This window comes from Aethalodelphis obliquidens, unplaced genomic scaffold (assembly GCF_003676395.1).
Source record: "Aethalodelphis obliquidens isolate GAN/ISIS:26980383/991018 unplaced genomic scaffold, ASM367639v1 scaffold30, whole genome shotgun sequence".
Lineage (NCBI taxonomy): Eukaryota > Metazoa > Chordata > Mammalia > Artiodactyla > Delphinidae > Aethalodelphis > Aethalodelphis obliquidens.
Genome location: NW_020837974.1, coordinates 5998408 through 6203989, shown reverse-complemented (window position 1 = coordinate 6203989; position 205582 = coordinate 5998408). Strand labels below are relative to the sequence as shown.

Sequence of the window (205582 nt, the reverse complement as noted above, 5' to 3'; positions counted from 1 at the left end):
TTTTTTTTTTTGCGGTACGCGGGCCTCTCACTGCTGTGGCCTCTCCCATTGCGGAGCACAGGCTCCGGATGCGCAGGCTTAGCGGCCATGGCTCACGGGCCTAACCGCTCCGCGGCATGTGGGATCTTCCCGGACCGGGGCACGAACCCGTGTCCCCTGCATCAGCAGGCGGACTCTCAACCACTGCGCCACCAGGGAAGCCCGATTCTGCCTTTTTTTTTTTTTTAAACCCCACAACTTATTTAGTGGTTAAATACCTGAAGTAACTAGACAACCACCATCTTGTCTCCGTTACACCTACTCACTGCTCAGATGCATCCATAAGGTGCTTTCTCTGGAGGCACAGAAGTAAAGCAAAAAGCTCTTGCTCCACCCCTCGAAACACAGAAGATGTCAGGGTTATAGCAAAAATGGAGTAGAGCCACAGAAATAACTGCAGGCATTAGCAGTTCTTGAGATAATTCAAGTAGGTGCAAATTACCCAACATTGAATACTCAGGCTGCGTTAGAAACTGAAGTTACCAAGCAATCCAGGAGGAAGAAAAAAATGCTACCCAGAGCTTATGCTACCAACAGGAAAGCCTGACTGTAGTGTAGGCAGCTTAATAAGCCACGACCAGGCACCCTCTTCATGCTTTTCTCCTAATACTAAGGGGATGGTGCCTTCCTGGGAATCTTCCACGGGAATCCAGGTGGCAGAAAGAAAATCCTCTTCACAATACTCACCAGATGGAAAATCAAGTTCTGTGCTGAATCAGCTAGAGAGCTGGGCCGTCTGAGGCCGCAAAACCTGAGGCTCCTAACAGCTAAAAATAGAGGTGTGTTGTAAAATTGGCCATGTGCTGGGTGGGGTCCATGATATTTCTGGAAAGTGTGAAACCTCAGAACTTCCTCCTGAGGAGGGGCAGTTTTACTATATTATTCAGCTGAGATTTGCCACCATAAGAAGCAAAGCTGGAGCTCAAACAACACACACCTTTCGGTAGGATAGAATATTTCCAAAATAAGGCAGAGGTCTCGGCCCAGGAATCCCCAGCTTCTTAAAACGTCCATGTGAATAAGTCCCATATCTGTAAAGTGAAAGAGGAAACCAGGTCACAGGAATTGTGGAATAGTGGTGCTGGAGCTGGCCAGTCACTGACTCAGAACTGGAACAGTCAACCTAAGGAGATAGCATGTAGGCAATAAAAAATACCAGCAGCTCCAAAAGCAATCATTACATTCACTCATCATCTCCTTGCCCACCACCAATACGAGACCCATTAAAGGTAATGACGATTAGCTAAAGGCAGCTGAAGTCTTCACAGTTCCAATCTTAGAGTGAATACTTTATAAATGTTTCTAATTGGAGTGGTCCTGAGAGGTTCAGGCTGGAATTCTTCCAGGGAATTCACTCATATTTATTTGGTAACTTGACTCTTAGATGATTTGGAGATTCTTATTCTAGGTAGAAAGGGAAAATTTCTTTTTCTGTTCCAATAATGAGATTTTGCTTAACTTCGTCTGCAAAACAACAGTTATTGAGAGCCTACTGTGACATTGTTCTTACAATTTGCATGGAGATTTTTATGCTTTTCTTTCCCTCTGTATCCTGACCCCATTTTAGGATTTAATTCTTCTTAAGTCCAACTTCATAATCAAGCCTTAGAGAATAACAGTGTCCTAATTTCTATAAAATACAAACTGTGTTCAAGGCTTCCATTGGCATCATAGAAATGTGAGCACCTTTCAGCTACACTCAAGTCTCTGTTGTCAGGCAATTTGCTTGATTTGCCCTACAGAGAAGGGTGACTGACCATATGTTCCCTCAATATAACTGTATAAGTGAACCAATGACTAGAGGAGCCATTTCCAGACCGTTCTTTCTCAAATGGTATCTGGTCCTCCAACCTGTGATACTCACCTGCTAAACACAGTACCAGGCACACTCGTTTTTTTCAAGATCCTCAATCACAGATTAGTTTGTTTACTGCCTCTGTGCGCCAACTACCTCAAAAAGCCATTAAGGCTGGTGCTTCCTACAGCTGGTGTACGTGAAACTCATCTTAATGTGCTCTGTGTGGAATCCCACAAATGGGGGGTTTGAAATCTTGCAGGTCTTCTCAGTCTGGTGTTTCTGAGAATTGACAGAGTGGAGGAAAAGAGAGGTTGAGGGGAAAAGGTTGCTGGCAATGGTTTTAGTGATGAAGTTGCTAGGCCGCCAAAACTAACTCTGTGGGGGCAAATTAGAAAGGTATGGCTGAAAAGTGTGCTGTGTAGAAATGCTTCAACACGCTCTGCAAGCCCTTTTAGCTAAAAGTGGGCCTTGCAAACTTCAGGTACCTCCCTGAAGACAGCAAAAGAGGCATTGTGCAACACAGAATGAATAACCATAAAATGTTGCAGAATGTTTGATTAAGACTTTTTTCTTCTTTGAAGCTTAGTTTTTAAGGTCTTACAGGTTCCAAATATTCTGTACAAATCCATCAAATCTTATGTGATAAAATAAACCCAAAAATTGCCTGAAAGAAACTGTGCTTGAAGAGGCAGCAGAGGCACTTTGGCCAAGCCCAGCTGGGTGTTTAGATCCTTCCTCCAGAAAAGTTGGTGCAGGTGTGAGCACCAACTTCCAAAATGGGAGTGACTTGGGCTATTCCAACCCCAGTTCCTTCCTTCGCCTTCACAACCAGGGCAAATCAATTTCCCTTTCTGAACTTTCAACGTGTTACATGACCTCTCAGATTTCTATGCTGATGCTAAAGTTCTCAGAGACGAGAGGAAAAGCTGAAAGAAATGAATATAATTTCAAGATTTCTGCCAAGTGTCCTCTCCTCTAAAGATTTCTCATTTGGGGGTAGATAGCTCTGCATAGTACAGGGTGGGGGAATTGAGCCTTGGAAGAGGATGCCATAGGAGGGACACAGGAAAGGGGGAAGAGCTGATATGAAGTGAAGGGCGATCAATTTCCAGCCCCTGGGTGACAAGGTGCCCTGTGTAAATGACATCTGGGGAGGGAGGGAAGGAAGCAGGAACCCCCCTGAGTGACACAGGGGCCAATCCTTCTACACGGCTCTTGCAGCAGATACTGAACCCAGAAGGTGAAGATCAGGAGACAAATCCCAAGTTACTTCATGCCTCCAGGATCCCCAGAGCTTGGGAAGGGGACAGCACCCCACTGCGCAGGGACCAGTTGTTTTAAATCTTCCCCTGGTGGATTCTGGTTGATTAGTCTGGGTCCATGGTAGTCAGTCATCCCCAGGAGCAAATAACATCACTAAACCCTCCTAGCTACAGAAGATAAAAACTTGGCGGGGTGGTGGTAGGGAGGGTGTTTTTTGGTTACTCGTTCAACAGAACTGGGTTAAGATCGATAATAACCCCTTTGGTGTTTGTAGCACCCACAGCTTAAGCAACTTTCCCTCCACTAACTGATCCTCAAAACAGTAAAGGGAAAGTGGGACCTGATGAGCACCCCAAGTCCAAGGTTACAGAGGAAATCAGAATCACAGATACTCACAGATAGAGGAGTACCAGGCTGGTAGCCAGGAGAACCCAGGTTTCCATGGAAAAGCTCAGGATCAGGTCCATGGCCACTCTCCTCGGTGATTCTCTCCTCTGAGTTTCTTCTCAGCTGCGTGTGTCACTCTTTGCCTGCCTGCTTCCTTTCACATCCAGGGATGATTCACTGAGGCTGAAATGTTTATGTCCTGGGAAGGTGGTGGAGCTGGAGCTGCAGCCAATAGAAGGGCTACCTGTGCTCCACCTGCATGAGCCCTCCCTGCCTTGATAGTTGGCATCACGGACAGTCCAGTTTGACCTCCCTTGACTTCATATTCTGTGGCCATTCAGTAACAACTCAATCAGTGTTATCAGTAATTTCAAAGGTTATAGAAACTCAAATAAAACCACTAGCCACAAATATCCTCTAAACTGCCCTTTTCTCTGTAACTGCCTGAACTCCAAAACTTGAAATCCTTCAGACATGCTAGGTCTACTAATCTTTACCACGCAGTTTCCTCTGCCTAGATATCCTCGTTTCCCCATAAGGCACCTACTCATCCTTCAAATCCCAGCTCAGAAAGCACATTGTTTTAGAGACTTCCCTAAACAATAGGAATAACCACTTCCTCTTCTGGATGACTTCTGTCGTGCCCCCCCCAACACACACACACGCGCACACACACACACACGCACACACACAATTCTATTATTGTCCTTCTATCCTCCAGAACCATTGTTGGTTTCCACACCTATTTCCCTTAAGAGATTGAGAGTTTGGGCTACAGTCTGAGTATTAGTCGCCCTTATGCCCCTGGTACCTTGCAGAATGCTTTCTGCAGCATGGACATCGGAAAGGTTGGTGGACTTGAGTTGGTAGTAGTGAGAACTCTGGGCCCCTGTGTGTCTGTTTCCTGTGGCTATTTGGTGACCGCATCATCTTCCTGTATCGTTAATACAACAAGAGGGCCTGGCTGTGCCTTGGCCACCATCACTGCACGTTCAGGATGATCCATCAGGGTTCTGTTGACAAGAGGGCCCCCAAAGGAGAGACAAGACATGGACCATGTGGTGATGGCTGCACCAAGGGTATCCATTCAGTCTTCCTGTCCCGCCCCTCAGAGGGTCCTTCAGTGGACAGCAGTTACACAGATTCTTAACGAAAGAATGACCCCCTCTCTCTGGAAAGGCCACAAGTGCAAAATCAATGAGGGTGAAGGGAGTGAAGCGGAGAAAGCAGCCCAGTGACCAAGTGGACCTCCAACCTCCTTATCCACCAGTGATGTGGCACATACAGCAAACAAGACTCCATAAAGAAAACATGAGGTTTTTCTATGGGGCAAAGTGGGGGGAGGGGGGGTCAGAGCAGATGCTTCCTTATCATTGACTAGATGGAAAATATTTAAGGGGTAGCAAGGTGTTACTAAGGAGGAGGTCTGTAGTAGAAGTCAGTGGCATCTGTGAGCCCCCACCCCATTCCTCATGGGAGAAATTAGAGGACTGAGGGTCTGAAATTTACACTGGTTCATTGTCTTCCCTCTGACCAAAATGCTGTATCTCCTTGGTCTGAGAAACTGTGAATTATATGAAAAACAAAACCTCAAAAGTTCTTAAACTCAATAGGAACACAGGACGTTTAAGCTGTGTTTGTGCACTTCCTTCTCCCTTTATCCTTCTCATTTTCAGTCCTTCTGGAGCAAGCGATACTCACCTCTTGCCAATACATTCCATCCCTCTGGCCTGAAAGTCCCCAGGGTTGCCCAACACTGGCCTGAGTGGGTGGAGGTCTCATTGGTAAATTATAGTAAGTCCCAACTATGTCACCTGCCTTTTTTATTTCCTTGGGACCTTGTCATGCAACATGAAATTTCTACCATCATAGCTTGTCAACTTTGGGTTCAGACTTTCTCCAGGAGGCACCTGTTAAAATCCATAGCTGCCACTGGAAATACAATGCCTGAATATATCTGTTCATCCACGCATTGATTCAAGGCCAAGTGGGTGAATGTCAGGTGCAGGTATTGCGCTGGGCTGGGGGCTAGAAGCCCATACAGTCCCCTACCTTGAGAGCAGCTTCCCAGAGGAGGGAGTGAGACACACAACCAAGGTTAGTATGTAGCATACCTCTGGAACCTCTAGGATAATGGAGCCCTACAGAGAGGTCATGAAGGAGAGAAGTGGATACAAGCTTGAGTACCAACAAAAGACAGGCCTGGGAAGCTGGAAGATGATCCTGAGGAAAAGTAGCATAGAAAGTCCCACAAATTCTTATGCGTTTCTGCCCTCTTTCGGTACCTTCTCTGGGCGCTCTTAAGTAGGGTCATGATACAATCCCCAGTTTATAGATACAGAAACTGAGGCTCAGGGACTGCAGGTGGCTTCTCAACAGCTATTGATCACAACATGTCACATGTAAGCTAACATGAAGATAGATTGGCAAGTCTTCTGCACTGAAATGCCAGTATTCAACGTTTGCTGTTTCACGATGAGGGTCACTATGTGAAATAGTGAGACCCAAGACTACAACAGCAAATTGGTTACAATTCTGGCTCCTACCTCCATAGCTACCCCTGCCCAGGAGCTCCCCCACGGGTCTCCAGAACCAAGGACTCTATCTCACCTCACCGAGAATAAAGACAGGTGCAGGTTATGAGGACACTAGGGTCTTGTGTGTAGGATCCACCTCTCTATGTTCCCAACTGAGAGGAACACAAAATACATCCCACATGGGATGACTGGGGTGTCATCTGATAACTTCTGACAACTTAGTTCACTCAACTAAACCCACAGCCTTTCTTATTCTTCTTGGAAACAAAACCATTGTGGAAACTATATGCCTTCATCTTCCTCCAAAACATATACTGGGCTACAATGATTTTTCTCACTAAACCCACAGGACCATCTGCTGCCCTATTCGCCTCAGGGCCTGGTCCAGCTGGTTAGAATCTATCCCAGAGGCGATAGGCTAGTCATTGTTTAGGACTGAAATTTTGCAAGTACCCAGTTCTAATCAATGCAAATGGCCTTGCTCTGCGAGGGGAAATAATAGAAGGCATGATCTTTGTGCCCCTTCATTCCACAGCAGGGCACACCTAACTTAAAAGTCTGACAGACTAAGATTGTGAAGGAAGACGTGTGCCTGAATATCACCCCCCACCCCACATCCCTCATCTACTCATTTGTGCGCTAATGGGCTTGGCATGTACTTTCAAAGCTCTGTTCTCAGCGCTTAGGGTACAGATACAACTAAGACCCAGACAATAATCAGGTTGAAGATAGAGGCAAATAAACAGGTAATTATAGTACAGTATAACCCAGTTAAAGTAATTATAGAGATATAAGAAACACAGTGTCCTCATCAACTGTAAATGGCTTATCTGCTTTTTCAGTCCTGAGTAATCAAAGTTGAGTTAACAATTTTGTATTATAGTCTTGAAGGTTACTAAGAGAGTAGATCTTAAATGTCCTGACCACACACACAAAAACTGTAATTATGTGAGGTGATGAATATGTTAACTGACCTTATTTTGGTAATCATTTTGCAATATATACACGTACCAAATCAGCATGTTGTACACCTTAAACTTACAAAATATGTGTCCCTTTTTTACAAATAAGCAAACTGCAGCACAGAAAGGTTAAGTGACCAGCCAAGGACGCATAACTAACTACTAGCATAGCTGGGATTCAAACCTAGATCTTCTAGTTTTATAACCCAAGGTCTTAACTTTACCAGGCCCTTCCTTGCCCAAGAATTAGTGGAATGACTGGGTCTAGAGCCCAGGTCCTCTGAGAGGGTAGTGACCCAGAGCTCTGACCCAACCTAGAGACAAGGCAAGGCCCCCTAGCAAGCCTGTCAGTGGGGAGTGGGGTAAGGCAGGGCTATGCTCTTTCTGACCCACACATACCTCACCATGCAGAAAGCCCCGCTACACACCCCCTCCCCTATGCCCAGAAGCAGAAGCACTTTCATAGACTTTACAGCAAAGGGAAGAAGAAGAGGAAGACTTCCTCTGGCTGCTCACTTTCTCCACAATCCCAGAATTTTTATCATTATAAACTAACCACTAACATCTCTACTGCAAAGTACAGTTTATAAAGTTCTTTCGTGTCTCTCTTAATTGATCCTCATGAAATCTCTGTGAGGAGAGCTGTGAAGGAGGAAAAGTGTCCACACACTAGGAAGCCCCTTCGCGGGTGGAGACTTCGGGAGGCGGAGTGGGGGAGCTTGGGAGCCGCGGAGGAGAGCACAGCAACAGGGGTGCGGAGGGCAAAGCGGACAGATTCCAGCGCAGAGGATCGGGCCGACCGGAACTCACCAGCCGAGAGGCTTGTCTGCTCGCCCGCCGGGGCGGGCGGGACTGGGAGCTGGAGAGGACTGAGGTTGGCTGCGTGAACACAGCCTGCAGGGCGTTAGTGCACCGCGGCTAGCCGGGAGAGAGTCCGGGGAAAAGTCTGGACCTGCCGAAGAGGCAAGAGACTTTTACGTCCCTCTTTGTTTCCTGGTGCGCGAGGAGAGGGGATTAAGAACGCTGCTTGAGAGAGCTCCAGGGACGGGCGCGAGCCGCGGCTAAAAGTGCGGAGCCCAGAGACAGACATGAGACGCTAAGGCCGCTGCTGCCGCCACCAGGAGGCCTGTGTGCGAACACAGGTCACTAGCCACACGCCCTTCCGGGGAGCCTGTGCAGCCCGCCACTGCCAGGGTCCCGGGATCCAGGGACAACTCCCCCGGGAGAACGCACGGCGCGCCTCAGGCTGCAACGTCACGCCGGCCTCTGCCGCTGCAGGCCCGCCCCACACTCCGTGACCCTCCCTACCCCCCGGCCTGAGTGAGCCAGAGCCTCCGAAGCAGCGGCTCCTTTAACCCCGTCCTGTCTGAGCAAAGAACAGACGCCCTCCGGCGACCTACACGCACAGGCGGGGCCAAATCCAAAGCTGAGCCCCTGGGAGCTGTGAGAACAAAGAAGAGAAAGGGAAATCTCTCCCAGCAGCCTCAGAAGCAGCGGATTAAAGCTCCACAATCAACTTGATATACCCTGCATCTGTGGAATACCTGAATAGTCAACGAATCATCCCAAATTAAGGAGCCCTGTGGATGAAAGGCTCTTGGTGCTGCAGCCAGGAGTCAGTGCTGGGCCTCTGAGGTGGGAGAGCCAACTTCAGGACACTCGTCCACAAGAGGCCTCCCAGCTGCACATAATATCAAACAGCAAAAATCTCCGAGAGATCTCCATCTCAACGCCAGCACCCAGCTTCACTCAACGACCAGCAAGCTACAGTGCTGGACATCCTATGCCAAACAACTAGCAAGACAGGAACACAACCCCACCCATTAGCAGAGAGGCTGCCCAAAATCATAATAAGTCTACAGACACCCCAAAACACACCACCAGACGTGGACCTGCCCACCAGAAAGACAAGATCCAGCCTCATCCACCAGAACACAGGCACTAGTACCCTCCACCAGGAAGCCGACACAACCCACTGAACCAACCTTAGCCACTGGGGACAGACACAAAAAACAACAGGAACTACGAACCTTCAGCCTGCAAAAAAGGAGACCACAAACACAGTAAGATAAGCAAAATGAAAAGACAGAAAAACACACATCAGATGAAGGAGCAAGATAAAAACCCACCAGACCTAACAAATGAAGAGGAAATAGGCAGTCTATCAGAAAAAGAATTCAGAATAATGATAGTAAGGTTGATCCGAAATCTTGGAGATAGAATGGACAATAGAATGGACAAAATGCAAGAATCAGTTAACAAGGACCTAGAAGAACTAAAGATGAAACAAGCAACAATGAACAACACAATAAATGAAATTAAAAGTACTCTAGATGGGATCAATAGCAGAATAACTGAGGCAGAAGAACGGATAAGTGACCTGCAAGATAAAATAGTGGAAATAACTACTGCAGAGCAGAATAAAGAAAAAAGAATGAAAAGAACTGAGGACAGTCTCAGAGACCTCTGGGACAACATTAAACGCACCAACATTCGAATTATAGGGGTTCCAGAAGAAGAAGAGAAAAAGAAAGGGACTGAGAAAATATTTGAAGAGATTATAGTTGAAAACTTCCCTAATATGGGAAAGGAAATAGTTAATCAAGTCCAGGAAGCACAGAGAGTCCCATACAGGATAAATCCAAGGAGAAATACGCCAAGACACATATTAATCAAACTGTCAAAAATTAAATACAAAGAAAGCATATTAAAAGCAGCAAGGGAAAAACAACAAATAACACACAAGGGAATCCCCATAAGGTTAACAGCTGATCTTTCAGCAGAAACTCTGCAAGCCAGAAGGGAGTGGCAGGACATATTGAAAGTGTTGAAGGAGAAAAACCTGCAAACAAGATTACTCTACCCAGCAAGGATCTCATTCAGATTTGATGGAGAAATTAAAACCTTTACAGACAAGCAAAAGCTGAGAGAGTTCAGCCACACCAAACCAGCTCTACAACAACTGCTAAAGGAACTTCTCTAGGCAAGAAACACAAAAGGAGGAAAAGACCTACAATAACAAACCCAAAACAATTAAGAAAATGGGAATGGGAACACACATATCGATAATTACCTTAAATGTAAATGGACTAAATGCTCCCACCAAAAGACACAGATTGGCTGAATGGATACAAAAACAAGACCCATATATTTGCTGTCTACAAGAGACCCACTTCAGACCTAGAGACACATACAGACTGAAAGTAAGGGGATGGAAAAAGGTATTTCATGCAAATGGAAACCAAAAGAAAGCTGGAGTAGCAATTCTCATATAAGTTTTATATATATATATATATATATATATATATATATATATATATATATGTAGTTTGCTTGAGTGCAGTGTTTTTTGTTTTCTGTACTGAATTCATTAGCATGGGTCGGTATAAAATTTAGCATAGGTCAATATGTAATTTGTAAACTAATAAGGTCTTAAAAGTGAGGAATTAAGTCTTTCAAATTTAATTATTTATTGTAAAGAGCAGAATAGCATACATAAACAGGTGCCTAAGGAAAACTTGTATTCTAATATGGAACTCTCATGAACACCTTTTTTTTTTTTTCTTCTAACGGTATGATAGTAGGCCATTTGATTATTTTTATGGCTTTAACTTTACAACAATGAAATATTCGTAAATTTAAAAAAAAAAAAAAAAATCTCTGTGAGATAAGCAGTGCTGGGATTATTTAATTCCCACTTTACAGATGTGGAAACAGAAGCTCAGGGTGGGGAAAGGTCTTGCCCAAGCAATTAAATCATGAATCCAGGAAATAGAGCCGCATCTTGTGATTCAAAATTGTGCCAGTGGCATATATGGTTGGGCTCCAAAGGGCCTCCTGAAATAAGTTGGCAGGTTATAGCTTATCACATGGGATAAATATTTCCTTCCACTCCTCCCACCATGCTTCCACTGTTGTGCAAATGCTACAGAGGTGATTTTGGCCACAAAAATGACAGCACACCCTTCTGCCTACTAAATTTTATGTATTCACTGAACTCATGGTGTCAGCAGATAGGGGATGTTGCAAACAGTTCTGACATGTAGCAATCAGAATCATTTGGGTTTCCAAGAAGCAGGAAGTAAAAAATGATGAAATGAATGAGTGGGGCTTCCCTGGTGGCACAGTGGTTAAGAATCCGCCTGCCAGTGCAGGGGATGTGGGTTCAAGCCCTGGTCTGGGAAGATCCCACATGCCACGGAGCAACTAAGCCCGTGCGTCACAACTAGTGAGCCTGCCCTCTTGAGCCTGCGAGCCACAACTACTGAGCCTGCGTGCCACAACTACTGAAGCCCGCACACCTAGAGCCCCTGCTCCACAACGAGAGAAGCCACTGCAATGAGAAGCCCGCGCACCACAATGAAGAGGAGCCTCTGCTGGACACAACTAGAGAAAGCCTGCATGCAGCAACGAAGACCCAACGCGGCCAAAAATAAAATAAATAAATTTATAAAAGAAAGAAAAAAGAAATCAATGAGTGAAAGGGGACTCACAGGCCAGGAGGCAAATTTCAGAAGACCACGAGGAAGGTAATTAATGAAACAGCAAGTGTAAGATGAAGGGAAAGACGAACATCGCAGGTTATTTTGCAAAAGAGGGGGTGAAGGGCTGGCAGTCTCTCCTAATTTTTGCAGTAACCACCTAATGAGTTTTGCTTGACCCTACGCTGGCCTCATCCTGAGAACCCCCTACTCTGCCACCAGACAGAACCTGTTAAAACCCATTAAAATGTTACACTTATAACATTCTTCTGTTGTTCAAATCTCTCCAACCACTCCCATCATCCACAGGATAAAATCCAAATGCCTTGTGGTGGCAACTCAAGAACCTTGTTGGACACTTAGGTTGCTTCCATAGCTTGGCTACTGTAAACAGTGCTGCAGTGTGCAAATTTATGTTTTCATATTCTTGAGATAAATGTCCAGAAGTGGAATTGCTGGGTTATATGGTAGTGCTACTCTTAGTTGTTTGAGGAACCTCCATCCTAGTTTGCATAGTGGCTGGACCAACTTATATTCCCACCAACTGCAGGAGAGTCCCCTTTCTCCACTTCACTGCCAACACTTGTTGTTTCTTGTCTTTTATTTTGCGTTACGCAGGCCTCTCACTGTTGTGGCCCCTCCCGTTGCAGAGCACAGGCTCCGGACGCGCAGGCTCAGCGGCCATGGCTCACGGGCCCAGCCGCTCCGCGGCATGTGGGATCTTCCAGGACAGGGACACGAACCCGTGTCCCCTTCATCGGCAGGCGGACTCCCAACCACTGCGCCACCAGGGAAGCCCTTTCCTTTTTATTGATTGTGTTTAAATGCCTCCTCTTACCACCTGCGGTGTGTGGAGACACTGAGTCATAAATGTTCAGGACATTATTTCCTGGATTCTAATTGGGGCTGGGGGTGTCTGTCCAGCTGTGTGAGCTCAGGGCCCTGAGCAGGCCCTCCAGCCTCAGGTCTCCCCACCCCTGTAGGATGTCAAAGACCCTGGGTTGAAATCCCTCGCACTCTCCTCCTCCTACCCTGGAGCAGAAATTATTTCTAAAAATTCCCAAAGTGAGTGCATTGTTGACACAGAAAAAACAAATCCCAAAGGAACCAAAAAGAGGAGTAAGGAGAGCTCATTCCCTCCTTACAGACACAGTGTATTTATAAAATTCAGTCAGGACTTCCAGGCAGGGCAGGGAATAGGGCGAGGAAAGTAAGGCATTCCACTTGAGCAGAAATTTGCCAAAAATCTGTGATCAAGACAAATTATATTCTAACCTACTATTTAAAAAAATCAATCTTAATGCAAAAACATCTAGGAAGAACAAAATATCAAAATTTTAAAGAAAGATAGTATCAGTAGGTCAGTTTTATTTAGTCATCATGGTTCATCTAGTTAATGGCACTCATGCTGCAGTGTTCACGGGTAAAGTATTCTCATTCTGCACGTACATTGAATTGAGTCAGAAAGTGAAATGGGTTGATGGATGGATAGAGAGATGGGAAAATGGGTGATGAAACAGAGAAAGCAAAATGCGAATTATTCAGTCCAGAAGGTGGTAGATAGGTGTTTACTATAAGATTTTTTCCATCTTTCTGTTCAAATTTTCTGTATTTGAATTTTTTAAATAAAATTTTAGGAAGGAATAACTAACAATATTTTTAAGAGTTTCAATATCTTTCAAAAATTTCCTCTCTTCTCACTTCCCTCCCCCATGCAGACCTTCACCATTTCTGACCTAGACAATGACCACAGCCTCCTGTCTGATCACCTATCACAGGGCAGCCTTTGCACACCTAATCAGGGCGTCCCCGATTGACCCCTCCCACAGTCCCACACGGCCTGTGCCTCATCTAGGTGATAGGTGACACCCCAGCTGTGTCCCTGACCCCCCGCCTCAGACCTTATGCTGCATTGGACTGGAGTTTTTGCAGGTCCCTGCACAGCCCATGCGACCTCACACCTCCCCACCTTTGCTCAGGCTGCTCCACCTGCTTATTCCCTCCTGAATGTCTCTTCAACATTCCTCTCAGAAGCTTAAACATGGTGGGTTTAACACAAGCATTTACTTCTGAAGCTGCCTGAAGCCCCCATAAAATGCACTAAAGAGCTTTCTTTTTTTAATAATTTTTAAAATATTTATTTATTTTTATTGGGTTGCACCAGGTCTTAGTTGCAGCTCGCAGGCTCCTTAGTTGTGGTTCGCTGGCTCCTTAGTTGTGGCACACAAACTCTTAGTTGCAGCATGCATGTGGGATCTAGTTCCCTGACCAGTGATCGAACCCAGGCCCCCTCCATTGGGAGCACGGAGTCTTCACCACTGGGCCACCAGGGAAGTCCCTAAAGAGCTTTCTTAAAAGGCATAAATCCACAGGGACAAAGACAACCAGATAGGAGACCACAGCCACCAACTGTTTGAACCTACAAGTAGATGTAGCCAAGCGTCATCAAGAGCTCTTCGTGCAAGACACCTTCCCAAGTTCTCCCCTTAGTCCTCAGAATAACAGTACATAGAAGGTTCTCTCATTATCACCCCCTTTTTACAGGCACAGGGGAGTTAGGTCACTTGGACGAGGTCACATAGCCACAGAGCCAAGCTTTAAACCCAGGTGGTCTGGCCCCAGAGTCTATGCCCATGACCACTGTGTATCTGCCATGAAAGCACTCACTTGGCAGAGCAGAGGAAACTGAAGCTGATCCCACAGCACTCGGGAGACAGGAGTAAACAGAACCATGCCGCTGGAGGCCAGAAAGACTCAGGAACTGCATGCACCAGGTACCTCTGTAACTGGAAGTGTTAAGTGAGGGTGAAAACAGAGGACTGTTTAAAGTCTATGTAATAAAGTATTAGACTTCCCTCTTGTACTTGGTTGAATAATGTTCCCCCAAAATTCATGTCCACCAGCAATTTCAGAATATGACCCTATTTGGAAATAGGACTTTCAGATGTAATTAGGTAAGTAAGATGAGGTTATACTGGAGTAGAGTGGGCCCTAATTCAATGATTGAACAGACACACAGACACACACAGAGAGAAGGAAGCAATATGAAGATGGAGGCAGAGACTGAAGTGATGCTGCCACGAGCCAAGGACACCAAGGATTTCCAGCAATCACCAGAAGCTAGGAAGAGGCATCGAGCAGATCCTCCCTCAGAGCCTCCAGGAAGAACCAACCCTGCTGACACCCTGACCCCGAGCTTCTGGCCTGCAGAACGGTGAGACAATACATTTCTATTGTTTTAAGCCACCCAGGTTGTGTTACTTTATTATGGCCACCTCCCCTAGCCTGTAGAAGACTGGGGGATATTCTCTGCACATGTTGAACTGGACGTACTCTGGACTTGGAGACACCTGGCAGAGAGGATGTCAGGATGCATTACTGAAAGCAGAAGGAGTCATGAGATTTCCACCACCCTTCATCTCCTGGGCAGAAGACTAGGGAATTCCTTCTTGGGAAGCAGAACAGCCCAAAGGATCTACAGACCCTGATATTCAGGGATTCTCCAGCCAGACAGCTCTACACCGAAGCCCACCATTGACAACTCCCACACATCCTCAAACACAAGCAGACAGGCAAGGACTAGCCAGCATTAAAGGGAAAGATCCAAACGAACAGAAAAAGGAGCTCAGAGGAACAGAAGCAGTGTGGGAGGAGGAAGGGAGCTTTGGAAAACAGTCACAGTGGCCTGAGTCCTGTGCTGATGTGAAATCAGAACAGAGAGCAAAAAGGCGCTCATAGAAATAAAAATAACACAAGACGTAGCATCCCATTGAAAGGTATGAAAGTGAAGTTAAATGATTCAGTCCAAAAGAAAAATAGAGACAAAGATGGAAAGTGGGAGAGAAAAAAATAAGAAAAATAAAGAACCGTTGCAGGAGTTTCATCATCTGACCAACAGGGGTTTCAGAACAGATAATTTTTAAAACTTAAAGAAATAATTCAAGAAAACTTCCCAGAACCAAAGGGCAAGAGTCTCCATACTGAAAGGTCATTGAAGTGCAATGACCAATCCAACATGGTAGCCCCTAGTCACATATGGTTAATTAAACTTAAATATAAATTACTTAAAATTAGATAAAACCAGACAAGCAGTTCCTTGGTCACATCAGCCAGATTTCAAGTGCTCAGTAGCCTCAAGCAGCTGGAGGCCACAGTATTGAACAACACAGGTAGAGAGCGTTTTTATCAGCGCAGAAAGGTGGATGGACAGCTCTGGCCTAGAACAATGGATGAGAGCGGATCCACCAGGACACAGAGTCATGACATTTCAGAAGACCAGGGACAAAAAGAAAATCCCAAAAGCTTCCAAAAGGGAGTGGGGACAAGAAACAGGTCACACACAAAGGAAGAGAAATCAGAAGGGCATTAAACTTCTCAACAGCAATACCAGAAGCAAGACTCTGCGTCTTCAAATTCAGACAGAAAATTCTGCCCCACCTAGAATTCTACGCCCAAACAAGCATGAATGCAAAACAGAACGTTATTCAGACACGCAAGTTCTTAAAAAAAAAAATTTACTCCTAGGCATCATTCCTCAGAATGTGACGAGATGATGCCCTCTACCAAAACAAGGGACAACACCAAGAAAGAGACAGATCCAGGTAACTCAGTGCAGCAGAGAGGCAAGGGGAATGCCCAGCATGACGGCCATGTAGAAGCAGGAGCAAGCAGCCTAGGCCTAAGCAAGGAGAGAGCCTGGGGAGGGCTTGAACGTCCTGAGAGGGGAGTTACACTTCTGGCGGAAAACAGGTGATAGACTGGGACACAGAAAACTCATCATTACTAGAGGAATTATTGGTTCCAAGGAAAATGAAAAGATGTCAAGAACAGAAACAGAAGCATAGATGTGTGCATGGCTTCAGTGTGAATAATGAGAACTTAGGTCATAATGAGGCAAACAGCAAATAAGAATTCCATTCCTTTCCCTGTTTTGGGAAGGCGGGAAGTGGGTGTGAGGCAAGAAGGATACCGGAAACCTGAACTCTCATCTCCCAGAGTAAGCAAGAAACAGTAGGATAAGCATGTCATTTAATGACATGGCAACAAACGCCAGAAGAAACTTCTAAGTGGGGTGAAAATGGACACTGGAGGGAAAAACCAGAGTGGGGATCAGGTAGAGCAAGGCAGCTCTAATTTTGTTGTAAACTGGGTAGGACTGTTCCGCTTTTTAAAGCATGTATGTCTATGAATTTGGTTTTTCGCAATAAATTTTAAAAGCGCCAGCTCAGCGGTCACTTCCTCCCAAACCCCTTTGGGACGAAGTGCTCTGTCTCTTGCTCCCAAAGCCCCAGGACCAACCTCTCACCATATTGAATTGGTCTGTTCATGGGTCTGACATTTCCCCACCAAACTGGAAGCATTTCATGCCTGACCCAGAGAGGTACACAGGAAATCTCTGTAAATCCAAACAGAAGCCCGGACAAGAACCCCCTGCTGACCTCCCAGGCATGTTTGAAGTTCAGATGAAACTCCTGATAGCGGGTGCTTGAAAATCCCTAAATGGCATAAGGATGAGCGGTGCCCCTGGGCGTCCACAGGGTGTTTCACAAACAACCAGGAGATGTTTTCGCAAAGGGCCTGCAATGTGCTTAGCAGCGGGCTGGGCCCTAAAAGGACACCCATGGGGCCAACATTAGCCTCAAAGCCCCCGTGCCCTTTGGGTGGTTCATCCCAGCAGGGGGACTGATGAGGTTGTTTGGAACGAGCACAGCTTAATGATTAAGGTCACAGGTCTGGTTCTATCTGGTCTAAGAGTCACCCCTGCTGACCTGGGCCCTTCTCACTGGCCCAGGTCCCAACCCCCCACTCCACCCAGCCTTGATGACAGTGCACATGCACTGCTGCAGGTTCCTTTCACCCTCCTGTGACAGCTATGTGCAGGCCCACGGGCTCTCTCCTGAGATCCTGTATAGGCTGAATTGTGTCCCCTCCAAATTCATAGGTTGAGGTCCTAACCCCCAGTACCTCAGAATGTGACCGTGGTTGGAGATGGGGCCTTTAAAAAGGCAATTAAGGCTTAAACAGGTCATATGGGTGAGTACTACCCAATACGACTAGTGTCTCTTTTTTTTTTAATTAATTTTTATTGGAGTATAGTTGCTTTTACAATGTTGTGTTAGTTTCCACTGTAAAGTGAATCAGCTACACGTATAGATATATCCCCTCTTTTTTTGCCTTCCTTTCCATTTAGGTCACCACAGAGCACTGATCAGAGTTCACAGTAGGCTCTCACCAGTTATCTATTTTAGATACAGTTTCAAGAGTGTATATATGTCAATTCCCATCTCACAATTGACTGGTATCTTTATAAGATGAGGAAATTATGACAGACAAGCACAAAGGGGAGACCATGTGAAGACACAAGGAGAAGACTGAAGGAACCAACCCTACTGACACCTTGATCTTGGACTTCCAGCCTCCAGAACTGTGAAAGAACACATTTCAGTTGTTTAAGCTGCCCAGTCTGTTACACATTGTTACGGCAGCCCTGGGAAACTAATACAGTCCCTTCTCCTTCCCTCATGGAGGACTTCTGGGACCCTGTCACCACACTTGGAGCAGAGGTTCCTGGGGGCAAGCAGGGCAGGGAGACCCGTGGGCTCTCTGCAGACTAGGCTCTGCGTGCAGGGCCACACTCCAGACGTCTCGGTGCAGCCGGGGCTCATCCTGCCCAGCAGCCTCCTCCCCCACCGAGACATCTAAGTGAGGAACCTCAGTGTCCCACCTCCCCTGCAGCCTGGAGGACCCTCCCTCCAGGCTGGAAGCCACAGAACAGAACTCAAGTGAACCCCACCCCGACCATGGAGGCCTGCAAGGCCCACTTTCTTATTCCCAAAAGTCCTAACCCCTCCCTACACACCAGACATCATCTTGGAGGATTTGGGAAATGATGAGTCAGTTGCCAAGACTAAACTCAAGGAGCTCAGGTTACCCAACTGAGACTGAGAAGCCACTGACTAAGCACTTTAAGGCATGAAGTGGGCAATCTAGTTCCCCTGTCTGGCCTCTCGTTCTGCTTTTCTGGGCTTTAACCTCTCCTAATGGAGCCCCAAAGAGTCAGACCTGGGTCCCCAAAGCACAGCAGGTACGTATGGCACAGGCCGGAAGGGAAGCCACTGTGAGTGGCGACAGGCTGCTCAGGCCAGGACCCTGGGTTCCTCTCTCACTCACCCCTACCTCCAGTCCATCCTCAAGGCCTGTCTATTCCTCCCACAATATGCATTTCTGCTGTGTCTGCTCTGAACCACCTCCACTTCCTGAATCTTTCACCTGAATACCTGGGCAGATCCCAGCCAGCCCCCCACTTCCACTCTGCCCCCTCCTGGCCAGTCTCCCCACTGCCCCTGCAGGGGAAGCAACCTGTGTTGCTCTCCTGCTAAAGACCCACCGGTGGGTTCCAGATGCACTTATTAAAAGTCAGCCTCCTGCCACGGGCCCCTGAGGCCCCTGCCTACCCCTCCAGCCTCATCTCCTTTTACTACCTGCCTCACTCGTGGCCCTCCAGACACATGGTCTTCTGTTATTGTCAGACAAAGCCAAGACCTTTCCTGCCTCAGGGCCTTTGCACTTGCTGTTTCCACCACCTGGAATGCTCCTCCCCTAATTCTTCATGTCTCAGCTTAAAATACTGCCTCCTCAGAGAGGCCTCCCCTGACCCTCTGGACTAATTGCATCCCCCGTTACTTGCCATCTCAGCACCATGTTCATTTCCGTCTTGGCGCTTAGGTGATATGTAATTGCTGTATTTGTCTCCTCATTGTCTCTCTCCCCACTGGGATGTGAGCCCCTCGAGGGCAGGGACCCCGTCTGTCTAGTTTGCCCTCACATCTTCAACACTGAAAAAGTACCTGGCACACAATAAGAGTTCAACAAACACTGATTGAAGAAACTAAAACTCTGGAATGCTATGGAACATATGCAAGGTATGTCCACATGGCTCCAGTCTCCTTTGACAGAACCGATGGCTTCTGACAGTGACTGACGCCTGGCATGGCCAGGGCCCCTGCGAGGGCGTTTCCTCTCTTTACTCTGAATGAGTGAGCCGCCAGCTGTCCCCAAGGTCTCATGTCTCTGCAGGAAATGGAACTGGTTTTCTGCTGATTCAGCACCCGTCATTCCCTTAGGAGGGAAGCTTAACAGACTAGTCACTGGCAAAGGGGATGACGGCAACATGCGGCTTTGACCAGTGATCCATCCCCTATTGACCTTGCCACGCAAATGAAATTTCTGTTGTTTTAAGCCACCCAGCTTATGGTACTTTGCTAGGGCAGCCCTAAGGCATTAATACAAGTGTCATTCAAACCTGCCTCTAATAAGATTGGCTTCCACTGGGCATCTTATGAACTTCCTGCTGGAGTGAAGTCATCAAGCGTCACAGTTCTGAAGGGAGAGACATGCTTGTCATCTCAGGAAGTGCCAAATCATTATCAAAGAGCCCCGAATAACAGGAGAAATCACAGGTGAGGTCAGCATCCTGATTAACAAGTCATATTAGCAAAACCAGGGAAGAGGAAGGAAGGCAGGGGAAGAGGAAACCCTGGGAGAGCCTGAGGGTGTGGGACTTTCGAGAAGAGTCATTCATTCAACAAGGATTTCTCAGCACCTGCTCTTGCCTAATAGCCTTCAGAACTTTCAGGTAGAAAAATCATGGGAAAAAGTCTTTCTTTACAAGAACTCAAAATCTAGTTTAAAAAATATGAATACTTTAACTTGATTAATGGTCGTTTAAAGCTAGAAGAGATATTAGAAATTAGCCTATGGTGGTCCAGATTCCTTCATTCAGCAAAAAGCATTTATTATTCATGACTATTCTTTGGCATCCTCTGTTCCTGGCATTTGAGATACAACATGATCAACAAAATCTCCACCCTCAAAGAATTTATATTCTAGAGGAGAAGGTAGACGATACACAAACAAGAAAACAGATGGCAAAGAGCAATGATGACACAAACCAAGGCAAAATGGTAAGAAGTGATGAGGGTAGTTCAGGATGGTCGGTTGGCAAAAGCCTCTAAGGAAGTCGTGTTTGTGCTGGGTCTTGAATGACAAGAAAGAGCTATGAAAGTGTGCAGTAAAGGATTAACTCAGCAGACCTGAGTTGTCCAAACCCTGCACATTCCAAAGAAGGGTCTGATCCTGTCCAGCTCCAGGGAGATAACCTTTAAATAAGTAAATGAGATTTAGGCCAAGAACAACCAAGGGGTCTGCCCAAGGTCACACATTGATGTGGAGGAAGAACTGAACCCAGAGCTTAGGTCTGCTGACCCTGACGCAGGGGGTTTTCCCTGAAACAGTAGAAATGGTAGAAATGGGACAGGCTTAGGAGTCACACAGACATAGTTCCAAACACTGGTTCTACCCTCATTAGCTATGTGACCCTGGGGAATCTTTTAACCTCTCTGAACCTCAGCATCCTCATCTCTAAAAAGGATTCGATGTATATTCCATGGCTTGTGTGAAAAGTGTATAAGAAAATGGAGGTAAAACCCCAGGTACGGGCTTCCCTGTGGTGGCGCAGTGGTTGAGAGTCCGCCTGCCGATGCAGGGGACACGGGTTCGTGCCCTGGTCCGGGAAGATCCCACATGCCGCGGAGCGGCTAGGCCCATGAGCCATGGCCGCTGAGCCTGTGCATCCGGAGCCTGTGCTCTGCGACAGGAGAGGCCACAACAGTGAGAGGCCCGGTTACCGCAAAAAAAAAAAACAAAAAAAAAACCCAGGTACATAATAGGGCTCTTAGTTTTAATTTCCCCCAAACAGATAAATACTTGGATATAAATAGTTAATTTAGAGGGTGATCCCAAGAAGTATTTTGAGAGGATAAAGAATTGACTCAAGGAAGGTAGGAATGCAAATACAGTGTAGTCATACCTTGGAGATATTGCAGGTTCGGTGCCTGACCACTGCTGTGAAGTGAATATCGCAGTAAAGCAAGTCACACAAATTTTTTGTTTTCCCAGTGCATATAAGTTATGTTTACAATCTGTTGTAGTCTACTAAGTGTGCAATAGATTATGTCTTTAAAACAAAAAACAACAACGTACATACCTTACTTTCAAAATACTTTACTGCTGAAAATTGCTAAACACCATCTGAGCCTTCTGCAGGTCATAATCTTTTGCCGGTGGAGGGTTTGAAATGTTTTGAGAATTACCAAAACATGACAGAGACACGAAGTTGAGCACATGCTGTTGGAAAAAAATGGTGCTCATAGACTTGCTCCATGAAGGGAAGTAAGTTTGCTTTTATTTCTCCACCATCAAGCACCATGCCTGGCAAGAGAGCTTAGGAAAACATGCTTATCTAACTGAATGACAGTGAGGGCCTTTTGAGGCCCAGCCTTTCCCTCCTGCCCTGCCAACTGCTGACGCTGGCCCTACCTCCTGTTCCAGAGCCTTCTACAAGCCACTCTCAAGTGCCTACAGCTCTCCCCATGGAGCCCGGCACAGCCCTGGAAGGCAAAGTCTCTGCAGGGAGACAACACACAGAATTGCTGGGTTGGAACAAAGGACATGTCTAAGAGATGAAAGATGGAGCAGAAAGGAACAGGGCAGCAGCTTAAGTGAGCACTGCAAGATCAGCCAAAGGGTCAAGTCTGACCCTCTGGATCAGCTCTTTTCAAGCAAGGACCACCCCTAAAGGTGGGAAACAGATGTCAGAAGATGATGATGCCAAGTGGACAAGGCCCAGGCCTCCCATCAGCTTCACCTAGAACAGCTTTGTAAACTGAGGCTAAGCATTCCTTCTAAGAATGTAGTCAAGGGCCACAGAGGGTCTCTGAGGCACAGAGTGACCTATGGAAGGGAGCAATGGAGAAGGCAGGGAGTGGAAAGCAGGAACCAGCTGGATCTGACCAGACATGAGATTACAGAAGAAATGAAGGAATAACCAGAACAGTGTTGTTGGGAGGACGTCATCGTGAGAGTCCAGACCCCAAGGTCCCACTCCAATCTGTCGTTCACTCACTTGATGGACAAGACCCTTGCACTCTCAGCTCCCTATCTGTCACGTATGGAGGTTGTACAGCATGTTCTCAGTGCCAGGTACTAGGAGTCCATGAGCTAAGTTCAAAACTTCCAAGGTTACAGACCTAGAAGACAGAGATATAAGGCAAGGGTGGTGACTGAGATCATTAACCAGGTGGAATATGTTGCAACACTAATCAAGTCACAGCAGTGCCAACACTTACCTGATGTTTTCCTGCAGCACTACTTTGCTGGCATAATCCTTGTTGAATATTAAACAACGACCTCAATGTGGCACATGAACTTTATGAAGTTCAGATTATAATCAGACTAGTTTACGAAAGTTGAGAATATGCATTCAGCTCACCCCAGGAACACACTATTATGGGATAACTCCGGTGCTCACCCCAGGGACACACTATTATGGGACAACTCTGGTGCCAGCCACTAAAAGTCAAGATTTCTTTGACAGTTTCAATTCTCTAAGAATATGTACATTGAAAGGCAACCTAAAAGTTTGTTACCTGCATGCCCAGAAATTATATTCACCCCCGAAAAAGTACTTATGTATATTGCCTGAAATATTATAGGCTCATATCCATTAAATTATTAATTAAATTATTAACTTATTTAATTAATAAGTCAATGCTTATGAAGTTACTTTAGAAGTAACAGAAGCCAGAAATTTTCAAATACCTCTCAAGAAGGAAGCCCTTAGTCTCTGATAGGCTGGTAGAAATGGAGTCACCTTTTTTTTTTCTACACAGTAACTCAAAACCATACAAAAATATATAGATCTACAGTAAAGGTAAATATATGGACAAATATAAATACCTGTGTTATTGTAACTTTGATTTCTAACTCCACTTTTTGTTCTACTATAGAATTTAGAAGACAAATGCATAAAAAATAATTATACCTCTATATTAATGGGTATACAACATATAAAGATATAATTTATGACATCAATAACATAAAGTGGGAAGGTGCAGAGCTGTAAAGAGGTAGAGTTTTATGTAAGTGAATTTGAAAATAGGTTGTTATGGGACTTCCCTGGTGGCACAGTGGTTAAGAATCCACCTGCCCTCAATATCAAAAAAACAAACAACCCAATGCAAAATGGGCAGAAGACCTAAATAGACATCTCTCCAAAGAAGATATACAGATTGCCAACAAACACCTGAAAGGATGTTCAACATCACTAATAATTAGAGAAATGCAAGTCAAAACTACAATGAGGTATCACCTCACACCAGTCAGAATGGCCATCATCAGAAAATCTACAAAAATAAATGCTGGAGAGGGTGTGGAGAAAAGGGAACACTCTTGCACTGTTAGTGTGAATGTAAATTGATACAACCAGTATGGAGAACAGTATGGAGGTTCCTTAAAAAACTAAAAATAGAACTACCATATGACTCAGTAATCCCACTACTGGGCATATACACTGAGAAAACCATAATTCAAAAAGAGTCATGTACCATAATGTTCATTGCGGCACTATTTACAATAACCAGGACATGGAATCAACCTAAGTGTCCATCGACAGATGAATGGATAAAGAAGATGTGGCACATATATACAACGGAGTATTACTCAGCCATAAAAAGAAATGAAATTGAGTTATTTGTAGTAAGGCGGATAGACCTAGAGTCTGTCATACAGAGTGAAGTAAATCAACCTAGGGGCAGGACAGGAATAAAGACGCATATGTAGAGAATGGACTTGAGGACACGGGGAGGGGGAAGGGTAAGCTGGGATGAAGTGAGAGAGTGGCATTGACATATGTACACTACCAAATGTAAAACAGATAGCTAGTGGGAAGCAGCTGCATAGAACAGGGAGATCAGCTCGGTGCTTTGTGACCACCTAGAGGGGTGGGATAGGGAGGGTGGGAGGGAGACGCAAGAGGGAGGGGATATGGGGATATATGTATACATATAGCTGATTCATTTTGTTATACAGCAGAAACTAACACAACATTGTAAAGCAATTATACTCCAATAAAGATGTTAAAAAAAAATAAAGAATCCACCTGCAAATGCAGGGGACACGGGTTCAGGAAGATCCCACATGCCATGGAGCAACTAAGCCCATGCACCACAACTACTGAGCCTGCACTCTACAGCCCGTGAGCCACACCACTGAGCCCACATACCGCAACTACCGAAGGCCACGTGCCTAGGGTCTGTGCTCTGCAACAAGAGAAGCCACCACAATGAGAAACCCACGCACTGTAACAAAGAGTAGCCCCTGCTCGCCACAACTAGAGAAAGCACGTGCGCAGCAACGAAGACCCAACAAAGCCAAAAATAAAATAAATAAATAAATATTTTAAAAACAGGTTGTTATAATTTTAGGATGTTTTATGTAACCCCCATGGTAACCACAAAGAAAATATCTATAGAATACACACAATAGGAATAAGAAGGAAATCAAAACATGTCACTACAAAAAAAATCAACCAAACACAAAGGAAGGCAGTAAGGGAGGAAATGAGGGTCCAAAAAAGCTATAAGACATACAGAAGACAAATATCAGAATGGTAATAGCAAGTCCTTCTCTATTAGTAATTACTTTAAATATAAATATAAATGGATTAAACTACCCAATCAAAAGACAGAGATTGTCAGAATGGGTAAAACAAACAGAATCCAATGATACTGTGTCTATAAGAGATTTGTTTTAGATCTAATGACATACATGGGTTGAAAGTGAAAGGTTAGAAAAAGATATTCAGTGTAAATTATAACCAAAAGAGAGTAGGGATGGCTATTCTAATATCAGACAAAGTAGACTCTAATTCAAAAACTGCAGGCTCCCACAGATATCTCAGTGGAGGGTCACGTAGTGTTCATCAGCATGGATCCCAATGACCTGCTTTGCAGAGGACACAGGTAGCCTTTGCGACTACAGACTACTTGAAGAGGGAGACACCACTCCACACCCCTCCCAAGAAGGAGTTGCTGTTGCACCACTTCAGGATGAGGGCTGTCAGCCCTCCTTAACCTTGTGAATGTCCCAGGCCCCAGAGCCATGGCTGCTCTGCCTGCACCCACACTTCAGACCCTGACTCCATTACCACTCTGCATGCACAGAGTAGCTGAATGGATTAAAAAATAAGACCCCTCCCATGAGCTATGGCTGCTGGGCCTGCACGTCCGGAGCCTGTGCTCCGTGACAGGAGGGGCCCCGGCAGTGAGAGTCCCGTGTACCGCAAAATAAATAAATAAATAAATAAGACCCAATTCTGTGCTGCTGATATGAGACTCACTTTAGCTTTAACGACACCCATAGGCTGAAAGTAAAGGAATAGAAAAAATATATTCCATGCAAATGGAAACCAAAAAAGAGCAAAGGAGTTATACTTGCAACAGACAAAATAGACTTTAAGTCAAAAACTGTAATAAGAGACAAAAAAGGTCATTATATAATGATAAAGGGGTCATTTACTCAAGAAGATCTAACAAGTGTAAATATACATGCACCCAACCTTGGATTACCTATATATATTAAACAAATATTAACATATCTGAAAGCATATATTGATATATCCCACTTTCAACAATGGGTAGGTCATCCAAACAGAAAATCAATATGGAAGTATTGAACTTGAATTACATTTTAGACCAAATAGACCTAGCAGACATATACAGAACATTCCGTCCAACAGCAGTAGAACAGACATTCTTCTCAAGTGCACACAAAACATTCTCCAGAATAGATCATGTGTTAGGCCACAAAAAAAGTATTAACCAATATAAGAAGACTGAAGTTATATCAAGCAACTTTTGTGACCACAATGGCATGTAACTAGAAATCAATAACAGGAGGAAACTTGGAAAATTCACTAATATGTGGAAATTAAATGAAACATTCCTGAGAGTAGCATTGACATATATACACCACCGAATGTAAAATAGTTGGCTGGTGGGAAGCAGCAGCATAGCACAGGGAGATCCGCTTGGTGCTTTGCAATGACCTAGAGGGGTGGGATAGGGAGGGTGGGAGGGAGGCTCCAAAGGGAGGGGATATGGGGACATGTGTATGCATATGGATGATTCGCTTTGCTGTGCAACAGAAACTAACACAGTATTGTGAAGCAATTATATTCCAATAAAGATCTATTTTAAAAAATTGGAAGAAGTCAATGACACATTTCTGAACAATCAATGGGTCAAAGAAGAAATCATAGGGAAATCAAAAAATACCTTGAGACCAACGTAAATGGAAATACAACATACCAAAACTTAGGGGATGCAGCAAAAGCAATTCTAAGACAGAAGTTTATAGCAGTAAATGCTTACATTAAAAAGAAAAAAGAACAATCTCAAAAAAACAACCTAAATTTACACCTCAAGGAACTAGAAAAATAACAAGCTAAGCCCAAAGTTAGGAGAAGGAAGTAAAGAACAAAGACCGTAGCAGAAATAAATTAAATAGGGACTAAGAGGACAATAGAGAAAAATCAATAAAACTGATTTTTTGAAAAAATAAAATTGACAAATCTTTAGCAAGACTAAGAAAACGAAAGAAAATAAATAAATAAAATCAGAAATGAAAGAGGAGACATCACAACTGACACTGCAGAAATGCACAGGTTCATAAGAGACTACTATGAACAGCTGTACATCAAAAACTTGGCTAACCTAGAAGAAATGGATAAACTCCTGGAAACATACAACCTACCAAGACTGAATTATGAAGAAACTGAAAGTCTGAACAGACCTATTACTAGTAAAGAGATTGAATCAGTAATCAAAAATATCTCAGAAAAGAAAACTCCAGGACCAGATGGCTTCATGGTGAACTCCACCAAACATTTTTAAAACTTAATGCCAATCTTTCTCAAACTCTTCCAAAAAATCAAAGAGGAAGGAAGACTTCCAAACTCACTTTTATGATACCAGCATTACCCTGATACCAAAGCCATGCAAAGACACTACAAGAAAGAAAACTATAGACCAATACACCTAATGAATATTGATGCAAAAATTCTCAACAAAATACTAGCAAACAGAATTCAAAAGAACATTATAAGGCTCATACACCATGACCAAGTAGGATTTATTCCTGGAATGTAAGGATGGTTCAACACACAAAAGTCAATCAGTGTAATAAAACATATTAACAGAATTAAGGGGGAAAAAATCACTTAATCATCTCAATTGATACAGAAGAATTATTTTACAAAATTCAACATCCTTTCATGATAAAAACACTTAACAAATTAGAAATAGAAGGAAACTACCTCAACGTAATAAAGGCCATATATGAAAAGCTCACAGCTAACATCATACTTAATGGTCAAGAGTTAAATGCTTTACCTCTAAGAAACAAGACAAGGGCCTTCACCACTTCTGTTCAACATAATACTAGAAATCCAAGCCAGAACAATTAGTCAAGAAAAATAAATAAAAGGCATCCAAATCGGAAAGAAAGAAGTAAAATTATCTCTGTTCACAGATGAAAGGATCTTATATGTTGTAAACCCTAAAGATTCCACACACACAAAATGTTAAAACTAATAAACAAATTCGGCAAAGATGCAGGATATAAAATCAACATACGGGGACTCCCCTGGTGGCACAGTGGTTAAGAATCCTCCTGTCAATGCAGGGGACACAGGTCCGAGCCCTGGTCTGGGAAGATCCCACATGCCGCAGAGCAACTAAACCCACAACTACTGAACCTGCGCTCTAGAGCCTGTGAGCCACAACTACTGAGACTGCATGCCACAACTACTGAAGATCTCACACCTAGAGCCCATGCTCCACAACAAGAGAAGCCACTGCAATGAGAAGCCCTCACACCATAATGAAGAGTAGCCCCTGCTCGCTGAAACTAGAAAAAGCCCACACCCATGCAGAGCAACAAAGACCCAATACAGCCAAAAATAAATAAATAAATATATTTTTAAAATTACAAAATACAAAAATCAGTTGTGTTTCTATACATTAACAATGAAGAGTATGAAAAGGAAATCTTAAAAACAAGTCCATTTACAATAGCAGCCAAAAGAATAAAATACTTAGAATTAAATTTAACCAAGGAGGCAGAAGACCTGTACCCTGAAAGCTATAAAAATTTGCTGAAAGAAATTAAAGACACCAATAAATGGAAAGACACCCCATGGTCATGAATGGAAGAATTAATGTTGTTAAGATGTCAATACTACCCAAAGCAATCTACAGGTTTAATTTAATCTATCAAATTCCAAACAGCAGGGTTTTTTCCCTAGAAATAGAAAAACCCATCCTTAAATTCATATGGAATTTCAAGGGACCCTGAGTAGACAAAACAATTTTGAAGAACAAAGTTGGAGGTCTCACACTTCCAGATTTTGAAACTTACTACAAAGCTACAGTAATCAAAACAGTGTGGTACTGGTATAAAGACAGACATATAGACTAATGGAACAGAATAGAGAGCCCAGAGGTAAACCCTCATAAAAATGGCTAGGTGATTTTTGACAATAGTGCCAAGACCATTCAGTGGGGAAATAACAGTCTTTTCAACAAATGGTGCTGGGAAATGCAAATAGCCACATGCAAAAGAATGAAGTGGGACCCTTACCTTATACCACATACAAAAATGAACTAAAAATGGATAAAAGCCCTAAATGTAATATCTAAAACTATAAAACACTTAGAAGAAAACATAAGGGTAAAACTTCATAACATTGGATTTGGGAATAATTTCTTGGATATGACACCAAAAGCACAGAAAACAAAAGAAAAAATAGATAATCTTGATCATCAAAATTAAAAGTATCTGTGCATCAAAGGACACAATTAACAGAGTGAAAAAGCAACCTATGAAATGGGAGAAAATATTACATATCATATATCTTATAAGGGGTTAATATCCAGAATACATAAAGAACTCCTACTACTTAACAACAAAGAAAAAAATTTGATTTAAAAATTGGAAAAGGATTTGAATGGACATTTCTCCAAATATATACAAATGGCTAAGCCATTTGTTTATTCAAATATGAAAAAAATCTTCAACAGCACTAATCATTAAGGAAGTACAAATCAAAACCACAGTAAGGTACCACCTTGCACTCATTAGGATGGCTACTATTATATATATATATCTATTTTATATATATATATGTATACACACACACACAAGCATACCTCAGCGATATTACACAGCATGTTTGCTATCAGAGCACCAAAATAAAGCAAGTCACACAAATTTTTTGGTTTCCCAGTGTACATAAGAGTTATTTTACACTATACTATATTCTATTAAGTAAGCAATAGCATTGTTTATTCATATATATATATATATATACATATATATATATATATCACTTTGCTGTATACCTGAAACTAACACAACATTGTAAATCAACTATACTTCAACTTAAAAAAAATCACAATTTTTAATAAATGACCATCAACATGAACATTGGAGTTCTGATCTGATTGAATAAACAAGATGAGTTCCCTGGACTGAAGATTAAAAGAAACTATTAAGATATCCCCTGTAGACAAAAGTTACAAATTAAACCATTAAAGCAATAACTTTCCAGTAGAAAAACCCTAAGGAGATGATGTGGAGCCCAGGAGAACTGGGCCCAGCCAGACCCAAGGTAATCACTGCACATTTATTTTCAACACTGCCCATTGGGTACTGCTCCCTAGAGGCCACAAGTAGCTCTGCAAATAATCCAAGTGTGAGGCCCACACACCTCTCTGAGGCCCAAGAATCAGGGACTGGAGCCTCCTTGCTCACCCTGCATTCCAGGCACAGATGCACTCTTCACCCTGCTTTCCATGGGGCCAGAGGTTGTGTCTCTGGCTGTAGGCTGCTTCTGAGCTGTCTGCCCCTCCTTAGGAAGAGAAGCAAGTCAGGAGGAGGCCGATTCCTTGGGTGGGGAAGAAATCAGAAGATTTCTTGGCAGAAATCAGAAGAACTGGACAGGACAGTGCCAGTGTAGGGACGAGAGGAGACACTCCTCTCCCAATGCCCCCAAAACATATAAGCACAAAGGCCTCTCCTCCACTTCTCAAAGATAGGCAGGACCAGAGACCAGCCCGGGACCTTGGAAACCAGCTAGGACTCCAACCTCATCACTTTATAGAGAAGAAATCAGAGCACAAACTTCCTAATATCACACAGGATTCAATTCCTGGACAACCTCACTCAGCCCCTGCCCTCATTCCCGACTATGGAGGCCTATCCAGTAATTCCATCCACTTCTAATGCTTATCCCTGGTAGATACAATTGATAATGTTTGCTGACATTAAGACCGGCTCAGAAGCAGAGCAAGTGACTGCCCACCATGGCCTATTTCACATCACGTTGAATGTAAGCAACTTGGCAAGGAAAGAACTAGTGGAAATTAAACCTCAAACTGTTCCCATTACCCTCCAAATTAACATCTTATTTTTGTTGGCGGATGTACATTCTGAAATAGATGTCATCTGTATGTACATGCTATCTTATGTTCTGCTTTCAAAGTCTGTATCATAGACAAATAGCCACATATTGACACATTCTTTTGTTTTGTTTGTTTTGTGGTACGCGGGCCTCTCACTGCTGCGGCCTCTCCCGTTGCGGAGCACAGGCTCCGGACGCGCAGGCTCAGCGGCCATGGCCCACGGGCCCAGCCACTCCGCGGCACGCGGGATCCTCCTGGACCGGGGCACGAACCCGTGTCCCCTGCATTGGCAGGGGAGCGGACTCTCAACCACTGCGCCACCAGGGAAGCCCAGCATTCTTTTGTTTTTAATATCTGTATAGTATTCCACTGCATTGATAAATCATAGCTGCAAAGCTATTCTCTTACTATTTTGAGCATTTGGTTGTTCCAATTTTTTTTAATTTAGGAAGGAATAATGTTTCAACAAATATCTGAACAAATTACCTTATTTTTCCATAGGATTCGTTTCCTGCTGTACAGTCCCTAATGTAAAATTCCTACATTTATTACATTTACTTAACTTGCAAACCTCTGTAAGTTAGATCATAGTACCTATCTGTTGAGTCTGGGGTAGAATTTAAAAGCTAATATTTAAGCACTTAGTACAGTGCCTTCTGTAGAGTATATATTTATTATTAATTTATTACTACTAATAAAATATCTATATACTTACTTGGAAAGCATGATCACCTAAATATACCTAAACCTTTCAATTAAAATCTATTTATATCATATATATACCTTTATCCATTACAACTTTCTTTGAACAAATATTTCATTTTTAAGTTGAATTAAAATCCAAATAATCTATTTTATCATTAGTGGGATTTTTCAGTGCTTTTTTTGTGGTTTTATTATTGATATATCAGTAACCAATTTACTGATTTTTGTGTGACATTATAGCCTACAACTTTACTCAACTAACTTTATTTTTAGCAATGACTTCATTTCTATTAAGACTTTAGTTATAAGAGATATTGTGTAAAAAAGTTATGTTTTTATCTCTTTAAGATAACCATCACCAGCATTTCTAGTGAAATATTATATAAGGAATAATAACAGAGAACATCCATTTCTTGTTCTTTTGTGGGAAAAGGTTTAAGTCTTCAGTAAACAAGATGTTGAATCTTGTTTTTAAATACACAGCTTATTATATTAAGACAAAACTCTCCTAATGTTTTCAGAGTTTTAATCTATAAGGCAAATGATACATTTATCTGGATGCTTTATCCAGGTCTAATTACATTATTTTTATATTTTGTTCATGGTGAATGAGGTTACTGGATTTCCTTGAGTTTAACAGTTAATTCTTTTAATGTGTTATTTTCTTTGCAGATATTTTACTTGGGGCATTTATATCTATATCTATGATCAAAATTGATCTAAAATATTCCTTTCATTGTCTTGAGTTTAAAATATTTGCCTCTAAAAGTGAATTGAATAATAATTGTAATAGTAATAGCCTGGTTAACTGCTTACTATGTGCAATGCACTGTCCTATACAAGTTATGGGAATTTTCTCATTTAATCCTCACAACAGCCCCTTTAAGCAAATATTATTACTCTATCCATTTTACAGATTATTAATATGCTATAATTTTCTATATTTTAAATTTTTTTATTACTGAATGAATTATTGGTTCTTAGAAGATTTTGAAGACATTGGAATCAGATGCCCCTTTAGAAACTATTTAATAACTTTATGTTTCTTTCTCTATTATCATTATATTTATGTTCTCTAATTCATTTTTGCATCTTTGGGGATATTTCATACATTTGTAAGTAGCCATCTATTTTTCATTTGATAAGATGTAATAGCCCACAACTGAAAAGAATATTCAACTTAAATATAAATCTTTTGTATTAAGTATGTTTTCCAAATCCTGACTTCATTTTAATTCTCATTATTAAAATTGATATTGTTTATCAATTGTTTTTCAAATAATCAATTATCAGATTTCTGCTTTAATTATTTTTCTTCTATGTGGTTTGCTTCCATTTTTTGTTTTATCATCTATATTTTGCTAGCACCTTTAATTTGTTGTTTCCCCCTCTAAATTATTTAAACAGAGTTAATTATGGCTCAATGATTGGAGAAAATTAAACATGAGAACCTCGAAGTCAAAGACAAGCATTTTTCTCCACCTCTTGGGCTTTCATAAAATAGGTCCAGTGTTCAGGCTGACACAAACCCCAGAGCTGCAGTGGTCACCAGAGAGAGATGCAACTGCCGATGACGCAAGAAAACAAAGTCAACCCAGGTGCTGGCTGCCCAAGGATCAGGAACAGAAATGAAACCTGAACAAACAGGTGTCCAAGTCCAGGCATGTATGGGTTAGTGCAGTGTTGCCCACAGTGTGAAGCCCGTACCTACAGGGGTCTGAAAGTTGGCATTAGGTGGTTTACAGAGATGGAAACAAATAGCACCAAACAGCCTGGTGAGAAAGTGATTCCCTTTTGAGTTCTTTCTACTTCTCCTCCAACCCTTCTGATCACCTCTCAGAAAAACACTCAGGTTGGTGCTATTTCCCTAACTCCACTCTACAACTTTGCATTCTCCTTTTTTAACCAAGTAAACGTGGGTTTCAGACTCAGAACTCTCTGCAGGTAATGGTACTGGCTAAAATTCGATAAGTGATACTGCTTTCTTATGTTATAATGGTGTACAAACTTTCTTTTCTAATAAATGAATTTCAATTAACAAAATTAGTGAATTAAATAACTATTAAGGAAACAAAAATACAGGTGATAAGTAAATATGATTGACATTTGGAAGACACTAGGTTGATATCAGGTGAAGGAGGACTATCTTTAAGGTCTCACCCAATCTCAAAGGCATGAGGTCACAAAGGGGGACGTTAAGAACAGCTACCCATTCGTTCAACAACACTGATGTCTCCTATAGTCCAGACACGGTCCTAGAAACTGGGAATATGGTAATACATAAAAATAAAGTTCCTGCTCTCATTCTCATGAGCTTCTATTCTAGAGAAACACAGTGATGATAGATAGATAGATAGATAGATAATAGATGATTAGATAGATAATACAGATGATAAGAGAGAGAGATGGTGCTGAGAATAAAAACAAAGCAAAAATAAGAAAGAAGACAGATTCAGGGGTACTATTTTAGATAGCTGGTGGGGGAACCCTGAACAGAGGTGACATTTTAGCAGAAATCAAACTAAAGTAAATCACAATGGAACAGAATTCTCGGCAGTGGGATAACAAGTACAAAGACCCTAATGTAGGAACGTGCTTGATGTGTCCAGGTAGAGTGAGGAGGCCATCGTGGCTGGCCTGCCAAAAGTGAGGGACAATAAAGGAGGTGAGATCAGGGAGAGGGCAGAGGCCCAGGTCATGCGTAGCCCTGTGGGATTTGACAAGAACTCTAGGTTTCGTTCTGAGTGAGATGGGAAGCCACTGGAGGATTCTGAGCAGAGAAGTAACATGATCTGACTTACATTTCTTAACATTCAACCCTGGATGCTGTGTAGAAACAGACTGCTGAGGCTTTAGGGAGCCCGGTTAAGAGACGATTGTAGGGCTTCCCTGGTGGCACAGTGGTTAAGAACCCGCCTGCCAATGCAGGGGACACGGGTTCGAGCCCTGGTCAGGGAAGATCCCACATGCCGCGGAGCAACTAAGCCCGTGTGCCACAACTACTGAGCCTGCGCTCTAGAGCCCACAAGGCCATAACTACTGAGCCCGCGAGCCACAACTACTGAAGCCAGTGCATCTAGAGCCCATGCTCCACAACAAGAGAAGACACCGCAATGAGAAGCCCTCGCACCACAACGGAGAGTAGCCCCCGCTCGCTGCAACTAGAGGAAGCCCGTGCGCAGCAACGAAGACCCAATGCAGCCAAAGATAAAAATAAATAAAATATAAATAAAGTTTTAAAAAATAAAGAAATAAGTAATGAAATCACTTTACATATTTAAAAAAAGAAGAAGGGGAAAGTGACCAGCAGTGCTGGCTCCAGCTTGTTGGGTTTCTGTTGGGTTTCGGGAGATGGAGCCTGAGTAGACGAGCAATGGTGGCCTTAAGGAGGGAAGTTCCAGGAACTGGTGGGGAGGCCTGAAAAGGGGGCTACGTGAGAGAACAGGAAGGGGGAACTGGAGAATGAGTACTGACCACATTTTGAGGACTTTTGCGGAAAAGGGGAGTAGACGAATGAGCTGATGGCCGGAGGGGAATGTGAGGTCAAGGGTGGGTTTTTCAAACTGGGGGATGTCTGCATGCTGACAGGAATGGTCCAGATGCTATGGGGGTGGTGATCCTTTCTGTTTGAAGTTAGACGTTTTGAGCTTTGGTGTTCTTAAAATAGGAGCACTAGGAAAGACTATCTTCCTAACCAGTGGGACATAGTCACAAGGAAATTATCTTCTCCCATACCTCTGGGGAAGTGGGAGGATGGGAAGGAAAAGAGAGGATGGAGACACCCTGGTTCAAAAGGAACATTAGTCAAGAAAGGGACAGAGCTTTTGTCGCTGCACCACGCGTGTCAGTCGCGGCACCTATGCTGCAGCCACACGAACAAGCCCTCTCTCCCTAGTACAGGCGACCCTCTTCCACCATGTCCCTGCCCTATCCAACCTGCTCCCCTCCTCCTGCCCCTGTGCTGGTCACTGCAGGATTCCCTGATCCATTTACACTGATGCCCCAAGTTTAAGTTTACCCCGTAGTACTTCCTTGGTCTTTTTGAGAAAATCAAAGTACTGCTTTGAAATCAGACCAACCTGGAATCAAATCCTGATGTCTTCCGGGGAAATTATTCAAACCCTCTAGGTGTCAGTTTACTCATCTGTAAGATAAGAATAATAACACCTACCTTATATACGTTGTGAGGATTAAATACATGCACATACATGCACACGCCTAGTCCTGTATATGACACGCAGTAGGTGCTCAATGTCAGCTCCCTAGGCTAAGGAGTTACCTTTCCATTTGACTAGAAGCTTCTGGGGAACAAGAACCATTTCCTTCACTGTTTTCTCATCTCTCACATCACCCAGTTTTAGAGCTGTTTTAATCAGTACTGATCAAATGAGGATTTAACCCATATTAAATACATGTTTCCCTTCATTCTTACTTTTCACCAAACAGATTTCTCTTAGCCTCCTGCATTTATATCTTACGGTTGTCCTTTACCAAAGATTCTTGCCTTTGGGCCACCAAATACTCAAATTCTTTAAAAGAAAATCACATCAGTAAAACATTCATTCAAAACGAGCCATTTATTTTCCATACTAAGGCATAGCTCAACAGAGGCCAAGAGCTCAGCTGGGTCCTGCTGCAGAGCTGAAATCTCCATCCCTGCTGTACGCTGCCCAGTTGAGCTGGTATGCTCCTTTGCTCCAAGCAAAATGGCGGCACAGACAAAGCCTCCCAAGACCGTTCACCCCTTTCACTGCCTGCCCAGTTCCCAGGTGGGCCATACCGATTCCCATAGCTTTTCCAGACTGATTTCCCCCGTCAGCTGTTCCCCATCCCCAAGCAGCACAGTAACTCCAGCTGCTTCTTTCTCCCCCTCCCTCTTGATGATTTACATTCTATAGGACCCAAATCCCAACTAACTATGTCTTGTGAAGCACTGAAAAATCATTTCTATCTAGTGAAACTTCAGCTGAGCTCGCACTGAACTGTTACGAACTCCAACTTTGAGGGATCCCTATGCTGCCCTGCTGCCCACTCTGTTACTCTGGGCAACGTTACACTTTCAGTTTCTCTTTGTAATCTGCAGGGGCAACTCTTTCCCTCCAGAGGTGAGGCCCTTCCTGGGTCAGCCCCAGCAGAAGGGTTGGCTGAGCTGTCCCAGTCAGCAGGCTCTTCTGTCCAGGTTTGCTCTGGCCAACTCCATCCCACAGCATCATCACCAGGACCAAGGTGGCCCAGAGTCGGTGACGAGTGGCAGCCAGAGCACCTTGATCCCTGGGCTCCATGTGGGTGGAAGAACATGGGAGATAAAATACTGGTGGGGAAGGAGGTTTGTGCGGAAGGAGGATGTTTACGAATATTACCCTCAGGTTCCACGTATGTGCCACGGTGGTTCCAGAATTCTGTATAGCAAGGGCCTTCGGGTGGCAATCCTATTGGGAGTAGGAGGAAATTACATTCCTATAGCTCTTTACTTACAACATCACAACAAAGAATGAGAGTATGACAGAATTTTGGGGGGCTAAGACACCCTAAGTACCCCCCTTGTTGCCACCACTGGGTACCGGGCCGTATGTCACAAGGATTCTCCTTGGAGAGACGGCACATGGGGCTTTGTGGGGCTCAGGTGCAGTAGTATTTCGGTGGCAAAATCACTAAAATCCTGACTTTGGGATCTGTTGAGGCCACAAGACTCCCTGGTTGATAGGTAGAGAGATTTCTTTTGGGTTTCTACCAAATGAACACAGAGATGTGAGCTGAGGGATTATATGAGGGAAGGAGGGAGGCATGGGCGTCTCCATCTTCTCTAAAGTCTGCTCCTTGTCTGGCTCTCCTAGCAGGACCAGCCAACCATGGAGAGGTGAAACCACACACAAGCGCCTCTGAGTTCATCCTCCTAGGGCTCTCAAGCCAGCTCGAGAGGCAGGAGCTGATCTTCGGGCTCTTCCTTGTCATGTACCTGGTCGGGGCCGCAGGGAACTTGCTCATCATCCTGGCCATTGGCTCAGACTCCCACCTCCACACGCCCAAGGACTTCTTCCTCAGCGACCTCTCCCTGGTAGTTTTCTGCTTCATCTCCGCCACAGTCCCCAAGATGCTGGTGAACATCCAGACACAGACTCAGTCCATTTCCTATGGCTGCTGCCTAGCCCAGATCTACTTCTGCATTTTGCTTGTCAACATGGACAGCTTCCACCTGATGGCCATGGCTTATGACCTCTACACAGCGACCTGCCAGCCCTTGCACTACTCCACGGTGAGTATGCCAGTCTGTGCCCTGATGCTGGGGAGCTCCTGGCCCCTCGCCAACTTCCACTCCCTGCTACACACCCTCCTCATGGCCCGGCTGGAGTTCTGTGCCAGCAACGTCATCCCTTACTCCTTCTGTGACCTTGCTCCCCTGATCCAGCTCTCCTGCCCCAACACCCAACTCACCCAACTCATGATTCTGCTGGAAGGGGGACCTGGCGGTCCTCATCCCCTTCCTTGGCATTCTCGTCTCCTACATCCACATTGTGTCTGCTGTGCTACAGGTGCCATCTGCCCAGGGCAAACCAAAGGCCTTTTCCAACTGTGGCTCCCACCTTGCTGTGGTCATTCTCTTCTATGGGACCATCACAGGGGTCTACCTGAGTCCCTCATCCTCCCACGCAGCTGACAAGGATTCTCTGGCTTCAGTAATGTAGATGGTGGTCACCCCCATGCTGAATCCCTTTATCTACTGCCTGAGGAACAAGGACATGAAGGGAGCTCTAAGGAAACTGGTCAACCTGAAGGCTTTATCCCATGGGCTGTGACAGCAGAGCTCTCCTTCAGGGCCTCTGTGCTAGAGGAGGATGAACCCCAGGGACAGGCTCCACACAGAGAGGGTGGGAGGAGCACAGACCTCATTGTCCTGGGTTGTCACCATGGCCAGGGAAGCCTCTCATTGCTCCATAAGTAATCTGCAAGTCCCAAACTTCTTGGCCCCTGCACTGACTGCCCAGACTACCAAAGGGGAATAAACTCTCCCGTAAAGACAGGACCACATAAACAGGTATAAACTAGCTCTATCTGCAGACCTTCTGGAGGGGGTTCATGTGAAGGGTGAGCTCATAGGAATCTGTGACCTATGCTGACAGCCTGTGCCAAAGAGATGCCCTCTGAGTGCCCCCATGCACCCCACAGAGCCTCAGACCCTTAACCCTCAAGCATCCCAGTTTCCAAACTCCTCCAGTTCCTCCACCACCATCCCACACTCTGGGTTGAACCTAGCTTTGGAGACAGGCTTCACGGTCCTCCTCAAAGCTGTCCCACTCTCGGCCTTGGGCCCTGCCGGGTGGAGCTCCACAGCTCTACCTACTTGTATCAGGAATGCCTATAATGACTGTCGCAGCTGACCACCTACGCAGGCCCCATACTGTCCCACTTATGTGCTTTTCTTAGGAAAGAGAGGTCTGCTGGCCACACGGTAAAGAGAGAAGAGAGACTAGACTTAGAGCTGGTTCTCTGGGTGTGAAGCACATAAAAGGCATGGGTCACAATAATCCTTATGAAGGTGCTTCTCTACAGGAAGGACCTGGAGAAGGAGACAAAGGGGAAAGGCCTCATGTAACAAGTTTATGGCTGAAGAAGTTGTATGTGGCCTCCTGAGCAACAGGATGATATCCTAGGCTGCAAGGGGTATGGCAGAGCTGGGAGAGCATTACCCAGAAAGTCAGCACAACGGGCATCCAGTCCTGGCCCGTCCGATTACCAGCCATTTGACTCCAGTCCCTCTGAAATTGACCATTCTACCAAACACACCGTGCATTTTCGTCCCTCTCATGCTATTCCAGCCATCCCATTTTGCTCATTTCTATCAAAACTCTCGCTGTCCTTCAAGCTCGCATAAAATACCACGCCCTTCGTGAAGCCACCTCGAGTCTCCCCAGTCAAAAGGAAGTATTTTTTTCTCCTCTGAACTCCATATAATTTGAATTCTATTATAATTTGAATTCTATGATAGCCCCTTTCATGCTCTGCTTTGCATTCTTCCGCTTTGCAGAGTTCACCTCAACTCTACCCCAAACAGGATTGTTGGAGTCGAGTTTAAAGATTTTTTTAATTTTAATGTTTTGATTTAAATTGACAGCAGACATGGAAAAAGAACACTTATGGCCTTTCTCCCCATGATTTTGCCTTAACCAATACTTTTATATTTCCCCAACACCAGACAAGGAAAAAGAGTTTACCAAGCTGGTTGATCAGAGCCCAAGGAGTTCTCTGGTCCATATTTTATGAAGGGCAGTGTGCCCTAAAGGGTCATCATCCAGGCATGAAGCTCCCTTCCTTCCAGTCTGGCCCCCGACTGCTCATCTTCTATCCGTATGTCTGGTTGGAGTCTCCACTTAGGTCCAGTCACTTCTCTCGCTCTCTGTCTCTCTCTCTCCCCACCATGCCTGAGCACACAGGTCCTCAATTAAGATCTGGGGCTGAGAGTGGGAAGCAAGGGAGGCCAAAGCTACTTTTCAGCCCACCTTTTACCAGTGAGCCCATGATGGAGGTTACTGGGTGTAACTCAGATACTAACAGAGTTGTACTTTGGCTCAAAGTTTGCTATTGTTCCTTGAACATATTGTTTCCTTGGGATCCCTCAGGAGTTGGGACTATTGGATTTCAGCTCTCCTGGGTCTCTAATCATAAAACTACAATAATAGCCATAAAATCTCACCTCAAACCCATGAAAATGATGTGAAGAAAAGCTGATGTCAGCATGGAGAAGAGGTCTTCGTATGCATTTACTATAATGGTGAATAATACAATGGTTTGGCCTCAGGTAAAAAAAAAAAAAAGAACAAGAAAAAGATTTTTAAAAAAAAGTTGGGGGGGAGGCAGTGACAAATAAATTTGAAAGACCTTCAACTGACCTTGCTCATCCATGGGTTGTGAGGACACTGCCTGCTCTGATGCCTACTTTTCCAAGGAAGGGCGTAGGATAAGATAACCCTTCTCTTACAGCAAACACCATTTCAGCCTGGTTCAAGTCCTGGTCTGGAGGCTGTAAATAAGAAGGAATGACCTGCACACAGGTCAATTATAAAAAGTTCAGAAGCTCAGCCACTCTTATAGACTTGATAACATAAACCCAATCGTGTGAAGATACCAAAATGTTAACTTCTATTTAAAAATAAAATGTTCAGGAAGAAAGGGTAGGGGACTTCCCTAGTGGTCCAGCAGTTAAGACTCCAGCTCTCAATGCAGGGGGCCCGGGTACGATCCCTGGTAGGGGAACTGAGATCCCACAGACCACAACTAAGCCCGCGTGCCGCAATGAAGAGCCCACGCGCCACAGAGAAGACCCAGTGCGGCCAAAATAAATAATAAATTAAAATAAATTTTTTTAAAAAAGAAGGGGAAAAAATAGTTCCATTATCTACGTTTTTAAAATAGTTTGTTTTTGTTTTTGCGGCACGCTGGCCTCTCACTGCTGTGGCCTCTCCCATTGCGGAGCACAGGCTCCAGATGCACAGGCTCAGCGGCCACGGCTCACGGGCCCAGCTGCTCCGCGGCATGTGGGATCCTCCCGGACCGGGGCACAAACCCATGTCCCCTGCATCAGCAGGCGGACTCTCAACCACTGCGCCACCAGGGAAGCCCCCCCAGTTACATTTTAAACAAGTTCCCCAGGTGATTTTGATGTAAGTGGTCTTCAGATGACATTGAGAATCTCTGTTGAAAAGCATTGTTAAAAGATAAACTGAGGCATAGTAAAAATTTTAAGAGTTTATCTGAGCAAAAATCATTCCAGCCACAGGATGTAGGGGCAAGACATTCACAGAGAAGACAAGAAGGCAAAGGGAGGAAATTATTTGAGTGGCTATAGCTTAGGCTGCCTTATACAGGAAAGTCAAGTCGGCTGTTTGTGATTGGTTGTCCTTAGGTTTCGATTTTTTTTAACCTTGAGGCATTTACAGGCTGAGGTTTTGGTTTGCTTATATAGGCTGCCAAGGCTTTAGAATCACCTCTAATGGTCTCCTTGTTTAATTAATTTAACAGCATGACCAGTGATTTGAGCTACCATCTTTATTATAAGCTAAATTTCCATACAGAGCTGGGTCTGTTTCTGAACGCTGTATTCCACTCCATCCCTCCATGTGTGCTACCACCACGCTGTTTAAACTCTTGGTTTTTCCACCTCTTATTTTCCATTCTTTCCATTAGCACCTTAGAATGCTTAGAACTGAAGACTGGGAAAACCTAGTGGGAACACTGGTTCTCAACGATAAACTGCTTATCGTTCACTCTGTTCTTCCAGTTCACAGCACATGCTGAGCCCTTCCACAGGAGTCAGCAAAATGTCTAGATGATAGAGACCGGATTTTCTCAAATCCTTCACAGACGTGGAGATGGTGTAAGACGCAAACAGCTTCTGCAGGTGGGACTCAAGAAGGCAAATACAGACTTCTACCACCACTTTTTCCCAGTCTCTCTAAAAGCTAATATACCACCTTCTCAATAAAACACATTTTTTAACTAGGAAGGGAAAACATGAAGCAAGCTCTTACGTCTGCCCTATTTCCTGGTCTCTGGCCACTTAGACGGTGGTGCACGTGGCAGCGATGGCAGACCTTTTACTGGAACCTCTCTGCTCTTCCAAACTGCTTCTCTTAAGTCCCTCTGCTTCTCAGGGCCCAACACCTGCATCACCCACCCCCTCTTCCATCCTCACTCTCCCAGCAGTTTAAATTCCCAGAGACAAACACAAGGAAGACAATTGCCTACCTTCCCCACTTTATAACAAATGTTTCCTGAAATTTTTTATTGAAACAGGTCAGTCCTGGGAATGGGCTGCATAAGACCAGTCTCTAGAAATATGCCCTTCACTGAAGATAATAAAGAAAAATAAGGCAAGATAGGAATATGAAATTGTAAGAAGCCCAAGTGAATTTCTTTGACTTGTAGAATTTCTAAGTGAATTCAACATAACTGCAATTGGCAGGACAGCAGCTACAGATGACTGTCAGATCGGGGGCCTCTGGGGGGGGCAAATTGCTGCAGGGTTCTTCCCTCCTAAGGCACCCACAAGAGAGCCTTCTAGCTACGAAAAAGGAAGAAATCCAGGTCTTTCATCCATTCAAGTATTTATGACTACTGTGGGCCTTAGGAGACCTTATCATGGAGGCAAAAAAGTTGGAACTGGCTGCACTGTGCTTCACTGGCTCTCACTGCGCATGCGTTCACTGAGGATGGTGAACCTAGCCCCAGGCAAAAGCTCACTGCTGTGTGGAGTAGTGCAGCAGGTGCTTGCCTGAAAGGAACCCAAAGCAACCACCCAGGCTGCCTGTGATAGACCCCAGCACCCCATCCTGAGATTCCACTCCCAAAGCTCTTGGCTCTGCTTGGCAACACTACATTTAACCCACGTGATCTCTAGTAACTCCTTTGTTTTCCAGAAATTAGGCCAGGGCTCTTTAAGGTTAGCAGGAAATAGCTACAGGCCTTGGAAGCCCAGTCCTTTCAATAGCTAAACCATCTAAGTCTTTTCAGCTCTTACCCTGAACCCCAAGGGCAGGGGTTCTCGGCCAGCGTCAGTTTTGCCCCCAGGGGACATTTAGCTGGGCCTGGAAACATCTTTAGTTGTCATCAAGTAGATTGAGGCCAAGGATCCTGCTAAACAGCCTACCATGCACAAAAAAGCCAGGGCAGCCTCCAAGACAAAGAACTTCCTGACACAAAGGGAGAATAGTGGGGAGGCTGAGAAACTTGGGCAGAGTTTAAAAGAACAAGTAGACTCTAGAGAAATGTGTTCTGCCAGTTCCTTTCCCTGTCTCAGAAGGAGACTTGAAACCAGCTTATTTTTTAAGAAACAAAAGTTCTCATACTTTTCCCTAGGCTGGGATAAAACAGGTACGGAAAGTATTTTTAGCACACTTAATCAGCCTGCAGACAACATTCACCCTGGCATACACTTTGAGAAGCAATTTTTTAATGCGTTAGCTCCCCAGGACACACCTTGGGCAGAAAGTTACCTGGTTCTGTTAACACCCAGGGGATAAAATGGGGTTTCTCTTACAAAGGTCACACCCCTTGGGAGTGGCACCTTTCCTGTCACAGCAGCATGGCCCACGACGCGCAGCCAGGCCCTGAAGTGCACATTAGCCCTGTGTGAGGGAACTGCAGACACCCAATCATACACAGTGAAGGCTAAATATAAAGTGACCAAATATCCCTGTTGGTCCTGGAGTCCCATTTACACCACTGTCCTGACATAATTAATAGCACTTCCCTTCACTCTCAAAAGGGGCAGGAAATGCACAAGATGATCTTGTAACACCCTGTCACACCAGACAGCAAAGAAGCTATCAAAGATGATGAGGGTTATGTCCATTTAGGAGCCAATGTGAAGAGGTTCCCACTGGCCAAAAGCGAAATGATTTGAGGATCAATAAGAATAACAACTGTGGTGGATTGGTTTGAATTCATTAATGCATTTTGATTAAAAAATAATAATAACTGATCACTTTTATAAGAAGCAAAGCCCCCAGATCATTATTATTGTGAAGACAGGTAAATAAAGGGAAGGAAGAGTCAAGCATTTCCTTTCCTCTAGGAACTGTATCTAATAGTGAAGGGAAATTTCTTTTTTTTTTTGAGGGGAAATTTCTTACAGAAGCTTTCCAGCTAATAAACGAAGAATCTTTTATAATCTTTTATAGAATTAATGAAATAAATGCATTTAGGCTCCCAACATCATATAATGAGAAACAACCAGACATGCCACCATCTGCAATGTGTTCTTGCCAAAGTGTGGAATACAAATCTGGCTACACCTCTACACCTAAGTTTTTAGTTAATCAGATGGCAGAGAGCTGTATTAAATTATGCCATGAGTATGCAAACAATAAAATTCAGAATATGAGAAACTCCACAGGATAAATAATTCAGTTGTTTCAATAAATGAATTGCAAGGGGAGGGGAATTTCCCTGGCGGTTCAGTGGTTAGGGCTCCACGCTTCTATTGCAGGGGGTGTGGGTTCGATCCCTGGTCGGGGAACTAAGATCCCACAAGCCATGCAGCGCGGCCAAATAAAAAATTACAATTAAAAAAAAAATTTCTTTTCAAGGGGAAAAAGGGATAGGAACTATAGATTATTAGCCTTAGAAGACAAAGCAATAAATTAAAATTTACGGATCTTACTTTTTTTTTTTTTTTTTGGCTGCATTGGTTCTTCATTGCTGCGCATGGGTTTTCTCTAGTTTTGGCGAGCGGGAGCTACTCTTTGTTGCAGTGTACGGGCTTCTCATTGCGGTGGCTTCTCTTGTTGTGGAGCACGGCCTCTAGGTGCACTGGCTTCAGTAGTTGTGGCATGCAGGCTCAGTAGTTGTGGCACGTGGGCTCAGTAGTTGTGGCTCGCAGGCTCTAGGGCGCAGGCTCAGTAGTTGTAGTGCACGGGCTTAGTTACTCCGTGGCATGTGGGATCTTCCCAGACCAGGGCTCGAACCCGTGTCCCCTGCATTGGCAGGTGGCTTCTTAAACCACTGTGCCACCAGGGAAGTCTTCTTACTTTGATCTTAAAGAAGGTTTTTTTTAAATTGTGGGATTTTTTTTTTAAAATATTAATTTGGAATTAAGCAACTGCTCAGTTTCTTAGGTATGATAATAGAATTGTGGGTTTTTGGTTTTTTTTTAAGAATCCTTACCATTTAGAGGTATACACTGAAATATCTATAAACAACATTTGGAATTTGCTTTAAAATACTTCAACTGGGGAGGAAGATGAGGAGGAGGATGGGGTAGAGATAAAACAAGATTGGTTATGAGTATATATTAAAGTTGAATGGACTTCCCTGGTGGCGTAGTGGTTGAGAGTCTGCCTGCTGATGCAGGGGACACGGGTTCGTGCCCCGGTCCGGGAAGATCCCACATGCCGCGGAGCGGCTGGGCCCGTGAGCCATGGCTGCTGAGCCTGCGCGTCCGGAGCCTGTGCTCCGCAACGGGAGAGGCCACAACAGTGAGAGGCCCGCGTACCGCAAAAAAATAAATAAATAAATAAAGTTGAATGATGAATACATGAGGATTCATTTATCTATGTTTGAAATTTTCTATTATGAAAAATTCCTAAATAGAAAAATACAGAAAACAATATTTGACATTTGAATAGATACCAAAAATAAGGCTACTACAACTCCATGGGGAAAGATTTCTTCTGAGACTCTTTTGAGGAACTGTCCATGAGCTTTGGTCTCAAAGCGGACAGGGGAGCCCACGTGGGAAAGACAGCAAGGCCTCTTACAGAAGCTCCCTCAAGAGATCTCAACTGACTGGAAACCCAGTGTATGATCAGAGAATCTACCACTTAATTCAGGTAAACAGAAGCCCATTGATGAGCAACTCGGAGGCCACGCTGGCCCCAAACTCCCCGCCTAGCTCTGGAATACAGACCTTCCAGAAAAGGCCAAACTCAGGTCAGGTCAGCCCCCACGTCACACAGACTACAGGCCAGAGGCTTAGGAAAAGCCTCTTACTGGGTTTGGCCTCCAGGTGGCTGTAAGCCTTGCCTGGCTTGTCTGGGGCATGGGGAAGAAAAGAGCTGACTCTGCATCTGGACCTCGATGTTGCTGAGAAGTAGCAGCCCAGCATCTCAGAGAATGGACATCTCACAGCACCCTGGTCAGCGCAGCCTCATGGGGACAACTGAAGGGCCAGGAGATCATTCGTTAAATCAAAAGTAAACACCACGGTTATCTGCCAAGAAATCAGTGATAAAATAATGTTTTTCAAGGTGGACTGAGTAATGTAACTCTCTGTATTAAAGTCATTACCATTTACCTTATTTACAATGAAAAATGGGGGGAAAAAAATCCCAGTGAAAGAATATAATATCAAGAGGCACCATGAGACAAATCACATCTTGCAATTACAGGACACAGTCCAAAGACAGACTAACTTACAGTCCCGTCAGAAAACTAATCACTCAGCAGCCGGTGTCCAAAGGCACAGCATTACGACACTGCAGCACGGTCCAGGCTAGTTAGGCGGTTTCCAGAATGTCCAAGAGAAAGGAAAACCTTTAACGACGGCAAAGCTTAAACACATTTACAAACACTGCATCTTCTCACTTTTTTAAAAATGTGTTTTTTTGATGCCTACAAACATCTTTGTCTTTCGTTAATTGGCACTCATGCAAAACAGACTGCTACCATCTCATCATCTCCAGGTGGCCCTGAGGACCCCAAGTACCTCTCAGATGACAAGGACCGAGATGCACTGAGGACGGAGATGATTCAGGAACAAGAGGTAGGTGGTGGGGAATGCATTTCAGGGCCAGCTGACAGGACTGAGGCACAGGCTCAGATGCCAGGTCCAAAGGGTCCCGGGGAACAGCCATGGGTTCCACTTTGGGTGGTTCTGAAGATCAAATACATTGACCAACACGTAAGCTCCACGAGGACAGGGATTTCCCACCCCACCTCCACACCCCGCCTATTTTATTCATTGATGTACCTCAAGCACCTAGAAGAGTTCCTGGCACACTGTCGGGCCTCAATAAATATTTGTGGAACGAGTCAAGTGAGAAAGCAGGGAAGCAGCACATTTTATATATTGTAAAGGGCCATCAAATACAGGGTACTAATACTAGTTCATCTTTCGGCCCCATTTAATTAGAATTTTATACAGACCTGGATGTTTGTTTAAAATACTCTCATGTTTATACACTGATCAAAAGCAAAATATTAATTTCCTAACAGATGTGTGGACAGTTGTTATTGTTCAAGGAATAATGGAATGGGGAAACCACCAACGAGTAGACTGTCACAGAGACAAAGGGGGCCGCAAATAAAGTAAAATAAAGGAGGCTGCCTGAGCGACCCCAGCTGGGAGGAAAAGATCAGGCACCTGGAGGGGCAGGGCAGAAGGAGCGCAGAATGAGCCTGAGAGGACTTCCTCTCTCTCGGCACTCGCTGTGAAGGGAACTGAGGGCGCTCTGCGTTATTAACGAGTCTGCTTCCAGGGCCCAATCACAAGCTCCAGGGGAATGAGGTCTCATCTGTCTCGTTCACTGCACTCCCAGAACCAGGCGCACAGTAGGTGTTATTTAGCAAATAAATATCTGTTAAATGGAAAAGAGAAGTGGGAGAAGGAAGGGAGACAGAGCTAATGTTCTTGCAGGGACACAGCTCTCAGAAAAACGAGGTTCAAGCTGCCGACACGGGACAAGATTTCACCTTGACAACGAGACTCGCTCAGGAGGTGGACGTGAACATCCACTGAAGGAGAAAAACCAGGACCTGAACTGAAACTCCGGATACCGCTTCCTCAAAAAGGGTAAGAGAAAGTACGAGCACCACCTGGGTAGGAGACGTGAGATGCTGTGCCCTCTGGCCTCTCAAATAAACCAGGCCTCTCCCCTCCCCTATGTGTAAAACGAGTGGAAAGAAAATGGGTGAAAGTGCCTCTCTGCCCCCAACGTCCCTCGACGCCCCCAACCCTTCAGTGAGTAAAGGGGGCACATCCTCCAATGAGGTCTCCCTCCGCCTGGTGGTTCCAGAAGGCCCCACCTTCTCCCGCACCTTCTGTGAGCAAAAGACGGGCATTTCGGCCGGGCGCCCTCACTGCCCTGGGGTCTCCTGGCGATGCTGCGTCTTCTGGTGCCGGTTGAGGATGGACCGCTGGTTGAAGCTCCGGCCGCAGGCAGGGCAGCAATAGGGCTTCTCCCCAGTGTGGATCCTCTGGTGCCTGACCAGCCGCTCCCCCTTGCTGAACCGCTTCCCGCACACCTGGCAGCCGTAGGGCTTCTCCCCGGTGTGGGCCCGCCGGTGCACGGCCAGGTTGGCATTCCTGCTGAAGCGCTTGCCGCACTCGCAGGTGTAGGGCTTCTCCCCGGTGTGCGTCCGCCGGTGCACCTGCAGGTGCTGACGGCGGCTGAAGCTCTTCCAGCAGTCCCCGCACTGGAAGGGCTTCTCGCCCGTATGGCTCCTCTGGTGGACCTCCAGGTGGTGCCGCTGGCTGAAGGTCTTCCAGCACTCGCCGCACGCGTACGGCCGCCTGCCCAGGTGGGTCCGCTGGTGCTTCAGGAGGTACTCACGCAGCGCGAAGCCTTTCCCGCACTCCCCGCAGCCGTAGGACTTGTCTTCTTCGTGGGTCCGCTGGTGTCTGACCAGATTTGAGCTCCGACTGAAGCCTTTTCCACACTCGGGGCACTGGAAAGGCTTCCAGAAGGAGCTGTGGGTCTTGAGGTCATCAGGCAGGGGGGCAATGCCGCGCTGGGGAGGGGGCGGCCCGGGCGCGTTCCCCACCGAGCTCCCGGCCTCCTGCTCACAGGTTCTTCCGAGCTCCGGGACCTGGAGAGAGGCTTCCCCAAACCTCTCTGCCGGCCCCCGAGCAAGCGGCCCCTTGGGGTCTGCCGGCTGGGTCTTCGCCTCCTTTTCCTTGCTCCCCAGGCCTACAGGACAAGGGAGATACAGACCGATACTGAAACAGATCTGAAGGTAAACTTCCATGTTAGAACCTGGCTTCTAAGGGTGTCCCACTAACAATTCCTTCTTTTTTCCTTTAACCAACAACCTCAGTACATTTGACTTTCTCTGACTCTAAAACCAGACATTCCTTTACTTCTTTCCATCTATTACGGACTGTTTGTGTTCCCTCCTAAATTCACAGGTTGAAGCTCTAAGCCCCCAGGTGCTATTAGGAGGTGAGGCCTCTGGGCACTAATTAGCTGAGGGCATGAGGGTGGAGCCCCCAGGATGGGATTATGTCCTCTAAGAAGAGAAGCCAGAGCTGGCTCTCTGCACACACAGAGGTCATGTGAGCATGATCCTTCATGATGGGATTAAGGTCCTTATAAAAAAAGGAAGAGACACAAGATGTCTCTCTCCCTCAGCCACGTGATGACAAGGCAAGAAGGTGGCCACCCATGAACCAGGAAGAGAGGCCCTCACCAGACAACAAATATGCCAGCAACTGGATCCTGGACTTCCCAGCTTCCAGAACTGTGAGATATAAATGTCTGTTGTCTAAGCCGCCCATTCTCTGGTATTTTGTTACAGTAGCCCAAGCTCAGACAATCTCCATGCCCTTTTACAGAACAGTCTGCTAAATTCTAATGCCCTCCCTCTTAACTTCCTACTACGTCAGACTTTGCTTTCCTTCAAAATCTAACTCAACGGTTTCCTCTAAGGAACTTGCCCAGATTACTGCCCCATCCTGGGTCTCATCAACACATATATTCAATTAGCACCGTTTATTCCACACTTACTTACGACTGACCTTGTTGCACGTGCTATTCTACGGTCATCTGAGATGTTCAGCTTCCCCAGGATCACAGACCTGTTCCAGCAACAGGGAGCTCCCGGCACTGCACATCCTCCCTCAGCTCACTATCCCTGCTCGCACTGTGCCCTCCACCTCACCCTGTTTTATTAACCTGGGTCTCTGGGAGCCTGGCACAGGGACTGACTCAGGGGAGACGCTTCATGACTGCCGGATAAGTGAATGAACCCAGTCTGTACCAGACTACCTCTACATCGGCGTATTTATTAGGACTGAAATGCCCTTCTACAAGTCCTTCCTGTGATCCCTCTTATACCCTCTCTAAATTAATAGTTGTTTACAGAAGATCAAGAGGAAGGGAAGGAGAAGAGAGAAAAGAGGTACTAGGGAGCAAAGAAGCCAAAAAGAAAAGAAGAGGGAAATGACAGGTGATGCTTAAACGGGAAAGAGTCGTTTCAGGCAAGCCCATTAAAAGATAAAGGGACGGACTTCCCTGGTGGCACAGTGGTTAAGAATCGTCCTGCCAGGGGACTTCCCTGGTTGGCGCAGTGGTTAAGAATCTGCCTGCCAATGCAGGGGACATGGGTTCAACCCCTGGTCCAGGAAGATCCCACATGCCGCGGAGCAACTAAGCCCATGCGCCACAACTGCTGAGCCTGTGCTCTGGAGCCCGCGAGCCACAACTACTGAAGCCCGCGCGCCTAGAGCCTGTGCTCGGCAACAAGAGAGGCCACCGCAATGAGAAGCCCGTGCACCACAACTAAGAGTAGCCCGCTTTCTCCGCAACTAGAGAAAGCCCATGCTCAGCAACAAAGACCCAATACAGCCAAAAATAGTAAATAAATTTCTTAAAAAAAAAAAAAAAAGAATCCGCCTGCCAATGCAGGGGACACGGGTTCGAGCCCTGCTCTGGGAAGATCCCACATGCTGCGGAGCAACTAAGTCTGTGCACCACAACTACTGAGCCTGCGCTCTGGAGCACACGAGCCACAACTACTGAAGCCCACACACCTAGAGCCCATACTCCACAACAAGAGAAGCCACCGCAATGAGAAGCCCGCACACCACAACGAAGAGTAGCCCCCGCTCGCCGCAACTAGAGAAAGCCCGCGCCCAGCAATGAAGACCCAACGCAGCCAAAAATAAATTTAAAAAAAAAAAGATAAAGGGAAAAAGAACGTTTCATGCCTCGTGATGTGATAAAATATGAAGGACACAGCTCTCACTTCTAATGTATTCTTTTATTTTGCACCTTTCACAAAAGTAAGTGTGCAAAACATAAAGAGCTGAAAGAATTTTCATAATGAAGATGACCATTAAATAGCAGCCACTTTAAGAAACAACATCACCAGAAGCCCCTCCCGTCCCCTCCCCTCCGGAGACTGGTGACACCATCTTGCCCCCAGGGTAATGTGTTATCCAGGCTTTTATCACCATAAAGTATGGTGATAAAGTTCCCAGGCTTTACATATTTGATTCACACATTGTGTCTGCTTCTTCTGCTCAATATTACGCCTGTGTGATTCACCTACATCGTGGTGTAGCTGTAGTTGCACGACATTCTCTCTCATCAGTGTACGATGTTATACCGTAAGAGTATATGACACTCTCCTTATTAATCTGGCTGATATTCATCTGGGTAGTTTCCAGGTTTGAGGTGTTATGTACAGCAAAATTAAAATTAAATGCAATGCATGAACCTAACTGGACGTGGGGAAATGTGAGCTAGATATTATGTATCATGGAATTTATGTTTATTTTCTCAGGCCCAATCCTAGACAGTTGTCAATGCAAGAGCAGCAATCACATGGGAAGAACTCTCAGGAAGACTCAAGGTTGAGACGGCTAGAGGATGCTATGCTTGGGAAGCAGACCTCCGGCTCACCCAGTCTCAGCGTAAACGTTAGGGAAGTACGTGGGTTGTTTTGAACCAGTGAGCGGATAAGAGGACAAGCATAAAGCCAGCATCTCTAGAACAGTCAGAACGGCCAGGAGGGTGTAAAAACTTGCTGGGAACACAGTGGCGGCCTTGGCAGAGGCCCGTCCGCAGCGCCAGGATGAAGGCGCTAGGATGCCAGCACCTCCATGGGTGCACACGCACGGCTCCTGCGCTCTGCATTTACCTCGGAGGGGTTCCACGTCCTCTGCCATCACAGAAATCGCACATCTCTTCATCATGGGTGACAGCCTTGTACTGGATCCAGGCCTCCCAGTATACTGCCACTGACACTACTCTGTGATGACCGCTAGTCAAAAATCCACATTTAACTTTACAGTCGGCCCTCCGTATCCAAGCTTCCTCATCCGCAGATTCAACCAACAGCAGATCATGCGGGACTGTAGTACGTATTCATTGAAAAAAACCCACGTGTAAGTGGACCCACACAGATCAAACCTCTGTTGTTAATGGGTCGACTGTACAACACTTTTGCATGTTTTAAGATGAAACATGTTTTAACATGTTTTAAGATGAAAAAAGACCAGGAGACGTCAGTACAGGTGAGTGGTCAGCACATGACTTACAAAGAAGTGATGAGAGGAGGAAGGAGAGGATCAGAGGGAACAAAGGAGGGGGCCCTTCGCAGCCACGGTTCCCCTCTCCCCACCGCCCACCCCATCCAAGCCGCGGGGCTGTCACCCCTCGTCCCCAGCCCTCCGCAGTGTTCACCGGCTGTCCCTGGTGGGCCCTCGGTGTGCACTTCCCAGGCTCACCCTTCCCTCCTACCTTCTCCTGCTGCTTCTCCCCCACAAGCACCTTTCCTCCCAGCTCTGACCCCAGGTAAAACCCGGCTGCCACCTGAGACGCCCGGCCGGGGCCCTGCTTGCTCTGCAACACCAGCCCACACCAGCTCCATCCACTGCTGAGATCCCACTGCAGTCCCGTGCCCTCCTGCACCCACACACTGTGGGCTCCGAGGTTTCATGAACGTCAGTCCTGCCCCAACACAGAACTGCTAACGTGGGGCCTGCACACAAGGGAGCGCTCCATAAACACAGGCTGGTGAAAGAGATCAGAGGATCCCCCTTTTGCTGTTTTTCTCTTGCTCTCAAGCCCTCAGTCCCCTTCAACTACAGACACAGTAGGAGTTCGTTCAGGGCATCCTAACGACCGACCTGTCTCATTTCAGCCAGAATAACTACCTGGTGTTTTCTTGCTCCTTGTCTGCTCCTCTCCTGACCCAGGAAAGCACCTCGCCAGCTCCTATGCGCCTTGGTCCACGCGCTTTCCACAGACCCATTTACTCATCTGCTATGATATTCCCTTCCTTTATCAGTAGCATCAGGTTCTGAAATCTGGGGCAAGGACAACAACCCTGACCTATAGCTTTCACAACTCCTCAGTTTCTTACCTCCGAGATGGAAACAGTCTTACCTGGAGGTGAGACCCCGCAGTCCTGGGGCTCCACGTACTCCCCAAGGCAGTCTATCTGGGCTGGGGTCACGTGCCTCCACTCCTCCTCAGGGAAAGCCAGGGCCATGTCTTTAAATGGGCCCAACCCCTGAAACAGCACAGGAGATGGCTATGGATAAAGAAATAATCCCGAGGCAGGAGCAGTGGAAAAGCAGAGAGACACAGGGGACGACATTCCAGGGGAGAACAGAGCAGGAAGACAGAAGGAATGCGGGTCCCTAGATGGTTCCGAGTGGGGCCAGAAGGGCCTCCCTCTCGACAGTTTAATGGCAGAGAACGATGGACTTGTCTGAGCCACTGTATTTTTGAGCCTCTGCTGCAGCCACTTGGCTGGTACCCAACAACTGCGGCCTCTAACTTCCACCGTTCAATCACCTCCACTCGATCCTCATGTTTGATGGAGACTGGGGGCTGCTGTTTAGCCCCTCAACCAGAACTGACTGTCCCTCAGAGATAAGTAAAAACTCGGACTGGCCCTGCCTCAAAAACAACGTTGTGTTGAAATCAATGTGTCATCGTCATGACACCGTGAAGAACTACTGTGGTAGAAGGAGAGGCTCTGACCAAATTCAGAAACTTGGATGTCCTTTCTTCATCTCCTCTAAACAATGTGCTTGGAAAACAGAAACAGCAAACAGCACAGGCATCAACCCTTGCCCAAATACGACTTTAGTGAGCTCAAACTTGAGTCACTTCTGGGAATTCCCACAGGAGGGGCCAGAGAGACCACTTGGCTCAGGGCTCCTGGGAGCGCCCACCCGAGTCGCTTCCCTCCTGCTGACGTGGGGGGAGGATGGGGTCCAGAGGAAGAGCAGCGGCAGAAGTATCCGTACAGCGCATCCACAAAGGGCTACTGACCTCCTGGCCATCCACCACACCCTAGATCACGCCTCTGGGATTTCCACCACTAATGTCTTCCTCCTCACAATTACAAGAGTAATACTGAGTCGATGGAGGAAAAAAAGAAAAAAAAAAACAAAGAGTAATCCAAATGAGTGCACTGAGCCTCATGCCTAGACCCTAAGGCAGGGGTCCCCAACCCCCAGACCGGTACCGGACCGCGGCCTGTTAGGAACCGGGCCGCACAGCAGGAGGTGAGCGGTGAGCGAGTGAAGCTTCCTCTGCCGCCCCCATCGCTCCCCATCGCTCAAATTACTGCCTGAACCATCCCCCCACAGCCATCCGTGGAAAACTTGTCCTCCACGGAACCAGTCCCTGGTGCCAAAAAGGTTGGGGACCGCTGGCATAAGGCTCAATTCAAATTAATAACTGAGGATGTAGTGGAGAAAACGAAGCTGTCACATCTATCAGAACAAGAAAGGTAGAATAATTCAACTCTGCGGACGGTGCTCTGCTGTGAGGAGAAATCTTGGGGAAGGTGAGCCTCATTCAAAGCGACATCACGATCCCTGAAGAGCAGTCACAGCTCACCTGGGATCCAGCTGTAAGGAACCCCACTGCCATCTCCTGGTCTCTGGTGCTCACTGCAGGGAGGCCAGGACCAGCCGGAAGAACTGGCAGAGCTGAGCAGGGAGATAAACCAGGAGTAGGATTAGCGCTGTCCTGCAGCAGCTCGTCCACAGGCGTCTAGTGCCTGACACAGAACCCCAGGAACCATAAGGAGACTCCAGACAGGTAGGTGTGGGTGTACCCTACCCTGTTCTAACCCTGTTCTCAGCTAGGAAAAAGGGCCCGACCCAATATGCGCTGCCCTTCAGGGCTGTTCATGCTCCCAAGTCACGCTACAGCAATAACCCCCCTTGAGATTCAGCAACACATAAGTCACATGTCACTTTTAGGGATTCAGTTTATCTGCCCACTTAAAAAAAATATCCCTACATGTCAGCTACATACTTCCTGGCAGTTTCTAGAAGGGATGTGAGGGAAAGGAGAAGAAATGATAAGAGAGCGTGATACCAAATATCCCCCGCAGAAATCAGGAGATCGAGCTATAGAAAACAATTTCACTTCATCTGTTTCCTACTGAAGTCCAGGAAGTAGCCAGGAAAACCCAGAACTGCACGCTACAGGTAACTTAGTTTATCAACTGCAGGGTTTGTAAAGGAAAGGGGAGAGGGCAGGGCACAAAGCACCCTTTTCTGTGCCCTTTCTTCCTCACTGCTTGCAGCTTACCCTGCTCCTGGAAGGCCTGCGTCCCCTCTCCAGGATCCTGGTTGAGCTGCTCCTCAGCGCCTTGGTCGAGGCCTTGAATTCCTTCCCCATGGGGCAGCCCCCACTCGGGTTTGACCTCCACGGGCCCCAGGTGGACACTTGGCTCCCAAGGACCTCTGCAAAGTGCTGTCTCCTCCTGCTCTCCCTGCACACGGCACGGAACCTAAGAACAGGCCCCAACACCTATTAGAATGAGGCCTGCATAAGGCTATTATGAAAGGAGTTGAATTAAAACCTAAAAAAGAGACCCACTGCAGCTGCAGGGGAGACAAAGGACAAGCTGGCTCAGCTCTTCCCCAGAACATGAGTGAGAAGGTGAAAAGGAGGCTAAACTGTCTTTATCAGGCGCTGAGCAACTTCTGTGCATCCATGCCATTTACAAGGGTCCCTTCTGCCCACGTCAATACTGATCAAAGTCCACCATGAACAGTATCACAGAGAGATGTTATTATTATTCCAATGAGAACTTTAGCCCAAAACACTCACTATTAGAAAAAAGATTCCCCAATTACAGATGCTGAAAGTAAAAAATACAAAGCCTAGACTGTGCAGTGAATCAGTGAGAAAAAAAACTGCTCTAGAAATAGCAAGGAAAACCAGAACTCACAAGAACAGGCCTTTCCTGGTCCACTTTTAAGCTCCTTGGTAGGGAGGAAAAAAACAAAACAACTCTCTTAGGACTATACAGGAAGTCAGGGGTGACTGCGGTGGGAAAAGGGAGAACAAAATGAAGACAGATTGTTACCTGCAAGCAAGACAGTAACGTTCAGTCCTGCCCTCTCTTTCCCAGACGGCAATCGGGAAACTACCAGAGAGGGACAGACACATGGCCAGAGTCCCAAGGGAGCATCTGAGATGCAAAGTCACTCACTACGTGAGCCGTCTCAGCCAACGTCCCAGACGTGGAAACGGCACTGTTCCAGACAATGCTTCTCAGGAAGAATACTCACCAAGTGGAATTCCAGAATTCCCTGCATCACCACATGCATCTCTGCCCAAAGAGGAATGAGTCTACCAGGGCCCTTGAAATAGATCACAACTGCCTTCTTTGGACCCGAGGCTCACAAGGGAAATATGGCCAGGCCTCTGCCCTGATGACCAAAAAAGGAGCTGACAGCCCTTCCACCGGCCCTGCGTCTACCCTGGGAATGGCTTTCCTTGATGAAAACTCCTCTGCCCTCCAAAATGTACCCCAGATGGTCGGGGAGCAGAGGAGGGAGATTCTGTGCCTCATCCACTCCCACTGCTTCCTCAAACCTCTCGCTTCCCGCACCAACAGAACGAGACCCAGATCCCCCTTCTCACCCACCGCCTTGGCCTCCAGGGCTCCCTCCGTGAAGCCCTCCACCACGGCCACAAGGGCTTTGCCGCTCTCTGGGCTGTGCTCCCGAATCCAGGCGTAGAACTCCCGGGGCAGGATGGTCAGGAACTGCTCCAGCACGAGCAGCTCCAGGATCTGCTCCTTGGTGTGCAGCTCGGGGCGCAGCCACTGGCGACAGAGCTCCTGGAGCTCCCTGAGGGCCTCCTGGGGACCAGCCGCCTCCTGGTAGCGGAACTGCCGAAACCTCAGGCGAAAAGTCTCCGGGCTGGGGCCTTCCCTCGCCCTGCCCCACGGCAACTCTTTCTCCAGTTTTACCACAGGGACACCCATTTGCTGCTGACGATCTTCTGCCATCCCTGGACACTCTTTAAGCATCTTCACACTCCCTCCCAGAAGACTGAGGGTCTGTTGGGAAGACCAGACAGACAATGAGAACAGCATAAATAAGACACAGGGAAGGTCAGGTCATCCCAGTTCTGTTCTCTACATCAATGAAATTAGGACTTAGCTTATACCCACAAATAGCTTAAAATCTCAAGAGAGAGACAACACTACAATCATAGAAAAATATAAGATGGGTTATAACTAGGTTAGTCACCAGGGTCCACTCTTCCAACACTAAATATACATTTGACATGTATCTATGCCTGACCCACAGAAACCAGAAATACAACAGAGAACAAGAAAGACAAGGTGCTTGCCCTATGAAACTCACATACTGGTACAGCAGACAGGGAAAAAAAAAAAAATTAGGGAATTCCCTGGCGGTCCAGTGGTTAGGATTCCGCACTTTCACTGCCGAGGGAACAGGTTCAGTACCTGGTGGGGGAAACTAAGATCCCCGCAAGCCCCATACGCTTGGCCAAAAAAAATGAAACAAATAAATTTAAATTATAAATGGGGATAAGTTCTAAAAACGAAGTAAGGAGGGTGTTAATGGGGACAATCAACTTGGAGATGTGGGGACTTCCCTGGTGGTCCAGTGTCCGAGGCTCCTTGCTCCCAGTGCAGGGGGCCTGGTTTTGATCCCTGGTCGGGGAACTAGATCCCATGTGCCACAACTAAAGATCCCCCACATGGCAACCAAGATCCCGCGTGCCACAGCTAAGACCCTGCGCAGCCAAATAAATAAATATTTTAAAAACAAAACAAAACCTTGGGCTTCCCTGGTGGCGCAGTGGTTGAGAGTCCACCTGCTGATGCAGGGGACACAGGTTCGTGCCCCAGTCTGGGAAGATCCCACATGCCGCGGAGCGGCTGGGCCCGTGAGCCATGGCCGCTGAGCCTGCGCGTCCGGAGCCTGTGCTCCGCAACAGGAGAGGCCACAGCAGTGAGAGGCCTGCGTACCGCAAAAAAAAAAAAAAAAAATTTGGAGACTTGGAGAAGGCTTTTCTGAATAAATAATGCTTAGGCTAAGACCCAACGAATGAATGAGATGAGCCAATGATTGAAAGAGCATTCCAGGCAAAAGCCTTAGGGCTAGAAATTACTGTGCAGTCTGAGAACACGCCCCAGTGCAGTGTGGCTTCAGCAGGGTGAGGGAGGGAAAGAGCTCAGAGGCAGGCGGAAACCACATTACCGAGGGCCTGGGCACACACTAAGAATTATGGGCTTTACTCTTATTCCTTATTTTAGTGGGGAGATACATGTTCTTCAAAGGTCACTCTGCCTGGGAAGTGTCAATAGAGAATAGATAAGAAGGGTCAAGAAGGGAAACTGCGCTTACCGTGGTCCAAGCAGGAGATAAGAGACTTAGATCAATGTGGTGACAAAGACGCAGACAAAGTTAAGACATCTGGGAGGTAAAACCAATAGACATGCTGGTGGCTAGGATGTGACGGTGTACTCAGCCTAAAGAAAACAACAGAACAATATATATATATCATTACTTTAATTGATCAAAAGATTTCTAACTTGTGTAGGCTTTACCATTCAGAAAGCATGTGAGCACATACTCTCATTTAATACTCCAAGTGTCTGCTTAACATTCTATTGGAAGTTTCTGTATCTACCTATCTACCTAGGTATCTACCTACCTACCTACCTATCTTAAATCTATTTACATTTTCAGTCTATTCATTTTCTCTGCTGCATCAATTGAGATTTCTCTTTCCTGGCTTTCTAGCTATTGCATTTGTTCATGGTTGCATTTACCGCATTATAGTACGAATGTTTACCCCTGTGTCTCCCTCCGTCTGCCAGATTCCCTTTAGTCAGGAAAGGTCCTCACTCATCTTTTACCCCTAGCACTCGACAAACAGGCTTCCCATGGTTTCTTTAAATGAGCGTCTGGTTCTACAACGACCACTATCACTCTTCACAGTGTTCCGCTTTGGTTCAAGAGATCAGGGTCGTGGACACCCCTCCGTTAAGGCAACCCTGTCCGGGCGGGATCAGCCTGGCTCCTACCTGAGCCCAGCGCGGTGCGGCCCCCCGGGTCCCGACCCGCAAAGACTCGGTGCCGCGGGAGTCAGCTCCGGGGAGACGCGCCGCCCGCGGCGACAGCCTCGCAGCTGCCGAGGCCCGCAGCAGGCCCTCAGCCCGGCCCCGGATCCCCGGCCACCTCCGCCCCGCAGCCCCGCACCTGTGCCGGGCTCGCCCAGGCCCGCGGCGGATCGGAAGTGGGCGACGGACGCTGTCAGACAGGTGCGTCAAGGAAGGGCCCCTTCCGTTTCCCCTCTAGGACTCTCGGAGGCCGGTGCGTCTCGATGGTCGCTCGTCCCCGGGGACCGTTCGGGAGCGCGCGCTGGACCACCAGGGGCTCCTACCCCGCCTACCTACTCCCCTGGAGGCTCGCAGTCGCCAGGCCCCTTTGCGCCTCCATGCCTTTGCACCTGCGTTCCCCCGGTGGGAAGGACCCTCCGGACGCACCGCCGGATACCGCGCCTCCCTCAAAGACTTTAGAGACCCGTCGGTCGACAAGTGTTTATTGCAGCCTCCGGCGCTTTTTGCGAGGGTTAGGGGCGGAGGGTGATGGAGGGTAGCACCGAGTATTGTGGGTTCACATAAGGGGCCTCCACCCTGGGTAGTGTTGGGGGGCGTAGGCGCTAGTCAGGGAAGCCTTCCTGGAGGAACCGACGCCTGAGCACAGATTTGATGGATGGACCCAATAGTGAGGTCAGGTGCCCCCAGCGGAGGGAGCACGACGAGCCCAGCAAATGGTGGGGACTGGTGGCTTTCCCGCGCCCTCAGAGCCGCTAGAGCAGGCGGCTTAGCTAGGTAACCTGGAGGCAATGGGAAGCCGCGGAAAGATTTGAAGGCGGGAAGGGACCGATTTTAGAAAGCTACTACAGAGAAACCTGCAAGAGAGACTGAGCAAGAGGCGAGGGAGGTGGGGAGATGAGAAGACTGACTGTGGGTTAAACGAAGATAAATAATGCAGTCCCCGAGAGAAAGGATGAGAGACAGGACTGGGGAATTCGTGAGACTAGAGATCGCAAGGAGACTTTGGATATCAAATATATTGGGAAAGTAAAATTGGCAAAGTTTAGGGATTGATTGGATCTGGAGGATGAGAGAGAAGGTGGAATCATTTAGTAAATGACAAAGGCTACATCTCATATCAATAAGAGTGGACTTTTAGAAAGCAGACAACTGGTTGGTCATCTGGAATAAGGTAACGTTGGGTCCATTCCTTATACCACATGCCAGGGCAAAGTCCAGCCCTGCTCACAGGGTCTCCCATCCTTTTATATTACAAATTTCGTTATCAACCCATCTTGGAAATATTGTTGGCTAGCCTCCTCATTTGCTAATATGCCCTCACATCCAAGAGGGACAAGGCTGAACCTTGTCATCGAGGACCAAGAGAAACAGCCTGATGGACTTAGTCTGTCTTGGAAAACTGAACTATACCTAGCGACTTCAAAAACCATCGTTCAGCTTGCCATGGAGAAGACACAAGGAAGAAGGCATTCTGGAAGAGGCAAAGAGAGGTTGGATCAGATCACAGGTTTCCAGGTCAGCCTTGGAGAAGAGAAAGGGGTTCCTCTGAACGGGGAAGAAAAGAATCAAAGATGGCTTATGGTCTAGGTTAGGGCTCAGCAAATTTTTCTATGAAGGGCCAGATGGTAACTATCCTAGACAGAACACATAGTGTGTCGCCTGCTCTTCATTTTTACAATCCTTTAAAACTGTAAAAACCATTCTTAGCTCACAGCCAGGGCTGGATTTGACACAAGGGCTGTAGTTTGCTTACCCCTGAAATAGATTATTTTAAAATTATTCTAGAGAAGTGTTTAAGGAGCTCATTCTTAACCTCTTTTCTCAGTGATGTTACCTGCTGAGAGTGCAGGGGACAATGGTAGGTTGGAGCCTAAATAATGGAGTGAAGATTAGAATATCTGTTGTGAGGAATGATGTAGTAGGAAAAAAATCATAGAATGAATGAAAAGATTGTCAAGCAACACTGAACGACTGATATTGAAAACAAAACAAAATAAGTGACAGAATCAATCCACACAATTGTCTATGCAGTCTGGGGGCTAAGAAAACAGCTGGATTAATCCAATATTAGGATTGGTCATAAGGATGATTATGAAAGAATGCCAAGGGCGTGGGGGGAATGAGGGCTCTAGTGGGAGAAGGCTGTACTGAGTGACCATGGTGTCCAAGCTGAGTGGGGGAGGGACCGAAACCAACAAGAAAAACATGGAGACCTGAGGAATCAGAGGTTAGGATGAGGCCATGAAGCAGGTTTCAGGAATTTTTTCGGAAATGTTATAGGCAAACTAAGCATAAAACGCATTACCCTGTTTGTTTTCCATAAACAGAATCATACTATATTCTGTTCTGCTCTTTGCTTTTATTCAGTAAACAACATATCTTTCCACATCTACACATACTGATCTACCCCACTCTTTACCAGCTCTACAGTATTCCACTGTATGTTCTGTGTTCCCCATGATTTATAAAGCTTATCAGTGGACATTTAGGCGGTTTCCAGCATTCGGATTTACCAGAAACCTGGATGAACATCGTCATACAGAATTCCTTGTGCACTTTTTGGCAAATAAATCTAAAGGATGAGTTCCCATAAATGGAATTACGGGATCTAAAAGTCACATGCATTTTAAATTTTGTCAGCTACTGCCAAATTATCCTGCAAAGAGTCTGCACCAATTTCCACTCTCACAAACAGTGGGGGATAGCGTTCATTCTCCCACAATCTCATGAACGCTGGATGTCATCAAACTTTTTCATCTTTGCCAATCTGATGAGTGAAATCAGTGATGCCCACATTTTTGTTTTGACTTCTTAATTATAAGTGAAGTCGTTTTTCCTACCTTCATTAGCTACTTGTATTTCCTTTTCTGCAAACTGGCTGTTTTTACCCTTTCCTCTGTTTCTGTTGGGTTTGTTTATCTCTTTCTTACTGATATATGAGTTTTTTGAAAATTAAGGAAAATGGCCCTTTTTCAAATGTTTTGCAAATATTTTCCTATTTGCCTTTTGTCTTTCTTAATGGAACTCTGTGCACTGCAAAATATTATACGTTTTACATATTCAAATTAATCCTTCCTTTTTCTTTAAATCTTCTCCATTTTGTGCCTTCCATCCTCCAAGATGATTTTTTAAATCCCCTGTACGCACTTCTAAGACATTTATTGTTAGGTTAAATCTGAGCTCTGTTGGAAATGCATTCTGATCAAAGGAAAAAAAGAAAAAAGAAAATCCAGCCAGCCTTTTTTTTTTTTTTCCAAATGGCTAGCAAGTTTTCCTCAACCATTTATTGAAGGATCAATAACCCTTCCTGGGCTTCCCTGGTGGCGCAGTGGTTGAGAGTCCGCCTGCCGATGCAGGGGACACGGGTTCGTGCCCCGGTCCAGGAAGATCCCACATGCCACGGAGCGGCTAGGCCCGTGAGCCATGGCCACTGAGCCTGTGCGTCCGGAGCCTGTGCTCCGCAACAGGAGAGGCCACAACAGTGAGAGGCCCGCGTACCGCAAAAATAATAATAATAATAATCCTTCCTGATTTAAAAGGCTAATTTTATCAAATATTATATTCCTCTATAAAGTAGGCTTTATATTAGTACTCTTATTCTGTTCTGTAATCTATCTGTATCCTGTGTCAGGACCTGCTAAACTGTTTTAATTACTGCAGTTTTATGTTGTGCTTTTGCATCTGGAAGAGATTTTCTATATCACTGACCGTAATTTCCCACAGTTTAAAGAAGAGATTGTTGGAGAAAAATTAAGAATGTTACCCTGAAAACTGCAAAAGAAACCAGATAAATTCTGACCTCATGCTCCTGGCCCTGAGAGACCAGACTAGAACTAAGGATTGCTAGGGAAATGGCATTGTCAGAAAGAAGGCAGATTTCAGGAAGATGAGCAAATGAAGGCTTTTTTTTTTTTTTTTTTTTTTTTGGCAAAGAAAATGGTACTGAATTAATTGAGAGCATGGGGGCGGGGCAAGAAAGAAGAAGGGAAAAAGGGAGGAATGGAAGGAGAAAGGGACAGATGCAGAGGGAGAGAGGAATAAAATTATCTGACAAGAGACAGAAGAGATGAGGTTACATGGTGAAATACAGAAAGCCGGGAGTTGTTGTCATGACCATAAAGAGCAAACAGGTTAAGAGGCAGCAGAGTTTACTTTAAAATTTTAAAAACCTGTACTGAACATCAGAGGGCTTCACCTCTCTGGTTCTTTAATAAGAAAATGGGTAGAATCATAGCTGGCCTGTCTTTAGCAGGACAGAGTGAAATGGCAGATGTGAACGTTGTTTTAGCATTAACGATAGAAATGAAGGTTATAGGAGTTCAGAGTGCTGGTATGGACAGTGTTGGATATTTGACTTATATTACCCAACTTACCCTTTAAGATTTAATATGAATTTTTGAATAGGTAATACATGTACGTGATTCAAGAGCCAAACTCATATAAGAAGTTACACACAGAACTATTACTCCTCCCTCTGCCCACTCCACCCACCCCATTTTTTTAAATATAAATTTATTTATTTATTTTTGGCTGTTTTGGGTCTTCCTTGCTGTACACGGGCTTTCTCTAATTGCGGCGAGCGGGGGCTACTCTTCGTTGCGGTGCGCGGGCTTCTCATTGCAGTGACTTCTCTTTTTTTCTTTCTTTTTTAATTTTTTTTGCGGTACGCGGGCCTCTCATTGTTGTGGCCTCTCCCATTGCGGATCACAGGCTCCGGACGCGCAGGCTCAGCGGCCATGGCTCACAGGCCCAGTCGCTCCGCGGTATGTGGGATCTTCCCGGACCGGGGCACGAACCTGTGTCCCCTGCATCAGCAGGCGGACTCTCAACCACTGCGCCACCAGGGAAGCCCACAGTGGCTTCTCTTGTTGCAGAGCACGGGCTCTAGGCGCACGGGCTTCAGTAGTTGCAGCACGTGGGCTCAGTAGTTGTGGTTCGCAGGCTCTAGAGCGCTGGCTCAGTAGTTGCGGCACACGGGCTTAGTTGCTCTACGGCATGTGGATCTTCCTGGACCAGGGCTCGAACCCGTGTCCCCTGCATTGGCAGGAGGATTCTCAACCACTGTGCCACCAGGGAAGCCTCCATCCCATTTCTTAATCTACCCCCATCTCTAAAGATTCATTCATTTATTATACGGTCTTCAAGTGTTTATTTATTTGCAAATACTAATATTCACATATTTCCCTACCTTCTCCCCTTTTCTTACACGAAAGGAAATATACTAGATACCTTGCTTTTTATCATGTAATATGTCCTAGAAAATATTCCATATCAGTACTTAGAGACCTTTCTCATTCTTTTTTTATTTAAGCTGGTGTGGATGTAACATAATTTATTTAAAGTGTCCCCTGTTGATGAGCATTTGAGTTGCTCCTAATCATTTGTTACAGCAAAAGCTGCAGCAATCAATCACCCTGCACCTATGTCATTCTTAAAGATGTGTGCAGGTATACCTGTTGGATAAATCCTTAAATTGAGACTTTGGTTTGGGTTAAAGCATTACTGTTTCTGCAGTTTTGTAGGTATTGCCAGATTCCCCTCAGGAGGGCTGTTTTGTTTGTTCATTTTGCACTTCCATCTGCCATGTATGATGGTGCCTATTTCCCCACAGGTTAGCCAACACAACATGTTGCATCAAACTTTTGATTCTTGCAAATCTCACGGGGAGAAATGGCATTTCGGTAGAGTGTTCTCCATTTTTTGAAATTTTTGCACTTTTTTACAATTTCTTTAACACATTAATAATAGCTTAATAATAGTTATTTTAAAGTGTGTATCTGCGAAATCCAATATTTGGATCATTCTGTCATCTGCTTCTATTGGTTGTTTATTCTCTTGTCGGTCACATTTCTTCATGTCTAGTAATTTTGCATAGTATGCCAGTATTTGTGCATGAAGGAAGAGGCTCTAGGCCTTCCACAATGGGGCCATGCTTTGTTCCAGAGTGTCTATTCCAGTAAATAATAATAATAATAATAAAGCATTGTCCCATCATGGAAGAGGTTGATCATCTCATATCAGTTTTCCTAAGCAGATGTTACTCCTTCCAATAGATTCCTTTTCAATAGAAAGGAACTTTATTTCAGTAAAGTTTTCTTGAATTTTAGTTTTAAATACTTGTTCTGTTCCTTTATTTCCATTTTCTTCCTCAGGGACTCCGATTTTACCTATGTTGGACATACACACCTGAAGAACAGGCACTAGGTGTTTTAGTTAGATTGTTTTTAGTATTTTATTACATTTCTCTCCAAAAGGTATCTTGGGAGTTTCTTTCTTATAGGGAGATGATGACAGCCTAGTTCCAGTCTTTTCACTTTCCACCTCACAAAACCCTATAGGAACAATATAGAAGTAGGCATAGAGAAAATCTACAAACTCTCAAATATGTAACGGTGGGCCAGACCACCCTAAACCAGCAGAATGAGTATGGAAAGCCACAACTGGGAGATCAGCATGGCTGGAACAGTGGGGTGGTCATACTCTGTTCAGTTTTTATTTTACAAAACTCACGTCACTTGATCATTTCCTAATATTCCTCCCTCCCTTCCTGCCCTCTAGGCTGCAGGCTGGTGTTTTGTTGTGTTTTGTTTGTTCATTTGTTTGTTTTTTGGCCATGCTGTGTGGCATGTGGGATCTTAGTTCCCCAACCAGGGATCGAACCTGTGCCCCCTGCACTGGAAGCTCAGAGTCTTAACCACTGGACCACCAGGGAAGTCCCCTGTTTGTTTTTTGAGGCATGGATTAACAGACAGTAGTCATCGTTTTATTGAAAACGCTTGTCCAAAAAAATCACTCAGAAAGCTCAGAAGAATTCAGAAAACTTTTAACAAATTTCAAACACACGCAAGATAGAATCACTTTGAGTAGGGGAAGTGGAGGGTTGATTTGACACTCAAGAGCCTCATCAAAAGTAGCAGAGACTGGTGGAGGCAGGGGAGCCACACACAGTGACACGTGTGCACTCACACAGCTTGATGAAGGGCAGGGCACAGACTATCTTGGTCTAGGTAACTGTTTCCTCCTTCAGCAGCGTCTCCCTCTGTATGGAGCTCAGCTCTCCTCCCAAACTCTCCACGTTTTCCAGGTGCGAGATCTCTTGGGTCTCCTCAGTACTCTGGGAAATGGGCAACAAATGACAGCTAAGGCAGGCTGTTTCTTGAACGAGGCAGATGGCACCTGGGTGACAGCAAAAGTTTGGGTCAGGTGAGAGAGAGTGTCAAGCTCAGTGCTTGCCCTAGAGGTCGGAAACTCCCTCCTCTGACCTGACTCCCTCTGGTCTGCACCTGCCCTCCTAGTTCTCCCCTCCAATAAAAGGACAAGGCATACAAATAGATGGATAAACTCATGGAACCGTGGCCAGTGCTGGAAGGCATCTTAGCAATTGTCTAACCATTAATAGGTAAGAAAACAAGGTTTCAGAGAGGAAGGTCAAACACAAAGCCCAGGCCTCTTCATGGCCAACTCACTCAAGACCCTCAGTAAGTGAAAGAAAGGAAGAAGAGGATCAATGTTCATAAGAACAAACAGAGATATCTTGAGTGGATAATAAATGCTGTATTACGGCTAAGACAAAGATAAAAGACAACTATTTTCAGCTTTATAGCAGACTAGCTACTCTCCCACTAAACACAACAAAAATTCTAAATATTTCTTCGAAAACCTATTATTTATAAATGCATCATCAAGCTGACATCAGAGTAAGACATTCTTAGATGCCAAAACCATAGTGATAACAGGAATCTGAAGGGTTAAAGCAACCACACAATTAGCCTTCGCCTTGGAGACACGCGCTCAACCCAGGTGACCCTGAGTTTCCATTCTGCTGGCCTTTCAGGACACGGAAAAAATAAAAGGAAAGCCCAGGTCCTGCTCACAGTGGGGAAATCTAATAAGAGTCGGCCACATGAAACTGGAACTGCAAAGTTACCTGCATTGACTGAGATTTCACAAACACAGTCTAGCTCTTATGTGGGTCTGCAGCTAAACTAACAATACCTAAGTATTTTGGTAGTTCTGCACCCAAGCACCGGGCAGAAGCAAATGCAAATCCTTTTTTGAGGAAACACTTTAAATATAGGCCTCAAATAATTTCCAACAACGACAACAAAAAAATTTTCCAAGGAAAATGAGTTCACAGTCAAAATCCACAGACCATACCAAGAAACAAGGTACCACAGCAAGAGCCTATAGAAACAGCTGTAGAAACAGCAGCAAATAATTCAGTTGTTAAACTTATAAGACACAGAATATAAAATAAGTATGTTTAACATGTATAATAAAAATATATTCAGAGAACATATTTTGAATATGAGGAAAAAAGCATAAAAGTAACAAGATATACAGGAAAATACAACTTCTAGTTATAAAATAGATTAACTGAAATAAAAATTTAATGGCTAGGTTAAATAGACCAGACACAGCTAAAAAGTGAATGGGTAGAGACTTCCCTGGTGGTCCAGTGGTAAACAATCCACCTTGCAATGCAGGGGACGTGGGTTTGATCCCCGCTCAGGGAACTAAGATCCCACATGCCGTGGGGCAACCAAGCCTGCATGCCACAACTACTGAGCTCGCGTGCCTCAACTAGAGCCCGCGTGCCGCAAACCACAGAGCCCACGGCTCTGGAACCGGTGCACTACAACTATAGAGCCCACACGCCCTGGAGCCTGTGCACCACAACTAGAGAAGAGAAAACCCACATGCCACAACTAGAGAGAAGCCCGCGTGCCACAACTAAGGCCCAATGCAGCCAAAAATACATTTAAAAAATAATGATAATAATAAATAAATTTTTTTTCAAAAAGTGAATGGGTAAACTTGAAGATACATCTATATAAGGTATTCACAATGCAGCCCAGAATGACAAAGACAGAAAATATGAAAGAGAAATTAAGATATGCAGGATAGAGTAACAAGGTCTAACAGAAATCTTCCTGGAGTTCCACAAAGGACAAAAAGAAAGGGAAAGAAAATGGGGAGGAGATAAAAATGTTTTACAAATGCTGAAAGATATCACTCCTCAGCTTCAGTTCACACATCAAATCATAACACAAACATCCATACCCTGCAAAATACCAAAAAAAGTCTCAGAGAAAAAAAAGTTGCCTCAAAAAGAATGATATTTTTAAAGAGAGCCAACTTCTCAACAATAAGAACAGAAGTGGGAAAGTAATAGAAAAATATCTTGAATGCTGAGAGAATAACTGTTAACTTCAAAATGTATATTCAGCAAAACTAACTTTAATAAACAAAAATGAAAGATAATTTCATACAAACAAAATATGAGACAGTGCATCTCTAACTGACCCTCATTAAAAAAGGCAAAAAAGGGCTTCCCTGGTGGCGCAGTGGTTGGGGGTCCGCCTGCCAATGCAGGGGACACGGGTTCGTGCCCCGGTCCGGGATGATCCCACATGCCACGGAGCGCCTGGGCCCGTGAGCCATGGCCGCTGAGCCTGCACGTCCGGAGCCTGTGCTCCGCAACGGGAGAGGCCACAGCAGTGAGAGGCCTGCGTACCAAAAAAAAAAAAAGGCAAAAAAAAAAAATGAGGGCTTCCCTGGTGGCGCAGTGGTTGAGAATCTGCTTGCTAATGCAGGGGACACGGGTTCGAGCCCTGGTCTGGGAAGATCCCACATGCCGCGGAGCAACTAGGCCCGTGAGCCGCAACTACTGAGCCTGCGCGTCTGGAGCCTGTGCTCCTCAACAAGAGAGGCCGTGGTAGTGAGAGGGCCACACATCCCAATGAAGAGTGGCCCCCGCTTGCTGCAACTAGATAAAGCCCTCGCACAGAAACGAAGACCCAACACAGCCCTAAATAAATAAATAAATAAATAAAATACATTAATTGTCAAAAGTAGAGTCATTATCATTATTAAAAAAATGATATAAATGAACTTATTTACAAAACAGAAACAGACTCACAGACTTAGAGAACAAACTTATGGTTACCAGGAGGGAAGGGTTGAGGGAGGGATAGTTGGGGAGTTTAGGATTGACAGGTACACACTGCTATATCTAAAATAGATAACCAACAAGGACCTACTGTATAGCACAGGGAACTCTGCTCAATATTATGTAACAACCTAAATGGGAAAAGAATTTGAAAAAGAATAGATACATGTATAAATGAATCACTTTGCTGTACACCTGAAACACAACATTGTTAATCAACTATACTCCAATATAAACTAAAAAGTTATAAAAAAATCATTATAAAGGATGTACTTCAGGATAATGATCTTAGATAGAAGGTCTGAGGTTTGATGAGCAGCTAAATTGGTAAATATGTGGGTAAATTTAAACAAGTATTAAATGCATAAAATAATAATAATAATAATGTATAGAATTTTTTTAAAAAACAGAAGAAACCAAAACACTGGACAAAATACCATACAAGTTGGGGGGGAGGGGCCTTGAATTATTTATGAAGAGAATAAATATGCTGATTAACTAAGCATGTTAAAATGTCAAGAGTAACTATGACACAAATGAAAACAGACCGTATAATTTCCAAACTAACGAGGGAGGAAATGTAATGAGAATTATATACATAAAATTCAATCAACCCAAAGCAAGGCAAGTGAGGTAGAGGGTGGGGAGCAGAAAAAACTGAAAGCACAAACTAAGGTGGTCGAAAAACTACAAATATATCAGTAGTCACAACAAATGTAAATCAACTAAATGCTCCAGATAAAAGACAAAGGTTATAATAAGACTAGATGAAAAAAATCCAATCATAAGCTATCTATAAGAGACATCCAAAACGTGAAGACAGAGACAGGTTTAAAGTAAAAGACGTAACAGGCAAATAATAACCTAAAGAATGTAGAGGTAGTTATAGTAATATCAGATAAAACAGACTTTACAACAAAAAGCATTATAAGAAATAAAAAGTATCACAGCATGATGATAAAAAGTTCAATCCACTAGTAAAATATAGCAATTTTAAATCAAGGTTTAAACAAGATAATAAAAAAGCTTGATGTAATGTTTATAGATAAAAGGTTGCATTCACCATGAGACATGAAAACGGACCTCAGACTAGGCTATAAAGCAAGTCAATAAATCTGAAAATATTAGGACTATATAAACCATGATCTCTCATCAAATTGAAACTAAGTTAAAATCATTATCACCAAGATACAATAAAAATTCTATGCTTAGAAATTTAAAAGTATATTTTTAAATAATTCACGGATCAAAGAAAAAATCATAAGGGGAACAAGAAAATATCTGAAATCAAACAACAACAAAAGATATTACACATCAAAATGAGAGCTGCAAATAAAGATGCAACTCTTAGAGGGCAGCTGAAGCTTTAAATGCCTACTTAGAAAAGAAGAAATAATCAATGAGCTTAGATCCTGATTTAGGAAGCTGAAAAAGGAACAGCAGAATAAATACACAAAAAAGTAGTAGGGAGGGAAGTTCAAAATAAGAAGCAAAAAGTAATTAAATAGAAAACAAACAAGGTTTGTTTTCAAGAAAGCTAAGATGCTGGTTTTTTGAAAACACTAAAAAAAACCTGATAAACCTCTAACAAACATAGTAATGAAAAAAGAGAAAATTAGGTGTGAAAAAAGTACATAACTACAGCGACTTCCCTGGTGGCGCAGTGGTTAAGAATCCACCTGCCAATGCAGGGGACACGGTTCGATCCCTGGTCCGGGAGGATCCCACATGCCACCGAGCAACTAAGCCCATGCGCCACAACTACTGAGCCTGCGCACTAAAGTCCGCGAGCCCCAACTACTGAAGCCCCCGTGCTGCAACTACTGAAGCTCGCACACCTAGACCCCATGCTCCACAACAAGAGAAGCCACCGCAATGAGAAGCCCACGCACCACAACGAAGAGTAGCCCCCTCTCACCACAACTAGAGAAAGCCCGCGCGCAGCAATGAAGACGCAACGCAGCCAAAAATAATTTTTTTTAAAGTACATAACTACAGATGCAGCACAAATTAAAAGTTAAAACAGAAAACATTGAGTAATTTTACATCAATAAAATTTAAAACTTAGATAAAATGTATAAACTTAGAGAAATATATAAATTACCAAAACTGACTCAAGAAGAAATAAAATATCTGAATAGTCCTATAATCATGAAAGAAACTCAGTCATAAACTTAAAATTCTCCCATAGAGAAATGCCATGCTTCTACAGGAAAGCTTAGTTATACAATTAAATAATCAAGGTGGTAAAAATGAATGAAGCTTAGTTCCTCATATTAACATGGAGGAATCTCAAGATTATGCTGATCAAACATAGCAAACTCCAGAAGGAAAAACACAGTTTGATTATATTCATATTAAGTTTTAAAGCATGCAAAACTAAATAGTACCTTGTTTAAGGATATATATGTGTAGTAAACATGATTGGCATAAATTTCTGAAGAATTGAATCCAGAGGGGAGAGAAGAGGAAGTGACCAGGAACAGCCACATGGTAGAGGGGGGAAGACTTCAAAGATATTGAATACTTAATGTTCTAACATGTTTCGTTAATTTTGACAAACCCATTTTTTTTTCACATTTTAAAATCTCTGAAATGAGGATGTACCTTACAAGCTCTAGCACCTTAGAATTATACTTGGTATCAATTTTTCTTTCTCAGTGGTACATAAAATAAGGGTGTAACTTATAAACGATGGATTCGACAAAACGTGGCTAGTTCTCAAGCTATATGGTGGAAATATGGGTGTACAGTTTATTTACAATTACTTGTATCTTACAGATATACTATAAACATTCTTTGTTATATATTCAATGTATAATAAAATCAAGTTAAAATAGGTTCTGATCATGGGTCAGGTTAAAATAGTGGGAAGAAGATTAGGAGTAGGGACAAAATTAGATGGGATTAAGAATTTCGATGATGACGGTTGGTAAAGAAAAAGCGACTGAGTGAGGAATAAGATCACAGATTTCAAGATAAAGAGACAGGAATAGAAAGCCTTAGGAACCGGGATGGTGGTAAGGGAGAGTATGAAAGTGTGCAAGTTTGGTTCTAAAGTCAAGGAGCATAAGAATGGGGAGGACGAGGGTGGGGGACAGGGCTGAGGCCCTAAAGCAGTGCTGTCCAGTAGAAACTTCTGCATCCGCACCGTCCAATGTGGAAGCCACTAGGCACATAATAATGTGGTTTTTGAACATGTGAAATGTGGCTGGCGTGACTGAGGAACTCAATTTCTAACTTGATTTCATTTTAATTAAATAGCCACAAGTGACTACGGTTTTGAACAGCACAGCTCTAGAGCGTCCACAGCTCCTGAATCCAGACAGAGGGCAGGGAGAGGGCACCAGCCCTGGGACACTCACCAGCCACTAGGAACAGAAGGATGCTAAAGCCCAGGACGTAGTAAGGCCACTGCACGAAGAACTGCGGGGGGCTGGGCTTCATCCGCAGACTCCGGATCTCCAGGGCATGCAGCAACAAGGCCAGGAAGGCACAGGCCCCTGTGGGTCACAGGGCGGCAGCCTTGCTCTCCTCCCGTGGCTCCCACCTCCACTCCTCCACTCTAGCCTTCCTACACCTGTGGCTCCTGCCCGCACCCTTGTCCCTTCAGAGCCAATAACCTCCACCCCACGTGCCTGTCTCGCCCTCCTTCCCAACTCATCTCAAAGCCCGTGTGCCTCACCTCCCAGGGGCCCCATGATCAGAAATCCCCTTCCCGGGTACCCTCTGTGCCTGTGCTCTTGGCTGACTCCAGATGGGGCCCCCTGGGTGTGACGCTTTGGACGAAACTCAACCTGATTTTCCCACTGTGAGCGTTCCACCTCCTCCATCTGATGGGAGCCTCCCAGGGTAGGGCCTTGGTCAGCCTTTTAAAGTCAAAAGGTTCCAGAGGGCAGAGATGATCTCTTCCATTCATTCATCCAAGAAACATTTGTATTTCATTTATATTCTATATTTCAATTCTATTATAACCCTGTACCAGATTCTATGACAGTTGCTGGGATAGAGATTATGGGGAAAAGACCCCCAGACAGATGACACCAAGCCAAGGCTGTGAGGACTGTGTCCGCTGGGAGTGCGGTTAGGATGAGCCCCAAAGCGGGGGAATCACAAACCCTGAGGGGGCGGGTTGGGGTGGGCTACTTCATTGAGAGGGCAGTGGAGGAGAGGGGCCCTAAAAAATCCCCTCTCCAGAGACCACCCACCCCCCATCTCCTGCCATCTCCCCAGATCCCCCACCCGCAAGGCTGGGGCCCGCCTGCTGCTCCCCACCTGTGAGGAAGCTGATGAAGGCTGACACGAGATTGTGCTTCCGGGTCCTCGGAAAGAGCCGAGATGCAAAGGACACCATGACGACGGTGGTGAGGAAAGACAAGATGACAGCGGACAGCAGGAAAACACGGCCCACGATGATGTAAACTGCAGGGGAGGGAGGGAGAGCGGGCTGGCGCCGGGCACCCTGGCCCAGAGGGCAGAGCCCTGCAGAGCCCGGGCAGGGGTGGCCCCGGAGCCGGGTCGCCATCAGGTCCCAAAGCGTGGCCTGGGACCAAGGCTCCGACCCGACTGCTTTGCCCCCAAGCATGCCCTAGGCCCACCATCTTGTTCCCCATGACATGAAAAAAAAGTCAGATGGGCAATTTCAGACACTGAAATTATTAACCAATTCTTAACAAATACTGTTACATGAATCTGGTTGTATCAAAGCGTAGGGGAAAACCATGTATTTTTTGGGAAAAAACGGTGGCTTTAATAAACAACATAAAATGAAACTGTCGTGATAAAATTTGTTGCATGTGGAAATGTGAAGAATTGCATCCGCATTGGTCACACTGAAAGAGTCACTGGTGGAAAATCAGAACTCTGTGAGGTCAGGATATTCTGAACTCTGCAAGGGAGCCCCTCACACCCCTATTTAATTATCCACGTTAATAGCAGTAGTGAAACAGACCGAGGATCGAGGGGAATTCATTCTCCTACTGTTGGCATGATTCAGACCTTGTTAAGGTAAGTCTGTGTGATCTCCTGAGCATGCAGAGGTGAGCGGCTGGGGGAGGGACAAAGAGACAAAGGTGTTGAAGACCCAGATATCCTAGAACCTACCCTGGGATTAAACCAGTGGTTCTCTAGCAAGGGCACTACTGCCCCCACAGGGGATGTCTGGCAATCCCAGGAGGTAACAGTGGGCATCACAACTAGCGCGGGGCGGGGGGGGGGGGGGGGGGGGTGTGGCGCTAATGGACTCTAGTGAGGAGAAGGCAGGGGTGAATTCAGTTCTGTCCTAGCTGCCCCCACCTGGGCCCCCAATGCCCACGCTGGTCCCGTCTCCCAAGCCCCCATCCCCGCCTCCATTTCCCCCGTACCGGGTAAGGGTCGTGGCTTCCAGCACTTGATATGGAAGCAGTTCTCAAAGAGGCCACTGAAAAACACTTCCTGGGACTCCTCGTTCACCAGACGAACCCAGAAGGGGAAGATGGAGACCAGCAGTATAAGCAGGTAGCCCAGGGAGGTCAAGGCAGGGGCTATGGCCCAGGTGAACCCCTTCATGTCTTTGTCCTCTAATGTCAGCATCACCTGTGGAGGGGAACAATGAAGGGGGGGTCCTCACGCAGCACGGGGTGAAGGAGATGATGCCCGTGGACATGTTAACACACGTGAGGCTCGAGAAATGTTGATTTCTTTGCCTTGATTAAACTTACAGCCTTACAGACCTCTTCAGTAGGCCTAAACAATGCATAAAACATTTTCTTCCACTAATTCACTGGGCAATCTTGAGCGTGTGGGGTCCCTTCTTTGAGCCTCAATTTCCACCTCTGTAAAATGTCCACCTCTCCCAGCTCTAAAGTTCTAACCTCTCAGTTCTGTTGACACCCACCCACTGGCCACAGAAGAACCTCTCCAGTCAGCTGTCAGCTACTATGTGCCTTTTGAGATTTCAGAATGAGGACCAGGGCAGAGATTAAAACCAGGGCCTGAAGTGCCTTTGCTCAGTGACTGGCCTTTTCTCAGGACCTGGGGTATAGACGGACAGGGGTCCCCCTGGCCTGGAGGAGCCCTCTGCTGAAAAATGAGCAGAAAATATGCACACAGAAAGTTTTAAAAATAGTTTTAGAGTTTCACAGACCCTCCTGAAGCCCTAGGTACCCTCTAGGCCTGGAGGTCAAGACCCTCAGTTAAGGATCCCTCATAACTTCTCCATCACCACCAGCTGTCATTAAGGATGTCTTCTTGGAAGGAGCACCTGTGATGTGGAAGCTAAGTGACGACAGCTGGATTTGGTTCTGGACGCCCGTGACTGTGTCCCAGCTTTATCACTTGCTGGCCGGGTAACCTCGGGCAACTGGCTAAAACTCTCAGGACCTTGGGTCCCCATTTGGAAAAAAGAGGAAATAACACCTGCCTAGTAAGGTCCTTGCCAGGGCCAAGTGAAATGCTGCCAACGACGTGTCAAGCACAGTGCTTAGGGCCCAGGCGTTTGGTTAAAGTTGGAGGGTGAGGGGCCGCCAACTTCTCCTAAAATGCAAGCATTCCTGAGGGAAATTCACATCCACCACCCAAGGGCAAATGTATTCAACTAGTCTGCTTTCCTCTCCAGGCTGGCAGGGGAAGGAGAGGGGCGGTTGGAAGCCTGGGTGCGGCAGGCAGGGCAGGCCCTGTCCGGGTGGCCCCCAATGACCCTGGCCACACGGCGGTGCAGAATGGCGACATCAGGGGGTGAGAGACAGGACATGGGAGGTGGAGGACACCCCAAGACAACAGCCCTTCTTTCCAAGTCATGCCCAGAGCCAGGCCTGGAGGCTCCTGCCTAAGCAGACTGCCTGGCAGCACCAAGCTTCGCAGCTGCGCACTGCTGTGCGCAAGACAAGGCCCTCGGAGTGAGGGGTTTCCCTCTCCTCTCCGCCCCTGTGTGTGCCCACACGCTGGGGCCCCTCCACGCTCCCCAAGCGGATGCCCCTCTCACTGCAGCCGGGGGCAAGGAGTGTCTGAGGCTTTGAGATCTGCTGATCACCACAGCAGAACAAGCCTGATGGTAGAGGGCAGAGGAAATCTGCTGTCTATAAAAGGGTTAACAACTGTTAACCTCCGACTGCTGTCAGAGTGCTTGGAAACTTTCTAAAGCACTCTCTCCTCTTTCTGTTGTTCATTACTTTCTTTTTTTCAGGTCTTTCCCCCTGAAAAATTTATCCTGCCGTCTCTGCAAAGCTTCCCTTTCGATCTTCCCTCCACCCTCTGGCCAGTACTGATGAGTCACCTGAACTTCAGGGCCTCGGTGTCCTCTACTCTAAGAGGATGAAGACCAGAGAGCCTTGAGTCCTAGCTCTAAAGCTCTCCAGGTAGGAGTCATGGCGGCATCTTGACCCCCATCCTCTGGATGGAATGGAGAACCCTGGACATTTTCCGTTGATGGTCTGAGCCCCTTCCTGCCCCCCCGCCCCCCCAATGAACCTCAACGCGTCTAAAGCTGAGCTCGGTGTCTTCCCTATTTTAGTCACCCTCTCCTTCCCCCACGCTCTAGCCTGGAGCTCCTGCCGGCTTCTCTATTTCTCCCACACTTCCACCTCCTCAGCATTCCTCACCTTCTCAGCTTTTCTTTCATAAAGTTTCCCACGCACCCAGCCTCCTGCCTCCACACCCGCCATGTCTCCCTCCATTCCCAGAACACCACAGTCACCCCAAGCACCTCCAGCCTTTCCCGAGGGGAGGGGGGTGCGGTGCCCTCACTTCACCTCTAGACCTTTTAAATCCCACATCTTCTGCAAAGCTCACCTTGGTCCTGTCCACTCCATGGACCCTCCCAGCCACCAGCCATTAACCATTCATTCCACAAAAGTGCACTGTGTACTTACTGGGCGCCCCATGCCCAGCTTAGGCCAATGGGGAGAATCAGGGATGAAAAAAGACAGGAACTCGCAGGCTCTTGGTAACTACTGGGGAGAAGAGACACATAAACTTGTCACGCGGGACAGCGCTTTCCCTCCCCCGCTCCCCCCCCCGGGGTGACTGAGAGGCCATGCGCCACCTCCTAGCTGTCTGTCCCCTTGCCCACCCCAGGCTGCTCTCCAGTGAGGGGGACCTTATGGGCCTTTCTCCGGGGATAGGCCAGCGTCCTGCATGCAGCAGCCCCCAGTGCTGGTTCTGGACGACTGTGCACCAGGGATATACAATTGGGGGACACACTGATATGAGCCAGACTCAAAGGACCATAGACATGTTCATGTAAAGGGGGATTTGGAGAACCCTTTGTACTGTTGGGGAAACAGCTGGAAAGAAGAATGGACTGGTCCAGGATCCCAGGCTCAGTCAGAGTGGAGGCAGGGACCACAGTCCTGCACAGCTGCCCCTCCCTCCTCACCTCTTCACTAGTCGCCACTGGCCAGCAGTTCAGTTCGGGATTCCCAAAAGTCGGGGTCAGGGAGAGAGAATGGGGGGAACAGAAAACTACCAACTTTTTACTTTGCCAAGGGCATTCAAAACAAAGCAAAACTACTGCCATCTACTCTCACCAATTGTTTTCATTATTATTTTGAAAAGGACCTATGGCACTGTAAAGTAGAAGATCTGCATGCTCCGTGGGGCCCGGTTCCCGCTGGCAGGGTCTCCCTGAGCCATCGCGCCGCAGCCCGAGGGCAGCCCTGTCACCGGCCCAGGCCCTGCGCATGCCAGGGACAGCTGAGGACTACACAGGGTGAAGAACAAGAGGAGCAACATAGAGCGCATCTCAGGCTGGACCGGGAAGAGACCAGGAGGGAACCATCTGGGCCTCGAGGAGCCTCACTCCCCACTTTTCCCGCCAGTAATTTGAGGCTACTTGGAATGCAGACTAGCTTAGGTTCCGCCAGAGGTTCCTTCCTGCTGACCACCCTCCACCCTTCCGTGGCCCCAAAGCCCCAGTGACATTTTCCAGACCCAAAGATGGGTGCTGACCTGGCCATCAGCCCCCAGATCCAGCCCCGCGGGTCCCAACAGCCGGCCGGTAATGTTTGGGGTTTGGGGGGCCTCTTCCTCTTCCTCGCCCTCCCCCTCCCAACCCGTGACTCCACCTCCGCTCGCCACCGCCCCCCACCCCGGTGTTTCCCGTCCCTCTGCCGAGGCACCGTTGGGGTCTCCCAGTCTCCCAGTCTCCCGGGCGGGGCTTCCCTCCAGGCGGCCCGCGGTCCGGACCTTCCGTTGGCCCCCGAGGCCCGGCGAGGGTCTGCTCCGTCTCCCGGCAGAGCCCACCGAGCCCTCGGGGCCCTGCAGGGGAAGGCGGGGGTTCTCACCTCTCGGCCCGCCGCCGCCCGCCGCTCACCTGGCCCTCGGCTGGGGAAACCTGGCCTCCGGGGTGGTCCGCAGTCCCGGAACAGAGTGGGGGCTGGAGCAACCTTAAGTCCGCGGATCTGAATTCGGATTCCAGCTCTGCCATCACCAGCAGGATGACCTTGGGTGAGTTACTTCTCCTTCCTGGGTATCAGTTTTCTCATCTGTGAAACGGGAATGATAATAGTAACTCCCCCCGTGAGATGGCTGGAAATGCCTGGAAGGCACTTCGCTGTGGACTCCGCAGAGAGGCAGCGCTACACAAACAGCAGCCTGGACCGCGAGCCTGGAAGAAGCCAGAGTTTCCTGACTATCCAAGGCCCTGCCAGTTCGCTCCCCTTCCCCAAGACCCTCGCTCACCCCCCTCCCCCACTCCCAGGCCCTCCCTCGCCCTTGCCCTGCGCATGCGTTTTGATCGCCTTCAGCCCCCCACCCCCCTCCGCCCCTGGCCCTCACATTCCTCCGCTCTTCTCTGCCCTCGCGTCTTAAGGCTGACTGCACCTCTCACCACGTGGGCTGGTTTTAAACTTTTAAACTTAGGCTCTTCCAAGACAGGCACTCTGGCTCCTGGCCCTGGGGGTGGGGCTGGGGGGCCGGTTCGAGTGGCAAGAGCGGCCACACTTGGACCCGGATAAGTCACCAGCCCCCCCTTGCTTTGAGTCTACGCCCACCAAGGAAACGCATTTGTAACTCCTAAGATTTTAAAAAGCCAGGACCATGTCTGCCACCTCCTCACACCTCTTCACTAGGGCCAGCACATATTCAAAGACAACAGGAAGGGATGAGAGCTGATGAACCACTAATTTATTGAATCACCTATCATGGGAGAGGCATAGCAAAGGCCCTTTTACTAGTCAGGATTCTATCTGTCCTAAGGTTCAGACCCAGATTTGTAAGTGCTCAGGCAAGACAGGGTCTTTATTGGCTTAGCTGGGGCAGGGCAGAGTACAGCTGGGGAGGCCTGGAGCCAGGCCAGGGAGACCCCCTCTGCCCTGACCTCAGAGAGATGGCTTTGATCCCCTCCACCCCATAGGCTATCATCCTCCAGGCGGCAGGGGACACAGTCAACTTCCAGACTCACATCCTCACATTTAGCCACCTGAGGGAAAAAGAATATCTTCTTCACCCTATTCCCACCCCTACTTGGTTGGAAATTTCCCAGGGAAGCATTCTGATTGGCTCAGCTCTGGTCAAAAGCTCATTCCACTCTGGCCAAAGAAGATGACTCAGCTGTGCCCCACAGAGGCCAGGCAGGTAGGATCATCTAAGAAGCCGGCGATTTGGACCACTTATCTGGAGCAGCATACAAACTTTCTAAAAGGAAGTGAACACCTTTAGAACACCTTTCTAAAAGATGTTCTCAGAAGAAGGGAGAAGTTATGGCAGACCGTGACAGCATCGTCATACTTTCTTACACATCAAATCCAAATCATGGGCATTATTATACCCAGGCTGCAGATGAAAAAACTGAGTTTCAGGTTAAGAACATGCCCAAACTATCACGTGGATGGTTGCTAAAGGATCATGGATGATTACTAAAAACATTAGGCTGTAAAGGAACAGATTCTTCACATGGTGCTGGAGTTTATCATCCTCACAAATTACTAACTGCAAAAGGAAAACATCTTTACATAGGAGAAATCTAGCAGTCACTACCTTAAACAAGTGAACAAACAGCACTACTTGGGGTGGAATAATCTGACATCGTGTGCCTCTTGAGGTGATAGCAGTATGAAGGAGACATCACCTGTGAGGTATTCACAGGTGTGTGTCATCAAGCCTCTAAACCTCTTTTCAGTTAAGAGAAAATACAGGGGGGCGACAAGGAAGCTAAGTATACCACTGGAGTAAAACAAGGAAATCAATTTTGTAGAAAATTATAAAGGATAACTCTTCTTGACTCCTCCAAAAGTCACTGTCATTAAAAAAAGAAAAAGTGGAACTATTCTAGATTAAAAGAAACTAAAGAGATATAAAGCCAAATGTAATGTGACCCTTGATTTTTTTTTCTGATTGGAAATAATCTAACTATAAAACACATTCTGGGGCAACTAGGGAAAATCTAAATACAGAGTCCATTTTAGATGGTATTATGGAATTAAATTATTTTTCTTAGGTATGTTAATATTGTTGCGATTATGTAGGAGAATGACCTTACTCTTAGGAGACACGTGCCATAGTATTTAGGGTGAAGGTTATATCTGAGCTTACTTTCAAATGATTCAGAAAAAAAGCATATAGATAGAAAGCAAATATGGAAAAATGTTAATACTGTCCATCTAAGTGGAGGATATATAGGGTGTTCATTATTCTATTCTTTCAAGTTTTCTGTATATAAATCAGACAAAAAAATCAGAAAAAATAAAAAGAGACCTTGTCTAAGAACACAAACAGCTGGAAACTGAACCCGGGTTTATCACTCAGCCACTCAACGCAAGTGCTTTCTCTAATGACAGAGGCCAGGATAGGTGAACATGGTCCCTGCCCTCATCGAGCTTGCAGCAAGCGCAGAAGACAGGCAACTGAATAAATCATTTTTTTAAAGTGTGCTCGGTGCACAGAAAGTATATAGCATGCTACGGCAATTGCAGAGCGCGAATAATTCAGTCCAAAGGAAGACCTGCCAAGAAGGCCCTTCTAGACAGAATCTTACTCCCAAAAAGGGATTGCAATGTGCAAAGACTTTTACCTGCTCTACAGCAAGAAATACTGTACATTATACTTTGCACATATGCTCCCTTGTGCACAAACAGAACAAAAGTCTGACTTACCTTTGTGATGGATGTTTTCTACTCCGTTCTAGTTCTGCCTACTTTTTCCTTTTATCCTTTTCTACTCTCAACTCATTACAATAAATTAATGTTAAGACCCCCTAGTGGCTCTTTACCTACATTTGAAAAATACTGTGTTCAAGGACCCAGTGAATTTCAGAATGACTGGGAGAAGGGGAGGCCACAGAGGGCTGGAGAAGTCAGTGGGCAGAGCTGGGATTTGAAGGTCTTGTTGATTTCATTCTGAGGGCCATGACGGGCCTTTGGTGGGATTAAAGCAGTCCATGTGGGTGCCACTGCCAAAATTCAACTTCCTCCTCCTCCTGTCTCCCTGAGAAATGAACTATTTCCTGCCATATCAATAAACAAAGGATGTCACAGTTGTCAACGACTGCAGCCCTCCAACGTGAGCTGAGGAAACTCAGGGCTGAAAAGAACACCTGCCACCTAGCAGCCATCAGACTGCGGCCACTCCCTGCGGTGAACCCTGAGGAAACCCAGGATGTGTCAGGCTACTGGCCCCAGATAACTGAGGTGCACAGCAAATGAATGATTTCAGTGAGCCAAGACTCTTGCATCTTCCCATACATAGAAAAGCGCTAAATTCCTTGAGATATCTGGTTTTCTTTAACAATAATCTGGAGCAATTTCTCAGAGTTATCTGAAACGCTGTCCCCCCGGGGCTGCAGTCCTTATTTTGCCCCAAATAAAACTTAACTCACAGCTCTCACGTTGTACTTTTTTTTTTTAAGTCAAGATCCCCATTGCCCAAAGACTCCTACCCCTTCAACCAGAGCATAGGAAATGCCTCTCACCCAGGGGGCCCAAGGCTGTGTTCAAAGTATGGCTTGGGACTGCCAGACCAGCCCCTCCCAGGACTGAATATTTTAGAAAGTGTGTATAAGCTTAGGTCATAGTCTCCTCTGGAAGCATTTTCATGTTTTCCCGGGTCTAGGGTAGGGGGACAGGCAAGGGAAGAGGGAACTGTCTGCTGGAAAAGTAGGTAGAGAGCCCATGAGCTGGGGCTGGAGTCTTCAGTTCTGACTCCCCCAGGCTCTGTGCTTTCCTTGGTCCCAAGCTCCAAAGGGAAAATCCAAAGTTACCCAAACCAGAGCTTTACTGCACAGGACAGAACCAGAACCCGGCAATGAGCAGGCCCTGAGGGCGCCCACCCAATAGCTGGCTCCACCCCCAGCACAACAGTCCCTCCCACCGCTCCTTCCACCTGGCCTGGGACACCCAGTCTGTCTCCTCTCACACAGGCCCCAGAGTCTCTCCATACTCCCAGCCCAGCCCTCTTGCCAGCCCTCAGTACCTAAGCCACCAGATCCTGTGTGATCTCTTTGTGTCCTCTTAGCACCTGTGAAGCATTGATAACTTCTACTGTATAGATTTTCAACCTTGGTTGCACATTAGAATTACTTGGGAGCTTACAAAACACCAAAGTCCAGGCCATACCCCATACCAAATGTACACAACCTCAGAGACTGAGGCTCCAGTGCTTTGAAAGCTCCCCAGGTGATTCCAGTAGGCAACCCAAGCTAAGAATCTCTGCTCTACTGGGTCCTGCTGCAGCTAGGAGCCATTGGTGGTGGTGGTGGGGGAAATGAGGTCACGATAGGTTTGGGTGATCCACCCTCCTGGTTTGCGGAGGACTGAGCATTTTACTGGATGTGGGATGTCTGATGTTAAGCCTGGGAAAGTCCTGGCAAACTGGTATGAGCTGGTCACCCTCGTGTTCACCTGAGCTCTAACGGCTTGATGAACTACTCTGTCCACTAGTAATATTTGTGCCTAAAGAACCAGAGCCCTGCTTGAGTGCTTTTGATACTGATAGGCAAACTCTTTTCTCCCCTCTCCTGGCCTCCAGTGACACCTCCGCTCTTGCAGCCTGGCACGTGACCCCACACACTTACCTTGTCCTGGGGTGCCCTTCTCGGCCAGTCAGAATCCGACCTGGCCTTCAGACCCCACTCATCAAGCCCTGCCTTATTCCAGAAGCTTCTCAGACCCCATAGAAGGAAAGGGCCCTTTCTGTCGTATAAGGGGTGGAAGGGACTCGAAGAGGGTTACATGCCAGATGGAGTAAGTGGGCCCACTGGCTGAGGGCTCAGACCTGGCCTCACAGAGTCTACTCAGGGTGTCCAGATGGCAAGGTGACCCTTGTGTAGTGTGATAATCACCTACAGGAACAGGGGAGGAAGGTGAGGGAGTGCAGAGAAGTGTGGAGACAAACAGGAAGACTTTGGCTTCCAGTAAACAGATTCACTCCACAGCCACTGAACACCTGTGTGCATAGCACCAGACCAGGCAGGGAAAGGTATACAAGACAGAGGCAACTTTCAATTTCAAGAGTCTGCAACATAAGTATAGTTTTCACCGATATTTTAGGTAATCACTAATCCAGACTAACAGGAGGAAAAATAATCTGATTTTTTGTAATCAAAACATAAACGTTTACAACAAAGTAGATATTTCTCTCAGATGCCTAGAATAAATCTAAAATATACTGCCTACTAGAGGTACTTTGGGAATCTTCTTTAATTATTAAAATATTCATGATAAATTGGTGCTCAAATTTTTGATTTTTTTAAATTTTATCAGTCGATCATGTATCACACTGTTCAACTACTTTGCAAACTTTTCCCTCGATAATTACACGGTAGTGAAGCTCTGCCTCAGGTTATGATGGAAGTTTTGTTATAAAGGAGTCTGAACAGTAGCTTTCCTGATAGGAAATCTTGAAGCTTATTATTGAGGTTCTTTTTTAAAAACAGCCAGAAGCTAACCATTTCTCTCTACCTAAACTTGAAATAAATGTGTACTTCTCATAGGATAGTAAGCATGTGTCTGACTAGGATTCAATCAGAGAAGGAAAATCACGGCCCAGTAAAGGCAAAAAAGAATCCTGGGGAAGGTACACTAGTTTCATGTCCAGTGCCAGTGAGGTGAGTCAGCAGATCAGTGACATGTGTGAGCTACAAAATTACTGCTGCTTCTGTTCTGCCCTCCAGCTCTCCCAAGAATCTCCCTTGTAGACCACACAAACCGAAAAATACAAGAAAGGGAAATCTGACAAATGCACTTCAGCCTACCGGAGTTGACACGTAACAAAGCCCATGACATGTTATACTGAGAAATTACTGGGCTTAGAAAATTTGCCCATTTATTAAAAGCATCTATGAAATATAAAACAAAAAGAGATTCAGTAGTCTGCAGGACATTGAGGAGGGAAAATGCTGGTCCAAGAAGACCCAAGAGCCACTTCCATGTATAGTTACAACCAACAGGACAGATGAGATACAAGGAAAGCTATTGGATTCAAAGGTCACACTGCAGCTTTCCTGATCTATGAGTCTGAATCCAGAATGCCCTGATTCTTTCTTCCCTGGAATGGACCTAACCCATTCCATTTCTGGCAGAAGATTATGGAGATGTGAAAAAAAAACATAGAATCTCCCTCTGATGTAGATCCTCAAAAAAAAGTAGTGCTAACTTAAGCTTCCACTTTAGTCATTCCTTCTGTAGTGTCAGATGACGCCCCTTTCGTGCCCCTCTCTGACACATAGCAAGGCTCTCCCCATACCCATCATTCCCCCAAAGCAAACTGGCTAATGCTGAGTAAGGCGGGAACTCTGTCTAAAGGTACTTATGCACTGAACACATCCATGAGATCTGTCCACTATGTGGATTTTCAGGTCTTGGTAAGAGTTGAGCTAGGACTGAAGGCCGTCTGCACTCACTACAGCCAAAGGTTTTCTCCCCAGCACGAGTTCTCTGATGTTCGCTAAGAGCTGAACTCCAAACAAAGGCTTTACCACCTTCACTTCATTCACAGTTTCTCTCATGAATGGATTCCCAGGTGATCAATAAGGTATGAACTGTACTTGAAGGTTTTCCCACATTCTTTACATTCAGAAGGTTTTACCCCACTGTGAGTCTTCTGGTGCTGAATAAGGTGGGAGTTCCGACTAAAGGCCTTCCCGCATTCACTACACTCATAGGGTCTTTCTCCAGTGTGAATTCTATGATGTTTGATAAGGAGTGAACTCCTACTGAAAGATTTCCCACACTCATTACAGTCATAAGGAGTCTCCCCTGTATGGACTCTCTGATGTTCGATGAGGTGTGAGTTACGACTGTAAGCTTTCCCACAGTCGCAGCATTCGTATGGTCTCTCTCTGGTGTGAACTCGCCTATGTTCTGTTAGATTTGAGCTCTGGCTGAAGGCCTTCCCACATTCGGTACATTCATAGGGCTTCTCCATAGTGTGGATTCTCTTGATGTCGAAGGAGACTTGAGCTCCGACCGAAAGCTTTTCCGCACTCATTACACAGGTAAGGCATCTCCCCCGTGTGGATGATCTGATGCTGGATGAGGTGTGAGCTGCGCCGGAAGACCTTCCCACACTCACCGCATTCGTAGGGTTTCTCCTCGGTGTGGATTCTTTGATGCTGAATGAGATTTGAACTATGGCCAAAGGCTTTTCCACATTCATGACACTCATAAGGCTTCTCCTGTGTGTGGATTTTTTCATGCTGAATACGGTATGTGTTCCGTCTGAATAGCTTGCCACAAGTGTTGCACATTTGAGATTTCTCTTCCATAAGAATGCGTGGCTGTCGGATAAAGTCTGAGATATGACCAAAATTCTGTCCATACCCATAGGGTCCCACATGTTTGTTTCGTTCACATTCCCCTCCTTCATGTGGCTGTGTCCCTACTTCAAGAGTTTTCTGCTTTATAATTAATTGATCCTCAGTCCAGGTCTCACCATCTGACGGAAAATACAAAAAAAGTATATGTAACAATAAAAACTCCCTGTGGGAAACAGGATGATCAAAGTATTCCAGGGTATCTGGTTCAAAAAAGTACGAAAAATGGCCTCACAAAAGGAGGAAAAGATGGATACAAGCTGAGCAGATTTGGAGAAAGTGGTGGGGAAACTAAAGTGAGGATTTATATATGAAGTCCCTGACCAGACAGATATACTGGAATTAGCAGAATAGGAAAGCAGAGTTTGAGGGAAGTGGGATTATCTCAGAACACAGGAAGAGTGATGCTGGGGGCTCTGTGTGGGGAGGGGCAGGGACTGAGCGGATAAATAAAAGAACCTCACGCAGAGGTTCTGTCCACACAGTACCCTGGTCACATGTGTTGTCACTGTGGTAACAGGGAAGCCTCCCTTCCTGTAATCACACACCAGCACCTTCCTCACTCCTGTTGAGAGCCTCTCTCTACCCGCAGATGCTCACATACTCATTCATGAACATGACATACTCGGACCTTAGATGCATCTTTTAGAAATGGTACAAACTGGGAGGATTTGCAAGAGGAAGGGAGGGGAGAATAGGGGGAAAATTTGTTTAAAATATGAAGCACGGGGTAGTGAGAAATACTTCCAAATCTATTTCAACTCTAAGAGAACATACAAAAACCAATTCTGGGGACTTCCCCGACAGTCCAGTGGTTAAGACTCTACCTTCCAATGCAGGGGGCGCAGGTTCAATCCATGGTCAGAGAACTAAGACCCAAGATCCCACATGCCACGCGGTGCGGCCAAAAATTTAAAAACAAACAAAAAATTCTGCACCCTAGCTGTATCTAAGGGAGACCTTAGAAAAACATCTCCTGTTTACTATAATACATTTCTCCTCTTAAGTTTTACTTATTAAATATGGCTTACTGAAGTATAGTGATATTACAGAAAGAAGGCCCTCTGCTTAGGGGGATCTTTCTGGAAGAAGAGGGTGCTGAGGAATATCCAATGTAGTATCATTTCCATCAGCAGTGAAAGTCTAAAACATATGCAACCCTGATTTTAGTAGGGAATGGTCATTGTCTTTAAGGAATTTAAGAAGTATCTGGTCTCACAGAGCCATATTTACACTTGTCTCCACCTCCAGATATGCCCTCATCTTCTGTACCTTCAATTTGGATACTGGTTTTCTTAAAATTTTTTTGTGATGAGAACTTTTAAGATCTACTCTCTAAGCAACTTTCAAATATACTACATGGTGTTATTAACTATAGCTGTACCTTACATCCCTGGGACTTATTCACCTTATAACTGTAAGTTTGTACTTTTGGACCCCCTTCATCCAGTTCTTCCACTCCCCACCCACCGCCTCTGGCAACCACCAATCTGTTCTCTGTTATCTATGAGTTTGGATTTTTCAGATTTCACATACAAGTCAGGTCATACAGTGTTTGTCCTTCTCTGACTTATTTCACTTAGCATAATGTCCTTGAAGTCCAACCGTGCTGTTGTGATGGCAGGAATTTCGTGTTTTTTATGGCTGGATAATGTTCCATTGTGTGTACAGATAGCACATTTTCATCCATTCATCCGTCGATGGACACTTAGGTTGTTTCCACGTCTTGGCTATTGTAAGTAATGCTGCAATGAACCTGTGGGTGCAGATATCTTTTTGAGAGAATGGTTTATTTTCCTTTGAATAAATACCCAGAAGTGCTGGATCACATAGTAGTTCCATTTATAATTTTTTGAGGAACCTCCATACCATTTTCCATAATGGCTGCACCAATTTACATTCCCACCAACAATGCATGAGGGTTCCCTTTTCTCCACATCCTCATCAACACTTTTTATTTCTTATCTTTTCGATGTTATTCTAACAGGTGTGAATGGATTGCTGGTTTAATGTTTTTACGTCCTCTTGCACGTGTGTTTACCTTACTTGTCAGACAGATTGCAAGCTCCTGAGGAGCAGGGACTAGGGTTTCTTCTCTACCGCCCTGACCTGGCCGCCATCTGTCTTTCCAGCCTCATTCTGATCTTCTCCCTACACAAAGCCTCTTTACTATCTGTTGAACCACTCTACTCATAATATGTGAAGGCTGGGATGTTGTAGAGGATGTGCCTTTTATTTGGCCCACTGCCCGAGATTTGACAGCCTGCGCAACGTAGTCGAGGATGTCAATCTCACTGCTCTCAGGCCCTGTTCAATATCACCTTCTCCATGAAGGTGAAGGTGATCCTTTTCCTACAGCTCTTGAAATACTCATCTTTAAGTCATGTAACAGTCAGTACGTTTTATTGATCACTAACAACATGCCAGGTATAGTTCCAGACTCTGAGATACGTCAGTAAGCAAAACACAAAAATCCTCAAAGACCTTTCATTTTACTAAGGGAGATGGATAGTAAACTATGTCAATTACATACTGTTAAAAGGTCATAAAAGTGTTATAGAGGAAAAAAGCAAGGAATAAGGATTAGAGTGCCAGGGGGCAGTGGGCAAAAGGGTTGCAATTCTAAATATCACAGTCAAAGGAGGACTAAGAAAATGACATTTAAGCCAAGACTTGAAGGAGATAAGGATATGTGGGAAAGAGCATTACACATAGAAGAAATAGCAAGTGCGAGACCCTGGGTGTTCAAAGAGGCAAGTGTGACTGGAGCAGAATGAGCAAGGGGGAGAGGAGTAAGAACTGAGATCAGAGACATAGAAGGGGGATCAGAGAACACAGGACCCGGTAGGCTACAGGTCTGTAAGAGGTTTATTTCAGAGTGAGATGGGGAGCCGCTGGAGGGTTCTGACCAGAGGAAGACAAGAGCTGACACTTTACCAGGATCACACTGGCTGCCATGCTGGGTAGAGGCTGGAGGGAGGTAACTGCAGAGGCAGGACAACCAACCAGGCTGCTGTGATAATCCAGGGGAGAAATGATGGCGACCTGAACCAAGACGGTGGCAGAGGAGGTAGTAAGAAGCACTTGGATTCTGGAAAGAAACATTGACAGTCGCATGGACAGGATTACTGGCTGACGGATATGGATATGAGAGAAACCAAAGTTTCTCTCTGGGTTGTGTAGCAGGAGGGATGGTGTTCCCATCTACTGGGACGGGGGATATTCGTAGACCAGCTACAGCATCTCCAATAATCGAAAAAGACATTTCCACACGACGGCTCTCATACCAGTTTCTTGAGATCAACCTATCCCAAACCTGCACATACACTTCTGGTGTGTGAGTACTTGGTACGATAGCCTTGCAACTCTCCTGTAGCTTTAACATTTTTCAAAATAAAAGGGAGGGTGGTGCGGTAAATAATGACCAGTGACTCTCTTCTCTGTCCCCATATCCACTCAGTAAACGAAAGTACTATTGCTTCTATCTACAACGTAGCAATACTCTTTTTCCCCTGCCTTCCTGTTATCACTGCTAATATCCTAAAGTCAGATCCTAATCACCTCTCACACTAAACAAACTAGAATCTCTTCCTTGATTTGCAATGCTCATCTGCTAGCCTCCTGTTAAGCAAAGCTCACATACTTCAATTTCTGCCAAGCAAGTCTAAATTCTTTGGCGTGGCATTCATTTCCACACTCCTGCTCCGCCCTGCCTTTAGTCTCACCCTCTATCAATCTACTCCATGCTCCAGCTACTCTGAAACGTTTCCTGAACATTTAGCTCCCCACGCGATTCCTCCTCCGCTCGACCTTCTTCCTCCACCTGGATCAGCCTCCCTTCCGACTTCACCAATCAAAATCCGATCCACCCTGCAAGAACCCAGATCAAAGGCAGCCTCCTTCCCCAAACTTAACCCTGCTCCAAACCCCGGCTGGAAGTGATTGTTCCTTTGAATCTCTAAAGCATACAGTTCCTGCCCTCTCCTCATGGCATTTAACCACATCGACTTTGGGCCCCTCCTTAGAAATATGTTTAGTTTTTTGTATGTGTGTATTCCCTTCAATTTATTTTGAAAGTACCTCTAGAATAAGAGGTGTCTTCCATTTCTTTTCCTCCAACCCCAGTACTATGTAAAGAACTCTGCACACATTAGGTGCTTTAAAATGCTCCTGATTATTTCCTAGCAATCCATTATAAGGAAGTTCTACTCCATCAAGAGAAGAATCTATGAATCATGGAGGGCCCCACGTTGACCATTCATAAAGTCTTCAGGATTGAAACTCAAATAGAATTCAGTGAGGTATATCTCCTCATGGGTTTGAGCCACTTATATAAGAAATATCAAAAACTTGGATCCAAACTCTGATGGACGGCAGGACCCTCTGGAATACCTCTGCAGACAGTAGCCAGTCTGAGACAGAGCTAGAGAAGCCCAAGAAGAGAGCAGTTGCCCTCTGGAATAACAGGCTCATCAAATGTGTCCCTGTGGGGCTTCCCTGGTGGCGCAGTGGTTGAGAGTCCGCCGCCGATGCAGGGGACACGGGTTCATGCCCTGGTCCGGGAAGATCCCACATGCCGCAGAGCGGCTAGGCCCATGAGCCATGGCCGCTGAGCCTGCACGTCCGGAGCCTGTGCTCTGCAACGGGAGAGGCCACAACAGTGAGAGGCCCGCGTACCGCAAAAAGGAAAAAAAAAAAAAATGTGTCCCTGTGAATGAAGGTTTAAAGAAACATTTCTAGACTGATTTGCTTCTAATTTAAAGGGAGGGGGAAATCTACACAGTTCTTCAAGCAGCTTAACTACAAAGCTGTGTGATCCCAAGTACATTTACTTCTAACAGCAGAAGAAATGAGCAACGCTTCCTGTACTGGGTCAAACAGAGCCCTCACCCCCAAATTTATGTATACCTCAGAATGTGACCTTATTTGGAAATAGGGTCCTTGCAGAGGTAATTAGTTAAGATGAGATCATAATGGATTAGGGTGCACCCTAAATCCAATGACTGGAATCTTTATTAAGAGAAAGGAGAGGAAGATTCAGACACAGAAACACATGGGAAAGAAGGCCATGTGACAATGGAGGCAAGATTGCAGTGATACAGCTACAAGCCAAGGAATGCGAAGGAAGGCTGGAAGCCACCAGAAGCTACGAGCAGTCAGAGAAGGATTCTTCCCTAGAGCCTTCAGAGCAAGCCTGGCCCTCTTGGATTTCTAGCTTCCAGACCTATGAGAAAATACAGTTGTTTTAAGCCATGCAGTTGCAGTAATTTGTCATAGCAGTCGTAGGAAACTAATATACTTCCTGTTTGATTTAATCACTCAACAAACATATGTACCACGCTGACTATGTGCAAGATTCTGGTAAAGAGATTATAATGCTGTTTCAAAGCACAATTAGGAATGACAACCCCTCCCTAGGTGAACTGCGGACAACATCCTCAAAGAATGACGTTAAGCTGCATCTTGAACTATGATCGGGATCAACAAGGTAAAGAGAATTGCAGGCAAAAGCAACAGCATATGTTAAGGCTCAGAAACATAAAAGGGAATACTAAGTTTAAGGTGTAGTGATAAAAAATTCAATGAGATGTATGCTCCATGTGGGCAGGAAGTAGGACATAGAGCAGAAAAAATAAGAGTAGAGCCAGATAATGAAAAGACAAAAAAACAATAATAAAGTCACTCTGAACAATTTTTTTTGAAAAACATAATGAAGAGACATATACGCCACACTCAGGATTTGAGACTTTATTCTATAGGCAGAGAATAATATGGGCAGCTGAGAGTGGGAGAAATTACCAACAGCACAGGGATGTGTCAATACTCCAAGGAAATAAAATGGGCCTAAAATGAGGAGGCGGTGGTGACAGGCAACAGAGTCAGGCCTTTCTGAAGAAAAACTGACAGGATTTGGTGGCCAAATGAATACAGAGGGAAGGAGAATGTAGAGGATGATGCAAGTTTTCTGGTTTGGGAAAAGCACCTACTAAAATTAGTCAAGGGAGTCACTGGAAGGTAGGGAGGTGGGGGATGGCAGAAAAGAATGAGTCCAGAAGTACACTTACAGATGTCTGGTTCAGCACAGAGTGCAACCTGAAGTCTCAGAAGGGGACAGGATCAACCACGAGGGTGAAAGAGAAGAGGGCTGAGAACTGCTTTGGGGAAAATCAGTGTTTAAGAAATGGGTGGAGGGAATTCCCTGGCGGTTCAGTGGTTAGGACTCTGCGCTTTCACTGCAGTGGCCCGGGTTCAATCCCTGGTCAGAGAACTGAGATCCCGCAAAGCACATGGTGCAGCGAAGAAAGAAGGGAGGGAGGGAGGGAGGGAGGGAGGGAGGAAGGAAGGAAGGAAGGAAGGAAGGAAGGAAGGAAGGAAGGAAGGAAGGAAGGGAGCAGAGAAACAGGAATGGGAAAGACCCTGAGAAGGCAAGTGGCAGGACCAGGAGAAAACGGTGCTTCCAAAACTAAAGAACAAGAGTTTCAAGGAACAGTGATCACATCAACAGAAATACTAAAGGGTCAAAAAAATTAGGGATGGGACTTCCCTGGTGGCGCAGTGGTTAAGAATCCGCCTGCCAATGCAGGGGGACACGGGTTCGAGCCCTGGTCCAGGAAGATCCCACATGCCGCGAAGCAACTAAGCCTGTGCACCACAACTACTGAACCTGTGCTCTAGAGCCCGCGAGCCACAACTACTGAGCCAGCACGCCATGACTACTGAAGCCCACACACCCTAGAGCATGCACGCCGCAACTACTGGCCCATGCACCGCAACTACTGAAGGCCGCGCGTTCTGGGGCCCGTGTGCCGCAACTACTGAGCCCGCAGGCCTTGAGCCTGTGCTCCACAACAAGAGAAGCCACCACAATGAGAAGCCCGCGCACTGCAAAAAAGAGTAGCCCCTGGTCGCCGCAACTAGAGAGAAAAGCCCACAGGCAGCAATGAAGACCCAACGCAGACCAAAAAAAAAAAATTTTTAATTAAAAAAATATATTAAAATTAGGGATAAAAAAAAAATATGTCCAGTGGATTCATTAGTTAAGCCACTGGCAACCTGGATATAATCAGTTTCGATGCAGCAGAAGCAGTGCCCTGCACCAAGTGAATGGCAGTTACAAAATTAACAGCAACTGGTGAAGACTTTTAAGAGGTATGATAGCAAAGGGAACAAAGGTGATTACACCCAACTTCCCTCTATTACTTAGTCAACCACCAAGTCCTACAGGTTTCCACATCTCTAGCATGTGTTTGTTTCCTTCCTGGCAGCCACCAGTCTGCTTCAGAAACCTGAGGGAGGAGGCTGCCCTGCACTGAGGTTTCAAGCATGGGACACTGGGATGTGTGGGGTTTGGGTAGGCAGAGAATGTAGGGGACAGCGACGCAAAAAAAGGACACAAAGGCACAATGGTGGATAGTGCAAAGTGTTTTCGGCATTACCTTGTGCAGACACACGAGTCTTGCAGGGTCTGTCTGGGGGAACACTGAGATAAAGACTTTAAAGTTGGGTTGAAACCCCACTGCAGAGGACCCTGAATGCCAGGTTACAGAGAATGAACTGAATGCAGTGGGCACTGTGAACTAACACAAATAAATATTTTAGGATGGCAACTAAGGCACTTGGCCTTAGAAAGACTAGCAGTGAGGAGCCTGTGATAAGGGCCTATCCCCTCTTACCTAAACTGATTCTTTTCTTACTCTAAATTCTTTCAAGGCCAAATATATGATTTTCTAAGGCCTCCTGGGCCAATACCCAGTTGATAGGTGAACGTCCACATTGTTTATTGTCCTGTAGTCTCTCACAGATAACTATTCCAACTCAACTCTAAGCTGGTGTGTGGTGGTGGGGGGGCAACAGAGGTACGTTTTCTTTCAACTTAGTCTCAGCACCTTATAATAATAACTCAATAGAATATCTGAGTTAAAAATCAGCCTAAAACAGAATTAGAAAGCTAAATATGTGAAAGAAAAATCCTCCAAACCTTAGCCATCTCAAAATCTATGATGTGGATTATCTAAGCCTTTGTCCCTCAACTAAATAATCCAAATCCACCTTTTTTTAAAGGCCAAGCATATACGAGATAATGGTGGGATGGTAGATTGAAATTTAAATGTTTATGTTTACAGTTTAACCTCATTTTCCATCAGCAGGTGTCTGGCCTGTCTACTGTACTCCACAGGCAAGGTACCCTCTCGAAGTTTACATCCTGGGTGGAAAATGTATCTTCCCTAATGAAGAAAGGCAGGTTCGGGGGAGAAGCTCACTCTTTTCCTGGTACTTGGGGTATAGGACACACTTGGCTGGGTTCATTCATTCTTTTATTCACACAACGTTTACTGAGCCTCTCAAAGGACAAGCAAGTTAACACGTGCTGGAATAACAGATCCTCAAAACTTAGTGCTATGGACAGTGCTGCTGCAGGTCTGCAGGTCTGTCTGCTCCACACATGAAGAGAGGAAACATTAGTGATAGGCTTTATTTACATGTAATAGAGTTTTAGGTTAAAAAAAAAAAAATCAGTGTCTTGCACCAGGGTAATTCTAAGCGCACGGTTAATCGTGTCCATCTGATCTGAGGCCGCGGTGGGAAGGACAAAGTTTAGACAAAGAAAGCAGCTAGGTCAGCTCTCCTCACCCTTGCTCTTTCGAGGCTCCTGCTCGAGGGACGGACACGGGGACTCCGGGGACGTCTGCTCAGGCAGCTTCTCCATGGGCCGGGTCCAGTCCCCGGTGCCGCTCCAAGGCCAGGATCTTCTCTAAAAGGTCTTCAGAACCCGACCCAAGGAACGGGCAGTCACTTCAGGACAGAGAGCGAGAAGAGGACAGATGTAGGGAAAGCTGCCCGTGCCGTAGGTGTCGCTTCCTGAGAGGTTCCCGGCCTGGGGGTGGTCGGGGAAGCCTCGTCTTCCCTGCAGGCAGGCTGGACCCCGCCGCGGGGAGCGCCCGGCCGGCCGGCAGCGCGCCCCACCCCGACCCCACGGGATCCCCGCTGCCCGACCCTCTCCCGCCGCCCCAGCGGCGAACAGCAACACTCACTCGCTCAGCCGGCCGCACGTTCCGGCGGCGTCGGCGACCTCGGCCTCCAGGGGGACTAGAAACGCCTGCTCCTCGGCGCGCACTTCCGGGGCCCGTCTAGGCAGCTCGGAGGTCTAATCTCGATCGCGGGTTCCCTAGGGGCCGCTGGGGAGCTGGGTCCAGAGTGGAGTCGGGCGAGGGGCTTCCTTGGGCGTTTGTCCTCCTTCCCAAGAAGGGATTGAAGGAGGACAGAAAAGATTTCTCTATTTGCCCTCCATCGCCCAAGTGGACTTAGGATCTAAATTGGTTGTCTCTTCTTTCTCATCCCCAGTGTCCCGTGTGCACCCCATTTGCCTCCTCCGCTCTGCTCCACCCATCTCCACATGCCTTCTTCAAGATCACAGGCCACGCTGACCCTGCTGGGCCAAAACCTGTTATCTACGCCCTCTGTCCAGCCTGTCCTCCTCTCCCTTTGTCGCTTCAACTCAGCCTCCCAGTTATGCCTGGAGCATATAAACAAAGAGGAGGAACGTACTGGTACCAAAGGGCTGAAAGAGGAAGAAAAGCCGTAGAGATAGGATCAAGATCCAAACAACTACTGCACCTGGAGTACAGGTTTGCAGAGGCGTATCTGATATGCTGAAGCAGGAAAAAAGGATAAGGAAACGAGCTGTTCATGATACAGGATTTTCCTGCTAAACTCAAACATAACAGCTACCAGTCATGGGGCACTGAAACTGAACATTATCTCATTAACCCTCACAACAATCCCACAAAGTTTATACTTTTTACTATCTTACACGCCAGAAGCTGCACAGCTAGTGAGCAATCTAGAGGCAGGATTTCAACCCTGGCCCGTTCAAACCAGAGCCTGGAGGCTAACCACACTCCGGAGAGACAGTGGAGGAAGACGGGGGAAATGCTGTCCGCGGGACATAAGCGACTGCGGGAAAGACGTTCGTAATTACGTCCAAGTTGTAAATTTATTAACATGGATGAACTACAAATATATTCTCTTTAAGAAAATATAATTTTCTTAAAGAGAGTGGGATGAGGCAGCAAAATAATTCCAAAATCAGTATTTTCTTGTTGATTTGTACAGAGCACCATCTATTTGAAACCATTCTTAAGTCTTGGATTTAACATCGGTTCCTTCATGCACTCATATTTTGAAGGGAGTGTTAAGACTTGACGCCGCATGATAACGAATGTTAGAGGCGTGTCAGTTTGCCAACTCCAGCAGGAAGTGCCTGTCAGGAGGCAGTTCCTACCACACAGACCACAAATGCCTAGTGATTTCTCTAGTCATATTTTAAGTTCTCCTAGCTCAGGGTGTCCCTCCCTGAACAATGCTAGTCCTGCACTGGTAAACGCTTGCTCGTTGATTTCCTCTTTTTTAGATTTTATGCTAAGTATCTCTCCTCTGTTGTAGTGTTTTTTATATTAGTATTTACATTAAAAACTTCTGGGCATTTAGTATATGACCAGTAGCTTTTACATTACCTCACTTAATTGTCATGCTATTAACAACCACACTGTATACACAAGAAAACTAGAAAGGCTAATTAAGTAAAATGTCCAAAGTCATATAGCTAGTAAAGTTCAAACATATGTCTCATTCCAAAGTCATCGCTTTGACTCATTCGTCTTCTTTACTCAATGGATTGTTTAATGCATTTGATTAGGTTAACTGTATCCACCGGCTTCCACTAAATATTGCCTGCCAACTGTATTACTGAATGAATGAAAGGACATAAGATGTTACATACTTGGATGTGAGAAATTCCATCGTTTCTGAGACAACACCCTATGGGCTTCCTTTGAACTTTGTTCTCAAATCCTCAGTTACCCACGTACTATTTCCTAAGGTGAGGCATTCTCCAAAGAGCTCATTTATTACTGACTTGAAAATGCCATACTCTTTCCTCTGCAGGCCTTCTGACATGCTCTCTTTTGCCCGAAATACTCTCCCTGCTCCACTCTCAGCACTCTCCATCTCTAGTCTACCGATCCACTCTTGCTCAAGCCGAAAACCTAGGAATCAAACTTGATTTTCCCGTTCCCCAGTTTGCTCCACCACTATAATATAGTCAGAGGTGATAGTAAACCTTGGTAAGGATATGTATCCATTAGTAAGTCCTAGTTGGCAGAAAAATTAAGAATGTATGTGGGTCATTGAGAAATGGAAATATAAATCTAGTGATGGCAGTGGGGGTGTCTAGGCAGAAGATGGGAATTCAGGAGATTTGACCTGTAGCCTGTCATCAAAATTGTCAAGCCTGTTTCAAAGGGTGGGGCAGGGGGGTTCTAACTAGCTCCCAAAAGATACTGGGATATTTTCTCCCAGCTTCCCAGAGAGCTCTGGGAGCATTTAGGATCAGCTGCAAACTAATGGTGAATCACTGGGTGTGTAACACGGAACAAAGAACTATCAAAGAAAACGTCTCTTCTCTAGGTTCTGGGATGTGTCCGATACCAACATCACAATGATGGAAAGCTGTGGAGTCAAACAGCCCTGACTTTGAGCTTACTGTGTGACCCTACAGGTTTTTCAACCTCTCTACACCTCAGTTCCTGTGTAAAATGGAGCTGGTTCCCTTGCAGAGTTGTTGTGAGGACTGTTTGAATATGTGCATATATATATACATGTGTACGTAGGTAGGTGGACAGATAGATAAAATTAGGTGTCCCAACTATTAGATTTCTTCTCTTCCCTCCCCTGTCTTCAAGGCTAAAAAGACTAAGAACACAAACTATACTGGACCAATTAAATATCAGCAAGTTTAAAGAGACAAGTTACTTGCCCTCAAGGATTATTTTGGTTTCTCATTTTTTAAAATGTGTTTTATTTATTTAAAAAACACATTCTGCCCAGCTCTACTGAAACCTCAAACTATTTACCCTTAATGTGCCAACAGCATCCCAACCGAATAACCCTTTAAATTGTAAACACTGACTTTATTGCAGAGGTCTGTGGAAGAGCAAGCTTTGTACCTGTACGAAGGAGAGTGATTTATTCCCGCTGTGAAGCAGGTTTCTAGAAGGAACTGAGTTGCAGCCAGGAAGGTGATTCTAAGATTCCCAAATGCTTCTGGCTGAGGACTTCAGATTTTATTTGAAACAGATTCTCAGAGTACCAAACACACCTTTATTCAAGTGGAAGTACAAAAGCACATTCCTAAACCAAATGCATACATGTGATTTTTACATTTTCTGCTATTTAGAGATTACTTAATCCTCTGTTTCATAATCACTGGAGGTGATTACCCGTGTTCTCTATCCGTAGGGTATATATGGTCATAGGAAAACGAAAACATGCATTTTTCATATGCTTTTACATTTAGATCATTCATTTAGGTCCCTACCGTGCCCTGATGAGATCCTATGCTTGCTGATGGCTAAGAGGTAAAATACTGTGGTAGAACTACCCTAGAGGTTATTAGCCATAAGAGGCTTACAGAGTAAGCAATGAATTTTTATATATTTGTTAAGGATCCCTAGAGAATATTTTAACATATGAATTATGAAAGCCTCAATCGCCGGAATGACAACTAGAATTTTAAATAACACTGTCTTATTCACAAAATATGTTGACGCTTAAGATGGAAAAATGCAATAGAATGCTTTGACATCATCTAAAGAATCATGAACTCTTCCTAGGTGTTATGACAGTGACACTGAACTCTGGAGCCAACATCTGTGCTCAGTTTCATCAATCAAAAAAAAAATGTTATTTTATATGGCCTGTAGACTCTAGTAAAATACAAAAAATATGATGATGTGTAAACAATTAAAAACGGGTAATGAAAAACTGTAATGGTTAGATTTTACAGGCATATCTGCCATTCTTGAAATATACTATAAAGATATTACACAAGAACAGCAATACCTTTGATGGAAGGCAGCATTCCCTTACGAAGATCTCTGATTTTAGTATATGTTCTTTACGTTTTACCCTATCAAAAGCAGACTTGAGCATTCTGCTGGCCTTCAATGGACATATATAAAATAATTCTGAACTTAGACATGCAGAATAGGCGCTAGGCTACCACCTAGCGCCTACCACCTACCAATATAGCTAGGCTACCACCAGTCTTGTTGGCTTCCTAAGGTCTTTTTCATCTCTTTTAGAAGGCTGTGAATGCTAACACAGCTAAGAATTTGGGTGTCACTTGAAAATGTTTAGCTGCCTGCCACAAACTCAGGGGAAACAGAATCCTTCATACTCATGGATGGACAGGGTGTGTAAATCCATTTCTTTTAAAGGAAGATAATTTGCATTAGGACAGAAGACACCAAAAAAGCAAGTAGGGGTGGCATACCTGCTGGTGTAAAGCTTAAAACTAGGAAACCATCATTGAAGGTGCTTAAGAGAATGGAGAAATCAACAGGAATCCAAATGTTACGGCTGGAAAGAAATAGGGTCCTCAGAAAACAGCAGGCCTAAGAGTCTGTTTTGGAGAGAACTTTGACTGAGAACAGTAGAAAAAGCTAAATGAGAAACTTTCCAGAAGTTGACATGTTTTAACATTGGTGTATCAATTTATCTTAGGGAAGCTGTGAACAGTAAGAACCAACTTCAGGAAAAATAAAAATGTTTATAGGCCACATTAAAATAAAAATAGCTTAGGGGCTTCCCTGGTGGCACAGTGGTTGAGAGTCCGCCTGCCGATGCGGGGGATACGGGTTCGTGCCCCAGTCCGGGAAGATCCCACATGCTGCAGAGCGGCTGGGCCCATGAGCCATGGCTGCTGAGCCTGTGCGTCCGGAGCCTGTGCTCCACAACAGGAGAGGCCACAACAGTGAGAGGCCCGCGTACCACAAAAAAAAATAAAAATAAAAATAGCTTAAATGAGTTCCATAAATAAAGCATACATACCTACTTGTAACACCTATTAAATAAAAGAATGCCACGAGAAAACAGAACTGCATTCACCAAGTCACTCCTCTGACTAGATTCTTCTGCAATGAAAAAGACTGGGACTATATATTAACGATTTCATATGCAAATAATAATTTTCCCTTCAATATTTTGATGTTGAATAAAGCCTGAAATACGGTGCTAAATGTTTCCACTTGCATTATATCAAATTCCTGTCTGGTGTGGATATTCTGATGATGAAAAAAGACTTGAACTCCTAGACTTGTCATTTACTATATACCCAAATGACTTCTCTTGGGTATGAATTCTTTGCTGAATGAGGGTTGGAATATGGCTGAATCCTCCCACACATACACATTTATTACATTCATAGGTATTCGGCATGAAATGAATTTGATGCTCACCATGTAGTTTCTTTGACTGAAGGCTTTTTCACGTTTATAGGGTTTCTCTCTAGCGTGTATTCTTTTATGTCGACTAAGACTTGAATTCTGACTGAAAGATTTTTCACATTCTTTACATATGTAGAGTTTCTCTCTAGTATGAATTCTCTGATGTCTAGAAAGGGCTGAGCTCTGATGGAAGATATTCTCACATGCATCACATTTATAGAATTTTATTCCAGTATGAATTCTCCAATGGTGACTAAGGTATGAAAATAGCATGAAGCATCTACCACCTTCAATGTATTTGTAGGTTTTCTCATTGATATGGGTTCGCAGGTGTAAAGAGTTTAACACGGACTAATAGCTTTCCAACGTTCGTCACATTCAGAAGGCTTCTCTCTGGTGTGAATTCCCCAATGATGAATAAAGGTTGAACTGGGACCAAATCCTTTACCACATTCAGGACACACATGAACTGGTGTGAACTCTCAGATGCTGAATGAGGCCTGAACTTGACTAAATGTCTCCCCACGTTCATTACATTCACAAGGTTTCTCTTTGGTATGAATTCCTTGATGGTGGACGAGGTGTGCTCTCTGACTGAGGTTCTTTTCCCACACATCACAATCAAAGGCTTTTTCTCTGGTGAGGATTTCCTGTTGCAGGACAAGATCTGAGCTATGGTTGAAATTATCCTGATAATCATTACACTCATAGGATTTCTCTTTCCTATGAATTTTGTGATGCTGAATAAGGCATGAAGTTTGACTGAAAGCTTTTCCACATTCATTACATTCATGTGGTTTCTCTCCTGTGTGAATTCTTTGATGCTGAATAAGATGGGAATTCAATCTGAAGTCTTTTCCACATTCATTACATGTATAGGGCTTTTCTCTGAGACGAATTCCTTGATGCTTAATAAAGGTCAACCCACATTCGTTGTATTCATAGGACTTCTCTTCACAATGGACCTTCTGATGTTCAGCTAAGTGTGAGGTATGACAGAAGTCACTGCCACACACAGTACACTTACAAGGCATCTCTCTGTGAACTCTCTGATGTTGAGTGAGGTGTACACTACGACTGAAGACTCTTTCACAACTGCTACATTTATAAGATTTTGCTCTAGTGTGAATCCTCTTATGCTGAATTATGTCTGAGCTCTGACTACAGGATTTGTCAGACACCTCACAGGATTTATCAGATGCTTCACATTTATAGGGTTTTTCTCTAGTGTGTATTCTTTTATGTCGACTAAGACTTGAACTCTGACTGAAAGATTTTTCACATTCTTTACATTTGTAGGGTTTCTCCCTAGTATGAATTCTCTGATGTCTAGAAAGGGCTGAGCTCTGATGGAAGATTTTCTCACATGCATCACATTTATAGGATTTCTCAGTGGCAGGAATGCTCTCCCATTTATTAAGGTGGGAGAGTTCCATTAAACTTTCCTTATACTCATTACTCTGAAAATCCTGTGTTAGATTTATTTGCTCATGTTTACCAGCTGAATTCTGGTTGAGGCTCATGTCATACTTATCAATGTCATCAACATTCTGTATTCTAAGAACTCTCTGATCTGCATCAAGAGTTGAGTCCAGACTGAAGCTTTTTTCAGGTTCATTACATTCACTGTTCTTCTCACTGGTGAAGGTTTTCTTACTGATTGTTATTTGCCTAAACTCTCTCTCCAGGAAGAGAAATTTCCTTAAGATTTCCTGAAGCCTTTCTAATCTGTCCTCAGTCTTATACACTTCTCTAGTCTCAGGAACTTGGGCAATATCCTTTTTGAGTCTTCCTACTCTCACTTTGTATGAATGTACTTCTTCTGGAATTTTCTGCTTAGGAATCAACAGCTTGTTTTCTTCTCTGGTCTCTCCATCTGATTCAATATATAAATAGAAAATGCAAATGTAATCTGTACCCTGTGCTTAGAAAAACAAAACTTAGAGAAGAGAAAACTAAATAATCTACAATCTACCAGGGTAAGAGAAGTTTATTTACTCTGAAACACAGGAACAAAATCTCAACAGCAGATGCAAGGGCATGAATAGGAGCAGTGAGGTAGGATCCAAGTGGTCCAAGGTGTGGGAGAAATAGAGGGCAGGTTCAGCAGAGTAAGAAGATAACCAATTAAGGTGTTTCAATGGAGATAACAGGGAACTAGTTCAACAGAATCATAGATAAGCAACTTGAATAGGGACCTAGTACAACTTATGGATAAGGGACAAAGTAAGAGTTCATCAAAACTGAACGGAAAAGGAAAGAGCTCTCCATTCTGGGATACAGACAGAGCTCTTCATTGACTGCCAAAGCAACTACAGCTTGGCTCAACAACTAGACTTTACTTCCCTACTAATTTATCTGATTGATTCTGCCTTACTCACCTGAGCAGTCATCTCTTAAGACTTCTCTATTCTTAGTTTCCAGATCAAAGACCTGTAGATCTTGTTCCAGCTGGGAGATCCCATCAGGCTTGGAAATTGGAAATCCTGCTCACAGAGAAGGAAATGGGATGTGGCAATTTATCCCCAGATACTACACCAGCCACTTTTTCTCTTAATAATGGCTAATGGAGAAAGAAAGTAAATTCTTAGAAGACATTAGGAAGGCCTGGAGAGTGAGAAGGCCAAAGACCTTCTACAAGGAGTTCATATTTGTGCTCTAGAAAGAGGTATGCTAAGGGGCAAGTTGATGACTTTTGGGAGCATAAGTATTCATTTACACACACTCAGGGAATGTGGCGTGAGTGTGTACCTGTCTTCACAGAAATTATCATTATCACTCCTCATCTGTTGCCTACAGATTACTCTTTGTATTAGACCTGGCCTACAAGTATTAGACCTGGTCAAAATGGAGGTCATCAAAATATAACTCTGCTGGACTGGAGAAAGGTGAATTCTCAAGCACCTGTTGTGCGGTGAGCTAAACTGTAGCAATAGAATCAGTGAAGGCTGAAAAAATATTCCAAGGACCAATCTCAAGAAACAATTCATTTCAGGGCACATGAGGAAACAAATAATATGACACATCCTTACCCCTTAGGAGCTTATACTCTTGTTTATTCAACAAACATTTATGGAGTGCCTCCTATATGCAAAGTATGTAGGAGATAAAGAGCCCAAGCAGATAAGGTCCATCCCCTCAAGGACCTTACACTCTAACTGCAGAGACAGATATAAATAACTTACACTAATATGATACAGTGAGGAAGATGCAATAAAAGTGCATTTTCACACAAAATGGTCTTTCTCTGGCTTGCATAATGGACTGCTAGGATCTCATCTCTTTTATTTTTTTATTTTATTTTTTTTTTATCTCATCTCTTTTAAAGCAAAAGCAAGAGGCAGTCTGCTTCTGAGGTGGGGCAGAACTATTACAGTATCAAAGGGGCAGTTTTTACACGTATTCAGCCCATAAAGCTTCTAGTAGCACACATACACACATAGCTCAAGCCCCTCATCTCCAAAAGCCTTTCTCTGCACTTACTGAATGTCTACAAACTGTATTATGTGTTCTTCTTATCCTGACATGTCTCTATATAATGAAGTTTACAGATTTTTTAAAATTGTTTTCAGGTATTATCATCCCTACCTGATTTATAAACTCTTTGATAGCAGGGACCATGTACCTTGTATCTTGCACTTCTTTTCATTCATTTATTTAAAAGCTACTCATTGAGTGCCAATTTTGTGCCCAAGTGTCAACAGATAATCAATGTTTTAAAAAGGGCTCTGGGCCTGAAAAGTATGATAAACCAATAGTTGTCCTATGGGATTCCACATGACAGCTTAAGAGCAGGGAGATCAGAACAGATATAAAAAAGGCATTTACTGTGTTTCTGAATTCCTGTTGGGCATAGAGTCAATTCTCTTTTTGGACACATTTTAGTTAAGGTCCTCCATGTCAAATGAAATAGTTTTGCAAGTTTAAAAAAAGTTAGTATGACATGACACAGCAACTACTCTGCTCAGAATTCTGATAACATAATTCGCAACTTTTGACAGATATTTATTAAGGTGTTTCTAGGTATTTGAAAATTGAAATTAATTTTGGTTACTCTATATCTACACTTAAATCACTTACACACAACAAAAAAGATCATCTTCTTGTTGGATTAGGGGTTTGATTTTAGACACATGTTTAAGGTAATGTAGGAAGGTATAGAGAATGCCTAGCAGGCAGTTAGAGATACAAGACTGCAGTTTAGAAGAGAGAAAGGGATTCAAGATACAGACTTAAAGTCACTTGTATTATCAAAATATTAAGCTAAGATTCACTAAACATTTGGTAGGTGCAAAGTACCACACCAAGAGCTTTATAAGCTTTTACTCACTTAATACTCACCATACCTTCATGAGATAGGAATTATTACTGTACCAATTTTACAAATGGGAAAACTAAGATTCAGAGAGGTTAAGAACGTTGCCCAAGGTCATGATAACTGGTGCAGCTGGGGCTCAAACAGACAGTCTTATTTCAGAAACCGGCTTTTAAATAATCTACTAGTAAAAAATAATGATTGTGAATGAAATCCATCCCTTCCTCTAAATATGTACAGAAAGAGAACAGAAGACCAACATAGTGACAATGGAGCAAAAGGTGAAAATAATAAAAAGAACAGATAAACAGTAATTAGAACAATACACGGAGAGACAGGATCCAACAGATTTAGAATCATGACGTTTAATTAAAAGGGACCTGAGAGAACATTTAGTGTCAAAGGAATGAAAATCTCTTCGTAATAGGCACAGCCTGAGCAACATTCAATCTGAGAAAATTCCATTATGAACAAACAATTTGAACACTCTCCTGAAATCTTTGTCTGTATTAAGAAATCTGGTCCATAGCTCCCACTTGCTGCCCCTTCGGAAAGAACATGTGCTGGTAAGTAACCAGCACAAGCCAGGTGCTTACGCACATAACCTGATTTAAGCCTTGACACAACCCAGGAAGCAGACATTATTTTTTGTTTTATAGATGGAAATGTCATTATAATCGGTTTAAATATCTGCTCAGTCACAGATGGTAAATGGAACCCACAGTTAACATTCTTTCCAATCTATACTAAGGGTCACAGAAAGCATTAAAGCAGGTTTTCTCACCACTGGCCTGAATGCCTTTTTCCTAGATTTAAGTCAAAAATCTACGCTTTCAAAATATGCATTTTTCCTATCGAAATTTGAAATTTTTCCTATCTAAAATTAATTTTTTATTAAAACATTTTGATTTTTAAAATTGAAACCTTGACAGTTTTCTAATTAGATTTATTTTTAACTTAATCTGATCTTTAAAAATAACATTTAAAATTTACCTCATTGTTTGTTGCCTATACCAGTGCTGTGCTAAGATTTTAGCCATCTAAAAGCTGCATGCTTTTCTTCCTGGTCCTTAATAAACACACAAATAAAATCTCTCCTTAGCTATATTGTTCCTGTGTAGATACCTATTATAATGGAATGTATCCTCTAACAATTTTACTTTTTCTTGAATGCATGCCCTTTCTGCTCCCAAACTGTATAACCTCATGCCTGTCTGTCCATTTTAAATTACCATCATAGTACAGGGCCATAAAAATATAAAAAAACACCATATGTGGTTGGACTAACTGTCCTAAGGCACAAAAGAGTGAAAAAGCGTGGGCTTCAGAGTCAGATCAGAGTCCATAGCCTAGCTTTGTCCCTGGATGGATCACTTAACTCCTCTTAGCCTCGGGTATAAAACAGAATAATACCTGCTCACAGGGTTATGGTAAGGATTAAATGAGATATGTTAAGTAGTAGTGAACAACTGTGGTAGTGAAAGACATTCTATACAAAATCATTTTTGCCCTCACGACATCAACTTCAAAAAGCAAGGGGTATGTGCTAAACATTCCTGATTTATCAGCTCACTCACCATCCAGTAGAGTTCTGGGAAGCAGCTTTCTAATGCTGTCACCTAACAGGGCACCTGCCACACTGCCCCATGTGAATTGTAATCCAAGCTTTTTTCCCAGCACTAAGTCACAGACGACTTCCCTTTGGGTATGACCCCCAAGCCAGTAATTCACTCACTGGCAACAGTATATGCTTCTTTTTAGATGTGGTAATGAAAATTTTTACCTACTTTTTTATTCTTTTACTCTGTTCATACTCTGTATATTTATTATTGTGTAGTGGAAGCACTTAACCAAAAGACCAAAGTTCTGATATCTGTGACAAATACAACTCAGAGCTACTATCATGGGAAAAAGGTATGAACTGGAAAACAGGGCTGCTAAATCAGAGACTGAATTATAAAGTCCTTATTTTACAACACAAAACATTAAGCTAAGTTAACTAAGTGTATAAACTTCAATTTCAAGTGGAGTTTGCTGAACCCCCAAATATGAAAATTACTTCCTAAAGATTGTAAAAAATAATTACTAAGGAGAGGCTGCTGACTTGGTCACAAAAACAAGTTGAGTAGGAGGGCTTCTTTTACGTAATTGTGCCCAGCATGTGTGACTGTGCATACGTGTCCTGTGTATGTGCAGAGATGACAGAGGAAATGGGATAAAATTCAGTCTAACAGTATGCTGTGCTGTTAGGCTGATTGAACTACTAAGAAGTTTCTTTACTCCAAAAAGTAGACAGGTTAACTGTTGGAAATTATGTAATTATTAGATATTAACAGTAATTTACAATTACATATCACTTTACAATTTACAAGTTGTTGAATATACATTCAATTTGACAGCCTGAAGGAAAGACAGCCTTTCCATTCCATTGAGGAAAGGCTAAGGAACACTTGACCAGGAAAGGTCATATAAACGCATCAATCTGTACAGCCCCACAAAGAATAAACGGGACAAAGGCAGGACCCTGGAGGGGGCCACAGGGATTTAAAGGAAGCAAAAGACTAGAACGTTAGAAAGGCCCAGGGGTCTCAGGAGATTTAGGCAACAGAAGGGGCAGGTCATGTTCACTACAGAAAAGGAGGGGCACACAGTGTATGTTCCACAGTCTAAAATAACATGAAAAGATCATAACCGAAGAGCTGGAGTCGAACTTTGTGGTTTCTGAGAACACAAGTCGATGACCACCAACCATGGCTTCTGATTGAGCTCAGAATTCAGGGTTCAAAATTCTGGTTGCAACGGAGGGCTTCCTTGGCCCTTTGAAATTTATCAAAGGTCATCTGAGGAGCTGCAATTTTACATAGTGGTGGCATCCTGAGAAGCATCTACTCCATCAATCAAGTGTAATATCTCATAACCGTGGAAAAGGAGTTTCCGAGCGGGGACGAGCACTATCGATGGGAAGCCGATACCTGGGCCATCTCTTGGAGATTCCTGCTGAAAGGACTGCAAGTGTTTCTCCAGAGAAAGCACTTGCCTGGGTATGACTCAGGGCCGGGCAGGAATTCACACTATGAATCCGGGTGGTGGGAAGGCGGAGAAGTATGCCTACGAAGATCAAAGAGCCAGGAATGGAAAACATACTAAAAACCTTCCCAGTGGGCAGGCTGCCTCCCCACAGATAAGAAGACCTCTTTAATCCTGAGTGTAATCAAGGAGACAAAACAACACCCTGGATGCCACCAGCACAGGCAAAGCAAAAAAGAGTTAAAAAAAAAAAAAAGAGAGAGAGAGGGAGAGAAAGAGAAAAGAAAAAGTATGATTAAGTACATACATACACAACAAAGAAAAGAGCAGCAGAGACAGGCAAAAAAAGAAAGAGGAGCAATGCTCACACCGAGGGGGATGCCGACAACTCCCACGGATCCTTCTCTACAACACCACAGGTTGTCTAATCTCAGCTGCCAACTGCACCATCCAAATGACAAAGGAGAGACTCGGTCTAAGTCTGAGACTTCTGCAGCTCGGGTGAGGTTACGCAGCATTACCTTCTGGGTGACTCACTGAAATGTACTCGCAGTGAGTCATGCCTTGAAATCAAGTCTCTCAAATTCTGCCTACTTGCAGATGAATTTAGGGATCTTAAGAGGTGAGGGATTATTCAACAAAGACGTTAGCCTATCTTAAGAAAAAAAAGGCATTTCTTCTTCTGAGAAAAATGGGAAACTCTCAGATACAGGGGCACTGAATTACCAGGTAGGAAAGTGTCTGGTTGTGGGTTGGGAGGCCCTAGAGTCTCTCTCATAAAAAAGGAAAAGATAGGGAAAGTGAGAACTTGCAAAGCACCAGCAAGTTTCCCTTTTCCAACAGGGAACAGATGCCCCACAAAAGCAAGAAACATTAACTGAGGTTAAGGAGTAGAATGTCTCCTCCTGAAACCCCCGAAGGAAACCCACTCCCAGAGGAGACGACCTTAAAGAAGGAGGAATCAGAGGTTCTACGACCAGGGATCTGAGCCACACTCAGAGACCTCACACCTACTCAAAAACAAGGAAGTAAAGAAATCCTAAGCGGTAAACTGAATAATAAGAAAGGCAATCCTTACCCAGTGAGACCAGGTTCCCATAATTCTCTAACATCACTTCTCTGTAGAGAGCCCTCTGAACAGGGTCCAGGCATCCCCATTCCTCTCGAGTAAGGTGCACAGCCACATCCTCGAATGTCACAAACTCCTGAAATAACACAGCCTGGCTGCTCTGGGGAAGGAGGCCACCACAGCATCATGGCCAGAGAATGAAGGAGATGATACAGAGGGTCTGCAGGGTGCATTTATGGTGGAAAGGAGGGAGAACAGAGTAGAATCTAGGGAATAGGTTCCACAACCCTTTAACATCTAATAAGCGCCCATGACAGCACCAAGGATAAAGGAAGTGTTTGCTGGTGGTATTGGGGAGATGGAAAGGTGGTTTCTGTGAAGTCCAGGTCTCTGAAGATGATCAGCACCCAACCTGGGGTCTGCTATTAAAAAAAAAAAAATTCAGGAAAGGTTTATGGATGGGATGAGGAAAGGACCACACTCAATCAGCAGCAATAGTCCCTGAGGAAAAGCAGAGGGTTCCTCAGCTCACCTGGTACCTGGCTGTTAGGAGCGCAGCTGCCTGGTCTCCTGGGCTTCCCTCGTGGGGAAGAGCAGGCACCTGGGGGACAGGTGGAGCTGAGGGAGGAGAAAGGAGCCAAGAGTGAGAGCAGCCCTTCCCCAGGGCTCCCTTACGCAACAGAGAGTCAGTGGGACCCTTACTCACATCAACATTACGGTAAAACCAACGAACGTTTATCGGGTATTGACCATGTTCTGCACCTTCTCAGCACCTGCATGCCCTCCTTACACGTGCTTAGACCCGTGATACAGGATTTTATTATGAAATCTCATATTGTACATTATTCCATGACATGACATACCTCTAACAGAAGGGTAAGCACTGTTACCTGTTTTGCAAATGGGCAAAGCAAAGCATAAAGATTTGCAGTGGCTCATCCAGAGCCACAGTTATTTAGTAGACTTTTGACCCTCTCCCAGACACTGTTCTGTAAACTTCATTAAGCCTTTCTTTTGAGACTGGGCACTGTCTCTGCAACCAGTGTGTAAGGCCCTCTAGAATAAGGAGTGGTCATCTGTTTCCTCATACTCCTTTCCTCACTCTCACAATGCTCCACAGCACTCTACGCACCATGGCACTCAGCTGGTGTTCCTGACACACAAGTTATTTCAGGCACTGCAGTCGGCACAAGTGATCTCATACAAACTTCATACAAGACAAAGGCAGTACAAGAGAGATCAACCTCTCTCTATAATACATAAAAATGTTATTTTGTGGTCAACATGTGATATGTATACATTATTATTTTACGGTCAATATGTGATATGTATACATTGGGCTCAACCAAGGAATTAGATGGTTGTTTTCTTGATCAAAATTAGATTAGTCACGAACACTGCAGTTGCAACAGAATGGCAGCTGGCAAAGCACAAAAGGTCAAGGAGGGAAGAAACTAAGTTAAGGGAACAGGGGGAGGGACAGGCCCTAAATCTAAGAAGAAGTGAAAGCAAGGCACGGGCGGTAAGGTGCGGCAAAAGCAGCATTTCTTAGAAATTATTCTGAATGTGGTAACTGCGATGAAGTGAAAGTTGCATGAAGGAGAAACAGCCAGAGCAGAGTGAGCGAAGACCACTCGGCCTATTAAAGGACAGGCTGACCTCAACAGAGGGGCCGAGATCAGGACTGGACTGAGTTGCGTCTGTGCCTCCCCTTCAAGATCTCCCTCTAGGGAGCAATCTCTCATTGAAATCCCTGGCCTCTCTCATACCAGGCCCAGGAGCCCCTCTGCACTCCCATTCTCCTGGATGGAAGTGGTCTCTCTGCCTTACCCCCAGTGAGTCCCTGTTCCATGTCGGTGTCCTGCACGAACTGAGGCTCTCGGGACAGACCCTCAGAGTGGGTCTCCAAAGGCTGAAACTGGACCCTTGGAGATCCTGCTGCTTCCTGGGCCGATATTTCCTCCATCCCTGTTCTGGAGGACGATGACCATCACTGCAGGGTGAGATTAGGAGAAATTATTGTAACAAGTTAAAACAACCCATCATTTTACATTCTCAGGACTTAGCAAAGTATCTTGCACACTGTAGACACAATGAAAATAGTTAATGATGATTAACCACCTAAAATAAACAGCAGGAAGAAAAATGGACATTATTCACATTCAGATATTTAAGAACCAAGTCATATGGTCCAAGTATGCAGTTTATTTGAACTCCACTAATCTAGAATTTGTGGAATTTTTTTTAATCAAGGAAACACAATTTAAGAGCCTAAAATTTTCTGTGTAAATTGAAAATACTTGACATTTACAAACTTCTTTCAAGGTTCAGGTATGCACCCAGAGAAACACACTAGTTCCGATACTCGTAATTTTTTAAAAGCAGGCCCCTACGAATTTTTTGGTAAACACTGTCAGCCCCCTCTGAATTACTGAATGGCCTCAACTGATAACCAAGTTCCACTCTGGGGGGTCAGACCCTTCGATAACTCAGACTAGATGGCAAGGCCCTTCCCACAATCCTGACAGTAAGCCAGGGAAGGGCTGCGACTCTAACAGGTCTGACTGGTTGTCCTTCACACCCAAGGACGCGGCAGCGCTCCGTCCCCTTTCCACACCCTCAGAAAGGAACCTCGCGCCCGGCCCTCAGAAGGCCTCGCCCGGCGCTGCCCTCCTCCCACTTCCCTGCTAGGTCAAGACACGGTCCCAAAAGGGCGAAGCGGGCCCCAGAAACCCAGCTCACAGCAGGGCACGGTCACCGGGTCCTGACGGCGGGGGCCTCCGTCCGCGGGGTGTCGGGGCGAACCCTGACTGAAGAGACACGGGCCCTCGCACCCCGGCCCCGCGCGCCCCTGGGGACGGGAACCGCAGTCAGCCGGGGACGAGAGACTCCTCCTCCCCGGGAGGCTAAACAAGGAGTCAACCCACCGCGACCCCAGAACGCCTTCCGGGGACTCACCAAGCGGAGGGGCGGGCCGGTCGGCCGTCCGGTAGCGGACACCCTGGCTCACGGGGCCACCACAGCCTTTCGGGGGTCGCTCTAGGCTGCTCGGAGGCCGGCGCTTCTCTGTGGTACTTCCGGAGGCGGAGTCCGATGGCTGGGGGCCGGGCGGGCCCCGGATGCGGGCCCCGGATAAGCGGGTGTCAGTCGCTAAGCCTTGTTTGTGAGGCTTTTCCATCCACGTCCTTCTGCCGGTCTCACCCTCCCTGCTGACCCCCGCTGGCCGCTCTGTAGCCAGTACATCGGTAGTGACCGCGACAGCCCCGGACTTGGGAAGGCGGCCCCGCTCTCCCTTCCCTGGCTGCAGCCAACCTTCGAGACTCCCCACGGGGTGGTGGCTCTTCCGCGGGGGTGCGTGTCGGGGATGAGGACGAAATGTCCAACCTAGTGGTCCGACCTCCATGAGTCAGCCGTTCGGGAACTAGCACAGGGGTACAAAATACGCTGATTACAGCCAGGGTTGAAGGCGCTTCGGTTATATGAGAACCTCAGAAAATCATAGGATCGAAACATAATACGGTTCTTGGGGGAAGGTGGGGGCATTGAGCAAGTTGGAGTGGAAGAGAGACTGGGAAAGAGCTGTGTTCCTGGTGGAAAGACGGGACTCTGCAGAAGGAGGGATGGGTAAAGCACGGTGCACGTGGACAGGCAGGCCCAGGGCTAGCACAGAAGCCCCTAGGGCATTAGGACCTCCTGCATCCTTAGAGAATGTGATGTCTTGTGGTGGGACTAGGTCCGCCAGGGACTGGCAAGTCGACTAAAGAATCAAAACAGTGATTGGAAGGGACTTTAGGTACTACTCCTTTGTTTAAGCTCACAAATCAGATATTTACCCTTTAATGATATTTGACATTTACAGTTAAATATAAGAAAAATCAAGTGTGACATTCTCCATGCTTTTTCAAATTACATAAGCCTCTGGGAGATTCTGATATGCCTTCCCTTTCTCTCCTTGAGTATCTCATGAACCTACAGCAACTTCCTACTATGACACAATCTCTCTAGTCTATAGTATCTCTGTCACAATGGAGTCAGCATCACGGATAGGAAATGCACTGCTTAAAAAAAAAAAAATGCACTGCTTGGTCAATTGCTTGTTGGACAGCTCCAGTTAGAAAGTTTTTTTGTGTGTTGAACAGAACTATACCTCCTGGTGATGTCCATTGTTCCTGTTGCAATCCCTGGGACAACAGATGACACATTACTTCCTGCTTGTCATTAACAACTTGTTATGAACCAGGTTCGTTTGCCCAATGGGCAGCAAGCCAAACACTGAGAGACTGAGGTTTGCAGCAGAGTTTATTAACACGGAAGCCAAGTGAGGAGGTAGGAGAACAAATCTCAGATCCACCTCCCTGAAGGTGAGGGACTTGAGATTTTTATTGGATAAAGAAGCAGGTTGGTCTTAAGTGTGGGGTAAGGTGATAGGAGGTTGGGGAAAGGTGAGGTAATCAGTGTTCTGCAAAGGCATATCTGAGTTACAGGCTTCTTAATGGGATGCATGTTCAAAAATGCAGGCACTTAGCATGATCTGAGCTTCGAGTTTTTGGCCCTCTGATGTCAAAAGTTCATTCATCAGACACCTGCACAGGCTGAGTTTTAGGATCAGTGGTCCCAACCAGTCTTAGCCAGCTTGAACTGGACAAGAGCTGACTCCAAGTTTCTGAAAAACAGCTTTAGTCCCTGTTACTGTAGCCACTCATATGACAGAGGTGTTATCTATAGGGGTAGTTGAGGAATCTCGTGGTATATTATCTAGGCTACATGAAGCTTGGAGGGTGTGTAACTTGAAAAAAATAATTTAAGCGAGCTTGTTCAGTGAAGGCAGAGGGTTTTTTATTTTATTTTATTATTATTTTTTTTTTTGCGGTACGCAGGCCTCTCACTGTTGTGGCCTCTCCCGTTGCAGAGCACAGGCTCCGGATGCGCAGCTTCAGCGGCCATGGCTTACGGGCCCAGCCGCTTCGCAGCATGTGGGATCTTCCCGGACCGGGGCACGAACCCGCGTCCCCTGCATCGGCAGGCGGACTCTCAACCACTGCGCCACCAGGGAAGCCCAGCAGAGGGTTTTTTAAACAAGTTGTTCCTTTACCTGCTGTTCTGTAAAACAAGCTCAAGAATTGGGCACCATTTCAAGCTCTTCTAATGTTCTAGGATACCTATAAGTTTGAGGTTCTTTCCTGAGTTGCCCCACAGGTTGTAGCTCTCAGCAGAGTGTTGCATTTCTACAGCAGAGGTGAGCAAACTATGACAGTGGTGCATCTGTGTCTAAGTTTTGCCCGACTCGGGCAGTTTTCTCCAGCGAGAGGTCCTCAGGAGGCACCCATTTAAGAGTCCATGTCCCACCAATAGGCACCAATCCCTAACAAAGGATGGTAAGAAACAGTAGCTACTGTTTTGCTCTTGAGCACAATTTTCTTTCAACCGTTATTCAGATGATGCAGGTGGAAACAACAAACTCACAAAATCTATGATTTTTAACTTAAACTATATTGCTTTAAAGAAAATGTAGGAGCCACTATTCCCAAGGGATTGAACACTTCACTACTCCTTCCCACATGCCCACCATTGCACTAGGCATGGATAGATACAAAAGAAGGGAACTATCACACCAGAATCGATACATGCTCTGAATATGGGTTTGTCTTCCCTGACTGCTTTGCCTCCATCTGCACCGTCATCTGAGGGCTTATAGGATGCCTTATCCACTGGATATACCTTAAACCAAAGAACCCATTTTATAGTCAAGGAGGTGTGACAATGAGCTTGTAACCACAGAATTCACAGCGTTTACTCATCAGCCAGAAACAACTAGCACGATGGAACTGTGGAATGGCACGTTGAAGACTTAGCTAAATTGCTGATACAAGATACAGCACCTTGTGAAGCTGGGGAGCTGTCCTCCAAGATACAGTATATGCATTGAACCAATAACATATATATGGTATTGTGTCTCCAACAGAAAGACTACATGGATACAGAAACCAAGGAGTCAAAAGAGGAGTGGCCCCTATTAACCATCATAACCAGCAACCTATGTGTGGAATTTGTGCTTCCTGTCTCCCCAGTCTAGAGTCTGTTGGGTATGATCCTGATTCTCAAGAAGAGCATTTCTTCTAGGAGATACCTTGAGTGTTCCACTAAACTGGAAACTGAAAATGCCACCAGGCCACTTCAGTTCCTTGTGCCATTATATCATCAGGCAAAGAATGGAGTTATTACAAAGGCTTCCTACAGTCCCTTTGACACACAATACATAAATACAAAAACATACCCAGCTGGCTGCACTCAACAACCTACCTTCCTGGATCCTTTAGGCGCTTTAAAGTACGAACAGGGGTGGGAGGATAGGGGAGAAGGCAGATTTAGGCAAAGAAGAAAAATACAACGTACAACAATGTAATGGCTCTTAGAGATGACTTGCAACACTGGAAGGAAATAGGAGGAAGAATCTGGAGGCAGAAGTTCTGGGAATATGTCTTCAAGGAGGACCATAGGTCAGGGAGCCAGCCAGTGATAGAGGAGCAAAAACCTACTCAAGTGGATTACTGAAGAGTCACAGGGAAGTAGAAGGAGGAAACAATGGCAACCACAGCAAGGTCAAACCTCACTGGGAATGGAACATTACTTAGGGCTTGGAAGATTATTCAGAATATCACTTAGTCATTTGTAGCCTCTGTAGTAGGTGGCTGTTCCTTTTGGGCTTTCCATTTTTGCCCTCAAATTTGTCTTGGAACTTAAGAGCCATGTCACAATCATTCAAGGTCTCTTTTACTGTTTTATAAAAAGTGAAGTAATAGCAAATGCTGTAATTACTGTGATAACATTTTGATAGCAAAAATGCCTCAAATTCGAATTACTATAGTAATTTCATTACTATCACACTCAAAACTCCCTGGAAACATTAGCCAAGCTCAGAATCTTGTAACTATCTAGTATTGGAAAGAATATCTGTTGCCTATTGAACAAATATTTGAAAATACTGTCGACTGAAAAAAAAAAGCACAACCTAAAGGTTGAGAATTATGTTTTATTTGGCAGACAAAATTGAGGACTTAAGCTGGGAAGACAGCCTCTCAGCTCTAAGGGGCTGCTCCAAAGAGGTAAGGGAGAAGCCAGGATATGTAGGAGTTTTGCAGCAAAAACCTGGTAGCCAGAACATCAAAAGATTACTCTTAATTAAAGAAAACCAGACATTTCAAGTTAATGATTTTAGAGCTTTTCTATATATGGGAAGATGCAAGAGACTGGGCTCACTGAAATCATTCCTTTGACATGCACCTCAGCTGTCTGGGGCCAGTACCCTGCTCTTCTCCATCCTGAATCCCCTCAGGGTACACAGTTGGGGGCGGCTGCAGTGACTGCTGGCTTGAAGCCGCAGTTTACTGGTATGGCAGGCAACATTTTTCCTCCCCAGGTCCGTTCAAGTGGCAATACGCAATCAGGGTCCCCGGAGAAGCAACCACTTTGGTTTCGTGAAACCATCCATCCTTGACTTCACTTTGCTCTACTGTCTACATTTTTGTTTCAGTTCCTCTGCCACAGACACACAATCACCTTATTGTTTGATAATAACTAGAATTATTACGATTACTGCCATCAATAAGAAAAAGTAGGAGAAATAGTTGGAAGATGAAAATAAGAATGGCAACACAAATGATAACAGAATATAAATGCTATAAGGTGGCTATCAGGAAAGCTTAAATGGGTTTCAGTGTTTTTAAAAAATAAATACAAGTTTTCATTGTTTTCCCCTGTGCCCCAATGGGTGGTCTTGTACACCGTACTTTGGTGATCACTTTTTAAGAGTATCTAGATGGCAGTGTAGCAGCATAGTTAGGACCCTGGACCTCAGACTTGGGTTTGAGTACTGGATCCACTACACTATGTTGTTAGACACATTATTTAATCTTTCTCAGCTTTTAAAATAGGAATAATAATTGTGTGCTTCATTAGGCTTCCATGAGACTTAAATGAGCTGTGTATGTAATGTACCGAATCTGCCTGGTACACAGCTAACATGAATGGCAGTTACTCCGCATTTACTGTGTCACATCATTGGATTTAGTGACTTGTCTTCATGGATGAGGTGTAAGCAGCATAGCAACACTGTGTTAACCTTTTAATACTGCTATTAAATTTTTCTACCCTGCAGGACAGCAAAAACTGATCTCATAAAACATCTAGGACAAAAAGGAAAGTCCTGCAGACAGACCCTGTTTGGATCAAGTGAGCCAGTTCTTTGAACCTGAACAATGACTGCTGAATCAGGCAATGCTACAGATTTGTCTCCCCAGGCTACCCAGGAGATGGAAGGCGCAGTGATAGTGAAAGCGGAGGAGGAAGAGGAAGAAGATGAGGAAGACCGTTTTCAAACAGAAAGAAATAGCCTAGAGTTATCACCCCAATTTCTTAGTCGTTCCACAACTATGAATGAGAGAGCCTTAATATCATCATATTTAGTGGTGTATCGAGTGGCAAAAGAAAAAATGGCTCACACAGCTGCTGAAAAATTATTCTCCCAGCATGTATGGATATGGTACGTACCATCTTTGATGATAAATCAGCTGATAAATTAAGAACTATACCTCTTAGTGATAATACAATATCTCGTCGAATCTGTACTATTGCAAAACATTTAGAAGCAATGCTTATGACACGGCTACAGTCTGGTATAGATTTTGCAAGCCAACTTGATGAGAGCACTGATATTGCAAGTTGTCCCACACTCTTGGTATATGTCAGGTATGTGTGGCAAGATGATTTTATAGAAGATCTGTTGTGTTGTTTAAATTTAAATTCACATATAACTGGATTAGATTGATTCACTGAATTAGAAAAGTGCATTGTTGGTCAACATAAATTAAGCTGGAAAAATTGTAAAGGAATTTCAAGTGATGGAGCAGCAAATATGACTGGGAAACATAGCAGTTATTGAAAAATTGTTAGAAGCCACCCATAACAACTGTCTTTGGAATCATTGTTTTATTCACCGAGAAGCTTTGGTATCCAAAGAAATTCCACCGAGCCTAATGGAGGTATTGAAACATGCAGTGAAAATTGTTAATTTTATTAAAGGAAGCTCATCGAATAGCCGACTTCTTGAAATATTGTGTCAGAGATTGGAGTGAACCATACCCACTTATTGTTTCATACAGAAGTTCATTGGTTGTCTCAAGGAAAAGTATTGAGCAGAGTATACGAACTCAGGAATGAGATTTACATTTTTCTCATTGAAAAGCAATCGCATTTGGCAAATATTTTTGAAGATGACATTTGGGTAACAAAATTGGCGTATTTAAGTGACATTTTTGGCATTTAAAATGAATTAAATTCGAAGCTACAAGGGAAAAACAATGATATATTTCAATATCTTGAACACGTTCAAGGATTCCAAAAGGCATTATTGTTATGGCAGGTAAGACTTAAAAGTAATCGCCCCAGCTACTACATGTTCCCAACGCTGTTGCAACACATTGAAGAGAACGTTATTCATGAAGACTGCTTAAGAGAAATAAAATTAGAGATATTAGTACATCTCACTTCTTTGTCTCAAATCTTCAATCGTTACTTTAGAGAAGAGAAATTTGCACTGTTAAAGGAAGCTGTTTGGATGAAAGATCCATTTGCTTATCAAACCCCAGAATCAATAATTGAGTTACACTTGGTGCCTGAAGAAGAGAATGAATTACTGCAGCTCAGTTCGTCATTCACACTGAGGAATTATTATAGGACATTAAGTTTATCAGCACTTTGGATTAAGATTAAAGATGAATTTCCACTGCTAAGTAGAAAGAGTATATCGCTATTATTACCATTCACATCTACCTATTTGTGTGAACTAGGATTTTCGCTCTTGACACGATTAAAAACAAAGAAAAGAAATCAGCTCAACAGTGCACCTGACATGCGTGTTGCCTTATCTTCATGTGTGCCTGACTGGAACGAACTCATGAACAGACAAGCACACCCATCACATTAAGTACAATCGTTACGAAATTTTGTTTTTGTACGTTCTTAGGCACTTTTTGTATATTGTATTTAAATATTAATAAAATTATGGTTGGGATTTACTAGGTTTCATTTTCTTGTATAGTAAGTATTGTCTCGTGAAACTTGTTTGTTACATGAATATGTGTGTATGTGTATGCAGAGTAATGATGTAAAATATATTTCTATGAATTGCTGTCAATTTGGGAAAATGGTGCTCTTAACACTCTTAGTTTTATACTCAAATCTGTCACCTTGTCCACTGCTGCTGCCTTGCTTCTTTCAGGCAGAGCCCCATTCAGATTCAGTTTCTCACCACTTATGTGCCTATGTGCTCTTCCTTGTCTGTTTTGTTTTGTTTTGTTTTGTTTGTTTTTTGCCACACCACATAGTTTGGGGGATCTTAGTTCCCCGACCAGGGATCGAACCCAGGCCCCCTGCAGTGGAAGCATGGAGTCCTAACCATGGGACCACCAGTGAATTTCTGTCTGTTCTAATTCCAGGAAGTGAATCTTGATGCTGATCATGGTCTAACACCATCCTCGTCCCTGGGTTTATTTATGCATGGGCACATGTTATAATTCTAGCGAAGGATATATGTAGGGCAGTCTGTCAGGATATCTTTGTGAAGGTTTCCCTTGCTCTCAAGAAAGGACACAAGAGAAGCTAGTGACGATAGTGCTATAGTTTTTGTATCTCCCCAAATCCCTCCTAAAAAACACGCAGAGCATCATATGATCCTGCAATCCCACTCCTGGGCATGTATCTGGAGAAAACTCTAATTAAAAAATATACGTGTACCCCAATGTTCACAGCAGCACTATTTACAATAGCCAAGACATGGAAGCAACCCAGTGTCCATCGACAGATGAATGGATAAAGAAGGTGTGGTAGTTACAGTCACTGGAATGATTACCCATAAAAAAGAATGAAATTATGCCATTTGCAGCAACATGGAGGGACCTAGAGATTATCGTATTAAGTGGAGTAAACCAAAGACAAGTATCATATGATATCACCTATATGTAGAATCTTAAAAAATGATATAAATGAACTTATTTACAAAACAGAAATAGACTCACAGACACAAAAACAAACTTACCAAAAGGGGATGGTGGTGGGGGCAGGGGAGAGAGAAATCAAAAGTTTCAGATTAACAGATACACGCTACTATGTATAAAATAGGTAAACAACAAGGACCTACTGTATCGCACAGGCAACTATACTCAATATCTTGTAGTATCCTACAATAATGGAAAAGAATCTGAAAAAGAATATGTGTAGATAGATAGATGTATGTATAACTGAAAAAAAAAAAACAACAGAGCAACTAGGATTGCAAAGCTGAAACCCATGGACATTTACAACAAAACCAGGTGGTGGAACCAACAGTTACAAAACTAGCATGGTCTCAAGCCATTCTGTAAAAGGAAGCAGAAGCAACAAGCATCTGACAGATTAAAGAACTGCAAATAGTCAACAGGTATTCCTGCAATATTTCAGTGAGCTATATTGAGAACAGCAGCTGAAACCAGGAGTTTGCCCATTTCAATAGAGAGGAAATGTTGGGAATTGGTGGTAAAGTCTGGGAGCAGTGTAGACTCTGTGAAATAGAATCCAAATTGACCAAGATGGGGACAAGAGAGACCAAGACTTATCTCTGTGTCCTTGAGGCTTACTTTGCCCAGAATCAAGATCTGTTTGGCTCCTGTTAGTGAAAATTGGCCTTTGGCCAAGTACCAGGTTTGTACAAGCACCATCCTGTGGACCATGGCAGTTTTCCTGGGGTCTTTTCTATCTAAAATCTTGCTTCTTCTTAGTCAAATACCTGCTTTCTTCATGTTTTCTCACTGTAAATTAAGAAGTATGTATAGCTCATCAGCACGGTTTTTCACCAGGGAAAATTTGAAATCACAATGGCCACTTTCAGGGAACTTGACGTGAACAAGGTTGTTCATTTGAGAAGCGCCTTAAACAAAAAGGGAAGAAACTCTCACGAGAGTTTTTGTCTGTCTGAAAGAGACCATTTTGCTTAATGCGGGACACATACCATCCTTTGTCATTTCTGTATTTTAGGGTTTAATAGGTGCTGGCATCTTAATTGTGTGGCTGTTTATCTAAAGCTGGTTCTGAGGGTTTTTTTCCCATTTTCCATCTCATTTTCCCTTTAGGGAAAATTTTAAAGATTAATTGACAAGGGAAAACCAGATTGTCACTTTGTACACTCTAAAAATACTATTCTAGATACTCAAAAATAACTAAAAGAAAGGAAAGGTATTAATATATTTCTTTTGCTTTAAGAAAATTTATATTTTTCTGATTACTAGTGAGAGTGAACTTTTTAAAATAAATTTATATATTTATGGCTGCACTGGGTCTTCGTTGCTGGGCGCGGGCTTTTCTCTAGTTGCAGCGAGGGGGGCTACTCTTTGTTGCAGTGCGCGGGCTCCCCATTGCAGGGGCTTCTCCTGCTGTGGAGCACGGGCTCTAGGCGTGTGGGCTTCAGTAGATGTGGCACGCAAGCTCAATAGTTGTGGCTCACGGGCTCTAGAGCGCAGGCTCAGTAGTTGTGGTGCACGGGCTTAGTTGCTCTGCGGCATGTGGGATCTTCCCAGACCAGGGCTTTAACCTGTGTCCCCTGCATTGGCAGGCGGATTCTTAACCACTGCGCCACCAGCGAAGTCCTGAAAGTGAACACTTTTATATGTATATGACCCATTTGCATTTTGTATGAATTATTAGTTCATATCCTTTTTCTATTTTTAATCTTTTTCTTATTAATGTGTATGAGCTCCCTCTTTAGAATAGATCTTAATCTCTTGCCTACTAAATATTGTGCAAACATTTTCTTTATTTTAACTGAAGTACAGTTGATTTACAATGTTGTGTTAGTTTCAGGTGTACAGCAAAGTGATTCAGTTTATATATATGTGTGTGTGTATGTGTGTATGTGTGTGTGTGTATATATACACATTCGTTTTTCAGATTCTTTTCCCTTATAGGTTATTACAAAATATTGAGTATAGTTCCCTGTGCTATACAGTAGGTTCTTGTTGTTTACCAGTTTTATATATAGTAGGGTGTATATGTTAATCCCCAACTCCTAATTTATTCCTCCCTCCCTTTCCCCTTTGGTAACCATAAGTGTGTTTTCTATGTCTATGTGTTTATTTCTGTTTTGTATATAAGTTCATTTATATCATTTTTAGATTCTACATATAAGCGTTATCGTATGATATTTACCTTTCTCTGGCTTACTTCACTTAGTATGATAATCTCTAGATCCATCCATGTTGCTGCAAATGGCATTATTTCATTCTTTTTTATGGCTGAGTAGTAATCCATTGTCTATATGTACCACATCTTCTTTATCTATTCATCTGTCTATGGACATTTAGGTTGGCTGTCTTGGCTGTTGTAAATAGTGCTTGTGCAAACATTTTCTTGATGTCTATTTTAACTTTTTTTATCTTACTTTTCCCATAGAGAAGTCTTACATTTTTATATTGTGAACTATGTCAATCTTTTCCTTTGTGACTTTGGGGTTTTGTGTCATAATAGGAAGGACCAAATGTACTAGTCAGAGGAGGCTAAAGTGCTAACATAGATAGGCCCAACATGTAATGGCCCAAACAAAATAGAAGTTTTCTGTATTCAAATGCAGTCATTCAGGGACCCAGACTGACACTAGCTCTGTCATCTTCAACATATGGTTTTCAAAGTCACTCTGGCCATGGAGAAATGTTCGTGGAAGGTTTTATGGGCTAGAACTGTGAGATGCATACAAACTTCTGCTTACCTTCCTTTGGAGAGAACTTAATCATAGGACCACATTTAACTGCAAGGGAGGCTGAGAAATGTAATAAAGCTGGATACATGAAAGAAGGGAGAATGCGTTAGAGAAATCTAGCATTCTCTGCCACAGTTCTTCCCATCTGTCCCATGCATGAAATAGGTTTACTTCTTCCCCAAGAGAGAACCCAGAGTCCAGTCTAATTCCTACATTCGGCACAAAGTCCAGGATCTCTGGATGATGGACAGTCGTCTCCGGCAGGTCTGGATGGGATTCCTTTGGGTCCAACAAACTATGAACTAAAAAACAGGTTATCTGCTCCCCTTTCCTTACCCCTAGCACATACTCGATTTACAACAGTGGAACAGGGACAGAATAACTGCAATTAAAAACTCCCATTCTTAAAGGATGAGAGGGCTTCCCTGGTGGTGCAAGTTTAGGAGTCCGCCTGCCAGTGCAGGGGACATAGGTTCATACCCTAGCCCGGGAAGATCCCACATGCCGCGGAGCAACCAAGCCCATGCGCCACAGCTACTGAGCTTGCGCTCTAGAGCCCGTGAGCCACAACTACTGAAGCCCGCGCGCCTAGAGCCCGTGCTCTGCAACAAGAGAAGCCACGACAATGAGAAGCCCCAAACTTCGAGTGCACTCGTATTAAAAGAAACACACATTAAAACTATACTGAAAAAAAAAAAAAAAAAAACTATACTGAGTTTCCTCTTCTGGCCGTGATGCAGTTTCTAGGACTGGACTGACTTATTGGACTTACTGTAAAAACTATCAAACTAAACAGAATATATGAAAAAATGTTCTCAGACCTTGGACAACAGGCAGGGCAGACCCGTGATCCCTGGGCAAAAGGAAATACATCAGGTGAGGCCTATATGGCCCTGACTTTCTAACTGGAGGCCCCAGTGCAGGGGAGGAGGCACCCAAACAGACCACACAGCAGGCTCTCAGATGAGGACACAGAGATTTGAGTTCAAGGAGGCAGAGGGAGCTGGGATTTGGGTAGCAGAAGCCTAGAAAGCCAGAAGCTGCACAGAGAAAAAGCTCTAGAAATCTCCATAACGGGTCCTCCTGAGTTTGTTCCTGGCAGAATCAAGCCAGGCAAAGAACAAGTAGGAAGCTGTAAGCTGAGTAATTCCCAGAGCTCACACAGAGCTAGGAGACGTTCATGTCCTGGCCAGCTATAATGGAATCCTCACTGAACACCTGAGGCAGCCAGTAGATATCCTACAAGGATAATGCCTTAATAAAAGGACTGAACCAGGCCTGGAGTACTTCAAGATTAGCTCAAGCTTTCAAGCCAAGATCACACTCTTCCAGGCGGTGATACACCCATACAAAGCTTCAAAATAAGCCTTGAAAGAATCCAGGTGATATAAAAGTACTTTGAACTGTTGGCCAGGGGGAAATTTTTTATTATGGTAAAATACATGTAAAATGAAATTTACTGGGCTTCCCTGATGGCGCAGTGGTTGAGAGTCCGCCTGCCGATGCAGGAGACATGGGTTCGTGTCCTGGTCCGGGAGGATCCCACATGCCGTGGAGCGGCTGGGCCCGTGAGCCATGGCCGCTGAGCCTGTGCGACCGGAGCCTGTGCTCCGCAACAGGAGAGGCCACAGCAGTGAGAGGCCCACGTACGCAAAAAATAAATAAATAAATGGAACTTGTAGAGATTTTAAAAAGCACCAATATCTGAAAGGATCAGCAAGCTTAAAGAGTAGCAATAGGAACTATTGCTTATAAGACTTACAATTATTGATCTCCTCTCCATAGTGGTCTTTATCTAATAAACACTGGGAGACTGGAAAATTCCTCTCTTCCTTGTCCAATGTTCTAGTATAGCTCTTTAGCCTTCTATTCCATGCAGCTTCAGATATCAGTAAATATTTTGATAGGGAAACTATCCCTGAGTTTGAGGCCCCCAGGTCTCCAATGTCGTCAACTTAGCACAGCATGATTGTCAAAAGCTCAACTGTGTGAGCATTTTTCTGTCTGAGTTCAGCAGCTTTTTGCCTGGACCAAGCCTTAAGTGCTTTGAATAACATTTAAATGTGTAATATTTAAAATCTAACAGTGCCTGGCACATTCTAGGCACTCAATAAACATTAATCGAATTAATGAATTTCATTGTATTTCCTGATTTTTTGAATTCTCCTATGGAAGTTCAAACTGCTACAACACTGAGTCAATGAATGTCTGTATTCATCTAAAGATGTTTGGAAAACTGAAGGTTTTCACTCTAATACTTGAGGAACATTTACTGTGCCAGGCATTGTTTTAAGCACTTCACATATATTAACTCATTTAATACTCATAACTCTATGAAATTCATAGTACTGGTATCCTCATTTTACATCTATGGAAAATAAGGTACAGAGGAGCTAAGTAATTTGTCCTAGGTCAAACAACTAGTATAATACTGGAGATATATATATATGTATATCCCGTGGAAATCCGGACTTAAACGGAGATTTCACACAATACCTCAGAAGGCTTTTTTTTTTTTTAATCTGCAGTCTCTCTTACTTCTTTACTAAACATATGGAATCATATAAAAGATTAATTAGTCCTACTATCATTTACAATTAATTGTCACTAAGTCCTCTGTTGCTTTAAATAACAGCATTCATGTCACAGAAAAGTAAACAATTCTGAATAACATAATTTCAGATAAGTATCTATTTTTATGTTTTTATCTTAATAACATATATGTGTATTATAATTCATTATACTAACATATTTTTTTTGCCTGGTAGGGCTGTGTCCAGGGTCGGCTCTCTAAAAAGTTGGTCACTCTATATTAGACTACCAGGAGAAGCTTTTAAAAATACCCAACTGCACGAGGGCTCACTCCTAGAGATTTTGCTACAATCGGTGCGAAGGGGAAGGACTTGGTATTAGCATTTTTAAAGCCCCTAGCCTCCAGACCTCCAGGGTAGGCTGGAACGGGCTGGGGCGGGGCCTGGAAGTCACGTGACCTAGTCAACGCCCTCTGCGGCAGTTGATTGGCTCCGGCCAGGAGCGGAGGTTGCGAGAGACATGAGCGCCCCGCCCCCTTACTCGCACACTCCCTCCACCCCCGCCCCTACCCTTACCCTCTATCAGAGAGTTGCGAAGCCTCCGCCGTTCCTAGAAGGTACTCGGGTGGGGACGCTCTGCTCGGCGTGCGCCAGTGATCCGGCTGACAGGCTCAGGGACCTTTAGCGTCGCGCCTTCAGGTGCGGTTTAGCTGAGAGGCTCGGACCTGATTCCGGGTCCAGCCCAGCACCTCGAGAGGGGATCCCAGCCCCCATGGCAGCCGCAGGTGCATCCTGAGGACTTCCTGGAGGAGGCGACGCGGCTGGAGTCGGAGGCCGCGAGGTTTGGGGAGAAAGGAGCTAGTGTGATGGGAGGATTGGGTGCCGCGGGGAAGCCTCAGTGGCCCCGCCATAGAAGGTGTGAGGGCTGGAGAGACACCCCCTCCCCCCCCGTATCCTTCCCCCCCATCCCACCCCGATCTTCAGGGCACTGTATTGTTATAGATTAACAAATTGGATTATGGGTTCTGACTTCCAAATGCACAACGCTCACAGAAGATAATCTAGTTTAGATAATGAAAGGGTTGAGGTCCCTTCCCCTGATCAGGACCGTCTGGGGGGTGCCTTCTTGCTTAAGAGGCAGGAGCGCTTAGGAGCAGTGTTTTTAGGGAACGTGAACGGTGTGTGAGGGACTTTCTTAAAGATGTACTTACATAAAGCAAGGTTCGCCGGTAGCCAGAGAAGCACAATTAAAAAATGAAGATCCTCCGTATCCCATCATTTGTGTATTCCCTGAGAGAAACAACACCGAATTTACTATATTTAAAAAGAAGCAAAGCGGAGGCCACAGTTTGGGTATGTCCCCTGGCCAACCACCCATAGCTGCGGAACCAAAACTTAAAAGCTGTCCTAGTTTCCCCCAAATGCTGGCTCTTTCCTTAACGGAAACAAGCTTTCTTCATGTCAGGGTGACCTTGCAGCTTCCTAGCCAATCAGCTACAAACAAGTAAACTTGTCCGGTGCTACTCTTCTAAAAGGAATGTCAGTTTCTAGTAACCAGTCCCAATAGAAAACAATGTACTTCCTCATTCATGTGTGTGGGAGGAAAATAATTTTCTCTCTACCCTTCTGAGTACTTAGTTGAGACCCCCGCAATAAAAGATGAAAATAAACAAGTTTCTTAACATGTATACCTCATGTAAACATGGGAGATACCCAAGGAAAAATGACTAACCCCTGAGATGGCGTAGAATTCGGGCCTAAATACTATCTTCATAGGGAAAGCGGAGGGAGGTTCTATTCCTGGAAGAGGCTGAAATGGCAGTTAGGTTAAGGATTAAGTGTTGGTTTGCTGACATGGGGCTTAGCATGAGTGAGTCCACATAGCTTTCAGGATCTTAGTTCCCCAACTAGGGTTGGAACCCAGGCCCCGGCAGTGAAAGCCCCGAGTCCTAACCACTGGACTGCCAGGAAGTTCCCCTGTTGCTTCTTTTTTAAACAGCCGTTTTTTAAGTCCCACAGCTCAGTATTCCAAAGTGGTATATTTTGGGGTGGCTTATTCTGCCACCCCTTCACAGGCTTTATAAACTGAGCGGTAACTGCTGAGAGCTCAAGACTTTCAGTTTTGAAGTCTCCTTGTTCACAGTTTGGGTTTTGCTCCCTAAAATGTTCCTATCAAGTAAAGTCTTCTGAATTTTCTTTTGACCACAATTAGCTCTTTGTATATCATATGTAGCCTAAAATCTCTAACTGCCCTAAAATCATTTTTACACTATCTGAGCTGATTCTGTGTGATGTAGAAATACATGAAGACCACCCAAAAGAGAACAAGCAAAGGCTCTTCATTCCCTTCATGGCCAAGGGAGTTGGCCACCATCACGTGCGTGTGGCAGAGACTCAAAGGCAAGCAGGGGAAGTTTTATAGTGGAAAAGAGGGAAGACTCAAATATGCTGAGTTTGGAGCTGATTGGCTTGGAAAAACTGGAGGCAGGTTAAATAAAAGAAGCGGAACATCCTACGTGATTGGGTACGGGAGCATATTCGGCTTTTCCTCTCGGCCCTAGATGGAGGACAGGGGTACATATCAGAGACAAGCTGGCACTTGGAGACCAAGTCCTGATGTAGGGCCTATTGCTGCATTGCTTGTGGTTTGGGTTCCAGGCGGGTTGCTGCAGGTTGCAGGTCAGAGTTCTGTTTTTTCCTACAGTCTGGTCCCTTGGCGTATTGGGTCTCTCAACGAGGTGCTGCTGAATATACTCTAGGGAGGAGGTGAGGGCGGAGCCACAGGTTTCCTTGGATAAAGATTGGAAATTGATTTAGCTTCAGAAATTCCTAACAAGAGTATTCTAGCAGTTGCTTTCATTTTATCACATATTCCAACACCAAACACAGTGACTTTGTGCTAGCTGAGGTTCGTTGGCCCCATTGGAATTCCCTGTCCTGGGCTGCCTGGTGAGAGAGCTTCAAATCGGGGCTGGCCTTACGTGTGCTCTTTTCCTCTCCTTCAGCTCAGCCTGATGGCCGGGAGGCTGCACCACCTCAGAGGCCAGGCCATGGAAGCCGTGTTCCTGCCAGTCCTGTGGAAGGTGAGCAGGGTTGCTCCTCCCCTACCTTGGTGTAGCCTCACCGCCGGGCATTGGCGTTCACGTGGCTTTAACTCCTCTGTTCAGGTCGAGCCATCTTTATCAGCTGGGGGTTTTTCCTTCTTGGAAGGTAGGATGTAAAGAGCTTGAACTTTGGGGCCAGACGGGTTCAAATCCAGGCTCTGTTTTAGATGTTACCTGATCTCTCACGGTTTCCTTATCTGGAAAATGGGATAATGATAGTAGCTGTCGCAGAGTTGCGAGGATTCAATGAAATGGGGCACGTGGCATATCGGCAGGGTATCTAGTGACACGTGGAGCGCTCTGTAAGTTTTAGCTGTTGTCACCACAGTTGCTCCTTGTTTCTGTCAGTGAGCATTACTGTGTACCTACTGTATACCAGATAGTACTGCCTTTGTGCTGGGAGAGAAGCTCTCGCCTAAGGCGCTTACAAGCCATTTGGAGAGGGAGCTGTGGAAACAAACTCGCACAACACAGGATAAATTCTGATCTGTTGGCATCAAAGGGACACTGGAAGCTTAGTTACTGAACTCGTAACATGATGGAGGGTGAGTGTGAGAGGCTGAGTAGAAAAGTGAGGAGACACGTGAGGAACCCTCGCGACCATTTGGAAAGAACAGTCTTGGACGGGAGGGAGGCAAGAGGGAGTTGGAGGGGCAACGCTTTGACCCGTTGGCCCAGCGTGTCCGCATTTGCTGAGGGATCACAGAGCTCTGCCTGCCCTTCTGGTGGCATCTCCCGCCTTCCCTGACGGCCAGAGGACCCGCCCGCAGAGATGTGGACTCCCTTCTGTCCCCCGGCCTGTGTACATCCTGTTCTCCCTGTCCACAGGCAACCCACCTCTGCATATGCTGAGACTCAGCGCAAAAATCCTCCCTGTGAAATCTCTCTGAGGTCCTGCATTAACCCCATAACTCTCCCTTGTGTTCCCACGTGGGCGGAGGGCTGGGCTCAGAAGGACAGCTGCAGAAGAGCCACTGGGTGGGTGTGGGGTGACTGGAGGTGAGCGTGTAGGGTCTTCTTTACAGAAAAGGCCCAGTAAGGGAAGGAGAGGGCGGAAGCGAGAGGGAGCAAGGCGCCAGGAGCATCTTTGTAAAGGCAGGAGAGGCGGCAGCATCCTGCGGGCTACGGGCAGGAGTGATAGTCTGGGAAGGAACGCGGCTGTGTTGCTCTGCTTCATGACGCCTCACTTCTGACCGTTCTGACACCAGCTGGGTGCCCGCAATTTAACTCATTCTGACACTGTCACCCTGGAGTTAGCATCGGACCCACAGGGTAAGGGCTCAGTCCCCGCAAGACCGCCCCCCGCCCCGAACTCAGACGCCAGTCACAAGTGCGGGCTGTCACCTGTGCTTCTGACCCACCGGCTCTAAATTGGGTTCCCACGACCCACTCCGCGGGTGCCATTGATCTGGTAGAGTGGCTCACGGAACTCTAAAAACGGTTTACTGAGCAGGTCCTGGTTCACGTAAAAGGCTACAACTCAGGATCAGCCCGATGGAAGAGAGGCACAGGGCAGGGGGAGTGGGGGAGGGGTGCAGGGCTTTCCTCTCCAGGCAGACACTCCCCAGCACCTCCGTTTCTGCGTTTTTATGGGGGTTCATTAGTGGGCGTGATGGGTCGAGTCACTGACCTTTGGTGACTGACTGAACCCCAGCCTCTCCCCTCCCCACAGGTGCTAGGGGTGAAGGTTCTAACCCTCTCATCACATGCTTGTTCCCCTGACATCCAGCCCCATCCTTAGGAGTTTTCCGCATTAACATGAACTCAGGTGTGGGTGAGGGATTTGTTATGAGTAACAAGACATTCCCCTCACCTGTATGGCCCTGGAGCTATTTCAGAAACCGAGGACAAAAGCCCAAATATTAAAAGATGCTCCTCTGTTCTTATCCCTTAGGAAAATCCAAGGGTTTTTAGGAACTCTGTGCCAGAAGTAGGGAGGAAGACCAAATATATATTTCTTATTTAAATCACAGTATCACAAGGGGGAAAAGGGTAAACACAGGAGAGTCGTGGTCATTGGATTAAGACCCTGGAGGAGACAGGAGAGAATGGAATCGGCCCGAGGAGGAAGGGTCACCAGGAGGGAGAAGGGGGGTGGTGAGGCCCGATGCAGGGGATGCCTGGGAGCCGGTGGGGAGGCGGGAGGAGGTGAGGGCCGTGTGCCCCGGGGGCTGCTTTCTGGGAAGTGACTGGCAGTGCCTCCTGAGAGGAGGGGGTGGGGCGAGCCCTGTCCTCACAGCCCCCGTCGCCCCCCGTGGACCCCTGCATCGTCACCGTGTTGACTTCTCCCGCTTCCCCACTGGACCCTTCACTCCCTGAAGCGGGGCTGGGGCTCCGTGGGTCGCACAGGCTGTGCACTTAGCAGCTCTGGGGGCCCCGTTGTCACAGCTGCCATGTGAACAGTGTCCCCTAGAGTCGAGCAGTGCGCAGCCCGAGGGGCTGGTCCTGTGGGCCCGGCAGGAGCTGTCACCTCTGTGCGTTTACTGTCACTGGCGTGTGGCACGCAGGCCGGCGACTTCCTGGTGCTCAGTAAATGCTTCCTGAAAGAGCGGGAGTGCTAAAGGGGAAGAAGACCCCTGGTGAGGACCTTGAGGGCGAGAACTGTGGAGTCACACGAAGGGCCCAGCTAGGAAACCCCACGCACACAGATGACTCTGGGGCTTTGAACCGTTGTGTTCCAGCACCTGGGAGCCTCCACGCAGGTGCAGAGAAGGCAGCGGGCAGGTGGGGCAGGTGAGGGCGTCTGCGGGCAGCTCTGGGGACGGAGGATATTCAGGATCGGGGGAGGGGGCTTGAGACCCTAACCCTGGGCCAGGTGTGGGCAGGAGGAAAGAAAGGCCTGTCGTTTGCGAGACTCAGGGTCTGTCTGCAGAGGGGAGCGGCGTGAAGCATCTCGGGTGGGGCTGGTGTTCCTATTGTTGAAGCCCTTCCGCACGAACACCCCCTGAACCACGGCGAGTGTGGGGGGCAGACCAGGCGTCTTGGCCCCCGGGAGCTGGATACACAGTTGCAGATGGAAACTTCTGCCGTGGGCACGGTGCTCAGCGGTCTGTTTGGCCCGTGGAGACACTCTCCACCGTTCCCCACTTTGTCTGCGCCCTGGGAGGCTGGCCTTTATATTCTCCATCCACGGGCTCCCTTGCTCTTGCTTCGGGTTGGCTTCTGGCAGGGGGATGGGGTGGGGACCAGAGGCCTGGAGGGGATCGCTGTTGGGGGTTTATCCCTCAGTCCCTCCTTGCTAGGCTGCCCCCCGCTCCGGTCTTGCTTCTCCAACAACTTTCTGGATCCCAGTGTCCCCTCCCGTCCTCCCCCTTCACACCTAGTGGGTAGCGGTGCCCACGACAGCCAGCCCCACGAGCTCCAGCTCGCCTGGTTGGTCCCCATTAGCCTGTCCATCCCTATGTCCCATTAGCCAGTCCATCCCTGTGTCCCACTAGCCTGTCCGTCCCTGTTTCCCATTAGTCTGTCCGTCCCTGTTTCCCATTAGTCTGTCCGTCCCTGTGTCCCATTAGCCTGTCCATCCCTGTGTGAATGGCCCGCACGCTGCCCCATCCTCTGTGACGTCATGGGAATGAGCCATCTATTTCCTGAGAGATCCGGGCAGAAGAAATACAGGATGTGGAAGGTAGGGTTGTACAGAGCAGGGTCGGCAAACTCACCTGGAGCCAGGAGTAGTTCTATTGGGTCACAGTCACACCCGTTTGCTCTCCTGTTGTTTGTGCTGTGTCTGTGCTACCAGAGCAGAGATGAGTGACTGCAGCAGAGATCAAACGGCCAGAGAAGCCTCAAATACTGACCATCTGTAATAATAAAACTGTAGCTCACAAAGTTATTGTAAGAATTGCAGCTGCAGTTAGTTGCTGTGTTTCCAGGGGTTGCTGTCCTTTGAGGACGTGGCTCTGTACTTCACCAGGGAAGAGTGGGACACACTGGACTGGGCTCAGAAGGACCTCTACAGAGACGTGATGCTGGACAACTACAGAAGCGTGCTCTCCTTGGGTAATGAGTCAGCTTAACATTTCACTTTGAGTGTCTGCACATCTCCTCAGTCTCTTATCTGCAATTCCAGAAGCAGAAAAAGCTCTGAAAACCAGACGTTTTTTCGTAACTCATTTGGCTATAAGACCCAACCTGAAGTCATCAGGTGGTTAAATCTGATTTTTATTGTACAGGAAGCTATTTATCATCCTTTTTCTCATTTGGTCTTTATATATATATATATATATATATGGCATCAGAAATATCAGTGTGTTTAAGGTTTCAGCTCCAACCCCTGTTGGGGGTGGTGCATAAGAGAAAATATACCCACCAAGGCACCTTTCTGAAATCTGGAAAAATTCTGAGTCAGGAAACACATCTGGCCTCAAAGTTTTCAAATGAGGGATTGTGGACAATTAATAGTTCCCTTTTGTTTTAGAGTTCAGAGACGATGAGCCCATTCCCCACCCCGACCTGAATCCTCCACACCTGTTAAGACTCCTAGGCGCTGACAAGACTGTGGCCGCCGCAGATTCCAAGTCTAGCATCTTGCTCCCTTGAAGAGTCTTTTTCTTCCTTCTGTCTGAAAATGGTTTCCCTCCTTGTTTACAACATCACTGGGTGCCCAGGAAATGATTCTTCACTGACTTCACTTCTGAACCTTCACAGCTTCCATCTTCCCAGGAGCCTGCCTTTGTGTTACTCCGATGCAGAGTCTCCCTAGGGTGGGAGGTTCCTGGATGACTTTTTCTTTCTGGGGAGTGTTGGCTCCCTTGCAGACACTCTTGGCACAGAGTCTTGACCGCCTCTTGTGAGACTGTCCACCCAGCACTGGATGTTTTACTGTTTACTTTTGTTCTAAAAGCATTCCAAGAGCATACTTGAATATATGGAAGATAGAGGAAAGCATAAGCGGAAGGGGAAAACATTCAGGGCTAACACTGTTAATATTTTGGAACATTTCCTTCCTGTTTTTTTTTTCCTGTGCTGTTTTTTTAAAAAAAAAAGCTATCTGAGCATAGTCTATGTATAATTCTGTAATCCCTTTAAAATTTAACATTATAGTATCAGCATTTTCCCTGTTATTAAAAACCCTCATAAAGCAGAAAATTAAAATCATCTGCCTGCCCACTGCCCAGCATTAACCCTGTTAACATTTTGGTTTACTTTTATGTATGTATACAGACAGCCCTATTTATGATGGTTCAGCTTAAGATGTTTTCAACTTTACAATGGTGTGAAAGCAATACACATTCAGTGGAAAGCGCACTTCGAATTTTTATCTTTTCCTCGGGTAGCGATATGCAGGACCGTTCTCTCTGGTGACGCTGGGCTCAGAGCCGCAGCTCCCACACAGCTATGTGATCATGTCGTCACAAGGGCAGCCAACCAGTACACTTGAAACCATTCTGTTTCTCACTTTCAGTACAGTATTCAGTAAGATATAACAGCTTTTCACCACTTTATAATAAAGTAGGTTTTGTGTTAGATCATCTTGCCCAACTGTGGCGTAATATAAGTGCTTTGCGTGTTTAAGGTCGGTGAGGCTAAGCTATGACGTTCGGGAGGTTAGGTGTAATAAATGCATTTCTGACTTAGCATATTTTCAGTTTAGATTGGGTTTACCAGGAAGTTACCCTTTTGTAAGTAGAGGAAGATCTGTACACACACACACGCACAGACACACACGTAGTTTTTAAAAACAAAATTTGGATCATAATTTACATGAGTTTTGTATTCTGCTTTAAAATATCTAGGGAGCATTTTCCTATTTTAAGAAACATTCTTTGAAAAATGTATCAGATGCACTGGGGGGAAAAGAAATATTCTTTTTTTTTTAATATGAAACTTCTTTCAGTTTTTTTTTTTAATGTATTTTATTTTTTTCTTTATTTTGGCTGTATTGGGTCTTCGTTGCTGCGTGCAGGCTTTCTTTAGTTGTGGCGAGCAGGGGCTACTCTTGCGGTGCGTGGGCTTCTCATTGCAGTGGCTTCTCTAGTTGTGGACCACAGGCTCTAGGTGCGCAGGCTTCAGTAGTTGTGGCTCGCGGGCTCTAGAGCACAGGCTCGGTAGTTGTGGCTCACGGGCTTAGTTGCTCTGCGGCATGTGGGACCTTCCCGGACCGGGGCTCGAACCCGTGTCCCCTGCATTGGCAGGCAGATTCTTAACCACTGCGCCACCAAGGAAGCCCAAAAGAAATATTCTTTGAATACATGGATTTTCAGTATCTGCCTAATACTTTTGCCTTTGTTGTATTCATGTGCTACACTTTAACCATTCCCCTATTGACATTTAGTTTATTTCCAGTTTGCACTGTTTGTTAGAACTCTGCTGAACATCTCTGGTTCATTAACCTTTGTCCTAATTTTCCTTAGGCTATATTTCTAAGAGTGAAATTACCACATCCCAGAGTGTGAATATTGTTCAGGCTTTCAATAAAGATTGCACCAAGTCCTCTCCTCACCAGCCCTGTTCACTACTGTCCTGATCTCTGCTTGTCACTGTCCCCCCACCGCTTAGACCCAAGGGGTAAAATGAGCTCTGGGACATCTGCTGCTCACTAACCAGCACATCCCATTTACTTCCCCACGAGTAGGAGTTCAGTTTCCCAAACCTGAGGTGATCTGTCAGCTGGAGCAGTGGGAAGAGCCGTGGATCCTGGATCTACCAAGAGCTGGGACTAGGAAGGCTTCCGGTAGTGCTTGCCCAGGTGGGTGAGGAGAAGACCCGGCCCTGTGGGGGTCACGCAGAGGGAGGGACCCCATTCACCAGACCCCTCCTGTGCCGATACGAGCCGGGTGTCTGGTGTCTCTCCTGCTCATTGTCCCTTCTGCCCCCTGCAGGTGGTGGGTATGGTCATCAGCCCCATTCCCAGGTGAAGAAACTAAGGGACTGCGATGTCTGTCACACGGCTAGTAGGTTGATAGTTGGGATTTGACATCAAGTCTGCAAAGCTCATCCTCTTTCTACTGCAGTTCAAGTGCTTCTCTGAAGCAGCCGGTCTGGTGTTTTCTGACAGCTCTCGTGCCATCCTAGATACTCCTTTTTTCTACCCTCATCACTTACCCTTTCTCTATACTTGCTCTTGTTCCCTTGCTCTCATTTTGTTTTCCAAATTCTCTCGGTGTTTACTGATGTTCCTTTTTCCTACGTACTGTGTCCTGATTGCTGCTTCTGCCCTTTTTCGCATCCCTCCCTCCACGGTTTCACAGCCTCAGCACGTTGACATTTTAGGCTGTTTAATTCTTCGCGGTGAGGGCTGTGCTGGGCCTCGTAGGATGTTTAGCAGCATCCTTGGCCTCCGCCCACTAGGTTCCAGCAACACCATCCCTGGTTGAAAACCCACTGCTCTAGTCCATTGGTTTTGTACTTATTTCTCTCTGTTTCCTTTTCTATTCTATCTTACACACTTTCTCCATTTTTAAGAAGTTGTTTCTCCCAGAATTATTAAAAACATGCTTATCTAGAAAGTACAAAATGCTACCTCTCTCCTAGTTATGTGACACTGCTGGTACTGAGAGTAAGTTGTTATCCCACTAATGGTGATGGATTTATTCAATTCTCACATTCTCTGACATATACTCTTGTGCACATTTTAGCTGGTTAGCTGATGTCAAGAGCTCTTTCTGATATGAAAGCTGTGGGTCCTATGGAAGGAAATCAGAATACTGGCCTCTGTAGTATGATGGTTTAACTAGGTGAGCACTTCTTAGCCTCGTTTGAGTCTCGTATCACAAACTTCCTGATTTCTTTCCTTTTTTTTCCTTCTATGGCTGTCAGGTCATTTATATACTTTCTTTTTTTTTGGCTAGGTCCTGAAGCCAGATTCAAGATGAAAGAGCTAACTCCAAAGCAGAACATTTCTGAAGATTTAGAGTCATGTAAGATGTCACTGGTAAAGCAGAAAATGGCCAGGAAACCCTTAGAAAAGTTACTTGAATGTAACGAATTTGTGGACATTTACCGACTTTCACTCCCTACTATTGGTGATGAATGCTGTAAGGACTTCCTTCAAAACCTTAACCTTATTCAAGATCGGAAAGCTCGGGCAAGGACAAAGCAGGGCAAATATGATGAGTATGCAAAACCCTTCCATCAGAGATCACTGCTTTTGAGGCATAAGCGAATTCTTACAAATGCGAAATCTTATGAATGCAGCGAATGTGGAAGAGCCTTCCAGCGTCAGGCAAATTTTGTTCGACATCAAAGAATTCACAGTTCAGAGGATCCCTTTGAGTGCGACATATGTGGGCAGGCCTTCAAACAGAAGTCTGCTCTGATTGTCCACAAACAGTGTCACTCACAAAAAAAGCCATATGAATGTCATGACTGTGGAAAGTGTTTCCGTCAGATGGCGTATCTTGTTGAACATAGGAGGATCCATACCAAAGAAAAACCCTATAAATGTAGCGAATGTGAAAGAACATTTAGTCAGAATTCAACCCTTATTCGACATCAGTTAATCCACAGTGGAGAGAAACCCCATAAATGCATTGAATGTGGAAAAGCCTTTGGCCGGCATTCAACCCTTATGAGCCATCGACAAATTCACAATAAACAGAACACTCACAAATGCAGTGAATGTGGTGAATCCTTTGGTCGGAATGTAGATCTCATTCAGCATCAAAGAATCCATACCAAGGAGGAATTCTTTGAATGTAGCGAATGTGGGAAAACTTTTAGTTTTAAGGCAAATCTTCATCGACATGAGGTCATTCATACTGGAGAGAGACCCTACAGATGTGACAAATGTGGAAAATCTTTCAGTTGGCGCACAAGCTTTATTAAGCATCAGGGTACTCACAGAGAGCAGATACCTATGTGATAGTAACCAGAAAAGCTACCATTTAAAGACCAGAACTTAACCACTCTTGCAAATATGTGTAACTCAATTGTTTTATGAAAATTAATAAACAGGAACTGAAATGGTTTTTCTGTGGGGACCCTCTCTTCGTAGCTAACCTTCTTGCTACAGTCAAGAATTACTTAATAGAGGACTTCCCTGGCGGTCCAGTGATTAGGAGTCTGCACTTCCAACACAGGGGGCATGAGCTCGGTCCCTGGTCAGGGAAGTAAGATCCCACATGCTCTGCAGCACAGCCAAAAAACAAAACAATAAAACTGGATTTAAATTTAAAAAAAAAAGTTACTTAATAGAAATGTCATAGGTTGTTGTGTCCAGTCTCCCTGGGTCCCTTTACCTTCATTTCCCCGAGTTAAGTCAAGGCAGATGGAAGGCATAGAAGTTTTACTCTGTGGTCCCCCAGGCTGGAGACCATCTTCTGGATCGTGAACGATTTAAGAATGCCTTTCTTGGTTTCATAATGAAAAATCACCTGAGATTATATAGACGTTTTAAAAATAAAGTAAGGGCTACCCACTAGTACTACTGAGATATTAAGAATTACCGAAATTTACCCAGAAACTAAAATTAGTGTGCTACTAGGTTCTACTGAGAGTTCAAAGTCAATGTTCAGAGCAGATGCTGTTACTGCCCTGGCCCCCTGCCCCCGGCCTTTCCCCTGCCGTGTGCTTCATCCGACTTGCACCATCTGTGTCTCCTGGGCTGCGGGCTTTTTCGAAAACCACGAAAGACCACTGCTCTGGGGGCAGCCCTCAACCACGCTTGATGGGATTTTGACGAATACCAGGTCTCCCTCTCCCCTAGGGTGGAACATCTGTGAAGCATGTGTTTCACACTGTTTTCAGAGTCTTTCCATGGGATGACGCACATTCACTCTCCGTGGTAGCTGCTTTATTAGCTGTCTGCCCTTCTCTGTGTCCCTTCTAACTCCCCTACCAGTATTTCAACACCTCTTCTCCTCACGAGTAAACTGCTGCTGTTAGACCCTCTCATGTTAATCAAATCTCTTGATTTGATTATTTTCTTGTCCTTACCAGTTCCGTGATTTCTTACCCAGCACGTAAAAACAAAGTTCTATTGGGAATGATAAGAAAGCAAGTGGCACCCCATAAAATAAAGGAAACTTCAGCTTTGCAGCAGGAAAATAATGAGTGTTAGATTATATACTGGGTTCGGTATCAGTACTTGTGTACCAAGCGGCAGGAACTGGCTGGAAGGAAAGGCTGCCAAACTCTATTTCCCCGAACAAAATTAAGAAGTCGAGGCCTCTGACAAGAGGAAATAAGCCAATGAGAGAGAATTCTTGCTCACAACCACCTCTGGAGTTGGGGACCTGTGAGAGCAGATCCAGGCTTGAGTACACAGTCTGGCTCAGACTACTGAATCTACTTTGTGTAGATGATGTACATGCTTCCAGCTTCCCAGAAAGAGAGGGTACAGCTAAGGATCCAGAGGTAACATGGAAATGCCTACCTTCAGCCACATCTGTTCCAAGGAGGAGAAAAGAGCTGCACTCTTCAATACGGCAGCCACTAGCCATATGAGCCTATTTAAATTAAAATTTTAAAAAGTTAAAAAACTTCCTCAAATCAAAAGCCACATTTCAAGATCAGCACAATTATAGAACACTCCCATCAGCCCAGGCTTGTTGGACAGCACTGCTGGAGAAACCCTAAGGACTTCTTATGGAGGAACAAGGGAGCTTGTATTTGGTGCCACTTCCTTCTCTACGACTAAATTAAATGGCCTTCCTTTCCCTTTATAAATGGCCCCTATAAAATGTTTTATTTGCTGAAAATATTTTTTTCAGTAGAATTCCTGGGACACAAAGGAGGGGAGGGGTGGAGCTGGTCTAGGAGACTTGCTGAACTAATTTGCCTTGGGAGAATGGGGTCCCCAGCTCAAGAGTGCCGGCGTGCAGGGCAGGCTTCCTGCCTTCCGCAGAGGCTAGACGGTCACCAGGCCAGGAGCACAGATCAGCGATGTCGTCGTCAGTGTATGGTCGTGTTTGTCAGTGTTTAGCAGTAGGGCAGGAGCTCCAAACTAGCCCTCCAGGGAAGGTAATGGAGAAGAAACACTCAAGTTTTGGCTTTTCTATTTAGCTAAGGGGCTGGACCCACTGTCCTCCATCCTGGCCACACAGGGGAATCATTAGCTCATACTGCAAAGGTCAGAAGAGTCTAGAATACTCCACTGGACTAGAAAAGGTGCACCTTTTTTTGACAAGACCAGTGAAGCTTTTTACACCATATTTAAATCAAGGTGAAAAATAAATAATACAAATGTTATTTCCTTCTTTAGCTAATAATGCTAAACTATAAATGAAAAAACAGACTGTGTTAAAATTCAAATGACTAAAAATAAGATATAAAAATTGTTCAGTGCTTTCATTTTCTCCTCTTTTTTACACACTTGGATTACAGTTCACTAAAATGTCACATAACATGGTCACATGACTAGTATGCAGCTCACACCTTTGACAACACCTGTGTCGGTCTAGATCTTATTCCAAGTTCACACTCAACTGTAGCTTTTATCCAGGTGGCTTCTCCTGCCAACATTTCTTAGCTGGTAGAAATGAGGAGGGGAAGCATAAAGGAAAATACTACATGAAATTCTACATTTTAGAATAAAATAGTAATAGATGACTTCCTGTCAAAATATACATTTTCAGGTAAGTTCTTAGATTTTTTTCAAGTAAATGTATGGTCAGTTATTTGTGTCATTATCACAAATGGATACTTCCCCCACTTCCATTTCCAAGTGCATATTGCCAATATAAATGACTCAGTAGTGATACTGTTATTCTGAAATAATTTCCAAATTGCAAAAATAATACAGAGAATCCTTTACACCATCTACCCACATTTACCAAATTTAACATTCTTCCAAGTCTCTCTCGGGAACTAATTTACAGCAGTTTGAATAAACTGGATCTATTTATATACAGAAACATAAATCAATCTTAAAACGGCAAATCAAGTTCCAATATGACAGAATATAATATGTCTGCATGAAATTTTAAATCCTGCAACACTACATATATTGTTTATGGATACAAGATCTTGTGGTATAAAATGGGGAAAAGAAGGACACAATTTCAGTATAGTTATTCCTTCTGATGAGGGAAAGGAATGGGAGTCTTTACAGTACATATTATTTTATTTCTTAAAATGATATGAGGGATTTCCCTGGTGGTGCAGTGGATAAGACTCTGCACTCCCAATGCAGGGGGTACGGGTTCGATACCTAGTCAGGGAACTAGATCCCACATGCATGCCACAACTAAGGAGCCCGTGTGCTGCAACTAAGGAGCTGGCAAGCCGCAACTAAGAAGCCTGTGAGCCACAACTAAGGAGCCTGCCTGCCACAACTAAGACCCAGTGCAACCAAATAAATAAATATATATATATATATTTTTAAAAAAAGATATGAAACAAATATGTTAAGAATTGATTAATCTGGTGCATATGTGAATGTTCTTTAAAATCAATCTCTATTGTCTATACTTGTCTGTATGTTAGCAATATTTTACAGTAAACTTGTCCATGTTTCTTGTGAAATAATATCATAATTCAAAAGTATCTGGGGATATATGACAGTAAATGATAATGAAAAGAACACCCATGCGTCCTCATACTAGGTAAGAAATAGATCATTTTCAGAATCACAAAAGCCTCTTATATTCTGTCCAATCTCCTCTCCCTCCCTCTTCACCAAAGGTTAACAAATATTCTGAGTTTTATGTTAATCTTTCCCTTGTATTATGTAGACGTACCACCTATCTATTTATGTCTGGATGATGTATTACTTAGTTCTGCTTTTTCAGAACTTTACATACATGGAGTCATACTCTTTCACTGCACATGTGTTTTGAGAATCATGCATCTTTCTGTGTAGCTGTGGTTCAACCACATTCACTGACAATAAGTATCCCACTGCAGGAATACAGCACAATTTATGAATCTATTCTTTTGTTGATGGGTTTTCAGGATGTTTCCAGTCTGGGGCTTTTATAAAGCAGCATGTCAACATGCCTCTTGGTTCCCTGTGAAAAAAAACTAGAAATAAGATATATACGTGTTCAACAAGTATGGCCAGGGACTTCCCTGGCGTTCCAGTGGTTAAGACTCCATGCTTCCAATGCAGGGGGCACAGGTTCGATCCTTGGTTGGGGAACTAAGATCCCACATGCCATGTGGCATGGCTAAAAAACAAGTATGGCGAACTGTTTTCCCTAATAAATGTAACAACTTACACACTCAACAGCAGATGAGAGTTTCCACTATTCTATATCTTTATCGGTACTTGATACTGACGGATTTTGAAAGATTTGATAATCTTTTGTGAAATCGTATCCAATTGTGGTTTAATGTGCTTTTCTCTTATTACTAATGTAGTTGAGCACCTTTTCATCTTCCTGGGCTGTGCTTCCCATTTTGTTTGTCTTTTCGTGATATAGTGTAGTTGAATTTATCAATTTTCTACAGTTAGTAATTTTTGAGTCTTGTTGTAGATTGCTACCAGTTTATCAAAAATTTGTTTTTCTCCTTCCTGGACACACAGCTAGACAACACTTTGCAGCTTGTATTGTTAAATGCAGCTAGGTGACCGAGTTCTAACCAGTGGACTATAGTGAAGATGATGTGTGCCACTTCTTGGCCTGGCCCATAAAGCCCTGTCACACGTCCGTGTTCTCTTCTCCCAGTTGACTAGGTTAGAAAATCCCCAAGGAGGTCTCGGAAGCCACGTCTGAAGATGCCAGGGCTGCCATCAGATTGACTGCTCAGAGGAGAGCCTTCCTGTCAGTCATGTATATCTGCCTTACACTGTTATAGGAGTAAAAAGTGAACTTATAGGGGCTTCCCTGGTGGTCCAGCGGTAAAGAATCCACCTTCCAACGCAGGGGATGCAGGTTCAAGCCCTGGTTGGGGAACTAAGATCCCACATGCCACGGGGCAACTAAGCCCATGCCACAGCGAAACAGCCCGCGTGCCGCAAACTACAGAGCCCATGCGCCCTGGAGACCTTGCGCCACAGCTAGAGAGAAGCCCGCACTACAATCAAAGATCCCACATGCCTCAACAAAGACCCCACATGCTGCAACTAAGACCCAATGCAGCCCCAAAAATAAAATAGATAAATAAAATAAATAAATATTTTAAAAATTCATTAAAAAAAGAAAAACTGCTATTGTGTTTGAGCAGCTAGACCTTTGTAGGTCTATTTGTTACAGCTGTTATCATTAAACTGACTTAATACATGTTTAAGATATTCTTCATTAAATTTGAGATTAGAACAATACCTCCTGCATTTTCTTTTCCAAAAGAACTGCAGAATTTCAACAAAGAACTGGATGGATTATTGGGCTGTAACCAAAAGCTAAGCGATATAGCCTGGCAAGTGGGGCTCGGACAATTAAAAATCATTAAAATGGGGGGCCCAATTATGATAAGCCCTTTGCTCACCAAAAAGAATCCAGCGTGGGTTCTGAAGGGGACAGGATGCCAAGACAGATGTTCTAGTCCAATCATTCAAAGTGGCAATGCAATCTCTGCTCACCAAGATGAATAGCCACGGAGGCCCCCAAGCCATGCTGTGATCATCCAATGATCCTACATCCACTGTGACACCTGCTGGGGCAACACCGCTTACCGCAGACTGTTCAGAATCCTGCCAGAAGATAAGCTTGTGAGAAGCAAGGGCTCAACCGCTCCACCTCGGCTGACTGCACCGCACCTGCCTGGTAGACAGCCCCACCCCGAACCCTCGTTAGAACAGATGCTTGCTACACTGCTGGGGTTACTGGAAGGGCACAGACCCTGCCCCTGCAGTTCCCACCCCAGAGGCCCCAGGAGCTTCCCTTTTACCTCTGTGCCATTGTCCTGGAGACTGAAGTTCCAAGCAGGAACTAGGACCTTCCAGAATAGAGCTCAGAAATTTTATAAACAAAGATGAGCTAAGACAATAGATTTAAATGACTTTATAACTCCTCTCCCAGTTCCCATCAGGTGTTCTATCACTTTGTTAACAAAAACCTAGATTTACCATTTTGCAAGGCGCTGTGCTAGGTGCTATGGGAAAACACAGATAGTGACAAGATAGTTCCCAACTGTTCTGGGCTGAATTGTGTGCCCCTCGCAAAACCCATGCACTGGAAGCCCTAACCCCCAGTGTGGCTGTATTTGGAGACAGAGCACTTAAGGAGGTGATTAAGGTTAAATAAGGTCATAAGGGTGTTATCCTCAAGGATAGGAATGGTGTCCTTATAAGAAGAGGAAAGAGACACCAGGAGTGCACAGGCACAGAGGAAAGTCCACAGTGAGAAGTCAGCCGTAGGCAAGCCCAGGAGAGGGCTCAGAGAAACCGACCCTGTGGACACCTCAGAAAATGCTAGTGTCTTGGTTTTGTCTCCAATTCCTTTCCTAATCGATCTCATCACTTAGGTTAAGTCAAAGCACAAAGCTAGGCTGGGAGTGAGTGAGGGAAACGTGGGAGTGGGCATCTGCCCACATCCTGCAGGGGGTAGTAACTACGCATCTCTAGTCCCCTACGCTACCCGCAGCCGGAAACTCTGAGTCGCGGGGCTGGTGCGGAAACGAAAAACCTGCAGACGATACAACAACCTGTAGCACAAATAGAACGAGTTCCGGAAAGCTTACCGGAACCCCGTCACGGTTCCGCCCCCCCGGAACTCCACCCCTATTGGTGTTCTCTAGGAATCCAGGAGGTCTCGCTGTCTCGGTGGTTCCTCTATAAATCTAGGGAATTTAACCTCCTCCTCAGTTGAGGAAAAAGACCAAGATTTAGCGGCACGTCCTCACTAATGGGATAGAAGTAAGGAATTGATGGGGAATCTAGCCTCCTGGGTGGAAGGTGCAGGTCACAAGTTTTGAGAGCTAGCACATGGGTGTCTCTTTCTAATTGTTCCTTCTGCAGGGAAAGGACTCCAAGCTGATGACATTGACCTGGTCGCACTCAGATGGCTCTGATACTTTTGTGAAAACAACAACAAAAAATTGATAGAATCAATCACAGTCTTCCTCCCAGCCCCAATACCGTAGCAAACATTTCTGTAGAATTCAACCAACGTGCTCTGGGCACGCATTTAGTGATGTGATTGGAATGCAGATTCTACTGTCCTGTTCCTTTTCTGCCTTTAGTCCTTTACAATATTTTAATGTTAAAAAACGATAACGAAACAGCGTCTTGAGCAAACAGATTTTGCTCCAACTTGCCGCAAAATTGAGGAAACAAAATACATGACCCTAACGTTTTGTTACCCTTTCCTTTCAGAGGTTTAGAAGGTAAGGTGATGATGGATGTGATGACTGAAAGGCAGAAAAGAACTTCACAGTCTGATGTTCAAATCATAACACTCCTCTTTTTTCTGCAACCACGAGATGTATGACCCCGGATCAGCATAGTTTTCAGCTCACTAAGAAGTTTCTGGCAATCAGAGCTGTTTTTAAATGGAAGAGGCTGCCCTGGGAAGCAACGAGCTCCCCATCAGTGGAAGGATTTCATGCAGAAACTGGATAATCAGATGCCAGGAAATGTTTTCTCCAGCTCAACAAAGTAATTATACACTTGGTGCTGCACATACCTACAACTGAATGGCGATTCCTCCATTGGGTGGGAGGAATGATCGAACCCTTTACAATTCTAAGATTCTATTACTGTATGACTTTATCATATCTTGGATCAAAACTGTCTTTCACACAAACTGACAAGAACAGCATTTCATCACTTTGTAATGTTTGATGTTTAATCATCTAAGACATAGTAGATTTTGGTGCTTAAGAGCTTAGCTTTTGGAGACAAAGTGATCTTGGTTCAAATGCTCGTTCTGCCACTTATTGGCTGTGTGACCTCGGGCAAGTGAATCAACTATTCTGAACCTCAAGTTTTTCCCAACTGTAAAATGAGGGCGCTAAGAAGTGAAACCACCTCATAATGTGAGGATTAAGTGAGGTGATCCACATAAAGCACTAAGCATGATGTTTAGAACACAGTAAATGCTCGACAGACATCAACACCAGGCTTCACTGAAGTTGTCACTCTCATTCAAGTCCTATATCACCTTTAACTCTGTAATTCTGTTCGCAGGCAACAAGAGTCTCACCAACGAGGCCCTCTGACACTCACAGGTTGCATTAAGTGGGTGGATATTTGTCCTGAGTGTGCTATTTTCTCTCTTCAAGCAATCAGTGGCTTTCAGCAAGAGCCACTTGATTCCATAATCCTTACATTATTTTTATTTTGTTCCCCAAACCTTACCCGAGTCAGTGCATCCCCTTCTACCTGAATTCCACCCCAGTTCACCAAAGTTAATGTCTCCCAATTGAATGGCCGCCACACGCCCGAAACTACCAGTGCCCTGCCCACCATCAGTGACGTGGTCCTCATTGCCTCATGGTGAGTGGCCAGCTCCACAGGGCATTCTTACAGGACTACTCATGGTGCCACACATCAGATCACATTCCCTAAAGCAGAGCCTGAGACAAGGATTCAGAGCCATGTGATTTGTTGACGGCGTGGAGGGGCTGAGGGGATGGTACAGGAGCATGGATATAGTCTAATGAAGTCTAGCCTCAGCCTGATCCACAATGGGTGCGTCTGAAGCATAAACTGCACCAATTTCCCACCTTGAGGCACGTGAATCAGCCCTTTGTACCCCCATATCAATCCGTCATTGGCTAGGGGGTGGGGAGGACAGCTAACTCCTGGATGGGGCAGCTCTGATCACCTGAGGGCAATTCCCTCAGAGTCTCCGGAGAACAGGGTGAGCTGTGAACACTTGGCAGACAAAACTCAAAGCAGCTGGGGGATGGGTATGGCAGCCTGGTAAAGGGGATCTGGACCAGGTACCAGTGTACAGCACACAAAATCAACAGGTATTTATTGGGTGTTTATTTGTAAGCCAGGCAGTCAGCAGAAGCAGGACTTCGGTGGCGCCCAGAAGCGCCTCTCCCTCTCTCTAGCAAACAGGCTCAAGTTTACCCTCTTTTCCATGTCATCATCCTTCCCCCACAACCCCTACCCAGACCTTCCCACAGGCAGGGCTCACCAGACCAGGACCTCCCTGCATCTACTAATGTTTACTTTCAAATCCAGCTGCAACTCAAGTTGAAACTCCTTCTCTATGCCATTATCCTATGGGGGAGATCTATCTCCCGGGCAACTGGGAGTTGGTACATCTACTGCTTGGACAATTCTTGATTCAACTTGGTCCAATTCCTTCTATGGACATAGCTGCCCTCATTCTTGTGGGTAACAGAATAACCAGTCCACAGTCTGGCCCGTCTTCTCTTCTCTATTCCCCTAAGGTCCCGCTCCCCTCTCCCCAGGCTGTGACTGACCAACACAGTTTCTCCTGAATTTACAAACTTAACTTCTCTTTTCTACTAGCTAACCATGATGCCAGGAGAATCAAGATAAAACAAAAAGGTAGAGTGTGTTTCATGGAGAAGTTGTAGGTTGAATAAGGCAGCGAGAACACATACCATCCAGCCTCTGAACCTCAATTTTGCCAAAATAGAAATACCTTAAGTCAATTTCTTTTGAAAAGGTTTAATACTCAAGATGAGAATGTCACCTGGAGCACTCCAGTGGCTGGCATCACATCTAGAAAAGGTTCATTGCTGAGGTACCCAAACCAAGATCATGCTGAAGGGTTCTTTCTTTCACTGTGCTCTTCCCTGAATAGATAAGCTGTCAAACAAGGCAGAAACTACAAATGAAGCTTATTCCTACTGCATTTGTGAGGCTTTTCCCACTGTCAACGTTCTGAGAGTCGCACGAAGAATGAGTGCCATCTGAAGGCTTCCCTTCGTCCACTGTATCCTTGGGTTCTCTCCTGTCTAGACTCTCAAGCTTGAAGATGCAAACGAACGCATTTCTCAGTGGAAAAGCAGCTATCTATCTGCTGTGGATGCTCCAGTGTCCTAAGTTCTAACTGAAGGATCTCAACAGATCCATAGGTTTGATGGTTAAGTTGGAGGAGATGCTTGAAGTTGTTATTATATTCGTTATAGGAGTAGGGTTTGTCTTCAGGAAGGCTTCTCTAAAATCGTGTAAGAGCTGTTCTACGATAGAAACCTCTAGACACTTAAGGTATTTATGGGATCTGTCCTCTCGTGACTTCTCAGATGTTTAAAGAGGCTACAACTCCAACTGAAACTCATTCCGCATTCTTTACATTGAAAGGGTTTCTCACCAGTATGGATCCTCTGATGTTGATTAAGATGTGCCTTCAGAGCAAAGCCTCTGCCACATTCGTTACATTGATGGGCTTTCAGGTTGGAATAGCTTTTGGGATGTTGTTTTGTGTGGGAACACTGGCCAACGCTTTCTCTACACATATCCCATTTATAGGTTTTCTCTGCGGTATGAGTTCTGTAATGCTGAATGAGCTCTGAACTGTAATGAAAGGCTTTGCCACACACATCACACTTATAAGGCTGCTCTTGCAACTCAACCTTCTTATCCTCAATCACCGTTAAGTTCCAGCTGTACGCTTCCCCGCGGATGCTATTTTGTTCATTTTTCTGGCCCATGTGGAGCACCTGGTGTTCAATGAGGCTAACATACTGAAAAAAGATTTCTCCACATTCATGACACTGATGGGATTTCTCTCTCGAGTGGAGCCTGAGATGCCCAGCAAGGTGTGAACGTCTCCCAAAGCCTTTCCCGCACTCATTACACTTAAAGGGCCTCTCCCCACTGTGCACACTCTGGTGCTGAACAAGGTGGGACCTCACTCTAAATGCTTTCCCACACAAGGGACAGGTGTAGGGCTTCTCCCCAGTGTGGACCCGCTGATGCTGAGTTAGGTGTACACGCTGATTGTAGCTTTTCCCACACTCGTCACACCTAAATGGTTTCTCCCCGGTGTGTATTCGCTGATGCTGGATAAGATGTGCACTCTGAATAAAGCTTTTCCCACATTCGTTACATTTATGCGGTCTCTCTCCGGTGGAGGACTTTTTGTGGACATACGTGACTTCGCTGAAATTCATCCTCTTTGAAGAGGGCTGTCCTAGTATCTCTTTCATGGGAATTCCCTGCTTTCTATCCAATTTGCCCTGGTGTTCATGGCCTTCTCCAAAATCTTGAACCTGAGAAACATTTCTTGGGATTATTCCTGTTGGTTCCATGTCTGCTTCTGAAAATTCTGAAATTTTCTTCTTAACATTCAATTTTGTATTCTTACTTCTTTTATCATTGCCTGAAAAGATAAAGAGGAAACACAAATGTTATCAGTTCTTTTACAGAAGAAAAATAAACTATCAGGCAAAAGAGGATAATCAAATGAAACTACGAGGTAATAGGAGTAACAAAGGCGGGGTGAAGGGTGCATGGACATGCTTGATGTTAACAGAAAAGAACCTTTCGGTGTCTGTTCAGTGAAAAGAACAAAATGAAGAGAAAGCTTACTCGGGAGGGTGGTGAGAACGACTGAGGTTAGGCGATCACAGGGGAAAGCCAGACACTTTTATTACATAGGAAAGAGAGAAGGGAATTCTGAAATGGGAGAGGAGGTAGGAAATGTGGAGTCAGGGAGACAGATGAGACAGAACAAAGATACACAAGTGGGGAGTTCCCTGGCAGTCCAGTGGTTAGGACTCCGTGCCTTCATTGCCGTGGGCCCAGGTTCAATCCCCTGTTCGGGGAACTAAGATCCTGCAAACTGCGTGGCAGCAGCCAAAACACAATTTTTTAATAAAAAATAAATTTAAAAAATGAAGATACACAAGTGAACAGTGAGAACTGATGAAAACTAGAAGAAAGGAGTATGAAGAGGATACAGAGTTGGAAGAATACCCGACTGGGAGCCAGGAAAAAAGAGAAATGAGCCAGTAGAAAATATTGTCAATACGATGCGTGACACATCAACCTTTGCTCTATGCCCTTAGCCAACACCCCAGCTTCCTTTTCCCTCCCAGGGCACCCGACACTTCTTTGGGAATGCTCCTCCCATCAGACCGTCAGCTCCACGAGGGCACGAGCAGTGTCTGTTCTGCTTCCTGCTGAATCCCAAGCACCTAGCACTGGAGGCACTCCATAAATACAGCTGGATGAGCACACAAAGTATCCCTCCCTCGATCAAAAAAATGGGGGAAGTATTAACTAGGAAACTAGGCCGAAGAACAATTACAGGGAAGATATAAAAGATCCTATTTTAAAGCAGCTGCTTCCCAGGTTCGGAGTGCTATTGGATGGATTTCCCCCAAGAGGCAGTCACCAAGGAGAATGGGATCAAACTGGCTGAGGAGACAGCTGAGCTCGACCCAGGCCATAAAGACACCATGAGCTTCATAAGCTCCTATTCCATGTTGGAATAGGTGACAGCAGCTGTTAATGTGAATGACAAGTAGCTGGGCTTGGGGATACCAAAGGCATAATTTAAAAATAAACACTTTGGCCAGTCTTCGAGTTTTCTGAAGAATATTAATAAAAGCCTTTAAGTTCACAGCACAGTTTACAGTGATCTTATCCTTACAGAAGTCATGTGAGCAGATAAAAAAATAAGTACCAGCAGGAAAATTACTCAGCCTGATTCATAACTAAATTACTGAAAATGAATACAGCAAAGAATTCTCTTCTGCTTACACAATTTGCTAACAACAACAAAAAAAGTTTGATAGTCCTGGAAGAAATTTAGTACAACTGATACTCTCATATGTGGTATAATTGTTTTAAAAAGCAATTTGGCCATATGTATCAAGAACCATAAAAATGTCCTTGACCTTTCATCCACTAGTCCCACTTCTGGGCATCTATTATAAGGAAATATTCCCAAGTAGCGAACAAGGCATAAGCACAGTTATCAGGACAAAAGAGAAAAAAAATTAGAATTTCAGCTGGGGAACAGTTGAGTAGACCATGATGTTTCTACACAATGCCGGGTTGTCAAAAATAACAAACAGGAGGGCCAAGCAACGCTGGAAAATGTGTGTGTCTAATATTTGATTGCACCCTATGAGTAGCCCTATATAAAAAAGGCTTATAAAAAAAATGGAGGCACACTAAGTAATAACAGTTCTACTAGTTAGGATGGTGGGATTATGGGTGATTTTTTTCCCCTCCCACTTTCTTTCCCCCAAACTTCCGGTACAGTTGACCCTTGAACAACACGGGTTTGAACTGCAAAGGTCCGCTCATATGCAGATATTTTTCAATAAATATGTACTACAGTCCTACACAACCCACAGTTGGTTGAATCCAAGGATGTGAAACAGCAATACGGAAGGCTGACTGTAAAGTTACATGTGGATTTTGGACTGCGAGGGGGTCAGCACCCCTAATCCCTCTGCTCTTCAAGGGTCAACCATACTATTATTACTTTAGCATTTTAAAGTAAGTGAAATAACTAAATTGGGAAAAGGGGGAAGAGGGAAGAAGCATGTAAGAGAGCCAAAGTCCTCACTTACGAAATAGAGAGTCAACAGATAATGTCTAAAATTCATGGGTCAAGCAACAGCCGTATTATTTTAAAATGTGGAATTATCAGAAGAAACAGGTAAGATTGCTGAGAGCAGCACCTCTGGGGAAAGAGAAGTTGTGGGGATGGTGGGGAGGGCATAGAGTTTTGCCAACTAATCTGACAATTAATTAAAGTACAGGTGATACAGACATAGAGAACAGGCTGGTGGTTGCCAAGGTGGAGGGGGGTGGGGGAGGGAAGGACTGGGAGGTTGGGATCAGCAGATGCAAACTATTATGTAAAGAACGGATAAATAACAAGGGCCTACTGTAGAGCACAGAGAATTATATTCAATATCCTATGATAAACCATAATGGAAGAGAATCTCAAAAAGAGAAGTATATATATGCATAACTGAATCTCGGCTGCACAGCTGTCATTAACACAACACTGTAAATCAACTATCTTCAGTAAAAAAAATAAGAATTTAAAAAACCCCATAAAGTACATGATAATAAAATAGACGGTAACTCTTTGTCCCTTCCTGCCACTGCTGCCAGGACCACCACCCATCTGTCCGATAGTTCTAAGCTGATAAGGCAATTTCTGCCTCGTTTATGCTCCGAAGACAAACTGCTCACACCTACATCTTTGGGATTTCTCTCTGAAGTGGCGCTTGAGGTGCTCGATCAGGTGGGAGTGGCGCCCGAAGCTCTTCCCGCACTCGGGGCAGCCGTAGGGCCTCTCCCCGCTGTGCACGCTGTGATGCTGGACCAGGTGTGAGCTGACACGGAAGGCCTTCCCGCACACCTGGCACTTGTAAGGCTTCTCGCCGGTGTGCACACGCTGGTGCTGGGTGAGGTGCACGCGCTGGTTATAGCTTTTCCCACACTCCCCGCACTTAAACGGTTTCTCTCCCGTGTGGATTCGCCGGTGCTGGATGAAGTTGGAGGCCTGAAGGAAAAACTTCCCGCAGTCGTTACATCGGTGCCCTCTCTCGCCGTTGGTGTTTGGCTTCCGGTTCACGTCTGTGATGGCACTGAGGTCTCTTTTCTGGGAAGGGGTCTGCCTTGATTTCCCCATGGGGGGGTTGACCTGCCACCTTTCTACCACGCTGTGAGGGTCGCTAACTCCTCCAAACTCTTGACTCGGGGGGACATTTCTTTCAGGGCTTCCTGAGGTCATCCAGGGCGATTCGGCTTCATCAGAAATCTGCTTTACTATCAGTTCCACATTGTCGTTCCTGGACTCGTAATCTGAGATAATAGAGGGAAAATGGAAACGTTAGCTTATTCCCCGCATTCAGAAATAGCGGATAATTACATGAAACCAACACGTGCAAGCAAGGCGTGACTTTGTAAAGCCATCTGCAAAATGACTTCACAATACAGGGATAGGATGAAGAACACTGAAGCAGGAAACTGAGGCAGGTTAGGGAAGACAAAGCCGGCAAGAATGGTTCAAGGGGATGCGACTGGGAGAGCAGTCATTCCATTTAATGACAATCACATCCTCTGGGTACAGTACATCCGTACAGTACCTGTTTGGGAACACCTGTGCCATGTCAACTGTTCTCAGTAAAATCTGATACTGGGTGATGCAGCTAACCCAGTCCTCACCTTCCTCTTCTTGTTTATTCATAGCCTGGAGAAGAAAGAGGATCTTTCTAGCTTTTTCAATCCCCAAAGAATCTCAGTTTGGTGTGAATTAGTCTAAAGGGGAAAAGGCGTTCTTTCTGTACCCAGAGAAGTCCTACAACTGTCGAGAGCTAGCTCACCACTCAGTGGTCATTGATGAACAGAGACATTTAAGAGGCTGCAATCGGTTCCCTGTGTAACTGGATCAGCAGCATGTATTTCACTCAAAACTCTGACATTTAATATAGTTTGCAAGGACAAACCTTCAGTAGTTAACAAAAAATAGGGAATGCTTTTTAAAGGATAGATAGATCATGGCCTACTGAGAACTTTCCAGTAAGGCTGTTTTGTAGAAAGAAAAGTAGTTTTCAAACATTACATAAAAATGGTATTAAGCACTAATGTTTGCAGAGTGTGTACTATGGACCAGGCACTATGCCTTCCAGTGCTTTTCAGTTTTATAGCATTTAATCCTTACAATGACCCTTTGAGAGAGTTACTATTACTATCCTTTTTTTGATATAGCAAGAAGTTGTAACTCTTGTACCATGAAGGCAACTTTAAATTTATTTTCTAACTATTTTTACTTAATTCTCTTCCTAAAAAGACATTTTAAGAGTGGAAACAAACATATAAACAAAAGAACTCTATCACAAAACGAAACTTTTTAGATGTTTTTTCCTCCTGCATTTAACTAGGCAAGTAATCTCAGCTATCACAGTATTTCTTTTTCTTTTATTCTCATTTACTTATGTCCACACATTTTATTCTTATTAGAGCTCTCTCCCGTTCAGCAAGGCAAATAAGCTCATGGCTTTCTTTTTCCAGGGGTGAATTTGAAAAAAATCACATGAGCTCCATGTATCTCTTTGGGACTACTCACAATCGCCCGTTTCCAGAGAAGGTGATGATACAGGTTGAGATACCAGTTGGCTTACAGGTTTTTTTTCTTCCTCTTTCCCCTCCCCTTCTCTGAGTACATGAGGAGCTTTCTGTTGATTCTCCTGATTTATGTGTATGTTTGACAGAGACTGTGTTCCTTGCTCAACACTATGCCCGGCTGCTTAGTAATGCATTGGGGGCGGGGGGGTGAGGAGGGAGTTGGTTCCAAAACACCCAATCAGCAGATTCGGTGCTTTACAAATTCACGCTTTTCAACCTCACTGGTACCCCACACTGGCATCCTACATTTCTAAGGCTGGCTAGTTTCCCACTCATTCTTCTCAGCAGCTACATCAAAACGTCTTCATCGTGATCTCCAAGATAGATCACTGTATTTAAAAATAAAGGAGTGGGGCTTCCCTGGTGGCGCAGTGGTTGGGAGTCCGCCTGCCGATGCAGGGGACGCAGGTTCGTGCCCCGGTCCGGGAAGATCCCACATGCCGCGGAGCGGCTGGGCCCGTGAGCCATGGCCGATGAGCCTGCGCGTCCGGAGCCTGTGCTCCGCAACGGGAGAGGCCACAACAGTGAGAGGCCCGCATACCACAAAAAAAATAAAAAAAATAAAAATAAAAAATAAAGGAGTGTTCTGGCACAAACTTGTCCACACACAGACTGTGTCTAGAGATGCAATCAGGAAGCTTAACTAACCGTCACTGCCTCTGTGCGGGAAACGGAGCGACTGAGGGTCGGGAGACTCACTTCTCACTTTAAACCCACTTAAACTATTCGGATAATTTTTACCACGTGCGTGCGAACCAAAGTCCTCGCTGCACTCAAACCTCTGCTCCACCACCCACTCCATCACCTGGTCACTCGCAACAGGTGACTCTGTCTCCTATTCCAGGGAGAGTCTAAACTATCCAGTCAAGACCTCCTTGGACATCCTACAACCACAAGTGTCAGCGTGCTGGCAGCCTGATTCTCCCGTCCTCCCCTTGCCTCACAGCGGAAGAGCTGACCCTCCCCCTCACCGAGGTCAAGCTTTCCTCCCGAAGGGGCCTCACCAGGCCATTCTGTTTTCCAGGGACCTCCCTGCACCAATTATCTGCTCTTCCTCACTCTAGCATTTCATACTCACTCCCCACCAGCCCTCGCCCAGTGACATTTCAGTGCGCTTAAAACTTCTCCCGTTAACAAAGACAACATACAAAACGCACCCATGCATCTACACCAGGTACGCTGTCGGTGGCCAGCCCGCTTTTGCTTCGCCTTCACAGACAATGTTCTTGAAAGTTTATCTACAATAGCTTTCTCAAATTCTCTCCTGTGCAACCTTCCAAGAAACTGTCTCTTGTTCTCCAACTTCCCAGCCACTCCATTGAAACGGCTGTCTCCACAATTCATTCACTAATTTTTAAAAATCCCACTTCTAAATTTGATGGATACTTTAAAAATCGTGACCATCTCTGATGCTGTTAGGAACCCACAGGATGAAAATTCTCAAATGTGGTCTTCCCAGAGAAGCTGAAGAGGCAGAAACCACTGAACATGTTCTTAGTGTAGAAGAGTTTACTCAAGTTGTAAAGATATTGTAAGAAAAAGATGAATAATGAGAAAAAAAAAATCAGGACTTCCCTGGCGGTCCAGTGGTTAAGACTCCGCGCTTGCACGGCAGCGGGCGCGGGTTTGATCCCTGGGCTGGGAAGTTCTGCATGCCACGTGGTGCGGCCAAAAAAAAAAAAAAAACAGAAAGTAACAATTCAAAACCCCTTGGAGAATGGTACAGAAAAACTGCGCCAAGTTCTGCAACTCTGAAACCCATTAAATACCTATAAAGTAATTGAAAAAGATAAAACAATACTAATCAACTCAAATCAGACAAGGTATTTGAAATTAATTTTAAAAGAGAATGAAAAAAATTTGCATTAAATATGATAATATTTATACTACATAAATAATTCCTTGAGACCACCACTAAAATCCCAATAGATAAACAAGCAGAGGGCATATGCAAATAAATCAAAGAAAACACAAATATACATCAACAGTAATAAAGGAAACGGAAAATTTGAGAGAGAAGTCAATTTTACTTTTTAAATAAAAGCCTGTGAGTGAACTAAACCCTTAACGATACAAACTGAGATGTTTTTCAAAAGAAATTTGGCATTAGAGTATATGTATTCCATCTAAAGTCTACTTGATAGTGATCGATAGTGATCGATAGTGTGCTTGATAGTGTGCTTGACAGTGATTCTTCCAAAAGAATTCACTCAAAAGAAGATAAAATTCATAAGCTTCAAAATGTCTGCCACAGTGCTGAGATTTTTCACAATTGCTCCAGGCAGCAGAATCAAATATTAGTTTCCAAGATCATAACTTAGAAATAGGTTCAAAATCTTATCTGGGGTGCAAAATTCAAGAAGGGATAAGACATGTAAAATGCAGATGCCAAGGCAAACATCATAAAACAAGTACCGGTGATGTGAGAATGGTAATAGAGTGAACAAGTTGCCACCCATGCGTGAGAGGAAAGGAAAAGAATGAATGCTATTGAGACACTGTAATAACTACTTCAATGAACGGTTATTCAGCAAAGTCTGAGATGCTTTCACAAATGAGAATTATTCCGTTAACAATGATTCAGTTTGTCAAGGAACAGAGTACAATCACTACTACAACTCTGTTAAGATCCAATCCTGTTAGTCTTAAGCTAAATATAACATTTGCTGGATTGCAAATACTATCCCCAAAGCATTATCAGTCCTCAATCTTACTCTTATTATGATGGAGATAATCAGAATAAGCTGAATAAGAAAAAAATAAAGAAAAAAAGAAAAAAAGAGAGAAGGGTGATTTACTCTTTCACAGACAAAAAAAAAATACGCAAAGTCACAGTGATTAAAACATACATGCTTTTACAGGATGTGCTATAAATATTCTTAATAACAAAATGAAGATGTCCTAATCCATGCAGACGAAATCATTCTTACCCATGGAAGTAATACTCCCATAATTCTCCTTCCTGTCATCCCTATAGAGGGACTTCTGGGACTGGTCCAAATGTCCCCATTCCTCCAGGATGAAGGATACAGCCACGTCAGCCACATCTTCAATTTTCACCAACTTCTGAAACACGAGATCTCCACTAAATTCCCATTCCCTAGGTTCAAATTTGGAGCGAGGGGAGGAACTGGGAGCCTTAAGGAAAGAAAAAGGGGAGGGACTGTGCTTCACAGAGGATGGGGGAGCAGAACAGAAAAAGACAGAAAAGCACAAACCCAAGATGGGCCCGGTCTCTGGTTAAAGAGACAGAACCCTGATAAAGACTCAGGCTTAAGGCAGCTACTTGTCCAAAATCAGACATGGGTCCTCAATGTGGGCACAGGGACACCGGCTCACCTGGGGCCCAGCTGAGAGAAGTGAGGCTGTCAGCTCCTGGCTGTCCTTCAGGGGAAGGGAGGGAACTTGGAGAGCAGGAAGGGCTGAGGGGGGGAGAAAAAGAGGTGTCAGTGAGAATCCCTCTACCCAGTTCCAATTGCCATCATGTTCCGCTTTTTGCTCAAGAATCCACAACGGCGCCCTGTGGCATCAAGACCAAATTCTTCTGCTCAGCCTTCAAGACACTCTACATTCTGGGCCCCCCACACCTACCCTATACTCACCCTTCCCCTGAGAAAAACTAGACTCCCTGTGTTGGTCAGGCGAATCCTGCTGCCGACTGGGGATGGTACCATTCCCCTATAGAGGATGCTCTCTGCTCTGCCCAGGTCAAACCTAGTCACCTCAAAGAACCTCCAAAGGCCCACTCTTCCGTGAAGCTGAAGCGCTGCCTAGAGCCAGGGCTTCCCAAGCTCTAATGTGCAAACAAATCCCCGGGGGTCTTGGTACAGGGCAGACTCTGCCTCAGGTGTTCCAGGGCAGCCCCCATGTTCTGCATTTCTAACAAGCTCGAAGGTGATGCTGGTGGTGCTGCAGCACTTTGGACCTCACTTTGATCAGCAAGGCCTTAGTTCACGTTCTCTCCCTTCAAAAAATGACTGCGGTTGGTTTATAGTCAGCCAACTAGCTTGTATTAAGTCTACTCTGTGTGTTCTAAGAATAGGCAGATAAAACAATTCTTGCCTTCCAAAACCTCACCGTCTGATGGGGAGAGCAGACATGGAAGCTTTACTCCTGGCACAGGGTAAAGAGTATTATCCTCAAAGTTCACCCAAGTTCCTGCAGGAACACAGAGGCAGGGGCATCTACAGAGTGGAGAGCAGGAGGTGGGAGCACCCGGAAAGCCCTTCCACAGGAAGTGACTCTGGAAGCAGGGGTGGGGTGGGATGAGGCTGGATGAGGGTGCTTTCTGGGTAGAGTGAATCACATGTGCAAGGCCCGGAGGGCCTGGTCTCTGACTTGGAGATCCAAGTCTCTGACTTGGAGATCCACCTGGTATCAACCTTTAACACGACGATTTAGACCTTTCTATGGTGTCCCCGGTCCCAGAGATGTATGTGCATTTGTAGCTTGCTTGTGTCCAAGGACTGGGAAGTAAGGAGCAAAGACCCAAAATAGAGGAGATCGTGGTTAGAAATGAAAGTTGAAAACAGACACGGGATCTGAACCCAGGAGTGTGGTTACAGTCAAAGTAAGACGTGAAAGAGAGGGATGAACATAGTCTATACACAAACAGTAATTATGTTCCAGTCATAATTGGAATAATGAGAATAATTACATTCTAAGTAATCCCACTTATTTTTTTTGAAGTTCCTGTGAAACCTGTTGTTTCTAACTTTTAAGTAAACAACTTCGGCCCTCTCAAGATCAAATGAGTCCCAGAGATGGAAAGCCAGCTCTCGGTGCCATCAGAGGCACGAAGGATGCAGCATCTTCCACGGTGTAAAACAAACCAACCCAAACCAACCCTTTTGTTGGAATAAGGAAAGTGGCCAGGGTCTGGCTAACAGGGCAGAGAAGAGAAGCACCGCTGAGGGAGCAAAGACGAGACTCTGCGCGTGAAGGAAGATGACAGTGATCAGAAGGGGACACGGTTCTGCGCTGGGAGAGCCTGGAGGTAAAGCAGGCAGCGCAGCTCAGTATGGGGTAAATGTGCAGACTTACAGCCAGACTGCCTGGGGTAACATCCCAGCTCTGCCGTGTAATAGCTTTGGGACTTTGAACAAATTATTTAACCTCTGAGGACCTCAGCTTCTTAATTTCTAATATGAGAATAACAATAATACCTAGTCCATGGGGTTACTGTGGGCATTAACCCTTGGAATGCCAGCTAGGTCTACTAGGTACAATTCTGGGTTTGGGGGTTCTCTTTTTTTGGACAGTTTCAACTATTTTTAAAGACTGGAATGACATGACTTTTATTCTTTTAGAGGTCTTCTGAAGAACAAAAAGAAAATGTTAGTATTATTAAAAAATAAAAGAAAACTCTTATTTTGTAATTTCCATACGAATCCACTGGACCTTTTTACAAATCTAGGATACATTTTGGGATCTGAATGATCTTCTATCTCCTGTACCATGAAGCACTCTTCTAGTTCATCATCCTAGGAATTATTTCATTTTTACTAATTATTCATTAATGAGTCTTAATGTTAGCACGAAAAGACTAAAATTATAAGAAAATGGGAGAATAAAAGAAATATTCAGGATCAGGCAATAGTGAAATAAACCATTGTTCTTCACTGTTCTCAAAGTATTAAATACATTCCCCAGAGTTCTGCATCATCTTCAAGAAGGTTTAAGGCTGTTGACACCTGTTTTTAGCTTTCATTGACCACAGTCGAGAATTCAGAATTTCTCACTTTCCACCCACCCATATCGACAAAGAGAAGAAAATGTGCCGTGGAAGACATTTCACTACTCGTAGGTGAATGAGAAGATGACACAGAGAGCAGTGTGCTAAAGACAGTATGAAACTGAAGGCATAGGAGAAAACTGACAGAGTCTGCCAATGACAATATCCTAGATGAATCTTCCCACACTCAAGAAACAATGATAAACACTACATTTCTAATTCCAAAAAGGAGCTATGACACCTTAACCGATCATTCAACAGGAAGGACTTCATCACGTAATATTTTGCAACAAGATTCTGGACCATCCCATCTTGCTAAAAGGACATATTCATTTTGCTAAAGGGGTGGTACTGAGTGACAGTATTCTCTCATTTTTTTATGATTTTTATATTATCAAAACATACTTGATACAAAGAGGTTTAATTCTTACTAAAGTTCCTTTAAGATTTATTTTTCATTATCTTTTGATTCTTCTGTAAGTATTCATAAAATGACTTAAAAATATTAAAAAAAAAATAGAAAGGACCCATTGGCCCCAGATGTTAAATGAAGACTGTTTTTCCTGGTACTACACTGAGGGTTAAATGAGTTCATACACGTAAAGCAGCTTAGAACAGCTCCTGACACATAGTAAACACCACATAAGTAATAGTTACTGTTACCACAGTGAAAGGAAAGCTGGAAAAGCTTAGAGCAGTGGCCAACCACTACGAGGAGCCCGGAAGAAAGGCTGGGGAGAAACAGGAAATTCGAGTTCACAATTCCTTCTCCACATTCCAAAATCCCAAAGCTTTAAATACCAAAAGTTTTTTTGTTTTTCATTAACTTGGCCATTGAACTAATTTGACAGCAAAACCTGACCAGAACTGATATGAAGCTATTTGAAGTTTTTATTTAATCCACTTACTGTAACTAGGCATACATTTCACTGCCGAAATACTAAATTAATGTGTGATTATGGGGTCACACTTCAAATCCTGATGGCAGTGCACTGTATGTAAATCAGATCCTCTTACTCAATCTGAAAAATTCTAAGTTCTAAAATGTATCTGATAGCAAGAGTTTCTGATTAGTGATATTAGACTTGTGGACATATATCATCATAAATGAGATACTCAGCTGCCCACTTTTCTTCCTTGATGTACCTCATACAGGTTAATAACAGTGAGGGCAAGAGGGAGGGAAGGAGAGAAAGAGAGAACAGACGCTCTACAGGTCCTCGTGAAGCATGGCTTAAAATCAGATTTCACATGAATGGCTGAACAGCGCGAAGTGCAGTGAGGAACTGGAGAGCTTTGTCTACCTGAGCCTTAGGACAACAAAATGAATGAGGTAGAGCTGGAAAACTGTTGCAAAACCATGATAATACTTTTGTAAAAGACTTCTGTACATCTTTTAACAGTACCTGTACTCAGAGCTGTCGTCACCTGCAGCATAGCTCTCGAAGGACACTGGTTATTGGTACGACTCCTAGCCAGCCTGCGAGCTGACCAGGGACCCAATCCCAGGCCCCCACCCTTTCCCAACCTCCAGATCCACTGACTGCGGAGAGGCTGCCCAGCCCCAGGTCTCTCTACAGATACCGCTTACCCACACGGCCAGGGAGCCCACATCCATTCCACTGAAGCCAAGATCCTCACCATTTTCCTCCCGAAGATGAGGCCTCTGCGGCTCGTGCTCAGGCTGCGGGTCCACGGGCAGGAGCTGGTGACTGAAGGACTCGGGCCCGGCTCCAGGCGGCACGACCTTCGGAGGAAGCACTTCAGCACACGCCACGACCTGACAACCACAATCACACCAATCAGCACGTTACAGGAAAGGCTACGAAGGAGCCCAGCAGGGTCACGTTACTCTTTCATTCACTCCTTGGCCAAGTATTTCATGTGCATCTACAACGAGCCAGGACTAATTACCCAACTGCTGCATAAACACGTTGTAGTTGAAGACAACTTCCAATAGACATGTCGACACACCAATAAATACACAGTTACAAACTGTGTTATATGTGCAAAAGGAGAAGAAAGTGGTGCCATGAGGCAAGACAGATGAGACCTACTTCAGACTGGGTGGCCAAGGAAGGCTCTTCTGAGGAAGTGTCACTGAAGTCAACACGTAGAAGAGGAAAGAAGCCAGCCGAGGGAAAAGTCAGGAGTGTCCCAGGCGGACAGAATGACATAAGCAAAGACCCTCAAGCAGAAAGCCAGTGTGGGCCAAGTTTAGTGAAGGGGGGAGAGAGTGAGAAACGAGCTTGGAAAGGTCAACACAGGACACAGGAAGTCACCCTCAAAGCCCCAGACGACCAGGTTCAAGTACGACAGACCAGCCACAAGAGCGGTGTGTCTCCGTCTTTCTGCCCTTTGTTCTTGCACAACCCTAGGGTACACAACCAGTCTCTAACATCTGCCTCTTCTGGAAGGTACTAGCTCAGTGCCATCCTAGCAGGTAATAAGATCCAGCTTTGAGATAGAATTGCCCTCCCCTCCCCAACCCCGCCACCGTCCCTTATGTTTCAAAGCACTTTCAGTTTTAACTCTCCCAGTAGTGGCAAAACGTGGCACAGGAGTATTACATTAAGAGGCAGAGGCAGCACAGTTGTGGCAAATATGACTCTACACAGAAGTGTGTGTGTCCTTGTGGACCTGCTCAGGACAAGAGTTAAGATGATGCCAAGTACGTCAAAGGGCTCCTGGGCAACGAAGAAGCAAAGCAGCCCTTGAGGACCCCTGAGAGTAGGACAGAGAAACCAAGGAGGAGGGGTAGAGGATAAAGCCTGGGAAAAGGCTTGCTAGAGACAAGAACTACCTGGAGATAAAGGTGAGAAACAATGCCAGGGATACAGAGGGCAGGCAGAGAGAAAGGCAAACACAGTGAGCTGTGCAGGCCCTCAGGAAAACCCCCCTCGCTGGGCCTCAGATCCCTGACCTACCATCAAGAAATGATTTCTGTGCTCCTTCCACAGATGGGGTGCATATCCCAATGACAGGGATCAATGTGTAATATCTGCTGTAAGTCATCCATTTAAAAATGCTTTCTGTTTTAAACTATGATTTTGAATATTTATTACCATAAAAAAGTAGGGAAAGGTTTGTCCGCTAATGTCCCAAAAAGGTTTAAAAAAGGAATAACCAGATGGCACCAGGAACCTTTACTTCTTGTCCTGACAGAAGCAATAGGAAGGTTCAAACACTCCGGTCTGCAAGACAATTATTCAGCTCAGCTGCAGGGTCTGGCGGCGGGTCCCCAGCAACTCCCTCTGCTGTCCTCTTGCCTCATGGAGTGAGCTAACCCAGCTGAAGAGCCTGAGGATGTTCTGGAGTATTGAAGTACCCCTGACCCAGAGGGGAAGAATAATGAGACTGGTACCTTACACTGAAGGGCAATGGCTCTGAAGAATGAGGGAAATTCTCTAACTAGCTTCAAAGTCTTGTACACCTAGGATCCCATGACTTTTGTTTCTTTGCTATAAAAAAAAAAAAAAAAATTAAAGTTTCAGAAATGTGAGCCTAGCAACAAGAGGGAGGTAGACAGAGTCAGGTGATAAATGAGTAAGAAAGGACGAGAAGACGTAACAATGTAAAGATACGGAACCTCCCTAAATTAACATCCGATTTCATGCAATCCCAGCAAAAAATACCGACAGGATTTTTGGAGTGGTAGAAGCTAAATAATTCTAAAGTTCATATGGAAAAAAAATATATTGAAAAAAAAATTTGGAAGGGGGAGGGCAGACCTATTGACCAAAACACTTTACATAACTCAATAATTGAAATACTGATATGTAAACAGACAGTAAGATCAATAAAATAGAATAAAAAGACCAGAAATGGACTCAAATACAGGTAAAAATCTGGTATGTAATCAAGATGGCATTTTAATCAGAGAAGGAAAAAAAAAGGGATTGCTGTATAAGTTGCTGGGGCAACTGGACAGACATCTGGAAAAAAAATTAAGCTATAACCACACCAAACACCCTACACCAAAATGAATTCCAGATGGATCTATCATTTCAAAGGGTAAAACAAAAACAACAACATCCATAACAAAAACGTGGGGAAGAAACGATAAGTTTCTTATAATACTCTAGTGGAGAGGGCCTTTCTAATTATGGCACAATTCCCAGAAACCATAAATTAAAAGATTTAAACTGACTGCATAAAAATAAAAAAACCCAGCAAAGCAAAAATCTCCACAAGCAAAGACTAACAACAAAGCGGGAAAATAACTCTTGCAACTCAGATGGCAGACACAGTGCTTACTTTTTCTAACAGGTTAATATAAACTGATAGGTCACAGAAAAGGGTATATACACAGCCTTCTAAAATATGTACAGTGATCAAACTCACTCATAAGAAAAAATGCATATTAAAATTGCACAGAAGTATTGCATCTTTCAGATTGACAGTAATCAAAAAGTTGGATAACATCGTGTTATCAGGCTGCAAGCAAAAAATTTCTCTCATACGTGGCTGTTGGGAATATAAGCTGGTATAACCTCTGCAGACAGCAATCTGTCAACAGCTGTCCAAACTACAAATGCAATGCGTACGGGCTCTGAGCCAACAATTTGACTTCTGAGCTTTGATTCTACAATTAATGATGTATATAAAGGATATTTATTGCAGCAAAGTCTGTTGCAGTAAAGATTCAGAAACAATCTAAAGGAACACCGTAAATGGCCTTCAACAGGAGTTAAATTATGGTGTATCCATACAATGGAACACAGTGCAGTTTCAAAGAGTGAGGCAGCTCTCTTTGCACTAACATAGAACAAGCCAGGATATACTATAAGAAAAAAAGCAAGAGGCAGAAGTGCACAATGATGTGAAAACATTTGTGTTTTTTAAAAAACAAGTCATACACATATACTCTAATATACACAGAATACAGTGTATCTCTGTAAGGATAGACAGGTATCATGGGACAATGGTTGCCTCTGGTGAGGAGAACTCTGGCGGCTGGGGAATTAGGGGTGGGAGGGACACTTACTTCTCATTATAACCTTATGTACATTTTGAATTTTGGATTATGTCACCACTCAAAAAATCAATACAGTAATTTAAAGTAGAAATAAAATCGCAGACTGTCTTCTCCAGATTAACAAACTGCATACTGCTTCTCTTTGCTGGAGTGGCAGGATATCTCCACAGTGCACCTAATCCCAGGAGAACAAAAGAATATGAATGAAGCACCAGGGCGCTCAGGATCTCACCCCTGCTCAGCAGCTCCTCAACTCTCTTCCTCTCCTTCCTCATTGCCCGAAGGTCTCCTCTTTCACTCACCTGTTGTCTGCGTTCCTCTAGTTCTCTTTCTATATTTTCTACCACGGCCACAGCCTCTTCTCCGTTTTCCGGGTGATGTTCTCTCACCCAGGTCTGGAACTCTTCAGGCAGGATGCTCAGGAACTGCTCCAGCACCAGCAGCTCCAGGATCTGCTCCTTGGTGTGCAGCTCGGGCCGCAGCCACTCACAGCAGAGCACCCGGAGCTGGCTAAGGGCCTCCCGGGGGCCTGACGCTTCATGGTACTGGAAGTGCTTGAAGCGCTGGTAGAAAGTCTCAAACACGGGCGGATTGTACTCCCTCATCCAGGTGCAATCTTCTTCTTCCACCTTCACTATCAGAAGGTCTTCTTGCTCTGGTGAAGTCTCCACGGGAGGGTCTAAGTCTATAACTTCCCCAGATCCTGTCATTATCATTCCAACTCAGAGGGATCTCTCTCCAGGTAAGCTGGGTTACACGGACCAAACTTGTTTTCTGCTCTTTGAGATCTTCTGAAGGACACTTTCCTTAGCGTGCAACCTACTGATATATTGGAAATCGTTATTAGCAAAGAGATGACAAAGAGGTCATCTATCCTAAAGATGATCACCCAACAGAGTAATTTCCTTAAAAATTACAAGACAGCCATCACTCCACCCACAAAATAATGACCAACGGAGAATATTTCCAACATTTAAAAAGTGTAAAGGAGAGCAAAAAACTCTGACATACGGCCTCATGAAATACAATTTTTGTGGTGAAGAACATTGAATTTTATGTAAATAACAAGACGAGACTTACTAACTAGTCCAGACGCAGCCGCTCCTTCTCTCTACCACAAGCCAAACTTAAGTCAGAACAGAGGTCAAAAACATTACAATGGTCAAAATTGGTCCTGTCCCTCAATCCCTAAGAGCTTGACAGACCAACGGGAAACTTCATGGGTCCCGAAGAGAGCCAAGGTTTTAAGTACAGATTTTGCACCTGGATTGCCCACAATCGCTCCTGACCCCGATCCACGGAAACCGGCCCGGTCAAGGTTAGGGACAGGACCCTCGTCTGTACACAAAGGCCATTCCCTTTCCTCAAGGCCACAGTCCCGGGGAGCTCCCCTGGAAGACCAAGCTCCCGCAGCCAAGGCTGGGAAGACGGGTTTCTTCTTACAAACAGAGAGAAAGCCGAAGCCGACACTTCGCAACACTTCTTCGCCGGAAGTAAGCAAGTCCAAGCTTTCCCTGACCGGCGGGTAGAGCCATAAATCCCACCCCCGAGAGCACTTCCGAGTCCTCTCTAGGAATCCCGGAGGTCCCCGCCTCACCGCGGGAGGAAAGTGCCCGCCCCAGGCCCCGCCCCAGAGGGGCTGTGGGCCAACCGGCGGGGAGATGAGGCGCCGGCCCGGGATCCCAGTCCAACCTCCAGTAACGCGGCCATTCCCCGCCCACCGAGCCGCAAGTACAACAACGCTAGAGCCGGGGAGAAAACCCAGCCACCCTCTTCGCCACCCAACCCCACAGCCATTTAAACAGCCCGAGCGCGTCCCTTTTCTTAGAGTGGGGGCAGGGGGCGGGGTCTTAGGTGTCCGGAGCGCTTGCTAAGACAACAGTTGCTAGTGTCTGATTGGCCGTGGAACTTGCGCTCCCTCACCCCCAACGCTCTGCGCCCCAGTTCGAAGTACGTCCGTACCTTTCTGCGAGCCTGCAACCCTCACTTCTCTTTAATGGACTCTTCGGTTTCTTCACCTGAATCCTCGCCACTCCCCTCACCCCGTCTCCAGACACACCCACCGCTTTACAACCTTCGTCAGCTCAGGCGGCCGAAACCTCTGAGGTCAGACCCGAGTCCCCAGCGGCTCCAGGGACTACATCTCCCAGGAAGCCTCGCGCGGGCCGCACCCTCCAGCCAATAGGGTGACTCTTTTCGCAGCCTCAGTCTTGCGGGCCTATCAGAATGCGGGAGAGCAGGGAGGCGTTTCCTCGGCGACCCCAGTGGAAGGCTGAGCGCGTCGGGAGAGAGTCCCCCCTCCGGGCTGGGGAGAGTAGGGGCTGGAGCTCTGCATCCTTGCAAGGTGAGAGGAGCCGTCTATTCAGGGCCTCTCTAGCCAAGGGGATCACATCCTTTTTTTTTTTTTTTTTTTAACGGCGACGTCTGTATTTATTGGGTAGAAGGGCCTGGTGCTGGGGTTTGAGGTTCATAGTAACTCCGAAGCCAACAGGTTGCAGCAAGAGGAGCCGCGAAGCACAGATTTTCACTAGAGATAAGCAACTTACCCTCTCGGGATCCCATCTTTAATAGTCTCGTTTTTGTATCCGTTTGCAAAGCTCTTCGACAGGCACAAGAGTCACTGTCTTACAAGTGATGAAGATGAATGAGGCTCACCGACTCCACTCTGAGTGGCATATATCCTTGGATACTCCAGGCGTTATTTTTTTAGCGTATGTTGTGAATTTTCACTCAAATCAGGGATGGAGTTTTGAGAATGCCTTGCTCGTGCCGTGGTCTACCTTATGGGAATGAAGAAATGCAGAAAATCCCCTACTATCTCCAGAGAGACCTGGAGACGCTTAAATTGACACTGCGGTATGTTTGGTGCAATGTAGTATCTGTATTTCCCTTTTTACATTTAGAATCGTCAAAAGTTCAGACAGAAAAAAAAAGTAAAACCAATGAATCACTGAAGTGGTAATTAGTAAAAGTTTATTGTGCACACACCAAAAAGACAGTTAGCAAACTGGGAGCATTCAAACCAAAACAAGGAATGAGGCTCAGAAGTATATTGTTTTAAAGTATCTTATATAGTGTGGAGGCAGTGACTGTTTATTCTTCACAGAGATTGGTTACAATATTAGAATTTTCTTAAATGAAAGGGAATTGGTTAGCGGTTACGTCTTATCAATTTGGGGTAACAATTTAAGTTTTGCTTATGATTTTCAGAGGCATAAGCAGAAAATACCCAGGTCACTGTAACCTGGCTTGTCTTGCAAATTAAGTACGCTAATAAGTTAAGCTTTGCTCTTATTTTTTTTTTATTTTATTTATTTTTTTATTTTGGCTGCGTTGGGTCTTCGTTGCTGTGTGCGCGCTTTCTCTAGCTGTGGCGAGCGGGGGCTGCTCTTTGTTGCGGTGCGCGGGCTTCTCATTGCGGTGGCTTCTCTTGTTGTGGAGAAAGGGCTCTAGAGCGCAGGCTCAGTAGATGTGGCGCACAGGCTTAGTTGCTCCGTGGCATGTGGGATCTTCCGGGACCAGGGCTCAAACCTGTGTCCCCTTCATTGGCAGGCGAATTCTTAACCACTTCGCCACCAGGGAAGCCCAAGCTTTGCTCTTATGAGTATAAATTTCTCTTCCTTCTTGGTACCAAGAATAGGTGGATTTCTCCTAAGCCACTATAGTAGTTCGCTTTTACCCGAGATACACTGTAAATCACGTAACTGATCTTGTTTTCTTCTTGCTTTGGCTGCTGAGGTTTCTCAAAGCCAAACTGTGGGCTACCTTTTGCCAGTAAACAGCAGTTTACAGTGGGCAATTTCTAATCCCATCTTATCCCTGGCTCCATCTTATTTATTCCTGCCCTGTTTTCCTTTTCTCACTTTCTCCCCTCACTTAATTATTTTTAAAAGATGAGGCAGCTAGCATTCTTCAATTAACTTTTTTGAACAAAGCATCAGAAAAGGCATTGGGAACAGAGAAATATGTCATTCAATGATATCAGTGAGAGCAGATGAAAGCACTTGATATTCTGCAGATGAAGGCAAAAGTTACATTACAGGAGAAAGGGAGATAAGAGCTAAGCAAATCACTATATCCTGATCAGGGTCCACAGTCACACAACCCAGAAGCAGGAACTAGTGGAGCCCGGACTGGTAATCAGCTAGTAAGGAGACCTACATCTCTCACTGGGAGGAGATGAAAAATCCTTGAACTGCCTTCATAGAACGTGATATTCTCTTCTGTATTCCGTTACTAGTTATATAGGTGGATATTGTCTGGAGCTAGATTTGCCTATACTATAAAGGGTTCTCTTATTTGTGAATTTGCATTCTGTCCAATTCCCTTGCCATCCTTGGCCACCCAACCCTACTCAAAGCCTTGTCCTGCAATACTGGGAAAAGAGCTTTTGACTTCCTGCCAGACTGTGATAGCATTCCCACACAGATGAAAAAGTAGACTTGTGCAAAGTTTCTGCCCCCAGGGATTTTCAAACCGCCTGGAGAGATCAGATGCAAACATGTGACAAGTTATGTCATTAAATTATTACATGTTGGGACTTCCCTGCTGGTCCAGTGGTTAAGACTCTGCGCTCCCAATGCAGGGGGCCTGGGTTTGATGCCTGATCAGGGAACTAGATCCTGCATGCATGCTGCAACTAAGAGCCCACATGCCGCAACTAAAAGATCCTGCAGGCCACAGCTAAAGATCCCGCAGGCCACAAAGAAGATCCCGCACGTGGCAACGAAGACCCAGAGCAGCCAAATAAATAAATATTTTAAAAGTATTACATGTTGCTCTAAATTTGTAAAATGATGAATATGAGCCTTGTGAGTAGTGAATTTTTTCTGTGTAAGTGGATGGGACATAAAAATTAATCCCCAAAAATCTGCCTTTTCCTGTTTTTTTGTCCTGTTAATGTCCAATCAAAACAGATCACAACAGACTAATACAGCCACTTACCTGCTAGAGCCTAAAGTAGGGGTTGACTGCCTGTGCTTTTGCACAAACTATGGTTAAATCATTAGTTTATAATTTAAACTTTAGTCCACAGATATGTCATATGGAATCCTGACCCTGCCTGGGACTTTGCATTCATAAATCAGGACATTAATTGTACAATACTTATTGAAATAAATGATATTTTAAATGCATTTACCATAACATAACTTAGATAATTCTTCATTTGTTAAATAATGCAGATGATTTAATGTAAATATTAAACTAATGTATAGTATCCTTCATTTCAGTTGCATGGTTTATTTTTCTGAACACTGGCACAGAAAAGAGGTGGGGTGGCAGTGTCCATGCAGATACTTAAAATGAAGTGAGGAAGAGGGAGTAAATGATAGAGCAGGGGAGTAGGACTTAGAATAGGACAAAATCCTTGGCAACCTGGATACTGTGAAGCATTGCAAGGAAGCTGGGCATAGGAAATCTAAAGTTGGAGGGGATGATACAATCTACTATGGATTTATTGCCTATAAATTTAACCCATTTTAAAATTAAAGGGACTTGCCTGGTGGCACAGTGGTTAAGAATCTGCCTGCCAATGCAGGGGACACGGGTTCGAGCCCAGGCCCAGAAAGATCCCACATGCCGCAGAGCAACTAAGCCCATGTGCCACAACTACTGAGCCTGTGCTGTATAGCCTGCAAGCCACAACTCCTGAGCCCGTGCGCTGCAACTACCCCGTGCACCTAGAGCCCGTGTTCCGCAACAAGAGAAGCCGCTGCAACGAGAATCCCACGCACCACAACAAACAGCAGCCCCCGTGCAGCAACGAAGACCCAACGCAGCCAAAAATAAATAAATTTATTTTAAAATAATAATTTTAAAAATTAAATTAAATTAAAATATGTCCTCAGTCCACATGGACTCTTTAAGCATTATCTCTTCTGTGAAGCTTAATCTCTTCTGTGAAGTCTTTCACTGTACCCTCTCCATTAGGCATGGTTGATTATTTCCACCTCTGGTTATACAAATAGACACTGCATACACCTCAAAGTACTGCATTTACCACACTGTCCTGCAAGGATTTGTTTAAGTGTCTGTCTCCCTTAGGAGACTGAACAACGGAGGACGGGGACTATGTCTTCCCAGTTTTGTGTCTGTAGTGTCAAGCACGATGCCTGGCATGTAGAAGATACTCAACAAACCTTTCTTGCATTAAATGAATACCCAGTGGATGAACGACCACTTATTGTACAGTTGGAACTTTAACTTTCCCTAAAACAAAATTTACAAAATTTTATTCACAGATAGTGTGTTAAAGAATGACATTCACTTTTAATTTTTGGCTGCGTTGGGTCCTCGTTGCTGCGCGTGGGCTTTCTTTTTAGTGGCGGTAAGTGAGGGCTACGTCTTCATTGCCGTGCACGAGCCTCTCATTGCGATGGCCTCTCGCTGCTCCGCATTCTCCCGAGGCCAGCCTCAAACTCGTGTCCCCTGCGTTGGCAAGCAGATTCCCAACCACTGCGCAACCAGGGAAGCCCGGGAAGCCCCTTCATTTTTAAAGGGAGAATATCCTTTAGTTCGGTAACCTTAAGGACTATAAACGCCACATTAAAATGTACTCGTGCAGAGTATCTCTGAGGGGTGAGGACAGCGAACCACCGAGATGCACCTCACTCCTCCGGGGAGCCTAGAGAGGCCCCGGAAATGCCCGGGAGGGGTGGACACAGCAGGGTGTCGGGACGCACTTCCTGCTGGGGCTATTCCTGCTGGTTTTTGTCACGGGACTTGTCAGCTTCTGGGAGGAGTAGCTGCGGGTAGGAGGGGGCTGGGCAAGGTGGGGGCCTGTTAGGGAGGGGACGGTGGGCAGCCGCTGCTTTGGGGAGATCCGATGAGCTCCGTGGCTTTTTGCTGGGTTTGCTGTCATTTCACCTGAAGGCAGAACTCCGGGAAAGTGCGCACTTGCAGGAGAAGGATGAGTTGGATCTGGACCGCAAGTCAAGGCAGGGTCGCTGCTCTGCCCCTGAGTGATGGACCTTGGATAGTGAAAGTGGAGGAAGATTCACCCGGAGGTGGGGAGTCCGACCCACCAGGGGACTGTCCGGATCCCGAAACTTCCCGACGGCATTTTAGGCGGTTCCGTTATCAAGAGGTGGCCGGACCCGAAGAGGCGCTGAGCCGACTCAGGGAACTTTGTCGTCGGTGGCTGAGGCCCGAGGTGCACTCGAAAGAGCAGATCCTGGAGCTGCTGGTGCTGGAGCAGTTCCTGACCATCCTGCCCCAGGAGCTCCAGGCCTGGGTGCGCAAGCACTGCCCGGAGAGCGGGGAGGAGGCTGCCGCCTTGGTTTGGGCTCTACAGAGAGAGCTTGATGAGACCTCACGCCAGGTGAGGAGTGAACGTGTTCTGGTGGTGGGAATGGAGGTGTGAGGGATGCTGTGGTCTTCATAAGTTCTTTCCTTATTACATTTTGCGTGAACTTTAGGATGTGTATGAAACATGAGCCCTTTAACCTAATGGGACGTCACACCATCTCCAGGTAGGTAAGGTCAGAGTTATTAAACCGTACGACACCCAGCTGGTGCCACAGAATTGCCTGACCTGTGGAAATGCACACACCTGGTGTCAGAAGTGAAGGGGTGTTGTAGTGAATATTCAGAGTACTGAGAGCAGAGGAGACACACAGGAGTGTGGTTTTCCTTTACAAGGAAAGGAGAGGCTCAGGGGAAAACACATTACTGCTGTTGGTGAGGTACCTTCCTCTGAAGATAGATCTTTGTATCCATTTCACAGGTGAGGAAACAGCGTCTGAAAGCCAGCACTGCAACTCGGGACTCTGGTTAACCTGTATATTTTCAATCCATATCAGGTTTCTGCTTTGATAAATCACAGCAGTATAACCCAAATGAATATTTTGCTCTCCCCCCAAGTTAGTATAGACAGTTCATAAAAAGGCTTTTCAGGATTGCAGGAGAATGCCAGCTTCTGTTTTTAGTCACTTTGCAACTCCCGCATCAGTACAAGGCTCACTGATAAAGACTCCGTTGGTCGTGACTCGGTTTCTCAGCGCTCGCAGACTCCTCTCTGGAGTCCGGCTTCATCCTGACACTGTTGGTGACGCCATCCTGGGACGGCAGGTGCTGAGGGAGGTCTTGTGTTGTTTCAGGGGTTGGTGACAGTCCAGGATGTGGCTGTGTCTCTAACCTGGGAGGAGTGGGAGCGTCTGGGCCCAGCACAGAGGGACCTCTACAGGGAGAGTGCGCCGAAGGATTATGGGAATGCAGTCTCGCCAAGTAAGTGCCCTGCCTTTGCTTGTTTCCAGCTGTGTGATTCGTGGAGGGCTTGCTTCAGTAAATCCCCCAGCCAGCCTGCCATTCAGACACAGGTTGAGAGCCTTCGAGTCCCTTTTGTGACCCAAGCAAGACGTCTCTGTTCTGTATTGTTAGGTGATAGAGTCAGCTTTTTATTTTCGTTCATTTTTTAATAAAAATACATAAGAAAGTATAAAAACATAGAATGAGCACCTGAGGATTAACCACCCAGGTTTATCGAATTTTAATATTGGCCATGGCTTCATTTTTTTTTTCTGAAGAGATAATATATTACAGCCATAGCTATAGGTGAAGCTCTGTGTACCCTCCCTGAAAGCTCTACCCTTGATCCTTCTCCAGCGGTAACCAATATCCTGACTTACCATTTCCATGCTTGTTTTATATTCTTTCTACTTATACATGTAGCCACATATACACACTCTCTCTATATAAATGTATGTAAACACGTAAATATGTAAACATGTAAACGTATATAGTATTTTTACATGTTTTTATAGTATATAAATTATATTACTGTATGGTTCTTTTGCACCTTGGCTTTTTTCTCAACATTGCATTTTTGGGATTTATCCATGTTGATACGTGTAGCTCTAGTTTATTCATTTTAACATCTATATATTTCATTGTATGACTATTCCAATATTTACTTATCCATTCTCCTGTCAATGGACGTTAAGGCTTCTAGTTTTTCACCATTACACACAGTATTATACCAAACGTTCCTGTCTCTTTCTCCCTGTGTTCATATGTAGGAGTCTCTGAAGAGAATATACTTAGGGATGTTTGCCCATCTTGCTGTCCAAAATGATGGGAGCCAATCTGTACTCCTACCAGCCGTATATGAGAATTCTTCTTTCTCCACACCCTTGGCAACATTTGGTGTTCAGCTGACAGCACGATGTCTTAACCCAGTAGCCCAAGTGTTCCTTTTAGAATGTTGGTTTGCATCACACCTCTGCTCATAACCTGAATACTCCTCATTTCACGCAGAGTAAAAGCCTGTGGTGCCTGATGGGACGTGGCCCTGTTCCCTTCTGCTCTCCCCTCACTTACGCCCCCAGCCTCACTGACCTTGCTGCTCCTTGAGCGTGGTGGGCATCCTGCCTCATGGTCTTTGCTCTGATTGCTCCCTCTGCCTGAAATATTATTCCTCCGGATCTCCACCAAACAGACTCCCTGGCTTGTTTCAAGCCTGTGCTCACATCTCACTTTTCGGCGAGGCCTGACCTGACCGTCATGTTAATACATGATTCCTGCCATCACCCACCTCACAGATCCCTCGCCTTGCCTGACGTGGTCCATAGCATTTATTACCCTCTGACATCCTATATATTTGACTTTATGTTCATCTGTTGTCTGACCACCCCTTCTGGAATGTCAGCTCCACAGGGGGAAGGATTTTTTTCTGTTTTGTTCATTTATATCCCAAGTGCCAAGAATAGTGCCTGGCACAGAGTAGGTGCTCAGTAAGTAATACTGTTAGGATTAATGAATGGTGTATCCTTATCTCCTCTCCTTTCCTCCACTATCTTTTAAATTGTTTTGTGGCTGTTCTTTATGTTTTTGATACTAATCCTTTGTTATTTTATTGGTTATAGAGGTGGCTTGTCTTTCTAACCATGGCGTTTTTGTTATATAAAATTTTGAAATTTTAATATAGTCAAATTTTTCAATCTTTTACTTTATGGTTTGTGTTTTTCGAATCTTCTTAGGAAAATAGGCCCTTCTCAATCCTGATTCCAACTTTGCAGAGACAATAACTTTAAAATCTTTTCACCCCTTCCAGTGGTATTTATTTTCATATTTCTAAATAAGATGCTTATTCTGCTGGGTTTTTGTTTCTCAGTTTCAGTTATTATCTCTTGACTGCCTGCTAAGGACGACAGGGTCCTGTCTCCCCAGCATGCTCACATTTACAGTCCGTAATTCTCTCAGCATAGTTAAATCAGTCTGTTTTTGTTAAGGGAGTGTTTCAGTATTATGCCTATATAAATATTATCTATATTCACCCACCTAATATGTATGACTGTAAGTCTTTTCCTTTACAGCTTTTAGTTCTTCCCAGAATTAATAATGCCTCATTCTGCACGTGCCTCCTTTTCTAACTCCTGAGCACCAGTTCACCCACAAACTCTCTGTTAGAAATGTAAACCCCTCTCAGTAAGTTCAGATTCATCAGATGGGCCATCAGTTTCATTCTCCCCTTGGAGAGTTCCTCCTCAAGCTTCCTCTGCTCCAGGCTGGATGGGCTTCTCCAGGTCAGTTACACAGCTGTTGTCCTAGAACGTTCCTTCACTCTCACCTTTTTCTCTTTCCCGGATCCCATACGATTTTCTTCCTTGGTTTACCCCCTCCATTTTATATAGAACGACCTCAGGTATATTACAGAGAACATATACTTGAGAACTCAATGCATGTCTAAACGCCTTTATTCCTCTCTCACATCCAGATCATGGTGTGGCTGGATGTAGCATTCTACTTTAGAAATGACTCTACCTTTGAATTTTGAAGACGGTGGATTTTGTAACTAACTTGCCATGTTGCAATTGAGAAATCTGACGCCACAGTGATATTTTATCCTTGGTGTGTCATCTGTCCTGTGCAGAAGCCTTTAGGAGCTTTTCTTTATTCCTGCTGGTATGAAATTTCACAATGGATGTGGCTGGGTGTGAGGTTTCATTTTTCATTCACTGTTCTGAGTAGTTGGTGGGCCCTGACGATATAGACGCTTGCGTCTTTGAGTTGTGAGAAATTTTTTGTAGTATTCTTTTATTTTATCTATTTATTTTTATCTCATTTTTTCCTGTTTTCTTTCTGGGATTTCTTCCAGTTGGATGTTGGAACTCATGGGCTGATCCTGTAGGGTTCCCTACCTCCTTCCCATTTCCTTATCTTTTCTTTCCCTTTCTGGGAAATCTCCTTAGCTTTATTTTCCAACTCTTAGGTTGAAATATTTCTGCTCTCATTAATATTTTGAAGAGCTTTTTCTTTTTCTTTAAACATCCCTTTTCTTTTCTTTCTCTTTTTTTTAAGATTTTTTTGATGTGGACCCCTTTTTTTAAAGTCTTTATTGAAATGGCCACAAGACCGCCCCTGTTCTATGTCTTGGCTCTTTGGCCGCGAGGCATGCGGGATCCCAGCTCCCTGACCAGGGATCGAACCTGCACCTTCCGCATTGGAAGGCAAAGTCCCAACCACTGGACCACCAGGGAAGTCCCGAAATATCCCTTTTCTTATTTTTTTAAATAGATTTATTTATTTATTTATTTTTGGCAGCATTGGGTCTTCGTTGCTGGGCACGGGCTTCCTATAGTTGCGGTGAGCATGGGCTACTCTTCATTGCAGTGCGCTGGCTTCCCGCTGCGGAGCGCGGGCTCCAGGCATGCGGGCTTCAGTAGTTGTGGCACTCAGGCTCAGTAGTTGTGGCTTGGGGGCTCTAGAGCGCAGGCTTAGTAGTTGTGGCACATGGGCTTCGTTGCTCCGCGACATGTGGGATCTTCCCGGACCAGGGCTCGAACCCATGTTCCCTGCATTGGCAGGCGGATTCTTAAGCACTGCACCACCAGGGAAGTCATATCCCTTTTCTTATAGCTTCCTTGTTTCCTGGGTGCAGTATTGTCTCTTATTTATTTGCGAATATTAATTATAGGTTATTCAGTTTTCTCTCATTTCATGGATTGCATGTTTCATTGGCATTTCTATCAGAGGTTTTCCTGAAATGCTGGTAACCTTTCACTTTCTGTTTGTGTTTAGCAGTTAAACCCAAGCATTCTGACTGGAAACTATTGGGAAGGACTTGTGAACTGTGATCTTCAGGACAGGGTCAGGCATCAGGCGCTGTTTTACCTGGAAATTCCCACATGTCAGTGTCTCTGGGTCTTTGGCCCAGGCTGCTAAGTTTTCCCATAGAGTGATTCAGTCAACAGATATTTCATTGCGTGCAGATAAGCCAGGTGCAGTTCTAGGTGGGAATCCAGTAGGGACTAAAGCCTATGAAATCCCTGCCCTTTCTGCCGGGAGGATGTCAGGCTTGGGGCTGACAGTTTGAGCCTGAACAGAGGACAGTGCATGGAGGTTCCACCAGTGTGTCCATTTTCACTTGGCTCTCCTCATGGGAAGGTGGTACCTGTCCCCTGTTCTCAGCTGTGCCTCATGTCACCAGTCCTGACTTTATCTGGTTCAGCCTTCCTGGAGAGTAAACTGCAAGAATTCTGGACTGGGGGATGGAATCCTTCACAGACTTTCCATCAGTCCTAGATTTACTGCCTACCCAGAGCCTGCCTTCAGACTGGAGGCACCTGGTGTGTCTGTTACTGTAGCTCATCTCTCTTAGTAAAGCATCTTGCATGCATGGGATAAAGGTTGTACCGTCTGTGTCAACACCTTCTCCAGTAGTGCCTCGTGTAATACAGTGATTCACACGACAGCGCAGTGGGGCTGGGGCAGGAGAGACGGGTTGGCCGGCGGAGGCACAAGTATAAAAGGAAAGAAACGGGGTTTGTACAGGTAAATGTGAGCACATCTGACAGGTTAGTTAAAATAATTTAACTTCAGGAGTGGTTTCATGGAGGACATTAAAAGGGCTTTGGCCGGCGGGCGGGGGGGTGTTGTTTTTCTGCTAGCACTTTCTTATTCACTCTTGTGCAAGGATGAAATGTCAGCAATCTGTATCTTAATGTTTCAGGTTTGGAAACCAGAACTGAGAACAAAGAGTTGATTCTAAAGCAAGAAATTCTAGAAGAAGTGGAGCCACAAGGGCAGCTACAAGAGTCCCAGGAGAAGGGGCCCCTGTCTTCCGAGTGTGGGGTTGCCCATGAGGACACGATAGAAAAGCCATCAGGCGACCCCTCACTGCTGAAACTTGAAAAGCCTCCTGAAGATCAGGGAGCCACCAGCATCTCAGATCTCAAGAGTGCTCCCAGAGAAGAGGGAGACTCCAAAAAGAATGAATTGGGGACTAGTGCCAGAAGTTCAAACTTCGTTCCTGCTCAGCACATCCAGACAGCAGAGAGACCCATTACCGGTGATGAACGTGGGAACTATTGCAAACACAGGTTAGATACCGTGAAACCTCATGAATCTCCTGACAGTGGGGAAAACTACCATCATTCAAGCCTACTTGAGGCGCAGAGGCGGTTCCATGAAGAAAGACCTTATACGTGTGACACCTGTGAGAAGAGTTTCAAACAGCGTTCCGACCTCTTTAAACACCAGAGAACCCACACTGGGGAGAAGCCCTACGGGTGTTCTGTCTGTGGGAAAAGCTTCAGTCAGAGCGCTACCCTCGTTAAACACCAGAGGACTCACACTGGAGAGAAGCCTTACACCTGCCCCAAGTGTGGGGACAGCTTCAGACAGAGCTCAAATCTCAGTCGGCATCAGAGAGTCCACATGGGGGAGAAGTACTACATGTGTCACGAGTGCGGGGAAATCTGCCGTATCTCCAACCATTTTAGACATCAGAGGACACACCAGGGAGAGAGACCCTACACGTGTGAAGAGTGTGCGAAGAGCTTTAAACGGTGTTCCGACCTCTCCAAACACCAGAGAATCCACACCGGGGAGAAACCCTACGAATGCCAAGAATGTGGGAAAAGCTTCAGTCAGAGCGCAACCCTCGTTAAACACCAGAGAACTCACACTGGAGAGAAGCCTTACAGATGTCTTGAATGTGGGGACAGCTTTAGACAGAGTTCACACCTCATCCGACACCAAAGAATCCATAGAAATAAAGCCCCATCACTTTGACATGCTTCTGCATGAGCTGTTTTGTTTCTCTCTCTCTCTTTCTTTCCAGAAACTACATTCTTTGGCTTTTGGAGTATTTCAGTAATCATGGGTCATACTGCCCTGGGCATTACACCCAAGAAAGATTGAGTCCAGCTAGAGTCTAGGGACGCCCTTTGGTAGCGTATTGCCTTGAAGCAGGACTGCGTGAGTCAGGAGCCCCACTGGAACACACTTTCCAGCAGAGCGAGGGCGGAACCATGAGAGTTCTGTCCTTGTCACTCTTCTGGAACCTCTGCTTTTGGACCAAATCTTGTCCCCCCGTGTTGCTTCCCTGAGAATGTATTACAGTCACTTAGAATTGTCCTTCTACTTAGATGGTAGATATTTTATACTCCAGAACACCTTGTACAGTTCAGTGCCTACAAGAGGCACTCTATATATTTGACTTTTTTAAAAATTAATTTTGCAGAGTCCCTCTTTCTTTCCCATTCTTTCCTTGTTGCATTAAACACAGCTAAGAACTTGGATTAGAGCCTAAATCTATCTGATTATCTTTCTAGTGCTACCCACTGATAATATGCATTGCATCCATATTTTTGGAATTTTTTTTTTAATTAAGGGAATACAAGTACATTATTGGATATCTGGGAAAACAATAGGGGAAAAATTACCCAAAATCCCAACACCACAATCCATTTGATACCGGTATTTTGGTGTATTTCCTTCTGATTCTTTTTCTGTGCACATTTTTCTATATAACAAAAATCACAGTGTTTATATTTTATATCTTCTTTAGTATTATGTCCTAAGGATTTTACATGGTTTTCCTAAATGTTATGCTTAATAGCTGGTCATTTTCCATCAAGTGGATGTAACAATTCCTTTTGTTGGAAGTTTCAGGTCTGTCTCATTTTTCATTGTTGCAAAAAATGCTGTAGTGAATGTCAGTGTAATTTTAGGATTTGGATTGTTCTTTAGAATCTAACGCTACGTTCAGAGAAGTAGAATTCCTTGATCAGTGTTTTAGTTATTTTATGGCTTTCAATACACCTTTCCCCCAAAGCAAGTGCCAAGTTACATTCTATTATGAGTGTGCCCAGGAAGAAAAAAACATGTTGATAAACTGGTAGCAATCTTCAGCGAGACTCAAAAAGCACTATCTATAAAAGATTGGTAAATTTAACTACACTATATTAGGAAAAGACAAAATAGGAATTACAGCCCATGAAGGTGAAAACATACTCAATTACATTAGTAATAAGAAAAATGCAAATTAAGCCACAATTAGATACTATTTCACACCTTACAGATGATCTAACCTTTCAAAATCTGTCAGTACCAAGTACTAACAGAGACGTAGAGTGGTGGGAACTCTCCTCAGCTATTGGTGTGTAAGTTGTTACATTTACTAGGGAAAACGATTTGGTGCTACTTCTTAAAGTTGAACATGTATATAACTTATTTCTAGGTCTTTTCACAGGGAACCAAGAGGCATTTGACATGCTTTTTTGTAAAAGCCCCAAACTGGAAACATCCTGAAAACTGATCAGCCAAAGAGTTTCATAAATTGTGCTATATTCCTGCAGTGGGATACTCAGTGTCAGTGAATATGACTGAACCACAGCTATACAGAGTTGCATGATTCTCAACACACATGTAGTGAAAGAACAAGAGTATGATTCCATGTACACTAAGTTCCAGAAAAAGCAAAACTAGGTAATATATTGTCCAGACAGAGATAAGTGGTATATCTACATAACGCAAGAGAATGATTAACCTTTATTGAAGAGGAAGGGAGATGAGACTGGAGAGAATATAAGGGACTTTTGTGATTCTGAAGGTGATTTATTCCTTAACTAGGATGAGGAGGCATGGGTGTTACTGTTTACTGTCATATATATTCATATACTTCTGAACTGTGGTATCTCACAAAAAACATGAAAAGTTTATTGTGAAGTATTGCTAACATACACGTGAGTGTAGACTAGAGAGAACAATTTTAAAGAACATTCACATATGCACCACACCGATTAATCAATTCTTAATATGTCATATTTGTTTCATATCATTTTTTTTTTTGGCTATGCCACACAGCTTGTGGGATCTTAGTTCCCTGACCAGAAATCAAACCTGGGCCCCCTGTAGTGAAAGCGTGGAGTCCTAACCACTGGACCACCAGGGAATTCCCTTCATATCATTTTTAAGGAAATAAAACAATATAGGACTTCCCTGGTGACGCAATGGTTAAGAATCCACCTGCCAATGCAGGGGACACAGGTTCGAGCCCTGGTCCGGGAAGATCCCAGAAGCCACAGAGCAACTAAGCCCGTGCAACACAACTACTGAGCCCGCGCTCTACAGCCCGTGAGCCACAACTACTGAGCCCGCGCTCTACAGCCCGTGAGCCACAACTACTGAGCCCACACACCACAACTACTGAAGCCTCCACACTTAGAGCCCGTGCTCCACAACAAGAGAAGCCACTGCAATGAGAAGCCCGCGGAGCGCAATGAAGAGTAGCCCCCGCTCGCCGCAACTCGAGAAAGCCCGCGCACGAAGACCCAACGCAGCCAAAAATAAAATATAAATACATTAATTTAAAAAACAACAACAATGTATACTGTAAGGCAGTGGTGCCCAACCTTTCCAGCACCAGGGACCAGTTTCGTGGAAGACAATTTTTCCATGGATGGGGGTTGGTGGGGTGGGGAGATGGTTCAGGCAGTAAGGCACGCGACAGGGAGCAGCATATGAAGCTTCACTCGCTCACCTGCCACTCACCTCCTGCTGTGTGGCCCAGTTCCGGTACTGGTCCTCAGCCCAGGGGTTGGGGACCCCACTGTAAGGGACACTCATGTGCCCTCCCTAATCCCATTCCCCTCACCTTCAAGGCAACTCATTACCCAAGGAGAGCACGCTTCTGTAGTTGTCCAGCATCACGTCTCTGTAGAGGTCCTTCTGAGCCCAGTCCAGTGTGTCCCACTCTTCCCTGGTGAAGTACAGAGCCACGTCCTCAAAGGACAGCAACCCCTGGAAACATAGCGACTAACTGCAGCTGCAATTCTTACAATAACTTTGTGAGCTACAGTTTTATTATTACAGATGGTCAATATTTGAGGATTCTCTGGCCGTTTGGTCTCTGCTGCAGTCACTCAGCTCTGCTCTGGTAGCACAGACACAGCACAGACAACAGAAGAGCAAACGGGTGTGGCTGTGACCCAATAGAACTACTCCCGGCTCCAGGTGAGTTTGCCGACCCTGCTCTGTACAACGCTACCTTCCACATCCTGTATTTCTTCTGCCCGGATCTCTCAGGAAAGAGATGGCTCATTCCCATGAGGTCACTGAGGACGGGGCAGCGAGCGGGCCATTCACACAGGGATGGACAGGCTAATGGGACACAGGGATGGACAGGCTAATGGGACACAGGGACAGACAGGCTAATGGGACACAGGGATGGACAGGCTAATGGGACACAGGGGCGGACAGGCTAATGGGAACCACCCAGGCGGGCTGGAGCTCGTGGGGCTGGCTGTCGTGGGCACCGCTACCCACTAGGTGTGAAGGGGGAGGACGGGAGGGGACACTGGGATCCAGAAAGCTGCTGGAGAAGCAAGACCGGAGCTGGGGGCAGCCCAGCAGGGAGGGACTGAGGGATAAACCCCCAACAGCGATCCCCTCCAGGCCTCTGGTCCCCACCCCATCCCCCTGCCAGAAGCCAACCCGAAGCAAGAGCAAGGGAGCCCGTGGATGGAGAATATAAAGGCCAGCCTCCCAGGGCGCAGACAAAGTGGGGAACGGTGGAGAGCGTCTCCACGGGCCAAACACAGACCGCTGAGCACCGTGCCCACGGCAGAAGTTTCCACCTGCAACTGTGTATCCAGCTCCCGGGGGCCGAGAGGCCTGGCGTCTGCCCCCCACACTCGCCGTGGTTCAGGGGGTGTTCGTGCGGAAGGGCTTCAGCAATAGGAACACCAGCCCCACCCGAGATGCTTCACGCTGCTCCCCTCTGCAGACAGACCCTGAGTCTCGCAAACGACAGGCCTTTCTTTCCTCCTGCCCACACCTGGCCCAATGCTTCATCTTACTTGACTTAGCAGCAGCATTTAACACAGCTGATTACCCCCTGCTCCTTGAAACTCTTTCTTCAACTGGTTACCAGGATGCCAGACTTTTGGCTTCCCCTTGCCTCACTGGCCACATCATCTCAGTCTCCTTTGCTGGCTCCACTTCCCCTGACCTGGAAGTGTTGGAAGCTATAGGCCTCAGTAATAAGATCTCACCTCTTCTCCATCCATACTTATTCCCTTAGTGATCACAGTTTCATAGTTTAAAATACCATTCACACAGATTACTCCCAAATTTAAAGTTCCAACTGGAGTTCTTCCCAGAGCTTTGAGTTTCCAAGGAAAATTCACTTTCATTCAGTCCTCCAGATGGGATTTCCATGAACCTCTGAAGCAAGATGAAAGAAAGAAATGAGGACACACTATGAACACCAAGCTGAGATTTCACGGGAGGGAGATTAAACTCAAACTTGCCTGGAACTCAACAGGAAGGGGCTCTACGGTAGGCTCCACTTCTTCTGTGCTCTGTTTTTGGGGCAGAGAAGCATCCTCAGTAGTCATAGCTGGAAGGAGTAGCAAAAAAACCATGAAGGAGATAAACTATACCTTCCCACTTCCAAATTCACTAGGACAAAAGCTATCAGAAGACAGATGAATTATATACATAAGGCCTACTCCACTTAACTCAAAAAGCTCAGATAAAGACAATAACATGAAAGTGCTTTGACCAAAAAGTTAAACTCATGGACCCATAATATCTCAACCTTTTGGAATAATCTAATGGGGGTGGAAGAGTATGACCTGTTCTTTGTCACAAAAGCAAGCACTGTGGAATATTCTCCCTTCCACGGATTCAGAGGGAAGGGAATGTGGATGAGAACAGAAATGTGGAAAGAGGAAGATGAGACAGGGGGATGCTATACAAGGAGCCTACTTATGGATTTCCAAACATGGTACCTTACTGAGTTTCTCTACTTTGGGGCCTTCTCCTGACATGTGTCTGCTTCCCTTTTCTTTCATGCAGAGGCAACTAACCTTTTCATTCTCATCAAGGGTATTTCCTCCACTTGTCCCCACCTTCAACTCCACGTTTATTTCTGTAATTCTTAACTTTTTCTTCAACTCCAATGGTCAGATAATCCATGATCAACTTCTCTTTGTTGGCCTGTTATTGCTATGACTCCCTCCTTATTCACTGTTTTATTTGAGATAAACATAGACTTTCCAGCAATATATAGTCTGCTTCTTTGTATATCATTCAGCTCTACCCGAAAGCTCTGGAGAGAGATTTTGGGGTAGGCCTTCCCCTCTCTGGAATTGATTCCTACTCCCTGGGGCATCTCCCTCTACCTCTACTCCTAGGAGGCTTATTATTTTGCTTAGAACCCTTATAATTTAGCCTAAATCAACCTTCACAGATGGAAGACCCTCCTCTGGAGTACTAAGGTCAGTCACTGGATTCCACACCGAAGCAAAAACAGGAGAGCACCGGGGCAGTGAACTGTGAGCTGCAGTCACACACCTGGTTCCGGACAGTGCACAAACTCTCATGAGACCCTCAAGCACAGAAGTGGCCATTAGCTGGCCTGTGAATAATGTAGCAGTAACTGCAAGCAGGGCTCCCACAGTTGCCTTATCTTTTCCTATTCATAAACACCAGGCAATTGATAGATGGGGCCCTTCCTTACGCATTAAGACCCTGAAAATATACAGGCCGGGATTCCCTTCCACGTTGAGTCGAACCCCAAATACAGGCAGGCCCCAAAACTCTGACAGAGCAAAGCACAGAAGGGGAATGAGTAAGACACGGACCCCATTCTTTTCTTTCTGTCCCCAAAGTTCAGAACCTTAAGAATCTAGGTGGAGCGACAAGATCTAAAGCTAATACCAAAGAGAAGCACTCGCGCTCTCCACACCTCGGAAGCCGAGCCCTCGGTCGCCGAGCCCTCGGTCCTCCGCACTCCCCTTCCCAGAATCCCTCGGTGTGCCACGCCCCCTTCAGGCTCCCGGACTCCATTTCCCAGAGCGCTTAGCGGCAACCTCGCTTCCGGGACTCCCCTTCGCTCAGAACAAGGCTCCCGAAGCCGGCTAGCTACCCAGCCGGAAATACCCCAAAGGAGTTCGCGGAGCTCCCGCGGTTGGGACGGGGACGCGGGCAGGGACCAGCCCTGACCCTGCCGAGGCCTGGACCTGAGAGCCCCGCCCGCGCTGTGGTGGGAGGCATTAGAGCCGCGCGCCCAACGGGCGGGTCGCGGAGGTCTGCGCCTCTAACCCGGTTTTCTCTTACCCCCGGACGCGCTGCGGAACCGGCTCCCGCCCCAGGGCTAGACTCCCGGCCGGGCTGCGCTCTGGGAGGGGCGGGAGGGGCGGACACAGTCGCCTTCCAGACCCACGGAGCTGCGGGGAGACAAAAGGCTCGAGCCCGAGGCTCCGTCTGGAGTCGCATCTGCGCACTTGGAGGCCACCGCGCCGGGTCCGGGGTCCCGGCGGAAGGACTCCACTTCCCAGAGGACTCGGGGGACATAGGTGCCTGTCCTGAGAGCGCCTGCAGAGCGAGGGGAGGGAACTGCGGGCCTTTCCTGTCGGCCTCGAAATGGAGATCATTCCCCACCTGATAGGTCTCTTCTGAATAAACTGAGAAGCTGTTGTTTAAAAGCTCAGAGTGAAAAAAAAAAAATAAATAAAAGCTCAGAGTGATTTGAGTGTCTGATTATTCGTTGGGAGTGGGCGATGGGGACCTGTGACACATAGTCTTTTTCCTAGTATTTCTCATTCTTTCTTATAATAAAGCCTCAAATCTGGACACCGAGCGCTAGTGCTGATTTTGTTGAAAGCATTTTGGCTGATTTAGAAAGCATCGTCACGGGTGAGCAGCCGTTGTCCTAATAGGAGAGAGATAAAAGAAGCATGGTTAGGAATGAGTTCACAAGGAAAGTTAGATGTGAGAAAAAAAGCAGGTAGGGAGGTTGGTTCTGAAGTGGAGGATTGTGCGGACCTAGGAACGTTAGTACTATACTGGGAGGGCCACTCCCTGGAGCCAAAGATCAACCAAGATAAAAGATACTTCTCCCCACAGTGTCAGAAACAGTCGGGGCTTCAGCTTCTAGTTCTTCACAGAAATCCAGGGAAACCCGTCTCATTTCTTTCTTTTTTTAAAAAAATAAATTTATTTTTATTTTTGGCTGCGTTGGGTCTTTGTTGCTGCGCGCGGGCTAAGCAGCAAGCGGGAGCTACTCTTCCTTGCGGTGCCCGGGCTTCTCATTGGGTGACTTCTCTTGTTGCAGAGCACGGGCTCTAGGCGCGGGCTTCAGTAGTTGTGGCGCACGGGCTTAGTTGCTCTGTGGCATGTGGGATCTTACCGGACCAGGGCTGGAACCCGTGTCCCCTGCATTGGCAGGCGGATTCGTAAACCACTGCACCACCAGGGGAGCCTAAACCCAATGCATTTCAATTGCCGTTCTAGTCCAAATTACCATAGTCACCTGAACAGTCTCCACATCTAATCTCCCTTTTCTTCAATCTGTGCTATTCAAAGCAGCCTAGATGAAGATTTAAAAATTAAATCTGTTTATGTCACTCTTCCTAGAACGCTTCAGTGGCTCCCTCTGCCCTGGAGTAAGGTGTAAACCCCTTAACACAGTTTACAAAACCCTGCATAATCTGGCTCTGCCAATCCTGAATTATCTGTGGCTACCTTCCTACCTTTCTCTATACTCAGATCACATGGGCTTTTTAGTATCTCACATCCCAAACTTTTGCTCTCCCTTAGTCTGCACATTCTGTTTAGAACATCTTCCTCTAGTTACCCTTCAGATTTCAGTTCAAGTGTCACTTCTTCAGAGAAGCCTTCCCTTCCCCTTCCTTCCCTTTAATTCAAATTAATTCTCTTGCAGAACTCTGTTCTTTCTCTCCACAGAATTGCCACAATTTATAATCATACATTTTTCTTCTATTATTTAGTGTACACAGACACACCAGAATGGGTGTCAACAGCTTGGAAGAAAATCCCAGAGACAATAGTGGAACATACTTAAGAATTGCTTTATTACAATATTCTTGGTGACAAGGAAAGTGATACTGGGTGAAAAAAACATGGGCACAGACAACATTGAGCGGAAAAATGATTCAGAATAGGATTCAGAGTGTGAAGAGTTTAGCAAGGCCTTAACCATTTTATTTTCCTCTTTGTGTGAGTACAAGAGTCATATCATTTTAAATGTTTGATTAAAACTATGTCTAAGTAAGTCTAAAAGGGATCTATTAATAACATGAAATAAAAGGTCAGAGTGATAATAAAATATTATGTCATAATTTAGTTGGCAGTGTTTTTTCTTTATTGGTGGCACAAAAAATAATGGTGCATCTTATAATTCCACGGTGTCTTAGAATCCATGGAATACGCCAGGTTGTTTACTACTGACTTTGTGAACTGTAAAATGAAAAATTCTGAAATAAATCATCTCTAGGACCTCTTCTTGTTCTGTTGTTCGGTGCTTCTCTGTGTTAAGGCCTGGATCTCAATGCTGATGGTGGGCAGACTCAGGGGACTTGGCTCTGCTTGTTAAATGCCATTATTCCTTTTTTTAAAAAAAATTGTGATCTTTTAAAAATTGAAGTATAGTTAATTTACAATGTTGTGTTAGTTTCAGGTGTACAGCAAAGTGATTCAGTTTTATATATATATATATATATATATATATATATATATATATATATCTTTAACACTTAAGTAAATTTTAATGGCATGGTAAATTGGCAAAGATAATTTTTATACCAGTTGGATGAAATACAGTGTAACCATTAATAATATGCAGTATCCACTCCTAGGTATTTTTCCCAGAGAAATAAAAAATATGCCCACATAACATCTTATAGTATGTGAATGTCCATAGCAGCATTATTCACAGTAGCCAAAAACTGGAAACAACCCAAATGTCCATCAACTGATGAATATATGTATATAAAATGAGGTCCAAAAAATAAATAAATAATAAAAAAATAAAAAATAAAATGAGGTCCATCCATACAATGGAATATTATTAAGCAATGAGAAGGAATGAAGTAGTGACACAGGCTACAACATGGGTGAACCTTGAAAACATTAAGTGAAAACATCTAAGTAAGAGAAACCAGACCCAGAAGGTCACATATTGTGTAACTTCATTTATAGAAACATCCAGAATAGGCATATCTATGGAGACAGAAAGTAGATACATGAATGATTGCATAGGGCTGGACGGGACAGTGGGTGTGAGGAAATGGGTGGTGACTGCTAATGGGTAAAGGGTTGCTCTTGGTGGTTATAAAAATGTTCTAAAATCGATTGTGGTGATGACCGTACAAGTCCGTGAATATACCCAAAGCTGTTAATTGTACACTTTAAAAAGGTGAATTATATTGTATGTGAATTAGATCTCAATAGAGATGTTTTAAAAGACACATTAAATTTATAGGTAATATCTGTTAGTGTAGTATCACAGGGGAAATTGTTTTACATGAAGATTTTTACAAGAGAATGATGTGTAAGGACATATAGACAGAAAAATCCCAGTGAAGTTACACATTATGGCAAGAGTCTTGGTTTTCTCTGAGATGTTTGAATTTGGGTCATTTTAAGTTTTCTCATCACCATGTCCTGTATCGACAAATTTTCTATTAAAGAGCATATTTTACTGTTTAAAAGAAAAAAATAATAATTGCCTTCTTTTCAAAATAGGGCAAAATAAAACACTCTTCCTCATAGGTGTGACTCAAGTACATTCTTGTGTGAAGGGCTGGAGGAAGAGGGTCCCCACATCGTCTCTTCAGTCTCTGCTTTGTGTTTTGCTGGTCACGTGTCAGAATCTCTTCAGATAAATTATGAGACTGGGGCCTCCCTGAGAACCTGATCTATTTTATCCTCTGACCCGTCCCCAGCTCCTAGAAGGGTGCTTGGACATCCTAGAACATCATGTGTGTGTTATCCTGTCATGATTATGCAAATGTTTGGGAAATAAATTATTATGACCTCTCTTAGGGTCACTCTAAAGAGGAGAAAACCTTCAGAGGAGAAGCATCCCGCACAGACAGCGGATTCCCCGCGCAGCTCCCGTTTCTGTTTACAGAAGACCCGCACGGCCATTGCTGCAGGTCAGTAAGTTTCAGACATCTGGACGTACGGAAGGGAGGGAGGGAGGGTCAAGCACGACCGTCGCCAGGCAGGTGACATGGGGAGAGTCAGTCCTGCAGGTCACATCCAGGAATGTGAAGGAGGAGAGAGCACAGGTCTGGTCCCCAGGCCACTTTTGTGTCCTCGCAGTAGGACCGGCTCCAGCTATGGATCCAGGACGTTCCCAAAAGCGCACTCACCCCAAGTGAAGACGATTGACCTCAGCGTTGCCTTCCATGCGCTGCCCTCCCGCTTTCCCTGGGTAGGTAGAACTTCCCCCTGGCACCTACTGATCCTTAGGGAGCTCCTGTGACAAAGGGAACTCTCGCGGTCCCACCTCACGTTCCTCTGGCTTAGTGGCTGCAGGAACCTCGGTCTCGGAGAAGGGGCTGGACCACCAGCGCAGTTTGGAGGATGGCCAGAGCCTTAAAATCGCCAGGGATCGCGAGCTGCTTAAACAGGCGAAGGCAAGTGTTCTCCGAGCCCCTTCCCCTAACCCTGTCTACCTTTACTTTTTCCACCTTTCCACCTTGCTTTCTGCACGCCCATGATGTAAAGACAAGAAGTGCAGAGAGAACCCCAAACCCTCTGGACGCATGGAGAGCAAACATTGAATTCTGCAAGGGAGAAGTGAGGAAGTTAGCATGTGATAAATATCCGAAACGGACCAGCATTTGTGGCTTCGTGGCACAAAGGTAGCGCATGTGTCTCTAGATCAGAAGGTTGAGGGTTCAAATCACTTTGGTATCCAAGTAGATATTACCCCTCAATTCTGAGATTTCACCAATCATCAACCTTTTAAAAAGGAGGCTTTTTTTTTTTTTTTTTTTTTTGCCTCGCTTCTTGTGGGATTTTAACACAGGCCCTCTGCAGTGAGAGCGCGGAATCCTCACCACTGGACCTCCAGGGAACTCCCTAAAAGAGAATTATTTACCTATCTATTTATTTATTGAACTCAGCAAAGGACAGACTTTTAAATGGAAGGGGGTTGAGGCTGGCTTAATTAATTAAGTGAAAGCTTAATCCTGATAAGTCTGCAATCGTCCCCATTTCTGCCAGCCTGGGTTTTTCCTTTTTGAGGTCGTGACCACTGGTTTGTATGTGGAACTTGATTGTTTCATATCCCTCTAGGAGAGATGCATTTAAATGAATCCTAAGTGACAACGTGGTAAATGCCAGGGTAGCTTTCCACTCTCATAGAATTCAGGAACTCGGTCATCAACATAATAAATTTAGAATCAACTTCTTTAACCACAAAGCTCAGGGGCTTTTAACAGAGGAAGCTCAAATCATGAAGTCTGTTTGGTGGTGGCAGTTGAGGTGGGGAGGGGGACAGGGAAACTGACTTCATCTAGATGACTCAAATATCAACCCAGAGAGACTGTGCCATACCCTTCTGGGGACCCAGTAAAACTACGTCCACATCAGAGTGAATTCATTAACAAAGTCTCCTCATGCCGTTTTAATGTCCTATCTGAAGTCGTCTGATGTCCTACGTGAAGCTTAGTCCTGATAAGGAAAAGGATGGAACGACCTACATTTCGGCTCACCTGGGGTTTTCTTCCCTTTCAGATCATCCTTATCTTTCTGTTACGTGCCTGTCCATTGCTGAGTTGTTCACAAGAAGTTTCTCTGGACTAAAGAAAAGGAGAAAATCCACGCCTGGGAGCCCGCAGACAGACGCTTGTTTACTTTTGTTCACTACTGAATCTATCCCTTGGGGCAAGAGGAAAAGACACAACCTTGACCCCGACGTGATTTGAACACGCAACCTTCTGATCTGGAGTCAGACGCGCTACCGTTGCGCCACGAGGTCTTGGGAATGGCCCTATTTTTTATGCCTGAGAGGGACAATTTCTGTGGTTGTCAGGTGCAGCGTCCAGTATTTTTTTCTTTTACTGCTCTCACTACGGCTTGGGATTGACTGTGAGTTCTTTGTCCCTTTTATAACGAGGCTATTCAAAGCGAGACGTAAATGTAAATGAAGCAGGTGGGAAGCTGAGGACTCAGGGGATACTCGCCCTGGTAATTCGGGAACCCCACTTCCCCTATGGAGGTTTAAAGGAACGATGTTTGGGAAGAGACTGGAAAGTAAGAAGCTCAGCTCACCGGGGAGGCAGGGTGAGGTGATCAGCTCTCCGGGTTCTCTTGTCCCAGGGCTTCTGCATGTGGAGCGCGGGGAGGATTTGCACGTGGGTCACACCTGCGGAGGAACACTATTTCCCTTTACCAAAAGGGCGCTTAGAAGGTTTTTTTTTTTTTTTTTTTTAAATAACATATTCAGGGGAGAGGGATAAATTAGGAGTTTGAGATTAACATATTCACACTACTATACATAAAATAAACAAGCACCTACTGTACAGCACAGGAAGCTATACTCAATATCTTGTCATAACCTATAATGGAAAAGAATCTAAAAAAGAATATATGTATTTATATATTTGTGTGTGTATATATATATATAACTGAATCACTTTGCTGTACACCTGAAACTAACACATTGTAAAACAACTGTATTTCCATAAAAATTTTTAAAAAACAAAAAAAATTTTAAGTAACATATTCATTGTAGAAATCTCATCAGACACAAAACAAAGCAAAAACCACTACAATAAGGAGTGCTGAGCGCCTGCAGGCACCCGGCTCTGTACATCTTGCCGCCCCACACGATCTTTCAGGTTAAAGAACAGAGGGGTGGGGGAGGGGAGATCAATGCTTTGTGGTTGCGCTGTTGAGGTGCCCAGGGATAACAGATTTCGCGCTTTGTTCTCTGGGCAGAGTAGAGTGGGGAGGAGCCGGCATCCGGGAGGTTCTGGACACAGGGAGTCGTGTGACAGCCAGAGTCTCCGACCTGGGCATCACAAAGACCTCCTGGATGAAGTAGAAGGCTGATCTCTCCATTTCCTTGCTGGCGTAACCCGGAACCTTCCATTTCCGAGTTTTCAGAACAGAATGATGACTTTGAGTTGGGAACAAAGAATAGTTTAGATATTCCCTCGTTTGTGTGTCACATCCTTAGGCAGTCGGACTAGCCTGGTTGAGGATGCTTTACACTGAAGACTCGAGGGCCTCTGGTTCTATACTGGGCTCCAGAAGGGCATCACTCTCCCCTCTCCACCCCCCCCCCATATCCAGGCCTCCTCGAAGACGTTTAGAAGGGCCCATGTCATTTATAAAAGAACACCCACGGCAAGGCTTCCACTGTACGCCCCGCAGTGAATTTGCTGCAGTGGCTGAAGAACAGGCCGTCAGACTCCTCGGTATTTCTCAGAGGTTGGACGGACCCAGTTAAAGTTGCAACACGAAGAAAAATACTTGTTGTTTCAAGAATGTATTTTATTTTCAAATTATAGCAAGTGGTACTGGTGTCCCCTTATATTAGAGATATAGAGTTACTGGTTGTAAAGGATCTCTAGCTATATCTCCTACTAAGATATATAGAGAGGTAATATATATTATACCTATATGTATTTTTTCTTTTTAATGAGGATCGATTTAAAGATAACAGAACAGGGAATTCCCTGGCGGTTCAGTGGTTGAGACTCCGGGCTTCTACTGCAGGGGCCCCGGGTTCGATCCCTGGTCGGGGAACTAAGATCCCGTAAAGCCTCACGGCGCGGCCAGAAATAAAAATAAAATAAAACGTCCACCCTGCCTCCAAATTTCGCTGAAGCCGAAACTTCCAGATACATAGCCTAATCCTTGCCCACCCCAACTGGTTAATGGGATAGTCCAGGGGAGAAAGAAGGTTAAAACTACTAGGGTAGTAGTAAAACTTGAAGAAATGCACTGTTTGGAGTTTTATTTTGGAGGAACAATGCACAAGACTTATATTGGATTGTTCACGATGCAAGGAGATAAATGGTGAGGAAATGCCTCTGGAGTGTGGAATAGAGTAACTAGGTGAACAGTGGTACAATTTATTTAAAATGATGGGAAATCTTAGAATAAAGATAGAATGAGAGGAAAGAACAAGATTTTAATGTTGGATTTTTTTTTTTTTTTTTTTTTTTCCGTACGCGGGTCTCTCACCGCGGAGAGGTGGCTCCGGACGCCCAGGCCCAGCGGCCATGGCCCACGGGCCCAGCCGCTCCGCGGCACGCGGGATCCTCCCGGACCGGGGCACGAACCCGCGTCCCCCGCATCGGCAGGCGGACTCTCAACCATTGCGCCACCAGGGAAGCCCTTGGATTATTTTTTAATATGTGATGTCTAGGAGGCATCCAAGTCAGAAAGTCAACTAGGCAGTTGTATACCTAATTCTGGCAAGAGGTAGAAATTTGAGGCTTATTACCAGAGTTGATATGCAAAGCCTTAGCAAAAGATGAGGTGACTCAATGTAAAGAAAGGACCCAGGATTGAACTATGACACACTTCAAACTTTAAAATTCAGGTAGGGGAATATTTGCTGGTGAAAATTTCTGCGAAGGAACATTAAGAGAGAGAGGAGGGACTTCCCTGGTGGCACAGTGGTTAAGAATCCACCTGCCAATGCAGGGGACACGGGCTCAAGCCCTGGTCCACGAAGATCCCATATGCTGGGAGCAACTAAGCTCGTGTGCCACAACTACTGAGCCTGTGCTCTAGAGCCCGCGAGCCACAACTACTGAGCCTGCTCTCTAGAGCCCGCGAGCCACAACTACTGAAGCCCACGTGCCTACAGCCCGTGCTCCGCAACAAGAGGTACCACCACAATGAGAAGCCCGCGCACCACAACAAAGAGTAGCCCCTGCTCGCCGCAACTAGAGAAAGCCTGTGCACAGCAACAAAGACCCGATGCAGCCAAAATATATATATATATATATATATTTTTAAATAAAATTACTTAAAAAAAAAGAGAGAAGTAGGAATAAAAGGAGCTCAGCCAGGCATATTCTAAGGAGCCAAGAGGAGCATTTACTTGGACAGCTGCTAGAACGTCCAGTAAGATGGTAACTAGACTGTCCAGTGGATTTTCACTCTGGATGTCAATGGTGACCATGGCAAGACCAATGTTTTGGAGTGATTTCGTGGGAGAAGTAAAAGTGTAGTGGAATAAAAAGTGACTGTTAGGTGAGAATTCTGAGAGTATGTTGACTAGCACTTTTTGAAATTTAGCTCCATTTGGAGTTTGGGATTAACAGATACAGACTACTATACATAAAACAGATAAACAACAAGGAACTGCTGTATAGCACAGGGAACCATATTCAATATGTTGTAATACCCTATAATGGAAAAGAATCTGAAAACGAATAGATGTATGTTTGTATAACTGAATCACTTGCTGCACACCTGAAACATTGTAAATCAACTCTACTTCGATTTAAAAAATTAGAAGTTTAACTCCAAAGTAACCCAGAGAAATAGGAGTCTTGAAGAGGGCAATGTGGCAAAATAGAACGTTTAAGATAGAAAAGCCTATGTTAGCATGCTGAAGAGAGGCTTAATTGGAAAGGTAGAATTTGAAGAGGCCGGAAAGAAAGATGTAACTAACAGAGCAAATCCCTTTCACAGTGGGACTGGATGCAATCTAAATCTTTTATTTCAGGTTTGGCTTTTCTAGCAAGAGAGAGGGGGACAGATGTCCTTCTATAATGCAGCAAAGAAGGATATAATGCAGCAAAGAAGGAAACCTATGCATATTATTTTATCGGGTGACGGGAGGACGATCCCTCTCTCGCCTAATGAGATCTATTTCTCAATGAATTATTAGGCAAGAGTATCAGGTGAAAGGAGGAATAGAAGCTAGAAGAACATAGAGGAGGTTGGTTATAGATGTCGGGGTTTTAGGGAAAATAATTTTATTAGAGAAACATTCATTTATTGATTTTCAGTACCCAAGTATCCACTCCGGCTCTCATCCCAGCCGCCGGCGCCGGAAGTCGGGGGGGGGTGTCCCTCCCGCTGCCCTCTTTCCTATCCCTATCCCGGGGCGCCTGGCGGGGCGGGGAGGAGACTGTCCCCTGTGGACCCGAGTGGCCGGTGTTGAGAGTAGGGAGTAGGTTTGGTGGCGATGTGTCCTCCGCACCTGGCTGGGCTTGAAACGTTGACAGGTGCACAAAAGCCGCGCAGGGGCCGCCAAGGTGAAGGGCAGAGCGCTGGCGGGCGGAGGTGGGATCCCGGCCTCCCCGCCCTAATCCAGGCTGTCCAGGGCGCGCCGCTGCAGCATCGCTCACCACGCCCTGGAGGTGGAGAAGCGCCTGGTGTTAGGACCAGAAAGGTGATCAATCAACTCCGTGGAGGTCACGAGCGCCCCTGAAGTGCAAATCGGCGGTCATGCCTTGATGCAGGGCCTAGGGAGTGATAGAACCGTCTAGCAGCTGTCTCTCTAGCAGGAAATACGCGGGTGACTCCGATAAAGCGAATGATTAGAGGTCTCGGGGCCCAAAGGATCTCAACTAAGTCTCAGACTTCAAATGGGTAAAAAGCCCGGAGGATGCGAGTGAGGTGGGGGCCATTTTGACCAAGCCAGGACTGCGCTGGGGAGTGAACCCCAGGCAGGGTGAATGCACGAGATGCCGATGACTTCAGTCTCCAGAAACCGTGTCTGTGTACACCCATCACAGTGACCCTAGAAGTCAAATCGCTAAGGGGGTGGGTGAGTAAGGAGTTCTGCAAATGGATGGTGCGAGACCCTCGGTCTAATATGCTGCCCGTGGTTGCCCGAGAGAGACCGGAGTGGGCGGGGGAGTCACTGGGCGGGGCCTCTAGACACCAGCGCCGCCCAGGTGGCTTCTCAGCTGCAGTGCAGGGGAAACCACGGTGTGCGGCCAAACCACAGCCAATGCATAGGGCAGAATCAGCGAGAAAGATGACTGAATTGAGCTTGACTCTGGCCTAGCCAGGTGAAGAGACGTGAGGTGTCCCCTATGGCTGTCCTTTGTTTACTGACTCAGTTACGAGCAGGCGAGACTGGAGGGACTTTCCCTTCTGCCCATCATCCTGGCTGCGGTGGTCCGGCTCCACCCGCTGGGGACAGAGTGCCAGGTGCGGAGTTCGGATGTGGAGGGACACCTGTCAAGGGGCACCGCAGGTTCCCAAGACCTCTCAGGGAGGATGGAAACTTCCCCTGAAGCAGAAAGGGACCAGCTTGCTTGACCTTGATTTTCAGACTGAATAACGATGGATGGTGAACTCCCAGCCTCATGATCCTTCTGACTGTAGGGTTTTAAGCAGGGCTTGGAAAAGTTACCAGGGGGATGATTGGCTGGTCATCACTTTTGTGATCCTGGACCATAACTCACCCTGTCATCATGAGGCACAATTCACCAACCCTTGCATCATTCACCCAGTAGGAATAGAAAACATCAATCCAGAGACGTAAAGTCCAAGTTCATGGGTGATGGCAGAATGGACAACTGGAGTCCAGCTCTCCTGGCCCACAGTACAGCCCCATCTATCAATAATCCCAGGACAGCATTCCCAGTTTTTCAAAATGAAGTGAACTTTGCAGTCAGCAAACAACTGTGGAATCAAAGACTCCGCCTGGTGTTAGCAACTCGGAAAATTTAGGACTGTGGTTATCAGCTTCCAGTGAATCCTTGAACTTTCCTCAGAGACAATCAGCTCAAGTGCAAAGACCTATTAGTAGCCGTGGATGGGAAGGCATAAATCTCATTCCCCAATAACCACTAGGACCAATGTGCCTGAAATGCCTACTGAATTTCAGTCCAGAAAAGTTTTCAGCTTTTGACAGGTCTTTTTTTTAAAAATGATTTTTAATGGGTCTTTATAAGCACATTCAGTGTGGAGGCCCCTGTGCTTTACCACTTAGTAGGAGTGAACGAGCCCCTCTCATCCCCCTCCCAGCGATGAGATGGAGCTGGAGCCTGGTGTCCACATCTACCCACGCCCACCCAGTAAAAGGAACCCACATGTGGAGGTAGGTGCAGCTGTAGCCATTCAATGGATGTCGTGGGATTAGCAAGTTGTATGTGATATTCTGTAGGAAGCTTTGAGCCAGGATGGAAGGTTGTCAAGGCGGTTTAGTGTGGGTTCCTAGAATATCCCTGTTCTGATAGTTTTCTGGGGATGTTTTACGGTGGCCTAGGGGCTGTCTCTGGCTTAGTGTCACTTGACCTCATTTAGCTTGTGTTCCCAAATCCACTAGTTGACTTTAATCACTTAATTGAAATGCAGAAATTCTGAAAGCTGGAAGCTCTGATATAACCTCAGGCTTCTCTCCATCAAAGGACTTTCTTCAACTACCCCATCCCTCAGCTGTAGGTTTAACACGGCAGAGTTTCTGAGAAAAATCTGCCAGTCTGGGGCCAATCCAGTCCCTGACTTTTCCTAACACAGAAAACATTTCTAAGTGGAAACAATTTGGGAATCATTGATGTGGAGGCAGACATTTTACTTGGGGGGCGGGCAGTGTGTGCTAAACAGATTATTCTGGTATCTTAGAGTTCATAGTTCAAACACTGGGGTGGAAAGGTAAGGACCAAGGCCTAGTAGGGAATGTTTCTGACCCCATCAAATTCTGAATTAAGGGCCCTGAAGACCACTAGTACACTGCTGTACCATACATGCAGATTTTTATAATAAGTCTTCATGTTAAATGAGGCACTCACTCTCCCAGCTGTTTCCCATTGGGATGCTCAACATAAGATCACACACCTTATGACATCTTATGATCAAATGATTTCATTTGCCTCATCACCACTAAGAAGGGAACAAACATGAAGGAACACTGCAAGTGGCTCCTCTGAATTAAGAAATGTGGCACTGCCTTTACATCTGGGAGGGGAAGAAGCTGGGTGTGTCTTAGATGGGTTGGCTTTGAGGAGGGGCTTGCAGAAATAAAAAGGTAAACATTTTTGTTAACAGTTTTCAATTGCCCCGACCTCTTGCCTACCCACGCAGATTTCCTGATGGAGAGCCCTTTGGGGACGAAGAGAGGTTTCAGAGGTCCAGGGTAAAACCTGGCTTTCAATTCTCATGAATTTATTAATTATTCACTCCACGGGGGCTGTATGATTGCAGTGGTCGCTAACGTTAGTCATTTTCAAGAGCAAACCCCACAACATTCCGTACTATCTCAGGGAGTAAGAGTCAATCCCTGAGTTTTCATGCTTCATTTCCTGCTGTCTTAGATCTCCTTCTTAGCAGTTATTCCTAAATCAGATCATCCCCAACATCATGGGCAATAAACATTAAAGGGCATTTTTCAAGGAAATGTTCTCCCCATCAATCTTTATTCTTGACACAGCACACCCAGCTGAAACTTCTGTCGCCTTCTATTTTTCGTTACCAAACACCACTCCAAGCTTAACTAAATAACTATATTGCCTGTTGCCAAAATAGAAGTCAAATACAAAGTACAGAAACACCAACAAACCAGAAAAAAGAAAAAAGTTGTGTAATGAAGGCCGACGAATGACAAACGGGGAAAAATATACACTTATGAAAACAAAGCCTAATGAACAAGTTAAGAAACTAAGAAGGGGCTTGTTGAGGCTTGTTTACCGTCACCGGAGATACCACGCGCGCGGGGCGGGGCTTTCCGGGGGCGGGGCGTCCGGGGGTCCCGCCCAACGACTACCAGAACCTAAGCAGCCTTCCTGCTGGGTTTGTACGACCCCTGCTGCCGCCTGCCCCCGGTGCTGGGGGATCCTGGGTTCGATGCGCTGTCCGCTTCCAGCTAGGGGTGTGATCCTGGAACAAGCCACCGTCTCTGAGCTCCAATAAATTCACCAATAGACTCTGGGACGTATCCTGACTCTCCTGGGCAGAGAATAGGTAGGATGCAGGAGGGGAAGGACCCTCCGCCGCAGGGGTCCTGGAGGCACTGCTCCGGGATGACTTGTCCAAGGGAGTCAGGTGGGGGTGGGGACACCACGTCCCATTGCGACGCGCCCCGAGCTTCAGTGGGGATTGGCCGGGCGGACGTGGGGTGGGCATAAAAGCCTGGGTGCCAGGGCCACAGACAGAGTCTTGGAGCCCAGAGGAGGCGCCCTCGCTCCCACCGCTTCCTTCCAGCAGCCCTTTAAAGATGACTCTACCGAGGTGACCACTCAGAGCCGCAGCTCTTCTTCTGAGTCTCAGGCATAGACTCTGGTCTCCCATTTCTCACCCATGGCTACCTTCTCTCCCCTTGAGGAAGCTGAAGAAAAAAGCAGAGAAACTCGGAGCTGAGCCCCGTTGAGTTCGGAAAGAAATACCCATATTTCAGTGCTTGTGGAGTTGTGGCAACAGTAAGCCACCACCAGAGTGAACACCGTGAGTTCAGTAATTCTCGCGTGACGGGAAATCTTCGAAAGCTTCAGGAACTCAGGCTGACAAGAGAAAGAGAAGTGAGTGTGGGAAGGTGCCGTGGGCAGTAAAATCTGTTTACAGAACACCAGAGGGCAAAAGAGAACCTCAGAAGGGAAGGATGCCAGGTATTTCTCAGAGCAGGTAGTTTTCAGTGTTGAAAAAGCTGCAGACCTCTTTCCAACCCAGAGGAGATGGGAGAGGTCAGCATGAACCTGGAGGAGGCTGAATCACGACAGGTGCTCACTGAATGGGGCACCAGCCAGAGAGGAAGATGTAGGTAGAACCTTGCAACAAACCAGAGCCCGAGCGAGCACCGTCATCGGGTTCTGCGTCTGCAGGAGGAGAAAAAGAACAGCTGCTGAGCAGTTAGCCTTGTTTGGTGCTGTTTTCTTCTCCATCAGAGCAGACAAACGAACACGTGAGTCCCCTCTAATGACTTCTCCACGGGGGAGTTGCCAGCACAAAGCTTGTCCCACCTGTGACATTAACACGTACCCCAGCCAGACGCTCAGGGAGCAGTGTGTCTTCCATGGGGTGAGATCCACACTCCTTGTGCTCCGTGGCTCCCCTCTGAGCTGTGGGAGGCATCCTTCCATCTGTCCAGGTACTGAGGGTGACAGGTTTCTGGCAATCTCTCAAATAATCTGGGTAATGGTTCATTACAGTCTTCTTGCTTTGAACAGGCTCCTCCCCCCATTGCCTTGGCATCCCACCAGATCCAGCTACCCTGAAACTTCACATCTCGTTGCATGGGGACCTCCACAAAACATGAAAGGAGGAAGGACCTCATAAAGTTTTCCCCAGTGTTTATTTATTTATTTTTTAAAATAAATTTATTTATTTATTTTTAGCTGCATTGGGTCTTTGCTGCGCGCGGGCTTTCTCTACTTGCGGTGAGCTGGGGCTACTCTTCGTTGCAGCAGGCAGGCTTTTCATTGCGGTGGCTTCTCTTGTTGCACAGCACGGGCTCTAGGAGCGCGGGCTTTGGTAGTTGTGGCACGTGGGCTCAGTAGTTGTGTCTCGTAGGCTCTAGACCGTAGGCTCAGTAGTTGTGGTGCATGGGCTTAGTTGCTCTGCGGCATGTGGGATCTTCCTGGACCAGGGCTCGAATCCATGTCCCCTGCATTGGCAGGCGGATTCTTAGCCACTGCACCACCCGGGAAGTCCCTCCCCAGTGTTTAATAATGAAGATTTTGAAATCTAATGGATGGCTGAAAGAATTTTACAGTTGATACCTGTATCCTCCAAACATTCTATCGTTAATATTTTAAGGTACTTTATCACATATCCATCTATCCATCCCCCATCCATCAACCCATCTTATTTTTATCGACTTCAAAGAAAATTGCAGACATCAGTAAACTGGTACATCAGTATGCCAGTACCTGTGTCTGCTTAGACCCAGGGAGTCCCTTCCGTCCTGGCTGCCTCCACCCTGTTCCTGACCTGCGTGGAGAAGCTGCAGGAAGCTCCCAGGTGAGGGAGACCCAGAGCAGCCAACGGCAGGCAGGTCGTGTTGCTGGACAGCAAGAAAAAAATTCTTTTAACTTTTTCCCACAGGAATGGGATCAGAGAGCTGGGGACAGATTGAGCTAACCAATTAGCCACTCGTCAGGGCTTACTTTAGGCCCTCATCGCTCCTATCCCCTCCCAGGACTTCACTTCCAATTACAAAACCCAATGAGTTTTTTCCCCCAATTTTTAAAATTGAAGTATAGTTGATTTCTAATATTGTGTTAGTTTCAGGTGTACTATATATATTCTTTTTCAGATTCTTTTCCATTATTGGTTATTACAACTATTGAATATAGTTCTCTGTGCTATACAGTAGGTCACTGTTGTTGATTTCATATATAGAGTATGTATCTGTTAATCCCAAACTCCTAATTTATCCCTCTTCCCTGCTTTCTCCTTTGGTAACCATAAGATGATTTTCTATGTCTGTACAAAACTCAGTGGTTTTGAGAGAGGATCTACAGAGACCAGTGTGAACTGTTTGCAACTTTCTAGTAATCAGTCACTTGATAAGACTGCTTTGGGGGGCGGGGATGGGGGTTAGAGTGGCTTGAGAACACGACAATGACATGTTTGTGCCCAGAGCCATTTCTCAGCGTCTCAGTCCTTAAAAACAAAAGCTGCGCTCCTGAGTGGATTAGTCTCTGAACTGCTCCTCTAAGGCTGAGATGCTTCGGCTGTGAATGATGCCCCGGCACCTTCCTCAGCTCTGCCCTATGGGGCCACAGGTACATCTAGGCTCCGTCTGCACTTCTCCTTGGACACTGATTCCTGCTTCTCCCAGGAGCTGCTGCCCATTCCTGGTGTCTGCAGTCCCTCCCAGCAGAGCCTCAGGTCTCTGTGCCCACAACCCCAGGCCACCCATCCAAGGGCCTCGCCCCCACGTGGGCTTCCTTTCTTGAGGCTCCAGTGTCTCTGTCCATTTGAGCATCTACGTTGTCATTCTGGGTCACCTCATTTGCGCAGGTGAAGGTAGGGGGACAGGGCTGCGCTGAGGCTTGTTTACTGTCACCATGGAAACTGCCTGTGGAGTTGGGAAGGGGTGGGGTCAGGGTCCTAGGAAGAGGAGGTCTCCCAGACTCGAAGGGTAATGCCAGGTAGTGCTTCTGCTGGCTTCCCTACTCAGGCTCGACCATGCGCCCTGGCCTCTCTGGAAATCTTCCAGCCCCAGGAGGAAGCGTGGCCCCGGGGAACACCGGATCTTCTCCCTTCCTCCGGACATCGTGATCACTGCTAGTCGCTGTCACTGAGCTGCTGCAATTTCTCTGGGAAATGAGGGACATCTCCCAGTTCTGCACAGGGGAGAGAGCAGGCAGGACCAGGAGACTAAGGCAGAAGCTGCAAGGGGCAGGATGTGGCGGGATAGGGCGCTGAGGGGCAGGGACAAGGACGGGGCAGTTCTAGAGGGCTTTCAACCGATGGAGTCAAGACGGGAGACGGGGAACAGAGAGTCCCATGGTGATATGGCGGAAGGCTTGACCTCCGATTGGTCAGGTTTGGGAAGGGCAACGATAAAAGCACAGGTGTAGGCCAGATGATACTGGACAGAGAGGGTCTGGGCGCAGAGAGACTGGTCTCTGGCTCTGGGCCTTCTGCTGATCCCTTCCTTCCAGAAGCTCTGTAAAGCTGACCCTGCTAAGGAATCTGTTCTTACCTCAATCCCGTATCCCGTTTTACAGGCCCAGACTCAGCTCTTGGCTTTCCTGCGCCCACTGTCCCCTCCTTCGCCTTGTCCCCCATTTCTGTCCAGGGCTGGGGCTGCTGCATCCCGCACTCGCATCTCCGGGGTCCAGCCTGACTCAGAAACAGGCTTTCTGTCGGGGTAACACCTGCAGCTCCCGGCCTCCTGTGCATATCCGTCTGGGGCCACCAGGGGGAGCTGCTGCGTCCTGGAAACCGGGCTGGGAATGGGGCGTTCAGGGAGATGATCCATTGTAGGGTTGAGACACTGGGTGTGTCGGTGCCTTGATGTGAAGCCCCGCAAGTAAGGGACAATCCCCTTTTCAGGAGAGGAAGGTGTCCCAATGGTGACTTCTGAGCCGCTGGAGAATACGTAATTTTTGAGATTAAATGAACAAAAAACAGCTCAAAATCATCCAGTCTGTGACAGTCATTCTCTTTGCTTTTATAGACTTTGCAAATGTGTATTGTTTCATGCAATCATTTTATATTAAGTGATATTGTAACACGTTAAAAAAATCCAGTATTGTAGATAACTGTAAGTGAAGGAAATGAGGGTCACAGAGAGAGAGTAGAATAGAGAATGAGAAACTAGGTCTTAGAATAGTTTTGACAGGTGCAGAGAGGAAGCCTCTTGGATCCAGTGTTGGCTAAGAATCATCAGAACGTCAGGGCATGGCTAAGAAGAGAGTCCCAGGCATCAGAGGTGTGGAAAGTACAGACATTTCTGTTAAGGAAACCTGGTAAGATGGACTCAAGCTAATGGCTATGCTAGGGTGAGGGATGACTCTATCCTGTGCCAGAATTTCTTCAAGTTTTCCAGGAGTCTATTTTATTCTTAGGGACTTTACTCTCCTTAAAAAGAAGATATCAACTGGCTGAACGTTGGAACCGCAGTTTGTTCAAAATACCTCCATAAAGGTAAGAAGTTTTTACAACATTGTCAGAATATTAACGGAAGTCAAAGAAGAAAAAATCTTTTGGGGAAAAAAACATGCAAAAGGCTCTCCAAAGGAAGTCATTCCATATAATGAAGAATGGGACGAAAATGAGTAAAGACAAGGAGGTGAAGTTATATAAAGAAATAATTCAAGAACCAGGAAAAAAAATACAGAGAACAGAGCCTTCCTACAAAACCCAGGCAGGTAACTCAGTAAGAAAACCATGGCTTCTATGTTGCAGCTCAGCTTCTAGAGAGATGATACCGGCTACAGCCTGTGGCTGGTACTTGATGCATCTTTTTAAAGCCATTTTTAGAGCAGTTTTAGGTTTACAACAAAATTGAGAGGGAAGTACAGAGATTTGCAGTATAACTCCTCCCTCCACACGCATAGCCTCCCCCGTTATCAACATCACTCACCAGAATGGTACAGTTTTTACGAAGAATGAACCTACACTGACACATCATAAGCACCTAAAGTACATAGTTTATCTTCGAGTTCACTCGGTGTATATTCTATGGGTTGGGACAAATGTATAATGACATATATCCATCATTATAATATCATACAGAATACTTTCACTGCCCCTAAAATCCTCTGTGCTCTGCCTATTCATCTCTCCCCTCTCCCACCCATGGCAACCACTGATCTTTTTGTCTCCATAGTTTTGCCTTTTCCAGAATGCCATATGGTTGGAGTCACAGTATGTAGCCTTTTCAGATTGGCTTCTTTCCAATCTGCAAGAATATGCATTTAAGTTTCAGCCACACACTTAAGTGTCTGCCATGTCTTTTCATAAGTCGTATACATTTAATATGCATTTAAGTTTCCTCCATGTCTCTTTTTTGTTTTAACATCTTTATTAGAGTATAAGTCCTTCATATCTCTTCATAGCTTGATAGGTCATTTCTTCTTTTTTAAAAGTTGAAGCATAGTTGATTTACAATGTTGTGTTAGTTTCTGGTATACAGCAAAATGATGCAGTTATACGTATATACACATATTCTTTTTCACATTCTTTTCCATTATGGTTAATTACAGGATATTGAATATAGCTCCCTGTGCTATACGTAGGACCTTGTTGTTTATCTATTTTATATATAGTCGTTTGTATCTACTAATCCCAAACTCCTAATTTATCCCTCCCCTACCCCTTTTGCCCTTTGGTAACCATAAGTTTATTTTCTATGTCTGTGTGTCTGTTTCTGTTTTGTAAATAAGTTCATTTATGGGAATTCCGTGGTGGTCCAGTGGTTAGGACTCTGCGCTTTCACTGCCAAGGGCCTGGGTTCCATCCCTGGTCAGGGAACCAAGATTCCAGAAGCCCCTTGGCATGGCCAAAAAAAAAAAGTTCATTTGTGTCATATTTTAGATTCCACATATAAGTGATATCATATGATATTTGTCTTTCTTTTTCTGACTTACTTTACTTAGTATGATAATCTCTAGGTCCATCCATGTTGCTGCAAAAGGCATTTCATTCTTTTTTATGCTTGAGTAGTATTGCATTGTGTGTACATATACCACATCTTCTTTATCCATTCACCTGTCAGTGGACATTTACATTGCTTCTATGTCTTGGATATTGTAAATTGTGTTGCAGTGAACATTGGGGTGCATGTATCTTTTTTTTTTTTTTTTTTTTTTTTGCGGTACGCGGGCCTCTCACTGCTGTGGCCTCTCCCGCCGCAGAGCACAGGCTCCGGACGCGCAGGCTCAGCGGCCATGGCTCACAGGCCCAGCTGCTCCGTGGCATGTGGGATCCTCCGGGGCACGAACCCGCGTCCCCTGCATCGGCAGGCGGACTCTCAACCACTGCGCCACCAGGGAAGCCCTATCTTTTTCTTTTTTAAAAAATATTTATTTATTTGGCTTCGTCGGGTCTTAGCTGCGGCACACAGGATCCTCCTTGCGGCATGTGGGATCCTCCGTTGCGGCACACAGGCTTAGTTGCCCCGTTGCATGTGGGATCTTAGCTCCCCAACCAGGGATGGAACCTGTGTCCCCCGCACTGGAAGGCAGATTCTCAACCACTGAACCACCAGGGAAGTCCCTGCATGTATCTTTTTCATGAGCTGTCTTTTCAATGGCAATCATCCCCTGATCATACCTGAATAATAATAAAACCTACATTTTAAAACATGGTCTAGCTTAATAGGTAGTCACTGGCCACATTAATAATTGAAATTAAATAACTTGGACTCAAAAGCCAGATGTTGCTGGTGGGTATTCAATTGTACAGTGCAGACACAGACCATTTCCACCACCACAGAACGCTGTATGGACAACGCTGGTCTAGTTGCTCCCATCTCAGAGATGGTCCTACCCTACCCACCCATCTTCTCCCAGGCCAGAAAACTGAGTGTCCTTGACCCCTTCCCACAACCACCTATCAAAACCAGTCTGTGCCCAAGCCCCAAGGATCCGCCTCCTGAATGCGTTTGTCCACTGCTCTCCACCGCTTCCCTTCTGTAAACAAGCCTATCTGCTCCCTTTGCCTGCCACCTCACCCACACCCACGGGGCTCACTCCACACCCCCACCAGCCTTTGCCACCCAATTTACAACCACTGCCTTTCTTCCGCTGGCTCTCCCTATCCTTCTCAGCTTTCTTTTTCTCCACTCATCACCATCAGACCTAACGGAGAGGTCACGGCCATTTCCCAAATAGCTCTCACTTTCTCTTCTTTGGAGCCCTAGGTGGATTTTTACTTCCGGGCTCCTTGGGCGGGTGAAGCCACGTGACAATTCCGGCCTATGAGTGTGCACGGAAGTACCGGTGAGCCCCCAGGCCTGGGTGTTGACAGGTCGGCTGAGTCTCTACCCTGAGCCAGGTGATTGAGATGGGGGCTGCTCACCAGCCTGAATCCCTGAGTGAGTACAACGAATAGAGTCCCTTGACTACCTGTGATGGGCAGTTAGGGTAAAAAATAACCTGCAAAACAATTTTTTTTAAGTCCCTGGGATTTGGAGGGACTATTCTAAACCTGGCAGCCTGGTTATCATTCTAGTAAATGTAAATCTGATCATGCCACTGTCTTTCGTAAACCCTCACTGCCTCCTTGTTTCCCTCAGTAAAAACTCCACTCTTCACGTAGCATGCACAGCATTTTGTGTTCTGACCCTTGCTTGCCTCTCCATTTCTCATCTCAACCATCACTTTGTATTATTTTTATTTATTTTATTGTGATACAATATACCTACCCCTCATTAAGGAGTCCATGGCCCCCTGCTGTGCATACATAGATCCACTGCTGTGCTCTCACCTGTCTACACACCTGTCTCCTGCACAATACCAGGGATCCTAGAATGCAGAGACCATGTCTGATTGATTTCTGTGTCTCTAGTGCCCAGTACACAGCAATGTGTATTTAGTGAATAAGTAAGTGACTGATAAAAAGTGAGTTTGATAATTAACTCCCCACCAAGTCACTTTCCTGAGGAAGCCATCAGTTCACTGGTCCAATTCCTACTATCCACTCAGATCTTATTTATTTATTTATTTATTTATTTATTTATTTATTTATTTATTTAT

At 45.2% G+C, this 205582-nt stretch overlaps 9 protein-coding genes, 3 long non-coding RNA genes and 1 other non-coding gene across 45 annotated transcripts in view; 5 read left to right on the top strand and 8 right to left on the bottom strand.

Annotated features, from left to right (window-relative positions):
* LOC113630304 (cytochrome P450 3A29-like) overlaps positions 1–37433 on the bottom strand; it is a 78041-nt gene extending 40608 nt beyond the window's left edge. Inside the window, exons 1-6 of the mRNA XM_027125503.1 lie at positions 36894–37433; positions 35613–35677; positions 22431–22554; positions 3497–4500; positions 977–1070; positions 727–894 (exon numbers count right to left, since the gene is read on the bottom strand). Coding sequence (XP_026981304.1) covers positions 727–894; positions 977–1070; positions 3497–3567 — 333 coding nt within the window. The 5' untranslated portion in view covers positions 3568–4500; positions 22431–22554; positions 35613–35677; positions 36894–37433. The remainder of the gene's footprint in view (positions 1–726; positions 895–976; positions 1071–3496; positions 4501–22430; positions 22555–35612; positions 35678–36893) is intronic.
* LOC113630303 (olfactory receptor 1361-like) lies at positions 14518–38765 on the top strand. Its single transcript, XM_027125502.1, is given in 4 exon segments — positions 14518–14681; positions 15992–16068; positions 37371–37987; positions 37989–38765. Coding segments are annotated over 4 exon segments (1197 nt in total). The 3' UTR covers positions 38328–38765.
* A 1702-nt stretch (positions 38766–40467) lies between these two features.
* On the bottom strand, positions 40468–59260 carry ZSCAN25 (zinc finger and SCAN domain containing 25). 6 transcript variants are annotated; one of them, XR_003436982.1, is made up of 8 exons: positions 59080–59260; positions 58397–58521; positions 56659–57075; positions 55311–55512; positions 54609–54700; positions 53139–53286; positions 48052–48935; positions 40468–40570 (listed from the first exon to the last, which is right to left on the bottom strand). XR_003436982.1 is itself a non-coding variant. In XM_027125866.1 (7 exons), the coding sequence occupies exons 3-7, from the start codon at positions 57043–57045 to the stop codon at positions 48103–48105; spliced, it is 1662 nt and encodes a 553-aa protein (XP_026981667.1). In that variant the 5' UTR covers positions 57046–57075; positions 58397–58521; positions 59080–59259; the 3' UTR covers positions 46281–48102. The 6 variants fall into 6 exon arrangements, 4 of the variants coding, with proteins under 4 accessions (XP_026981667.1, XP_026981669.1, XP_026981670.1 ...); XR_003436983.1 differs by having other exon boundaries at positions 40531–40549; XM_027125866.1 differs by lacking the exon at positions 40468–40570 and having other exon boundaries at positions 46281–48935; positions 59080–59259.
* Positions 59261–65856: 6596 nt separating this feature from the next.
* TMEM225B (transmembrane protein 225B) lies at positions 65857–94810 on the bottom strand. 9 transcript variants are annotated; one of them, XM_027125892.1, is made up of 8 exons: positions 94422–94808; positions 78357–78528; positions 76915–76992; positions 75309–75440; positions 74431–74641; positions 73343–73489; positions 72433–72570; positions 65857–66291 (listed from the first exon to the last, which is right to left on the bottom strand). In XM_027125892.1, the coding sequence occupies exons 2-8, from the start codon at positions 78468–78470 to the stop codon at positions 66119–66121; spliced, it is 993 nt and encodes a 330-aa protein (XP_026981693.1). In that variant the 5' UTR covers positions 78471–78528; positions 94422–94808; the 3' UTR covers positions 65857–66118. The 9 variants fall into 9 exon arrangements, with proteins under 9 accessions (XP_026981693.1, XP_026981694.1, XP_026981696.1 ...); XM_027125894.1 differs by having other exon boundaries at positions 66119–66229; positions 94422–94810; XM_027125893.1 differs by lacking the exon at positions 75309–75440 and having other exon boundaries at positions 94422–94807.
* Positions 84266–109099, bottom strand: LOC113630467 (zinc finger protein 286A-like). The gene is given in 3 exon segments (XM_027125902.1): positions 84266–85415; positions 85417–85912; positions 109019–109099. Coding segments are annotated over 2 exon segments (762 nt in total). The 5' UTR covers positions 85743–85912; positions 109019–109099; the 3' UTR covers positions 84266–84979.
* On the bottom strand, positions 100284–111551 carry ZNF655 (zinc finger protein 655). Of its 4 annotated transcripts, none has more exons than XM_027125871.1 (4): positions 111445–111551; positions 110317–110479; positions 102457–102561; positions 100284–101951 (listed from the first exon to the last, which is right to left on the bottom strand). In XM_027125871.1, the coding sequence occupies exons 2-4, from the start codon at positions 110450–110452 to the stop codon at positions 100558–100560; spliced, it is 1635 nt and encodes a 544-aa protein (XP_026981672.1). In that variant the 5' UTR covers positions 110453–110479; positions 111445–111551; the 3' UTR covers positions 100284–100557. The 4 variants fall into 4 exon arrangements, with proteins under 4 accessions (XP_026981672.1, XP_026981673.1, XP_026981674.1 ...); XM_027125872.1 differs by lacking the exon at positions 111445–111551 and adding an exon at positions 108496–108622 and having other exon boundaries at positions 110317–110418; XM_027125873.1 differs by lacking the exon at positions 102457–102561.
* Positions 111446–118678, top strand: LOC113630468 (uncharacterized). 3 transcript variants are annotated; one of them, XR_003436986.1, is made up of 3 exons: positions 111446–111557; positions 114449–114569; positions 116642–118678. It is a non-coding gene; the product is annotated as an uncharacterized LOC113630468 (long non-coding RNA). The 3 variants fall into 3 exon arrangements; XR_003436985.1 differs by lacking the exon at positions 111446–111557 and adding an exon at positions 111697–111837; XR_003436984.1 differs by lacking the exon at positions 111446–111557 and having other exon boundaries at positions 113458–114569.
* A 1649-nt stretch (positions 118679–120327) lies between these two features.
* LOC113630471 (uncharacterized) lies at positions 120328–136967 on the top strand. Its single transcript, XR_003436989.1, has 3 exons — positions 120328–120340; positions 122461–122466; positions 136873–136967. It is a non-coding gene; the product is annotated as an uncharacterized LOC113630471 (long non-coding RNA).
* Positions 125476–136837, top strand: ZNF789 (zinc finger protein 789). 9 transcript variants are annotated; one of them, XM_027125879.1, is made up of 5 exons: positions 125476–125638; positions 127803–127880; positions 131774–131900; positions 134473–134589; positions 135692–136810. In XM_027125879.1, exons 2-5 carry the CDS (start codon positions 127812–127814, stop codon positions 136702–136704), a joined length of 1326 nt encoding a protein of 441 aa, XP_026981680.1. In that variant the 5' UTR covers positions 125476–125638; positions 127803–127811; the 3' UTR covers positions 136705–136810. The 9 variants fall into 9 exon arrangements, with proteins under 9 accessions (XP_026981680.1, XP_026981684.1, XP_026981686.1 ...); XM_027125878.1 differs by lacking the exon at positions 125476–125638 and adding an exon at positions 125748–126150 and having other exon boundaries at positions 134476–134589; positions 135692–136837; XM_027125877.1 differs by lacking the exon at positions 125476–125638 and adding an exon at positions 125757–126150.
* A 23-nt stretch (positions 136968–136990) lies between the features above and the next one.
* LOC113630470 (uncharacterized) lies at positions 136991–143360 on the bottom strand. The gene is made up of 3 exons (XR_003436988.1): positions 142614–143360; positions 142212–142416; positions 136991–138289 (listed from the first exon to the last, which is right to left on the bottom strand). It is a non-coding gene; the product is annotated as an uncharacterized LOC113630470 (long non-coding RNA).
* A 2936-nt stretch (positions 143361–146296) lies between these two features.
* On the bottom strand, positions 146297–165520 carry ZKSCAN5 (zinc finger with KRAB and SCAN domains 5). Of its 7 annotated transcripts, none has more exons than XM_027125849.1 (7): positions 165426–165520; positions 163766–164285; positions 160127–160265; positions 156091–156173; positions 155682–155889; positions 150820–151428; positions 146297–147973 (listed from the first exon to the last, which is right to left on the bottom strand). In XM_027125849.1, exons 2-7 carry the CDS (start codon positions 164177–164179, stop codon positions 146847–146849), a joined length of 2580 nt encoding a protein of 859 aa, XP_026981650.1. In that variant the 5' UTR covers positions 164180–164285; positions 165426–165520; the 3' UTR covers positions 146297–146846. The 7 variants fall into 7 exon arrangements, with proteins under 7 accessions (XP_026981650.1, XP_026981651.1, XP_026981649.1 ...); XM_027125850.1 differs by having other exon boundaries at positions 163766–164282; positions 165426–165507; XM_027125848.1 differs by lacking the exon at positions 165426–165520 and adding an exon at positions 164544–164970.
* A 4722-nt stretch (positions 165521–170242) lies between these two features.
* Positions 170243–177878, top strand: ZNF394 (zinc finger protein 394). Its single transcript, XM_027125875.1, has 3 exons — positions 170243–170784; positions 171563–171689; positions 176413–177878. The coding sequence occupies exons 1-3, from the start codon at positions 170374–170376 to the stop codon at positions 177474–177476; spliced, it is 1602 nt and encodes a 533-aa protein (XP_026981676.1). The 5' UTR covers positions 170243–170373; the 3' UTR covers positions 177477–177878.
* An 11539-nt stretch (positions 177879–189417) lies between these two features.
* TRNAW-CCA (transfer RNA tryptophan (anticodon CCA)) lies at positions 189418–189489 on the bottom strand. The gene has a single exon. It is a non-coding gene; the product is annotated as a tRNA-Trp (tRNA).
* Positions 189490–205582: the final 16093 nt, after the last annotated feature.

Coding starts and splice junctions, on each gene's coding strand:
- ZSCAN25 (XM_027125866.1), bottom strand. CDS start 57,045: ATGCTTAAAGAGTGTCCAGGGATGGCAGAAGATCGTCAGCAGCAAATG. Junction 54,701..55,310: donor GCAGGCCTTCCAGGAGCAGG/GTAAGCTGCAAG, acceptor CTCCCTGCTCAG/CTCTGCCAGTTCTTCCGGCT. Junction 53,287..54,608: donor TCCTTACAGCTGGATCCCAG/GTGAGCTGTGAC, acceptor CTTTATCCATAG/CCATCTCCTGTGCTGTTTCA.
- TMEM225B (XM_027125892.1), bottom strand. CDS start 78,470: ATGGCAGAGCTGGAATCCGAATTCAGATCCGCGGACTTAAGGTTGCTC. Junction 73,490..74,430: donor GAAGCCACGACCCTTACCCG/GTACGGGGGAAA, acceptor CCTCCCCTGCAG/TTTACATCATCGTGGGCCGT. Junction 72,571..73,342: donor CTTCATCAGCTTCCTCACAG/GTGGGGAGCAGC, acceptor TGTGACCCACAG/GGGCCTGTGCCTTCCTGGCC.
- ZNF655 (XM_027125871.1), bottom strand. CDS start 110,452: ATGGAGGAAATATCGGCCCAGGAAGCAGCAGGATCTCCAAGGGTCCAG. Junction 102,562..110,316: donor GGAACAGGGACTCACTGGGG/GTAAGGCAGAGA, acceptor CTCTGTGAGCAG/GATTTCCAATTTCCAAGCCT. Junction 101,952..102,456: donor CTTAAGAGATGACTGCTCAG/GTGAGTAAGGCA, acceptor ATATTGAATCAG/ATGGAGAGACCAGAGAAGAA.
- ZNF789 (XM_027125877.1), top strand. CDS start 126,052: ATGAAGATCCTCCGTATCCCATCATTTGTGTATTCCCTGAGAGAAACA. Junction 126,151..127,802: donor AAGCGGAGGCCACAGTTTGG/GTATGTCCCCTG, acceptor CCTCTCCTTCAG/CTCAGCCTGATGGCCGGGAG. Junction 131,901..134,472: donor CAGAAGCGTGCTCTCCTTGG/GTAATGAGTCAG, acceptor CTTCCCCACGAG/TAGGAGTTCAGTTTCCCAAA.
- ZKSCAN5 (XM_027125849.1), bottom strand. CDS start 164,179: ATGATAATGACAGGATCTGGGGAAGTTATAGACTTAGACCCTCCCGTG. Junction 160,266..163,765: donor TAGAGGAACGCAGACAACAG/GTGAGTGAAAGA, acceptor TGTGGTTGTCAG/GTCGTGGCGTGTGCTGAAGT. Junction 151,429..155,681: donor TGGGAGTATTACTTCCATGG/GTAAGAATGATT, acceptor CTATTATCTCAG/ATTACGAGTCCAGGAACGAC.
- ZNF394 (XM_027125875.1), top strand. CDS start 170,374: ATGAGTTGGATCTGGACCGCAAGTCAAGGCAGGGTCGCTGCTCTGCCC. Junction 170,785..171,562: donor TTGATGAGACCTCACGCCAG/GTGAGGAGTGAA, acceptor GTGTTGTTTCAG/GGGTTGGTGACAGTCCAGGA. Junction 171,690..176,412: donor TGGGAATGCAGTCTCGCCAA/GTAAGTGCCCTG, acceptor TTAATGTTTCAG/GTTTGGAAACCAGAACTGAG.